Source organism: Euwallacea similis, chromosome 1 (genome assembly GCF_039881205.1).
Source record: "Euwallacea similis isolate ESF13 chromosome 1, ESF131.1, whole genome shotgun sequence".
NCBI lineage: Eukaryota > Metazoa > Arthropoda > Insecta > Coleoptera > Curculionidae > Euwallacea > Euwallacea similis.
The window spans coordinates 4,426,098-4,667,924 of record NC_089609.1 but is presented as its reverse complement, the minus strand read 5'-3'; the positions used below and the strand labels follow the sequence as shown (position 1 = coordinate 4,667,924).

The window sequence follows — 241,827 nt, the reverse complement described above, 5'->3', positions numbered from 1 at the left end:
TAAGAGACAGATTTGGCCGAAATAAGCCAAATCCGTCGATTTGAGCAAATTCCTTGATGAAACGATCGTTTCTGGCCGATTTGGCTCGTTTCTGCCTGTTTTAGTCATTTTGGCACGATTTCATCAATTTGGTGCAATTTGAAGCCGAAATAGACAGATTTGGCCGAAATAAGCCAAATCCGTCGATTTGAGCAAATTCCTTGATGAAACGATCGTTTCTGACCCATTTCGCTCGTTTCCGCCTGTTTTAGTCATTTTGGCACGTTTTTATCAATTTGGTGCAATTTGAAGCCAAAATAGACAGATTTGGCCGAAATAAGCCAAATCCGTCGATTTGAGCAAATTCCTTGATGAAACGATCGTTTCTGGCCGATTTGGCTCGTTTCTGCCTGTTTTAGTCATTTTGGCACGATTTCATCAATTTGGTGCAATTTGAAGCCGAAATAGACAGATTTGGCCGAAATAAGCCAAATCCGTCGATTTGAGCAAATTCCTTGATGAAACGATCGTTTCTGGCCGATTTGGCTCGTGTCTGCCTGTTTTAGTCATTTTGGCACATTTTTATCAATTTGGTGCAATTTGAAGCCAAAATAGACCGATTTGGCCGAAATAAGCCAAATCGACCGATTTGTGCAAATTCCTTGATGAAACGATCGTTTCTGACCCATTTCGCTCGTTTCCGCCTGTTTTCGTCATTTTGGCACGTTTTCATCAATTTGGTTCTATTTCGACCCAAAATAGACAGATTTGGCCGAAATAAGCCAAATCCGTCGATTTGAGCAAATTCCTTGATGAAACGATCGTTTCTGACCGATTTGGCTCGTGTCTGCTTGTTTTAGTCATTTTGGCACATTTTTATCAATTTGGTGCAATTTGAAGCCAAAATAGACCGATTTGGCCGAAATAAGCCAAATCGACCGATTTGTGCAAATTCCTTGATGAAACGATCGTTTCTGACCCATTTCGCTCGTTTCCGCCTGTTTTAGTCATTTTGGCACGTTTTTATCAATTTGGTGCAATTTGAAGCCAAAATAGACAGATTTGGCCGAAATAAGCCAAATCCGTCGATTTGAGCAAATTCCTTGATGAAACGATCGTTTCTGACCGATTTGGCTAGTTTCCGCCTGTTTTCGTCATTTTGGCACGTTTTCATCAATTTGGTTCTATTTCGACCCAAAATAGACAGATTTGACCGAAATAAGCCAAATCGACCGATTTGAGCAAATTCCTTCATGAAACGATCGTTTCTGGCCGATTTGGCTCGTTCCTGCCTGTTTTAGTCATTTTGGCACATTTTTATCAATTTGGTGCAATTTGAAGCCAAAATATACAGATTATGCCGAAATAAGCCAAATCCGTCGATTTGAGCAAATTCCTTGATGAAACGATCGTTTCTGACCGATTTGGCTCGTTTCTGCCTGTTTCAGTCATTTTGGCACGTTTTCATCAATTTGGTGCAATTTGAAGCCAAAATAGACAGATTTGGCCGAAATAAGCCAAATTGACCGATTTGAGCAAATTCCTTGATGAAACGATCGTTTCTGACCGATTTGGCTCGTTTCTGTCTGTTTTAGTCATTTTGGCACGTTTTCATCAATTTGGTTCTATTTCGACCCAAAATAGACAGATTTGGCCGAAATAAGCCAAATCCGTCGATTTGAGCAAATTCCTTGATGAAACGATCGTTTCTGACCCATTTCGCTCGTTTCTGCCTGTTTTAGTCATTTTGGCACGTTTTCATCAATTTGGTTCTATTTGAATCAAGTTTTACCAGATTTGGCCGATATAAGCCAAATCGGTCGATTTGAGGAAATTCTGTGATGATACCATCGTTTCAGACCGATTTCCCTCGTTTCTGCCCGTTTTAGTCAGTTTGGCACGTTTTCATCAATTGGGTTCTATTTGAATCAAGTTTTACCAGATTTGGCCGAAATAAGCCAAATCGGTCGATTTGAGCAAATTTCGTTATGAAACCATCTTTCTGACCGATATCGCTCGTTTCTGCTTGTTTTAGTAATTTTTGCACGTTTTCATCAAATTGGTGCACTTTGAACACAAAATAAACAGATTTGGCCAAAATAAGCCAAATCGGCCGATTTGTGCAAATTCCGTGATGAAACCATTGTTTCCGATCGATTTCCCTAGTTAGATTCGTTGTCCGACAAGACCACAAAAAAAAACAAAAAACTTCGAAACCAGATTTATTTAAACGGTATTAAACACGTACGGTCAGACTACCGAGAATACAAAAGCACTGCTTCTTACTGCTACTTCTTATTTATAGTTAAATTACGTATGACGTCACAGTGTTGACTCCGCGGTTACGGGGATGTAACTCGTGCAAAAATGACTAATACAAGCAGAAACGAGCGAATTCGGTCCTAAACGATCGTTTCATCACTAAATTTGCACAAATCGACCGATATGGCTTATTTCGGCCAAATCTGGTAAAACTTGATTCCAATAGAACCAAATAGATGAAAACGTGCCAAAATGACTAAAACAAGCAGAAACGAGGGAAATCGGTCAGAAACGATCGTTTCATCACGGAATTTGCTCAAATCGCCCAATTTGGCTTATTTCGGCCAAATCTGTCTATTTGGGCTCGAAATTGAACCAAATTGATGAAAACGTGCCAAAATGACTAAAACAGGCAGAAACGAGTGAAATCGGTCAGAAACGATGGCATCACGGAATTTGCTCAAATCGACCGATTTGGCCGATTTGACTCGTTTCTGCCTGTTTTAGTCATTTTGGCACGTTTTCATCAATTTGGTGCACTTAGAACACAAAATAGACAGATTTGGCCGAAATAAGCCAAATCGGTCGATTTGAGCAAATTCTGGGTAAAACTTGGATATCACGGAAACCACTTAGAGCGTTACTTTTTTTTCCGTAATCTACTCGCTTAGTAGTTTACCAATATGTTTTTTTTTGGTGCGGAAATGCTTTGTTCAAAAGTTTGCTTTTCCACATTTATTTCATTACTTGACTGTCTTACGGGACCGTAGAGCGAACAGGGGTGCTGGATGGGATAAATAAAAATAAATTGAGGTAAGTTGAGGTAAGTTTAGGTGAATTTAGGTAAGTATATAGCACCCGTGGATTGAGCAATCTACGGGCGCGTCCCCCGGGTGTCGGATAGGGGAACGGCCAGGACTTCTCGCGAGGCCACTGGTTAGTGGGAGTGATAAGTGATGGCTTCAGCCTAAAAACTGCAAGTCCGGAACGAAAACTTCCGCCGTGGACCAGCTTAACAAACCGTAAACAGCTGATGGATTTCGGCAACGGGGGCAAGGATGTCTTCGGTGCCGGGGTGGATCAGGTGAACGGGGATCCCTTCGGGGATTGAGTGGTGAGGCCACTATAACACCTTCCAATTCTCGTGGCATACAGCGAGATGCTAAAAATAGTTAAAGGCTGTGTAATGGGATCTGACGCCAGCAAAAAAATTAACACTATAAGAAGTACAAGAGAAGGGAAGTTATTAATAACTACAGACAAAGACCTAAAAACACTAAACGAGTTAAAAAAAATAATAAACCAAAATATCACAGGAGTAAAGGTTAAAGCTATAGGAGAAACACAAAAAAGAAAGACAGTATATATCAGGGGCATAGATGCCTTATCTAGGATAGAAGATATCAAGAAAGCTCTCGGCGAAAATATTGAAAAAATGGAAGAAATTTATGTTAGTAACATGCGACCGGCGATGAACAACACTCAGACTGTAACGGTATCAGGCCCAAAAAGTAGCATAGATAAAATTAAAGGGAAAATAAGAATAGGTTTATCCTGGTGCAACATTGAAACAAAGATAGAGGTCAACCGCTGCTATCGATGCTGGGGCTACGAGCACAACGCTAGACAGTGTAAGGGGCCCGATAGAAGTGGCTTGTGCTACAAATGTGGAAAAGGTGGTCACACATCGAAGGAATGTGAAAACGCAGAATTCTGCGTTATGTGTGAGACAACGGGGCACTATACGGGAGGCATGCGATGTAAAGAATTTAGAAGAATTTTGTCCAGAAGTAAGAAGGAAATAACTAAAACCATAAATGGGGGGAACGTAAGACAACAGACAATAGAAGAGGGACGTGAAGACAAACAAATACAAGAAAGGGAGGAAATAACAGAACAATCTGTGATATAGGAATTTATGATAAATCTAATAAATATGAGAACTATTATAGAAGTGAATGAAACTCCGCAAAAAATCTACAATGGGGACAACTGACATAAAAATAGCACAAATAAGTCTGGGGAGAGATAAGAGGGCAACGGACCTAATGTTCATGACTATCAAAGAAAATAACATAGATATAATTCTTATTAGTGAGCCAAATAAAAATATAGCTAAGACATACAACTGGTTATCTGATAGCAAGGGAGACACTGCAATTCTAATTATAAATAAAAACATAAAAATAAATAAAGTTGGAACATGTAAGGGCGCTTGCTGGCTGGAACTAGAAAACAACGTAATTTATAGTTGTTATATTTCACCTAACATTAATACATACCAGTACGAAAACTATTTACACGACATAGGGCAAACTATGAAAACACATAAAAAACCTGTCTTATTGGGAGGGGACTTCAATGCGAAGTCCCCTGCATAGAATGAACGTAGAGAAGATGCAAATGGAAGGAGCGTGACCGAATGGATGGCACAATACAGTCTAGTAGCAGTAAATAGTCATTATAAACCTACTTTTGTTAGAAATGAATCTACCTCTATTATAGACATTACCCTAGCAACTGACAAAATAATAAGTCAAATAGGGGACTGGCAAGTACTAGAAGAAGAAAGTCTCAGCTTTCATAAATATATTACATACAGAATATATAGCGGACAACTAAAGCAACAAACACACGAAAGGATCAACGGATGGAAGATGGAAAACTCAAACATGGAAACACTTAATATTAACTTTAAAAAGATGGTGACAGGAGAAAAACAAAACATAAAAGCAGAAAATATCACCGATCTCATTATTAAAACATGCAACACAGTACTGACTAGGCGGAAAAATACAAAAGGACATAATAAAAAAGCAATTTACTGGTGGAACGATACAATATCACAGTTGAGAAAAGACTGTTTACGGAAAAATAGAGAAAGAACTAGAATAAACAAGAAAGACAACATATCTGAAGAAGAAAAGATACAGGCAAGACAACTATACAAAGAGGCCAGAAAAAACCTAAGGAAGACTATTGGAAGGGCGAAGGCACAGGCATGGGATAACCTATTGAAGGATTTGGATGAGGATATATGGAGTCATGCGTACAAGATTGTACGTGGAAAAATAAAAATAAACCAGCCAAGATTAACGAAAGAAAAAGAGATCGAAATCTACAGAGAACTATTTCCCATAGGGGATGTAACTGAGTGGGAGAAGGAAGCAAAAATAATGGTGATACAATTCTCGGAACAAGAACTAATGGACGCGACTAGTAAACTTAAAACAAAGAAGGCACCGGGCCCCGACTGTATACAGGCAGAAATCATCAAACTTTTGATAATGTCAAATAAAGAAGTATTTTTGAGAATCTATAACGAAATATTGAATACAGGAAAACTACCGAAAGACTGGAAAGTGAGTAAGCTTATTCTGATTAGGAAACCGAAAAAAAATGCAAACGACGAAGATACCTACAGACCTATTTCCTTGGTCAACAACCTTGAGAAGGTCATGGAAAACTTAATTTTGACTCGCATAAATGCAGAATTGAACGAAAAATCGGCATTAAATGGGAACCAGTTTGGGTTTCGAAAAGGCCTCTCAACTCTGGACGCAATTAAAAAAGTTATATACGGTGCACAAAAAGAAAGGAAAAAAGCATGCCAACATAGAAGGTATTGTTTACTAATTACGTTGGACGTACAGAATGCCTTCAACTCGGCGGGGTGGAGAGAAATAGTATCTGCAATGAAAAGAAAAAACATCAGTCAATATCTAATAGCATTTGTACAAGGTTACTTACACCAAAGAATGATCCAATTGGACGATGGAAGCTTGATGCCAGTAACACGGGGAGTCCCACAGGGTTCGGTAATAGGACCCCTATTGTGGAATATATTTTATGATGAAATTCTTCAACTGGGGACCGTAGAAGGCACGGAAATCATTGCCTACGCAGATGATATAGCGGTAAATGTCAGTGCCAGGAACATACAGGATCTAAAACTAAAAACGGATAAAATTATAGCAAACATTACGAAATGGACAAAAAATAATAAAATAAACATACATCCTGAGAAAACAGAGGCAGTTTTGACGAGTACGAGGAGAAACTTAAAAGAATTCGAATTTACAATAAACGATGTGAAAATCAAAACTAAAGAGTATATTAAATATCTTGGCATTTACATAGGAAAGAATCTGAGCTGGAAGTACCACATACAGGAAGTCGCAAAAAAGGCAGAACGAGTGACCAATAACTTATCAAAAATATTACCAAATACGAAAGGACCTAAAGCACATAAAAGAAAACTACTGGCAACAGTTATAGAATCAATAATCTTGTATGGAGCGCCGGTCTAGAGTGAAGCGCTGAAGCAAAAAAGAAACGAAATTACGCTACAAAGAGCGCATAGAAAAATACTATTACGCGTATGCTGTGCATACAGAACTGTGTCTTATGAAGCGCTATGCGTGATCGCAAAGATACTCCCCATAGAATTACAGGTAGAATTAAGAACAAAATTATATAATGAAGGAAACACGAACAGACATGATGAAACAAACAAAATACATGAAAAATGGCAAAAAAACTGGAACAAACTATCGGACAAAGCACAGAAAACGAAAAGGATAATATCTAAGATAGAAAAATGGACAAAGTGTAAATTTGGTGAAACCAATTATTATTTAACACAGTATTTAACAGGTCATGGATGTTTTGGGGAATACTTAAACCGATTCAAAATTATAAACGAGGATAAATGCAGGTACTGTAACACAATAGATACGGCTGAACACACTATACTCAATTGTGACAGATGGAGTAGATATAGAAGAGAGACAGAAACAATTTTGGAAGAGAGCCTGACAACAAGAAATATTATAGAACAAATGACAGAAAGCGAGGAGAAAAACAAAATTATAATGAAGCAAATAGCGAATATAATAAAGCAAAAAGAATTAGAGCAACGGGAATAAGAAGGAGACAGATATGGGACAGAAGTAATGTCGAAAGATGATCCCTGTCCCGTATCGGAAGAAAACAGAGGGATTTTTTAGTGGGTATTGTGTCGAGTCCCACACTCCCCGAGTCGAGGTGAACAACAAGGGCTCGGGGGTTAGTGCGTAAATGCATTTTTTACCCTCTATAAAAAAAATATAAAAAAAAAATTCTCGTGGCATGGCGCGCGCCCAAGGGATGCAAGAATGGGGGGAAGCCCAATCCTCAGCGGCCTCGAAGGGGTCCACACTGTGGACACGGGCTTGGCGAGCGCGCGGTACCTTAGCTGAAGTTGTACTTACCTCACAGAGTGAAACTTCTCCTAACTTACCTGTCGTCCTTTGAAATTCCATCTCTTCGGAGTATCCTCTTCTTCCAACACCATCCAAGGAGCAAACCGCAAACAGGCGATGGGTCTTGGTGGGGGCTGCAACGATGTGGTCAACATCCGGGATGATTGGGTGCGCGGGGATCCTCTGGGGTCGCGTGGTGAGGCCACTATAAATACCTCCCAAATCCTAAGGTGGGGTGCGCGTCGAAGAGATGCGTGGCTAGATGGAAGACCAGTTCCGAGCGGCTCCGTTGGAGTTCACCTCATCCAGTGAACACAGACGTGTCGAACCTGCGGTACTCGAGCTAAAATTGTACTTCAATCCCAAAGTGCGATTTGTCCACCTACCTTATCCTTGTGATGAACCGCCTCTTCGGAGTATCCTAAAAATGATCCAAATTACTAGTCTTTCCTATCCTAAATAACCCATACTTACCTAATACTTACCTGGACGAAGTGATGTCCGTGTGTGTTGAAACCTGAAAAGGAAAAAAAAATTAAATTAAAATATGATGAGTGACTTTAAGAAACGTGTACCTCAGGCGGGTGCTAATCCAGCCGCTGGTTCCGACCGGGTGAAAGCCCCGGTGGCCTTCCTTGCCTACGGCCTAGACGGGGTGACCACAGGGGAGGAAGTGGTAGGGGCGGTGGCGACCGCGGTGGGCGTGGGGCGGGCGCAGCTACGGCTGCTGAGCCAACGGCCCAGCTTCGGGAGCTGCCAAACCGTCACCTTCCTGGTGGAGGCTGGGGCAGCGGCAAGCGTGCGGCGGATCGCAGACCTCCAGGTCGGTATCTCGCGATGCCGGCTGAGGGAGCGACGCGAGACAGGCCGCTGCTTCCGATGCTGGGAGGGAGGCCACAGGGCGGGGGAGTGCAAGGGGGAGGACCGCTCGCAGCTCTGCGCAAGGTGCGCGCAGGGGAGCCACAAGGCCGCCACCTGTAGAGCGGAGCGGTACTGCCCCCTATGCAAAAAGGGCGGGCATAGTGCCGGGGGACCTGGGTGCGAGCCCAAACCCAAGGGAGAACCCAAGGCCAAGGGGGAACCTAAAGCCAAGGGCGAGCCCAAAGTCAAGGGAGAACCCAAGGCCAAGGGGGAAACCAAGGGCGAGGTGTCGAGAGACACCCCGAAGACGGGGCAGAGACCGGTGGCGGCCTCCACCCCCAGAACGGAGCAGGAGGGGGGCGACTCCCCATAAACCAGCTTCCTGAGATCGCTGGTGGGAGATGGAGAGGGAGAAGCCGAGGAAAGGATGGAGAAGGACTAGGAGTGGATAAGGGTGAGTGTGCGTGAGTGTGAATGCTAGTGTGGGTTTGTCTGGGGTCATGGCATCGGACAGGGAACTGCGGTGCCTGCAGATCAACCTGGACAGGGGCCGTCTCGCGATGGACCTCATGTACTAGGTGATCAGAGAGCAGGGCATCCATGTGGTGCTTGGTCAGGAGCCGTGCGTGGCTGAAGGGAGCTTAGTACGGGACAGGTGCGACGACGCTTTCATCTGGCTTGCGCCGGGTGTGAGCGTGCAGTCAATCCACCGAGACCGGGGGTTCGTTGCTGCGGAGCTGGACGGCGTCACTCTCGTCTCCGCGTATTTCTCCCCAAACCGGACCACTGCCGCTTTTGAGGCGTGGCTTCGGCGGCTGGAGGGGTATGTCAGGGGGCGTGACGGCAGGAGGATTCTCATCGCTGGGGACTTGAACGCCAAGAGTGGGCGGTTCGGCTCCTGGGTGACGAATGCCTACGGGCGGGTCCTGGAGGAGTTCTTGGATGCCGTGGAACTTGTCCCCATCAACACCGGGGGCGAGTGGACGTTCGGGAACCGAAAGGGCAGGTCGCTGATTGACGTGACCATGGCAGGTACGACTGTGCATGGTTGCGTGCGTGATTGGAATGTGGAGGTGGGAATAGAGAGTGGGAGTGGCCACAGGTACATCTCCTATCGCTTGGCGCGAAGGAGAACTGTATCTGTTGGCGTGGACAGAAACGAGAAGAAGGAAGGATGGAAAGTGAATGAGAAGGGGTTAGGGCGATTGAACCAGTACGTGGTGATGCATGACGGTCTGGGCGAAGTGGAAACTCCCGAAGGAATAGTTCGGGAGATAAGCGAAGCTTGTGACCAGTGTCTAAGAAAGCGTGAAAGTGGGAATTCGAAACGGGCGGTGTACTGGTGGAATGAAGAGGTCGCCGAAAGGCGGAAAGCATGTGTGAGAGGAAGAAGGACGTGGACGAGAGAGAGAGGAAGGGGGCGGCTACGGTCTAGATCCGAAACGGGTGAGGCCGAGGCAGCTGACAGGTATAAAAGGGAAAAGAAGGCTCTCAAGGCATCCGTAAGGAAGGCCAAGAGAGATGAGTGGAATCGTGTGTGTGCGGAGCTGGAAACGGACGTCTGGGGACTCGGCTACAAGATTGTGGCCGGGAAACTTGGCCGACTGAGAAGTGGTACCCTGCCCACGGCAGAAATGCACCGGCAGATGCACACGCTGTTCCCGGTGAAGCCGCGGATAGTGTGGGAAAAGGTGCGGGTGGTGCCGGATGACGTGCCTCGGGTTACGGCGGAGGAGATCCGTCGGGCGGTCGGGGAACTCTAGAGCCGCAAGGCTCCGGGACTGGACGGGATACCGAACGAGGTCTTGAAGCTGTATCTTGGGGAAGTACCCCAGGGTATGGTGGGTTGCGTGAATCGCATCTTGACCTCGGGCAAGTACCTTAAGGTTTGGAAGAGGACTCGACCCGTGCTAGTGGAGAAACCGAAGCGTGATCCGGGTGCGGAGGCCACGTACCGGCCCATATGCCTAGTGGACGGACTCGGGAACGTGGCGGAAAAGGTGGTCAAGACCAGACTGCTGGAAGAAGCGACGAGGTATGGGATGATTGATGAGAGACAGTATGGGATGATTGATGAGAGACAGTATGGGTTCGTTAAGGACAGGAGCACCCTGGACGCCATGTGGTCTGTCATGCGGGTCGTGGAGGGGATCAGGAGGAAAAGTTACACGCATGCGGGCTTCTGCGTCATGATAACGATAGATGTGAAGAACGCATTCAATAGTGCACCGTGGGACCTCATCATGATTGTGTTGAGGAGGTCCCCAGTGAGCGGGTACCTCTTGAACGTAGTTCAGTCGTACTTGCATGCTCGGGTTTTGGTATTGCCAGACGGGGGGGACCGAGAGTTGTCGTGTGGGGTGCCTCAGGGGTCTGTGCTGGGCCCCGTCTTGTGGAACCTCTACTACGACGGGATACTGACGGCCGGGTACCCGCGTGGAGTCACTCCGGTGACTTACGCGGACGACTTGGCGTTGATGGTCACGGCGGGGGACGGGGAAACCCTAAAGGCGAGGACGAGGCAGGCCATGGAACTGGTCGCCGATACGTTCGAAAGTATGGGACTTAGCATGACCACGGAAAAAACCGAGATGGTTCTCCTGGCCGGGCGAAGGAAAATAAGGAGTATGAGTCTGAGAGTGGACGACGTCTTGTACGAGACGAAAGAATGCGTGAAGTACCTGGGAGTGTGGTTCAGCAGAAATGCTCGCTTTGGTGAGCACGCGCGCCGGACTGCCGAAAAGGTATCGAGAGTGATTGAGAAGCTCGAAGGCATATTGCCCAGAGTTGGTGGTTTGGGGTATGAGAGACGGAGGTTGATGGTGATGGCGGCATCGTCGGTTCTGCTGTACGCTGCTCCCGTCTGGCGGACGGAGATGACGTGCGGCAAGTACGTGGCCATCATGGAGAGGGCAAATCGGTTACTCGCGCTCCGGATGGCTAGTGCCTATAGAACAGCACCCACAGAGGCGGTGCTGGTTTTGGCCAAGATACCTCCTGTACGGATTAGAGTGCTAGAGCGTAGTATGCTGAGCGAAGGTAGGAGTGAGGCGAAAGAATGGGCGATGAGAGAATGGGAGAAGGACTGGGAGAAGTATGAGGGCTGGATCAAAACCTTCATACCTCGGATCCGGATATGGTGCGAGTGCGAGTGGAGTAAGAGTGGGTATGCGCTGTCGCAGGTATTTACCGGGCACGGTGTGTTCGGTAGGTATCTGAAGCGCATCGGGGTGGAGAGGAGTGCGCGTTGCTGGTTCTGCGATGCGAATGAGGACACACCGGAGCATACGCTCTGGGAATGTCCAGAATGGGAGGGCTATCGAGTGGAGGCCAGGGAGAGTGGACTCGACCTGGACCGAAACAAGATAGGAAATGAATTGGTGGAAAGTGCGAAAACATGGGAAGCGTTTGAGGGCCTGACGGAGAAAATCCTGAAGGACAAGACTGCAAGGGAGAACGAGAGGAAGAAAAGTGAGGTGCGTGGCCGTGTCCGCACCTAGTCGGAAGATCAAGGAAGCCCCGATGTAATGCCAAGCGGTGGTCCCGGGGCAGAAGAGGGGAGGTGGGTTTAGTGGGTAGGCGGGCGACGTAATGGTCGGTCGAATCCCACACTACCCGGCTGTGGACCAAGTCGGGTGTCTTAAGAAGATTCCCTCCTCCTCGCAAAACAAAAAAAAAAAAAGGTAAGTATATAGCAAAATAAACTTAGGTTTTTTGGATTAATCTATTTATTAACGGAAATAACCATATTCCAAACGAATTATATTTAATAAAGCTTCCAATAGCGACGCCAGAGTTCTTTACACAGAACATCAGCGAATTTACTTTCCGATATAGATCGTCCTTTCAATTTTCGCTTCAATACGTTCCACTGAGATTCTATCCTTTGTGTATGTGTCCCATCCTCAGCAACAAACTCTTTGCTGTGATTTACCGTATGATGACTTTAGCCCAAATTCTTAAGGCCATCATACGCCTTCCAACAATCAGTCCACCCATGGGATCCTTCAACTACATGTTTCTGAATGATGGGCAGCAGAACTTCCGCACTACGCTTGTTATCAGGACATAGTACACAACGCAAATCTTCTGATCCTTCCGTTATTATGCCTAGAACCCAATGCCCATTAAGAATCCTTCCCCTGTTATATTTTCTATGACCAAACATAGACTCGTCAATCTAAAATGTAATACTATTTATTTACCAATGTATTTATGTAAAATTGAATCATAAAGAGATTCTGGAACTAACCCGAACTAACCTGAACTACAACACCTTGACCTCCAGTTTTAGGCATTTGTTCCTGCATTTTGGAGAAAGCTTCTGTTACAATTTCCTTACAATATCTTACACGATTGGAAATTGTGTCTGTAGCAAGCAGCTTTTCCCCATCTTGCGTACAAGCTCGCTGGATTTGTTCATAACTTGAACCGTGAACGTAATGGTAAAGTATACTAGTATAAAAAGATTAAATTAAAATATATATATATATATTTATTAATTAATACTCACATGAATTCACTTTGAATTGAAAGCTGAGAATTTTCAAACCATGTGCCACTGGAGACGAATATGTCAGGTGGACATTTATTCCGTTTTGGACATCGATATCGACCCAAATTAGTGTCAGAGTCAAAATAATGCGAAAAACGCGTAACTGGTTTGGAATGACCTTTTGTTTTGCTTCTACAAAATGGCGGCTTCGGAAGAAGTCCTTCTCGTAAAGCTAGTTGATAGCCTTCTTCACGGGTTTTAGGCAACATATTATCAAACCATTTATATTCCATGATTCCAACTTTAAATTTCCAAATAAAATCGTTTACCTATATCGGTCCTATATAGGTCGGACTTTCTACGCCATAAGGGCGCCTACCATCATAAACCCAACCGTCGGGCGCATACCTATATCGGTCCCTTTTATTTTTATTTTTATTGGGGCATTGGAGATACGCTAAATTGCGGATCTTAGCATTAGTTTAATTTAGACTGCGTCTATTCACAAGTAGCGTATTTTCCAAACATAAAACAACCTTCGGTATGGCTTTTTGGGTGTCGTCGTCACTCCCTCCACATAAAATCTCCCCAACAAATACTGACATATATTGGCGTAGCTTAAGGGACTAACTACGGCTAGTTTACGATTAAAATTAACTATATATAATTACCTAACTCAAGGCACCAACAATACTACAACTTACCTCAACTTACCTCAATTTATTTTTATTTACCCCACCCAGGACCCCTGTTCGCTCCACGGTCACGTAAGAGAGTCAAGTATTGAAATAAATTTGGAAAAGCAAACTTTTGAACAAAGCATTTCCGCACCAAAAAAAAAACATATTGGTGAACTACTCAGCGAGTAGATTACGGAAAAAAGAAGTAACGCTCTAAGTGGTTTCCGTGATATCCAAGTTTTACCAGTTGGTATTCCTAAAGGTCTAATTTAGGCACAAAGTGACAATATGATTAAAAACGGCAAGAAAGTGTTTCTAAGAAACCAGATAATGACAATTCGTCTATATTCATTGCAAATGAGCGGAATTTAGCAAATTGTTTAGTTCGGTAAAGATGGTATTCCTACACATCCAATTTCGGCACAAAGTGTCAAAATGATTCAAAACAGCAGAAAAGTGTTATAAAGAAACCAAATAATGACGATTCACCTAGAATCATTACAAATAAGCGGAGTTTAGCAAACTAGTTCATTTCTGTTCAGTCGGAGTTTCTATAATTCCAATTTCGGCACATAGTAACAAACTGATTGAAAGCGGTAGAAAAGTGTTTTTAAGAAACCAAATAGTTACGATTCGCCTAGAATCATTACAAATGAGAGGAATTTAGCAGACTTGTTCATTTCTGTCAAGTTGGAATTCTTATAATTCCAATTTCGGCACAAAGTGACACAATGATTCAAAACGGCGAATCGTCATTACAATTGACACTCGATACCGTGAACAAAATAAAACAACGCACGTTCACGTTAGCGATTTATTGATTTAATCGGGGGTTAATCTAAATAGAGTGGAAAACAGATTATTGGGTGACATAAAAGCTGAAATTTTAATTTGCTTCTTTGGATTTGTAATTTTTTGCACAAGGGCTGTTTCTGTTCGTCTTTTTAAAACTATGAGGTCTGTGAAGTCCACACCACTATATTCTGCCCACTGGATTGCAGTATTTAATGCAGTTATAGCGCTGTCCAGTGACAGTTTACTTGACATTTCTTGAAAAAGTCTCGACTACATGAACTTTACATTCTTCTTGGTTGTTTTCACATTCTTTGTCAGCATCGTTCCATTCCAATATATCAGTTTCCTTGAATGTGGCGTACAAATATACATAAATTACATATGTAATAACAGATTGAAATTGTAAAGATAAATCCCTTACTTGTGGTGCTAGTGTATTTAGAAGATCACAAGATTTGGAGATTAAGCCTGCCTTATCATCGTCCCATCGACGTTTTAAAACAGAAAGAGGTAATTCATCATCGTCATCCTCGGACATTTCAGTGTTCTCTAAAATATTTCTTCAACATTTTGCAATAATTTGTGAATCGAATCGATTCCATGCAACCGTTAAGTTAACAACAGCTTCCTTAATAGTCAAGTTTTTCAATGTATCAGTTATGTTTGAATTACTCGCTATAACATCGGCAAGAAGGCTATTCCTGTAATATAATTTTGTAAACCTAATAACATTTTGATCCATAGGTTGGATAAGTGGCGTAACGTTAGATGGAAGAAACATTGTTACTATCTGTCCATCTTTGCTCTTTAATTCTTCTTCGTTTGAATGAGATGGCACGTTATCTAGCAGAAGTAATGCTTTTATCGGGAGCCCTTTATTTGACAAAAAACGTGTAACCTGTAAAGGAATACGTAAATTTATACTACGATTTCAAGAAAAATACACAACAAAATTTACCTGACGTACAAAGGAATGATGGAACCATTTTTTAAAAATCCACACATAGCAGTCATCCACGCTGTCTTGGAGTGTTCATAATCAAGAGGGCAAGTAAAGTTTTTAAATTACCTTAGATTGGCAGTCTTACCGATAACTAATGGTTTTACTTTATGTCTTCCAGTAGTATTTGTGCAAACTAGTAATGTTATTCGTTGTTTTTCAGTCTTTCAATGTTTTGTCCGGTAGAAGTTTCCAGTATAAGCCCGTTTCGTCAGCATTATAAAGTTGATCTAATGTAATTCCAAGTTTCTGCATTTAATTTTTTAACTGCTTTTTGAAAGGGTCAATAAGTTCCGGTTGGGATGAAAGTTTTTCCCCGGAAATTTGTAAAAACCGAATTCCAAATCTTTTTTTAAACCTCTGTAGCCATCCCTCACTAGCCGTAAATTCCTTATCAGTTTCCTTTATTTCAGAATGTATGGATTTGGCTTTTTGCTTTATCATTTCTCCGCTTACAAGAAAATTTTGATTTCGTTGATTTAGAAACCATTTGTATAGCTGTTTTTCCATTTGTGGTAATCCAGACCCTTTAAGTGTTTTTCTTTTACTTGATCCAACATATGTATCTGTTATTACTCTTAAAATGGTTTCTTTTCTTTGCTTTATTTTGCAAATCGTAGATTTAGCTATATTGTATTTTCTGGATAAGTTTGAAACACTTGCACCTTTACTTAGCTCCTGAATTACAAGAGATTTTTCATGGAGAGTTAAACACTTTGGTTTTTTCAGCGACATTACATATAACAATACGTATTCACTAAACCTTTCGACAACCGTTCAAAAGCAACAGGCAAATGTTGCAATACAAAAAATGAAACTACAAAGTAAAACTGGGGAAATACCGGGCACGACCCGGGGTCGGGCAACCCCGTATTGAGCACGACTGCCAGGGAATCCCCAGAAGTAGTTCCCCCGGTAACGGAAATGATTTGTTCACGTTATACGGCGGTTAATGTGATAGAAAGATGATTCACGTTATCCGGAGGTTTACGTTATCCGATGTTCACAGTATCGAGTGTTTACTGTATTTGGTTTTTTAAAAACACTTTTCTGCCGTTTTGAATCATTTTGTCACTTTGTGCCGAAATTAAAGTTATAGAAATTCCAACTGAATAGAAATGAACCACTTTGCTAAATACCGCTCATTTGTAATGATTCTACCCCAATTGTAATTATTTGGTTTCTAAAAAACACTTTTCTGCCGTTTTGAATCGTTTTGTCACTTTGTGCCGATATTGATGTTGTAGGAATCCCAAATGGACAGAAAGGAGCCAGTTTGCTAATTTCCACTCATTTGTAGTGATTCTAGGTGAATCGTCATTATTTGGTTTCTTAAAAACACTTTTCTGCCGTTTTCAATCATTTTGTCACTTTGTGCCGATATTGAAGTTATAGAAATTCCAACTGGACAGAAATGAACCAGTTTGCTAAATTCTGCTTATTTGTAATGATTCTAAGCAATCATTAAAAACGCTTTGGATATGAATAATGATATTAAAATTAATTTAGAGTTGGAATCTAATTTTAAAAATTTAGAACAAGAAATGACGCATAAGTTTCAACTAGCTAATGTAATAATAAAGAGAGAAAATTATTTAATTAATTACAGGGATACTCAAAGAGATTTATTTATATACATATGTGATGAATTAGAAGCCAATGGATCAGGCTGGACTCTAAGTAGAATGGATAATTTAAGAATTAATATTACCAAATATAAACTGTTAAGTGGAAGTTCATTTATCTCACTACCAAAATGGATAGGGGATAAGAAAGCATGGATCAATATATAAAATAAAGATAATGAGTGTTTCCGATATTAAGTTTTATGTGCGTTAAAAATACCTAAAACAAGATTCACAAAGATGGGCACAATATCTCAATCCAGAATACAAAGATTTGTTAAATTTTAATGGAATTGAATTTCCAATTATAATACATAGCTGCAAAAAATGTAAGTATCAATTTTAAAAATATTCAAAAATCTGAAGCACTTTTTCGACATTTTCTAAAAAAGGTTGAATCAAACGATACTAACATTCCGAAGAATTTGAACAGTTTTACATGGAAAAAGAACCAAAATTATTTAGATTTAATGTTAGATCAATTAATTATAAATTTAGAAGTTGATAGTGATAGATTACCGAAAATTTTGAGTTTGTTATTCGAACCTATTAAGTTGTTAACTGTTCAAATAAGTAATACTTTTTGTCAGAACAAATTCTTGAAAAATATGTTTGCTTTTGTATTTCTAAAAATATTATGATTTTGTCTACACTATTGATTCATCGAAAAGATATACAGGAATAATTATTAACGTCAAAGCTAAGCTTTATTAGATTTTTTAAAATCGAATCTATTTCAAAAATTACAATTAATGTTAAATGTTCAATACTTTTGGTAGTGCTGTACATTAATTTTATTACCGCCACGAATCCGCAGCTATCTCTTTATTCCGAATACCTTCTCTGTCTAGCCTTTACGCACCTCTTAAAATTCTCATATATCAAGCTATTCTTGCCAAGCTGTATGTGATTTATTGTGAATTTAAATCAATCTTAAAGCCAATTCAGACATGTGAACCAAATCCAGAAAAATCATATACTCAGAAGACTCAAGTACATATTCCTTGCAGTTATGGACTTTGTATAAAGAGTGTTTAAGGAAATATCCCAAATCTTTTAGAAATAGAGGAGAAAATGTTGATGAAAAATTTATAGAACGAAACACGAAACATGCAAAAACAATATATAAATTATTAACGTAAAATTAAACTATGACAGATGTAGCTCTAAAAGGGTATAAAAAAGCAAAGGAATGCTATCTATGCAAAAAAGATTTTACTGAAAAAAATCCAAAGGTCAGGCAGCATGTTCACTATACAGGCAAATATTTTGCAGCATGTAGAAACTGCAACTTGAAATACAATCAACCACTATTCATTCCAATTCTATTTCATAATTTGAGTTCATATGATTGTCATTTGTTTATTAAAAATTTGGGTGAGAATAAAAGTAATCTAAAACTAATCCCAGATAATGAAAATTAATACATTTTATTCAGTAAAGTTTTAACAATGAATGACTGTAGCTATAGTGAATTAAGATTTATAGCTTAATTCAGATTCCTAGCAAGTAGTTTAGACACTCTGTCATCTAACTTAGAACATGAACAGTTGAGAGAAACGAAAAAATACTATAGCAATACACAGCTACAAGCATTATTCAGAAAACAAGGATCAAAGATAATTAGAAAAGGTATATATTTTTATGGATATATGGACTCATTGGAAAGATTTGAAAAAACTTCTTTTCCTTCAATAGATAAATTTTACTCCTCACTAACAAAAGAAAATATAAGTTGGTCAGAGTATGATCATGCTCAAACAGTCTGGAAATATTTTGAAATCAAGAATCTAGGTGAATGGCATGATTTATATCTAAAATTAGATGTTTTACTTCTAGCAGATATATTTGAGAATTTTAGAGACTTGTGCCTAGAAAAATCTTATGGATTAGATATTATTTGGTATTATACTACACTAGCATTAACTTGGGATTGTGGGTTAAAGTATAGTGACGTTAGTCTTGAGTTATTAACAGATTATGAGATGTATTTGTTTTTCAAAAAAGGAATTCGTGGTGGAATATCTCAATGCAGTAATAGATATGCGCTAGTGAAGCCAGAAATACAAATTAAAGGTGAAAAAATTTCTGACTTTACTCAAATTCATTGTATTGATTGTAATAACCTTTATGGCCATTGACTATATCAGAAATTACCTCAAAAGGATTTTCAATGGGTGGTCACTGATGAATTATATGATTTAGAGACTATTCTGGGATCTGACGATGAAACTGGATATACAGGGTGTTAAAAAAAGATTATAAAATATTTAAAGAGGTAATAGTATGAACCAAAATAAGCAAAAAGCTCTTAGTGAACATGGGTCCACAAAGTAACGGTTTCGGAGATATGGAAGGTTATTCTTTTTTGAAACACTTATTTCTAATTACTTATTACTTATTTATTATCTACAAATAACAAAAAAAGTCTCTTACAAAAACAAAAAATACAATTACATAAGGTGTTCAAAGTGCCCTCCTTCCATTTCCAAGCAGGCCCGACATCTTTGTCTGAAGGATATTCGAACCTTTTCTAAAATCCCCTCATTGGCTCGGATTTGTTGGTATTTTTTATTAATCCGTAGCTGTAGCTCCTCGAGGCTATTTATAGGAGTACCATAGACCAATGTTTTCAAATATCCCCAAAAAAAGAAATCTAGAGGGTTTAAATCAGGCAATCTTGCAGGCCATAATACAGGTCTTCGTCCTACCCATCTACGTCGAAAAGTTTGGTCTAAATGCTCTCTAACGGCAATCGAAAAATGAGTTGGAGCACCATCATGCTGGAACTACATTTGTTGCCTTTGGTCTAAAGGAGTGTCGTCAAAAAGATCACCCATTGTGTTTTGCAGAAAATTTAAGTAAGCAGCGTCTGTTAATTGGTTTGGTAGAACAACAGTACCTAGAAACCTGTCGCCTACAATACTCATCCAAATGTTTAATGAAAATTGTGTCTGATGTCCAGATTCCATTAGGGCATGGGGATTTTTGTCGGCCCAAACATGTGTATTGTGAAAATAAACAACTCCATTTCATGTGAATCCGGCCTCATCAATAAAAAGAATGTTGGCAAGAAAACGGGGGTCTTCAGCATCACTGCGTAGAAACCAGCGGCAAAAAACCAAACGCACTTGATGACCAAGTGGATTTAAGGCCTGCACTCGTTGTACATGATATGGATAAAGCAGCTCCTCGTGAAGGGTTTTCCAAACAAGAGGAACACTAATTCCTACCGTAGCTGATATTCTTCGCACACTCGTCCTTGGATTATGCTTTATCCATGCTAAAATTTCTTCTTCTACTCTAGGAATCGATACTGCCTTGATGTTCCGGATAAATAGCATTGTTTGTTCAATGAACCGGTATCACGCAATCTGTGATGAATTGTTCCAAACATACGATGTGAAGGAATCTGGCGATTTGGATAAGTTTCAGCATAAAGACATCGCGCTTTGATGGCAATGCCATTAGCACGACCATACATGAAATGCATGTCGGTTAATTCTGTATTAGAATAAACAGCCATAGCAAACGAAAACTTGTACACTGACAACAATCAAATACTCAATGTTTATACCATGATAATAAAATGCAAGTTTTTGCAATATAAAAAAATTGGGTAAAAAAAGAATATTTTTTTTTTTTATAAATAAACAAGTTTTTCAAAAAAGATTAACCTTCTATATCTTCGAAACCTTACTTTGCAGGCCCATGTTTACTACGACTTTTTTGCTTATTTTGGTCCATACTATTACCTTTTTAAATATTTTATAATCTTTTTTTAACACCCTGTATATTAGAAGTTGACTTGTCTTTTCCAAAAGTTTTAGAACTACACAAAAGGTACAACGACCCTCCACTTGCTCCAGAAAATATAATGCCTTCTGGTGGAAAAACCGAGAAATTGTGTCATTTCTATGATCTATGATTCAATGATAAGAAGAACTATATATGTAGGTCATTATAAAATATTAAAGCTTTATAAAAAGTTGGGAATGGAAATAATTAAAATTCACAGAGGTATGAAATTTACTCAATCTGATTTTACAGCATCATATATCAAATTTAATACTGAATAAAGACAGAAAGCAAAAAATAATTTTCAAAAGGACTTTTGGAAATTAATGTCGAATAGTGTTTTTGGAAAGTCGAAACAGCAAAACATTAAATTGAGCTCTGATGATCAAAAGGGTCAAAAAGCTATTAATAAACTCAATTTCAAATCAAGAACTATATTTAGCAAGCATCTGGTAGCAGTTCATAATTATAAAACCAAAGTGTTATTCAATAAACCGATTTATATTGGACAAGCAGTGTTAGATTTATCGAAATTCTTGATGTACGACTTTTACTATAACGTATTAAAACATAAATTTAATGAGAAATTGAAATTATTATACGCGGATACCGACGCATACCTTTTTGAACTTAAAGGTTATGATTTCTATAACTTTATGAAGTATAATTCTAATTATTTTGATACATCTGATTATCCTAAAAATCATAAGATGTTTTCAGATAAAAATAAAAAGTTATAGGAAAATTTAAGGATGAATTGAACTCGGAAAATATGTTGGAATTTATAGGTTTGAAATCTAAAATGTGCAGTTTTAGAAGAGAAATCTCAGTTGCAAAGAAGCTAAAAGGAATTAAGAAAGGTGTGCTAAAGAAAGAAATCAGTTTTAATGACTATAAGAATGAGCTCTTTGAACTTAAAGAGCATTTTCATAAACAAAAAATAATCAAGAGTCATAAACATGAAATCTACTATTAAGAATACCAAAAGTTTAAAATGAAGTTCTATTTTATTTAGCACCCAAAAACACACGAAATTCAAAATAATGCCGGGTCTCGTCGCAAGCATTCCTTCTCGTTTTTCGCACCGTAATGCCAATGGTACCCGCCCTTTCAAGTGGATGGGTCGTCTTCCCCATCTTACGCAAACATTCACACGTGCACAACATTCCTCTAAACTGTTTACCCTAATCTTAAATCTACATGTCTGTAGGTTTTTCTAAAGTTGTTTAGGGTTTATTAATATTAACGGATACACTTATGATTTTGCTTGCGGATAATAGTGCTGGTGAGCCACTCGAAAGAAACCTTCTAGATTCGGGGCGCTCTTAAGTACTAAACTAAGGGTAATTAAAACAGTGTCGTACCCTGGCTAGAAAGCAATTACCGACTTATGACACCACCTGAGTCGTTACCGTGGTACTGATAACACTTTGTCGGTACATTTCCAGAGATGCCGACAAAGGGCTGCTATCCTTTCCCACAAGTACCGACAAAGGGTGGTTAGACGTTAATCATAAAATAGCAAAATCGCATGAAGATAACGATTGCAAAATCCTCTTAATTGACGAAAATACTTCTAACCAGGTTGCGACATACATAGGCGTCCTACAGGGGCAACATCAGCCCCCTCACAACTCTTTCATCTTAAATTAACAGACCTAACCTAATTAACAATATTGGAATTATCATTATTTACAACCCAAAGACTTCCGATTGTGTCTCGACTTTATCGTAAAACTGGAGAAGTCTTTACATATGTACAAAAGGGTTAGATCTACTTGACCTAAGAATCCCGCATGTCCAACATTCTTAGTAATAATCCCTAACATTTAACAATTATTTTCTAACACTACACAGAAGAATTAAATAAAAAGTCGCTAAGTTGGGAAGATTCTAAAAGATATCTAATTCCTGGATCAACAGATACATTGGCGCATGGTCATGTATCAGCATTATCACAAGTGTGCCTGCCTACAGCTTCATAATACTTCAAGTAAGTTTTTAAGACACTTGAACTATGAGTGATAATCGAAACAAAATTTTAAGATATTTGAAATAAGTCACATCCATTTCATTAAAAAATATTAAACAGTTTTTTAAAGAAAGGAAATGAGCCAAATTTATTAATAAAAGCAGTCATTTTTAAGATTTTTTGGAAAAAGCGGTAAGCGCCAGATTAGTTCAAGCAGACTTGTCTCCAACAAAGATAAGGAATCCATAATCAACACTCCAACATTGTTTACATATAGATGTAAATTCATTAAATGTAATATCAGTCTCAACAAAATCATTAAATATGATTTCCAAATAATGATCGCTTTGTTTAAATATATTATTTCTGATTGTATTGAAAAATAAAGTATATTTGAATAAAATAATAATTTATTACACAAGACTATAAAATGAAATTATATTGAGGTAAAAAAGGAAATAAGAGTGAAAAATATATATAAGCCAATAAAATTATATCAGGAACCTATGTTAGAAAAGAATTATTGTTGAGTAGAGCTTTTTTAAATTTTCTATTAAATTTATTAATATAACAGTCACCTATAATATTAAAACTTTTATAGTTGCTCTAATCATTATGATCATTTCTCTAATCGTCACTATTGTTCCTCTAATTGTCAGCATAGTATCATTCCTCACACCGTTGTTTGTTTAACGAATCGATTGTAATCGCAATGAAACCATATGAATCAAAAAGTTTAATTAAGAAAATTGAACAATCTAAAAAAGTGACGAACCAAGAAACATAATCGTAACGTCGATCGTAGATATACAGGGTGTTAGAAAAAAACATTTAAATATTTAAGGGGCACATAGTGCGAACGAAAACAAGTAAAAAAGTCTTAATAAACATGGGTACGCAAATGACCCGTTTTCAAAATAAAAGCAATAGTCTCTTTTCTTTGTGCAAAGTGTTCATCAGGAAGTCAAAGTATAGTTATATGTCCATTTACCCCCAGAAATATTGCATTAGCTATGTGATATATACACAGTGTACGTGATGATAGACAGAATATGAAACCAAAAGTAGAATCAGCATTATTTTTATTATAAAAGCTAGGAATGCCTTAATGCAGTTAGTTAATAAGTCGGCTTTGATGTATACGCATAAGTCTTGTAAACGTTCTTTGCTTGAAATAAAAAGTTTTTCAAAACAGAAAGTTTCAAGTTCAAGATAAAACTGTATATAGTATTTTTTGTTTGTTTACATTTTTAACTCAAATAGTCAAAGGTTTCGCTTTGCAATGCCATATTCAAATGCTGAAATGACCGATATGGTTTTCATGTATGGTCTTTCCAATGGAAATGCTTTGGAAGCACATCGCTTGTACAACAACGCTTTTCCCAATCGTCAACTACCTTCGCAAGTGATGGTTGGAAATGTTTACCAACGGCTGAAGGATAGTGTCTTCTTTGCAAAATGTGCTTATGACAGTAGACATCCAAGGACAGTTTGTACGCCGGAGGTTGAAGAACAAACTTTGAAAATGGTAGATGAAAATCCCGAAATTAGTGTGAGAAGAATTTTGGATGGACTAGGCGTAAGTTATCCTCTTATTTGGAGAACTTTCCACCAACAACTTCTGCATCCGTGCCATATCCAACAGGTACAAGCTCTTACTCCCCCTGATTATCAAGCAAGAATGATATTCTCTCAGTGGTTCTTAAGGAATGCTGCTGAATACCCAAATGTTACTTCTAACATCCTTTTCACTGATGAAGCCGGTTTTACTAAAGATGGGATTTTCAACTATCACAATAATCATGTTTGGTCGGATGAAAATCAACATGCTGTTCGCGAATCCAGACATCAACAGTGTTTCACTCTAAATATCTGGCTAGGCATTTTAGACGACCAATTATTAGGACCAGTTATTTTGCCACAACGTTTAACAGGTGCTGTACACCTTAACTTCCTGATGAACACTTTGCCCACTCTTTTGGAAGATGTACCTTTAAATTAAATATTGAATATTTGGTTTATGCAAGATGGGGGGCCGCCTCATTTTACGCTCGCTGTTAGGGAGCACTCAAACGAAACATTTCAAAGAAGATGAATAGGCCGAGGAGGTTCTATTTTATGGCCTGTTAGATCTCCCGATCTAAACCCCTTAGACTTTTGTATTTGAAGTTACCTAAAAAGTTTAGTATACGCGACACCTGTAAATAATCCCGATGAATTGCGGCAACGAATTGAACAATGTTGTCAAATAATTCGAAAACAACCGGGCTTTTTTTGAAAAAATGCGGCACTTCTCTTTGAGAAGGTGTAGATCTTGTGTCGAAATGCAAGGAGGATATATCGAACATTTATTGTAATATTTTTTTGTCTTTTTGTATTAATTATTTCTGCTGAAAAAAACTGTACAATGAAAAGAGACTATCTCTTTTATTTCGAAAACGGTTCATTTGCGGACCCATTTATTAAGACTTTTTTACTTGTTTTCGTTCGCACTATATTAACCCCCTTAAATATTTAAACGATTTTTTAACACCCTGTATATCAATTACGTTAGCGAACCGTTGAGGTTGCGTTGGAGCCATCGTCGATACGAACTACAATGGAAGTGCCAAAAAACATGCAGACGTTGTGTTACAGCAACAATTTTTTAACAAACATTTAAATAAATAATCTGTAAAATTGAAAGGTAGATAAAAAAAATTATGTTAATGTAATTTGTTTAGTTTTAAGAGAATTATTGTAAGAGTTTGCGGCATTTATGTATACAGGGTGGTCACTTTTACGACGCATTCTATGGGGATTTTCGAAACGGTTAAAGATACAAGGTTGGTTAAATGGAGAAAAAGTTTCGTATTTTTATGCTCTGCAAAAAGCTAAAAGCAAAATTGAAATATCTTATGTAATTACTAAGATATCAAAGAAATACCAAAAAAGTCGATTTTCTTTTTTTGTCTATAACTTATTTATTTTTCATACAATCATTTTGAAACTTGGGTGTTCTATATTTTCCGTCAGTGTCTTCAATATGGAAAGGTCAAAAATATCCTAGGCCTACTAGTTTACGTGAAAATAATACTAACTTTCGATTTTCTTATGGACGCCATATTGGATTTTCGCATTTTTGAAAAACACGAAAGATTTCCGTTTCGGCGAGGTGCAACACAAGGGTCTTCTGAACTATTTTACAATAAAAATTAAAATATTTAAATATTTAATGAAAAAATCAAGTAGCACTGAATTTGTCAAGGTCATAATTAGTTACCAAGTTACTGACTGTCTTTGACACATAAGTCAAGTAGCCAATATTATTGGTTGCTATGTCAACATAATTTTATTATTATTATTATATATTTAAAAAGAAATTTAGTAAAAAAGTGAGTTTTGTTCTTCTGTGAATTAAGTAAATTTTAATTTTTATCAAAATGGGATGATATTTCTCCAAAGATGAGAAAATAGACATGTATAATGTGTACATAAGACATTCAAAAAACGCTTATCTTATCTTAGAAACCCAATTACAAATTTCTTTCGGACCATTGACCCAGTTGTTATCAGAAGAGCTACTTCAAATATGTAGTATGAGCGAACGGCATTATGTATTACTCATCAACATTTTATGTAATTTTCTCTCCTCGTATTAATTCCTTTGTTAATTAATGTTAGTTAATGTTAAAGTTTGTGTTATTGATTTTCGAAAATACATTTGATAATGTTTTTTATTACTTATTTAAAAGTTGTATTATTGACTACTTGACTTATGTGTCAAAGACAGTCAGTAACTTGGTAACTAATTATGACCTTGACAAATTCAGTGCTACTTGATTTTTTCATTAAATATTTAAATATTTTAATTTTTATTGTAAAATAGTTCAGAAGACCCTTGTGTTGCACCTCGCCGAAACGGAAATCTTTCGTGTTTTTCAAAAATGCGAAAATCCAATATGGCGTCCATAAGAAAATCGAAAGTTAGTATTATTTTCACGTAAACTAGTAGGCCTAGGATATTTTTGACCTTTCCATATTGAAGAAACTGACGGAAAATATAGAACACCCAAGTTTCAAAATGATTGTATGAAAAATAAATAAGTTATAGACAAAAAAAGAAAATCGACTTTTTTGGTATTTCTTTGATATCTTAGTAATTACATAAGATATTTCAATTTTGCTTTCAGCTTTTTGCAGAGCATAAAAATACGAAACTTTTTCTCCATTTAACCAACCTTGTATCTTTAACCGTTTCGAAAATCCCCATAGAATGCGTCGTAAAAGTGACCACCCTGTATTTGAGATGTAGTGCAAAATAAATCTTACCTATATAAATCAAAAAGTTTAATTAATGAGATTGAACAATTTAAAAAAGTGACGAACCTATTTTTTCGAATTTGTTAATGAATACATTTTATAGCAAAAATAAGTAAGACATGTATACGAATATACAGGGTGTACCAGCTAAACATAATCATTAGAAGTATCTGGTCAACTATCAAATATAAAAATCTGAAAAAATTCACATAAATCATTATCGACCGGATCTACATCTGGAAAATATTTTTAACTTTGTGACACTTCCGGTTATACCGGAAGTAGTTACCAACTTCGTTATTTTAAATCGAAACCCCCATTTTTTTGCAATTTTCGGATTTATCATCAAATTTTATGGTCACTTTATGTAAGATGTCTTACCTTTAAAATTTACCGTTCCCGAATTATTCCGGAAAATTTGAACATTTTCAGAGCTGCAAGGTCTCACGGAAATCGATATTGTGCGCTGACCGCCACGAATTTTGGAATCACTCTTTTGGAGCTCCAAGAGGATTTCACAAACTACGTTTTAACAGATTCACACTTTAAAAACGGTCCCCCAGAACCTCCGAAATGGCATGGCTTCAAACGTCAATAACTTGCTTATTTCAAATGGAATGCTTCAATTTTCTCCACGGCATCGGGTTTAGAATTCAAAAATCTACAACTTTTGTTGACATTACCCTATCCCTAAACCCAGCCGTTTCCGAGATTCCGAAAACTGCCCCCTTGTTGGCTTCTGTATGTTTCGATAGTCGCACGGGTGACGTCAGCATAGACAAACATCAACTACGATACCATTACAGTGAATCCTACACTACCCGGTGGCCAGTACAGTAGGCCATGGTGTCTTTTAAAAGATTTTCCCGGTAAAGAAAAGCCCAGACAATAAAAACAAACAATAAAAATATTATAATAAATGTTCAAATTACGTTCTATTAACTTCCAAACATTTGATAAGTCTATTTTCCACTGATAATATGGCACTTTCAATTTGATGTGACTCAACCTCTGCAAACGCTTGGTTAATCTCATTTTCATTTTCTAGCTCTTCAATGTTATTAATAGGTTCCCTATCATAGACTTTTTCTTTTATTGCACCTGAAGTAGACAAAAAAATTTAAGATAAATTTAAAAGAGATTTTCATTTATTGTACCCCAAAGGAAAAAATCCAAATGTGTGAGATCTGGAGACCTAGCTGGCCAATCCCAGGGTCCCAAACGCCGTATTCAACGATCTTCAAAAATGTCTGTTAAGTTTGCAGCAACATTACATGTGCTATAAGTGGGCGCACCATCCAATACATATCACAAGTGTTTTAAATTAGCTAATGGTAAATTATCGAGATAATCCACTACAACTTTATTAATAATTCTAACATAACGATCACTGTTCAAATTTTCTCTATAAATAGTAAACCTTAATTCATTGTTTTTAAGTAAGCAAAAAACATTTAGACTAAATTTATTTTGTAACCCACGTTCCCGAATCACAAGAGGGTTTCTATTTGCCCAAAAATGTCGGTTGTGACTATTAAATAGGCCCTCACGATCAAATTTAGCCTCATCAATCCAAATTATGTTTTTTAAAAAGTCACGATGTTCATGAATTTTTGCTAGTAAAAATTCACAAAAATTTACTCGTCTTTGAAAATCTGTCGGAATTAAATGTTGCACTGGCGTAAATTTGTAGGGATGTTTGGCTAAAATTCTTTCCACGGATCCATTAGAAACGCCCAAATCTGCAACAGCTCCTCGAATTGAACATTTAGGATACGCATTAAAGTAGCCAAGAACGTTTATAACATTTTCTTCTTTGTCGACAACTTCCTTGGGACGATGCTGTCTTCCACGATCCGGTGTTTAAAAAGTGATTTCTTATTTCAGTAAACTTATTTGGAGTCATTTTGGGCCACTGCGGATACTTAAGATTAAATTCCCGACACATTCTTCTTACAATCTTGTCACACATTCCAAATATGCAAAATAAGTCAAAAATAACTTCATTTGGATACATTTTAAATAATTGATTAAAATGCGGAATTAACAATATAATTTTCTTTAAACTTGAAAATGACTTACTTATCAAAATGGCATCGCGTAACATTTGTCTATGCTGATGTCACCCGTGCGACTATCGAAACATATAGAAGCCAAAAAGGGGGCAGTTTTCGGAATCTCGGAAACGGCTGGGTTTAAGGATAAGATAATGTCAACAAAAGTTGTAGATTTTTGAATTCTAAACCCGATACCGTGGAGAAAATTGAAGCATTCCATTTGAAATAAACAAGTTATTGACGTTTGAAGTCATGCCATTTTGGAGGTTCTGGGGGACCGTTTTTAAAGTGTGAATCTGTCAAAACGTAGTTTGTGAAATCCTCTTGGAGCCCCAAAAGAGTGATTCCAAAATTCGTGGCGGTCAGCGCACAATATCTATTTCCGTGAAACCTTGCAGCTCTGAAAATTTTCAAATTTTCCGGAATAATTCGGGAATGGTAAATTTTAAAGGTAAGACATCTTACATAAAGTGACCTTAAAATTTGACGATAAATCCGAAAATTGCAAAAAAAATGGGGGTTTCAATTTAAAATAACGAAGTTGGTAGCTACTTCCGGTATAACCGGAAGTGTCACAAAGTTGAAAATATTTTCCTGAGGTAGATCAGGTCGATAAAGATTTATGTGAATTTTTTCAGATTTTTACATTTGATGGTTGACCAGATACTTCTAATGATTATGTTTAGCTGGTACACCCTGTATAATTAATATTAAACATTTTCTTAACAGTTATCTATGATTTTATAGTAATTTTTTATCAATTTTTTATCATTGACAATGGCTGTGTTATTGACTGTTTTTTTGTAAATTTTTATCTACAGGGTATTTCAAATTCGACCCTCACCATTGGGATCTCGGAAACTAGAGGAGATACGAAAAATTTTAAATAGGGGCAAAGTTGCGCAATCTAGTGCTTGATCGAATACCGTTTTCAAAATTTTAATTTTCCGAGTACTTCCGAAGATATCCGAGAAAAACTAAAAATTGGAGAATTCATTTTTATTTATTTTTAGCGTTATTTGACAAGAAAGGTTAAATCCGTAAGCACATTTTCATTGCCACTTTTTCTCAGCTACACAATGACATATTCAAATTTGCGATCCGACGTTTCGTCTTTCGGCTACCATCATCAACTTTATTTTTTCTTATGGGCGCCATATTGGATTTTTCGACAAAAAAATAGTACGTTTCATTCTGAATTCATTGATGTAGAACTTCTTATAATTTACTTTTTTAAAAGCCGAAATATTTAAATAAAAAGAAATATTACATAGTTGGCCTTGACTCCATCGAAAGACTTTCTTTTGTTCGCGCTATATGACAGAACTTTTCAAACGAATTTAGAGCGTGTGCAGATTTCCAATGAAAATGAGTTTCCGAAGTGAAGAAAAACGAGATATGTTAAGACTTTGTTACAAATTTGATAGAAACAGTACGAAAACAGCTCAAATGTATTTTGAGTTATATCCGGAAAGACAACAGCCGCATAGAACATTATTTAAAACTTTGGACGAACATTTAGCTGAGTTTGGTGCTTTTGAAAAACCTAGGATGAAGTATGGAAGCAGAATGGAAGAAGATACTAGAAATAACCTACTGGCAGAGACAAAACTAAATTATTATTAAATGTTACAACAAGTGCTCAAATTGACGACCTTCCTCCTGCATACATAAACGAACACGTCTATTTAAATTAGTGACAGCCCTAATAATATTTCTCCTTCTGATTGCTCTACATTGTGTAATGATGTTTTCCCTAAGTTCTTCTATTGTGTTATAATCTCGATTTTCATATATTCTATTTTTCAAAGTGCCCCACAAAAAAGTATCCAAAACTGTAAGGTCGGGGGACCTTGCCGGCCATCTTACCGGCCCCGAATTTCCTATCCACCTATGTGGAAATCTATGATTTAAATAATTAGAAACGGCTCTAGTATTATGTGGGGGGGGGCCCCGTCATGCTGAAACCAGTATCTATTGTAATTGGCAAGGGGCAACGCATCGACATAATCTTCAAATTGTGTTGTCAAGAACTGTAGATATTAGGTGTACAACTTTGCTTCCGCCGTTTTTGAATAGATGTATGTAGCGGTAAGTAATGATCGAAATAAATAACCCCATGTGGGCATGCAGGAGCCTTGGGCACCTGTTAACATAACCTCATAAAAATATTAGTCTATTTGTGTCTTCATCATAAAGTTATTCGCAATTGAAAATGTCAGTGTACGAGCCAAATTCTCGTCATTTGCGGGAGGTTTTACTTTTCTGCTTCAATATGAAGAAATCTGCTGCTGAGGCTCATCGAATGCTCTCAGATACTTATGGGGAAGCCACTATTAGTGAAAGGACATGTCGTGAGTGGTTTCAGCGCTTCAAGAACGGTGATTTTCACGTCGAAGACCAACATAGCGGTGGAAGAAAGAAGGTTTTCCAAGATGCGAACTTGGAAGCATTACTTGACGAAGACTCGTGTCAAAGTCAACAAGAATTGGCACAATCATTGGGAGTGACTCAACAAACAATCTCAAAACGCCTCAAAGACATGGGAATGATTCAGAAGCAAGGATATTGGGTGCCGTACGAGTTGAAACCAAGAGATATTGACAGGCGTCTGTTCGCTTGTGAACAGTTGCTTGCAAGGCAAAGACGGAAGGGATTTCTGCATCGTATTGTGACTGGGGACGAGAAATGGGTTCATTACGATAATCCCAAACGCAAAAAGACTTGGGGATATCCCGGCCATGCTTCCACGTCGACGGCCAAACCGTCTATTCATGGTTCCAAAATCATGCTCTGTATTTGGTGGGATTAACTCGGCGTAATATATTATGAGCTGTTACAACCAACTGAAACAATCACAGGTGCTCTTTATCGAACCCAATTAATGCGTTTGAGCCGAGCATTGAAAAAGAAACGGCTGCAATACAACGAGAGACATGATAAAGTGATTTTGCAGCACGATAATGCTCGACCCCATGTTGCGCAAGTGGTCAAGAAATACTTGGAAACATTGAAATGGGAAGTCCTACCCCACCCGCCATATTCTCCTGACCTAGCTCCTTCTGATTATCACTTGTTTCGATCCATGGCACATGGGCTAGCTGACCAACACTTCCGGTCTTATGAAGAAGTAAGAAATTGGATAGAATCGTGGATCGCTTCAAAAGATGTCCAATTTTTTCAACACGGGATTCGTATGCTGCCCGAAAGATGGGAGAAAGTAGTGGCCAGCGATGGACAATACTTTGGATCCTAAAGGTATAATTAGTTTTTTACAATAAAATCGCGAAATTCGGAAAAAAAACGGCGGAAGCAAAGTTGTACACCTAATATGTTTCACCGTTTAAGGTTCCGTTGAAAAAATAAGGTCCGAGTATTTGATCGTTACAAATTCCAGCCCATACATTTAAACAAAAGCGAACTTGTGGTCTAATTTCTCTAAAGCATCTAGGGTTATTTTGACTCCAAATATGTTCATTATTTCTATTGAATACACCACAATTTGAAAAAGTACTTTCATCGGTCCAAATAATGTTTTTTAAAAAATCTCGAGGATCATTCTTATTTGAGAGCCAATTGCAAAACAACATTCTTCTTTCAGGGTCACCAGGATGTAGTTTATGGGAAATGTGTATTTTATAACATTTCAAACCACTTTCTTTGAATGCTCTCCAGGCGCTAGTATGTGGCACATCCATATTTAACGAAACTTGATAAGTTGATTGTGAAGGATTTGCATTTATCTAAAACAATCAAGAAAATGTTACATTTTTTTAATGTGAAATTTAGTTATACCTCTGCCAGTAGGTTATTTCTAGTATCTTCTTCCATTCTGCTTCCATACTTCATCCTAGGTTTTTCAAAAGCACCAAACTCAGCTAAATGTTCGTCCAAAGTTTTAAATAATGTTCTATGCGGCTGTTGTCTTTCCGGATATAACTCAAAATACATTTGAGCTGTTTTCGTACTGTTCCTATCAAATTTGTAACAAAGTCTTAACATATCTCGTTTTTCTTCACTTCGGAAACTCATTTTCATTGGAAATCTGCACACGCTCTAAATTCGTTTGAAAAGTTCTGTCATATAGCGCGAACAAAAGAAAGTCTTTCGATGGAGTCAAGGCCAACTATGTAATATTTCTTTTTATTTAAATATTTCGGCTTTTAAAAAAGTAAATTATAAGAAGTTCTACATCAATGAATTCAGAATGAAACGTACTATTTTTTTGTCGAAAAATCCAATATGGCGCCCATAAGAAAAAATAAAGTTGATGATGGTAGCCAAAAGACGAAACGTCGGATCGCAAATTTGAATATGTCATTGTGTAGCTGAGAAAAAGTGGCAATGAAAATGTGCTTACGGATTTAACCTTTCTTGTCAAATAACGCTAAAAATAAATAAATTTTTTTTTTAATTTTTAGTTTTTCTCGGATATCTTCGGAAGTACTCGGAAAATTAAAATTTTGAAAACGGTATTCGATCAAGCACTAGATTGCGCAACTTTGCCCCCATTTAAACTTTTTCGTATCTCCTCTAGTTTCCGAGATCCCAATGGTGAGGGTCGAATTTGAAATACCCTGTATATGGAACTGGAAGACTTGATGGCTGAAAGTAAATATTCACAACATTAATTACTAGTTTGGTTTCATTGAAATATGTGTCATAAAAAATTTCAGCTTAAGCAGACCATGGAATTATTTGAGCGCGAACCCGCATGTCTTTGACATGTTCTGTGAAATCTCGAACATGAACAAATCAACCTAATCTCATTTCAAAATACAACTTTGCTTACATTTACTATTAGTCGAATTTTATTAAAAATAATCTTTTCCAAGACTCCATGGACTTGTGTGTTGGTTAATTAAAGTTGTAAGTCTTTCAGCCTGCAGACTGTTTGGTCCAAATTTGACGCGTGTACGTGGTTGGGTCGATTCACCCCTTTCGATACGATAACCGTGAACTACGTAAATCGTGGACTGGACTGATCGATTATGAAGGACCACCCTGAGTTCGCAGTCTCAGAGACACTGTTTTCGCGTATAAAAGAAACTAAACCTTCTTAACTTAACAAAGGTTTATTGATAACATTAACAACTATACAATATCGAGAAACATGTTATTTAAAATATGTTGACGAGAAGAATCTAGCGCGTATGAGTCCGTGATGAAGTAGTGAGAAAAGAGAGCTTCTTCAGTTTCGCACCCTCCTTAAGTATTGATACGGAAGTGTAACACCCATAGAGGTACTCCCGATAAAGCCCCATTAGCGGCTTCTAGGCTACCTTGTCGCGTCAAAGCGTAGCACTTAGAGGCATGGTCGCTGGGCTTTTATTGGAGCCCAGCCATTGTATTCGTTTGGCGGTACCTTTGATTTAGATTCGCAATGTTGGTCCGACAAAGAATAGTGCTGGAAATCCCAATCATAAAGTAACTTCCCTCAGCCGAAGATAGGTGTTAAGCGCTGGGAATTCCAACAGTATTACCCAAAGGCTGGGGTTGTCCATGGACGTAACATCAGTTTCTTAAACTCACTTTGAACATTTAAACTAAAAAATAACATAACCATAATCCATGATATAGTAATACGTCGCGAGTCCTAACACAGACTATTTCCATTACTCGCCTGATACTTTCAACAAGTTTTGGGTTCGCTAAATTAGTCTACCACTTCCCGATTTCCTTTGAACACTGCCAGTTTGACGAAACAATTTCACTACATAATCCAAAGGGCTACAAAATTGCGACTCCATTACTGCAATGTAGGGACGTTTTTCACGAAAATCTTGAAGCTGCCGACGATGAAAATATCTCTGAAGGAAATACTATTCTGCCGCCCTAACTGCATTCTTATGACACTGAATATAACACTACAATATCGCGTTTCTCTACATAAAAAAAAATCATTTGATATTGAAAAAAACACATAAATTAAGCACAATGAATTAAATAAAACTGCAAAATGTTTAAATACTTGTATAATTGTCAAATTATCACTACATTTTGTTAGAAATCACAATATTAAAGATGGTTTATGGGAACAGTCTCCCATTTTCGGTAATAAATACTTGATATTGATTACCTTTCGTCTAGGGAGACTGTTTATGTTTATGTCTGATTCTTTCCTGGCTACGTTGTGTTTTTATTTTTGGGTTCTATGTACCCTTTACTTCTTTGAATATGATATAGTCAGTCGTCGTCTGTAAGAGGTTACGGAGTCACCTCAACCAAGCACTTTATTTCTTGAATAATATACTAATAGTTTATATACTATCAACGTGTATCATTCTGGTCACTCACACCCTGCATGGTTCTTTTTACCAACACATTTAATTGCTAATTTCATTATTTCCAAAGCCGACGAAGAAAAATTTAATAAAACAGTTAAAAGTGCTATAATTTTGGCAATTTTGAAGATAAGTATATCGAGTAGCCTTATATCATTAAAAAGGGGAAAAAGTATGCTATTTTATAGGCCCACTTTTTAATATGGTTCCCATTTAAAAAAAGATAAGTTTGTGTCATATCTCTGAAACGAATACATTTTAAAAAAAGTTATGTATTTTATCACATTTGTAGAACAATTATCTACAACTTTTGAGTTTACACATTTTTCATACCATCGATAATAAGGGAACTACAGACGTTTTAGATTTTTTATCTATTTCGGTTTTTAATAAATATCTAGTAAGCCATGATTTTTTTTTTAACTTCAAATATGGCTATAAACTCAGCTCACAAAACTGCAAACCTTTCCCCATTTAATCGATTCCCTATCTCTTTTAGTTTCAAAGATCCCTTCACTATGCACAAAAAATATTCACCCTGTACGAGTGCAAATATATTTATGTTTTGTTCGTTTTGTTGCAATAATTCCAGTAGTCCGGCCGATTCCGGAAGGTCAATACTATCATAATTAATTTTTTGTATCTAAATAAAAACACTAACTAAAATCAGTTGTCGTTAATTTGTTTGTTTAGTCTGTGGTTGAGGCATAAACATTCAAAATTACAAACAGGACAAAATTATATATAATTCTAATTCATTAACAAATACAGTTTTTACATCAATTTTACAGGCAGGGTGTTTACCTCGTCAGAAAAATCTATCAATTTTCTTTTAAAATCGTTATCTACTTAAGATTGTACAGTAATAGGCAGAAAAGTTTAAAAAAACAAAGTATGACGAAAGGACCTTACTAGTAGTCAAGTTTTTGAATAAATTTTGATTCGGTTTTGGGCGCAAAAATTAAACATTCATTTGTTTTGACATTTTTCGTTTGTTCCAACTAAAATTTGCTAATGTCGTAGATTACATAAGACTGTAGTGGCTAGAAACTTCAGCTAGGGCCTAATGATACTATTTCTAAATTACTTATACGAGTTGGAAACGCTTAGGAAAGTTATGGTTTACTACAGAAATTTTGTCCGCTTATAAAAGAATGTTGATGGACAACAATTAATAATAATCAACCTAAAATTCTCCTAAAACTGTTAAATTATAAAAAAATATGATTAATCTAATAATTGAAAGAAGACAGAAAAGTAAAAATTAAGGTTCATCTATAACACATTTTCTTACCAACTCCAAAATACTGATGAAACAGTTTAATAGGTAACAAAACGAACGATTTTATATTTAAAATCAATGATAGTGGTTTACTAATAAATCCTTCAGTTACGTGAATGACAATACACCTTAAACATTAAAATTTCTAGAACGCCATTATTTTCTTGAAGATTGAGAACGTTAATGAAAAAATGTGAACGAGTTTATGACAGAACCTAAAGCGCTTCACGTCTCACCTTTCAATTAAAATACTAATCATCATCATCCTCATCGGAAATGTATTTTTTCGCACTTCTTTTCAGTCTTCCCCGTTTTCTCTTTTCTTTTAGCTCTTTGCTAATTCGCTTCTTCTCGGGTGTAGGATCAATATCATCATCATCATCATTTGAGTGGTTTTTCTCCTCATCGTCTGGATTGTCGACTTTAATTTTGGCTCTTGCATTTGAAAACACCTTTAAAAAGGACACGAAATAAATTAACACAAAATGTTATGATAGGTAACCTATAGTAAAAAGTAGGGATATTTGGAAAAAATAAGACATACAAATTTGGTGAAAGTGCATTTTCTAATTGCTAAGTTAGAATATGTTTCAAAAACAGTAAAATTCAAAATACCTTCGAAACTTCTCGATATTTTTACACTTATCGACTGCAAAACGATACTGTCCTCGTGGATTAACGACGCTTTCTCATTAAAGATTCGAGCGTTTTAGCATAGAGCGTAAAGTCTCGCTCCAAATCGCTGAAATCTGAGCACTAAATACCAATAAATTCGGAAACACCATCAAAAGAAATATAAAAAATGGGCCTTACTTTGCCATCATCAATATATACATCATGATTTTATCGATATCCACGGGATGATGGAATAATATTCCGGATACTTCTTTCGATTGGGTAATTTCATGAATTGTTCACTCGACTGTTGTTCGTCTCTAAATAACGTTTGGAAAAATTTGGATATGGATGAGAAGACTACGAGCTATACAATAATATAATATGTAATTATAATTTAACGGCATTTAATGTCGAATTTGCTGTAATATACTAGTGAATTCAAAGATTTGTATTGAGATTTGTCTCTAATAATCGTGCCAGTACAAGGGTTAGAAATGAAATTTGGCCCGTTTACTTATAAAGAATGATTAGAAAAAATGTTCCCAATTATAATTCTTGGCTCGTGTATTTTCCTTAATTTTTCTACTCACCAGTCGGTATAATTTACAATAACGTTCATCAATTTTTTCATTTTCTTCTTCGTTCTGGCCTCACTAGCCGAATTCGAAACTTTCCTCCTGCGCTTCACACAGGTGCCTCTTCTTCATCCGATTCGTCCCTCTTCCCTCCGCTTTCTCCCACCGCGTCTCTTTTGCTTCAGTTTTTCTTCTCTCCCTTCCTCTTCGTAATCGCCGTCCTCATCTATAGCCTACAGGAGAATTATTAAGTGAATGGCGAGTTGTCATAAAATTGTCATGTACCTTTAGCCATTCCTTTTCAGTTAAATTATCTGTATAATCTACTTCTTTCCTTTGCCCGGTGCCTCTGCCTAGGAGAACGTCGTTATCTTCGAACTTTCAGGTATCAACTTCATCATAATCCTACAAACATAGATGAATTAGATACAGGGCGCAAGAATTCTTTTTATCAGGTAGTACAAGGAATGCGGTATAAACGACGTCACTACTAGGTGGGCTGTTATAACCCACACCCCAAAAATACCCCATTTCGCACCTATTCCCAACTCAAATTTTCTAAATCCCCAAGTACCTATCTAGCCCCCAATCACCGCCAAAAACCCACCGCACTAATCTTTTTGCTTCACCTAAACCATTGAAAAAACTTTTAAGCAAAGGCATCAAAAACCTTCTCAAATTCCCAGGTAGGTACCTGGGGAAAATTAAAGAAATTTATTCCGAAAATGTTTTTATTTCCCCAAAAAAGTTACTTTGCACATCATATAATGAGTAAGAGGAAAACATTTAGGTGCATCTTTTGTTAGAAAAGTTTTAGTCTAACATAGACAGCACGGACCTGCGATATCCTGCGAAAACACACGAGAAAAAACGTTCCGATTTTATTCTGCGATTTGCAATTGATATCGAAAACTTATAAATTAATTTCATTTTGCAAACTCGATTCGACCTTGGGTGCCGGGACAGTTTTGCTTCGTGTATCTTCGTTTACATGCTTTTTAAATTGGTGCCACAAAATGCTGTCCACCGACGTGGACTTTGATCACCACTTGTACAATGTATTTTAAATGGCAGGGACAGAAAAAGTGTCCCTTTTAGCTGGTCTCGGCTTTGTTCGACTTGGTTTGGTTACATTAAAAGTATTGTGTATTACTTCATTATAGTTTTTGCGTTCGTAAAGAACACACCAAAATGAGTAATAGCAGTAAACGAGTGTCTCTATTTTTAGATTCTATATCTAATGAAAGTGAAAACACTTCAATTGATTTAAAAATTGCACAGCTACAAATAAAACAATGGAAAATTAAAGAAAGTGTTAAAAAAACTAAACTTCGAATTAAAGAGCAAATGAAAAAATTACATGTATTAGAATAAGAATTAGATAATGTAAATTTAAATATTAGTAATTTGGAAAATATGCGAAGTATGGAATCAAGTGACTAAATTTACAATTTAATTATTTTGAAAGGTATAAGGACTCGAAGAGTCCTATTAGGGCGCTTTGTGCCCGTAAATTTAATACCTTTTAATGCAACCAATGCTAGTCTCAAGTCTAGAAAAATGCAGAGAGGAAGGTATTATAAATAATTTATACAATACAGCAAAACGCTGACTCACACAAGTTAAAGGTTATCAATAATCAAATAATTATTTATTAGCTTAATATCGTTTTTTCACAGTCAATTTTGTTGTTAAATGGTTTTTAGAAATGAAAATAAAATCAGGTTCTTTAAGATTTTTTAAAGTAAGAAAATACTTTAAAAAATAGGGAAAACTTTATACTTACGGGTTCGAAGAACTTTATTAGAACGCTTCACGTCCATATAGAATGATGAAGACAGTATTATTTATTTCTTACGCCGCAACATACTTAATTTACTTTGTTTACTTTCTTTGCGTTTACTTTCAAGCAATTCAAATTGTCTAGGTATCGTAGCCAAATTTAATAAAGGCAAAACCCATTTATCTTTTATGTCAATAAACAATTCAATAGGCAAAAACATCTTACCCGTTCTGCCCTGTTTAATCATAATATCCGTAGCCATATCAGATAACGGAAACCATAATCGTTGATCAGTTCGGTATTTTTTGTTTCTACTATTATTGTTGGTGATACTTGTTCGTCATCTTCATATTCTTATATCGGATTTGTCCCCGGAGGAAACAATTTAGGACTTCGTTCACGAAATGTCTTATATCGAATTTTTCTCATTGCCTGTTTGTTCAAACAATTAAAATTTAATACCCCAATTTTACCGATTCTAATAGTTCAGGTTAGTTCAGGTTATCATAGCTTAAATATTCTCTAGCAAATTCTTCTTCCGTCATATTGCTGTATAGCATTGTACCCATTAACGAACCTAATCTAGGCGATACGGATGCTTTGCATCCTAGGGCGCTTTGCTCCCGTATTTGAAAATGGCCACACTTTGAGTTTAACTTTTTACAGTCCATTATTAATTGTATTATTTTGTTTTATTTATTTTTACAAAATATTTTTTTAATTCAATTTAACTCAACAATAGCCCCAAGGTAAAATATCTATTATTCCATCTTCGTTATTCAATATCATTCTTTTATCGTATTCAAATTTAAATTATTTTGTTACGTTTTTATTAACCAATATTTTATTTTTGATATTTCTAGTTATCATGTTATAGTTTAGTTTTATTTTGTCAATTTCTTTATCCAAAATTTGTTCCATGGTTTTATGATTTAATTTTTGAGAATTTTCATAATTTAAAGTAAATCCTTTAATTTTCATCACTCCCTTTTTCAATTTTGTATCATAGGCATAATTTTTTGGTCCTGTGCTTACCCAATCATTGCCATAATCATCTTTGCCAAACTCGTCAGTCCACTCACCAAACATACAATCTGTTTTAACAGTATTAGTGCCATCATCAATATAAATTATACTATCTGTATCATAATATACCACTGCTTCGCCCAACTGATCTAACATATCATACAACCAAAGTCTAGCATTAGATATTGTAAATGCTGCTATAAAAACATTAGTTCAGGTTAGCATATATATATTCCTGCTAACAATTAAAAGTTTGTACGCTCCGCGTTCGGAAATTTCTGGTTCGATTAGGCCGTTTGACCACTCAAAATGTTCCTCTCGACAAGCTCTATCCAACGGTGGGATCAGTCGAAGGACTATTTTGATTATTTCCAGAGATAGAAGTCCACATATGTCAAATATTTTGGCTAACAATTAAAAGTTTGCACGCTCCGCGTTCGGAAATTTCTGGTCCGATTAGGCCATTTGATCACTCAAAATGTTCCTCTCGACAAGCTCTATCTAATAGGTATTGTATTTTCTTGTAGATATTTAGACCTATAAATTGCCATGCATACTGCTGCTATCGTGATATACTGAAATGGATCGATGTTTGCTATTTCTAAAAATTGTTTTCGTAATTCTAAACAACCTCTTCGTAAAATACTTACATCAGAATTACAATACCCTACTAACCCTTTTTGAAAGTCAAACACATAATTTTCTTTCACTCAATCAGTATGCCATTCTAGAAATTTTTTCCTAGCTTCTTTTTTCATTGTATTAGGACCATAATGTTTAGTATCAGGAATCGAACCGATGTAGTTTTGATTTTTTTTTAACGTTGAACAAATGAGGAAAGTGTCCTTTTTTCAATTCGGCAAGAGCAAAAGTTTTCGGAAAATCAGAAAGGGCAAAAGCAACAAAATTATGATTGTCAATAATTTTAATTTTTGGACCTACTTCGAGCATCATTATTTTAGTTCCATTATAAATTGTATAAAGGTTTTGTTCGGATTAGGGGGTTCGTTCCTTGATTGGCGCGAGTACCACCCTTGTGAATATTTTACAAGATTTCGTGACTCGCGGATAATAAACTCGGGGGTACTTTACAATTCATTTATTGTACTATTGAACAATACACGAAAGTAACACACTTAACTAACTTAATAATTCACGCCCGGAGTGGTTGTTATAAGTCGGAAGAGGGCGCGCGAGGTATCTGAGGAACTCACAGTGTCTTGGTCGTGATGTTGTTGCACTGAGAGAGCGATTTCTATATTTCTAGGTTTTAAATAGTAGAGTTAAGGGCCTACTAGCTCATAGGCGTACCCCTAACTTAGGAAGCAATTATCATCGTGTTAACGTGCAACGTCCAGATGAATAGCCTATTGGACTTTCGTTGGCTAAGCCGGCGGAGCGACACTTAAATTGGACCGACATTATAGCTCCGACAAAGAGCATTGCTGGAAATCCCAATCATAAAGCAACCACCATCTGGGGATGATGGATGCTAACGCTGAGAAGTCTTTGAATGCACGTGACTACCACTAAAATAGCTTATAAAAAAGGATCTAGTCATATTCGGGAACTAAAACATAATTACAAATACATGGGCGTAGCATCGGGTATCTTAATTGAGGAAATAGTCTAATATGACTAACTACAGTCTTAACAGCCTTAAAGAATTCTCAACGCAAAATTGTAATATGAATTGTGAATTATAAGCTTTAATGTTGTGTGCAATAGCTGTATAACCTGCATGTTTTTTAGAAATGAGCCAAGTACAAAATTCTTTATTTGTTTTAAAAGTGTGCCTAGGGCCATTTAAATAATGTGAAATTACGCAATTGGCTTCATGGATGCCTATTTCTTGTTGAGCTTCGTAATCAAACCATATGTATTTTTCCGTATAAGTATAAGAATTACTTTTTTTGTTAGCTTCTGCATTACAGATACAAGGCTGTTTATAAATACCACCCTTTTGCATTTTTTGCTGCATGTAGCATGCGTGCACTGCAATGTTGTCATACACTTTATTACAATTGAAGCACTTTCCTGAACCACAATTATGGTATTTTTTCCTGATATGAATTTTATTACATTCCAAACATCTGTAAACTTTCGAACAAACACTTTTATGATTTTCAAGACATTGCTCGTTATAACAATATCTGATGCATTCCGTGCAGTATATTTCGTTTTTGTCTGACTTATAGTGTTGAAGTTCTTTACACATTATACTATCGGCCACAAAAGTGGTCGACCACGCTAAGGTTCAAAATCGCTTGACGCATATTCCGAGCGAAGGCGCCTTATCAGTTCACAAAAAATGATCCACAACAAAAACGTGTCTAGCGAATAAATTTAGAATTTTACATCGAATACCAAGCTTGCCGGAATATTTTCAGGACGATAATTTCAAATAAATCATTTCTGCTAGTAATTGTGTGAAAACATCACTATATTAACATTGAATTTTGTAAATTGCAAAAGTTGATATGGCTATATAATTGTTTAAGATGAAAACGAAAAAAATACATGTTAAATTCAATTATAAACAAGACCAATAATTTACAAAACACTGTAGAACAACTTATTAAACTTCAAGACTTTTATTAACAATAATATTTTGCTGGGAATTAGGAATTAACTAGTCCGACTGTTTCTTACCTATCGCTTAACAGTCAAGTGATTTCTATGTCGCAAAAGTTCTTTAGACAAAAGATGACATAAACGGCGTTTTTCGTAATGCGTACGTTAAAAGGGAAAATTTCAAGACACATTTTTTTCGGAAATACAGTACGATCGAGAGAAAATAAACTTAAAATTTATATAAATAAATGACTAAATTAAAAAATAAACAATTCTAATAGCAGGTTACTCCCCCATTGGCGTCAATGACGTCTTGTAGCCTCCGGCCCATTGAACCCACAAGGTTTTGGCACAAGAGTGAACCTCTAACCCCATTCCAGATTTGGTTGCAATGTGCCACCAAATCTTCGGTAGTACGTTCATTGTTATTGTGCCACCTTTGAACCATTAGGCCCCATAAATTTTCTATGGGGTTTAGGTCTGGTGAATATGCAGGCCAGGGAAGATTGTTTATGTCTGGATGCTCGTGATACCAGTCCCTCACGATGTTTGCGCGATGTATCCTAGAGTTGTCATCAGCATAATTGATGACAGGCATTTCTGCCACAGGATACAAAGTACGAACAGAAGGAAGCATAGCTTCGTCGAGCATCCGAACGTACTCAATAGAATTCGTCCTTGTTTCAAAACATGTTATGCAGGCAAATGAATTATCAATCAAGCTATATGATTATAAATTTTTGAGGCATAATAATTGCATTTTTTGCTTGGCACTCCAAGAGAGGCCTAGCTTATTGAGAGAAAAATGCAGAATTACTTCTTTTAAACTAAGACATAAAAAATTCTATCTTGTGATACACCGTTGTAAAGGGGTTATTAAGAACTTTTAAAAACCGCCGAAACATGCACGGGTCCGTATTTGAAAAACTCAAGTTGTTGTCTCATTATCTCAAAAGCTAAGGAACATTTAAAATGTTGAAATTTACTGGTTTGTACACATAAGAAAACTACGAAGTTCTTGTATCAAACGTTTTGATGAAAAACCTTTAATTATCGATTCATTTAGAAAATTAAATTCGACCTAATTTTAGTTTTCTCACAGTAACTCAGAAACTAACAATCATTCGGCAACATTGTTTTCGGTTCTTAGAAGAGTATTAAATTTGGCACATTTCTTCCAATTTAACCGACCCTGTAACTCTTCCCGTTTAAGAGATAGCAATAATAGCACATCGAATTTGGAACACCTTGTATAACACAGCCGACATCTCACAGACTTTTCGCTCAACTCAAGATGAATTTCTTGCCAGAAGTAACAATATAAACAAAAAAACGTCCCCAAATTTAAGCCAGTGATAAAGTTACCTTAATTGAAAAAAAACAATGTGATTACGTAACCGTACGTACCGTACCGTAATATTCAACTCACGACTAATTTCGGAAATATTATGGCCTTGTTCATATAAAAGTACTATATTGTTTTTAATATTATCGCTCAGATTTGGTGGCATTGTAGCTGAACGATGAACTGAGAAAATACCAAAAAATAAAATTGTCTCAATGAATTGGGCCAGCAATACATGTTTTTGTGCAAAATATTGATGTACAGGATGTCCGGTTTTCGTTGGACAGCGGTTGTATCTCGGTAAGTAGAGCAAGTAGCAACTTCGGACAAAAAAATTTATTACTAATGTGACTATGAGAAATCTCTGGAAAATATTTTCAACTTCGTGAAATCGCCGTAAGGGGGCGTAGTAGGGACGGTAGTTCCTTAAAATCGACAAATCTATACTAAGTCACTAATTAAGTAGCACATTTTAATTTTCTATCAATAAGATTACAGCATTCTGAATTTTTTTTGTTTGACACATAATTTCATAACCCACACAATAAAAGTGGGGGAAGCCGATGAATCATTCTAAGTTCAAACTATCATATCTCTGTTTCTAATTATCCGATTTCAGTGATTCTGTACTTCATTGTGAGGGAATTATAAGCCGATTTAATATCCACATTGACCAAAAATCCATAGTCCAAGACAAAATCGCTAGAGGGCATTCTTTCAGGTAATGGCGATTTTCTTCATTTTTCTTTAATAAATCAAATGGAACTGTACTATTTTCATAAGCCCATCTTGTAGAGCTTTAAAAAACCTACATTTTTCCCGAAAGGCGCATTTCAATATTCTTTTTCGTTTTTGACTTATTGATAAATAACTGAAAATTTTAACTTACAACGAGTTTTCCAATAAACGGTTTATTATTATTAATTACCGCGATACAGCCGCTGTCCAACGAAAACCGGACACCCTGTATATACACAAAAAGGGGGATCCAACAAAAAGTAATATAGGTCAAGTGTGACAAAAAAAGGTATCCGACCCACAGTACCGCAAGCGATTTTGATTTGAAACTGGTCGACCACTTTTGTGGCCGATAGTACAAACGTTGTTTTTCCTATTTGTCTCACAATTGTGTTCCTTATTTGGGTAAGGTGTATCGCACTTTTTGCAATGCTATGAAGTAGCATAGAAACTTGGCATACTATTAATTACATCAAAGTGGTTACCATTCTTATAGAGATAAATTTTAGTCTTTTTCTCTTCTCCCGAATATATTACAGTATTAAAATTTTCAGCACAAATAATTTTGATTTGAATATCTAGCAACTCCTCCGTGTTTTTAATATCTTCAAGTATAAAACCGTCTTCGTTATAATCCTTTAGTTTTTGGCATAATGTTTTTGTTAAATCAGACTTTAATTTCCTTCCATCTCTTATACTTCTTACGTCACGATTGATTAATTCTCTTCCTAAAATATTGGTTGTGTGATAGGTAAGAGCCGTTATTATAGGCCTTGGACAACATAAATTGTCGTTGTTTTTAATTTGCGTAATACTTCTTTTTGCTCTTTTATCTTCTGCTAAATTTATAATTTTTGAATATTCATTTATTTTCTTCAGTCCCTAACCTCTGGGACTATTAACAACTTGAATATGAAAAGTAGTTTTGTTTATATCGACACTTTGATAGGACGATAAAATGTTTTTTATATAGTTCAGTAATATTTCTACATTAGGTTTCTTTTGGTAACCTGTAGATATATAGTAGTGGCCATAAGTATGGAAACTTCTTTAATATTGCATTTTTTCTTAACTACAGGGTATAAATTGAAATCGAATATATACAATAGATTCAACAATTTTTACTTTATCGATATCCTCGGTATATTGGTATCTATTGGTATTGCCTTTAGAATGCAGATAAAAAAATTAATTTGCTGCGGACAAAAGTATGGAAACTTTTTTCATTTGTTGATAAAAATCGCAAATAATTGATAAATTTTTAGAATTTTGCATAGTATCTGATAAAGTTCATAGTAGTAACGATGCCAAAACGCCATTTGTCTGAAGAAGTAAAACAGCGTATTGTTGAACTATATAGAAATGGGAACAGGCAGTGCGATATTTCTAGTACTTTAAATATCCCCAAAGGCACTATCTCCAAAATATTAAAACGCTTCCATGAACGTCAAAGAACAAGCAATGCTCCACGACCGGGTAGGCCCAAAAAATATTCCAAAAGTACCGTAAAATTAATAAAAAGGATGTCGGAGAAAAACCCACAGTTGACTTCGGTGGATATTTCAAGGCGCCTTGCCGAAGAACAAAACATCATGGTTCCAAATAGAACAGTGCGGAGAATTTTAGTGAATGAAGGTTTATTTGGTAGGGTTCCTGTAAAGAAACCGTTTATTTCAAAAAAAAATAGGAAGGCGCGACTTTCATTCGCTTGGGAGCACATCAACTGGTCGCCAGAAAAATGGAAAACCATCTTGTGGAGCGATGAAAGCAAATTTCAGCTGTTCGGAAGTGATGGTATTCGATACGTTAGACGTTCCAAGAATGAAAGATTCAACCCTAAATACCAGTTGCCGACTGTAAAACACGGCGGTGGAAGCGTCATGGTGTGGGGATGTTTTTCGGTGTCTGGCGTTGGTCCATTAATTAAAATAAACGGCATTATGGACCGATTCGCTTATAAAGATATATTGGTAAACCATATGCTTCCATTTGCTGAGTGGGAAATGCCGTTATCTTGGAGTTTCCAACAAGATAACGACCCAAAGCACACATCTAAGCTCGTTAAAAATTGGTTTGAAGTAAACTGTGTGCCGAAAATGGAATGGCCTTCCCAGAGTCCGGACCTGAATCCGATCGAACATCTTTGGGAACATCTGGGAAGACAAATTAGAAAAGAAAAAATTCACAATGTTAATCATTTGTTTAGTATTATAGAGCGAGAGTGGAAATTAATTTCCGTGGAAACATGTAAAAAACTGGTTTGTTCTATGAACGAGAGATGTCGTGCTGTTATTAAAGCAAATGGCTATACCACCAAATATTAAATAAAAATCGAAATAAATGTTATTTTGCTTTAGTTATTTAAATAAAATGTATAGGTTTCCATACTTTTGTCCACCTTAAAATTTTCATTTCTGATGATTATTTTTTGAGAATATCTCAGAGCGTCCCCTATTGTATATTTTGATAGCGTACATTCTTATCTAACAATACTATGAAGACAATCTTATAAAAGTAACACAGAAAGAAAATCTGTAGGAATATTTAAAGTTTCCATACTTATGGCCACTACTGTAGGTATTAAAAAATCATCATTTAAAACTATAATATTATATTCATTAAATCACATTTTTGGAAATTAGTTTTTTGTTTTACAACTATTATGATGTTATTAATCATTTTTCTTAAAGTGGCCATCATTTTAAATATGGCTTCATCCAAACAATTATTTTCGTCATCAAAATCGAACTACACATTTGCATTTCTTCTTCTCAAGTCTTTTATTTTATTAAGCTTTATTTTGTAATCCATAAACCAAGTTGAAAAGTTCTTATTATATTTGAATTTATTTTCTATTATTGTACCTATACACTTCTTTTTCTGCTTTTAAATAATCATCTCTGAAAAGAAAAACATCTTTTACTTGCACTTCTTTGTCGATTGTTTTGTTTTTGAGAGATTTCTCTTTAAATAAAGTGTTACTAAAATTGAAAATGCGATGTAATTTCCTATATTTTGGTTCCTTAATTGTATTTTGATTTAAAGTTGAAGAACGGTTGTGTTTTAAAGATTTGAGATAATGTGCAAAATTGGAAATGCTGTAATCATGATTACAGTTATCGCAATGTTTAACTTTTGGAGCTTTTCCTTTCATGTGTTGTTTAGATTTAATATGTCGTGTCCAATTCGATTTGATAATATCAGCATTACACTTAGTGCATTGCACAGTATTATTATAGTTCTCGATATGTTTCGTTTTTAAGTGACGTGCTCAGTTTGAATTTCTTACTTCAAAATTACATTGTTCACAATACTTAACCTTTTTATTTATAAGTTGAGTCGTTTCACGACTCAATGATTTTATGCAAAGCACACAATCTTTATTTGCAGTGGTATCAAGGCTGCGGTAATGATGCTTCATCTTGTTATTTATCATATTTATTATATAAAAAAATATGTTTTTATTATTTTTTTAATCTTAATATTTTAAGAGATTTACAATATCTCTTAAAATACAGCACGGTGAGGTAACTTAAGGACGAAGCTGTTCTTTAAAACTTTCGAGTAGATAATCATTACCTGAAATTTTGAAATATACAACTAATTCTTTTTTAAAGGAATCAAATACGGGTTTTTTTTATCTAGAACCCAATACCAATCGATTTTGTAATTAAATTTTCTAAGTAAGGAGGTAGGTAATGTTTGGTATAGTGAGACTTTTTCCCAGTTTAACTTATCTTGAAAGCCATCAATAAAGTGTGGAGAAAGTTTTTGATACTAAGATACACTATTCCAATCTAGTTTGTGTGCCCATTTAGTCATAAAATTTTCAGAAAGATTCTTTGTAGTACATATTTCATTCCAAAGAACTAAGTTTGAAAATTCTTCAATAAATGGTTCCGAGAGATTTTATTGTATAGATACCCACTGCCAATCAACTCTGTCTTTGAATTTTCGAATAAATGTTTCTCTTAATTTTTGATACATCGAAATTCGTTTCCAATTAACTTTATGTTGAAAATCCTCTATAAAGGCCTCAGATAGCTTCATTTCACTAATTAAATTCCATGTGTGGTTGTCTAAAGTGCATAATCTATGCTGGGCTAACTTGAGAACATATTTGGTATCAGTGAAGAATTTTACTAAAGATTGTGTACTTTTTCCCTGAATTCTATTATAGTCATAAGCAGAAACAAATATAGATGGTACCGAAGAAAGTAAAAAACATAATGTTGAAATTAAATATGTGATTTTATAATTCATGTTGCAATTTATTTATAATATATATTTTATTTTTGCAAAAATTTAAGACATCACTAGTAAATGATTTTCCTTTAGATAAGTAGTACAAAACAAGTAAATATAAATGACCACAAATTGGTGGATCAGTGTAGTTTTGAATTCTATCGGTATTATATTATAAATTATCTTTGCCTAAATATTTAATCAGTTGGAGAGGTGGCTTCGTATCACCGTAGGAATCAAAATAATATTTACAACTTTTAGTTTTAAAGTAAGTGACCCAATGCCTACCGTTTTCATAACTATTTTCTAAATTTAGAATGCCAATTCATTTATTTCAGGATAAACAGGAAGTTCGTCTTTCATAAAAACTCCTCTAAAATGTTTTAAATGTATTTTTTTTGCTAGTAATGTTATGTCTAAATTAGTAAGTGGTTTTATTACGCTTTTTTGTGAGGCACTTTTCGACTTTTTTTTTTATCCCCTCTCCAACGTTTAAATGTTTTATATCTGATTCTAAATCCTCCATTTTTTTGTTATGTCGTTTCTGTTCTTCCAACGTTGCAGCTTTATTTTTTACATTTACTACCGCTGAAGTAATCGAAGCTCCACAACTCAAAAGCGCACATAAAGCTCCTAAACTAGCGAAAACTAAAGGAAGAAATCCACCGGTATGACTAACTTAAAGTTGTTTATAAGAAATGTCCAATTCTAAACCCTTTTTTTTCAGTTTTGCATTTTTCCAATTTCTTTTTTTGTTTATCGGTTAATATTAATTTATACTTTCCATTCACAAGTTGCTTATACTGTAGTCACACTGTAACGGTATCTTGTCTTTTATAGACCCGTTTAATTTTTTGTATTTGATAACCAGTTAATGTAATTTTTGTTCTATTTGATAAATATTATCGGTTGAAAATAATATGCTTTTATATTTCTAAATCATCTGTCGTATATAGATCAACATCAGGTGCTGCTGTATAGGTTAGTAATCTCCATAATCCTCTGGTTCCCTCGTAAGTTTTGTCGTCTAATATTAAGTTATCATGATTAAAATTTATAGTTTTATTACCGATTTTATAAATCTTACTGTCTTTATCGTACCATATGTCAAATTTTGAATTATTTGCTCTTGGTAAATATTCTTTTGCAATTGGATCTAATGTTGTTAAGACTGTAGTTAGTCATGTTGGACTATTTCTTTGATTAAGATACCCGATGCTACGCCCATGTATTTGTAATTCCGTTTTAGTTCCCGAATATTACTAGGTCCTTTTTTTATAAGTTATTTTAGCGATAGTCACGTGCATTCAAGGAATTCCCAACGTTAGCATCCATCATCCCCAGATGGTGGTTGTTTTATGATTGGGATTTCCAACAATGCTCTTGTCGGAGCTATAATGTCGGTCCAATTTAAGCGCCGCTCCGCCGGCATGGCCAACGAAGGTCCAATCGGCTATTCATCTGGACGTTGCGCGTTAACACGATGAGTAGCCGGGAAACCGACAATTGCTTCCAAGTTAGGGGTACGCCTATGAGTACCGGCCCTTAGCTCTACTATTTAAGACCTAGAAATATAGAAATCGCTCTCTCATCTATCATCTCTCAGTGCAACAACATCACGACCAGGACACTATGAGTTCCTCAGCTACCTCGCGCGTCCTCTTCCGATTTATAACAATTACTCCGGGTGTGAATTATTAAGTTAGTTAAGTGCGTTACTTTCGTGTATTGTTCAATAGTACAATAAATGAATTGTAAAGTACTCCCGAGTTCATTGTCCGCGAGTCACGAAATCCTGTAAAATATTCACGAGGGTGGTACTCGCGCCAATCGAGGAACGAACCCCCTAACCCGAACAAATGTTGTGAATTTCTTTTCAACGCTTGGAGATATTACAGCTGGTGTTGTTGGCTGTGGTACATCCAATTGTAACGGTGAAGGTAATGACAATAATTTTTATGTGTTAATTTTCTAATGTCTGCATCAATCTGTTGTATCCCTTTTTTAACTTTGTCTACAGCTCTTTCTACTTTTTCTAAAGCAGATGTAATAAGTTCATACATTTTCTCCTTAACTTCGTTTGGCAATAATTTGTTTATTTTAGTTTGTTTAAATTTTTGCATTAATTTCTTTTTCTGTTTATTGAGTTGTTTAGGATCTACTGCATGACGCTTTTTCTGTGCAATCTTCTGTTCTAGTGCAGTTTCAAAAAAATTTTCCTTGTTTTAAGAAATTTCTTTCTTCTTTTCGTTTGTTTCTTGTATTTCTTTTTCTTTGCCTTTTTGAATTTTAATCGTAGTTGCGTTTCTACCTTTTTCAACTTTTTCGCTTCTTTTGCTTTCATGTCTTTATTATAAGAAAATATTTTTTAACCTTAACTCTAAACATAACGTTATATTTCCTCATAACAACATAGTTACATTTAACACAACATCTTGCTCTATTTACGTAATCTAATATGCTACTATTCGAATTCGTTAATGTTTTGGAATTTATTCCTATATTTTTCTTTAAAAATCCTTTTTGTTAAATCTATAGACAGAAAACCAAAATCCTCTTTCTAACATAAATTACAAATTTCTTGGAATTTGGAAAATGGCATATCAGAACCTACAAAGTTGTTGTAAAATTTATTAGTGTAATGATTATTCTGTTTGAAAATGCAAATAAAATTCAAATTGTTTCAAATAGCTTTCAAATCGATCAACGTGTAACATTGACTTAAATATATATAGGATATATTTTTTGGTCTACCTCTGGTATAATATGATTTAATAGTTACTTGATTTTCTAAAATACAACAGTCGAAAACAATTAGGTTGTTAGGAGAGCAGTCATCAATCGAAATAATTTCCTCGCAATTATAAAAATGTGCCACTTTTTCGCCTTTAAATGTTTCAATATTTTCATAAATTTTTTGTAATATTCGGTATATTGATTGTTCAATAGATTTAGCAAAGATGTATAGATGTTTAAATGATAATCAATCCTTAGTAATTAAATTCTACAATAACGTAGTTTTCCCATTTCGGGATGCTCCTATAATTAAGCACCTAATTGGTTGAGGAAACAATGTATTGTATTTGTACTGTTTTTCAAATGGAAATGCACTTACTGAATATTTTTCCTTAAGTTAATTCATATTTCTAATTTTTTTCTGCTTTATTTTAACAAAAATAATATTCGTATCAATAAAATAGAAAAAATGCCATTAATAAAAATATCCGTAAATTCATCTAATTTAAATCTAAGATTTGAACAACCCTTGATTTTGAAACCTGACAAGTTATATAAACTTGGGTTGGTAAAAATAATTCTCAACGGTGTTACTACACAAAAAATTAAAAATTTTAAAGGGTACAGCAGGATAAGCATGGCGAATCGGCCTATAAAAGGGATTTCAAATTTTTTGTGTAAAATAGATGTATTTGGTTATAAAAACAACATTTACTTTGACTTTGAGTCGATTTTTCAAAGTGACCTTAAAGTATGTTAAAAAGATCGCTTAAGTACCTTTATTATTTTAAACTCAAATATCTCAGGAACTAAAAGAGACACAGAAATGATTCAAAAACCAGTTTGTAACTAATACTCTAAAGAATATTTATGTTGTTTTTTTTTTATTTTTAGAGGGTCGCAATATTTTCAAAAACTTTTAAAAAACTTTTAAGTACTATTTTTTCATTTTGTTTTTTGAGTAACAATCACAAATTTAATATATGTTATAATATGGTCCAAATTCTATCTCCTGTAAAAATTTCAATTTTAAAAAAATATCGCAACACATTCAAATATATAAAAAACGAAGAGCGCGTCACCAATTATTTGTATTCGTTAATGTTTCGAGTAACGAATGAAGCTTATTTGTATCAGCACTTAATGGTGCTATTGTATTCTAAGTTTGGCATGGTGGAACATGAACATGAAGGTTCAAGAACAGTTGTGGATCACGTCAGCTAGGCGTAAACCACTGTTATGCAACTGGACTTAAGTAAGACAACTTTTTGTTGAATAGTGAATATAGCTGTTACTCAGTACCAATTACTAATAGTTAAAAGAATTTTCTGAACACGTTGGCGACGACGATATACAGGGTGTCTACTTAATAGTTCCTCTAAATCCTATGACTTTATTTGTGATTTCATAAAAAAAAACAATTATACAGATGTATATGAGGCTAATGAAAATACATTTTAAAATTAGGGAAAATCCTACAGGTTGTCCCAAAAAAGCGGGGCGTTATAAAGTGTAATTTTTTAAATGACACCCCCTGCATTTTTGCAGTTGATAGAGTTCTTTCTTTAGCCTGTGTTGATTCCTAGATTTTTTTTACACTGGGATGAAGTGACTCGAAGTTATGACGTTTTAAAAAGAATTTTAGACATTTACATTGCCGCATAAAAAAAATCGTAGTTGGTTTAATTTAGATTTTGGTCATTTTTAGATGGATTCTCATATAGGATGATCTTATAAGGCACGAATACTCGTTTAGCCAAAAACACGTACAGATATTGTACAATGACAACTTTAATTTTCATCTTTTCAAATTCTATTTCCTTGATTTTTTCAAATAGGATGGTATGTTTTTTATGACGTAGAACGAAGAAAAATTCAATTTTCTTCATTTTGGTATAAAATAATGTCATATTTACCTCAAAGTTAATGGAATTATTAATTATTTCAGGAAAACCTGCATTCATTGCTATGTGTCTGAGTGTTTAGCATGCGTTGTTATGGTTCTCATGTTGTTTGTTTTAAGATTTTATATTTCTTCAAAATCTGCTTGTTTTAAAATTGGCCATCCAAATGAGCTTTTCCAAAATATCGGTGAATGTCCACTATACAAGGTGGTGACAATTTCGATGTGTCACTATTGGGATCTCAAAAAGTAGAGCAGTTAGAGAAATTGTTAAATTAGAAAAAAGTTGCACATTTTAGGGTCCTCTCATATGAGCTTTTTAAAAAAGCAAAATATCCTGTCATTTTTGAATTATCTGAAAAAAACTGAAAATCGTCGATTTTGTTTTTTGTTATTTTCTTTGCTATTATAAGGAGTAGAAATATTAATTTTGGTATACATATTTAATTCAACGAGAGGAATAAATTGACATTAGAATAAAGACGGTATATGTTATAATTTTGAAGATATGGCACCCAACTTTCGTTTTTCTTATGGACACCATACTTCATTTTTATACTGTTGGATAGAACGAAAAATTTCCTTTACAAATATGTGCAACACATTACAAAATATTTTCAAAAAATCCCCTAAAAAAATAAAATTTCTAATCGCCTTCACCATTTCACTCTTGATAAAGATATTTTTTATAACGGATGGGCCATGAGAAAAAAAAAGAATAGCTTTGCTGTGACGTTTATTTGAATTGAAAATAGTTACGCCTTATTCAAATCTGAATTCATTCTGTTTTTGCAAAGTGTGCAGTGTACTAAAATGTTTTCAAATGAAGAAAAACAGAATATGTACGATTCCTACGTACGTAGTTATAGGAATTGTCAAACGGCTGCAGAAAATTATTATCAATTATACTCTGAAAGGCAACAACCAAATCCTGCAATATTCTCCAGGTTTTCCCGAAATTTAGCAACCTATGGTAGCTTCCAGCAGGTACGTTTACCGAAATATTGACCAAGAACTGCTAATATCAACATCAACGTTTTGGCGTAAAGTGAAATTAATCCTGTTAACTCAAGTCGCAACATTGCCAACGAATGTAACATCCACGACAGTACTGTTCGTAAGATTTTGAAAAAAAACAAGCTCTATGATTACAAATTCCTCCTGTTCAAACATTTCATGAGGGTGATACACAACGAAGATTGGAGTTTTGCAATTGGTACACCGGAAAACTACAAGACGATTTACATTTTTCCAGAAAAGTGCTTTGGACCGACGAATCTTTTTTACCAATAGTGGAATATTTAACAAGAAAAACCAGCACTTTTACTCCACAGTAAATCCTCATTTAGTGAGGCAGGGTAGACCTCAAATTAGATTTTCGTTAAATGTACGGGCTGGAATAATTGGCAGCAAAATTTTGGGTCCTGTGTTTATCAATAATCGATTAAACGGATGCACATATGCAAATTTTCTGCAAAACGATTTAGAAAATTTAATGGAAGAAGTTCCGTTAGCTGTCGAGCGGGACTTGTGGTTTCAAAATGATGGCGCTCCTCCTCACAACACAAATGTTGTGAGGCAAATTTTAAATAATAGATCCCCCAATAAATAGATGGTCACATATGGACCTATTCGGTGGCCACCACGTTCTCCATGCTTAAACTCTTTGGACTTCTTCTTATGGGGTACTGTAAAGAACGATGTGTTTGCAACCGTTACAAACAATTTAGAACACCTAGAAATGAAGATAACTAATTCGTTTCAAGCAATATCACTGGAAAGTGTTCTAAGAGCTGTGGATCAAATGAGCTTAAGAATACGACTTTGTGTTGAAAATAATGGTGGCCATTTTGAACATTTATTAAATTAGTTATTTGTTCTAAGAAAAACGTTTGTTAAATTTTTAAGTGTAAGATACTAACGTTAGAATAATGTAGAAATAAAATTTTGTAATTGTTTTATTTTTTGTTTATTTTATAATTTTCGAAATCTCAGTACTATAACATCTAAATCGTCATCGCCGCCATGGTCCACCCGACATAAAAAATATCTTTATTAAAAGTGAAATGGTGAAGGCAATTAGAAATTTTACTTTTTTATGTAATTTTTTTAAAACACTTTATAATATGTTGCACATATTGGTTAATGAAATTTTTTGTTCTATCCAACAGTATAAAAATGAAGTATGGCGTCCATAAGAAAAACGAAAGTTGGGTGCCGTATCTTCAAAATTATAACATGTACCGTCTTTATTCTAATGTCAATTTATTCCTCTCATCGAATTAAGTATGTGTACCAAAATTCGTATTTCTACTCCTTATAATAGCAAAGAAAACAATAAAAATCAAAATCGACGATTTTCAGTTTTTTTCAGATATTTCAAAAATGACAGGATATTTTGCTATTTTAAAAAGCTCATGTGAGAAGGCCCTAAAATGCGTAACTTTTCTCTAATCTAATCGTTTCTCTATCTGTTACACTTTTCGAGATCCCAATAGTGACACATCCAAATCGTCACCACACTGTATAATGACAAAAGTTGCAACGCTATTGCAAGAAGACCAAGACCAAGACCAAAACATAATCGGCAGAATCAAGACCAAGGCTAAACAGGTTTTACTTCGCATTAGCTACTTACATAATGAATGTCGGTACCTTCGTTCCATAACTCGGTTGATAAATGCAATCAGGAATAACAAAGTGTATTTCCTAACTGGTTACCGTTATATGCGAAGTTTTTAAGTTTAGATCTGAATCTTCAATTATTTGTGCATATTATTATTTATATTATGTTTGTAACTAAACAGTTGCTTTATTGCTTTTTATATACAAATTCTTCACTTACCATACTGTCAAGAATAATTATACATTTCCTTGGGTGGTATAAGATTAGATGGATGGAAAATGAAAATTATGATAGATATGATAGGTATTTCTTTGAATTTTGAATGTATTTTAAAGTTTATTGAGATCTTGGGGAAATAAGTTCCATAAAACTTTATTGTGAATCCACCTTCTCAATTCTATACAATATGATGCAAATACGTATATGGAATAAATTCATTTAAAATTCAGCGGTGTGGTTTTTGGAAAAACAATCCAATACGTAGATTTTTCATTTTTCTTGTAGTTTTTCTAATGGTAAAGTTATTATACAGGGTGGCCAAAAATTAGTTATGACCATCAACTTCATTTTTTCAATAGAAATCTTTATTTTTTATTTCATTTTCGAATTCTACAACGAATTCTAAATATGTTTCATGTACCATTTTCTACCAGGTCTACCGGTATGAAATGAGCGCTATTTTGTGAAAATAAAACACCAATTTTAAGAAGGAAAGAAAAATAAAATTTATTTAAAATATTGACCATTGTTTTCTACACATTTTGACCACCTTTCTGGTAATTTATGGATACCACGCCAATAGAAATGTGCCTCTTTGGCATCAAACCAATTAGACACCCAATTTTCTACTTCTTCGTAGGAATCGAAGTGCTGCTCAGCCAATGCGTGTCCCATCGATGAAAACAAATGGTAGTCCGAAGGAGCCAAGTCTGGTGAATACGGCGGATGGGGTAGCAACTCCCAGCCAAGTGTTTTGATGGTATCCTGAACCGGTGTTGCTTTGTGTGGAGGTGCGTTGTCATGGAGCAAAATTACCTTCCCGTGTCTTCTGGCCCATTCTGATCGTTTTTCGATCAACGCATTGTTTAAATTAATCAATTGTTGTCGGTAGCGAACAGTATTAACGGTTTCACCAGGTTTTAAAAGCTCGTGGTGCAACACACCTTTCTGATCCCACCAAATACACAGCATTGCCTTCTTGCCGAATCGATCAGGTTTTGCAGTCGATGTTGATGGTTGTCCCGAATCAACCCATGATTTTTTCCGTTTAGGATTTTGAAAATAAATCCATTTTTCATCTCTAGTAACAATTCGATGCAAAACTGATTTTTTTTCGTGCCTTTGAAGCAAAATTTCACTGGTATTTTTTCGGTTCTCCATTTGTATTTCATTTAATTCATGCGGCACCCATTTTCCACATTTTTGGATCTTTCCCATAGCTTTTAAACGATCAGAAATTGTTTGTTGTGCAACATTTAACATTTCTGCCATTTGCTTTTGACTTAAAGTGTCATCTTCATCCAATATTGATTGCAGTTCGGCGTCTTCAAACTTTTTTGGTGGTCTGCCACGTTTTACATTTTGCATATCAAAATTGTTATTTCTGAATCGTTGAAACCATCTTTTGCATGTTGCTTCTGATGAAGCATAATCACCATATGCCTTGACAAGCATTCGATGCGACTCTGCAGCACTTTTCTTCAAATGAAAGCAAAAAATTAATGCTTTCCGCAAATCATCATTTTGTGGTACAAAATTCGACATTTTTGGCACAATGAAATAATATAGTGTTATTTGTTCAAGAACTTGATTTGTACTAAATATGTTTGTCAGTTCGTATACCAACCAAGCAAACAAAAAAAAAAGGTTTGTTTACAACAAATGCCCTATATCGAGACATTTATATCCTGACGCTCATTTCATACCGGTATACCTGGTATACCCAAACCCAACAGTTATCGAGAAATTTACGTCTAAACATATCAATAACTAAGACAGCTCTTGGATCAGCTGTACTTTGTATGGATACCATTTTTTCTCTTTTAGCGTTAGCCCCATACTAGCACCAGGTAGGTCGCTCTCAATAATAATTTACATCAGTCGACGATCTTCAGAACGCTAAAAAAGAAAAAATTATTGGGCCACCCTGTATAGACGACTTTACCATCAGAAAAACCGGAAGAAAAAATAAAAATCCAAGTGTCTGAGCGTTTTCCCAATAACCACACCGCTGAATTTTAAATGAATTTATTCCAAATATTTGCATCATACTGTATAAGAAATTTGGTTTTTGATTAAAATTTTCAGATTAAAAGCAAAGATATTTGCCGATCGTTACCTTGCAATGCACTGTTGGTTAACAAGGAAAATAATAAGCAATAAAATATGCAATTCTTTATTAAAAAGGTCATATTCTCGTATTTTTAAGTAACAAGTTACATGGTTACCTGCTTTACAGAAATTTTCGTTCACCATATTATCAAGAAGAATTATATATTTTCTTGGATGATATAAAATTGGATGGATAGAAAATGAAAATTATGATAGGCATGATAAATATTTCTTCGGGTTTTATTTACTTTAAGATTTGATGAAATCTTGGAGAAAGAAATTCCTTCAAACTTTAATTTGTGTGAGGCCATCTTTTCAATCCTACGTAAGAAATTTAACTTTTGATTAAAATGTTCAGATTAAAAGCAAAGACACCTGATGAGCTCGTTACCTTGCGATACACTGCTGATTAAAAAGGAAAATAAGAAGTAATAAAATATGCAATTCTTCATCGAAAAGGTCATACTTTTGTATTTTTAAGTAATAAATTTCATAATCGTCTGCTCTGCAGAAAATCTCATTCACTATATTATCAAGAAGAATGATCTATTTCCTTGTGTGGCATAAAATTGAATAGTTGATAAGAAACTGAAGAAGTAAGTTGTTATCTTATGAAGCAAAATGAAGGATGATATTAAGGAAAGCTGTAAAATCATATTAAATCATAAGATTATTTTGTGTCAAAGATATGGATTAGCTATTTTTACGATGTAACCAACCCTGTACCTTTTTCCGTTTACGAGACCCTATTCCAGACATTATTAAAGACGATTACCAATACTTTTCATAGTTTTAGTATATTGGACATACTATCTCTAAATTAGTCAAGTGTGGCAAAAAGGAAATAAATAAGTATTTTAGATTTGTTTATTACTGGATCAGTGCCAAATATAATTTTATAGCATATTGTGTGTAGGTTGGGAAATAAACTGGACAAATCCGTCTTGCTTTGTCATTATTATACATCTTTTGCGAGTGACCGGTAGTCAATAGTGGAGTTTTGGGTATTCTAAACGATTAAGTAATTGTTTATCTGCGTCTGTGACAAATCTACTGGTCGGTAAGTTGTTTTTAATGGTACCCATTTGGGGTGATTAGTATTTAGGAAAGAATTGAAACAAAACAAAACAAAATAATAAAAACCTATTGATTTGTTCAACACTTTAAATTCATCAATATTCGTGCAGCCAATTCCGAAAAACTTAAAAAAAAATATATCAAATAACGAGCATCATCAATCTACTAGTTTTTCTACTACAAACAATGACTTGGCCAGAGCTAAAGCCATACTATGTTATTTTTTTCTTTATTATTGTTTCTTTTGACTTAAACTTCTAATGAGTGATCGGTGACCTATATTAGACCATTGCGTGTAAATCTTCTAAGTAGAACTTAAAATATTGTATATAATTGAACATTCTTGTTAGGGTAGTCGTTTATGGTTTGTCCGGTCAGGGTTGCTTCGATCAGCATTGTATTTACCATTTTCACATTTATTTCACTTGGGTGGCTGCTTCTGCATATAAAAAAATGGAACGTCTCCCTCAAAATAACCTTCATAACAAAAAGTGTAATTCAATTATGTGTAGCGATCTTAACCCTTGGAGTAGTTATTTTTGCTCGACGGCGACTGATGAGCGCCAAGAAGCATGAAACCGGTTACATTCTGGCTTGTGTTTTTCTGTCCACTAAGGTATATTGTTTCATTCATTCAGTTATGATCGTTGGCTCTTATAGAATTTCATTTGTTGCATAACGGAAAATGTTTGAAAAAACATGCTTTTCTCCTAACCTGAACAAACCTAAACTGTAGGGATCGACCAACGTACAATTGCAAAAACTGTTCATGTCATCATTATCATTCATCATACCAGGTGACAAATCATTATCTTACATAAGACGTCTTACAGGAAAGTACTTGAGTTGTCTGCAACTAATACTTGAGGCTATCAATATCAATAAATTTCACCATACTTTTTCATAGTGGTAATATATTTTATTATAGACTTGACAAACATTGACACTGCAACGATTTAATAGAGAGAGAAAACTGCGTCTTAAGTTTTCTGTCCATCAACGGTCACATAAAACGCCAAAGGGAAGGCGAGATTTATTTTGAACTCCACACTAACTTGAACTAACGTGATTAACTTCAATCACCTAGAATTGGCCTGAACTAATTTGAACTCTATACTAAACAGATAAAGCCCCTAAAAGCATAATTCACGAGTGTCTTTTCCTCTCTGGAAAAATCCGAAGCCGGCCCTGTTCATCCGCCTCGCAATGATACTCGTAACGTAACTACATTCAGCTATTATATCAACGATGATGTTTATGAGTATTTAAACCATATCTGTTATCTCAAATGGTTTTGTGCCGAATTGAATCGAATTGATTTCTTAATAGACAACTTGGAAATTTGCTGCATAGTAAATAACTTCTCTGCGTGTTCTGTCCTTGTCTAAGTTAACTTTAACTTAGTTACGGTTGAGGGGCCCGAGGTATAGCGGGAAACACTTTCGAAAGAGAGTCCAGTGTATATTAAGATTGTTTGTGTCTGTGCCGAGAGAGCTCTATATTGGATTGCTTTAGAGGGAACAGAGCGGAGAAGGTGAGGTCATGGTTTATTTTTTTTTATTTGTGAAGGGCGTTTTGATCATATCATTTATTCATGTTAAGTCGCCCGAGAGCGGGCAATTGGGCCAATTTAGGTGGATCTGTGATATGAATTCTTGAAATTCGAGTTAAGAAGTACTTGAAATAATCCCTGTCTGAAATTGGATTGAGCCTACCAAGACACTGGTTTAACATTCCATATTTCAAACTTCTTAGAACTTAACTTAATTCGCTCTAATAGCATGGATCGCCCCATTTTTCCTCCTCGCATCATCGTTTTTCTATGAGCGTATTGGTGAGAAATCTCTATTGCTCTTATTAATGACTCTCCTTTTTTAATTTTGAAGCTGATAGTGTAAAAATATTATAAGAGTAAGTCGAAAAACCTTTTTATTAAATATAGCGCACACCCCTAAGATTATCAGTAACTCACCAAATCTACCTACCATTGTGATGGACGAAAGTTAAGAATAAACCACAAAGAATTATACCCAGCAATAATCTAGAACGTCCAATGGACACGACTAAATTCCGCCCATCAGTTACTCAGTACGTCCAATGGACGCGGCTGAATTCTATACATCGATTATCCAGTACGTGGTGCTCGGTAGGGGGTATCAGCCCTCACAAATGGGTATTTTGGAGTGGTGATTCTCAATTTCGTGATATATGTACGTGTTATAATTCCTTATACAAAAAATAAATAAATAAATAAAATAAATTCTGGTAATATTAAATTTGAGCAAGTCTCATATAGAGATTTACCAATAAAAAGCGAGGAAACTTATGAAATCAACAACTTTTTCTTCGTTAGCAGTGTGCTTTTTATTTACAAATGTTTTTTAAAATTTTATGTATATTTTTTTAATTTTCTGATTTTATTCATATTTTTATTTTTTATTTTATTTATATTTCTATTTACACTTCCGTACGTATTTGGCCACCTCAAAATTTTCATCTCATCACATTATATCTTAAGGTTTACTATAGGTATTATTTAAAACTCAATTTGAATATAAATTGCCTTTATTTCCAAATTTAGTCTTCAACATTAGCCTCGTCAATATGATCATCTTTGTTTTTTATAATTACAGCACATAACCGTGGCATTCTTTCAAGTAACTTTATTAGCGTTTCATTTGATATTAAACGCCATACTTCTTGCAACATCCTCCACAGGGATTCCTGAGATGATGAACACTCGCTTCTTATGTTTCTGTCGAGCTCATCCCACAATAATTCGATGGGATTGAGGTCAAGCGAATCTGGTGGCCACTCCATCACTTCAAATTTATTTTCGGTTTTTAATTGATTCAAATAAGATTTGCACAGTTTGGAATTGTATTTCGGATCGTTATCCTGTTAAAAAATAAATTTCTGCCCGAAAATACGACGTCCAGAGGGAAACATTTGCTTCTTTAAAATTTCCAAATATTATTCTTTCTTCATTATTCCATCCATTATTCTTAAAATTAAAAAATACTGGACGGTAGAGTATATATTTTTACTTTTAAATGGTTTCATCTGTCGTATATACAGGGTGTTAAAAAAAAGAGTTCGAGAATGAAGGGTATGATTCCTTGGCTCATTCTAAGAAAAAAGTCCCTATTAACAACATGGATTCACAAAAGCACCGTTTTTTAGATACAAGGTGTCAAAATAAAGAATACCGGTGTTTCTGTCTTTGTTGTTATTGTTATTGATTTCTCTTCATGGAAATGTAGTGTTGCAAATGTTATTTAGTACCTGGCAAACAACTGGTATATTCGAGGCCAATTAGTAATGTGGATGAACTACAGCAGCGAATAGAAAATGAGTGTTAAACAATTAGACTAAATCCAGGATTGTTCGAAAGAATAAAAGCTTCTTTTCGGCGAAGATGTGAATTCTGTGTACAAACGGCTAGTGGACATGTAGAACATTTCCTTTAAATAAGGAAAAAAAATAAAAACTGTTTTTGATCTTGTTTTTTTTTGATAATTTTTTTGATACCCTGTAACTCTAAAACGATACATTTGCAGACTCATGTTAATAGGAACTTTTTTTCTTAGAATAGGCCAAGGAATTACATCCTTAATCGCTGAACCCTTTTTTTAAACACCCTGTATAATTGGTTCTGTTAAGTTTTCAAGCTAATAACAACAATATAAAGGCTGAAAAACGTTTTTTTTTACTCTCCAAACCTTTAACTGGAATTTGTGATTTGGGATACAATGTGATAATTGTTCGGACTTCTTGCGTGTTGTAAATCATTGCCCATTTCCCGTTTTAAATCATGGCCAAGGGAAAGAATACCCTTTGTTAGGAAGGAGACACATGGGTCCACTTGTACCTTTTACAAGTGGACAACGGCTAGGAAACATGTGTGCTGCACATGGGGTATAGCTGACTAAGGATCAGGGAGACAGGCTATGGTAATATACAACAAGACGACAGAACACCCTTGGCAAGTGATCGAAATGGGCGCACTTGATATCCTTCGGGAATTTTTGTTATCACTGTCTTAGTTGTTATCTTCGTTACTTGTTAAAATAAATACGTTAAAATCCATCACAACTGAGCAGTTAATTCCTCGCGCGTACGTCATTCACGAACCCCTATTTACCACTGAGCATTACGAAATGATATGAGGATAGTCACCACTATATACCACAATAATAATTACGGTTTATTAGTGTGAACAAAAAAAGAAGTCTCTCTTCATATATTTCAAGATCTTAAAGATAAGTGTTTACATCTGAAATACAGAAGTATGCGTAGGTTATTAAACGATAATTATTAATAAAATCGTCTAGACTGCCCTAACAACAACAAACTACCATTAGCAGCTGAAAGTGGTCCCCCTTAATTCATTTGATACTAATATTTGATAATTTAGAGATTTACATCAACACTATTAAGGCTTAATTCAAATATTGGCCAGGGCATTACTTTATTCATTAAATTAACTTCTCTATCTCCTTAATTAAATTAATATATAGTAATGCTTTTCTCAACAGACATCCACTAATTATAAGCGACAGAGCTCAATTCATGCGACGAAGGTAAGCGAACCTTGGGTCAGTTTCCTTCGTAATTCAGGTAGTTAAATCTATAGATTTTAATCAGATGTAAGCCCTTCAAAGATTCATCAAATAGCTTCTAATATTAGGTTAATCCTTATTCAAATTGTGCTCAAATATTATCAACTGAGATTCATTAAGACAGAAATTGATTCTGACCATCACATTACGTGATCATGCATTAAGTTCAATACAAGAAACCAATATAATATCATCACTTTTAAGAAAAAGTAAGGATTTAAATTTTTTAAACAAGTTTGCACACCTTTTTTTGGCTCACTTTGTAGCGAGGTACATTTAAAAATTGAAAATTAACTTTTTTGTATTATGTTTTCTTGTAAAATCGATTAGTAATAAACTTTGGTCGAACAGGTCCTGGAGAATCCAATAACTAAATAAATTACCACGAAGTCTGCAAGTATTGCGGTCTCACCTTATTCATCTCGTACAATTTAACGGTCTGTTATAGCAACTTTTTCCTCGTAAGTATGCAGAATATCTCGAACATAGAAATGTATTAACATTGACTCTAATAACTGTTTTTGCACAGGGATGGACTCAGACTGATGAATGCCTTTTAAAGACTATTTTGTATTGACTTTTTGTACAAAACGAGTTACATACGAAAACTCCCTTAATAAACGATTACTAATTTAATAACTTTCATTTCGCACGCTGGAACATTATACAAGGTGTCTCTGAACATAGTGCTATAAATTCAACTACTAATTCTAGATCTCAAAATATGACGAAAACATCATATAAACATATTATATTAGAAGATGCTTTATTTTTCGATATATATGTCGGCGCCATCATAAATTTAGCGAATACCCCTAAGTAGACAGGCAGACAGACTCTTTGTATTGGTAGGACCCTATGTAATCGATTGGGGTTCTGGTTTTCTCGCTACTCTGTCGACCAAAAACATCCATTATCATTCTTTATGGTATGACTTCCAGGAACCTCGGGAATAAGGGACACACTTGTGTTTAACATGCAAGGGGGGCAAAACGGGGCCAGCGGACAAAACGGAAAGAAAAATGAAAGTTCAGGAAGAGAGGACAGTAATTATCGAGAGTTGAGATTGAGAGGTCTGGCCCCGGATTGTCACGTCTCTCATCCTTTGATTAACATACGGTCTACCTTTTGTGAAAGAGATCATTGGCACAAAACATTTGTCACCCTATACGGTAGTTAGTAAATATTCGTGTAAATGTAAATTAGTGTAATCTTAGTGACATTCGTTCTTAGTAATAAGTTGTGTTGTGTGTAAGTGGTATTAAGTGACTTTTTCTTGTATTTGATTTACGACTCATGGCTTCTGGAAGCAATTCGCCTTCGAGTCATCCGACATATATATATTATATATTATATATATATTATATATTATATATATACTATATATTATATGTCGGAATAGCGTTTGATGCGTTTTCCATTTTATAGGAAAGGCATCTCTTTAAAAGTCAAAGAATGAAAAGACAGACTAGCGAATTCACTACCCCACGACCGCTCTTCTGCTCGTCAATCTATTAACCGCCTGTTCTTTGTCCCTGTTGTCTTAACTTTCCCAGTTCTGGTGAGTCCTTCAGAACCGTGGGAAAAGTACCTGCTAGTCCCTATTACAAAGGAACCAATAGTTTAGTGTCACCTAAATAATTAGCACACATGGCCACTTAAGAGCGTCGTGGTATTAGTGACCTCGCTCGACAATGCTTCTTCTTAAGAAGGCTGTCAGCCTGCCCTACATCTTATTGTCTCTTCTAATATTACACTTACAGAACTAAAAAACTAATAAATCTCCGACATATACATATGTGGTGCACGTAATTTAGGTCAGGTGCTAATTGTTAGTACCTGTTTTACTTTCTTTATAATTAGTTTATTTATAGGTGTATTATAATCTGGTTGTTGTCATAGGTAGGTCTGGCAAACCACCAATTATTATTATTTTTTAGAGTATTTGTGAATAGTTACTTTTTGTCAAATTAGTTTATTTAAGTAGTTGTCAAGATTAAATAAAACAGTTCTTTACTACATTCTCGATCATCAACATCTTTTAACCACACAAGGACACATATATAGGGTGCGGAAAGTTGGTTCCTGATGATGGTTTTTTTTATTAATATTTTCGAAACGTTTCGAGATAAATAAATGAAATTCTGTACTTTATTATAATTTGTTGTGTTCTTTCTGAATCTCTATAAAGAAATTGCCAAATTTTTCCAGGGGTAGGCAATATAGAGGGGTAGTGCTTAAGATGTACCGAAACATTTTTGTAGTTGACCTTATTGACGATTTCATAGGAAAAATATTAAATTTGAAGATATTTGCATAAAAGAGATACTCTTGTAGAAAGTCAAAAATCGACTGTTTTCGAAAAAAAATTAGATTTAACAAATCGGTGGATACTATGTTTTATTAAATTAACATGAGATTTAAAACACAGTTGTCCTTGAAATGAAATAAAAATATTTTTCACATTTCTGTACATGACAACATTTATTAATAGTCTGGTGGTTTTTCATTGTCACCGGAACAGTGTTTAATTACAATTATTGTTAAGGTAAATAGATAAAAAAGGATTTTCAATTTGATGTTTATTTAATAAAACATAACATCCACAGACTTGTTAAATCTCAATTTTCTCGAGAATTGTTAGAGATTTCGATTTTGTACAAGAGAACCTCTTTTGTGTAAATATCTTGAAATTTAATATTTTTCTTATACAGGGTGACGCACTTCACCTCCCGTCTCCTATAGCTCGGTTATCATTGACAGTAGGATTTCGATATTTTGTATACTTTACCTGTGTCTTAGGACGTACTCCAGGAAAATATTTCTAATTATACAGGGTGTCCCAAAAAAGTGTGACGATACCGAACTTTTTTTTTTAATGGAACACCCTATTTTTTTAAACAATTTAAATGCTTTCTATGATTGTCTACATATTCCTAAAATTTTGTTGAGATCGGTTAAATAATACCGGCGAAAAAAATTTTAAACTGAAAAAAATTACATTTGCGCCTCTAGCTTGAAAAAATAATAAAAAATAGAGATAATGTCTATGTAAAGAAACTACTCAAGATGCTTATTAAGCATGGTTTAATAGTTTTATTAAAAAAGTTTCGATGATCGATATTGTACAGGGTCTCCAAAATTTAGCGTCACATTTTTCAAACTTCAAAGTGTTTTATTTTTCTTATTTTAAATTGGGACCCCCGTATATTTTAATTTAGTTCGATGCAGAATTCAAAAACAAACATTTTTCGAATTACATGTCTGTCGCAATTCTTAACACTTCGAGAGTTGTTCGCGGAAAACCATTCCAATAGTAATTAAATTGATTAAAAAACTACGGTTGCTATGACAAACGAATTACTTATAGGACTTATTTTATAATTACAATTATCTTACAACCATTACACATCTAAAGTATGTGTTCGAAATGTCCTCCGTTCTGTTGAAGACACAAATTAAGACGACTATGGAAGGTCTTGTAACCTTCTGCAATTCATAAAAAAATCGAGGGTGGCTTTGAACAAATTCGAAAAAAAATTTCGAACACATACTTTAGATGTGTAATGGTTGTAAGATAATTGTAATTATAAAATAAGTCCTATAAATAATTCGTTTGTTATAGCAACCGTAGTTTTTTAATCAATTTAATTACTATTGGAATGGTTTTCCGCGAACAATTCTCGAAGTGTTAAGAATTGCGACAGACTCGAAAAATGTTTGTTTTTGAATTCTGCATCGAACTAAATTAAAATATACGGGGGTCCCAATTTAAAATAAGAAAAATAAAACACTTTGAAGTTTGAAAAATGTGACGCTAAATTTTGGAAACCCTGTACAATATCGATCATCAAAACTTTTTTAATAAAGCTATTAAACCATGCTTAATAAGCATCTTGAGTAGTTTCTTTACATAGACATTATCTCTATTTTTTATTATTTTTTCAAGCTAGAGGCGCAAATGTAATTTTTTTCAGTTTTTAATTTTTTTCGCCGGTATTATTTAACCGATCTCAACAAAATTTTAGGAATATGTAGACAATCATAGAAAGCATTTAAATTGTTAAAAAAAATAGGGTGTTCCATTAAAAAAAAAGTTCGGTATCGTCACACTTTTTTGGGACACCCTGTATAATTAGAAATATTTTCCTGGAGTACGTCCTAAGACACAGGTAAAGTATACAAAATATCGAAATCCTACTGTCAATGATAACCGAGCTATAGGAGACGGGAGGTGAAGTGCGCCACCCTGTATAACCATCAATAAAATTAGGACAAAAAAGTTTAGGTGCTTTTTAGGCACTAAAAAAAATTTGGCAATTTCTTCATAGAGGTTCAGAAAGAACACAAAAAATTATAATACAGTATAAAATTTTATTTATTTATCTCAAAACGTTTTGAAAATATTAATAAAAACCATCCTCAAAAATCAACTTTTTGCACATTGCATTTCGAAAACGAAGCGCCTTTGGATATACAGGGTGTTTCCTAACTACGTGTAAAAAATTTAAAGGCGTAATCCTCGACTGATTTTGAGTAAAAAAAGTTTAATAAACATATGTCCGCAAATGCCTTGTTTCCAAGATACAGGGTGTTGACTGAAAGCCGTTGAAAAAGGTTTTAAAGGTTTCTAAAGGTTTGGCGGTATTTACTAATTTGTTTATTGTTTTTTTTTGCTACTTCCACTACTATAAACAAGATAGTCAGTGTTATTTTGGTGTTTTACTCTCTAAAGTGAAAGAATTTAGTTCTGTGTCCCAAAAATCAGATTATACCTCAGTTTTGAAAATTTTTCAAATGCTTAATTACACTAATCAAGAAATGGCCAATATGGTTTTTGTTCACGGCCTTGCTGATGGTAAGTGTTTGGCAGCGAGGCGCATTTACATGGAAAGGTTTCCAAACCACCAAGCTCCCAACCACCAAACTTTTAAAAACCTCTTTCAACGTCTTTGTGATACAGGATCTCTTTTGAAAACTCCAGGAGGAGAAAAGCCAATAACACGTCGAACACCAGAAGTGGAGGAAGAAATTTTAAGACGTATGGAAGAAAACCCCGGAACAAGTACTCGTAAAATAGCTGCCGTTTTAAATATTAGTCATAAAGTAGTGTGGACTGTTTTAAAAGAGCAACAACTTTACCCGTACCACATACAAAGAGTACAAGCCTTGTTACCTCAAGATTATCCTCCACGTATTCAGTTTAGTCAATTGATCCTACAAAAAGTTGCATTAGATCCACAATTCCTTTCTCGTGTATTATTCACAGATGAAGCGACGTTTTCCAGAAGTGCAATTATCAACTTCCACAATAATCACATTTGGGCTGATTAAAATCCTCATTCAATTGTGGACGAGCGGTTCCAACATCAATTTTCTCTAAATGTATGGGCCGGTATAGTTGGAGATTATTTGATTGGACCCTACTTTTTGCCGCATCATCTTAATGGAGAAACATATTTAAATTTTTTGCAAAATACTTTATCAGTTTTACTGGAAGAAGTACCTATTGCACAGAGGCTTCAAATGTGGTTTATGCATGACGGTGCGCCAGCACATTTTTCTTTACGCGTCCGCGAGCACTTAAATGCAACTTTTCCAAATAAATGGATAGGCAGAGGTGTCCCAGAGCCTAATCAGTCGTGGCCAGCAAGGTCCCCGGATTGTAATCCTCTGGACTTCTACTTTTGGGGTGATCTGAAGAGACTTGTCTATGCTGTCCCAATAAACACTCTAGATCAACTTCAGGAACGTATAATTACCGGATGTGAAACGATACGCAACACACCAGGAGTTTTCGAGAGAGTGAGACAATCATTAACAAGAAGGATGGAAGCGTGCATTATGAGTAATGGTGGTCATTTTCAGCAATTCTTATAATTAATCATTAAAGCATTCCCCCAAAAAATTGTCTTTTCTAAAATTCAAACACCCAAATTGAGTCATTTTGGAAATATAATCTCTTTTTCTTGTCACATTTCAACACCCTGTATCTTGAAAACAAGGCATTTGCGGACATAGGTTTATTAAACTTTTTTGACTCAAAATCAGTCGAGGATTACGCCTTTAAATTTTTTACACGTAGTTAGGAAACACCCTGTATATGTCGGAGTAACTTGAGAAGTATTCTCCAATTTTTTTTTGTATTTTGTATATTGCTTTTTTTATTAACAGAAAAAGAAAGATAGAAGAGACAGACAAACCAGTTCACTATTCCACGACCGCTCTTCTTCCCATCAATCTCTTTAGGCCAGGGTCTCTTAGAGTCTGCCTAACAGTAGTGACTACCTCAATAGATACCCACGGAGTAATCCACTTATGCTGGTTGGGTTTTTCAAAGGACCAGACGGTCTACCGTCATTTAGAGGAAGTAGGTTTTATGGGTTTTCCACTTCACAAAACACACTGTTGTACAATTAATCATTTAATACACTACTATCTTGTATAAATTCACAATCGCGGATACAGTCGAAGGCACCGTGTACGCGAGATCTGAGGACTAGGTTGAGAATACGCGAAATTGCTAGAGCTGTTTTGCTTTAGTGTACATGTATAGAGTTTGGAGTGATTGAGCAGCGACCAATAGACCCTGAGTTATGAGAGTAACTACGAAGTAGCGAGAGAGAGATAGAGAGATTGAGAGATTGAGATACTTTTCTCAATCGGGAGTCCAATTGCACTCTTAGAGGTCTTTTTTCGTACTACTCGTCTCGCCCTCGAGGAGTCTGCCAACTTCCCCACTTCTTAGGGCTACAAGAACTGGTGGGAGAGATGCTACTTTTTTAACCTATTCTGAATTATATCAATGCCGCCACCCTCTAATTTGGGTGCCGCATCGTGCAATATTTACACCGGGGAATTCCTGATGGTTTATTGGAGGTCGGTGTGGTTCCAATTCTGGGCTACAACCCCGAGCCGCAAAGAACCAGATGGGCGGAACGCATAGCTCCCATCTTAATTCGGCACGTAACGGTGGCTCGAGGATGTCTATTTTATTGGGGCGCAACAACGATTGGAGGCCCAACGGTTTTCAACCGTTTTATGTTGGGAAATTCCAACACAATCTATTAACTGCCCGTTCTTTGTCCTTCTTGTTTTAACTTTCCCAGTTCTGGTGAGTCCTTCAGAACCATGGGAAAAGTACCTGCTAGTCCCTATTACAAAGGAACCAATAGTTTAGTGTCACCCAAATAATTAGCACACATGGCCACTTAAGCGCGCCGTGGCAATAGTGACCTCGTTCGACAGTGCTTTGTCTTCAGATGGCCCTGTCAGCCTGCTCTTCATCTTATTGTCTATCCTAATGTTACTTTTACACATCTTAAAAACTAATAAATCTCCGACATATATATCTTTGTATGAAGTCTTCGTCATATTTCAGGACTTTAGAATATGTGTTTGAATTTATGGTATAATGTTTAGAGAAAAGAAAATTGATAAAATATTTATCACAAAAATTCTTAGTTAAGAGTGCTGTAGAAAGATATACTACGTGACAAAGAAAGGTAAACACCCATTAAAAACCATTTTATTTTGATAATTTTTTGCATGTTGGCTTATCTTAAAAAAAGAAAGAAATGATCAAAATTTCAAGTTTATCTGTTAATTTTTTTTTTAGTTTCCATGGGTCGTTCCTTAAAAAAATTCAATTTTGTTTAAACATTTTTGTTCACATTTGCATCGCAACTTTTGTGAAGTGTGTTGCAATCGGTCATAATTTTTACTCATTATGCCTTCGTCAGCTTAGTGACTTTGAGAGGGGGCGGATTGTTGGGTTGCGCGAAGCAGGTCTGTCGGTCAGAGAAGTGTCTAGAAGAACTAACAGATCCTTAGGAACCATAGTGCGGTGTTACCAGGTGTGGACTCAGGAAGGCCGTGGGCACAGAGCCAGAGGCACTGGGCGACTCAGAGGAACCACAGAGCGCGAAGAACATCGATTGCGACTTTTGGCTCTTAGAGACCGATTTAGCAGCAGTCGAGCTATTGCAAATCAGTGGTTTGAAGAACATGGGAATAGGGTTGGTATGCGTACAGTATATCGCCGAATACGAAGTTTTGGCCTTTTGTCCAATCGTCCGCATTGGGTGCTGCCTCTCACTCGCGAACATCGATCTAACCGCTTACAATGGTGTAGGGAGAGGATTCAGTGGGAACAAGAATGGATTCAGGTGATCTTTAGTGATGAATCCCGCTTCTGTCTGGGGATGAACGACGGTCGGGCAAGGGTGAGAAGGCAACGGTGTGAAAGGCGAGATCCACAATTTGACAGAGAGCGTCATGTCCACCGTACTGTAGGCGTTATGATATGGGGTGCTATCGCATATGGTAGCAGGTCACCCCTAGTTTTCATTAGAGGCAACATGACTGCCCAACGCTATATCCAAGAAGTGTTGGAGCCATATGTGATTCCATATTTTCGAACTATCCCGAACGCTATTTTCCAGCAAGACAATGCTAGACCTCATGTTGCTAGGCAAACAATAACGTTCATGGATCAACATCAAATCAACGATTTACCCTGGCCACCTCGATCGCCGGATCTGTCTCCTATTGAACATGTCTGGGACATGATTGGCCGCAGACTGTTGAATTTACAGCACCCTCCACAGGCTCATGAAGCCCTTACTCATGAAGTTCAGATTGCCTGGAATGAGATACCTCAAGAAGACACTGACAATTTTATTAGATCCGAGCCCAGGCGTATCAATGAGTGTATAAGGAACCGTGGATGCTCAACACACTATTGAAAAAAAAATGAAGTTCTTCCTCTGATCTTGCTGAAAATGTAATCATTGAATAAGTATGTGGTACTGAACACGTACAAAAAAAATTATCAAAATAAAATTATCTTTAATGGGTGTTTACCTTTCTTTGTCACGCAGTATATGTAAACATGATTGTGTTTGAATTTAAGTTCAATCTAATGCTACACTAAATTACTTAAGTAAAATTAAGTTACTACTTATGTAAAGTTATTTCAAATTACTTAAAAAATTGACACTGCATTTAGACCTGAATCTGGTTTATAATAATAAAAATGAATAATAATATGTAAGCACAAGCTTCATGCTTCGAGCTATTTGATATATCATTTATAATGGGTTCAATGAAATGTTGCTAATTATAACTATTTTTAAAATGTTATTTCACGTGTCCAATTTATAGTCATTTAGTAAATTCAAGGACATTTTATACGACAAATAAGTGTAAGATTCAAAAATATACAGTAAACCTACTAACCTGAATTAACTTCTAGTCCAAGACTACATATTCACTTTTAATAACTGCCCAAATTGCTGAGTTTTTCGAGGGCATTAGCGTGCTAAAATAGGGGCCGTTTTCGTTACTTTGTACAAGTATGTTAAGTGGCTTTCGTTCAGCTCATCATGAATTTAATTAATATATAATAAAAACTGAAAAATAAGAAATTAAAATTTGGTAAAGAATTAATAAGATTTTTCTACTATTAGCCTTAAAACTAGCACGAAATAAATTAAATAGGTTGATGCAAATTTTACAATATTGTGAAATAGCTGACTCGAATCTTATTCGGAATATTCTGTTTCGATAACTACCAGGAATTCGTGGATTCTGCGGTTTTACCTTGCTCGTTTTTATACAAATCAATGAACTTATATACAGGGTGTCTGAAATGAAAAAGAGGTTCTCCAAATATTTCTTATACCGTCAGGTTTGAAGGAGTTCCCCGAAATAGCTCGTTTGATTTTTCTTGAGGGACTTATTTCGACGTACATTTGACGCCTGAAGGAGCAACCCCCTAAGAGAGGGTGTTATAACCCCTCAAATTTGAATAGGAAAGAACGGTCGTGTCGCACCTAGTTTTAAAGGTATTGAAACCTTTTTTACAATAGGTTATGGTAAAATTAATTTTAACGAGTCGTTTTTACAAAAATTTTAATTTTATTGAAATTTGTATTGCGTGTATAATGAATAAAATTAGATTCTACATGGTAGAAAATAGCGAACCCAGCGACTTTGTTATTGAAACTGATAAAACTTAATAATAATAAAGCGATACGGAGAAAATTTACAAAGAAAATCTGATTTTTCCTTGCAACTGAATTTAACGATGACAAATAAAATTTAAATTTTTGCAAAATGTACGCCAAAACATGTCCCCCAAGAAATATCAATCGACATATTTCGAGAAGTTTCTTCAAACATGGCAGTATATGAAACATCCGGAGTGGCTCTTTTTCACTGGGACACCCTGTATTTTATTTTTAATTCTTGTAATATATGTAAAATTCGCAGAAATGTCTCAACAGGAATGGTGTTCCACTGAAAAATGCATTAAGAAGCAGAATTTTTTAGTAATAGAGAGAAAGAAACAATCTGCATTTATATAAAGATCTTCTTATGGGCTGCCGAGTAAAATAGAAAAATCAACCATATTTTTATATAATTTTTACAGTTACGTAAAAATATAAAAAATGAGCAGTTTTGAGCATCCTCGAGAAGAGTCTATATCGTTTCTTTCTCGGAAAATGACCTTAGTTCAGGTTAGAGAATTTCCTTAGTTCAAAAGGACACTATTTTCAATTTTCCTACATATTATACAGATTTAAAAGTTTAATAGAGTCATAACACCCTTTAAATATCACTTAGCACGTTTTCTCACCATTTCAACGAGTAAGTATTTGATGACTTGTTGTTGCGCGAATTAACGCAATTTCTGGACCGTAATAGAAATTTTGAAACTTGCAGAAGGAAGGATTCAGTTGGATTCCTATTAACTTGCTTTCATACTTTTGCAAAAAGGTAACAAAATCGTATGCCATAGACAGGGATGAATGAATGTATGTTTTAATTTTATTCCTTTCACTCGATATATTGATTATTTCTGTAGACGTGATACTTTCTGATCTTTTAGAGATTCAATACGTGTTAAAAATGAACTTATGTATGTTTGTATTAAAAAAAAAGCTGATGATGGTGGTATCTAGGTGAAACGTTGGCTAGAAGTCCCACTAACGCTATTGCGTGCGTGATAAAAAGAGTCAAGAGCAAAAGTGCCCTTTATTGAACAATAATTTGGCGAATAAATTCGGGGAACAATGAGAATGGTTTGGTAATTTTTTTCACGGTTTTGGCGGTGATTTGGCACAATATAAGCGACTTTGTACCTCTTACCGACTACGAGATTTTAAGATAATTGTGAGCTTCAAATTCGGACTATAATGGTACTTCAATTGTTACCAAAATAAGAAGTAGGGACACGTCAAGGTTACTTTTTGCAAAAATAGGATTTTTAATATTGTTGCGAAATTGCAAGACTGAACCTTAACATGTGATACCTGATGGTAATCAGAAGAAAAGCTCAATTCTAAAATGTGAAAATCCAATATGGGGTTCATAGGAAAAAGACGGAGTTGACAATGACTGTTGAAAACTGAAACCTCGGGTTCTAAATATGGTACCTACGACAACCTCAAAACAGTTCCTAATTCCAACGTGTTAAATAGGAATGTAAATGGACTCGCCGTTAAAACAACAAGACCTTGCGGAACTTAAGTTTGTTGTTGTTTGAAAACAATATTGTTATTCAGCTGGTCAAGCTTCCTGTCGCATGTTTTTAATAGATTATATCACCTTCCTTTGTGAGTTTTAAGTGCTTGATTCGTTTAGTTGTTGGAGTTGTCCGAGGCACTTTAGATGGTGATCTTGTAAGAGACAGAATATATATAAATCTGTAATTTCATGTAATAACAACAGATTAAAGCTAAATCAACGCTTTTGGAAACAATGCGGTGAGTGCAATGAACAAGCTTTATAGGATGTCTCTTGAATTGTCTGATATCTCTATGAAATGTTTTATTTCGGCCAGCTCTTCCTGCATAGAATAGCTTAATTTGTTTACAAACAAAAAGTCTCAATTATCACCCGACTTATTAGTTCTTTATGATAACCTTTGGAAATTATCAAATGACGTTATTGTCACATGATTCCCACATCAGTGCTGCAAGAAATGGTAAACACTGTCCATCAGTTAAATAAGTTTAAAGTAATTAATAAGAGTGTAGTCAAAAAGTGTCAATAATGCATTCCTTTAGGTAAGTAGCTCCTGCCGACCAGAAAATTGACCAAAGATTATGTTCTCCCTTTTCAGGAAAGTCATGGGAACTGTGGTCAGCTACATACTACCCGGCAATACTGGGCGTACTGACGATCCAGATAAACTAACAGGGCTGACCTCCAGAGACAAATACCTGGTGAAATCTTCCTGGGCTAAAATTATGAAGGCTCCTGCTGATAATGGAGTGGCCCTACTTTGCTTGTAAGTTATTCTGGTAATCTGAAGGAAATTATATTATCTCTATTTATTTAAATACATAGGTTTTTTGAAAAATATCCGGATTACGTGCAGCTGTTCCCTTTCAAAGATGTTCCCGTATCTGAATTCAACACCAACGTTCGATTTAGAGCGCATGCAAATAGTGTGGTGTATGCCTTATCGTCCATTGTTGATGCATTGAACGATAACAATTTATTGGTTCAGATACTGACCAAGACTGGAACATCGCATGTACCAAGGGGAGTCACTGCAGAAGCTTTTCTGGTAAGTATTAGAACTGCTAAAGAGTGTTTGTGAGCAATCTAGAACAATTTCATTTAAACGATCTGAATTAACCATTTTTTGTGCTTAAAAATGTGGAAATCTTCAAAAGATAGTTGTCCGGTTAATGTCTTCCGCTGATGGCCCCATGATAACAGCCGGCTATTGTAGAATGTGGGATAACCCCACCTGTCCATTAAAATCACCTAACTCCAGAACTGCCTTGTCGGCAGTACTTAATACAATATATGCACATTCACTTATGTTCTCCTCCTCATCACTTTCCTCCTTCATTCTTCTATGGTGTTCCTTTCTCCACCATCTTTTTGAACGCCACCCATTTCATTTCATATTTCGTGAGTTCTCTTCCTTTCTTTTAGGGTGTACTCTGGAGTGTGTCCTACCTTCTCTTGGTTGAACCAACAGTGGCTTTCAGATTCCACTCCTAATCTGCATAAATATTTTCAGAGGACTTCATTCCTGTAAAAATCTGTGTCAGCGCATGGCTGCACTGTGTCCATCCTGCCTTGTACCATTTATTCAGAGTTGGCACTAAAATATTTGTCCCTCATTCGCATCGCTCCCACCATTTTTCTAATTGCTTCAACATTTTCTCTCCGGGGATTCATCCTCCTCTCCTTTTCCTTTTCCCGCATACACCTCCTCTTTTCCACTCTTACCTCCTCTAAGGACTTATTGCCCTCCCCACCAGGTTTTTTTTTCCATTTGCACTTTTCAATTTATTTTAACGTTATCCTGGATTAAAATACCTTTTCGGCATTTTAAAAATGCGTATCTAAATTCCAGTGGAAGAACCTAAATTCAGTTTACGTTTACGTTAATTTGATTTCAGTCTTCTTCTTGGTGTTAGACGGAACTAGAAATTAACACGAATAGGGGACTAATGATGTTTGTGAATCTTCAAAATTAATCTAGAGGGAGAAATCGAATTAGCCACCAACTCAGAGAGTTGAAATAGCTTAACTGGATCTCAAATTACTCCCACCTGGTTTAACTCTCAACATACACAAAAAAATAATTTCCTCATTCATATGTAATTTATTACTGTAGGATCACGCCCCTTGTAGATAGGGGATACATATTAGATAGTAGGAATTAACTGTAAGATTGTTATACCCCTGGGGTACGACTCTGGTGGGCATTAGTTGGGGCATGGGAACTTCCCATGCCATGCCTTGTCGGTGTTGGAAATCCCCGCAATAAACCGGGTCGGCATTGGAACTGCTTGTAATATACTTTGTCGGTATTTGAATTGCCCTTGATAAGTTTCGTTGGTCCTATAGTGGCAGTTCCAATTCCCAGCTTAAGATGTAACGGTTTAATGCGGCGGGTGGTACAGACGGCACCCTAGCCAGGGTATGCCCATGGTTTATCACCATGGGTTTTAGTATTTAAGATTTTGCAGGGCATATACAAGCTCTCTTTTCTTCTGGGTTCGGTTGTCGTTGGTAACTCAGAAGTCGCGTCCGCGCTCGCTAAACTCACAAGTTACTTTATACTCTTTTTTGTTCACTTTACATTAATAAACGCATACTTATAGTTCTTTCCTATCTGTGATTTTATTATAAGATATAAACACCATCCTATATCTACAGTAGTATCAAAACCCGATACTACATTACTAAACAGCTTTTCTTATTAATTCCATCGCGCATTTGGAACCAGATTGTTAAATTTGGGGTGAATTTATTACTTCTAATAGGTCTGTTCCAAGAGAGAGGTAAATTGATTGCGGTGATATGCGCAGTATACCGGTCAGGACTTTTGCGCATATTCCTGAGAATTCGCAGTTGGTTTTCTTTCCTGCTGGAACAAAGTTTTTAATAATAATTCGTATTTCCTCACATTTCAGCACTTAAAAGAAGTTACGATAGAGCTCTTCTCCACGCTGTTCAAGCCTGAAGAAGTCGAAGCCTGGAAAAAAACCTTAGATGTGGCCTTCTTTGTCATTATCAAAGGAGTTGATGGTGTGAAGTGAAATACAAAAAGGATCAAAATTCTCTCATGTTTATTAGAGATTATTAATGTGATGTTGAGTTCTTTAATTTGTATTTTACACATATTAACTATTTTTTTTTGTTTATTCATAATGTGGATTAAAGTAGGTACTTACTATGTTAAGGTATTATCTGTATATTTAAAAGCAATTGCTGCAGCAAAAATTGATTAATATCTTTGTCATAAACGTGTCCGTGTTAATGTCTAGAAATTAAGGATCAAGAACCTTAGACTAATGCAAGATTCGCTATTATGTTCTAATTAATACATAATGTAAAATGTGTTTTGTACATAACGCATAAACATTAATGTGATTAATATTAATGAATCTGTGAGATTTCCAATAAACTTGACATATGGAATTTGGTCAGTTCATCTCTCCTTTAACTTAAATTAATTTAATAAATAGATAGACATACAAGCTTTTTTTTAGAAATAATGGGAATAGTGACCAGCTATATCTGGGGTGACGTAGGTAGGACTGACGATCCAGATCCAGCTACAGGACTGACGTCCCGGCAGATTTACATTTTGAAACGAACTTGGAAACGTGTCAGTGATGGTGCTGCTTGCTTAAAAACTGGAATGGCTATTTTCATTAAGTAAGATAATTCCTGTGGTCCAGGACAAACTAAAGCCTCATTTCCAGTTTGTTCGAGAAAAACTCCCTGTACCACCAACTTTTCCCCTTTCGCAACGTACCTAAGGACCAACTAACCGCAAACAAAAAATTTAGGGCTCATTGTATCAGCCTCATGTATGCATTTAGTTCGATTATGGATAACGTGGATGATCCACCGATGCTGGAGCAACTTTTCCTTAAACAGGCTGTTAATCATGTGCCGAGGAACGTTCCAGTTCAAGCATATTGGGTAGGTTAAAATATTTTTTGGGGAGTTTTGTTCTGCACTTACACTGAGAGTGAGATTTCTCAACGCGGTTAGTGGTCACTATTTCAATTCAACTAGTTCTAACTACACCGGGTGGGGTTCTAACGGAGGATGCATATACTGGGTACATTCACCATGGTGTGAAGTAAATAAAATTTATTTTCAAGCGATGCGTCAGCAGTTTTCAACATTATCTCACACTCGCAGAGGAATCCTTTTCAAAAGTTGGAGAAAATTGATTATTTTGGGGTTGTTTTGGACTTTCACTAGTACTTTTTTATGTATTTTGTTAGGATTTGAAAGAGATTCTGCTTGAACTGTTCGCCAAGAAATTGACTGACGAGGAAGTGAAGACTTGGGAGAAATTCCTGGATTTCGGATTCGGCATAATGGTCAAAAATGCTGCTGAACTGACTAAATCCTAAGTCGCAGTAATTAGTCATGTTAATATGTAAGAAGGCTAGTATTTGTATAATAGTATTTATTATATTAAGCAGTGTATTTTGATGTTGTTAAATTAAAATCATTTAACATTTTAAAAATTTGAAATGAAATAAAAAAGTGTAATATAATAAATTCAAACAAAAATTACAGGGTGTTACAGGTCAGTTAGTAGTGTAATCAATAAATCTTTGTTATCGTCAAACGGGTTGTTGCAAAATTTTGACAAGAAAACAGTGTCTCTGAGGTTGCGACTTCAGGGTGGTCCGAACGTGAGTATCTAGTCCACGACTACTTTGAGCTTACGGGTGGATCCAACCAGCCGGATCAAATCACTTTCAAGCCTTCTTACTGGACCAAAGAGTATCGAAAATAATATTTTATTATTCCAAACTTCTTTGTCCTGAGCTATTTTGTTGTAGTCCTCATAAGTTTTAATGATTTGATGCTCAGTCGCATATTCCTGCACTTTAGTTTTATCTCTTCCAGTCAATGCCACTACCTAATGGTTCGCTTCTGGCAAAGTCTGGATAGCTGTAATGAAATCATGTCAAATTTTCCAGCTCCAATAATACCCCATTTGATCGTCATGAGTGGTAATGAAATTATGGTGCACTTGGTGTCACATAAAGGAGATTACCGAACTGTCTATTTAAATTCATTTTATTCATAATTACTTACAATGTCTTTAATCAATATAGATTCTTTACATTTTATCTGCGTACAAATGACTGATTATCATATCCCTATTTAAATAAACGAGATTTTTTGAAAAATATTAAAAACATGAATGGAAACTATGGGGGTGATGATAAATGTTTATATCTTTTTTTCACAAACAACTAACACAATTGCGAAGAAAATTCAAATTTTACCAATAAAAGTAGTTTTGCACCTTCAAATACCTCTAATTTTGGCCAAGAGTTACCTATATATGTCCGTGCTAGGATTGAGATAACTTACATGTTATCCAGGAATTTATAAGTTAATGGAATTTTTCAAATATTTAATCGTCAGTTAAGGGCACAAACAGGATGCAAAGAAAATTTAACGACTGATTTAATATGATATCCAGAGCAACTGTGTGGTCACGATAGTAAAAATTTAAATTTCAAACGCATGCCGAAAATTAGTTATTTTAAGGGTTATTTTGAAAATTCTGATTGTTGAGGTTCCTTCGATAAACGAAAACGACGAAAACAACAATTTGGTTTACGAAAGTGGACTGTATTAAATTTCACTTATATAAATAATGGTAAAGTACTGGTCTAAGTATGAAGTGGGAGTTTGCTTAGTTGAGAAGATTACGAGTTACGTTTACGATCACATGTCTAGAGCGAGCACTGGTCAAAGAGAGCAAAATTACTGCAATCATCCCTTAAGTACTAAACCCGAGGAACTCCAACCAGGGGCGCACCATTACCAGAAGCCCTTACGGGCAATGGTCGCCCCTAAGGTCATAAAATCGCCGCCATCTGGCAAATACCTATACAAGTCGCTTTCATTGAAGTATTGCGATCCGCCGAATTGCGGATCGCGGCAAAGGTCCAATTTAGAAAGCTTCCTTTGACTAGTAGCGTATTTCCCAGCCATAAAGAGCCCTTCGATATGGCCTGATGGGTACGATGGTCTGGCGCCCAGATGGAATCCTTCAAATACGTATCGATGACCATGGGCGTAACTTAAGGGATAAAAATACAAAACAAATTAACTAAGCAAATTACGCCAAGAAACAATAACCTAAAGTCCTTAACACTGGTAGATACCTAAAAATGGGTATAGATACTATGGGTACATTTTTTTGCAGTTCACGAGATACAGAGTTAAATTGAAAAACGTCTATTAGTTCTTTTACCCTGTATATTTTGTATAAAGGATAATTAATTGAGTGATATACATACGACTTATTTTTAACAGCGGAACATGCTATTATACAAGGCGTTACATAAACGATGACTTCAGCTTCATAATGTGATTCGATCTGAAGGAAGAGAAACTGCAATGAGAATGCAATAAAATGTGTTCACTTTATCTTTTCAGTGTAAGGAATCTAAAAAAATTAAATAGGTTAATTTTTTTCTCAAATATCAGTGGAAAATCGGATTTTTCATTAGTTAGAAAAATGTTATTCCAGCAATCATTAGGACGCATTCTTTGTGTTAAGGACTTTAGATTATTGTTTCTTGGTGTAGTGTGCTTAGTTAATTTATTTTGTACTTTCATCCCTTAAGTTACGCCCATGTGTATCGATACTTATTTGGAGGGTTCCATCTGTGCGCCAGACAACCGTACCCATCAGGCCATATCGAAGGGCTCTTTATGGCTGAGAAATACGCTACTCGTCAAAGGAAGCTTTCTAAATTGGACCATTGCCGCGATCCGCAGTTCGGCGGATCTACAATATTTCAATGAAAGCGACTTGTATAGGTATTTGCCAGATGGCGGCGATTTATGACCTTAGGCGCGACCATAGCCCGTAAGGGCTTCTGGTATTGGTGCGCCCCTGGTTGGAGTTCTTCAGGTTTAGTACTTAAAGGATGATCGTAGTAATTTTGCTCTCTTTGACCAGTGCTCGCTCTAGACATGTGATCGTAAACGTAACTCGTAATCTTCCCAACTAAGCAAACTCCCACTTCATACTTAGACCAATACCTTGTCATTATTTATATAAGTGAAAATTAATACAGTCCACTTTTGTAAACCAAATTGTTGTTTTCGTGGTTTCGTTTATCGAAGAAACTTCAACACTTTGTGCAATTTACTCATTTTTCTACCTCTTATGGTATACAGAGTGGTCTATGTGAGATAGTCCACTACCTTATCTCAAAAACCGTACGTTTCAGAAAAAAATTTAATGTAAAAGTTATTAAGTTTTTCATGAATTTTTATTTTTTAATATTTTCGAAGTTACAGGGTGGTCCAGAAAACCATGACGTAACAAAAATATGTTTTTTTTTAATGGAATACCTTATATTTTGTTACAAACGCTAATTCCGTTTGTAATTATAAGTATTTTTTTATTTCAAAATATAAACATTTTTTAGAAGTTATTGAATTAATTTAATTTAAAGTAATAATCGAAGAAAAATAAACTTCTGGAAATTCTCAAGTATTAATTGAATCGTTTGAAAACTTGTCCAGTTAAAAACAAAGGGTGGTTCTATGAGAGTATATTTTTATTTTTCAAGAAATTTTATACAGGGTGTGAAAAAAATATTCAAACTTGTATATTTCATGTGCCTAAAACTCTATTTTTTTAAATGAATATTTTGTATTTTTTTATGAATTTTAATTATCTTTCAATTGATATATTCTTTAACTACATTAGAGACTGATTGTAGTAATTGTAGATACCGCAAATTATTCTTCGTTCATTGGCATAAACAATTTTATTTTAAACACTTAATAGAAAAAATTTACGTTACGTTTTGATCATGAGCTGGTTAAGGAACATTGAGAAAACATAAATTAAATTAATATCCAAAAAATTGCGCTCCAGGAAAGCTATAATAAGAAAATAGACTGGCAGATCTGGATAAAAGACAGCAAGTCGGTCTTCAGCATATCTCATATCACCATATCAATCAGTCAATCATCAATTTCAACTTTTGGGCTGTCGGTAGGATAAACGACTCCAATCTTCGTCCTTGTCAAATCCATAGTACCAGTAAACTCTACTGATTCATCAAGGGTTATGTTGGAACTTTCCCATAAGTCTAGAAGTTAAAATAGATATTAGATATTAAGCACTTTATTAAATAATTATCAATAAAGAACATAACACAAACCACTTCTGTTTCTGTGCCGAACACCCTCAGTTCCATAACTGAATCCTGCCGTATTGGTATGAATAAATTCAACTTTAGACTCTGGTAACGACCATTCATAGGTCTTGTTCTTTTTATGAACTTGGTGTGGCATCAAAATTGTGGCAGCCTCAATGAACCTAGAAATAAATACATATACTTGATATTGTAAAAGGCAGTGGTTCTTCCAGGCACAATTTGATATTAATTACCAAGGCTTCATTTGGTAAATCCTCTTTAGTTGAGATAAGAACAAAGGTAGTTTTGCCTTCAGGGTAAGTTATAATAGCGCTAGCAGTCTCATCAGTATCGAAGTTGTTTTTTTGAACATTCACAATGATATTCACAGGTTTTAGTCCCCTGAAAACAAACTGTTGGAACTGCACGATGTATGCTCCCAAATCCAAGGTTGAACCCTCTCTAAAAATCTACCATAGAACATACAAAATATGACATCCAGGAGAACCTGCCTTGTAAAGCACTTACGTAATTCTGATGTGTTGTAAGTCAAATCCGAATAGAACAGAGCACTAAAAAATTTATCAATTTCTCTAGACTCTATAATTTCCTTCACCTTCTAATAATCCGGAAAGAATCGGAACCAGACACACTCCATCACAAAGAGCTTCTTCTCCTTTGCGGTCTCTACCAGCTTGGAGGTTTGTTTTTCGTTAATAGTGAAGGATTTTTCACAAAAAACGTGTTTTCTATGCTGAAGCATCAATTTCGCTGTCTCAAAATGTTGAGAATTTACGTTTCCTGTATAGATTATTTCTGAAAATTCAAAGTCAAGTAAGCGTTCATTAATGCCATCAAATTTCTCTCCTACCAACGTCACTATTCTCACCTATTTTCTGGCAATCATCATAAACTTTAAGAATTTGATGATTGGTGGTGTATTTATTGACTCTGGTTTGGTTCTTCGCCGTTATTGCAATAATCTTGTAATCAGACTCAGGAAGGATGTGAAAGGCAATAATAAAGTAGTAAGAGATTTTTTCCTTCCATTGCAATTCCCCATTTTAAAAATCTCGCCAATAAGGTATTCGCCGTAGAAATCACTGCAAAGAGTAAGAAATTGAACCTGCAACAAGGTTCGTTGGAAGATATGAAATATTGACATTTAAATCACAAAGGACCCTTGCAGTGGATAGACAACGGACAAAGTTTTAGAAATTTATAAGAACACAACCACAATACTGGGTAAAAACACAAATGCATTTGATAGTCACAATGATGATGTTGGTGATGGTGATGATGATCTTTAGTTATATATTTTAGTAAAACAACATTACAGAATAAATGTGAAAAATAGCTACGAGTAAGTATATGGCACTAACCTATATGAAACAAAAAGTCTTTTAGTAGGAATTCGCAGCCCCCATTCTTTTTTATCATTCTTGTGAATGAAGCTCATGGATTCGGTCTTTGGTAAACAGTGTTTACAGATGTAAACAACTTGGTGCGTCATTCACGAAATGTGAGTTATATTAATTCGTAACGATTAACATATATTATAATGAGTTTTTTGTATGTCTGGATATTTCAGCAGAGGTAAATATTTTCTACGATAGTGAATACATATATGTATACGATCAAAACACTACACAATTATAATAAGAACCTTCTTATGAACCCAATACCACACCCAATATTAATCGATTTACTAGAAACTGGCTTTCATTTTCACAGCACTTTTTAAACTAGAATTTCAATTTCGACTCGGTGAATAAATGTGTTTCTTTATATTACATATCGGATCGAGCTTTCAAGATGAAATAAATGAGCGTGCTCCGCGCACATTGTTTTTTTGTGATAAAAATGTCTGTATTTGTTTTTTAAGAATTCATTATCCAGTAAGGAATTGATTAATTTGCGGTGACGTAATTAATATTGTGGGAGATTAGCTAGTTACGGGGTGTCCCAAATTCGATTTCCATTATTGTGGTCTTGAAAACCTAAAAATTTCAAAATTCCGAAAACCTGCTGCAATCGATGTAATACAAAATCCAGGCCTCTACTACGAAAACATAAATTGATGAAAGAGTAGGAAAAACAAAAAAAAACGAAAAAAAGTTGGTTTTGCAAAATAGGCTTCTTCGGCACGTTAAGGTCCACCCAGAAGGACTCTAAAAAATAATCTTTTTTCTATATAAAGGGAAGAAAAATTAGTTACGAAATTTGCTTTTGTAGGAAATTTCTTATTTTTACAGATATTTTATGAAAGTATTTGGAAACTCTAAAACTGAAATTTGCTAATTACATATCTATACGCTACTTTGCTTCCATTTAAACGAGATTTTGCACGGATCAAAATGCTGGGTCTCGAATTTGGGACACTCTATATAATGGTTTTAAACAAGGTGCACTTAATTTTTTATTGAGTTCAACGACTTTTTTTACACCGGTTGACCGGTATTTTTTTTTTTACGTGTTTGCTTCACTCATTGTCTGTTATGTTAGATGGAAAAAACAATACCGTTTTATTTTCGTTCGAAAATAATTGAGGTAAATTAGAAATAAATCTAGATAAATTTGCTTTGAAACATCCTGTGCACTCCTCCAATACCTGAATAAATAGTTTCATTTTCTTGATAATTCCTCCAAAATTGAGAAAATAACAACATATTTACTGGAGTTACTACCAGAATATCCACCAAGAATCCTAATGATCTACTACTGATTTGAATCTTACTGATCCTACCGATCTACCTAATGAAAAACATACTGGTTGAAATACATACCTACTTATCTATATATTAAAATTTGATGACAATGACTCAATAATGACATGAAGCAAAATGATACATAACAAAAACGGAATGTCGCCTGTCTCTGTCTGTTGGATAAGAGTTGAGGAGGAAAACAATACAGTATTTTCTTGATTTCATGCATACTTGGCTACCTATAATAAAATCGTTTATTGTTGAAGTGTACTGGTGAATCTACATGGAAAAATTGAACTACGTATTTTGTATAAAAAAGCTGATTTATTATTTTCATAGTTCACAAAAAGGTCTATCTGCGCATGTACAGAGTATCCCGTTTTACGCGCCTCTTATATAATTTTTTAATTTCAATTTTCGAAACCAGCTCTGCGAACAGCTACCTTCACACAAGTTTAAGTATTTTAGTTATCAAATTCAAAAAGGCAGCTTTAAGACGTTCTTGAGTTAGATGGCCCACAATAGGCATTTTCAAGACGGTAAATGCATACGTCGAGATAGATGAATAACTCACTAAATAAATTAAATGTATACAGCTTAAACAAATAATATTTACAATTTAGAAAAATGACACAAAATAAAACTAGTCGAGCCAATGGATCTTTGCATGCACATCAATGTGCCTCTATTAATTTATTGCCATCTTATGCAATAAAATCTAAAAAACATAAAGTTCATGTACTTTTTCCTTTACCAGTAAATTACAAGTTAAACTTACTTATAACAGTAAATGAGCAATTATCAACAAGTACTATGCAATAAACTTTTATACTGTTATGTAATATTATTACGCGCAGCTTGTAGCTCATGCGCGCTGATGTCTCAATATTTTCAGGACAACCACGGAACGTACTTCGCAATACAAATGAAGCAAATGTTATTTCTGAACTTTGATGTATATGTATATGTGAGGATTTTGACGGGAAACTTCATTGATATGGTATTACTGTACGATAAATTTTTATCACGAAAGTTATCGTACAAAAGCGAAAATTGAAAAAACGGTTGATCTAGATAGTTTACATCATTAATGATTTGAAATTTTAAAATGTGACGTCAGATATATTAAGCTAAACATATGCTGTCCTTGTCGTCGTATGTATTATTTAAGAACATATAGCAGAAACATACTTATGTCTTAAACCTCTAAAAAATACGTTTCGGCTCCGTACCCTATATTCTGTAATATTGCAGAAAAAAAAATTAAATATATAATGCATATTAGGTGCACGCATTGTATGACCGCATACAAAGATTCATTGATCCGACTATACATTCACAATGGTTATTATTGAAATTATATTAATAGGTTCCCATGTTACTTTTACTTTCAGTGTGCAATGTCGATTATAGCACTTGTTGACTGATGTTTGATTGCTGAATAATTCAGTATATCCAGGTAATTAACTAAAATGAGTATATCAAATTCCCAGTTTCAATGTTATCTCTAACACATTAAACTAAGCTTATCTAACACTTTTTGGTAAAAAATGGTATTTACACTGCTAGAGCTGCACATTGTATTTACAAAATAAATATGACAAATTAAGTTCAATAAATTAAAACAATAACACATAAGTAAACATAAATAACGAACAAAACATTATCAGAAATAAATTGGAAATCATGATGTTAATCTATGCAAACATTTGGGATTCGAAGGTGATGTATTCAAACCACTTAGTAAGGAAAATATTTACAGTTTTTACATATCAGTGTATTTTAGAGAATATAATTAATTTTTGGTCAGTTTTTTAAACGTATCCATACCTGAGAAAACATGTATTTGCGGCAGTTCTTAAAACATAAGATTAATCAAGTTATAAGCTGCAACAATAAAAAAATGAGCCTTTAAAAACGATGTTCCGCTAGTAAACGCACGTTTTGCCTTATAACTGCACTCGATGTTTTCTTGGTTCTCATAGGGTTGGAAAATTGGAAGACTTTCTATATTTTCTTTCTGGAATAAGATAGAAAGGTGATACAAACCTCGCAGAATAAAGAGGAAAAATTAAAACTAAAATGTTCAAAAAAGGAGTTGTAACTTACAATAGCAAGTGTGTCATCCCTCTTTCTGCAAAACGTCATGTGCAGACCTTTGTAGAAGTATTCTTCCATCTTTTTAGTCAGAATCGTCTCATTATACGGAATGCTCTGCAAGTGCATCATGAAGGACTTATTCCTAAATTCCTGAGGTTCTGAAACAAGCCAAGTTTTAATATTGATTGACTACCAAAAAAGATTAACTAAGAAAAACAGACAAAAAAAAATTGACTAATAAAATAAATTAAAAAATCGGATAACAGAAAGAATTAAAAAAATTATTTAAAAAAAACTTTACCTTTAATAACTAGCTTTTCAAACAAATTATTCTCAGCGCCCTCCCCTTCAATCACATATTCTTTGGCATTTCTCAGTTCCATTATCGCTCTGGAATTAGCTTCAGGTGACAATTCATCCCCAGGATTTATTTGAAACGGCTTGCGTGTACTAACTGGCACCTTTTCATCATTCTCCATTCTATCAAAATCGGACGCCATCCATTTAAGAAAAATGCAAATTACAAAATACTCACTTTCCTTCAAGTAGAGCCCTCTCCACCATGCTCATGTTTTTCCCAAAAAACTCTTTCACTCCGAGATTTTCAAAAAAATAGCGAACGGGAGGGATGGAGTAGCAGCCCGCCAGTTCAGTTCTGGGGTAGTAAAGAACGAAAGAAAGGCACATTTCGTCCCTAGTAGAGTAACCTCCAAGTGTGGGCCTAATTCGATCTTCAGTGGAGTAGGTGCACTCCGTGATGAGACCGTCTCCAGGGAGAATTGTCGTATCCTGAGAAAGGGCCCTCGATTGCTGGTAATTGAAGTCATAGCGGTTGTCCTATAATGAATTTCGTCATTTAAATGAAAGAGGGAGAGAGTGTGAAATTACTTTTTCGTGCTTACGGTAAAAAGGAGAAATCCGATATTATTTCCCCCTAGATCCAGGGATTTTAAAACTGGTTGCAAATATTGAAATTGAATGCGCAGCAAACGCGACAATTTAAAGTTTAATAGGGCTAGGGAGTTTAATGAAACGTTTTATGTAATTTTATCTCTCTAATCCCGTTTAATGCATATTTAGAGCGTTACGAACGCACGACCTCTAACTGAATGAATATTCCTTGAACCCTCTGGGATTTGAACCGTGGGCTTCGTCTGAAAGGGTCAGAGGTATCGGAGCTAAATTTGAGAAACTCCGAAAAAAAGGGGGAAAAACTGCATGTTGGTAATAGTTTAATTCGTCAATTTATCTGGCATGCTATTCAGCCTCTTTGAATTGCAGCTTTAATATGATCATTCACTCTTTTTACTTTCTTTCCACAACTAAATCAGATCAAGCATGTTTTGCGATAAATTAAATTATCGGAACGGCCAATAAAATAGGCTCGTTTATTTACTATTTTAATATCTTTTGTCCGCAGTATATATCAAATTATTATTAAACATTTTTTTAAATACAAATATTTCAGAAAATGCACGGGACAGATTGCTCTACCTCTTTCAATTTCCGAGATACGGATTACCATTCATATTCATTTCTTTGATTTTGATTTTCGCAGATTTTAATTTTAATTTGTATTCTCAAAAAAAATCTAGAAATTCATTGAATTGACAAAGCGAACAATGCTATAAAAAAAGAGGAGGAAAGAGGAGTAAATAATGCTAAAGGTGGTAATATGACTGAGTGCTTACCTCTTCTTTCGTGATAGATCATACTAACTACTTATTTTCAAGACCCTTTTTTACCGTAATTTTCGTTGCTTTTAGGTAATATTTACCTGCGCAAGGGGCTGCATCTCCTTCCCAGCTCGAATATGAATTAACTTGAGTTTTCTTCCAGCGAGGTGTGAGTGCAGCATGACCGACACAACATTGATACCATCTTTGGGAAACACCTATGCATAATTTTCAATAAGAAATATAGACATTTCCAAGACTCAAGTAAATAATATTTCAGTCAATAATCTCACGGAAAACCGCGCGGAACAAAGAATTTTCAAGGAACTTCTGGCTGCTCTCGAACTGAACGTATTTAAAACTTTGCCTTAGACAAAAGTTTCTAGTGCAAGCAAATGAGTTTTCTAAAATCGGTTCCGATTTAGAAAAATAAATAAATAAATGAATAAAAATATAATTGTCGGTTTTATGGCTAGACAAGGATCCGAACTTACCTCCTTTGTACATCCAAGACTGCAATATCCGGCCGTCTTGTACTCCTTTTGATAGGGCGGAATGAAATGCAAAGTTGATGGGGCTACTCCAGTAATGAGGATGCCTGCTTCGTTTGGTCTTAGCTTGTTTGTATAGCGCAATCTATAAAATAAAAAAATATTAAAAAAATTATTAATTCAAATTCATTAAAGAAAAAAGCGACCTCTTCTTATGAGCGCAATATGGGTCGCAAGAAAGGCTTCGCGGCGAAATGGTGGTTTGTGCTCTTGGTAGCTTTAAATTTGGATATTGACGCAATCAGAATTTCTCATTTTGCCCATATTCTCACCTTAATCCTGATGTGTCTCGAGCGGAGATCATTTGTGGATTGTCGAAATGCATTTCCAGCATATAGAATGATACCTTCTTCTCTGCCAGAGGCAAACCAACGTGTAAAGGAAAATTTTCTCCTGGAACAAATCGAACATTGGTTTTCCTGGATGTTTTTTATTTAAATGAATACCTTTAGATCCTATAGCCCATGCAACCAAAGGAGTCAGACATTTCTCCCATTCCGCAGGCATATCGCTATAACACAGTTGCCCTTCGTCCTTAGCGAATTTCTCCCAAATGTCCATATTGGCCCCCTCACCTAACTCACACTCATGCATTATCATGTGATGCACCATATTGCTGTGGTTCGCGCCTACGATGGGCTCGAACCCAGTGATATGATGCTTTTCGTTGAAGGTTGGAGCCTTGAAGACTTTGCACCAATAGACAGTGCCCGTGCTGGTTTGGACTTCGAACTAAAATCCATAAGGCAATTATTTAATTAATTTTTTTCGGTGCCTCATAATGAAGTATAATCTGGTTATTGGTAAACCCGAGCCGGTAGAAAGTTTATACGAAACTGCATATAAAGCCTCTTCGAATTTTCCAATACTGCGGTGTTTGGAAATTTCAATAATGCCTTCGTCTAGCTTTCTGCTTTTAGCTGAGAGAGGATACACTCAATAGGAGTAAAATTTCAACCTTAATATTTAGTTCAAAATAGATTTTAATATAATATTAAATTTTGCGTGCATCAATCGCATATTGCGGCAGGCACACCAATTTTTTTCCATATGAAAAGGGGCCGACCAATGATTAAAAAGTGCTTTTTAAGAAGTATACCCAGTTGTTGTTATTATTTTTTTCTCAATGAAACCAAACGAATTTTTGTGGTAATAATAGTATAATATTGGACCAACATATAATGGAAGCTATGATCCACGATACACAAGAGGAGATGACTCGCATATATGGCAGAGTGATACTTTACTTTGTTCGCGGTTATAATCCTTATTTATTGTGTCTATTTATTCCCACCATTCTGCGAGAAGTAGTTTTTAAATTATTCAGGAAAAACTGAACTTAAAAAAATGAAGAAACGTCAGCTGGATATCAATTCTCTTTTAACATTGAAAGTGCGCAGAATCCAAAATTAATTTTACCTAAGGCCTATACATTAATTTGACGCAAATGCGACTCAACAGGGTTTTGTTTTCGCACTCTCAAAATATTCTCAAGTTAATTCAGTGGTATTAAATATTCATAAGGCCTTATCTACATCAAGTTTATAGCCGACGTTTTTACAATGTGTACAACTTTACATTTTTTAAAGCTCCTACTTTAAGTCTACAATAGGCAAAAATGTATACCACCAGATAGCAATAAATGTCCTGTTAAGAGTTTCTAGAAATTGCGTAAATTGGTTGAAAATCGCAAATAATAGTCGAAGGTTTTTTGCTTTATTCATCAACTGTGAAATTTCGATGAATATCACGCGATTATCCAATAAGAATTGTCTGTTCAAAATTGAAACAGCTCTGCATGTCTTGGGAAGTATACAATAAAAAATAATGGGCTTTAATTGAGCGTTTATAGAGATTTTTTAGTAATCGGTATTGCGTTAGGTGGGCGAGATCCGCAAATAAATCAGAGTTGTTTTATTCATCGATTGTCAATTTTCGAGAAATCCCCTGGAGCTCATTCGACAAGAATATTAAACAGCATAATTGGAATTCCCTATCGACATTCCAGATAGCGTTAGATTGAAAACGCATATTTCAGTCGGGCTTGAAATATGGACTCAGCTAGCAACCTGTAATAATTAAATGGGGAAGTGCCATGAGCTTCTAGAGCTAATAACGCTGAGAATTTACTCTTAACAGATTCTGATATTACTTACATTATTTAAGACAACATCCCAATTTCTGGTTAAGTCCTCTGTAGTCGTGCCTACCGTAGAGGGACCCAGTAGATGTACGCTCTGGACACCCCTTTTCTTGCCATGGAACACCATCTCGCCCTCATACTTGGGGTCGCGGTCATTGAGGGCCCAGATTATTCGCACAGTATCTCCCTAAGGAAAAAAGACCAATAAAAAAAATTATTAACTTGTCGGACTAAGATTTGTATACAAACGCGAATTTACTTCTATTGGGTCGTTTGTTTCAGTTTGTTTATTAAAGATCAAAAGAAAGGAAACTTGTAGGTCTCCTCATTTGCTTTTGCATGTCGGACGACAAGGGTTGCTCACAATAGGATTCGTAAAGGGAGACATTAATGTATAAATTAACATGCTAAAGAGATGAACCGGTAAATTCGCCTTGACATAGTTGATTGCGCTCATGAGGCAAATGCTTTGAAGAGTTTTTATAACGGGACAATTGAGGATGATTTATGAGTATTGAACCAAATTACCGTTAAAACGTAATCGTCAGGATCACAAGTATCTAACACCCTCCTAAACTCGATGATGGTGTGTGTCGAGTTTTGCTCCCCCTTCATGAGGGTGTAGTTGTCGACCATGTCTCTCACGGGGGCACTTCCTTGGCTTTTGGGTGCACCATGACAGTCCTGAAACAGAATTTTATAATGAAAGTTTTCGCAGAATATGTGAAGATGTAAAGCACTGCAAGGAAGGAGTATCAATGGCGTTTTTGCAATTTAAGTAGCTTCTCGAGAACGTTGATACCAGAGTTACAAAATCGGTTAAATTAAGGCAAAGCTACGCAGTTAAAGTTCTGTTTTGAAATTTGGTCAATTCCGACTTGTTTGGAAAAAATAAATCGGAGCAAGGGAATTTTTTCTTAAGGATACCTTAACCATCCGTTATTTCATAAACCTAGATATTTAAAAATGGTAATACTCTCTATGTTTTAGGCACTGTACTAACTTCCCGGCTTGTCACATGGCTTGACTTGATTAACCTAATCAGTGTATTGCGAACTAGCAGGAGATTTGCGCATGATTTTTTGAACGACATTTAATTGCGAGATTTCAGCAAAATATGTGAAAAAGTACATTTCATTACGAGTCTGGAAAAAGGCATTTTCCGGTGCGCGCGTGATGGTTTACATTATGAAAGTCATGTAAGCTCGAGAAAATGCATTTCGCACGTGTAATGAATTATTGTTTTTATTGCCAGTTCAAAAAACGATAAACGATAACTCGAATAGAGTTACTTGCTCTTAAATTGAAATTTTTTGGTTGGAAATAACATTGCAAGATTTTTTCGTAGTTTTAGTTTACACTGGTATTTATATTTATAGCAGAAATCGAGTCTAGAAAGCAGAAAGTTTCATAACTTAAACTTTTTTGCGAATTTTACCATCCAAATTCTCTAAGCATCATTTAAATAATTACTTAGTTCCTTGTCAAGTTGTCAATTAAAGAGCTTTGATTCAGCCTGCAAAAATACATCTCTACGAACTGGGGTCTCTGAATTTATTGGATTGATCTAATGCCTAGATATTTCAATGTCCAAATGTCTAAATGAAGGAAATTACGCCGTCGTTGGTATTTTCTCTTATCAATAATCAATATACTTCTTAAAAGAGGGTGTGGACCAATATAATAAGAGCAGGCCAGGACTGAAGATGGCTTTTTGGTTCGAAATTTTAAAACTCGAGAAACATACCGCCATTGGTGTCTGATTTTCATTCAAGATTCAAAGAATATTCACTATTCTAACGGTTTCGTGTTAACCGACTTAAAATTGAATTTTGTCCTTAGATGTTCTCCTAAAACTCTTGTAGGTTTTGAACTGAATAATAATTGTCAGGTAGTAATTGGCTAAAAACGGATCTGAAAAACGGAAAGACCTATATACCGGAAATCGTCCATTCTCGTAAGGAGGTATTTACATGAACTGGAAGCGTACCTCGTAAAGAAAGAAAGAATGGGGCCCCTTCCGAGACCGGATACAGGAAGTTGGGGGGAAACGCCGGTCTGGGTGGTTTTAAACCGCGAAACGGCTTTTAATTTTCTCTTATTGGGAATATCGAGATAAAATATCCCACTAGAACGTGCAACACTGATAATAGTTATTTATGCTATAAGTACGTAATGCAGGGTTTTGTGAGACGAATTAATTTATGGCCGAGCGAGCTTGCGTGTGAGCGAGGCGATAAATTGATGAGTTGAATAAAGCCTCATTACCTACGCCTTACATACGGCGTCTTATGTCGGATTTCATGTTAATTTACCTTTTAAGCCAAAATTGAAATACCTCTTAAAATTTCTCAATCGTCAATCTAAAAAAAAATTATGTTCGTTAGTTAATATCAACTCCATCGAAAATTGCATATGTTCTGTAGTGCTTGATTCTATTAGAATTGTAAATTCTGCTTTAATGCATGAGGACTATAATGCGTCAGTTTTTGACTGACAAATACGTGTATCACAGAGGGCCCTTTTTATAATCAAATCGGGCTTATTCTATTACCTTACTTTAAGTTATTCAGACCTGGCAAAAACACTGAAAACGCGTGTTTCTTTTCCAAGCATTCTTAATTTCTGCTTACATGAAAATTAACTAATCGCTTAAAGTTCGGCTAGATAGAGGTCAATCAATTATTACTACCCAAGCAGGGCTTCTCGAGCTTGATAGAACGGAATTTCACCCTATTAGCGCCAAGTTGACCACTCTGAACCCGGAAACCAACTTTTCCACTAATTTACACTTTAACTCCTAGAACAAACGTATTCTCTATTCCCAGTCTATAAAGCAAACCCTTAAGGCTCAATTTGTTTCTTGACCAACAAAACCAACAATTGTGAGAGACATGAAGCGGAAAGCGAGATGCCTTTTCACTTCTGTGAATTCACGCGAAAACCCCGTTTAAAGCCTCAAATCGATGAGAATAAATGTATATTATCTGTTTTTATTCATATCGAAATAACAATGAAATCCAATCGGGGAAAGAAAGACGGCCATCATATAATTTCCGGTTTAAAACTCCGCTTCACGGATTTAGAAAGATGAAGAGGAACTTGGAACTTTATGCCAGACGAACTGCATGCTTCCCATTTCTGAAAACTGGAAAATTTTGTATTATTTAATTCCCAAAGTTACGTTTAGGAAGTTGAACGGATGTTCCTTAAACCAGATAAAACTTCCGGAATCGAGGGTATTTACATTCATGAAAAGTTTCATTCTTCCATTCCTCAACAATGCAACAAACAACTTATGAAAGTTAGAAGTTTTTCCTTTCAAGCCTCGCAAAATTATCAATACTGCATCGTTTGGAATTAATTGAGTTGCAACTAATGCAACCGCAGGACTAATTATTTGCATGTTTGCCGTGGAAATACCGGTAATTGGTATGCCACAAATGTGGAATTCCAATAAAGCAGTAAATAAATCCGAACAACTATAATTTTGGTCAGATAACATCCAGCGCAGTAATTGGAAGCTTTGCAAGTGAAAGATGATAACCTCGTCATTCTGATCGCTTTGAACTGAGGCTCTCGGACCCATTATGCAGATTAGAGGGAAATAAACTGGTTGGGAGTTACTATCATATCACCAGTTAATAAGACTAAAATTAGTGATAACGTTGGACAAGAAGATCGTCCGAATCTCTGGAAAACAAACTAAGGAAATTTCATAATAAAAAAGAACACAGTTGTATAAAATTTGCATCGACCAGAGCCATACCCGGAAGGGAAACGCTTCATGTGGCTCTTGAACCGACTTAATTTTCTTCTAAAATTTAAGAATCTGTAGTAACAATTTTGTTTGCATAATTTTCGGTATTTTTTTTGTATGACTGGATAAGTACACGACGAAACGAACTTTTCCAGAAATTCGGGTGCAAAAACCGATAGAAAAAATTAAGTTACTTAAATAAAAAATAATTAAATGTGGTCAATTTTGCAGGCGATGGGTGAAAAATCTGAAGATCTCGGTGGCCAAGGCAACAAATTGATCTTATTTTGCTGAAAGTAGTCCAATGTAATGCTCTGTTGCAAAAGTTGTACTTATGTTTCAGAGTAAATTGGCACGTTATTACTACTTAATATCGGTTAATCCTTCATTTGCCACATGAAGAATAACGTTACTTGTACTAAATATTCGGAAATTGTTGGTAATTGCAGGATACTCGTACCAGACACATACAAGGTGTTTCAAAGTTAAGTCTACATACGCTATTAGGAATTAGAGTACTTGACCATAATTTTTAAGTGTACCCATATATCGTAGGTATAATAAATATCGATTCATTCTCTAGATACAGGGCGTTATCGTTTGTTTTACTCAATAACTTTATAGTTATAATTTTAGACCTACCCGCTATAACTAATTCAAATTTTGTGGATAGTCACGTCTTAACATACACTATAAGATACCATTAATAAAGTTCTTAAATTTCAGGTCCGAATTAGGAAATAAAAAAGTTTTTTTTTTAATGTTTATGAATTTGAATACTCTGTATATTATCTTCTTCAAAACCAAATGGAGCCTTCAATAAAGCATTAAAAGCTGTCTTTACTGTATTAGTTTCATAGCGCCCACACGTATCGTTTTGTCTCAATAACGAGACATTAAAAAAAATTTAATATTTAATAATTGTTCGAAATAAACGCCATCCTTGAATTGCAATAACGAAAAATTAAATTAGATAATACAATTGCAACACAAAAATAAAAACAGTTATAAAAGGTGTTCAAAGTGACTCGTTTGCTTGTATGCATTTTCTTATTCTCAGGAACAGTTGGCTTATTAAATTAAATTTCAAATCTGAGATTTATAAAGGAGAAATAAACGCAAGAGAATATCTCCTTCAAAGAATAAATGACTGCTGTACGACAATTAGAAATAATCCCGACATTATGCGAAACGCAATAAAGCAACTTTCGCTGAGAGCAAGAAAATGCATACAAGCAAATGACAATCATTTTGAACATTTCTTATAACTGTTTTTATTTTTGTGTTGCAATTGTTATTATCTAATTTAATTTTTCGTTATTACAATTCAAAGATTGCGTTTATTTCCAAGAATTATTAAATATTAAATTTTTTTTTTAATGTCTCGTTATTGAGACAAAACGATACGTGTGGGAGCTATGAAACTAATGTGGTAAAGACAGCTTTTAATACTGTAGTGAAGGCTTGGTTTAAAAAATATATATATATACAGGGTATTGAAATTCATAAAAAATCCCAAAAAGACTATTTTATTTCCTAATCCGGATCTGCAATTTATAAACTCCATTAATGATATCTTATAGCGTATGTTAACACGTGACTACCCGCAAAATTTGAATTAGTTATAGCCAGTAGATCAAACGTTATGAGTATAAAGTTATTGAGGAAAAAAAAGGGAAACGTCCTGTATTTCGAGAATGAAACGATATTTAGCTATGATGTACAGGGTGTTTCTGAATAGATGGTAAAAATTTTAATGGGTGAATCTTGAGCCAAATTTAAGACGAAAAATTCATATAAAAACATGTCCAAAAATACTTCGTCTTCGATCTACAGTAGGAATCTTTAAAAAAATCTTAACAGGAAACAGTTGTCAACTATTGAAAAGTCAATAGTTGTCAAACCTGAAAGCAAACAAATGCAGCAAAAAATCATGGCAAACTGCATTAAGTATTACTTTAATATTTAAATTGATTGATGTAAACACTTTTGTCTATTATCAGGAATATTACCTAAACCATTGATTTAAGCGAAATTATGCAAAAGACTGAAAAGTGAGAAAACTGGTGAGGATCTTAGTTTCTCTAAAAGAATCAAAATATTAACAGGAAAAAAATGTAATAAATGAGAGCTCAAGACCCACCAATCCGCATTACCCCGTACATAAAATCAAAGTTCGAACATTTCCGTTTGTAGGAAACACTCGGCGTATGATAGTACAAATTTTCAGCAGGTTTCGATAAAAAAGTAAACAATTAAAAAAAACGAAAAAAAAAAGTTTTTTAATGCCCTGTAGATCGAATATGAAACATATTTGGACGTGTCTTTATATGAGCTTTTCGTCTTTTTAGCTTTTAGCTCAAGATTCACCCATTCAAATTTCTACCATCTATTCAGAAACACTCTGTATAAGTGAATTTGAATCATGGTGAAGTACTCTAAATCCGGGTAGTGTACGTACAGTTAACTCCGAAACACCTTGTATAATGACTCGTACGAGTAGGTGATGAACCAAAAACCACGTTGTCATCTAACAGTATAGCATTACTCGCAAATAGAAGCAATTTTTACCTTCCCTCGTATGTACGTGCACACTTATTAAATCCCTCAGGGCATAGGCAAAAACAACTTCTCAGCCTCGTTCTAGCGGGGAAACCACCAGCTGCTTTGCAACAATTACAGCACTCCATTTTGTGGCAAACTTGCAAAACCGGCCGTTATATGTTTAGAAGTTACAGCAACTAAAGTCCAGCAGATATGGATCTGACCCTGTAGCCTTCTGCTACTCTCACGATTTTTCATGGAAAAATACACATCTTAATCAGGATGCTCCCAATTGCGATGCCGCATTAAAATTCACAAGAAAAGCAGTGAATAATTGATTAAAAAAATGTCAAAGAACATGACTCATTGTCCTAATGCCCGTATCCTGTGTCGAACATATGCGGTACGAGCACACATGTATAAGCAGGTAACAAAGGCAGCTGCTCGATTACCAGAAGATTTTAGACATATTGCATAATGGTTTAGTTCAATCGAAGGGGGACTATTCATAGGATTGGAGTTTTCGTTAGAATCTGCAAATATTTGCTATATAATTTTCCACAATGAAAATATGTCAATTCATCAATTTTGAATCTATTAAATTTCTTATAAAAACAAGGTCGTATTCAAATAAATTAAATTGAATATAGTTGGTCGAAGACGAATCGTTGATACAGCACCTGCCGTTGCAGCTTTTAAGCTGATCTAAATATGCTATGATAAAGTGTCATCAGGTTTTCACAAAAAAACAATAACAAAATAATTAAACAAATACTCCTAAATAAATAAAAAATAAAACTAATATCTAAATAAAACTCATACTGAGTGTTATTTTGTTGGCTTTTGCACTACATAACTTTTTCTCTTTAACAACCTCCTGCCATTTCTGAGATCCTCACTGATTCGCCTTATATTGGACACAATGCGTAAAAGCGCACTTGGTCCACTCTGCACGCTTGCTCTTTTTTCTTTTTTTTTAAACCCTTAGTTTTCGGTTTATTTACAAAAAACGTATTTGACAAAATTTTATTTTTTCCCAATATTTCCGAAACCGAACAAATTTTGACAACAGTGTCTCGAGATCTTAACTTGTCATCAAATTTGACAACTTTTGTCTAATTTAACCGAACTTGTAACTTCCATGGTTTAAAAGATAGCCCGTGGCAATTGGACCACCCTGTATAGAAGCCTGTTGAATAATGAAACTTGTGCGAATATACCCACCAATAAAACCGCCTTCTGCTGGTCATCAACCCAACCCATGACAATGTCAGCACCCTCCATGCTGCCAGTGCTGGTGAAGCCTAGCCCAACATAGCCCTGAGTCTTGGCTTCCACCCTGAAGAGAATCTCTTGGTGCCTTGGTTGCCATTTTAGAACCACCAGCCCCTCGTTGTCCAAAGACATTGTGTGGCTCCAATCTATGTCCGTGTCTCTTTTGGCACGTACAGTCCTCGAGGTGTCATCTTTGTCGTTATTATACTGGATGTTCAAAAGAGTCTGATCTGTGTGGTTGGTTGATGTGAGGAGGTACTTGTCTCTATGTGGTTGATCTGGCTTGTCTTTGGAATTATGAGATTCTTCAAAATTGTTGACTTGTTGCACGTGTTTAACGTATTGATCGAGAAGGTCTTCGGTTGAAACAAAGTTGATTGCTCTTAGAAATAATATGAGGTAGATGGCATGGCGGTTGCAATAGTATCCCATGTTGGTGGCAGGTTCAGACGTGCATTATCTAAAAAAATGGAACGATCGTTAACAATAATTTAGAAAGATTAATATCTCAATATGGGTGTACCAGAAGGAGCAAAAAACATTGCTACCTGCGAGTGTATTAAATAAAACATATAATTAGAACTTCCTCTCAGTAATGGGAGAAGAACCTGTTTGGAATAAATTTACATCTTCTGAATAGGCGACTTTTTCGGTCTTATACGGAAATAGCTTTTAAATAATCTACTTAGCAACTCATTTCTCTATTAAGACATTATAGGCATTATCTATGGTAAACATCCAGTTCTTTGACTTTCAATAGCAAGCGAATTAATGTCTTTCACTTTTATGAGTCTCTGATCAGCAGGAAACTGCGGATTACCTTTTTAACAAAAAGTATATCCACTTTACGCAATATAACCTTAAAAATTTGCCCTCCATGTATCTCTTTGGTGATTTCCCTTCGCCTACAAATTAAGCGTTCCTTTGAAAGAGCAACCAAATGGCCGCAAAATGTTCGGAATTTAAGTTGGCCAAAAAACGTTTGGGCGTATTGGTATTCAATGTAATCTTAACCAGAATTTGGCTCATTAAAATATCCTTCAGGTAAAATAGAGATCGTTTCGAAGAACAACATTTGGGGGACTGTGGCGATGTAAATAAAGATATGGTTGATGTAGTTGCGAGGTATATAATTTTGTAATTTAATGAATGTTTTGCACTGCTGTTTCTCCAAAAAACACAAATTTCTCCTCGCAAAAACTTGTTTCCAATGTATACACAAACATTTTCATTATAGCTCATAACAGGTCAACAAAACGCTCAAGCGCGTAAAACAATCTTTCGGGCTTTCGAAAAGGAGCGCAAAATAGTGATTTTTTTATTAGTTCGCTTTAAGTGCGGACGTAGATTTTACCGCTTGAATTAGTTCGCTTTTAGAACATTGTACTTTTGTTTATTTTAATATTTTATACCATTATTTATTTTTGTCCTTTTAATTTAATTCATTGAATAAATTAGGTATCTTTTTCGACGAAATAAAGTTATATTTCCAGTGAATGTTAAGAAGGTGGTGATTGTATAAAAAATTATATGCGTCGGGCAAGCGCAAAGTCTTGTCGCTCTCGAGAAATATCCGTCCTCCAGCGACAATATATCATTTTGCGCTCCCTGGTAATACACAAACAGTTACTATCTGCAATTCTCATAAAAGTGAGCGCTTTCTGGCGTATTTTGGAATTGTAAAAGTCATTGTTCCAGGTTGGTCCAGGTTTTATTCATACATGCGGTCGGGAATTTCCGATATTGTGTCAAATAGCCAACTTAGGAAAATATTCCTTTACGGCTGGTTGTTCTTGTATAGATGTTTAAAATTTACATTATGAAAATTAATCTTGAATTGTAGAAAAATTGTAAGTGCACTTAGAAGGAAATCGCCTAAGTCTCGATTCCGTCTGACCTATTAACCATTACATCGTCGACCGAGAATACTATACCGATTTTACAGGACACCCCTGTAAAATCTGTAATGGATCGTTTAATGTGAAAAAAATTATAACGAAAAGAGATTTACTTTATTTTAAAAAGCACTTGCTTCGATTAAGCCACCATTCAACTGGATACATTTCTCGCATCTTTTAGTATTACGCATCACTTTTCTGAGAGATAAGGGAATAATCTCTCCACAGGCGCGTCTCAGCCTCATGCATAGTTCTTCTCTATTTCTGGGGCAGTTTTTATACACTTTTTGTCTAAGAGTACTCCACAAAAAGGAATATAATGTGGTCAGATCCGGCGATCTGGGTGGCCATTGTATTAATGGCAATATTCAGCGACGAAGTTACATTTATTACTAATGGGATAGTTTTCTCACAGAATTGTAGATTTTAGTCTCACGAAAATTTACGCTAGATTATCAACTGCAAAAGTCAATATAATAACTTAAAAAGTAAATGTTTGGTGCGAAAATATCCATGACAAATTTATCGGTCCATTTTTTCTTGAGGGCAACATGAATTCTGCAAGTTTTTTAGAACTATTGAGAAATGAATTATCCGATACGAAAAATGTATCCAATTGAACGATGGCTTAATCGAAGCAAATACTTTTTAAAATGAAGTAAATCTCTTTTCGTTATAATTTTTTTTCAAATTCAACGATCCATTAAAGATTTTACAGGGGTGTCCTGCTCTTAAGTGGGTTAAATTTGATTGTTCTATGATTTTCTTATGAATAAACATTTTTTAACAAAAGAGATACAACCATTTCGAATTATTCTAAAGTTATTGCTAAAGTTAAATTTAAAATAAAAAATTCCCTAATGTCTTCTCTTGAAGTTTCGTCATGAGAAAGGGGCAAATTAGGCATTGGATTTTAAATGAGCACTTGTCAAGAACTTGTCACAAACTAGAGTTATTGATGCCCTACAACATATAAAAAACTATCAAAATCGGACCACAAATAAAAATTTTACAAGGGTGTCCCTCTCTTAAGTAGCTCATACTATACAGGGCTATTCACCCAACCCGTTCATTAGAAGTTTACTAGGATCTAAAAGTGATACGAATTTGAAAATTTGGAGTTAAGTTAAGTTCGATATGTACTATTTTTTAAAAATATTTTCAACTTGCTGTCACTTCCGGTTTAACCGGAAATAGCTGTAACTTGCTTATTTCAAATGGAACTCCCAGTATATTATTTTATTTTTAGATTCTACATAATATTTTAGGTACATTTTCTGTATAATGTTCTATACTTAGTTCTTACCGTTTTTGAGATATTTGACCTTGAATTAAAAACGTGCCTCTGTAATGACCAAATTTAAAGTTGCATATCTCCGCAGTTATTAAAGACATAATCATCATATTTTGTAGAATGTCAATACATAGTCTTAGGTTCACATTTTCACTAGCTATATGGCTTAGTATTATACAGGGTGTCCAAAATTCAGCTCCTAACATTTACATTTTTGAAGTTGCAAAAGTCGTTTTTTTTTAAATGAGACACCGTATAACTTTAAGCAGTATCAAGTAGAAAATGTAATTCTCTATCGAACTGTATTAGGGTTACCTATACCTATTCCAAACCATTTTCGAAATAATTAAGTTTATGTGAAACTAATAGTACATATTCATTCTGGTAAATTTTTATTTTTCGCGTAGTTGGCCATGGAAAAGAAATAATGACAGTTACTACTTACATTGCAGGTTTTTGTTTTTCGGAGGCTGTTAGTAGCAAAATTAAAGCGAAACTTTCAATCAAAATGGAAGAATACACAAACGCTCATATTCTCAATTTGTTTTATATTCACGGAGAATGTTATAAACTATTGGAGAGAACTTGCCGTGTTTTTAATGAACGACATCCCCATTTGCCGCCAATAAACAAGACAAAATTCAGGAGAATTGAAACTAACTTTTTACAATTCGGAAAAGTTAGCGCTACAAAAAATGTTCCTAAACGAGTGACTAGTGACGAGGGTAATGTAATGAGTACATTGGCATATTTTAACGCATTTCCGCAAAGTTCAACAACATCTGCAGAAAAGGATTTGGGGAGTTTCAGCTTCATCTATTCAAAGAATTCTGAAAGAACATCGTATGCACCCTTACTCTTTTCAACACGTACAGGCTTTTAGACCAGGCGATGATCTTCGGCGAATAGAATTTTGCGAATTTATGCTGCTAAAAATTCAAGAAGACCCTCAATTTCTTTCAAAAATACTTTGGACAGATGAGTCGAAGTTTTCTAGAGAAGGAATAGCAAATAGAAAGAATCAGCATTTCTGGGCAGTAGAAAATCCACATGTTTTACGCAATGTACATTTCCAAGACATGTTTAGTTTTAATGTTTTCAGTGTATTATGCTATGATCAGGTTCGATATTGTATTTACAATGCAAATTTAAATAATGACAAATATTTGGAAATCCTTCGAGAAATTGTTACTCAATTTGTAGAAGAAATTTCTATTGGTGATCATCAAAATTGCTGGTATCAGTTAGACGGGGCTCCTGCACACAATTCTCGCGAGGTTTACTTACAATTGTCACGAATGTTTGATGATCGCTGGATTGGACTCAATGGCCCTTGGAGATGGCCACCGCGGTCTCCTGGCTTAACATCCTTAGATTTTTTTTTATGGGGCTATATTAAAAGCAAGGTTTATTATTCTCCAGTAAATACCCGCGAAGATTTGCTCAACAGGGTGCGGACAGCGTTTGACGAACTGGACAATAATCAAGTTCGACAAGCTGTAGAAGGAGTCCAAAGAAGAATTGATCTGTGCCTTCAGATGAACGGTCAACATATTGAACATTTATTATAATACAATTTCTTTGTGTCGAAGATTGTTGAAATTTAGTTACAATAATTAGTTTATTAACCTTATTTATTATTATGTACTTCTTTATTCAACAATGGTTTAAGAACATTTTTTGTAGCGCTAACTTTTCCGAATTGTAAAAAGTTAGTTTCAATTCTCCTGAATTTTGTCTTGTTTATTGGCGGCAAATGGGGATGTCGTTCATTAAAAACACGGCAAGTTCTCTCCAATAGTTTATAACATTCTCCGTGAATATAAAACAAATTGAGAATATGAGCGTTTGTGTATTCTTCCATTTTGATTGAAAGTTTCGCTTTAATTTTGCTACTAACAGCCTCCGAAAAACAAAAACCTGCAATGTAAGTAGTAACTGTCATTATTTCTTTTCCATGGCCAACTACGCGAAAAATAAAAATTTACCAGAATGAATATGTACTATTAGTTTCACATAAACTTAATTATTTCGAAAATGGTTTGGAATAGGTATAGGTAACCCTAATACAGTTCGATAGAGAATTACATTTTCTATTTGATACTGCTTAAAGTTATAGGGTGTCTCATTTAAAAAAAAACGACTTTTGCAACTTCAAAAATGTAAATGTTAGGAGCTGAATTTTGGACACCCTGTATAATACTAAGCCATATAGCTAGTGAAAATGTGAACCTAAGACTATGTATTGACATTCTACAAAATATGATGATTATGTCTTTAATAACTGCGGAGATATACAACTTTAAATTTGGTCATTACAGAGGCACGTTTTTAATTCAAGGTCAAATATCTCAAAAACGGTAAGAATTAAGTATAGAACATTATACAGAAAATGTACCTAAAATATTATGTAGAATCTAAAAATAAAATAATATACTGGGAGTTCCATTTGAAATAAGCAAGTTACAGCTATTTTCGGTTAAACCGGAAGTGACGGCAAGTTGAAAATATTTTTAAAAAATAGTACATATCGAACTTAACTTAACTCCAAATTTTCAAATTCGTATCACTTTTAGATCCTAGTAAACTTCTAATAAACGGGTTAGGTGAATAACCCTGTATACATATATGTATAGGGTGTCTCAAAAATGTATGTCAAAAATGGTATCTTGAGATTATTTGAGGCAACACATTAAGATTTGGTTCAAAAATTATTTTAAAAAAGTGTTTCGTTTAGACGCTATTGGCGGTCAAAGTTCTTGAAAGAAAAACATATTGCTATATCTGGAGAATGCTTCAATGGATTTCAATGAAACCATATATTATTCTATTATTTTTGAAAAGACATACAGCTTCCTTTTAGCTTGGGAACAAAAATCGAGAGAGCTCTGTAGATTTTTCTCTCTCCCCTGCGCTACAGAGATTTCCTATATCAATATCGAAATTTGCCCACCTTATACATACCATCCGGCCAAATTTGAACCACTGTGACTGGTTTAGCCAGAAATTTTAAACTTAATTGTAATAGGTATCTCATTAATAGTATGGTATTAATGGACAGTAAATCAGGATTTTTTTTGAACAAATAGGTAGTAAATTGCTTTAGAGACCTGTCGATGACAAACATTTTCATTAAAACTAGAGTGAATGCTGCTTAGTTTCCAATGAACACATATATCTTTATATATATCATTGCAATGATTATCATTGAAATATGATGAAAAAAGTGTAGCTAATTTCTGTGTTTTAACAAATGATTGGTAATATATTTACTAGTTTCTGTTACGTTGGGCTGACGTATTACTCAAAGTAATCTATAGCTTGCAAACCGTTAATCATACACTTCTATAATGAGTAGATATTAAAAGCGAAGTTAAAACACAGAGAACATTTATGGAAATTATCGGTTTATAGGCTTATGCGAGCATTACACGTTAATGGTAGTGGCTCCGGGCATAAAATTAAAATAATTCACCTAACTTCTTCGACTACGGGCGCCATTATAGTTCTACGTTTCAGAGGTAACGATTATTTAGGTAATTACCTATCTTTAGACTCTGTATAGAATTCCTGCTTCGGGTGAAACGAGGTTTTAAGCTAGTTAGAAGTTGCTGTGCGAATCAAAACAACACAAAAATTAAGATTTGATGTCCAATTTTACATAAATTTTCCTTTTCATGCTCGAGCTGATCTGCGTCTGATTCTAAATTGCGCCTTGAGTGCATTGCACTTCTTGAAACTTATTGTTTTAAATCCGAGACAGGTTCTGCATTAAATTATGGTGATCGCTGAGCAGTATGACTCATTATCTTTCGGCGTAAAGAATACCTAAATAGTCACAAACACAGAATAAACGGTTAAAAAGGAGACGTTTGTTGAATTTTTATTTCCGAAATATACCTGTTATGCGCAAAATGCTTATAATAGCCTTGGGAACATGATAAATTCCAAATTAATAGTGTTAATGAAATTACGCGTCGGGTCGCCGATAACGAAGAAGTTTTACCTGTGAAAAATTGCCTTTTTATTAAGCCAATCGAGCTAAAAACTGCTCGTAAAAAAGGGAGATAATTGATCAACTTTGGGAGAAATTTTGAAACGTTTTATGCGTTTTTTTCGAAATGCAATAAACAGATTTCTTTTAGTCGATCGATAAGCGAATATTAATTTCAACTTCTATTAACTTTTAGAACGATTAATAATCTTTACAAACAATTTATAATGTCTTGATTATTAATCGCCGTCATTAATCAACTCGTTTGCTAAATAACTATTAATTGTCGTGCGCGCGGGATTAGCGGCCGGAGCAAGTCGCAGCGGTGTAACGAGAAGGCCCCCCGCAGTTTGCGATTCAGGGTCCCCTTACCGGCAGGGAGCAAATGTTAAATTTGCTCCTCAACACATTATATCCCATAGTTTGAGTGTAAATATGAACATTGGAAAACTCGCCTCATACGTTAATACTCGGTATATCCAACCGATGGTAATGGAGAATTTAGTCACATGACGTTTTTGTTTCAGAGCAAGATGAATTCTGAAACCGCAATTTTTATAATAGTGACAAATTCAGGATTAACTGAGACCACAACAGATCAAAGATTGGTAGTTTTTCCATAAGGGCTCAGTAGGGGTTTTTGACGTCAATTTCGTATTTATCCAGCTTTTCAGAATTGTAGAAAGATTAATCATAACAAAAGTTAGAAACGGTTCAGGCTCTCATCATTCTTCAAAACGTTCCATCTTGGCATCATTCCGCGATGGAATTGGTCGATTATCAGGTCGATTTTTAATGGGATTTCACCACGATAATAATTATTTTCCTGCTGCCTCCAGTGCTTCTTTGGCAGTTAAGCAAAAGAAATCCTTTGAGAACATTTTTTTACCATTTTCAGGCTTTGGGCTCAATTACCTGCTGTAAAATTAATGTACCATACTCATAATAATTTAATCGATCACAGTAACCCAAATGCTTGATCTGAACAAATGAATACAATGCATTTTTGGGAAAATTTTTAGCAAAGTCTTTGAGTCATACTTATTCGGGGCCATGTTCCAGCAAGCAATTTTTCAATTACTGCGTTGTGAGATTATAAAGATTGACCCGCTAGTAGCGTACCGCAAAAAAGATTCGGGGCGAGTCAAAGGAAAAAGTTGCTCCAAGAGAAAATACCGCTCTGTAGATTTTATCAACGATTTTTAAGATATTGTGAAGATTTTTTCCACGATTACAACATTCCAATTTAATATTCAACAATTTTATTCGACTTTAAATCCAATTTTGACTGGAACGCATTTGATAAATGACTTTACCGATCTTCCCAGATTTTTCTTGACCAGAAATGTCTTGCCACCCCGTTAATAACGTTAACGCAAGCTGTAAAACGTATCGTGAAAATTCTGGGTATATCGTGTATCACATACAGTATGTCCCAACAGTATGCTGAAGCTTGACTGATATCTTTTCTAGTGTTAGAATTGGAACAAAATGTTAAATGGAAATTATTGGATAGACAGTATCTTACGGCTTCCATCCATTAATCCAGCAGTCAGCAGCAGCAATCCTAAGATCATTGTTTATTCGCATACGAAACAGGTCAATTTTTCGTACACATTTAAGTGCGGAAAACTTCCTGCGTGAAAACAGAAAGCGGCAAGAGCGTGCGTTTCGGCGCGAAATAAAGCAGTAAAAAGGACACTTTCCCGCACTAGTGTGGAAATGTCGATCAGTTGCAATTTTCCCCATCGTTTGTATTTACCATGTCTAGTTGCAGTGCACTTTGTATAATAAATAATCTCCTTGAATCAATATCGGACGATGTTGCACCAGTATTAATGAATATATTAAGCAATTCGATGTTGAGAGAGCGTATCGAATATCCAGAGGCTTTAGGTTATCCACTGAGAAATGATTATGTAGGCTTACATTGTATATGTGTGGATAGATTGCTGTTTTGATTTGGTTGAAAGGGACAGAAGATGTCGGATTTGCTAACTATAGTTATCATCAGTTTCCAATAAAATACGTATTTCAGTTTCCATTCCATTAATTCTAATAAACCAATTACTTAACACGATATTCCTGTCCACTATTCTCTATTGATTTAGCTCTGACTTTCTGGGTAGAAAACTTTTAGCCTTCAGCCATTAACCAGGTTTCCATTACTTTTCTTCTATGCCTCTAATCCCTAGAGCGTCAACTAGCAATTAATGTTTTCTAGGATTTCAACGTAGTAGGGACCCTCTTTTTTCAGTTCCTATTATGAGTGAGAAATTCTAAAATAAGTCGTGATAGCACACATTTTATCATTATTAACACCTGAGGAATTTATTATTAGTTAGTCCATATCGTGTTCTATTATTGGATCTTCTCTGATCTTTTTTTTAACCAGAGAAGCCTCAATGTGTTCTTAATAAATTGCTCAAAATCAAAGAGTTTTTCGTATCTTTGGAGCATAAAATTGAGTTTGCTGAACGTACCCAACAGAATTTTTAAATCATTAGAATCTAATTTGATTATGAAATAATCAATACGTTTACCAAATCGCCCTTAAGGCAAATTGGCAAGCAAATAATGCCATTGTGAGTTTTTGATTAATTGAAGGTAAACAGCGTAAAAAGTTTTTACTATTGCTCAACGCGCCTTTTACTCTATTTTCTTCAGGTCGCTCTCGCAGGCATTGAGCAACAATTCCCGTTTAGCGTAATTTCAATTAGAGCCTTTTTTGTTTTCTACAAGAATATGTTGAGTTAGGGGCTAAGCAAAGAGTTTTTTCTAATAAAGGAACACGCTGTAGCTTACCTGTAATACCGTAGGAAGTGAACTCGCTGAGAGTAATCCAATAAGAGTATTCACTATAATAATACGAACTCGCGAAAATAATTATTCAAGTCATTCCCGAAATAAACGACTTGAACCCGTATGAAATCGTTATTCCTGTTCCTTCTCGGCCGGTTGCCCGTACGAATTTAATGGTGGCATGTGATGGTCTGGTACCCAGGCCGGGGGCAACCCTCTTCCTTTCCTACCATGCACATCATCAATCGCAGCACACTGGCTACCTACAGATGGCTTTCAATGGGCGAGTAACGTTGGTTGCACTACTAAAGAGAAAACAATGCGGTTTAGATTTATTGTGAATATTCATGAAATATAGGCACTACCATTCAAAATGGCGGTTTGAAGTCAAATCCATGGGGATTTGTTTTTAAGACTTCAAAACCCCAAAAATTCTTCATCGGGGGATATGGAACACTCGTAATATGTGCAACATGGAGATGTATAAATTTATATTAATGAACGTGGAATAAGTGTAATAAAAAATTACCGGACGATTTCCAAGAACTGCAACAATCGATTGTTAATTCATGTCTACTATTGGATATAATACTTTAGGTGAAGTGCTGCGATCGACTTCGGTACAAAATAAAATTTTCAAACCTTTTACATCTGTAGTTTTCCCACAATCGACCGATGCACATCCCGGGAGACCACTGTTTGTACCACTTAACAGTTCTCGCTCAGCTGGCCATCATGTTTTTGTCAGATTGGCACTATTGACATATAAATTTATCCTCGCCAAGCTACACAGTATGCTCAAATTAGGTCTGCACCTATGTGTATCTTGGAGACTATAAGAAAAATAAAAGTGGGTTATGACTCGTGTTAAAAAAATACCCTGTATAGAGCTACCTATTTAGAAGATGTGAAGTAGCATGTTTGGAGGGCAGGGCGGTTTTACCATGCAGACTTTTCCATATCGGTTCGTCTGATAATTTGTATCGACCATAATAAAATTTATGTAGGTTCTTGTGAAAACAATAACTATTCTCTATTCTGAGGGGAAAAAAGAAAAATTTTCAGCACGTATTTGAGCCGGGATGTTGACTATGCAGGCAACTTTGGTAGGTTTCCGAATACTAACAAATTAGGAGTAAAATTGTATATAGCAGCATTAGTAATGACTTTTGAGCTATATAAAAATCGTATAGAAAATTTTCTTGAAGGAAAATTCTCTAATTTAATGACATTTCGTAACGAATTATTTGTTAAAGGCAGGAACTTGAGTTAAGTTTGCCTGTTATTACCAAGTAGTTAGGGGTTTCGTATACGAAAAAATTCATACAAAATGTTGATATCAAGTGCTGCTCAAGTGTTGTAGAAAAGTTTAACCTGGTAGAAAGGGGCCTAACTTTCCAAAAAGTGTCTGGCTGGTTAAAATCCAGGAATTCGCCTTTTGACGTCTACCGCTAAAAGAGTATTTCGCGCATTTCTTTTGGGTTTTGCCCATGGATTTATTTGATTTTTGTGAAGATTTTACTAGCGGTATAACTATACATGTACAATAATTAGAATCACACGTATTACGAAAAGTAGGAAAATGTTGGTAGGGTGCAACCAACGTTTTCCTTAAGTACGAGTTTTATATCCGTTTAATTCATAACTACCGTGCAGGAAATCAAAGTCGTGTGAACTGCATTTACGTAAAGGTTATTATCCATCAAACGACGCCATGTTTTTTTGCTAATAAGCAATAGACCAACACCCATTTCTCAGAGCAATTAGCGATGATGACCTCAACTCAACAACGATCTGAAGCAAATTTGTCGCACAATAATTTTCATGGTGACTCGTGAAAACAATTATTCTTCGTACTTGAATTAATCGATCGTATAGATCATCTAAAAGTCCGAATTCACCGATTGTTGTCTTCAGCTGCTGAAGGAAGCCAAACCGAAGAAAATTTATAATAATGGCAGGTGTTTGGGTTTTTTTTCATTAGTTTTGATGCGTTTTAACCCTTTCAAACAGCTGTCCAGATAATCAGAAGACTTGCTTAATTCTAGGATCAAGTGGTCTAGTTCTTAAAATGCTTCTAAAAATCTCGAAAGAGAAAATTGTAAGTTACAGAGTTCAATGCGAAGTTTTTGTGCAAAAAACTGCTTTTGCCCTTTAGTCCATGCATATAGTTACTTCACTAATGCCAAGTTTAAGAATTTCAAGAATTTCTTATAGGCTTTTGTGCGCTTTTCAATGCACGTTACGTCATTGATTGTGTGTGTGCAAACCCTTATTCCAAGAAATTGTTCTGTATTGTGGGAACTTTGGGCACGAAAGACGTTAAAGGTAACGTAAACTGCTAAGTATTTTTTTATGTTTTTGATATTAATTTGATATAAAAAAATGTTTGTTATTACTTTCCTCATGGCGTTTATTTCTCTCGGGCAGTGGCTCAAGGAATAGTATACAGGGTATTTCAAATTCGACCCTCACCATTGGGATCTCGGAAACTAGAGGAGATACGAAAAAGTTTAAATGGGGGCAAAGTTGCGCAATCTAGTGCTTGATCGAATACCGTTTTCAAAATTTTAATTTTCCGAGTATTTCCGAAGATATCCGAGAAAAACTAAAAATTGGAGAATCCATTTTTAATTTTTTTTAGCGTTATTTGACAAGAAAGGTTAAATCCGTAAGCACATTTTCATTGTCACTTTTTCTCAGCTACACAATGACATATTCAAATTTGCGATCCGACGTTTCGTCTTTCGGCTACCATCATCAACTTTATTTTTTCTTATGGGCGCCATATTGGATTTTTCGACAAAAAAATAGTGCGTTTCATTCTGAATTCATTGATATAGAACTTCTTATAATTTACTTTTTTAAAAGCCGAAATATTTAAATAAAAAGAAATATTACATAGGTGGCCTTGACTCCATCGAAAGACTTTCTTTTGTTCGCGTTATATGACAGAACTTCTCAAACGAATTTAGAGCGTGTGCAGATTTCCAATGAAAATGAGTTTCCGAAGTGAAGAAAAACGAGATATGTTAAGACTTTATTACAAATTTGATAGGAACAGTACGAAAACAGCTCAAATGTATTTTGAGTTATATCCGGAAAGACAACAGCCGCATAGAACATTATTTAAAACTTTGGACGAACATTTAGCTAAGTTTGGTGCTTTTGAAAAACCTAGGATGAAGTATGGAAGCAGAATGAAAGAAGATACTAGAAATAACCTACTGGCAGAGACAAAACTAAATTATTATTAAATGTTACAACAAGTGCTCAAATTGACGACTTTTTTGTGGGGCACTTTGAAAAATAGAATATATGAGAATCGAGATTATAACACAATAGAAGAACTTAGAGAAAACATCATTACACAATGTAGAGTAATCAGAAGGAGAAATATTATTAGGGCTGTCACTAATTTAAATAGACGTGTTCGTTTATGTATGCAGGAGGAAGGTCGTCAATCTGAACACTTGTTGTATCATTTAATAATAATTTAGTTTTGTCTCTGCCAGTAGTATCTTCTTTCATTCTGTTTCCATACTTCATCCTAGGTTTTTCAAAAACACCAAACTCAGCTAAATGTTCGTCCAAAGTTTTAAATAATGTTCTATGCGGCTGTTGTCTTTCCGGATATAACTCAAAATACATTTGAGCTGTTTTCGTACTGTTCCTATCAAATTTGTAATAAAGTCTTAACATATCTCGTTTTTCTTCACTTCGGAAACTCATTTTCATTGGAAATCTGCACACGCTCTAAAGTCGTTTGAGAAGTTCTGTCATATAACGCGAACAAAAGAAAGTCTTTCGATGGAGTCAAGGCCACCTATATAATATTTCTTTTTATTTAAATATTTCGGCTTTTAAAAAAGTAAATTATAAGAAGTTCTATATCAATGAATTCAGAATGAAACGCACTATTTTTTTGTCGAAAAATCCAATATGGCGCCCATAAGAAAAAATAAAGTTGATGATGGTAGCCGAAAGACGAAACGTCGGATCGCAAATTTGAATATGTCATTGTGTAGCTGAGAAAAAGTGACAATGAAAATGTGCTTATGGATTTAACCTTTCTTGTCAAATAACGCTAAAAATAAATAAATTTTTTTTTTAATTTTTAGTTTTTCTCGGATATCTTCGGAAGTACTCGGAAAATTAAAATTTTGAAAACGGTATTCGATCAAGCACTAGATTGCGCAACTTTGCCCCCATTTAAACTTTTTCGTATCTCCTCTAGTTTCCGAGATCCCAATGGTGAGGGTCGAATTTGAAATACCCTGTATAGTGCAAATAGTGCTTAAAAGAGCGCTTTTGACACGATTAAGTCTGTTGTCTTACGAGTCTAATAAGAACAGATTCTTCCTTAATTTCATTTAAATTTGTTTAAGTATGTTAAATTACTTACGTTTGCAAATAATCTATTACGCCGTGTGACGTAATAACATTAGTTTCCCCTCAGGGTCTCATTTGCTAGCTTGGTTACTTTGTAACTTCGAAATATTTGCAGTTTTTTCAGAGTTTTAACGCTTGACACGTTTAGTATGATTATGGGGGCTTCAAATTATTAAATAAATAAATAATACTGAATTTGCCTGCATAATTGTTTCTACGATAGAACCTCGGTTCTTCGCCTATTTAAGCTACTTTGCAGCTCAGATAGTTTCCGAGGTACTTAATCGATAACCATCAACTTATTCTATATAATTACTTTTCTCAAAAATATTCGCATATGTTACAGCAACATACGGATGCAACAAAACAAAAATGTCAAATTCTTTTCTATTATGGTGACCATTCCTATTAGTTATTGTGTCGCAATAATGATGAACCCAATAACCTATAACTGCGTGGCACCAATGTTGATCTTAAATACCCTTTTATTTGGATTCACTTGAGAACAATCCGTTTATAAGAGAAGAAAGGATTCAAAAATAATACTGTGTGTAAGATCGGCCAAGGGCCGATTCTCACGAAATACTTTCCCAGGCCCTTTATAGACCCTGTTTAGGTGCCCAAGGACAGGTAAATCTGCTCGTATGAAGGGATGCACATGCAGTGTTCTCTTTGGCTTCAAAAAGATCTGAAGATCTTTTTTTAAGTCGAATGGCTATTTTATTATCAAAATTGATAAACGCAAAATTACATCGCTTCCGATTTACACAAGTACCACATGTTTCATTTACTTTTTCAAACAAACATGTGTTTGTTCCCTTTTTCCTCCGCTATCACCTTAAGAACTGGCACGTGCCATTGTGCCATCTGTGATTTTTGAAACCGGAAACTCATTGTTGATCCGAACGGCAGATGTTTGAAACCGCCCGACTTCGGTGGGATCAGGGTTAGGGAGGTACCAATTGTTTTTCACCCAGTGCCGTTCGTGTTTCTCTCCATTTTTCGATAAAAGTCTTAAGGCACCTTAAGGGGTCTTGAGGGATTAAAGGCCAATTACGCTAAGCTTGCTGGATAAGTAAGATCGATCGAAAGTTCAATTAATTCATCCGCTATGATTACATTTTAGTTTAAGTTGGGTAATAAAATTCGGGAAAATGGGTTAAAAAACCATCACCGATTTACATATTTAATAGCATAAGCTGAACAATGAATAGACCGTACACGTTTTAATAATCAACTCTCTGCTTATCGCTAGAGCTGCTCTTTTCAGCAGGGTCTATAAATGCAAAAACGGATCGAATATGTAATTTGCATAACTCCTAATGGGGCAGTCAGCCTCATAGATGATGATGACTGGATTAGTTCGAAACGAGAAGATTTAATTGGATTAAGTCTGGTTTTTGCAGCTGTATTTGGTACATCAGTCGGAGCAATGTCAAGTTTACTGATTGGATGATTGGTATGGTTGCAAGGGAAGTTCTATCATTCTTCAGATTTGTGTATTTGCTAAACCGGAATTTATCTCCATTCGTCATCCTGTTATGCAAATTGTTTTCTATTTAAGAACGATAGTGTATACAGGGTGTCTCGAACTAACTTTAACACTCTTGCAGATTCTGTAAAAATAAGGTGATGAGGCCATATATCAACATCATTCGCTAAGCGGTACTTTTTCATTTTCTTCGCTTTGTTTCCTAGATAACTGATGTATAAGGTTTGAACTTTTTCAATTTGTTTCCTCTATACCGGGCTAAGAGAAACTCACTCGGCGCTTATGAGATATTTAATATTTAGATCAAGTTGTGAGTACTGGTTAAGAAAAGTTAGGAAAACATAACTTGTGGTTATAGGGCCACGTTAACTTTTCGCTATTAGTAGAGAAGCCATTACTACATGCTATTTTGATGACACTATTAAAATTTCCTGGAAATTCATAAAAATTACCGGAACTTTTTGTTCTTTCTTATATTAAGAATAGAGAGAGGTACATGGTGATTTAATGTGCTTGCACCAATGAATATTTACGTTATTATTGCTTCTACGAAAATTTTTTATTTGGCACAGTTTCTTCAAATTCATTGGAATCTGGTCTCAACCTGAACCGATGAGCATCGCAAATCTGGCAAAATGCGATTACACTGTTTTTTTTTTAAATACAAATATCTATTTAAAAAATGTGTAATAAAAAAAACAAGAACAAAAAAGGTTTTTTTGTTTTTTTTTTAATAGACCTCTCACCACTAGAAAATTGTTAGAAATTGTTACATCATTACAAGCAAAAATTTTGAGAAGAGTGAAATGGATCATTTTATGGACTAGATCCTAAAGAAACGAGTGAAATGTTTTTTCAACGGTTTGTCTCAAAGCGTATTCGTCAGTTTTAACCAGGCAGCGTAACACGTAATAAATTGGGGATTACGGTAGAAATTTGGCTTTTGCTGGTTTACGTAATTAGCAGTTAGATGAGTTTGTGCTAGAAATGGAAGGTGTTCAAAAGGGAACGTTACAAATTAGACAGTATTAACATGTAGCATTTTTGTACGTTGTCATGTGAAACATCAGAGGTTTCACAAAACCTATTTTCCACTGATTTTTTTTAGTTTTATGTATTTTTAATGGATTTTTATGTATTCACTAATTACGCGGTGTGACCTTTTTACCCCACTGTATACATAATTTTTTTTTTAATCTCAAAAAATCAAAGAGGGTTTAGAGTTTTCCGACGTTTTAAGTTGTACCAATGACACTAATGATAACAACAAAAAAATTAATAAGGCAATAACAGTAATAAAATAAAACCAATAAAAGGTGCTCCAATTACACATAACGAATTGTTAATTTCGTGTAATAACCAGTTCAAGTATCGATGGATAGCTAGGATTATTTGATAAGGAATTCCGTCTAAAGGTGCTTCGGTAATCTTAAATGGAGCGTCTAATAAGCAATTAATTTCCTGGTGGGATAAGTGCCTAAGAAGTTCCCGCTCAACTTCTCGAGGATTTCCTGGCTCTGACAAGGAATGGTTTAGTTTTTAATCAAGTACTTTTGGCAGTCGGTAAGTTTAATAATATCAGTCTTGTGGGCGAGAGCAAGTGAATAATTGGAATATTTAATAGAGAAAATTCCAGCTCTTTTGAGTAACTTCGAAGAAGCACCTCGAAAGGAGAAGAAAACTGCGCAATTTATCAGAATTTTATTTTTCGCAAATTAGACCTTCCTGAATTAATTTAATTTGTTTCATTGTTCGAAACTACACCAAAGCTAATCTCCCTTTTTGGAGGGAGGATAAAATGAGAGTAAAAACTCTATTCTCGAGAGGCAAACGAAGGTGCAAAAACATGAGTTCAAGAGCTTAAACTAATTTAGTTACCCATCCAGTTTTGGCCGAAACTCGATTTAAAAATGGGGGAATTTGTTAGCTTTTTATTTTACTTTGGCTCTTACTAATTAGTCCAAGTTGTTGTGAGACAAGTTGCGATATTGCGGTAAATATGCCAGGAAATATCCGGTAGAGATAAGCGGGGAAATTGAAGTAGAAAATGGAAACTTGGGAGGAAGTTGAGAATAAATATATTAATTTATGATTTGCTAATTTTCTAGATTTATGTTAGCTCGGTTTAGTTTATTTTGTACTTGTAGCGAGTGTTATTTTAAGGCGATGTGCGCAGGCCACAATTTGCACCGACCAAAATTACAGAAGTTGCCAAAAAAACGGTCTCAACGTGCGTGGGAATAGGACTTACTTGTAAAATATTTTATAAATCAAATAATATGGTAAATAAATTGGTGGATACTATGTATTAATTAATTACAAGCGGAAAGGCCGTTTTTAATCGATGATAGTGTTTATACAGTGTGTCCCAAAAACAAGTTTTGCTATCCTAAAAATCGTTGTGATAACTTTGTGCGTCTATAATCTCTGGACCTTTTCGAAATGGCATTTGTAGCCTCTCTGATGCTTTCTGATACTGCCCACCTGCATCAGAGAGCTCTTCGGATATTACGTATTTATTAATTGCGAACGGCAAGGCTGTTTTTAAATGATGTCTGTGAAAATATTTTATTTGCACTTCCAGTGTAAACAGCCCCTTGCGAGAGCTTTAAAAACTCAATTTAAATAGGATGAAATTTAGCATTTACCCTTCTCAATTTATATGAATAATTCTGGCCACATAAAAACGCCGACAAAAAATAAATATTTCGAATCTCTCAGAAGTTCTTTTATTCTTCTTTATAGCTTAAAATTTTCGCGTTTGACCCGGCAGCTTTCTTCTTCTCATCTAATTGATAATTAAAAAAAGTTTTTTATTATTATTTTATTCTTTGGGATGGCTTAAACGTTAATAAGTTTATCTGACTAAATTGAAGCATCAATCTGTTTTACAAAACAATCCAAAGAAATCTCTCTTGTTATGTAAATAAACTCGGCTGAAAAAAAGTTGCTCAATTAGGAATGAAATTGTTTTCGCTGTTGACTAGAAATTTCGTAAAATTTCTAATCGAGAGGGAGACAGCCCCTATTTATTGTAAAAAAGGTTTCAGGTAACTTAAACTTATATTATTATAATTATCACTTTGGAAATATTTTTAGAACACTCTGGAAACAACAAAATTTAAAATTACCAAAAAAAATCAGAGGTTTTCTGCCCAATGTGTAAACATAAACAAGTTTATGTATGAGCGTTAGTTAATTCGTTATGAATCGCAATGTGTATGAATTACACTTCGATTCCATGAAAAGCGTATAATGAAAATGAAAACCATAATATAATAAATTATTGTCGAATATGATTTTAATTGTAATTAGCTTCTCGGAAATATAAATACAACATATATATATATATATATATATATATATATATATATATATATAAAATATCCACTCTATATGTCTTTGTATTTAGTTCCAGCACTATTTAAAAATTTTACTTGGCTTTTTTTATTGTACTCTTATTCAACGTTTTATTGAAAATTAAATTAAAAATCTACATCTCCATTTTGAAGCTTCGTTTATTAACGAAAAAGCTTTGTTTACTGACAGCAAATTTGTGTTTGTTAATTTTTGATAAATTTCCATAGCATCTTTGAACTTTTTATTTTGTATTTTTATACATATATTTTTTCTTTTTCGTTTTTTGAAATTTTATCTAATTAAATTTTCTGGTTAAAAAATATGATTTGAGGAACTTATGAATAAACAATCAGGTCCTGCTAATAAAACAATTAAACGACTTAATAAACATTTATTTTATTTTCAGATCTTTAAGGGGGGTACTGCCTACATCTACATACATTACATCTTTAGATTTTGTACAAATTCTCTGTGACCAATCAAATATACATAATTTATGTTAAATATTTTAATACTGGTTTTCTTGTATGCAAACGAATTACACGTGAACGTTTCTATATTACTGTTACTGACGTAATAAAAAACATCTATGTAATTAACATATTTAGCTTTGACTAAGTACCATAAAATTTGGAGGGATCAACACGATAGAAAATTTGCAATAAATGCATGATAGTATCACAAATTTTCATAATTTGACTTAATGCAAGCTTTACAAATTCATATGTGCAGATTGATTGTGTGCATTAGCGACGGTTTGTGGGCCTTAATTATTTACAATCGAAATAGCAATGTAATTTTAAAGAAATAAATATGTAAAATAACTACGGAATAAAAAAAATCATGAACGCAAATACAGGGTGATTCTTATGCGGACAACCTCTTGCAAAGATAACTAGAAACGAATTCAGACAAAACAAATGTTATTTACTAATCTAGTGCATCTAGTGGGAAGTGATATGAATGCGCAAACAAGTAGTCAAGTGCGGAATTAGGGGACACTCTATACAGTAGTGGACAAAAGTGGAGCAACAAACATATTCTTGAAAATGTTCAAGGTTTGCTACGACTTATTCATAAATTAGTAATATCAAAATTATGTAAGGATATCTAGAAATAACGCTGTAGAAAATTATAAGTTTATTCCTGAATTCAAGGTATTTAACAACAAAAACGAATAAATGTGGCGGACAAAAATAGAGCAACATATGAAATTTTGAATGATTATGAAAATTTTAACTAATACTTAGTAGCATTACCATTGTTTTTAATAATTTCAATGCATCTATTCCTCATAGATTTTAATAATTTATTGATGGTTTCTTCTGAAATGGAATTCCATGCAGTTGAAATGGCGGTGAATAATTCTGTGGTTTCTAAATTTTTGTCGAATCTCTGTCCTTATTTTACGGTCTACTATCTCCCATAAGTTCTCTATTGGATTAAGGTCGGGACTTTGGGCAGGCCACTGCATTGCATTTACCCGTTGCTCTTCCAAATATTTTTTTATTATTTTCGCAGTATGCTTCGGGTCATTGTCATGTTGAAAAATCCATGACAATGACAAGTTTTCCTCTGCAAACGGAAACATACGATCCGTTAATATCTCCAGATATTTAAACCGGTCCATAATGCCCTCTATTTTTATCAATGGTCCCATTCCAAACCCGGAAAATGATCTCCACACTAATACGTTACCCCCACCAAATTTAATTGTGCCTTTAGTGTACTTGGCTTGTACCTTTCATTTGGAGGACGCCTGACATATCGAATGCCATCCGAGGAATACAAATTAAATTTACTCTCGTCAGAGAATAGCAGTTTTCCATTTTTCGAAACTCCAGTTAAGTTGGTCATTTGCAAAACGGAGCCGGGCCATCCTGTTCTTAGAAATGAAAGGTTTTTTAGCGTGTCTGCGGGCATTCAAACTTTTTTCTTGTAAGCGTCTTCAAATTGATCTTACAGAAACACCAAAGTCACTACATTCCTGTGCAATATCAACTGCTGTTTTATATGGATCCCCTTTCGAAATGTTCACAATTTTATTGTCTTGAATTCTTGTTGTCTTTCGAGGACGACCTGTTTTTGGAGGACTCACTAAACTTCTACGAATCTTGTAGACAGTCAATACTCTATAGATTATAGAGGGATTAAGATTTAATTCTCTAGCAATATCACTTTAGGACATTCTAGATTCAAACTTCGAAACAATTAATTGCTTCAATTGTACTGAGAGAGATTTAGCACGAGGCATATTTGCTGGTTTTCATCAATAATGCTAAACGCAATAACTCAAATGTGTTTGAGAAAAAAAGACGTCAGAAAGAATTTTTATATATTGTTGCTCTACTTTTGTCCGCCACATTTATTCGTTTTTGTTGTTAAATACCTTAAATTCAGGAATAAACTTATAATTTTCTGCAACGTTATTTCTAGATATCCTAACATAATTTTTATATTACTAATTTATGAATAAGTCGTAGCAAACCTTGAATATTTTCAAGAATATGTTTGTAGCTCCACCTTTGTCCGCTACTGTATATTTTTGTAAACAAAAATCGACTGGTTTTTCAAAAACGGCACATTTTCTTTAAAGCTCATTGTGGCGCATATCAGGGCATGGCCAGTTGGTGGTTCCAAGCCAAATATTGGGATTTAAAAGTTAAAATAGAGCAGGGATCGTTTCCATTTCACTACCTCCAAGAAATGTTGTGATACTTGTTCGTCTTGTTTGGAAAAAACAAGCACTAGTACCTTGAAAAGGTACGGCCTGGATCTGTAGCTAGCCAATTTGTTTGTTATATCGTTGTTTTTTCTGTAGTTTTTAGTGAAAGTAGCTGATAAAAAATTTTGTTTTATCAAGTTAACTTCGAAAAAAAAATTAAAATTTTTTTTGTCATTATTAATCAAGTCGCAATTTTCCACATTTATGAGTACAAGTTAAGAATCACCCTGTATACGCTGAAAAAAGTATGAAAAGAAAACGACAACAGGGAATTGTAGGAAACAGGGGAAAGGGGGCCGAAAGATGGGATACACTCCAAAGCAAAACTATTGGACGTGGATGTTTTCATATAGATTTGGAATACTTTTTACGAAAAAACATTGAACCGATTATGTGTATGTACAGTACTACGGCATCGAACACGTTCGAAAGTGTCACAATGCTCGTTCCAGCGATCAGCATGTGGAAAAATGTCACTTTCCGCACTCGTTAGGTGGTATTAGTTTTACCTTGTGGGATAAAGGTCTCATGTAAGAAAACAGCATCTAATAATAGTACGTGAGTTCGGTTCATACCTAAAAAGAAGCAAAAAATTTGCATAGGTACCTTAAAGACTTGCTACTAGGTCACACTTGTACAAGTAGGTATTTTAAGTGTAAGCTTTCCCATGATAACGCTGAGGTAAGTTTAATTTCGAATATTACACATTCTGAGTAAATATGTGCTTGATTCTATTTATCTCGCTTTAATATCTAAATTAATTTATAAGTACTGTATTTGCAGAGGTAATAACAAATGGATATTCCAATTTCTTTAAAAAGTTGAATTTTACTTGTAAAGCCTTCAAAGTGCAGAAAAGATGAAAAATTGTTTACTGCATATTTAAATTTGAAGTAGTCAACAATAGGAAAGTAATCTTTAGTAATAAAAATGGCTCAGGACTGAAAGCCAGAGGCGTACTACTAGTAAACCCTGTAACTTCTATCCACTGTTAAGAAAACTATTTCCATTAAATCAGAAAGGAAAAGTACTAAGTTTTGAAACAAAATGTTTAAACCAAGTTTACAACACACAGTCTCACATTTATCAACTCATTAGCAAAAATAGATGCCAAATGCTCCCTTTATATACGCTCATTCAACCCCATTTAAAATACATCAGTTTGCAGAAGGTTTTCCCTGCTTTTGTGCAATCGCTCTCAAATAATTTTGTTACAAATGTGTCCATCTCCATGCCCATTACCCAACAAGGTAATGGAAGATTCTTGGGCGTTGTTTATGATCCTCCTGTTTATGGACATTGTCGGTTTTCTGTTGAGGGACTGAGATCGTTTCGTGGATACTAATGACATAGATGTTGCCTGTTGTCCTGTGCAGGTGCTGCAGCGATTGCGCTGCTGTTTTTTGCATAGGAGGTATCTGAAAATAGATTTTCATATTAAGTCTCGAATATCGGTCCAAATGAATTAAATTTTATTATATCCGATTTGATTATACGTGTAATGATAATACAGTGCTTATATACAAGGTGATTCACGTAACTGTTTCATTAGAAACTTTTGTACTTGTAACTAATCTAAATTTTTCATATTTGGGAGTTAAACTAATATAGATAGACTCTACCTTTTTTAAATATTTTGAAGATCATATCACTTCCGGTTATACCGGAAGTCAAGGTCAACTTCCTTATTTCAAATGGAACACCCAGTATATTTTTACATTTTTGGAATCTAGGGATTAAGCTGATTAAATTCTTATTAGGTACTCCTATACCTAAACCTAACCGTTTCAAAGATATTTTGGTTTAAAAGAAAAATCTGTCTAAAACACCATTTCTATAAAATTTTAAATTCTCAGCTATTATTGAAGCTGGCTTTACGAAAATTTGCTGACATGTTAACTAGATATGGTAGATTAGGTTAATGTGAAAAGTTTTTATAAATATCATACAGGGTGTCCAAAAAAACATGTCATATTTAAAAAACTTTGATAGCAAAAAAGTTGCTTATTTCAAATGGAACACCTCATATATTTTTATATGTTTGGAATCTAAATTTAATTCTGAATCGATTACTATTAAACATCCCTATACCTAAAATTAACGCTTTTGCTCTAATTTGCGATTTTTTAATATTGTACACTAATAATTCTAAGTATCTTAGTTGGCTTTGAAAAGAACATGGCTGCTTCCTATAAAATGCGTTAATGTAATTGTCAATTTAATAAGTTCGCTCAACAGTTTAGAATCATGAACTTTAATAATACTTATTCAAATAATGATATTTTAAATTTATTCTTTATTCATGGAGAGTGTAACAAAGTTTTGGAGAGAACTTGCCGTACATTCAACGAAAGATATCCGCATCTTCCGAAAATCACAAAGAACAAATTTAGGATATTGGAATCAAATTTTTTAAGACATGGAAAAGTCGAAACTAAAGTCTTATTCTCGACCCATAACAAATAGCGAAGACTATGAAATCACCGTTTTAGGATATTTTAATGCAAATCCGAATTTTTCTATTCGAACTGCTTCTAATGATTTAAGTTTGTATTTTTATTGTTATTAATGATGGCAATTGTTTATCTTCAACTAATGATTTTTACAGATTTATCATATTCATCAATTCAGAGGATTCTAAAGAAACATAGAATGCATTCTTATTCTTATAAAATTGTACAGTCATTTAAACCGGGAGACAAAGTTAGAAGAAGTAAATTTTGTGAGTTTATGCTTGTTCATATTCAGGAAGATCCATCATTTTTGTCAAATATTATATGGACAGATGAAGCAAAATTCACAAAAGGGGGGCTTATAAACAGAAGAAATCTTCATTATTGGGCAGAAAAAAATCCTCAAATATTCAAAGAGGCCCGTCATCAAGATAGTTTTAGTGTTAACGTGTTTGCCATGATTATGAATAATGAAGCAAGATATTGTATTTACATTGAAAATTTAAACACTTCAAAATATTTAGATATATTGAGAGGTATTATCTCCGATTTTTTAGACACTTTACCTCTTAATATGCTACAGACTGTTTGGTACCAAATGGACGGTGCACCGGCTCACTCTTCCTATGAAGTTTATGAAGAGATGAATCGGACATTTGAAGACCGGTGGATCGGATGTAACGGGCCATGGAAATGGCCACCAAGGACACCCGACTTGACGCCCCTAGATTTATTTTTATGGAGTCATATAAAATCTCGGGTTTATGAAGTTTCCATAGAAAGCAAACAACATCTTTGTGATAGAATTCGACAAGTTTTTGAAGACCTTCGCCCTATTACAATTAATAAAGTGACACAACATGAAGTTAAAAAAAGAATTTTGAAATGTTTAGAAGTTAATGGAGGTCATATTGAACATTTATTTTAATATAATTTTCTTTGTTTTGATTTATTATTTTTTTATTTATTATGGGTCTAGAATAAGACTTTTTAGTTTCGACTTTTCCATGTCTTAAAAAATTTGATTCCAATATCCTAAATTTGTTCTTTGTGATTTTCGGAAGATGCGGATATCTTTCGTTGAATGTACGGCAAGTTCTCTCCAAAACTTTGTTACACTCTCCATGAATAAAGAATAAATTTAAAATATCATTATTTGAATAAGTATTATTAAAGTTCATGATTCTAAACTGTTGAGCGAACTTATTAAATTGACAATTACATTAACGCATTTTATAGGAAGCAGCCATGTTCTTTTCAAAGCCAACTAAGATACTTAGAATTATTAGTGTACAATATTAAAAAATCGCAAATTAGAGCAAAAGCGTTAATTTTAGGTATAGGGATGCTTAATAGTAATCGATTCAGAATTAAATTTAGATTCCAAACACATAAAAATATATGGGGTGTTCCATTTGAAATAAGCGACTTTTTTGCTATCAAAGTTCTTTAAATATGACATGTTTTTTGGTCACCCTGTATGATATTTATAAAAACTTTTTACATTAACCTAATCTACCATATCTAGTTAACATGTCAGCAAATTTTTGTAAAGCCAGCTTCAATAATAGCTGAGAATTTTAAATTTTATAGAAATGGTGTTTTAGACAGATTTTTCTTTTAAACCAAAATATCTTTGAAACGGTTAAGTTTAGGTATAGGAGTACCTAATAAGAATTTAATCAGCTTAATCCCTAGATTCCAAAAATGTAAAAATATACTGGGTATTCCATTTGAAATAAGGAAGTTGACCTTGACTTCCGGTATAACCGGAAGTGATATGATCTTCAAAATATTTTAAAAAAGTAGAGTCTATCTATATTAGTTTAACTCCCAAATATGAAAAATTTAGATTAGTTACAAGTACAAAAGTTTCTAATGAAACAGTTACGTGAATCACCCTGTATAGTCGCTTTCCATCTTGTTCTCCCGTCAAAACGAATTGACATGGCAATTTGAAATTGACAGCTCAAGGTTATCAAATAGCAGCTGGGTGTCATTTTGTATATATACATATAATTTTTTGGAATTTAGTGACAGGTAATTTGACACTGACAGCTCAAAGTGCAGTTACACAAAATGGCGCTGAACATTTTTAAAATTCGATGACGGTCATTTGAAAGTTCAATAAATATTAGCGAGCAATAAAGTCTTTACACTTAAACGTGCGGCAGAAAGGCATGTCGATGGCAATGGCTTGACATTGCCCGCAAAAATTTTTGACATGTGTCACTTTATTTTGCGCACAAAAAAACTTTTACCGGACACTTACGGTAAAGTGTTATCCGATCGCAGATGTGTTCATTAATGCATTCGTAGACAAAATATAATAACTCAACATTATATGCATCTTTCAGTCATACATTATTAGTATTATTTCTCTCGATACAGAATAAAAATGAATGTAAATCACTTTATTTCAGAGGTTCGAATTTATTTTATAGCTGCCGTGATGCATATAGATTTAATATTATTTGGTAATCATTTTTTAGTGGTTTACATAGGTTTGTTTATTTTATAATTATAGCTTTGGTTTGCAGTTCGATTATTCTGAACGCTCATTAGTTTGTTTCATCACGTATTTTATCTGAGGTAACTACACGCAAATTTTGAGCAAAAGCCTTAGTAAATTTTTTTATTGAGGCTGATCCAAAGCAGCCTCACCCTGTATGTTATAATAAATATTTAAAATCATCGTTCATCGTTCTGCATTTTCTAAGCCTAAAATTAAATTTATGGAAAATATACGAAAAAACACATTAAAATTTAGATGTAGTTAGTGAATGAGCGAATTTGTTTTCTTTTTTACATATTATTAAAAAATATTAAATGGAAATCGTATTGAGGACATTAAGTCTGGCTATTACCTTAATTAAAAAGCATACTTGTGTTTGACAAAACTACGCCCCTTGGTTGCCATAATTAGTTGCTTCGAAGAAGGAAAAAGGAAAAAGGGCATGTAATCTAGGCAAATCAGATTTATTTCCCTTTTGAAACCAGGAAGTCGAATAGCTCCTAATTATCTGAATTACCTTGAATAGAAACTGCAATTCCTCAGCAATTTCATATATATGCATTTATATGAATTAGCCACTATGTATATACTTCTACTTGGTACTGATTATATCTATGTACGAGGATATCCACGCTTTAGCATTCTAAAGCATGTGGCATTTATGAAAGGATTTTAGCAATTTAGTGGAGGATAGTATGTTATTGGATGAACTTATAACGAAAACTATCATTCCCGGTGGGGAAGTTTTTCCTCCTTAGGGGATGATGCTCATTATATAAGAATACAATACTATACTTTAGCTATTGGATTGTTCTCTACCTTTTAAAGTAAAATCTCAATGCATAAACAGGTCAAGTCAATTTTTCCTAATTTTTAAAGGATTTATTCGTGCTCTTCTTGTTTCCTGAGTGATACTGATCCCTGGTTCGCTGATTGATACATAAATCATTTTGAGTAGAACTTCTAATCGACTTGGATAGAGGTTGGATTTGGTAACATTCTGTAAAATTTATCCGAAAATCGGAGGGGATATACTATGTGGTTTTATGTAGCTAATAGGATAAAACTTAGTCGTATAGCTGGATACAAAATAATAATACAGGGTGGCCGTTTGAAAACGAAACACGCGCAGTTCTGAACAGCTAAGAGAATTTATGAAAAAATGCTCACATAAAACCTATTTTTGAGGGGGAAACATTTTATGCTAATTCGGACTTCCCTATCTGCAGCCCCTTAAGCGGGAAAGTGTTCATTCCCAAAATTTTAAATGGAAATGAGGGTCGAGTGACACCTCATTTTGAAGGTAATTTAATGTACTTTATAACTCCCGAGTTTCAAGTCTCTGTTGTCAACACAACCAAGATGGCGGCTTTCCAAAGATGCACAAATTGAGTTATTTCCGTTGAGTTATTTTATCTGTTTCACTTTACTACGGTCACAAAAAATATTCCGGTTAAACTTAAATAATGCAGTAGAAAACAATGGTTTTTACGCATGTATAATAAAAATTCACTTAACAATTTACAATAATTTTACTTAATTTTAATTGGATTCTAACGCAAAAATGGAGATTACATTTCAATTCAATTAATTTTCAATCAATTTACGTTACAAAATGCTCGATGGCGGTTTGAATAAAATCTTTTTTATTGTATGGAGGTTCGAGGTGAGCGTTTCCAACATTTACTCAATTGAGTTGTAGTAACTTTACTTTTATTTATATTTAAAACGTAATCTCTATTTTTGCTCTATTTAAAATTTAAGTAAAGTTAAGTAAAATTGTCGTAAATTGTTAAGTTCATTTTTATTGCACATGCGTAAAGACCATTCTTTTCTACCGTGTTATTTAAATTTGAATATTTTTTTACCATAGTAAAGTGAAACAGATAAAATAACTCAATTTGTGCATCTTTGGGAAACCGACATCTTGGTTGTGGTGACAACAGAGATTTGAAACTCGGGGGTTATAAAATACATTAAATTACCTTCAAAATAAGGTATAACTCGACCCCCATTTCCATTTAAGATTTTGAGGACGAATACACTCTCACTTAATGGGTTGCAAATAGGGAAGTCCGGATTAGCCTAAAATGTTCCCACTTCAAAAATAACTTTTACGTGTCCAAGCGTTTTTTCATAAATTCTCTTAGCTGTTCAGAACTGCGCGTGTTTCGTTTTTAAACGGCCACCCTGTATACGAAATATCCCAAAAAAGGAAACCAATCCGCTAATCATAGGTTTTTAAAATCGTAAAGAAATTGAGGGCAGCAAGTTAGGCCTTGGAAATATACAGAGCGTTAAGGTTCAATTTCAATTTTCTTTTTCCCCATAGCTTTTCTAATTTTTTTAAATATTAAGTTGAAACTTTGAGAGTTTGCCCAGATTATTAATGTGCTGTAACTTTAACGTTGAGCTAATTCCATTTAAATGAAACCTTAGGTATTTATTGTTAGACAGGAGTGCATTAATAATTTGCCCTTAATTTACTGTGATACTTTTTTTCGGGCCAAAATTTTCCATACATCCTATTTTCTCTCTAACGTAAGTTGTATATTAACAGTCTTATGTCTTCAGACACAATCAACTTTGTTTTGCCATTAACATTTCTGACATGCCTCAATATCTCATTTAGGATGTAGATAACCTTCACCTCTAATTTAGCTTATAATTGCGTGGTACTGAAATTTGCAGTTCAAAGTGATTAAACGCAGGATGATATGAATGTTGAAAGTTCAACGAAGGTATTGAGATCGTGCATACCACCTTTATCGGTTCGATTATATATATAATGTCAAAGGTCGAAAGCGAAGACAAGTTAATACATATTACTTTAGCTCTCGTTCCAATAAGTCTCAGAGAATCAAGGCGTTGATAAGGAAATTGAGGCTGAGGGCATAATTCTCGGGGTTTGGGCGATAGTGTTTAAATTGACTCATATATAGGGTGTCCCAGAACTCATGGTATAAATGATTATCGAACGTGAAAAATCAGAGCGATTCAACTAAACGTGCTCTATAGACAAGTTGCTTGTTTTCAGTCCATAGCGTGTTAAAGTAATTTTTTAAATTCTGTAAATTGGGAACAAATTTCTCAATTTTTAATTTGCAAATTTCTGTTAGTTTCGATTACCAGGTCTACCGGTATGAAATGAGCGCTATTTTGTGAAAATAAAACACCAATTTTAAGAAGGAAAGAAAAATAAAATTTATTCAAAATATTAACCATTGTTTTCTACACATTTTGACCACCTTTCTGGTAATTTATGGATACCACGCCAATAGAAATGTGCCTCTTTGGCATCAAACCAATTAGACACCCAATTTTCTACTTCTTCGTAGGAATCGAAGTGCTGCTCAGCCAATGCGTGTCCCATCGATGAAAACAAATGGTAGTCCGAAGGAGCCAAGTCTGGTGAATACGGCGGATGGGGTAGCAACTCCCAGCCAAGTGTTTTGATGGTATCCTGAACTGGTGTTGCTTTGTGTGGAGGTGCGTTGTCATGGAGCAAAATTACGTTCCCGTGTCTCCTGGCCCATTCTGATCGTTTTTCGATCAACGCATTGTTTAAATTAATCAATTGTTGTCGGTAGCGAATAGTATTAACGGTTTCACCAGGTTCTAAAAGCTCGTGGTGCACCACACCTTTCTGATCCCACCAAACACACAGCATTGCCTTCTTGCCGAATTGATCAGGTTTTGCAGTCGATGTTGATGGTTGTCCCGGATCAATCCATGATTTTTTCCGTTTAGGATTTTGAAAATAAATCCATTTTTCATCTCCAGTAACAATTCGATGCAAAACTGATTTTCTTTCGTGCCTTTGAAGCAAAATTTCACTGGTGTTTTTTCGGTTCTCCATCTGTCTTTCATTCAATTCATGCGGCACCCATTTTCCACATTTTTGGATCTTTCCCATAGCTTTTAAACGATCAGAAATTGTTTGTTGTGCAACATTTAACATTTCTGCCATTTACTTTTGACTTAAAGTGTCATCTTCATCCAATATTGATTGCAGTTCAGCGTCTTCAAACTTTTTTGGTGGTCTGCTACGTTCTACATTTTGCATATCAAAATTGTTATTTCTGAATCGTTGAAACCATCTTTTGCATGTTGCTTCTGATAAAGCATAATCACCATATGCCTCGACAAGCATTCGATGCGACTCTGCAGCACTTTTCTTCAAATGAAAGCAAAAAATTAATGCTTTCCGCAAATCATCATTTTGTGGTACAAATCGACATTTTTGGCACAATGAAATAATATAGTGTTATTTGTTCAAGGACTTGATTTGTACTAAATATGTTTGTCAGTTCGTATACCAACCAAGCAAACAAAAAAAAAGGTTTGTTTACAACAAACGCCCTATATCGAGACATTTATGTCCTGACGCTCATTTCATACCGGTATACCTGATATACAGAAAATCTGCAAAAAAACTTGTACCTCTAACGGTTTTCGAGATATTTTCAATTTCTCTCGGTCAAATGATCAAAAGGGACTAGTGACCTTAAATATGAAAAGCAAGGGGTTCGGTTAAATATATCAGAGTTGCTATTACTTTTTTACATATAAATCTGTATATTATTACATTTTTGGATTCGTCTTGGAAAATTCTGAAATACCAAGTGTTCTTGTCTTATCAAAATAATTAAAATCGAGAAAAAATCATTTTTGAATAAATACCCTCAGTTTCCCAGGGGGAAACCCTCGGTCACACAGTGTCACTAAAGATTATCACAGGTTAGCAAGTTACCTTAAGTGGGCACTTACAAACATACTAAATTATGTACCCATGCATGACCCGAATATTTATGTATATAAGACCCTTATATGCCAAAAGCCTCTAAGGATGGGCTGGGTCTTAAGTGCTAAACAGCCCTGAAGTCACCATACTGCGAATTTAATATAAGCTTAGTTCTACTACACTTAAGAGTTTAGAGGAAGGCTCCTCTAATCCGGATTTAGTTTAAAAGCCTCGTAAAATTTTAGGTGATAAATAAATATTTTCGAGTTTTAGATAAGTTGTAGCTTTGTGCTAAGTGAGCTTAAAGGAATTAATTAAAGTTTGAATTAACTGTCACTGCATCAGAGAGAATAAAACATTGAAAATTCCGTTCGACATCTTAATTAATCACGTTAAAATTAGTCTAAAAAGTCACAAATTTGCCGGCCTACCGAAAACTGGCTCATTTAATTAGAAAACCAATTAAATTAACAGTTGATTAACGTGGCGCCACTTTTCTGAAAAATAGGCCTTTAAAAATAACTAAGGGCGAGCTATAGGTTGAAATCCCAAAGGAACAGTCACGATTTTATTTGATGCTGAGGAATATCGATTTAAGTGATTTATAACAAGTTGCTCACCTTTTTCCTATTGAATTTAGCCGAATCTAGTATTCATTTAATAAAGCGGTATTTACCTCCGTTACATAATAATTAACCGCAGCTATTTACAAAGGGCCGTTTCATCCAAGTTAAAATTATTTTTCTCATGAAATTGACTAACTCATATAAATTAATAAATCATCAAGCTGAAAAGTTAGCCGGCCAGAAAGTTCAATTAAAGAAGAAAATTTTAACTAGACATGATATAAAATTAATGGAAATTGTTATTTCGCTTTCAGGCAGAGAGTTGCACTTTCTCGAATTTGATCAATTACGTATCTCCGATCGTAATAAAAAAAAAAGGGCCAAAAAGGCCAGGAAAAACCAAAAATTCCATGAATATCGTGATGTCAACGTGCACATCGTAAACAACATATCATAAAAACATAAGGACTTCGGGGTTAAAAAGGGAGGTCCCGAGATGGTCGTTTATGATTTGCCATTGTAATAAAATTTTACGACGTAATAGGCTCTGTCGTTTTTAGGCTCGCGTTATGGATATTTCTGAATTCGAAAAGTGTGAAATCTCCCATGTGAAATAACAAAATCAGTTGAAATTGTTTTGTCGAGCAAGGAAGAAATAAACTCGCGCTTTTGAATTGAATGCGAAATTAGAGCTTTGAATGCGTTGTTATTCTTAAGCATTAATAAATCCTCGAACATGCCAAATAATATACTTTTGCTTCAAATATAAAGGAACATAATAGCAATTTTAAGCCTAAATTTTAAATATTTCGTGTCAGATTAAATTCCTGGTAAATTCTTTGTTCCATACGATGCTGAAAAATGTTAAAGACACATTTCGAAATAAAGAGCATCTGCCAAGCATCTATCCAAGTATCTTCATGCTTCGCCAAGCTCTTCAGTATTTTTCGAAAATCATTTTGGTTACATATTTCAGTGTCTGAATCTTGATATAGTGGATAGATCGATAATAGAAGAATTAATTAGATTTACAAGAATGTAAGGAAATACGTCCGCGGATAAATTTCATAGAAAAACAGCTCATGTGATTCAACGTTGGAAAGCTTTTAATTTAAATGGTTTAATCATTAATGATGCGACATAGATAATTTAAAGGAGATGCAACAGGGTTGCAAATTATGTCGTGTTAAATTTGGTTGTGCTGGAAAAGGCATAATATCACATTATAAGCCTGGTAAAATTCCTATTTCCGCTTGAGCTGCAAGCGAGGGCCCTATTATGTCGCTTGAAATAAAAAAAATAATAAATTTCATGTTTCGTTGAGTTTTGAAATTTTGAAAAAATAGCATGAAGCTATAGGGTAATCCTGAATATCATCCTAATTGAGCTGTTAACGATTGTAACATTAATGCTACGGAACAGTTTGAAAGTTCGTTACAGATTACTCAGCAGTGAATATTGAGTTTGAGCTATAGGTTATGCCTTATAGCTGAAAACTGATTATACCGTGCGGCTATAAATTGCCCCCTATTAACTTTTCAACAAGTTCAAAAGCAGCATGAAAAACGACATAAAATGCTATATTTTAATGTTTGTTTATTTTTTTAAATGTTGCTTACGGCATCAGTAACGCAACATGGCCGAATTATTAAAATTGAAACATGAGTTCAGTGACGCTTCAAATTAAAGGTTTTCAAAACTACATTGAATGGTGTATTGTAATTCAAAATCTATTGATTAGTTTTTGAGAAAAAAAGTTATAAATTTGGTAAAAAATGTAATACAAATTCAGTTAAATACCACGTAAACAATGAAAAAACTTGTTTATTAATAGGAAGTTAGTTTGTTTCCGATTTTACGCTCAACAACAGTCTTTGGTTAAAAAAAATTGATAAATAAATAAAAACAACCAAAGACTGTTTGTGAGCACAAAATCGAAAATAAACCAATTTCCTATCACCAAACAAGTTTTTTCGTTGTTTACGTACTATTTAACTGAGGTTGTATCGTATTTTTTACCAAATTTATAGTTGTTTTTCTCAAAAACTTATCAACAGATTTTGAATCACAATACACCATTGAATATAGTTTTTAAATACTTTTAATTTGAGGGGTCACTTAACTCATATTTCAATTTTTTAAAATCGCCTATGTTACGCTACTGGTGATGTAAAGAACATTTAAAAAAATAAAAGTTAAAAGATAGTATTTTTTGTCTTATTTAATGCTGCTTTTGATTTTTTAAAAATAATAATTTGTTAAAAAAGTTATAGGGGGAGCAGTCAATTTAGAACCGGACTATAATCATTATATTATCGATATTTTCTTGTATAAAAAAACCTTACTCATGTACAGAAATTCCAAATTATTTCCCAATCAAATCCTGCTTTTGTTCGATGATGGAGGTATCGTTTTTCTGTGGAATTTTAGACTCATAATCATCGAAACCTTTACATTCTTAATATTTCAGTACTAAGGAATTTCCTATTAAATTTCAATTTAATTCATTATATTTTGTTTACCTATGTTAATGTATAGCAGCAGTTAAAAACTGCTGTAAAAAACCGGACACCCAGGCGTAACAAGCCAAATTACTGATCAGCTTATTTTCTCTTGAAAAGTGATTCTCGATTTCGTTCTCGAGAAGCGAGAGGTTCCTAGGGGAATAACCGAAAGAGAGAGGAATCTTCACTTCTCAGGTCCCTTGATTGATAGCAGTAGAGATATTTTCTGTCATAATTTCGTAAGACAGGGTAGTTCAAGTTTATTCGCGATCAATTCCAGAGGTTTTCTCATAGGGGTAGCGTCAAGAATCGCCACCCTGATAATCACTCCGAAAAATAATCATTTTATGTAATAAAAGACAGAAAAAGAGAACAATATTCGACTAAAATATGAATGAGAAGATTTTTACTTGATATCTTCGATTCTGACATTACCGAAGGTTTAATTTCAGTTACTAACCTATCCCAACTCAACAGTAATTAACTCTAATTAAACTCCCTGCTTAAGAATTATTCGTATTCAACTTATGATTTTCCAATTGAATTTTACAACAAAAAGTGATGAATTTATTATAAATGTTAAACGTTAAAGCCCTGTGTGATTCTTCAATCATTAAATTTGTAGAATTGAATAACATTCGATTATGGCGTGCCATTTTCATTTTCTGTTGCAATTAATATGTATGCAATTTGGTTTACGGCTTTTCACAGGGTGTTTTTCGAATTATTTGAAATAATAACTGCTCTCACATCCAGTGCATGAATATTTCAAGTGTGCTAATCCGGGCTATTCGTAAAACTGAATGCCTATTAATTTATAATATTTTGTTCACATGGACAGAAGAGCGCTTTAGAATCCTCAGGCAGTCAACATAATGCCGATCAATTTCAAAATTTCAAATTCCTAATTTTAACCCCCTTTCGTTAATTTTATGAAATTGATTTAAAATATGTATAGCGCCTTCTATATGAAACAAATCAAGTCTCTCCCTTGTTTCGGTGCTCAACAAATTTTCAGGGAAAATTGCCTAATAAGAAAGCCAGAAAAGGTTTCCAATCTGAAACTAGAACAGAGTTGAAGAACAAAAAACCTGAAAGTAAAAGGCGTAAGATGAAAGCCAGGAGTTTCCTCTCCAGCTGTATGAGTATAAAGCAAAGTTACATACAACCAATTTACTTACAGGAGCACATACTGAATAACTTGAATCCAACTCTCTCTCAAAAGACTTTGAGACAGTAAACGAAATGTAGGGAGTATCTTATAAGGATGAGTTGTGGTTTTATTACAGCATACGGTCGGTTGTATATTATCTTTTTCGCAATTGAAATTCGTTGAAAATTGGCAGAAAACCGCAAAATTTGTTTACTTCTGGGACTTGGCATCTCCCGAAGAGGCACACAATTTAGGATTATCTCAAGCTTGCCTCGAGAAGAGGCTCTCGGTAACAAGAATTTATTTTTAGATCTTCTTTAGATTATGCCGGCGCAGATGAAAAATTTTAAAAAGTGAGGCAAGCAATGGACACCCTTTGCTATTTTTATATTAATCTTATAGGACTGAAACCTTAATTCAGGTAAGGAATTCTCTATGCATAAGCGATGTTGTTGCCTTCCGATTTGATTTCTTCATAATGATTAAATTTTGAGTTGGTATAGGTCTAGGTAAATTGGAAATTTTATCTAGAATAACTAGGGAGGACAGAAAAAATTTAATTCTATTCAACGTTATCAAATTAATAGAAATAGGCATTTAATTACAGATCTGGGATTTTTCTAGAATGAAATAAACTATATATATATATATATATATATATATATATATATATATATATGTAGGATCCGCTCGTCAGATCGCTCTAACTCTTCTAAATGTAATTATTACTGTCTGACCAAATCGAGACACCAACGGGAAAGTCCGAATATTTGTTAGATAGTATTAGTTAAATTAGGGTTGAGGAACCGAGGGGGATTAAAAAGTGAGGTACCTCGATGTTACGCCCATGCGTATCGTACCTGAGTTCGAGTGATTCTCGGCTGTTGCTGGGTTCTCCCAGTAACCTCCTAGAATCTGTGTCACGGAAAAAACCCAAAAAGCGAACATCTCTTTGTTTGAACCAAGGAAGAAGGGCCGGAGGATGGTTGCTAAGGGCTCAAACAAAGGATGGTTCGTGGTGCTGGCTCGCAGCAGCCAGATGTTGTAACGGTCGCTGGCCTCTACTCGAGGTACGACACTGGTTTATTACCCCCAGGTTTAATATTTAAGATTTGTGACAAGGAGAATCGCTCTCTTTGATATCCGGAGTGAACGACGAACTAAGTGACGCGAGTTTTTACTAATTAAGTTACCATTTAAGCTTCGTATTGTACCCTATCCCAATTATACATAAACCCTAGATAACCGAATAAAAGATAAAGCCCACAACTTTGGGGGCTCGTCCGAGATTTGGGGTAACGATTTTGGAGACTTTTACGAGATTTGGGGTAATAGTTTAGAAGACTCAGCCGAAATTTGGGAAACGAGTTAGGACGACCAAGCTCTGCACTTCAGGATTGAGAGCAACGGCGACGGTGATAACGACGAAATCACTAATACCAGACGGGTAACGACGACGACGGCGATAACGACGAAACAGTGCGAGATTAGGGTGATAATAGTGATTAATTCCGCGAAGTGAAGTGGAGTGCGGAAAAGGTGTACGCAACCGACAGATAAAAGCAGTTAAGGTAGGATACAGAAGTTAGTCTAATTTTACTGTATTAGCAGATTTATTGCTTTGTAATCCCGATTGTGTCTCGATTTCTTCTATTGACTGGTCTTTTCAAGTCGATTCTACGTAAACAGCAAAACGCATCGTATCTCATTTTTTATTTTCTTGGAATATTGGCCTAGTATCAATTCCATACCCAATTATGACTACTTTGGGGGATATTGAAAAAATTGCGCAAAATATCACAAATTCTAAACTGAGGGCGGTTCAAGCGCTGCATGTTGCTGTTTACGGCAAAGAAGGTCAAGGTCGGCAAACTAGAAAAAATGTGAGGAAATTCCCTGGTTTTAACCTGGACAAGGAATCAAGGGAATATCAGACCAAATTAACAGAGACCGAAGATCAGTTGAACTTAAGCGATTTGATGGCGATCTGTCACATTCTAAACTTGGACTATTCGGGACAACACGAGGACATCGCGAATCGGGTATGCTCTTTCCTGAATGACTTGTCAGTCAACGACGATATTACTGAGGGACAAGAAGACGGGGAGACCGAAGATGAGGATGCCGGAGGTCAGGAAAGTAGCGACGAATCCGGACAGGAGGACGAAATTGACGAGGGAAATTTAGCTCAGCCACAAGCCCGTACCAAAACGAAGACGAGAAAAAATAATCCTTTTGCGTTAACCTTTCGTGACGTAGAAGACAGCATTAGACCATTTGATGGCAAGGATGATTACCCGATAGAAAAGTGGATCCGAGATTTTGAGGAAATAGCAGAGGTCACACGATGGAACGACTTACAGAAATTAATATTCGCGAAAAAGTCGTTGACGGGTTTAGCGAAACTATATGTGCAATCAGAAAAGGGTATTAAATCCTGGACTACTCTTAAGAAAAGACTTACCGCTGAGTTTGAAGTGAAGGTCAGCAGTGCTCAGATTCATAAGTTGCTAATGTCTCGAAAGAAAAGTCCTGCTGAGACAGTACAGGAATATGTATTGGTCATGCGTGAGATCGGAAGCCGAGCGACGTTAGAGGCCGAGGTCGTGATACAATACATTATTGACGGGATACAGGATGATCCATCAAGCAAATGTGTGCTTTATGGAGCGAAAAACTTCGCTGAGTTTAAGGATAAGGTCAGATTGTATGAGCAGATCAGAACAAAAAGGCCGACGTTCAGCTCAGAGAAGAAGTATGAGAAAAAGGAAATCAAGAAGGAAGAGCACGATAGAAAGGGGAGAACTACCAATTGTTTCAATTGCGGGCTCAAAGGACATAAATCCAACGCGTGCCCAGACAGAGCCAAAGGGGTCAAATGTTATAATTGTAATAGTTTTGGACATATATCAACCAAATGCCCAACGAGGACAAACGACGCAGGTAAAAATAGCCCGTGTGCCAATGTTCGCCTTATGGAAGTCGTACCGAATAATGCCGTTAAGGTACAAATCGACAATGTACAACTGACCGCACTGTTAGATACGGGTAGCGACATAAGTGCGATAAGGAGCGATGCTTACGATGACTATCTAGGACATATCCCTTTAACGGGGAATGAGATAATTATAAAAGGAATAGGTTCCAATAGAGTGAGGACCAAAGGATTTTTCCAAAAGGAAGCAAGGATCAACGACGAAGACATATTGTTAACGTTCCACGTGATACCAACAAATGCCTCAAACTTTAAGGCCATTGTGGGTAATGACCTATTAAAATGGGCGGATGTAAGTTTCACAGAAGGAGGCGTGGTCATACACAAGAGGAGGGAGGAAAATTTCTTGATGGAGATGAAGATTGCCGACGGTCTGGATCAAGAGAACCCGCAAATTGACCATATACCGAATGTAGAGTGCAAAAACAAAGTTAAGGACTTGATAGAAAATTACTCGCCGGAGAAAGTAAAGGATGTCGACATTAGGATGAAGATTGTCCTGAGGGATGAAGAGCCAGTATATCAGAACCCAAGGAGACTCTCACCCGTTGAGAGAGTAGAGGTAGAAAGACAAGTACAGGAGTGGTTAGATGAAGAAATCATAAGACCCAGTTATTCTGATTTCGCAAGTCCGATAGTGTTGGTAAAGAAACGAGATGGCAGTATGAGACTTTGTTGCGACTATCGCAGAATCAATAGGAAAATAGTCAAGGACCGTTTTCCGTTACCATTGATTGAGGACGTGCTAGATAGGTTGCAAGGAGCCAAATACTTCAGCACGATAGATCTGCGAAATGGATTTTTCCACGTTCCTGTAGACGAAGACAGTCGAAAATATACCTCGTTCGTCACTCATAACGGACAGTTCGAATTCCTAAAATGTCCTTTTGGCCTATGTAACAGCCCAGCAGTTTTTCGGAGGTTTATATGCCATATTTTTCGGGAGTTAACCTCTATGAACATTGTGTTGTATTATATGGACGATGTAATAATTTTGAGTAGCACTCTCGAGGAAGGGGTAGAGCGTCTGGCGATGGTCTTACAAGTAGCGAGAGACTATGGGCTGGAAATAAAGAAGAGTAAATGCCAATTCTTAAGAAGACGAGTAGAATTCCTAGGCTATATCATCGAGGATGGTAAAGTACAGCCCTCTGAGGAAAAGGCATTGGCGATCAGAAGATTTCCGGAACCAAAAACGCCCAAGCAGATCCAATCCTTTCTCGGTTTGACGGGGTATTTCCGAAAATTCGTCGCTTCATATGCCATAATCGCAAAACCTTTAAGCGATCTGTTGAGGAACAACAAGGAATTTGTGTTAGGCGATGAACAAAGACGGGCATATGAGACGTTGAAGGAATTACTAACTAGTGAACCAGTCCTGTATATTTACAGGCAAGATGGTGAAACCCAATTACATACTGATGCAAGTAAGTATGGTTACGGCGCTTGCTTGATGCAGAAATCCAACGACGACAATAAATTCCACCCTGTATATTATATGAGTAAGAAAACGACACCAGCTGAAGAACGATACCACAGCTACGAACTGGAGGTTCTGGCTGTGATACAAGCTGTCAAGAAATTTAGAGTCTACCTCTTAGGCAGTAATTTCAAGATAGTCACGGATTGTTCCGCTTTCCAGAAGACTATGGATAAGAAAGACTTGACTACGAGAGTAGCACGATGGGCATTACTGTTGGAAGAATATTCATACGTTATAGAGCACCGAAGTGGCCGTCGAATGGCCCATGTGGACGCTCTGAGTCGATATCCAGCCGTAATGACTCTAACTGAAATTAATGACGAAGAAGGGACTCTGCGGCGATTAAAAGCGGCGCAAGAAGGAGATGAGTTCGTCCAGGCTGTCAAGAAAATTGCCAGCACTGAAGATTACCAAGGCTATTTAGTAAAGAACGGTATTTTGTACAAATACGACAATGGGTTGGAATTAATAGTCGTACCGAAGTCGATGCAGTCCGAGGTCATAAAGAAAACGCACGAAATAGGCCATTTTGGCATTGCAAAAGTGGAGGAAATCGTCAAAAGAGAATTCCATATACCGAAGTTGAAAGAAAAGATTCATACTGTTATTAAGAATTGTGTGGCCTGCATTCTGGGAAACAGAAAAGAAGGAAAGAAAGAGGGAATGCTGCACCCGATAGCCAAGGACGAAGGACCGCTATACACTTACCATATTGACCATTTAGGACCTCTGCCTTCAACAAATAAAAATTACCAGCATATATTGGCCGTAGTAGATGACTTCTCGAAATTCGTTTGGCTGTACACTACCAAGTCGACGACGTCGCGGGAAACCATCGACAAATTAAGAACGCAACAGAAAAATTTTGGAAATCCGTCAAGAATAATTACAGACAAAGGTACTGCGTTCACGTCGAAGGAATTCAGCGATTATTGTGAACATGAGGGGATCCAACACGTCACTGTCACCACCGGAGTACCTCGAGGGAACGGTCAAGTGGAACGGGTTAATCGCACGATTATCCCTGTCCTTACGAAACTGAGCATGGAAAATCCTAGTAGGTGGTATGACAAAGTAGATAAGGTGCAAACTGCTTTGAATTCCACACTGCAAAGGAGTATCGATGCTACACCGTTCGAGGTATTGTTTGGTGTCCGGATGAGGCATAATGAGGAGATTCGCATTAAGGAAATGCTGGAAAAGGAGATAATCAAGAATTTCGACGCAAAAAGGGAAAGACTACGTGAAGATAGCAAAAAGCAAATTTTGAAGGCGCAAGAAGAAAACAGGAGGCAATATAATTTAAGGCGGAAGAAAGCGACAAAGTATAAACGGAGGGATTTAGTGGCCATAAAAAGAACGCAGTTCGGGGGCGGGCTGAAACTGTGTAAGAAATTTCTTGGTCCTTATGAGGTCATCGAGGTTCTGCCCAATGAGCGATACGAGGTCATTAAGGTGGGCACCCACGAAGGACCGGGACGCACCTCTACCTGTGCCGAATACATGAAGCCATGGGTCGATAATGATAGCGAATCCGAGGCGGATTGCTAGTCAGAATGGCCGAATGTAGGATCCGCTCGTCAGATCGCTCTAACTCTTCTAAATGTAATTATTACTGTCTGACCAAATCGAGACACCAACGGGAAAGTCCGAATATTTGTTAGATAGTATTAGTTAAATTAGGGTTGAGGAACCGAGGGGGATTAAAAAGTGAGGTACCTCGATGTTACGCCCATGCGTATCGTACCTGAGTTCGAGTGATTCTCGGCTGTTGCTGGGTTCTCCCAGTAACCTCCTAGAATCTGTGTCACGGAAAAAACCCAAAAAGCGAACATCTCTTTGTTTGAACCAAGGAAGAAGGGCCGGAGGATGGTTGCTAAGGGCTCAAACAAAGGATGGTTCGTGGTGCTGGCTCGCAGCAGCCAGATGTTGTAACGGTCGCTGGCCTCTACTCGAGGTACGACACTGGTTTATTACCCCCAGGTTTAATATTTAAGATTTGTGACAAGGAGAATCGCTCTCTTTGATATCCGGAGTGAACGACGAACTAAGTGACGCGAGTTTTTACTAATTAAGTTACCATTTAAGCTTCGTATTGTACCCTATCCCAATTATACATAAACCCTAGACAACCGAATAAAAGATAAAGCCCACAACTTTGGGGGCTCGTCCGAGATTTGGGGTAACGATTTTGGAGACTTTTACGAGATTTGGGGTAATAGTTTAGAAGACTCAGCCGAAATTTGGGAAACGAGTTAGGACGACCAAGCTCTGCACTTCAGGATTGAGAGCAACGGCGACGGTGATAACGACGAAATCACTAATACCAGACGGGTAACGACGACGACGGCGATAACGACGAAACAGTGCGAGATTAGGGTGATAATAGTGATTAATTCCGCGAAGTGAAGTGGAGTGCGGAAAAGGTGTACGCAACCGACAGATAAAAGCAGTTAAGGTAGGATACAGAAGTTAGTCTAATTTTACTGTATTAGCAGATTTATTGCTTTGTAATCCCGATTGTGTCTCGATTTCTTCTATTGACTGGTCTTTTCAAGTCGATTCTACGTAAACAGCAAAACGCATCGTATCTCATTTTTTATTTTCTTGGAATATTGGCCTAGTATCAATTCCATACCCAATTATGACTACTTTGGGGGATATTGAAAAAATTGCGCAAAATATCACAAATTCTAAACTGAGGGCGGTTCAAGCGCTGCATGTTGCTGTTTACGGCAAAGAAGGTCAAGGTCGGCAAACTAGAAAAAATGTGAGGAAATTCCCTGGTTTTAACCTGGACAAGGAATCAAGGGAATATCAGACCAAATTAACAGAGACCGAAGATCAGTTGAACTTAAGCGATTTGATGGCGATCTGTCACATTCTAAACTTGGACTATTCGGGACAACACGAGGACATCGCGAATCGGGTATGCTCTTTCCTGAATGACTTGTCAGTCAACGACGATATTACTGAGGGACAAGAAGACGGGGAGACCGAAGATGAGGATGCCGGAGGTCAGGAAAGTAGCGACGAATCCGGACAGGAGGACGAAATTGACGAGGGAAATTTAGCTCAGCCACAAGCCCGTACCAAAACGAAGACGAGAAAAAATAATCCTTTTGCGTTAACCTTTCGTGACGTAGAAGACAGCATTAGACCATTTGATGGCAAGGATGATTACCCGATAGAAAAGTGGATCCGAGATTTTGAGGAAATAGCAGAGGTCACACGATGGAACGACTTACAGAAATTAATATTCGCGAAAAAGTCGTTGACGGGTTTAGCGAAACTATATGTGCAATCAGAAAAGGGTATTAAATCCTGGACTACTCTTAAGAAAAGACTTACCGCTGAGTTTGAAGTGAAGGTCAGCAGTGCTCAGATTCATAAGTTGCTAATGTCTCGAAAGAAAAGTCCTGCTGAGACAGTACAGGAATATGTATTGGTCATGCGTGAGATCGGAAGCCGAGCGACGTTAGAGGCCGAGGTCGTGATACAATACATTATTGACGGGATACAGGATGATCCATCAAGCAAATGTGTGCTTTATGGAGCGAAAAACTTCGCTGAGTTTAAGGATAAGGTCAGATTGTATGAGCAGATCAGAACAAAAAGGCCGACGTTCAGCTCAGAGAAGAAGTATGAGAAAAAGGAAATCAAGAAGGAAGAGCACGATAGAAAGGGGAGAACTACCAATTGTTTCAATTGCGGGCTCAAAGGACATAAATCCAACGCGTGCCCAGACAGAGCCAAAGGGGTCAAATGTTATAATTGTAATAGTTTTGGACATATATCAACCAAATGCCCAACGAGGACAAACGACGCAGGTAAAAATAGCCCGTGTGCCAATGTTCGCCTTATGGAAGTCGTACCGAATAATGCCGTTAAGGTACAAATCGACAATGTACAACTGACCGCACTGTTAGATACGGGTAGCGACATAAGTGCGATAAGGAGCGATGCTTACGATGACTATCTAGGACATATCCCTTTAACGGGGAATGAGATAATTATAAAAGGAATAGGTTCCAATAGAGTGAGGACCAAAGGATTTTTCCAAAAGGAAGCAAGGATCAACGACGAAGACATATTGTTAACGTTCCACGTGATACCAACAAATGCCTCAAACTTTAAGGCCATTGTGGGTAATGACCTATTAAAATGGGCGGATGTAAGTTTCACAGAAGGAGGCGTGGTCATACACAAGAGGAGGGAGGAAAATTTCTTGATGGAGATGAAGATTGCCGACGGTCTGGATCAAGAGAACCCGCAAATTGACCATATACCGAATGTAGAGTGCAAAAACAAAGTTAAGGACTTGATAGAAAATTACTCGCCGGAGAAAGTAAAGGATGTCGACATTAGGATGAAGATTGTCCTGAGGGATGAAGAGCCAGTATATCAGAACCCAAGGAGACTCTCACCCGTTGAGAGAGTAGAGGTAGAAAGACAAGTACAGGAGTGGTTAGATGAAGAAATCATAAGACCCAGTTATTCTGATTTCGCAAGTCCGATAGTGTTGGTAAAGAAACGAGATGGCAGTATGAGACTTTGTTGCGACTATCGCAGAATCAATAGGAAAATAGTCAAGGACCGTTTTCCGTTACCATTGATTGAGGACGTGCTAGATAGGTTGCAAGGAGCCAAATACTTCAGCACGATAGATCTGCGAAATGGATTTTTCCACGTTCCTGTAGACGAAGACAGTCGAAAATATACCTCGTTCGTCACTCATAACGGACAGTTCGAATTCCTAAAATGTCCTTTTGGCCTATGTAACAGCCCAGCAGTTTTTCGGAGGTTTATATGCCATATTTTTCGGGAGTTAACCTCTATGAACATTGTGTTGTATTATATGGACGATGTAATAATTTTGAGTAGCACTCTCGAGGAAGGGGTAGAGCGTCTGGCGATGGTCTTACAAGTAGCGAGAGACTATGGGCTGGAAATAAAGAAGAGTAAATGCCAATTCTTAAGAAGACGAGTAGAATTCCTAGGCTATATCATCGAGGATGGTAAAGTACAGCCCTCTGAGGAAAAGGCATTGGCGATCAGAAGATTTCCGGAACCAAAAACGCCCAAGCAGATCCAATCCTTTCTCGGTTTGACGGGGTATTTCCGAAAATTCGTCGCTTCATATGCCATAATCGCAAAACCTTTAAGCGATCTGTTGAGGAACAACAAGGAATTTGTGTTAGGCGATGAACAAAGACGGGCATATGAGACGTTGAAGGAATTACTAACTAGTGAACCAGTCCTGTATATTTACAGGCAAGATGGTGAAACCCAATTACATACTGATGCAAGTAAGTATGGTTACGGCGCTTGCTTGATGCAGAAATCCAACGACGACAATAAATTCCACCCTGTATATTATATGAGTAAGAAAACGACACCAGCTGAAGAACGATACCACAGCTACGAACTGGAGGTTCTGGCTGTGATACAAGCTGTCAAGAAATTTAGAGTCTACCTCTTAGGCAGTAATTTCAAGATAGTCACGGATTGTTCCGCTTTCCAGAAGACTATGGATAAGAAAGACTTGACTACGAGAGTAGCACGATGGGCATTACTGTTGGAAGAATATTCATACGTTATAGAGCACCGAAGTGGCCGTCGAATGGCCCATGTGGACGCTCTGAGTCGATATCCAGCCGTAATGACTCTAACTGAAATTAATGACGAAGAAGGGACTCTGCGGCGATTAAAAGCGGCGCAAGAAGGAGATGAGTTCGTCCAGGCTGTCAAGAAAATTGCCAGCACTGAAGATTACCAAGGCTATTTAGTAAAGAACGGTATTTTGTACAAATACGACAATGGGTTGGAATTAATAGTCGTACCGAAGTCGATGCAGTCCGAGGTCATAAAGAAAACGCACGAAATAGGCCATTTTGGCATTGCAAAAGTGGAGGAAATCGTCAAAAGAGAATTCCATATACCGAAGTTGAAAGAAAAGATTCATACTGTTATTAAGAATTGTGTGGCCTGCATTCTGGGAAACAGAAAAGAAGGAAAGAAAGAGGGAATGCTGCACCCGATAGCCAAGGACGAAGGACCGCTATACACTTACCATATTGACCATTTAGGACCTCTGCCTTCAACAAATAAAAATTACCAGCATATATTGGCCGTAGTAGATGACTTCTCGAAATTCGTTTGGCTGTACACTACCAAGTCGACGACGTCGCGGGAAACCATCGACAAATTAAGAACGCAACAGAAAAATTTTGGAAATCCGTCAAGAATAATTACAGACAAAGGTACTGCGTTCACGTCGAAGGAATTCAGCGATTATTGTGAACATGAGGGGATCCAACACGTCACTGTCACCACCGGAGTACCTCGAGGGAACGGTCAAGTGGAACGGGTTAATCGCACGATTATCCCTGTCCTTACGAAACTGAGCATGGAAAATCCTAGTAGGTGGTATGACAAAGTAGATAAGGTGCAAACTGCTTTGAATTCCACACTGCAAAGGAGTATCGATGCTACACCGTTCGAGGTATTGTTTGGTGTCCGGATGAGGCATAATGAGGAGATTCGCATTAAGGAAATGCTGGAAAAGGAGATAATCAAGAATTTCGACGCAAAAAGGGAAAGACTACGTGAAGATAGCAAAAAGCAAATTTTGAAGGCGCAAGAAGAAAACAGGAGGCAATATAATTTAAGGCGGAAGAAAGCGACAAAGTATAAACGGAGGGATTTAGTGGCCATAAAAAGAACGCAGTTCGGGGGCGGGCTGAAACTGTGTAAGAAATTTCTTGGTCCTTATGAGGTCATCGAGGTTCTGCCCAATGAGCGATACGAGGTCATTAAGGTGGGCACCCACGAAGGACCGGGACGCACCTCTACCTGTGCCGAATACATGAAGCCATGGGTCGATAATGATAGCGAATCCGAGGCGGATTGCTAGTCAGAATGGCCGAATGTAGGATCCGCTCGTCAGATCGCTCTAACTCTTCTAAATGTAATTATTACTGTCTGACCAAATCGAGACACCAACGGGAAAGTCCGAATATTTGTTAGATAGTATTAGTTAAATTAGGGTTGAGGAACCGAGGGGGATTAAAAAGTGAGGTACCTCGATGTTACGCCCATGCGTATCGTACCTGAGTTCGAGTGATTCTCGGCTGTTGCTGGGTTCTCCCAGTAACCTCCTAGAATCTGTGTCACGGAAAAAACCCAAAAAGCGAACATCTCTTTGTTTGAACCAAGGAAGAAGGGCCGGAGGATGGTTGCTAAGGGCTCAAACAAAGGATGGTTCGTGGTGCTGGCTCGCAGCAGCCAGATGTTGTAACGGTCGCTGGCCTCTACTCGAGGTACGACACTGGTTTATTACCCCCAGGTTTAATATTTAAGATTTGTGACAAGGAGAATCGCTCTCTTTGATATCCGGAGTGAACGACGAACTAAGTGACGCGAGTTTTTACTAATTAAGTTACCATTTAAGCTTCGTATTGTACCCTATCCCAATTATACATAAACCCTAGACAACCGAATAAAAGATAAAGCCCACATATATATATATATATAACATCTTTATTTCATTATGAAACAGGCTATCGATCGTTGTGGTCTTTCCGTCCGTGTAATAGACTAATTTTATAATTAATTGTATTATATAGCGTAATTATACCTATACCTATGCTACATGCTTGTCACAAAAAAAACTTGTCACAAATAAACTATTTTATATGAAAAATCCGAATTTTCACACGGACTTTCAGCAGTGTGACGTCACAAAGTGGTCTGCCCAATTTTAGCCGGGCAGCATAAATTATCACAGTAGAACTTGGCTATAACGAACCTTCAAGGACTTGGCCTGTCGTTCGCATATGCGGTTCATTATTGGCGACTGAGGAAAAAAGCTCTTTGATTCAAAATTTTTGGTTTAACCAAATGCCTAATTGTACAATTTTTCATTGTAGCAAATAGGTATACAGTGAGTCTCATTTAAAATCGTGCAGTCCATTGGTATAAGAACTTTAATGAATTAAAGCAATAAAATGCGAAATACCTTTAACTTTTTTATTACTAGATTGCAGATAAATCTCTAATTAGACAACTGTATGAATATTTTATCAAGCAAAATGATAGAAATTCAAAAATTGAATATTTTATCAATTTGTTGTCAAAAAGTAGTCGCACTAAAAATCGTGCACTTCAAAACGTTTATTAAAAATTAGTCATTTTTATCGTTTAATGTTTGCGTTAATATCTCATTGGACAACTTTTATTATTTTCAACAGCTTTTAGTCTATAAAGCATCGACCTAATTAATTTCTCTGTAAAGCTTGCATCAATTTTAGTCCACTCTTCTTCTAAAGCTTTCCTCAAGTCACTTCTATTAGAAATATGATGTTTGCGAACTCGCCGATCCAGTTCATTCCATACATTTTCTATGACATTCAAGTCGGGAGATTGTGGAGGTGTTTTTATGACGTATGGGCAATTATATATACAGGGTGGGGCAACAAGAGCGCCTCGGGGTATTATGTCCTTATTAATAATTTGATCGAAAATTGTTTTTAGAGGTGTATGTAGGACCTTACAAGGTACATTTTAAAAATATTTTCATTTATACAGGGTGTATAAAAAAAGATACATTTCAAACATATGTTTTTTTTAATGGAACACCCTACATTTTACTACATATTTGGAATTATAAGAAGAAAACAGTACAAGTTTGTATAACACACATTGGGTCTAAAACAATCGTTTCTGGAGAAATTTTAGAAAATATAAAAATGCAAGAGTTAAGAAAAAAAATTTTTCTAGGTGAAATGAGTTACTTGGCTATTATTTTTTTACTATTACTTCTTAAGTACAAACTAATTTTCAAACTATGATAGAATGAATTATTTACTAAACTGATATACTGGAACTGGTAAGCAAAAAGAATGGTCAAATTTTACTCCCTTATAATTTAGCATAACTTTCTTATTTCAAATGGAATATATACATTTTTATCTATTAATTAGAATCACTAATTAATGCCCTTTCAATTGATACTATAGTGTTCTATACCTATCTTTTACCATTTTCCCATAATATTAAATGTTATTTAATTTTCAATAATAACGTTAAAGAATACAAATTATTGTCAGGTTATGCATTGGATTGGTTGCTATGGTTATTAAAGAAAGCTAATTATATAGAACGAATTTTAAAAGTATTTATTACAGTTTAACAGATTCCCAAAAAATTTAAAATTTACAGTAAATGTTCGAAATGATGGCCATCATTTTCAATACATAATTGAATACGTTTTTGAAAAGAAAATTTCACTTTTGATAACATGTCTGGTGTTATTTCTTTGAATGCATTTTGAATTCGAATTTTCATGTTCTCCTTTGTTGTTGGTGGTAATTTGTACACTACATCTTTAATGTAGCCCCACATAAAAAAATCCATACTGGTAAGGTCGGGCGACCTTGCGGGCCACAACTGAGGACCACTTCGCCCAATCCATCTTCGGGGAAACATAGTGTTGAGAACTTCTCTCACATCCCTATGAAAATGTGCGGATGCTCCATTTAACTGAAACCACATTTTTCTTTTAACTGTTAATGGTATTTCTTCCAATAATTCTACAAGTCTATTTTCAATAAAGTCTTTGAACACTTGTCCAGTTAAATTGCCTTCAAAAAAGTAAGGTCCTATAACGGAAGTATTTATAATTTCACCCCACACATTAAGGGACCATCTATGATGTCGATCGACTGTGCGGAAAACTAATGGCTTTTCATCGGCATAATAATGGAAATTATGCCTATTTACTAAGTCATTGTTATGAAAAGTCGACTCATCCGAAAATAGAAGGCAATCCAAAAAACTGTCATTTTGTGCACACTTTTCCAAAACGAAATGACAAAAGTCAATTCATGTTTGATAATCAGTTTCATATAATTCTTGATGTAACTGTATATGATAAGGATGAAATTTGAAACTTTTTGCAATCCTTCCGACTGTTCTACTTATACCCAGCTGTTTTTCAAGGGTACGCTGACTTATGTAAGGGTCGTCGATCATCGATCCTATCACATTGAATTCATTTTCCACGGAACGAACATGTTTGACTTTTGCAACTTTTGGTTTTTTCACGCTACCCATCTCTCTAAAAGTTCGCAGCAACCTTTCACATGTCCTTTTATTTGGATGCTTTTGTTCTGGATACTTTTGCGCATAAACTCTCGAAGCTAGTAAACAGTTTTCTTGACTCACCAATTATAAGTAATAAATTGATTTTCTCTTTTAAAGTGTAGTTTGTCATTTTTAACTATAAACTTAAGAAATTTGATCAAAAACAGATAATTGTGTAAAATAAGCTAACTGTTATTATTATATGACGTTCAAATCTTCCTGTAACCATAACAACCAATCCAAGGCATAACCTGACAATAATTTGTATTCTTTAACGTTATTATTGAAAATTAAATAAAATTTAATATTATGGGAAAACGGTAAAAGATAGGTATAGAACACTATAGTATCAATTGAAAGGGCATTAATTAGTGATTCTAATTAATAGATAAAAATGTATATATTCCATTTGAAATAAGAAAGTTATGCTAAATTATAAGGGAGTAAAATTTGACCATTCTTTTTGCTTACCAGTTCCAGTATATCAGTTTAGTAAATAATTCATTCTAGTTTGAAGATTAGTTTGTACTTAAGAAGTAATAGTAAAAAAATAATAGCCAAGTAACTCATTTCACCTAGAAAAATTGTTTTTCTTAACTCTTGCATTTTTATATTTTCTAAAATTTCTCCAGAAACGATTGTTTTAGACCCAATGTGTGTTATACAAACTTGTACTGTTTTCTTCTTATAATTCCAAATATGTAGTAAAATGTAGGGTGTTCCATTAAAAAAAACATATGTTTGAGATGTATCTTTTTTTATACACCCTGTATAAATGAAAATATTTTTAAAATGTACCTTGTAAGGTCCTACATACACCTCTAAAAACAATTTTCGATCAAATTATTAATAAGGACGTAATACCCCGAGGCGCTCTTGGTGCCCCACCCTGTATAACAACCACTCTTTAACAATATAGGCGCTGTGCTTCGGGTCGTTATCTTGATAAAAATGAAACGTTTCTGGTATTCTTAATTTTTCAGCACTTAGTTTCAGCTTTAAAATGTTCAAGTACCCGAATTTATCCATATTTCCTTCTATAAAATGGAGGTTGCTAACACCTAAAGCACCTACACAACCCCACACCATTAGCGATCCGCCCCCGTGTTTGACTGTTGAGCGAAGATTTTCCTTTTTCAGCTCTTCGTTAGCTTTTCTCCATACCATAACTTTACGATCCGATCCAAATACGTTAAATTTGCTTTCGTCAGTAAAGATAACGTGTTTCCAAAACTCATAGTCTTTATGTATATACTTTTTAAGGAATTCTAAACGTAACTTCCGATTTTTCTCACTAACATAAGACTTCTTTCTTGCTATTCGGCCATTATAGCCATTTTTTCGTAAAACTCTACGAACAGTTTCAGCACTTACCACTTTGTTTAAATTAATTTCAATATCAGTTACAAGTTCAGGAGCACTAATTTTTGGATTATATTTGACTTATCTCAATATCCAACGTTGTTAAGGACTTTAGGTTATTGTTTCTTGGCGTAGTTTGCTTAGTTAATTTGTTTTGTATTTTTATCCCTTAAGTTACGCCCATGGGCATCGATACGTATTTGAAGGATTGCATCTGGGCGCCAGACCATCGTACCCATCAGGCCATATCGAAGGGCTCTTTATGGCTGGGAAATACGCTACTAGTCAAAGGAAGCTTTCTAAATTGGACCTTTGCCGCGATCCGCAATTCGGTGGATCGCAATACTTCAATGAAAGCGACTTGTATAGGTATTTGCCAGATGGCGGCGATTTTATGATCTTAGGCGCGACCATTGCCCGCAATGGCGTCTGGTATTGGTGTGCCCCTGGTTGGAGTTCCTCGGGTTTAGTACTTAAGGGATGATCGCAGTAATTTTGCTCTCTTTGACCAGTGCTCGCTCTAGACATGTGATCGTAAACGTAACTCGTAATCTTCCCAACTAAGCAAACTCCCACTTCATACTTAGACCAATGCTTTACCATTATTTATATAAGTGAAATTTAATACAATCCACTTTCGTAAACCAAATTGTTGTTTTCGTGGTTTTCGTTTATCGAAGGAACCTCAACATTTTGGTCCTTCGAGCCGGATTCGGGCTCGTGGAAAATCGTTCGTCGTTTATATCGTGCTAGAAGTTGTTCTGTAGGCGTTGGTAGAAATCGCTACACGTGCCAGAACAAGAAAATCATTCGTCGTCGTGGCTAAGTAAGAAGAAAAGCTTGGTGTGTTTGGATCATCGTGGAAGCTAGGGAGCTTTGTTTGGGAAGTGGGTAAGTCCTTTATCCTTATTTCTTTATCCTTATTGTTTCGTTTGTGCTACTCGTATCGATCAAATAATATCTTGTGTATCACAAATATCGTAGCTGCATATTTTGTAAAGTCTTGAATCGGCCACAAATTGCAACCCATAGTCATTTGTATTGGTGCTCATAGTAATTTATAGTTGAATATATTTAATTTGTTGAGATTATGGCCTCTGCTGAGGAACTTAAAAAGTTAAACGTGGCTAGGAGGATATGCAAGGCCCAACTTACTATGTTTGGTAAATTTATCGAAAACTTGGATTTGGATGATGGATTAAGTAGCACTGAAATCAATCAATTAGTAGAAAGATTTAATAAATTAGACACTATTTTCGATAAGTTTGAGGCCGCCCAAAGTGAGTTGGAGCTACACGCTACTGATCTTGATGAAGAGGTAAATGAGCGAGCTGAATTTGAAGACCGATTTTATGGGCTAAAGGCTGAAGGCAAAGATTTATTAGATAAATTTAGTAAGGCCGACAGATCGGCAAAAGTCAGCAATGCAAATGAATCGATGCCTCCTAGTCCCTTAGCAGGCGTCAAGTTGCCAGTTATTTCGTTACCCACCTTTTCTGGTGATTATAAAGATTTGCTAGGTTTTCGGGATACCTATGTAAGCTTGATACACAATAACCACTCGTTAAATCAAATTCAAAAATTCCATTACTTGCGGGCGTCGTTGCAAGGTGTGGCATCCCAGGTTCTGGAAACTCTGGAATTTACGGATAATAACTATGATGTCGCATGGACAACCTTAAGCGAGCGATACAATAACACGCGAGTACTTGTACATATGCACATGAAGGCGTTACTCGAGATAGAATCGGTAGACAGGGAATCGGCTCATAAACTGAGGGACCTAATTGATAACGTAGGGAAAAATCTGAGGATGTTATCGGCGTTGGGTCAAAAAACTGAACACTGGAGTGATTTGATAGCCTGTCTCGTAGGTAGCAAGCTGGATCGAGTAACGGAAAGGCATTGGGAAGAGGCGAAGGGCAACAAGAAAGAGGTTCCCTCGTGGGAATCCTTGCGAGAGTTCCTAAAAAATAGGGCAGACATGCTAGCCGCAATCGAGCGTCAAAGGGGCAGCACTAAGACAGAGAAAAATGCGGGATTCAAACACAATAGGGCAAGTGTTAAAACTTTCGTGGGAAGCGATTTGAAGTGCGTAGTGTGTAAAGCAAATCACCTACTAGTTAATTGTCAAAGGTTTCTGGCTATGCCTCCCAGCGAAAGATTTAACAAAGCCAAACAACTGAAATTGTGTTTGAATTGTTTAAAGCTAGGGCATTTCGGAAAGGATTGTCGCGCAAAGCATTGTGCCAAGTGTACGACTAAGCACCACACATTGTTGCACTTTGAATCTAGCAGGGGGCAAGAGGCGATCTCTCATTCGGAGGAGAATTTGGAACATAGGGTTTCATTGTCTGCACTAAGTTCGGAAAACCATGTCTTTCTGTCTACAGCTTTGGTAGAGGTTCGCAGTGCCGGGGGAGCGTGCTTGAAAGTACGCGCGCTTTTGGATTCGGGAAGTCAGTCGAATTTCATTAGCTCTTCGTTGTGCAAAAGGCTAAAGATAAAGATGGACAAATTTGAAATGCTAGTCGAAGGATTGGGTTTAAAGGCGTCGGAAATAACACACCGTTGCAACGTCGAGGTGTGTGCCCGACGCAGGGGTTACCAAGCTTCTTTAAAATGTTTAGTCTTGCCCAGGATTACCGGATTCATTCCTGGTGCCGTTGTGGATATCAGTCGATTAAACATTCCTTCCAACATTACATTGGCGGATCCAGAATTTAATAGGCCTGGTCCCATAGACCTTTTAATAGGTTGCGAATTGTTCTATAGATTGTTGTGTGTTGGTCAAATTAGTCTTGGTCCAAATAGTCCCATTCTGCAAAAAACTAGGTTCGGCTGGGTCGTCTCTGGAGCGATGATGCAGGCTGGCATCAGCAGCACAGTCTGTAACTTGAGCGTCAATTCGCGGCATGGTGGCCGTGAAATCGAATTTGACTTGAAAAGGTTTTGGGAAGTTGAAGATAACTTTGCTGAGACCAAGGCCTGGTCGGCTGAGAAGCATGCATGTGAGGAGCATTTCCAAAGAACGCATAGGCGTTCGGCCGACGGTCGTTTTGTTGTTGCTATCCCCTTCAAGCATCCTGTCACTGAGCTAGGTAATTCGAAGGAGAAGGCTCTCCAAAGGTTTTTGTCGTTGGAGCGTAAGCTCAGTAGGGATCAAGGGATGAAGGATGAATATTGCAAATTCATTCGTGAATATTTGAGCCTGGGGCACATGTCTCGAGTGCTTGATGAGGATGATAGTGTCGTCTACTACATGCCTCATCATCCTGTGATCAAATCGGAAAGCTGTACTACTAAATTAAGGGTTGTATTCGATTGTAGCATGCCTTCTTCAACAGGCAAATCCCTTAATGAGTTGCAAATGGTGGGTCCTGTAATTCAGCCTGATTTGTTCGACATTTTGATTCGTTTTCGTGAATTTCGTTTTGTATAGTATCGGCGGATATCGCCAAGATGTATAGGCAAGTATCGGTTGAGCCTAAGCAACGGGCGTTGCAATGAATTCTTTGGAGGGAATCGCCCTCAGCCCCTATCGAGGTTTTCGAATTAAATACCGTGACATACAGTCAAGCTAGTGCCAGTTTCCTGGCAGTGAGGTGTCTTCATCAAATAGCCGAGGGGTGCGCACTTGATGTAGCATCCATAATAAAATCGTCGTTCTATGTTGATGACTTCCTTCACTCAGTAAATTCGATTGAGGAAGGAGTCAGCGTTTGCAGCAGGGTTTCGGCCGCATTGTCGGGCGGTGGATTCACTCATTCAAGTTGAGAAAATGGATTTCCAACGAACCTGCAATTTTGGGCTCCGTAAGTCAAGGAAGCGAGGACTTCCAGGTGTTAGACTTCAATGGTGACAATAGGGTTAAGATTTTAGGGTTAACATGGAAGTGTTCATCAGACATTCTGTCATACAAAATTCGTCTGCCTGAAGGAGGAATAAAGGTGACTAAGCGCACCATCTTATCGAGCATTTCTCAAGTCTTTGATCCGTTGGGTTTGCTATCTCCTTCGATAATTGTCGCTAAGATCTTCATTCAGAGGCTTTGGTTGGAAAAGTTGTCGTGGGATGAATCAGTCCCTACCCATTTGCATACCGCTTGGGTCAAGTTTCGTAGTGAGTTACCAAGTCTTAACAAAATTAATATTTATCGCCACATCGCATGCTTGGATGCTGTACGCCATGAGTTGCATGGTTTTTCTGACGCCAGCGAGGCAGCTTATGGTAGCGCTGTTTACGTGTCAGATCTATCGATAGAAACGGCGACATAGCAGTGAGGCTATTGTGCGCCAAAAGAAAGGTGAGTCCATTAAAGTCCCTGACCATTCCCCGTTTAGAACTGTGCGGTGCGTTAGTCATGGCCAGGCTAATGAATAAAATAAAGGAAGCCGCCAGGTTAGAGTTTGATAGGTGTGTGTGCTGGTCGGATTCGTCTATTGTATTGAGTTGGTTAAAGATGTCCCCCAGTAGTCTAAAAATCTTTGTTAGCTCACGGGTATCGGAGACCCAATCGCTTGCAGGAGAATACGAATGGCGACACGTGCCCACGAAAGAAAATCCTGCAGACCTATTGTCGAGGGGCGTATTTCCCAACAAGCTCATCGAACTGAGCCTTTGGTGGAGTGGCCCTTCCTTTCTTCTTTCTGAGGAACGTCATTGGCCAAATACTTTTGAAGGACCTAAAGAGGTGTCAGAGGTGCGTTTGTCAAAGGGTGTCTTCGCGCTCGTGTCCGCGGGGGACTACCTCGTTGAACGCTACTCAGATTTTAATCGGTTGATTCGAATCACAGCATACCTACTTCGGTTTGTTCGAAATTGTCGTTCGAGGTCGTTGAAACGGGACGTCGTGAGTGGCTCATTATCAAGTTTAGAGCTAAATGATGCGACTAAAACCTTAGTTAGGATTTCTCAAAGAGATAGTTTTCCGGATGAATTTGATCGGCTTACCGGGGGGATCGCCTTGAACCCAAAAAGTAAAGTGCTGAGCTTGAGTCCGTTCGTGGATAGGGAGGGCGTAATGAGAGGAGGAAGGCTGCGTAACTCGCCCTATCATTTTGATAAGAAGCATCCTATGCTTCTGCTGAGCGATATGCAGGGGTTCCTTCCTTTGAGGTTGGAGACACCACCCGCGCTTATTATACGAGAGCACTTACACGCTAGCACTATTTACGACACTTGTCGGTTCGAAGTATCGACGTTGTACTCCTGGTTGCGAGAGTCCAGGACGGACTAGCTTCTTGCTTAGCAAGCAAACACGTGGGATTTCCCGAAAGCCGTGGAATTTAGGACAACACTTTCAACATTAACAAGGTTTATTTACTAATTGTAACACATAGGTATGACTAAAATTTAGATGAGGAAACACGAGATTGGACGATCGCGATTCCGGTGACAGGTATAATTTTCGGGTACGAGTGGATTGCCGAGGTATCGGGACAACCTCAACGGTTCAACGTGATCGTGATGAGAGAGAGATCCTTGCTTCTCCCAGCCCTTAAGTACTGGGAGATGCTGGTCAGCAGACATAGGCGTGCCCCTTTTCGGAGCTCATTTTAGTTGAAGAAGGCCCATTTGGGCAAGCCTTATGGCCAAGGGCAAATTATCCCGTGACCGGAATATTGCTTTCATCCTGAGTGGGACGTGACGGAACCCCCAATTACAACCACCGCCGAAAGGTAATGGTGGGGAATTCCGATACCCAAGAACCACCTCCGATGCACATTTATGACTTGATTGCCTCGCAGTTTAACAAGTACAAAGTCGAGGAATTTGAATCATAAACCATTTCGAGTGAATTTAACGGATCGCGGCATCTGGAAGGCAACAAATGTAAGATGTGCAGGGGCGCAACTTAGGGTTTTAGCTTGATCGAGGAAGATATCAAGACTCAGTTCACCAACTCTTAACATCCTCCCCCCCTTGAAAGACCGTGCTGCGGCTTTCAATGGTATGTGGTAACGATATAATATGTACAAAAGATTGATGTGATTACTACTAAACTATCCTTAAATGTGCGTAGAGTCCACAACTTAGTCTGTTGGCAGCAAGGCCACTCGCGTGACGGCTCTTTTGAGAGTTCCGTTTTTAGTCTTCACACTGACCACCCTCACTGCACTGTCCTGCCCAGGGTGGACGGCCGCGATTCGGCCCAGCGGCCAGCACAGGGACGGCACGTTATCTTCCTTCAGCAGGACCAAGGCTCCAACATGCACTTCGGGATTGGTCTGGAACTGCCACTTGTTTCGTTGCTGCAGCTGATGGAGGTACTCCTTTCGCCATCGAGACCAAAAGTGTTGTCCGACGCGCTGGAGATGCTGATATCGCTTGCCGAGGCTGATCTTGCTATCGGTGTAGTCCCGTTCGGCTATGGCCGTGATTTCTTGCCCAATCAGGAAATGGGCAGGAGTGAACGCATTTAGGTCATTAGGATCAGGACTTATGGGAATTAAAGGTCTTGAGTTTAAAATCGCCTCGATTTGAGTAGTTAGTGTGTAGAACTCCTCATAATGAAGCCGAGAGCCATTCAAAACTCGCTTCAAGTGATGCTTGCAGGATTTTACCGCAGCCTCGTGAAGCCCCCCCCAATGCGGGGACCTTGCAGGCATAAACTGCCATTTTATGTGCGAGTTTGTCAGGAAATTTTGAAACGTGCTAGATCTTACGATGTTTCGTATCGCGATTAGTTCGTTTTTACAGCCTACGAAGTTCGTAGCGTTGTCGCTGTAAATAAAAGAGCACAGGCCTCGTCTCGATACAAATCTTTTCAACATGCTCAAAAACCCGTCGCTAGTCAAGTCCGTGACAACCTCGATATGCACAGCCTTGACTGCGAGACACACGAAGATACAAATGTACCCCTTGATTGTCTTTCGCGACCGCGTTTTTCCATCCTTTAGTTCAAATGGCCCGGCGTAATCAACAGCAACAGCTGAAAATGGGCGCGACGGAGTAACGCGAGAACTAGGCAGCTCACCCATCCTGGGAACGAGGGAGTTATTTGGATTGGCCTTAAAACAAACCACACATCGTCGGACGTGTGCCTTCACCACTTGCTTACCATTTAGGGGCCAGTACCTTTGTCTGACGTGAGCTAAGGTACATTGGGTCCCTGAGTGCAGGGTGCGTTTGTGCTCGCGGTCAATAACGAGGTTGGTAAATGGATGTTTGGCCGGCAGTACGATAGGGTGTTTTACATCATAAGAGTAGCTTGAGTTTGTTAGTCTACCCCCAACTCTTATCATACCGTCCCGATCAATGAATGGAGATAAGGCCTTTAACTTGCTCTTGGTCGAGACGCGATTTCTCGTCCTTAAGTCATGATTTTCCGCGGGAAACGATTGTGACTGAACCACTCTAATGAGCTGCCATTCAGCCCGCTGCACTTCACCTGAGCTCAGAGGCCCCGACCCCCTTTCTCCCTTAGGTAGTCTCGTATTGCTTCCAAATCTTGCACAATAGGCCACGACGCGTATTAATTTATGCAGATTCGAGAATCTGCTAAATATACCGTCTTCGGGATATTGTGCTACTAGCGATACCTCCGGCACTGGCCTAAGTCCGGGAGTGTCGTTCGTTGGAGTCGCGAATCTCGAGATGGACGGGTCTTCAGGCCACATATCTGGTTCCACGAGGAAGTTGGGTCCGTGGAACCATAGTCGAGAATTTTTTGAGTCCTTGATGCTTGTACCGCGCGATATAATGTCCGCGGGGTTCTCCTCAGATCGTATGTGATTCCAATCATCAATGGCGGTCAATGACTGTATCAATGCCACTCTATTGGCGGTGAAGGTCCTCCATCTTTTCGGCTCATTTGCGATCCAACATAGAACGATCGTGGAATCGGCCCACAAAAACATTCTGGTTATGGGCTGCTTTAGAGCGTTGATGGACCTCTTCACCAGTTTTGCCAACAGCACAGCTCCGAGGAGCTCTAATCGCGGTAACGAGAGGGACCTTAGGGGACTGACGCGAGACTTTGCGCACAATAAGTGACTTTCGATTTTTCCGTTTTCGTCCGTTGATCGCAGGTACACGCAACATCCGTAGGCCCTTTCGCTGGCGTCCGAGAAACCGTGAACTTCTATCGATTTCGGGTTATTGACGAGAACATGGCGTGGAACTTGCAATAGACCTACCTTTGCTATTTCGCTTCTTAAGCCTAACCATTCCGAGTGCAACTGGCTTGGAATGCTCTCATCCCAATCGATTTTTAGCTGCCAGAGACGTTGAATCAACAATTTCACGCGCACCGTTAAGAAACCCAAGATTCCCAAAGGGTCGAAGATTTTTGAGACCCATGATAATATGATTCGTTTCGTGGCTCTGCTGTGAGTCTCCGCGAAGTTTTGCGAATTATATTCGAAAACGTCAAGACTTGGAATCCACGAAATTCCTAATGTCTTGCTGCTCGAGTTATCGCTTATGAGGTACTTGTCGCTTTCGTGACTGTCCCTGGCGATGTCGTCCAGTACCTTGTGCGCGTTTGATCGAAATTTTCTTAATTCGAATCCGTATTCCGATAAAACTCGGCGAATGCCTTCTCCCAACTGTTTAAGGGAGTCGAGATCTGAGGACCCAGTCAGCAAGTCGTCAACATAGAAGTCAGTCGCTATTATGTCAGATTCGCGCGGCCGTTGTTCGGCCATGTTTTTTGAGATCTCGAGCAAACAACGTGTTGCGAGGTACGAGGCTGAAGCGGTGCCGTACGTGACCGTGTTGAGTTGATAGTGCCTGACTTCTTCATTGGGCGTATCTCGCCAGACTATCCGCTGAAGGTTCCTTTCGTGCTTGTCCACCAATATTTGTCGATACATTTTCGTTATATCCCCGATCAAGACAAAATTATGTTTTCTAAAGCGTAGTAATATCGAGAATAGATCATTTTGCATCGTGGGCCCGACCTTTAGGACATCATTCAGTGATGAGCCCTTTGTTGTTTTGCACGCGGTGTCGAAAACTACCCGTAGCTTGGTCGTCATGCTCTCCTGTTTTTGAACGCAATGGTGTGGTATATAGTAAATCGGAACCTCCGACGAAGTTGGTTTACGCGGTACTTCTGTCATATGCCCGAGGTCCTTGTATTCACGCATGAAGGTCCGGTAGGAAGTTCCGAGTTCGCGGTCCTTTGCTAGTCGTCTTTCTATCGCGTATAATCGATTGAGCGCTGTTTGCTCGGAATCACCTAAATCCGTGACGCTAGATTTTAATGGAAGCCTTACTATAAACCTGCCATCTTCATCGCGAGTAGTTGTCTTGACGAAGTGCTCTTCGCATTCGCGTTCTTCCTTGGTCATGTGACTTAAAGAATGCGAATCGACCTCTTCGACAAGCCAAAATCTCTCCAAGCTCCCTTTTAACGCGTTTTGCGTGAGAAGACAGGTTGAGACCATTGCCTGCGTTCCACGAAGCTTGCCTGATTGGCACGGGACTCGGCCGGCTATTATCCAGCCGAGTAACGTCTTTTGCAATGTTGGAAGACTTCTGCCTAGTTTCAATTGTCCTATGCAGAGAAGGTCTAAAAATACTTCACATCCCAAGAGCATGTCGATTTCAGAGGGTACGTTAAAGTCCGGGTCGGCTAGTATTAACTCATCGGGAATATTCAAGTTCGATTTATCAAAATAATTTTGCGGCGCTACCTCCGTTATTTTCGGCACGACGAGAAAACTCAACCTTGTTCTGAAGGCCGTGGTTCGAGATGCAAATGATATTTCAGTGGCGTGCGATATTCTTGTCTGTATTTGATTTATGCCTAGGACGGGAATGTCAACCTTCGACGGTGTTAGTTGCAATCGTTTAATCAGGGCCATGCTAACGAAGTTAGATTGACTAGCTGAATCCAACAGGACTCTGCACGGAATTCGGGTTTTGTGCTTGCCGTGGGTGTCTACTACCGCCGTTGATAACAATATAAGGGAATTCCTCGCGTTTTGACAGGTATTCGCTAGTATCGGATATGACGCGTGCCGTTCCCCGGTACCTTCGGGTGGATTCGAGTCATCATCGCGAGAACTATTACGGTCGCCCCGCTTGATGTTTGCGTCATCAGCCCGCGAAGGTCGTTGCGGTTTGTGTAACAAAGTTGCATGCCTTTGCCGACATAATTTGCACCCCGACGAACGACATTCCGATAGTTTATGTCCGTGTCGTAAGCAATTTGTGCATAGATTCATCCCCTTCACCCTTTCAAAGCGATTCGAGATTGATAATTTTTTGAACTCCTCGCAGGAATATATGAAGTGCTCGCCCTTACAGAACGGACATGCCGGACGATATGTGCTACTTGTGGTGGCAAATGATCTGGACTCGTTAGATTTTCTAGAATTTGACCACAACCTTGCGTCCACCGCTTCCAATACCTGGCACCTCTGCATCAAAAATTCATTGAACTGATCGACTTTCGGCGAGTTCATGCCTTGGGAATACTTCTCCCACTCGCGCCTCGTGCTGACGTCTAACTTTGACGCCAGAATATAAATCCACATGGTGTTCCACTCACGTACCTCTTCGCCCAAGGACTCTAACGCGCGAAAGTTCTTAAAAAAGTGGTTTGAGAAGTTTCTCAAGGCTGCGTACGATTCCTTGGTTAACGCGGGGAACTCCATGATCTCCCTTAAATGGGAGTGGATGATAAATTTTTTATTTTGGTATCGTCTTTCAAGAAGATCCCAGGCAATGGTGTAATTCGCGTTGGTAGGGGCCAGTGATGCTAATAATGTTTTTGGTTCGCCTCGAAGAGATGCTTCCAGGTAGTAGAAGCGTTGAGCATCCGATAATGCGTTATTGTCGTGAATTACCGCTCTAAACATATCTCGAAATCGTTGCCAATCTGCGTAACACCCGCTAAACTCAGGTAGGGTTAGAGACGGAAGCTTGATGAACGAATTAGCCGAAACACTCGATTCACCTGGGCTGGCGATTGCCTGTAACGATGCGCTCGTTGATGGTGACCCCGCGTTTCGACTCAAATTTGCGCTGCATTGCTGTTGATTACGAAAATGCTTATCTAGAACACTTTGCGCCATGGCCAAGGATTCGAAATATCGAGTTTCAAACCTATCACGTTCTTCTTCTAGTTCCCTTTCCTTGTAATTACTGGGAAAGTCACTTATTAGTAACTCCTCGTATTCTGTTTGGATTGACTTAAACTTGTCCAATATTGATTTTGCGCTATCATACCTAGCCTGAAGCAGTTCGATGCATTCGTGCAAATCGGCCTTATTTAAAAAACTTGCGAAGCGCGTTAGCTCACCTTTGATTTGGGCTTTGCTATTTTTTAATTTCTTTAAAACGAGTTCTGGGGCAAACTGTTCATCATCTATGAGAGACATCACACTACGTTCACAGAGTACAGACTAACGTGAAACCGTGGCGATATAAAATCAATGTCGAGAGGAAATCGGTGAGGGATATGGGTTGAGGGTTGCAAATATTGAAAGACTGACCTTTAAGCTGCTGTCCACTCCTTTACGAAGGCTTTCTCGGCGTCGCTGGGAAGATCCGGCTCGAAGGACCAAATGTTGAGCGATATGCAGGGGTTCCTTCCTTTGAGGTTGGAGACACCACCCGCGCTTATTATACGAGAGCACTTACACGCTAGCACTATTTACGACACTTGTCGGTTCGAAGTATCGACGTTGTACTCCTGGTTGCGAGAGTCCAGGACGGACTAGCTTCTTGCTTAGCAAGCAAACACGTGGGATTTCCCGAAAGCCGTGGAATTTAGGACAACACTTTCAACATTAACAAGGTTTATTTACTAATTGTAACACATAGGTATGACTAAAATTTAGATGAGGAAACACGAGATTGGACGATCGCGATTCCGGTGACAGGTATAATTTTCGGGTACGAGTGGATTGCCGAGGTATCGGGACAACCTCAACGGTTCAACGTGATCGTGATGAGAGAGAGATCCTTGCTTCTCCCAGCCCTTAAGTACTGGGAGATGCTGGTCAGCAGACATAGGCGTGCCCCTTTTCGGAGCTCATTTTAGTTGAAGAAGGCCCATTTGGGCAAGCCTTATGGCCAAGGGCAAATTATCCCGTGACCGGAATATTGCTTTCATCCTGAGTGGGACGTGACGGAACCCCCAATTACAACCACCGCCGAAAGGTAATGGTGGGGAATTCCGATACCCAAGAACCACCTCCGATGCACATTTATGACTTGATTGCCTCGCAGTTTAACAAGTACAAAGTCGAGGAATTTGAATCATAAACCATTTCGAGTGAATTTAACGGATCGCGGCATCTGGAAGGCAACAAATGTAAGATGTGCAGGGGCGCAACTTAGGGTTTTAGCTTGATCGAGGAAGATATCAAGACTCAGTTCACCAACTCTTAACAGCTTCTCTCTCCCAAACATCGATTATCGCGGATGTTATGCGAGCATGAGCATAAAAGACTAATGCACGCCGGCCCTCAACTACTGCTCTCGTCCATGAGGGAGAAATTTTGGATTGTCACGTCTCGTAACTTGATCAGGGCTACTGTTAGAAATTGCACTACTTGTTCGCGATTTAATCCTCAATGTTTAGCGCCTATTATGGGTGACCTTCCACAAGAGCGCTTAACTGTTGGAAGCGTTTTTTCGGTGCTAGGAGCGGACTACATGGGTCCTCTCCATATCAGGGATAGAAAAGGTCGCGGCTCGAGGTTGTCCAAGTGCTACGTAAGCGTTTTTATATGCTTTGCAACGAAGGCTCTGCATTTGGAATGAGTGTCTGATCTCAGTAGTGAGTCGTTTTTGCTCGCTTTTCGTCGGTTTGTGGCTCGGCGTGGACGGCCTAGTCATGTTTACTCGGATAATGGCACAAATTTCGTTGGTGCCAATCGGGAACTGTCAGAGCTCGGCAGTTTCTTAATTAAAGAATCTCGCAATTTGGTCGATTCATGTGCTCGAGAAGGTGTGCAGTGGCACTTCATACCCGCCCAATCACCTCACTTCGGAGGTCTTTGGGAGGCTGGTGTCAAATCGGTAAAACACCACCTGAAGAGAGTGGCGGGAAATGCCAACTTAACGTTCGAACAATTGATCACTTTATTAGCACAAATCGAAGCGATTCTCAATTCCCGTCCTCTTTCTCCCATGTCTCCAGATCCCAATGACCTAACTCCCTTATCACCCGCTCACTTCCTGATTGGAAGAAGCACCACGGAGCTGCCCGACCCAGACCTGCAACATGTTCCTGCAAATCGGCTGTCTGTATTCCAAAGAATCCAATTAATCAAGCAGCACTTTTGGAAGCGATGGAGCAAGGAATACATCAGCGAACTTCAGCAGAGGGTGAAATGGAAAACGCAGCAGCAAGACGTCCAAAAAGGAGTGCTTGTACTCGTCAAGGAAGATAACTTGCCTCCCTCAAAATGGCGCATGGGACGAATTGTAGCAGTGCATCCTGGGCGGGACGGAGTGAACCGTGTAGCTACCATAAGAACTTCCAGTGGTCTGGTGAAGCGCTCGTTTAGTAAGATATGTCCCTTACCGGTAGAGACTGTCGTTGAAGACGCTCCAAGCACTTCAAGGCGGGGGGCATGTTAAGGACTTTAGGTTATTGTTTCTTGGCGTAGTTTGCTTAGTTACTTTGTTTTGTACTTTCATCCCTTAAGTTACGCCCATGTGCATCGATACGTATTTGAAGGATTCCATCTGGGCGCCAGGCCATAGTACCCATCAGGCCATATCGAAGGGCTCTTTATGGCTGGGAAATACGCTACTCGTCAAAGGAAGCTTTCTTAATTGGACCATTGCCGCGATCCGTAGTTCGGCGGATTTGCCATACTTCAATGAAAGCGACTTGTATAGGTATTTGCCAGATGGCGGCGATTTATAACCTTAGGAGCGACCATTGCCCGTAAGGGCTTCTGATACTGGTGCGCCCCTGGTTGGAGTTCCTCGGGTTTAGTACTTAAGGGATGATCGCAGTAATTTTGGCTCTTTTTCATTTGACCGGTGCTTGCTCCAGACCATGTGATCGTAAACGTAGTTTGTAATCTTCCCAACTAAGCAAACTCCTACTTCATACTTAGACCAATACTTTACCATTATTTATATAAGTGAAATTTAATACAGTCCACTTTCGTAAACCAAATTGTTGTTTTCGTTTATCGAAGGAACCTCAACACCCTGTATATTATATATACAGGATAATTGAAATTCGCTGCTCACCATTGCGATTTCAAAAACTACAAAAGATACAAGGTCGCTTAAATTGGGGCAAAGTTGCGCCTTTTCTAGGTTTGTTAAATCTCGTTTTAAAATTTGCAAATTTCCGATTACCTTCGAAGATAATCGAAAAAAACTAAAATTTTCACAAATCGCTTTTGTTTCTTTTTTAAAGTTATTTAAAGAATTTTTTTAAAATTTTCACTTTCTCATGAGCACTTTTGCTCCTTTATAAGATAGCGTTATTAGATTTTAAATATAACATTTCGGAATGTGGAAACCATCATCAACTTCATTTTTTTAAACATGAACTTAATTTTTTTTTAATTATTGAAAAGCCTTTGATTTTCTGAACTGAATGATGTGTCACACTTGTAGTAAAAATAAACGTGATAGTGCAAAATACATCTTTAATAAATAAAATAATGAAACACTACTCAAACATAGGTCTTACCATGGAAACAACTGACTAAGCATTCATAAAACAGTCAGTTTTGAGATGTCAAAATCTAATTAATAATTTTGTAATACTTAAAAAACTATTAACAGAGTACTGAATTTGAATAAAACATATTATGGATTACACAAATAAAGAATATCGTGATATGTTTTGACTTTATTTTATACACCACATAAATTATGTACAGTGACTCGCATTAATATTCGGACACTATGGTATTTGTGGAAATATTAAGTTTTTTGCTAACTTATTATTAAGTAACAGTATTTATTGCGTAATCATTAGTTACAACCATGTTTCTAGTATATGTAAATACATTTTTGATCTTTGAAATTAAATTATATACAAAGATACTATCGAACAAAGAAAACAAGGCATAATTTTACTGTCGCAAAAATATTCGGACACGGAATGCAGTGCGGTGCAATGCAGGTAAAAAATAATAGAAAAACACTGTATACAGACTTTTTTATGATCGTAAAAGATTAGAGATGCATCCAAGACTCAATTTTCTTGTTAGTTCAGGTTAGAAGTTAGCGTTGAAGGCAAACTTATAACTTACTAAAATTCATATTATGGGGCGAAAAGGCAAAAATATTTCTTTTGACGTACGACAATTAATTATTTTTCATCACTCTAAAGGCAGATCTTATCGAGAAATCGGTAATTTGTTAAGTGTAAGTAAAAGTACAGTTGGTGATATAATTAGAAGATTTGTTCAAGAAGATCGTATTGAATCAATTCCGCAAAAAGGACGACCGAAACTTATTGATGAACGTGAAAGGCGTAAAATTATTAAACAAATTAAAATAAACCCTGGACTGAGTGCTCCTAAATTGACAGCTGATTTACTAGAGTACAGTAGCAAAAAAGTGCATCCTGACACAATTCGGAGATTATTAAAAAAAGACGGGTACAACGGAAGAGTAGCCCGAAGAAAGCCATACATATCGTAAGTCAATCGCAAGAGACGTCTCGCCTTTGCTCATGAATTCGTTGTGAAACAGAAAACATACTGGGAAAGCGTTATATTTGCTGACGAAAAAAAATTCAACATTTTTGGATCCGATGGTCGCAAAACGGTATGGCGCAAAAAGAATGAAGAGCTAAAAATTAATAATCTCAGGCCTACTGTGAAACACGGCGGAGGGAGTATAATGGTTTGGGGCTGCATCTCAGCTGCAGGAGTAGGCGAATTAGTATTTATTGAAGGAAATTTAAATAAAGTTATGTACTTGGATCTTTTAAAACAAAATTTACTAAAAAGTGCTGAAAAATTAGGTATACGCGACAATTTTAAATTTTACCAGGACAACGATCCAAAACATAAGTTGCGTTTAGTCCAAGAGTATTTATTATATAATTGTCCTAAAGTATTAAATCCTCCTGCACAATCACCTGATCTCAACCCCATAGAAAATCTATGGGAATTTTTAGACCGCAAAGTCCATAGTAAGCCAATCAACTCCAAAAACGAGTTAAAACAACGATTAGTTGAAGAATGGCATCGCATACCTGAAGATTACATAAAAAAAATAATTGAAAACATGCCAAAACGGCTAGAACAAGTTGTACAATATAAAGGCAATCATACGAAGTATTAATTTGTTTATATGTTTTTTGTTTATATTAATTTTCCTCACAAATATTATGTTCCTGGTATGTGTCCGAATATTTTTGCGACAGTAAAATTATGCCTTGTTTTCTTTGTTCGATAGTATCTTTGTATATAATTTAATTTCAAAGATCAAAAATGTATTTACATATACTAGAAACATGGTTGTAACTAATGATTACGCAATAAATACTGTTACTTAATAATAAGTTAGCAAAAAACTTAATATTTACACAAATACCATAGTGTCCGAATATTAATGCGAGTCACTGTACGTGCCAGTGAAGCATATTTCCAAGAATATCTTGAAAGACGACAGCTGCATTATCCACATTTTTGCCAGTTGGAACGAAATCTGATAGAATATGGTGCATTTAGCTTGTTGTTCCCATGGTAACACTTATGTTGGAGTGGTGGTTTATTATTTTATGTATTAAAAATGTATTTTGCACTATTCTGTTTTTTTTTACTATAAGTGTGACACATCATTTAATTCAGAAAATCAAAGTCTTTCCAAAAATGCAATCAAAATTCAAGTTCGTATTCAAAAAAATTAAGTCAATGATGTTTCTCCAAATTCTTAAACGTTGTATTCAAAATTTAATTACGTTATCTTACAAAGAAGCAAAAGTGTCCATGGAAAAATGAAGTTCATTAAAAAAAATCTTTTAAACGACTTAAGAAAAGCTATTTGTTGAAATTTCGTTTTTTTCTGTAGTAATCGGAATTTTCCAAATTTTAAAACGGCATTAACAAACCTCGTACGTGGGTAACTTTGCCCTAATTTAAGCGATCTTATATATTTTATGGTTTTTGAGATCCCAATGGTGAGCAGCGAATTTGAATTACCCTGTATATATAATTTATACTGCCTGCTCCTAATTTATACTGTCCGGTTAAGTTATTCTAGATAAAATTTCCAATTTTATCACATATATCCAATTTAATCCAATCACTATAAAGAAATAAGATCAGAAGGCAGCAACATCGCTTATTCATATATATAAACTGGTCTTTCTGCTTATAATACAAATTCTTAACTTTAGGTTACTAAACATAATTACAAACCAAATTTATAAGTTACATATGGAAGTGTTTCAACCGCGAGGAAGACAGAAAGAAGAAGCGGAATTGTGTTGTCTGTCTTGTTAAGCAAAGTGGCTTCAGTGTCGTCGAGTTGTGGTGATTGTTCTTCCACTTTTTCTGTAATTGTAGTAGTTTTTTGGTTATTTTTGTAATACGTGTGTATTCATATAGTAATTAGTTTGGTAGGTTGTTTAACGGGTTTTCAGGGTGTTTTATTTTTGTAATTAGTCTTAGTGCAATCTGTTCTGTTGTTTATATATTTCGTATAGTTTCTCCTGTTGCATTGACCTTGATATGTGTCCGTGGTCTAACACTGATCTGCAGAAGGATTTGTATATTTTTTATGCAGTTTTGTCCTTTGTCTGTGTATGTTAATGTTTTGTCCTTTTGGTGATTTCCAATTTGATGTTTAGTACATGTTTAGTAAATTTAAATTTTTTGTCGATTGTTATTCTCAGATACTTCACGTTATTCTGCAATTTCGTTATGTGTTTGTCTATTATTATTGTTGGTGAATTAGCTATGATTTGGTGGTTTGAGATTAGGAGTTGGGTTTTAGTGGCATTTAATGTTGGTCTTCATTTATAGAACCATGTCATTGTTTTGCCAATTTCCGCCTGAAATTTCTTTACAAGTTTCTCTGTACTTATGTCATACACAATAAGTGCAGTGTCGTCAGCGTATTATAACATATATGATGTTTTGTCTGTATATTTTTTGTCTTGTAAGTCATAATTGTATATGTTATAGCAAGATATATTATAAAGCAGGGGTGAGAGTGTCAAACCCCTACTCAGGGGAGAATGGAAAAGGGAGAGTGGTATCAATCCAAACTTCAAGTTGTCGATTTCCAAGTAGATTTTTAACTAAGTAGAGTAAGTATTTTGGTACTTAGAGTTGGTGTAGTTTGTATAGCAAACATCTGTGCCAGACACTGTTAAATACTTTGTTAATGTCCATAAATAGGCTTACTGTTCCTCCACCGTTTAGTAGTGTTGTTTGCATGTTCATCAAGGCAAAGAGTGGGTGTATGGTCGAGTGTTTTGGTTTAAAGCCAAATCGATAGCTTAATATATGCTTCCCGGTCAGTTGTTGAAGTCTGTTTTTATAATGTATTAATCAAATTTTACTTATATACCGATAATAACGTAATAGATCTGTAGTTTTGTGTATGTCTATTGTCTAGTCCATTTTCAGGATAGGTATTATTGCGCCAGACTTCCGTGAATCTGAGATTCTTTTCGTTATAATGCAGTTGTTCATTTGAAGTAGAACGAGATTGTGTGTTTCTAGAGTTAGATTTTTAACAACCTTGTTTTTAATTTGTCTTTTCCAGACACTATTTCTGGTATTTGCAAGTGCTTCGTCGTATTCTGTCTGAGTACTTAGCTTGTATGTATTGTTTGACGAGTTCTCAAAATAGTTATCGTATCAATTATGAACTAGATTCCAATTATATTCGTCAAATTTTGGATTTATCGTCGTGCTGAAAGCAATTTTAAAGTGTCTGACGAACGCCTCCGCTTTGTCTTTGTCTGTGTAATGTTCTGTTCCGCTTTCGTTGCATAAATTATATTATATCGGTATTTTATTTTATTTTTATGGGTTTCAGACGTTCGTTATCTAAAATGATCGATGTTCAACTATTAAACTTATACTATTAATTTAACTCTTTAAAATGAAATTTCAAGATATTTTGACGCATTTTCATAAAAATGCATTTAGCACATTTTGAGCCCAAATAAAATTTTATGACGTACATTTTCGAAAGGGAGTGGAATTGGCACATCAAATACAATTTCTTTTTTAGAAAAAATCTATACCGTGGAGTCATTTATGTGTTTCTATTAGGTGTACAACTTTGCTTCCGCCGTTTTTTTTCCGAATTTCGCGATTTTATTGTAAAAAACTAATTATACCTTTAGGATCCAAAGTATTGTCCATCGCTGGCCACTACTTTCTCCCATCTTTCGGGCAGCATACGAATCCCGTGTTGAAAAAATTGGACATCTTTTGAAGCGATCCACGATTCTATCCAATTTCTTACTTCTTCATAAGACCGGAAGTGTTGGTCAGCTAGCCCATGTGCCATGGATCGAAACAAGTGATAATCAGAAGGAGCTAGGTCAGGAGAATATGGCGGGTGGGGTAGGACTTCCCATTTCAATGTTTCCAAGTATTTCTTGACCACTTGCGCAACATGGGGTCGAGCATTATCGTGCTGCAAAATCACTTTATCATGTCTCTCGTTGTATTGCAGCCGTTTCTTTTTCAATGCTCGGCTCAAACGCATTAATTGGGTTCGATAAAGAGCACCTGTGATTGTTTCAGTTGGTTGTAACAGCTCATAATATATTACGCCGAGTTGATCCCACCAAATACAGAGCATGATTTTGGAACCATGAATAGACGGTTTGGCCGTCGACGTGGAAGCATGGCCGGGATATCCCCAAGTCTTTTTGCGTTTGGGATTATCGTAATGAACCCATTTCTCGTCCCCAGTCACAATACGATGCAGAAATCCCTTCCGTCTTTGCCTTGCAAGCAACTGTTCACAAGCGAACAGACGCCTGTCAATATCTCTTGGTTTCAACTCGTACGGCACCCAATATCCTTGCTTCTGAATCATTCCCATGTCTTTGAGGCGTTTTGAGATTGTTTGTTGAGTCACTCCCAATGATTGTGCCAATTCTTGTTGACTTTGACACGAGTCTTCGTCAAGTAATGCTTCCAAGTTCGCATCTTGGAAAACCTTCTTTCTTCCACCGCTATGTTGGTCTTCGACGTGAAAATCACCGTTCTTGAAGCGCTGAAACCACTCACGACATGTCCTTTCACTAATAGTGGCTTCCCCATAAGTATCTGAGAGCATTCGATGAGCCTCAGCAGCAGATTTCTTCATATTGAAGCAGAAAAGTAAAACCTCCCGCAAATGACGAGAATTTGGCTCGTACACTGACATTTTCAATTGCGAATAACTTTATGATGAAGACACAAATAGACTAATATTTTTATGAGGTTATGTTAACAGGTGCCCAAGGCTCCTGCATGCCCACATGGGGTTATTTATTTCGATCATTACTTACCGCTACATACATCTATTCAAAAACGGCGGAAGCAAAGTTGTACACCTAATATAAAAAGTCAACGCATTTGTTCGAAAGAAAGAAAAGAAAAGAAATTGTCAAAACGTTCATATTTAGAGCTTTTTGTCCCATAGTTTTGATGTCGCTCTTGTAACTTTAAATATGCTGCAACTCGTTTTTCAAATTAATTAAAAATATATCAATTTATTATTTCCTTGATTATTGAAAAACCTAATTGAATAAGCGTCCCGACTTTTTGTAGAAACAACTCAAAAACTCCATAGAATCGATTATTGCTAAAAAAATTATTCCTTTCACTTGCCAGGTCTGTGTCATCTCCATTCCTCAGAAAACTGTGTGTCGTGAAATTTTAATTGTTGACGTTGAAATGCGTCCTCCTGCGCATATTAATTTCCTAAAATATACCTTTAGTGCACTTTAGAAAGTACACTCTGAAGAGTCACAGAGAAATAAAAATTTCTAGTTTCAAGTGTTACCATAACAGAAAAGTAGTCTTTTTGATTATTTCTAGGCCTTTTCTCCATGTATTCCTCCAGTCTAATCTAATTCGCACATAAAATGAAATGTTACATTTGAGGCAAATAGTTAATTCCACGCTACGGTCGTTACATTCAACTGTCGCAATCAGATTCCTAATATACTTCACTTCGACTACAAATAAGACCGAATAATTACATTTGACGTATTATGAGTACGAAATAATTTATTGGTGATGTGGTAGCTATACGCCAATGTAAATTTTAATGTTTTAACAGATTACCACTTATGCCTCATTCTGCAAAATAAAATGGATAATATGACATATACATAATATGTATAAACCGAATAAAGTATCAGGTAAAAAAAATTGTCCTAACGGGATAGAAAATGCGTTTTAGCTGTTCGCGCGGCAAAACACCATTTTTTTTTTCAGTCTTTCAACGTAAAAAGCTATAAAATGTCGCATCAGTCCGCTAATTAAAATTTTTTCTCAGGATTTTATCAATATATGAAGATATGTTGTTTAACTCTCAAAATAATATTTATGTCGGGTATGAAGGTAACCGTTTGGACCGAAGTTAAAATAACACCGTGGGAACACTATCTGATTTTTAGAACCTGACGCCTGAATTTTGCATTCTATGCCCACTGTAGTTTTTCATGTGGTGAGAAAACTAAAAGAGACAAAACAAAGGGAATTGAGAACTAAATAGGTTTCTAATCTTCCTTGTGGTAACGCAGGGGTTCTCGTTCCTCACCAAAAAGAAAAAGGAGGCGAAGTATCATAATTTGAACAAATTAGCAATATCGAAAAATTAACAAAATCATTGAGAAAAATCCTGCTTTGAACGTTTTACTGTAAACTACCTACGGCTGCAAATTATTGGATGAGCCTTGTGACGTAAAAAGGCTAGCCCCCCGACGGGTATCGTTTGCTAGCCTCGTTACTTTTGACCTATTTATTTATATGAAAACTAAAAGTGTTTTCAGCATTTTAATGCATATTTTTAGTACGTGATTGTGTGACTTCCGAACTTATATATTCTGTAAAAAGAATAGATCTACCTTTGCTAAAATATATAGAAGAAAATTCCAATCCTAGATGAACCATGAATGAAAACAATCGAATTTGAATGTCTGAGTAAAATTTTTTACAATTTTTAATTTCACTTTTATGTTTAATTTTCATTAAAAATAGCTGCCAGGAAGTCTGAATCAGATCCAAGCTACTCTTCAATGGTATCAGCCAGTAGCAAATAAAACTGTCGTAAACTTTTACAATAGCTCCCATTCCACGATAAGAGTGCAAAAAACAAAAAACTCAAATTATAGTTTTTATAAGAAGCCTCTTTTATGGGGGGCGTATAAATTTTTATCGCTGCACGTGTTCGAGAAACAGTGTTCGGTTTTATTCTCACCACCGCCGTAACAAATATTCCGTTCATCTTGTTATATCCGAAAATGCATTATTTTTATCGTTTGTCTTAAAAAACATAAACCAAAAATTCTTAGCTGTTCTTCGTAAGCAGAAGTGCGCAGTTTCGCAATTTTGAAAATATTCACGGTGAGCGGATAAGGGGAAAATTATCCCGTAAGGTGTAACTTAACATTTAAGTTAATGTTTAAGTTAATTATTAATAATCAAATTTATGCATACATTGCATCGAAAACTGTCTGATAACTCGCAAATTACCGCGACTAGTTAATGCAGCTATAGAATCATTGATTTTGATGAAGTTCGTGTATCTAACGAATCTCTAGTAGTTATACAACGTCAATTCAGATGGATAAACAAACCTGAATTACCAATGAAACTCTAACTTGCGAAATACACGTACATACAATGATTTAAGGACTAATGTTCTTGTTTTGGTAACTAAATATATTCATGTTATAAACTCACCTGTTGAAGTGTTTCCGAAAGGCTCCGCTGACAAAATATAAAGCCACTGGGTTGGCACATGAGTTTAAGTAGCACAGGCAAAAACCCACAATTCGTAGGTAGTGCCAAAAGGGGGTGTAGTGTTCATTTGGATTTTCGTCGAAGTAGAAGAAGATCATGAAGGCGTGAAGAGGTAAGAAACACACCGCAAACACAGCCACGAAAGTCAGCACTGTGATTGCCACCTTTTTTCTTGCTTTTATCTGAAACAAATAAAAGAATTGTCTATATTTATTGTAAATGGTTTATATGTATTATAGAATCTTTTTATAGTTCCTCATAAATAATAGTCTAATGAGGCAATATTTATTGAACGTGACAGTCAACGTATGTTTCCATTGCTTCCAATGACCCTACTGGGAAAAATGGACGTTTTAAGATCAATAAAGAATCTAAAAAGGCGCATAGAGTTGTGCTGGGAAGTAGAGGGTGACCCCTTTCGAGAATCTTTCACAATTTCTTTATTTATTTCTTGTTATTTACAAGGTACCCTCTGCAAAACCAGAATTTTTGACATTTACACCAAACTCCAAAACTGAACCTTTACTTACATCATCTTAATCAAAAATTAAGACCGAATGCAAAAATGTGAAAATCTAGATAGCGTCTATAAGAAGAAATAAAGTTGGTTATGGTTATAGAAAATCTAAACGTCGGATTTCAAATATAACATCGCTTCGTTGTAGAACAGGAAAAACTGCAATGGTGAAACATAAATAATTTTGAATTACTTCGTCAAATAAGTTAAGAAAAAATAAATATTTTTCTTTAATTTCAGTTTTTTTTAATTTCCCGAAAGCCATCGGAATTTTTCAAATTTGAAAACAATTGATTCGTTGCACGACTTTACTTTAATTTAAACGACCTCATATTTTTTATGGCTATCAAGATCTCCCTGGTTGAACTCCCGAAAGGCTAATATTTCCCCTCTACGAATAACAAGGAAAACCTACTTACTTATGACACAGAAATGTAATATATGAATACGTTCCATCTTTATTCATCTCACTCCTAGTTAGGTGCTTGCTCTACTTTCCTTAAATTTCTGTCTTCGTGTTACCTTTTAATGACGTTCCTTATGAAAGAAGAGGATAGTTTTCTCGGTAGCTTTAATCATACTTTACATAATAGATAACTCCTTCGGCAATTGGGTAATAAAATTACAGTAGAAGACTTCTAAAGAGTCGTGTGTCAAGAAATCTGTTAAAAAGGTATCTACCAAGAAAACTTTAGTATTAAAAAAAAATTGTATTTCTATACTTCCGAGATATTCAGATCCGTTAGAAACTGTTCTGTCTTCTCAGATATCCTAATTTGACCCTGCTTGACTTTTTTTATGGGGGTTTTTAAACTAAAACGTTTACAAACAAAGACCCTTTCGCGACGTCGATTATTCTCGAGAATGTGTTTTAAGCATAAGTGCACAAGCCATCAAGAATTCGATGACGGAGGTTTCTTGTTTCTAGAAAGACAAGTACACGGAAATGGAGTTTTATTTTTTAGCAGTTGCCGAAAAGGCAACATTTTTGTATTATTATATCCAATGTTATCTCATAAATCAAATTCCCATAAAAAATGTATGTTTTGAAATAAGTATTGTTAATTTTTTTATACTGTTCTATGAAATAAAATTTTTCTTCAAAGTAAATTCAAAACATTTCCTGTAGAGGGGAATTAGGGACGGAATATGGCTAGTGATGGAAAGCTGCAGTCAAGCCTGAACGACACTATTGCATTACACAGAGAATTTCCAGCTAACACCGTTCCCTCTAGCAACTGCACCGTATTAATTTTTCGAATTTAAGCTTGGTGTTATTTCTCTCTTGTTGTTTGAAGAGTTACGACGAATGTTAAATTAGATTAAGCTGTGAAATTTAGAGGTCAATAAAATCCGTTATGAAATTTCGTGAATTGGAGCTTGTACCAAAAATATCTGGAAAAGTCGAATGTTCCTTCAAATGTTTTCATTTTCTCTCGGATTTATTTCAAGGTATATTAAATATGATTTACACTTTATTGATGCAATATTTTGCTCGCTACAATGTAGGGGTAGCAATTTTGTCTTCTTAAGCTCCTAATTTGATCCCGCTTTCTTAATTACTACGTGCCGAAACTTCTATTTTGTATAATTTTCATTTCTTATCTTCTGTTATCCCTGTCATCCCTAAATTAATCTGATTTAAAATAAAATATGCAAAGCTCAGGTTTCAAAGATCCTTTTTCCCTCCCCTTTATTGTGCCACTCAACTTATTCATTATATTTAAGTTCTAAATTTATGAAATCTTCTGGGTTTTGTATCCAGAAAAACTATTAAAATTCCTGAAGTTTTCGAATTGTTAATCGAAAGCACCTCCACTTTATGCCCTCGTGAAAAGAGCCCAATAGCGAGAATCTACATACCTTTACACATTTCAATAATATTTTCCCAATTTTTACAATGTGTTGGGTAGAGTTGTTTTATTTGCTTTTTTCTTGAACATCTCATTCGAGGAATAATATTTGCTTTAGCGGGAAAAGGTTGTTAATTCATAAGGTCCCAAATAGCTGAGAAGCTGATTGAGCAAAAAGTCGCCCCTCTATTTAGAATTAAAAGCGGAAATTTATTATTTATTTTCTTTAGAAGTTATTCCTCTAAAAGGACTCATTAGAAGTAATATCGAGTAATTACTTTGATTTAGTACAGCTCACTCAGGTGGGCTTCCAACCTACCCATAAAAACCTTTGTTTATTCAAAAGTGTACACGTAAATCCGTCTTTCCGGATCTTTATTAATCTTGCACGCTTGTATTTCACATTTTTTGTTCTTTGCTTGATCATGTATACCTTGGCAAAAGAAAAAACAGACATGCAAAGAAATCGCACGTATTATTGCAGCCATCAAAAAAGCAAACAAGCAATTCAATTAGCATTACTTATTTATTGATTAGCTCATCTATATACAATAATTAGTTATTGCCTGTTTATTTACTTCTTATGCGTCGAATTTCATACACTACTAATTTCATAGCTCCATGTATTAATTACATGTATAAGATTACATGACTTACCTGTCTATGCATACCCTGCAGCTCCCCAGGCACGTTCCTAGTGCTCATTATAAGGGATATCGACATACTAAGGTAGAATCCGAAGATTATCACCAGGGGAATAACGTAGAGGACCAGGAACTTTAACACCACCATCACTTTAGAGTAGGAGCCATTCAGCCAATCTTGTGGAAAGGGATAGCAGACTTCGAACATTTTGTTGCCCTGATCGTCCCAGAATTGTTTAATGTGAGACCCAAATAAAGCTGGTAATGAGCAGATGATTGCAAGAATCCAAATGCCAATGGCGGTTGCTACTGTTATTCTTGTGGCCTTTTTACCACCACCTGAAAAAATAAGTAATATCAAAAATAGTTTTCTATTTAATATTGCTGATGAAGTCGGTTTTATTCTTTTTGGCACAGATGGAAATAATGATGTGTTACGCACCAAGTGTGTAAAATACAGTTTTCCTAGAGAATTATGGTAATACTCTTCCGGACTATTAAGAAAGCCTTTTCTAGGTATTGGCCACTAGAGTTCAAAAAGAGTTTTCCGATTTGGCGAAAGGACGCTGACAAAGGTTTTCGTTCCAGCCTTTAATGAAAGATGAATTTCATTCTCAGTTACGTTTATCTGAGAACAACTCCTAATTGTGTGTAAAGCGTTATTCCCAAGTAAGATAAAAAAAAATGAGCACAAAAAATGAGCTTGGAAAAATAGCGTTATCGAATTTCTAATAACTCGAGAATGTGAATGAATGAATAAAACTCTCCCACAATCAAACCGGAAATCTGATCCACGGCTTTAATATAAGAACATAGCAAGCGAAGTTTTGGGCTTTGTGGGTGTAAGAGTCTTATATTAAGCTTTTACGTACAAAGTCTGAGGAAATAATTACATTTTCGAGAAGTACCGTTCGCAAATTGGAAAGAAAGCTCCAGGATGAGTGATTTTCTACTCATCCTCGCCTCGAAAATCGTTGAACAACGTATAGAATGAGAACGGAGGATTGATCGGGACCCACACAGGTACCTCTCAGGGAAAATAGAACTTTGTCATGGAGTGTACAACATGTTTATTGATTCAAATTCATGATTCTGTTACCAACATCGGGTTTTAATTTCTGGAAATAGCGAGCTCATTGGCAAAATTATCCTTGTTCAAATTGGAGTTTTAATTACAAATTAAACAAATAAACTGATAATTCCTATACCGCTGGCAAAACCCCTCAACTCTTAAAAAAGAAAATTAAAGAGCTGCGTGTGTGGCGTTTTTTTATAAATAAAATAAAAGAAAATATGAGCAATCCACTTTAAACGTTTAAAAGGTGTTTAAAATAGTGTTAAGTTACATGCAGTGCAATTCTGGTGCAATCACCAGCAGTTATTCCAATTTGCGCTATTCTAATTGTCCATCATTTCGTTAACATATAATCTTGATTTGACTTAATCTCGAACTAACACCTCTAACATTAGGCACATAATTCATTAAAAATGTTATGCATATTTTGACGTAGAAAAATATTATAAACGAATTGGAAAAAAATCGTTTCACATTTAGTTTAGCGGCTTACACGGCACAATTTCCATTTTACTCGCTCAATTTAGTAAAACCATTTACAGTCCACCAAATGGAAATCAAGCATCGGTGGTGTACATTGGAATTGATCTTTTCCGACTTAATTTATGTGTGTTATTTTTTATTCCCTTTTTACATCCACCAGAGGAGACGTTTTTGCATGTTTGAAGAGTATTGTTGTACATTTGAGGTTTCTAATCACGATTTAAAAGAAAATGGAGTGCACATGCCTTTCGTAGAAATCGTGAAAAATATTGGGGCACGTGAATTGCGCTGTACCCATTTTTTACTTCTCGCTTTACCAGTGACCCCGTCAGCCACGCTTTTGCTCCACATTACTCAGAATGCTCCCATCAAAGAGTTATTATACGGCCATAAATTCTCAAAGATGCGTGACAACTAAAATGAGAAAAAATTGGACAAAAGCGAGGTTCATTGTTATAAAACCATAAAATTTAAATGCCGCAATTAGAAAATGATAACGAGTCCCGTTAAATGTTTCTCGCAGTCCAACCCCCAGCCTCACCTGTAGTTAAATACGTTTTTCTGTTTATTACTACTACTTTACTATAGTATATATGTATAGAAAAAAATTAGAAAAAAGAGCATAACTTACTGCTTGTATGAAATTTCTTCAACGGGTCCACAATGGCGAAAAATCGATCTGCCGACAGGGCAGTTAAAGTGAAAACAGACACTCCGATGGAAATGTCTTTAGCTGTTTCTGATATTTTACAGATGGAAGCTCCCCATGGCCACGATTCGAGAGTATAAACGATCGACGTGAAGGGCACGCTGCTGATAATGACGAGGAGGTCCGCCAAAGCCAGTGAGAAGATATATCTGAAAATGGGAAATTGATTGTTTTCATGGAATTTGAGCTCGTTTTTTGGTATTATTTTTAAAATAGGTTGAGCGTCGTGAAGTGGAGCAATATATTTCGGGAAACTTTGTATTTCCAGTTCCAGTAAAATTAAAGTAACATAACTCTCTTCTTCTGCAAGACCATTAGTCAGCTCAGAACTTCGCACTAAATAAATAATTTTTGGATAAATGGTACTATTATTCCACTTATCGCCTTTTTATCGTTCATTTCACCTAAACCACCTTCAAATCCATGCCTTGCCAATAAATTTGGAATTTTCTAGAAAAGGAAATGGAATTCTCCTCCGCAATAGCCGGATAATTACGTTCCTCAAAAGATAAATGTATTTGCCGAACAGCTCTAAGACATTACTTTGTAAGATCAAATTTCACGGCAAAAGCAATAGTATGCTTGTTAAAAGCATAAAGTATTGCTATGTAGAAACAAAACAGTTTAATGAAACAATTTGCTATATAATGTTGTTTCCCATTCTAGCCCAAGTGCACTATATATTTTCAGCAGCTACATAGTTATATTCAAAACATAATTTACGGAAGAGAATAGGAGCTATTTGCAGCTGCACGCTACGTGAGCAATGTTATCGCTTTTTAGATCTTTCGGGTTCAAAGAAAGTTGAATCCCTTTAAATTGATAAAGGGGAACATATGAAATGATGCAGCAGCTGGAAAAAATTCTGTGATGAAATGCGATATATTCTATAAAGCGACAAGGAACGAGAGTTTTAAAATATTTTATTTTCATTTTATTATTTTATTTTATTACTTACTCTATATTGAAGTAAAACACGAGTATACCGTAAAGTAAATTTACCGCAGAAAAACCAAAGCAACATGTGCCAGTGTCAAAAATATATGTGGTCGATGGCAAGTCGCGACATGCGTGTGGTAAAAATTCTTTTTGTGCGTGTATTTCACGCAAATATTTAATTTAGCTTATTGAAGGCAACATATTTATTAGATATATGCCTATAGGAAATAGTTGTTTACCTTACAGGAGGGGTAAAGATATTTTTGCGCATGTTAAGTACAATATTTTCACTGAGCGAAAAAAATCGGGAGTATTCAAGAAACTTTTAAATAAATGCGTTCAACCGATCAAATTGTTTCAAGATTTAACAAGATATTCTGAGGAATAACAGTAGTGATAATAAATCGAAAAGAGAAATCCAATAAATGTGAACAAACCCCTGTTGTGTTTGGATAGACACAAATAGGCAAAAAAAGAAAAATGGAACAGAAATATCTAATGATGTAAGGAGTACTTTTAACGCGACTTTAATTGGCTTCCTGGGCTTTATGTTAGGTCTATTATTGGCTGGTGATAACAGAAGCTGTATTTTCTGTCTTTTTTATTGATCGATTCATGCCAGCGTTGATTTTGAAATGGAATTTATGTGGAATCCTACAATTATTGCCATCCAGGAGTATGGGGGCGAGTCTGCATAATGTAAATTATTTAGTCATCTAAAACTATCTAATCATTCTAGGATCAGCAAAAAGACAGAGATCTGACGGTTCAGTTCACTACGTTCCTCTCACTAGATGAAGGCTATATGATAAATGTCTTCTATTCTTCAAACCAAAATAAATTCATCCTCATAAATCATAAAAATTGCTCGCTCTCACCTACATAAACTACTTTCATTTCCGAAGACATGAAATATGCAAAGACGAGAACTGAAATTCCGTTTTGTTTACATACTAACAAAAAGTGTAATCGTGAATGTAAATACGTACCTCGAGTGTGGGCGATTTCGCAATTTTTCCTTATGAATAAATGAAAACCTACAGAGGAAATTGTTATACTCCAAAAAAATTCGAGTAATTTTTTAGATTTATTAAAATTTAATGTAACATTTTCTTCTTGATTTTCGCACTGCTTACATCGGAGGATGCTGGCTGAACACTTCATCCATCCAATCCAAATAAAAAATAAAATAGTGGAATAGGGATAATTCTGTTTTAAATTTCATTTCATTATGCCCTTTGTGCTGACTAGGGTGGACTTGAAACTTGCATACATTTATTGGCTTCAGTTTGATTAGAATCAATGGAGGTATTTATTACTGTTATTATTTACTTCGTTTGTTGATTTATTTATAATTCTAATTTGCCTTGTGTCAGGTTTCCTATTATAGGTGGGGAGTACTATTGCGAAAATATTTTGGCATTTTTTGCATATAACTTTAATGTGGACATGGAATATTCCGAATCTATTTTTCTCGAGTGCTCATCATGAGGAATATACACGCAGCACCAAATTTAAAGGAACAAATATAGAATCTAGTTATTTTCTTTAGAGTGTACATAACGTAAATATTTCCCCGACAATTTCTTTATGCGAAATTAAGTGAAGTAATTGAGATGTGTTTTACTAAAGTTGTACCGTGTGGAACTTATTGAAGAGAGAAACTCGAAGATGTCACACTCTAACAACATACTGAATATTATATATAATATATAATTTTAAAGAAAATAACTTTATTATACATTTTAAACTTCATTAATCATTTTTTTGTTTTTTGTTTCAATAGTGTGTGTTTCCTCCTCGAGCCTTTGCAATTACAGTCGTCTTCCCATACTTCTGATGAGACCATCGAGTACTTCTTGAGATAATCTATTCTATTCCTCAATCAGTGCAATTCTTGCTTTTTCTCATTGTTGAACAGCTGGAATTCTTGATTTCAGCATTCAAAGTTATCTAGATATAGTCTATAAAATAACAAAATTAAGAACTAAACAACATTTACAATCTGTTCCTTTAAATTAGCCAGTGTGTGTGCCATATTACTCGCGATATACAATAGAAAAAATTAATTGAATGATTAGATTTTAGTATAATTAATTTTTAACTATTTTAAACAACATAAAAAAGTAACTTTGTCGTGGTAATATTGCCATCACTTCAATTTCAGCTCTATCCTAAGGCCGCTTCTGAGGACAATTTATCTTAAACAGCTCAGTTAATTAATCTAATTAATCTTGTTGATTGAATTAAACGAAACAAGCAAGATTGATTGCTTTCATCACAATTACACATGCATTACATACTCACAATTTTAGACAGAAGTTTTCTCTGTAGTTTCCATATAAATAAAGAATCTGACAACCAGAGAGGTCTATTTGAACGTTTCTAAAGAAATTGACTTGCAGTTAAAGTTATCAGGACATTAACAAATAGGCTCTAAAAATTTAATACTTTTTTTTCGTTAAATTAACTTCTCAGTGCTAAGGTATTCAGACTTCAATCTCTCGGGGGTCTAATAACACTAATATCAAATAGGTAATTAGGGTTACTGTTCTTAAACCTAGTTAGTTGCCTGTGAAATTAAGGAGGGTCAATCTAGTTAACCACAGGGCGTCATTCTCCATACATAAGACAAATTTTAGGTCGTCGATCTTAAATTTAGGGGAAGGTAATGCAATGGTTCAGCAGAATGTTGATGAAGATTTTTTATTAAGAGGAAGGACACCTTATGTGATAGAAAAAGAGATAGTTTTCGTATTTCTAATGTGAAATATGAAGAGAGCTTTCCAGGTGCGCGCTGTCTGCATTATAAGTGGCCGTCAAAAATTAAGAGTCTTTATTCAACCAAACATTTTTAGAAGTGTTTTTTCTCTCTAAAATGGTGAGGACGAACCTCTACTGTCAATTTCTGAGATCAAATTACGTTTCGGTTAGCACCTGCAAAAAAATTTTAAACAACGCTACGGCCACTGAAGTCAGCCACTTCATAGTGACCTATTAAACTTTAAAGTGCCAAAATAGTAGTGGTCAGCATCGCATATATTTTACTTAAAAGCGGCAATTAATTTTAAGAGATAAGATTGTGCAAAGACTATGAAAGTGGCTCCATTAGAGACTTTCATGATTCTTTTAGCGCTGTTAAACGGTCATCTCCCAAAGAATCGCCTCGCAAGTATATGTGTCTTTTTTTCAGGCCACGTGAACCGAAATTTAAATTATCATCGACTGACCAGTTCCCTTACAGTAAAGTCGTTACTGCTAGAATGAAATGCTGTCAATTGTGGTTAATACGGAACTACCTACTTACCCCACAGAGGCAGGATTGTATTTCAATTTCCATAGACGTCGACAGAGCCAAATTGCTATTTCACTTGATCACTATGTTGTCCTTTGAGTTAAAATGTGAATGGCTCTAGCATTAAATCGAGACACGTGCGTAAACCTGATTACTCCACTATTCAAGTTGAATTGAGAGTAAATTTATTTCTACTTTCTATGTAACAATTTGACTCCCACATCCTGTATGGGAAAACATAAAACGAGTAATCCTTATTATTTCGAAGCAGCTTAATTGCAGCCTCACATAGGTTGTAATTAAGCTAATACGATTTTAATTTTGCAAAAGTCCATTAGCTGTTGGATAGCAGGGGTATTCATAATCTAATGAATAAAATACTTTGAAACGTTGGCATGAAAATTGAGGATAATTTTTAAATTCCAGAGGATTATTTTTAATCTATTTTACATTCTCAACTGGAAAAGTGATGGAAAGTTTCTCGATTAGTAATTTCAGCCTTTGAAGTGAAAACAAGAAACTGGGCCACAGCACGAGATGTCTAATCTAGTAGCTTTTCTAGGCGATAATCCTATTAAACTTGTCAGGGAGAATCCAGAAATGCCATTCTCGAACGTGGGTTGAATAAGGACCGAGTTAGTTAAGAGTTTCTTTGACCGCTATTATTTCAAGGAACTGTTTAGTGTTTAGACCGCGTCGCCAGTGGAAATAAATCGTATATTTAGTTCCAAAGCTTCTCTCCTTGTAAATTCAAGTCATAGTGTAGTGGTGGAATTTTATATGCACTAATACAAGTGTTGAGGTTCCTTCGATAAACGAAAACCACGAAAACAACAATTTGGTTTACGAAAGTGGACTGTATTAAATTTCACTTATATAAATAATGGTAAAGTATTGGTCTAAGTATGAAGTGGGAGTTTGCTTAGTTGGGAAGATTACGAGTTACGTTTACGATCACATGTCTAGAGCGAGCACTGGTCAAAGAGAGCAAAATTACTGCGATCATCCCTTAAGTACTAAACCCGAGGAACTCCACCCAGGGGCACACCAATACCAGACGCCATTGCGGGCAATGGTCGCGCCTAAGATCATAAAATCGCCGCCATCTGGCAAATACCTATACAAGTCGCTTTCATTGAAGTATTGCGATCCACCGAATTGCGGATCGCGGCAAAGGTCCAATTTAGAAAGCTTCCTTTGACTAGTAGCGTATTTCCCAGATATAAAGAGCCCTTCGATATGGCCTGATGGGTACGATGGTCTGGCGCCCAGATGCAATCCTTCAAATACGTATCGATGCCCATGGGCGTAACTTAAGGGATGAAAGTACAAAACAAATTAACTAAGCAAACTACGCCAAGAAGCAATAACCTAAAGTCCTTAACAACAAGTAATTTTCTTTTTTAATACAGCAGTATTGATTCTCAAGTTGTTTGCTCTCGGTAAAATGAGGCCTTCAGAGAATTTGAATCCGCTTTACCAGATAATAATAATGGAAGCCCGCAAAAAATATATTAAATAATATTACCTAGAAATAAGCCCGTGTTGTACAGTTTTCATGTACAAAAACTACAAGCTTTATAAGCTGAAAATCATCTCCAACGATTGTTGGTCCTATTCCATTGCCTCCTCGGTTACCCGATTTGACGCCTTGCGATTTTTATTTATGACGTGTATGGCATACACCAAGAAAATACGTGATATCGAAGATCTGGGTAACAGTATTGAAATAGCTACGATTGCAATTCGAGAACGGGATTTTGTATTTAATAACCGAGCGACAACTGCGAACTACTAATGTATAATGGATAATTGCTATTTACTTAAAAATGTTTTATTGAAAATTGTTAATTAATAAATTGTTGAAAAAATCATGTTTATGTTATTATGGTGTTTTTGATTTAATTTGGTCCTTTTAAGGTGGTTAGCCAACTCTTATAAAATCCGAAAACTTCAAACACCCTGCATAAGTAAATTATATTACACAGGCCAGCAATGATACACGTGTATGTACTTATTTTTCTCTTTTCTGTTGCAGCTTGGAAAAGAAAAATTGCATAAACATATTTTTCACAGATCAGTGCGATGAAATCCCTTTTCTAAGCATTTCAACAGCGGGGCTACAACATTCTCGTTATGTACATATTTAAACATATGGACCATAAAACTCATCTTTCTGGCTTTAAAAGCGCCTCCCATATCGTTTACACCTATATTACCCATTCCATGCGAACTTTCCCGTGATATGCTTCTAATGATGGAAATTTTCAACTGGAGTACCTGCTTTAGAAAACATCCCTAGCAAATTTACGGAAACATTACGAAAGGATAAAACTTTTATGTCGGTACTTCATAGGTCGACTTCCAAAGACTAAAATAAAGAGAAGACATTAGGAGGTGCTTGGTCTGTTTATTGGCGCCAGTGTAAGCGCAACTATTAGTGCCAATAAATCAAATTTAAAGCCAACTGTGTTTAACATTATTATTGGTGTTAGTTTTCTGGAGGGTGTGGCAGTACACTGACGCCATTACTCGTATGGATAACTTTGTTAAGATCAGTTGAACTTTTTGGCGCCAGTGATTACAGTGTGTACTGGTGTCCATTAACCATGCATGTGTAAACACTGCACTACTTGTATAAAATGTCTCACTTGTGTTTGACAACACTCACTTATTTCATAATACAACGGACTTGCATTTATTATTTTTTTAAAGCATAAGGAAGTGTTTAATTAAAAACTTGGAACAAGAGAAAGTTGTCGCGGCCTAGTCGCGAGGTTCTGGCTTTTTAAAACGCAGTTTTAATAAAACTGGACTTTTTCTAAATAAATAGTCCTGACTGGAGCAGAAAGAGCCAATTACTCTACAAGAGCCAACGTCATTAATATCCAAGGATTCCCATTTTCTTCAACTTTCCCTTGTTTTACTCCGGCTTAATTAATATCGCAAACATTTTTTTAATAAGTGAGAATTAATGACAAAACATAAAGGTTAGTTACATACAAATACAAAATAATAATTCCTCGCCCACCATGAATAAACTAATTAGGATAAAGCAGATCAAAGTTACAAATTTGAGCACTTTGGATAGAATCTTCTAGGTGGGCGCAACTGATTTCCCAGGAAGTTTTCTCCTTGAACTTAAATCACATTAAACCACCAATAACACATTCTATAAAGAAGTTTCAGGAAAATCGATGGCGCAATTTTCTTCTCAATCAAGTTCCACTACTTACGGGCAATAAATATTCCAGTCACAAGCGAACTGGACAGGACCCAATTGCTCAGATGCTCTAAATTAGGCCTAACTAACCAATTTATTACGCTAATACCTTGAACGAACTGTTAACCCAATAATCAGTGTCCCAGATTCAAATACTTACGTGTTAGGAACATTCCTCATAGTCCTATGTCTCAGGAAAATGACGACCAAAGTGCCATTTCCCAAACATCCCACTACGAAAATGATAAAAAATACCACTGGGACGAAATAAGTCTCTGGTCGTAAGTGTAAGGGATTGGAATCGGTATTGCTGTGATTCACTGTCATGTTTTTCACAAAATCACTAGAGTCCACGTTGCTGAGTATTATGGAAGTATTCATGTTTTTTGGAGATTTAGTACGTAATTAATGGACTTTCGATGTCCCGATTGGGGAGTCAAGAGTGATTGGTTTAGCGAAATTCATCCTAGGAGTTGCCTGGTCAGTGGTCAGTCTGTAAAAAATAGGCATAGATTATTATGCATGTTAGTCGCAATAAGGAAGAAATTAGACAAAAATTAATTATTTTATTGAAATTTAAAAAACGTAAAAATTAAATAATTGATAACCAAGTGTAAAACATACATTTTGTTCGTACAAAAGGGAACGCGAAATAGCGACTTTATGAGGACTTTTACTAGTCAGTTGCTATGAATTAGCTTGGTTTAGTTAAGTCGTGACGTTTATTTATTTTTTCTGCTGATTGGGTCTAACTCATTTAATTCTGTGTTCTTTTTAACGTTTTTGTCCAGGCCACTTTTAAGGCTTACTGTTCTCACAAGTCTTAAGACGCGCAAAGAACTGCAGATGCGGTATAAAACGTATTTTATATTACGATTTCTTAAAATGTTCCTATCATGTAACTATGTCGGTTATTGATTTATTTTTTCGACATCAAATTATATTTCTAACAAGTTAAATGAAAAGTAAAAAGAAGTCTGATGAAGGATGTTAGTAACGAAACACAAAATCTGGACCGGTTTTCATTTTATGCTACAGAAAATAATTCTACAGCCACTTTATCAAGAAATAGGTAAGTTTTGTAACCATTTATTCCAAATGTTGACAGTGACTCACGTTTCAAGCCAGATCTCATTTTTTACTCAATTTCCCCACTTATCTGCTTTATTTTATAAATAATTATGTACAATTTAATTCCTTATCTTTCACTAGTAATCAATTGTGACTAACAAAATCGCTGCGAAGCAAATTTGCTTTCAATTTTCATTGTTATACAATTTTTTATTGTTGTAATTTTCTTATTTCGTGATTATTGTACCTACTTCTGCGTGAACGTTAAAAATTACAGATTTATGCCAGGTTTTTTTTAATTAAAAATTATATTTTAAATATTTATTACGTAATTTTTAAACATCAACAATACTAAAACAGCCGTAAGGGAATATATTTCCAGCCTTTATTTGCCCAGAGTAATTAAAATTAGTCATGGAGAAAACTTGGATCTACATGGAACAATAATTTTTGCGGTGTCAAAACGGACTAGAATGTTGTTAGTTTATCAGTTTGAATAGAAACATAAGTAAAAAGTAAAAAAAAAACGAAAACGTAGAATTGTGGAAAACGGGATAAACTTGAAAAACGTAGGAAAGAAGGGAAGGAAAAAATTTCACCACCATTTTTAATTACTTATTTAATAAAGAGGTACTTTGTTGTCAGGTAGATATAATTATATATACTACGTGACAAAGAAAGGTAAACACCCATTAAAAACCATTTTATTTTGATAATTTTTTGCATGTTGACTTATCTTAAAAAAAGAAAGAAATGATCAAAATTTCAAGTTTATCTGTTAATTTTTTTTTTAGTTTCCATGGGTCGTTCCTTAAAAAAATTAAATTTTGTTTAAACATTTTTGTTCACATTTGCATCGCAACTTTTGTGAAGTGTGTTGCAATCGGTCATAATTTTTACTCATTATGCCTAGAGTGGGTAGAATTGAACAGATTCGTCAGCTTAGTGACTTTGAGAGGGGGCGGATTGTTGGGTTGCGCGAAGCAGATCTGTCGGTCAGAGAAGTGTCTAGAAGAACTAACAGATCCTTAGGAACCATAGTGCGGTGTTACCAGGTGTGGACTCAGGAAGGCCGTGGGTACAGAGCCAGAGGCACTGGGCGACTCAGAGGAACCACAGAGCGCGAAGAACATCGATTGCGACTTTTGGCTCTTAGAGACCGATTTAGCAGCAGTCGAGCTATTGCAAATCAGTGATTTGAAGAACATGGGAATAGGGTTGGTATGCGTACAGTATATCGCCGAATACGAAGTTTTGGCCTTTTGTCCAATCGTCCGCATTGGGTGCTGCCTCTCACTCGCGAACATCGATCTAACCGTTTACAATGGTGTAGAGAGAGGATTCAGTGGGACCAAGAATGGACTCAGGTGATCTTTAGTGATGAATCCCGCTTCTGTCTGGGGATGAACGACGGTCGGGCAAGGGTGAGAAGGCGACGGTGTGAAAGGCGAGATCCACAATTTGACAGAGAGCGTCATGTCCACCGTACTGTAGGCGTTATGATATGGGGTGCTATCGCATATGGTAGCAGGTCACCCCTAGTTTTCATTAGAGGCAACATGACTGCCCAACGCTATATCTAAGAAGTGTTGGAGCCATATATGATTCCATATTTTCGAACTATTCCGAACGCTATTTTCCAGCAAGACAATGCTAGACCTCATGTTGCTAGGCAAACAATAACGTTCATGGATCAACATCAAATCAACGATTTACCCTGGCCACCTCGATCGCCGGATCTGTCTCCCATTGAACATGTCTGGGACATGATTGGCCGCAGACTGTTGAATTTACAGCACTCTCCACAGACTTTAGCAGCCCTTACTCATGAAGTTTAGATTACCTGGAATGAGATACCTCAAGAAGACATTGACAATCTTATTAGATCCGAGCCCAGGCGTATCAATGAGTGTATAAGGAACCGTGGATGCTCAACACACTATTGAAAAAAAAATGAAGTTCTTCCTCTGATCTTGCTGAAAATGTAATCATTGAATAAGTATGTGGTACTGAACACGTACAAAAAAAATTATCAAAATAAAATTATCTTTAATGGGTGTTTACCTTTCTTTGTCACGCAGTATATCTTCTCTGAATTATTAATGTTTATTATAGAGGAAAGAGTAGCGAAGTAAACATGGTAAAATTGCTCTTTCCATTGACTCTAATGAAGACGATCACCTCATGCATTCCACAGAATGAAAATAATCATCTAAAATTGATATCCATTAAATCCTTTTATTCTTTACTCTTTACTGTAATTACTGTTACTTAATAATCCTTCTCGTTTTATCCTTTCTTTGATCAATAGGAATTATTAATCATGAGCTTGGTAAAGCCAGCACCGACTACCTCATACCTACACTTTAAACGACTTGTGATTTACTGTTATTATTTGTCCCGAGGGGTGCTTAAAGAGTATTTATTCCAGTATTGTCCCCAACAATTAAAATTTATTTATTGACTTCAACGTTCTAATTTTAGGTCATAAAGCCGACTACTTTTCCTGCGTCAAATACCTTATAAAATCAGAATATTTCATATTTATTATCGAGTTGAAAATTTTATTTAATTTCAACATGCGATCAAATTTGCGCAACATTTTTTCTCCTTGTTGCAGTAAGAAGCTTATTGCTGGGGTTAAACAGCGCACAACGCATAACATAACTTACAAGAATTGCATAAAGGATTAAAAAGATATAAATTTTGATATGTACCGAAGGTGAAGGGTAATAAATCAACTTTTTTGTGCTATGTATTGTGTCATGCGCTATGCACAGTACCAACTTAGCATATTTATATTATAAGTATCTCAATATGTCTAAAGAAAATACAGCGCGCATGTAGATAGTATCATTGCTTTGCATTGCATTTGCAGAAAAATTCCGCTAATTGCTTTGCCTATACCAAGCCTCATCGAGTTTAGTTTGTGAGATCCAATAAGAAAACTAAAACTAGGAAAAATATTTGAAAAGACAAGATTCTAGTGCCTCCTATTTTAAACTATAGACGAATGTTTTCAATTATTATTCCAAGAAGTGATCGAACACACACGGAAGTAATGGCTTTCTAGTCCTTTCTCTTGGGGGCGACGAAAATCTCGGCAATTAGAGCCGTTCTCAGTACTGTATCACCACCATTATGTTACGTCCGGCCTTTAACTTTTCCAAGACTTGACGATCTCAGTCACCTTTTTGTCACTGAACCTCGCAGAAAGAGAACTTTTGTTCTTTTTCGGTTTCGGTGTCGGCGATGTTCATATTCTGAGCCGTTTTCATCCCTTCCGCAGTATCTAAGCCCAAGATCTATTTTTTAACGTTTAGAAATATTGGACTCTTTCGGTGCATAACTGCATACCATCTTATTAAATTAATTATAATTAAAATTAACAATTAATAGTAATAACTTAATACCAAAATTGATTTATTGTTCAATTTTTTCTTGATACGAGATGAAGATGTATAAACCAGCACTGCATGGGAATTTTTATGAGCTGACGCCATCTGACGAAAACCATTTGAGGCATGAGAAACGCGGGGCGTCGAAAGCGCCCCAGTGCCAACTGGCGGAATGCGCATCCAACTAACCCTCCCTGGGGTTGTTTTTGATTCTTTTGGGTCGATGTCGTAGCATTCAGCAGCTTTTTCGAAGCTGAAAATCCACAAATTAATTAATTATAATGAGTAATACATTTTCACCTAAATAACTATTCAGATTTGTTTTAAAATCACATTTACTTTTACTTTTCACTGGAGCCCAAAAACTGGCCTTAAAAATGTTAGCGCTAATTTTAAGGTAACTTTAGATGATATCACTACAAGGCATCTAAAGTAAGGACACTTTTAACACTTCATTTAAATTAGGCCGCCATAATTTTCCTTATTTTCGTTGTGATTAAATCGCACAAGTACAGGATGAGTTTTTAAGTGTGTCATGTAAATATCTTTGGTCATGAATTTTATTAAAAAAAGTTTCAAATAAAGAAGGGGTTGTATGAAAGGGGAAAATTTTAGCATTATGACTGTTTCGATTCAATGCCACCTTCAGTCTCTAATCAAGGTCAACTTTGTTTTTTTATATGGAAACCCTACATTGTTTGACAGATTCTGATTTATTGTTCAAAACAAACATGAAAATCAGTAAATGCATTGAAATAGAAGGACATCATTTTGAACACATATTTGATTGAATTTTTCAAAAATTATTTTTTTTTATTCTTTCGGTTGAATGTATTGACACAAGTATTTTTCGTTGAAAGCGAAATTCTTCAAAAATATCAATTTGTCACAAAACTATCAATTAAATAAGAAAATGTTTCAAGTAAAAAACATGTTTGTTTTCAACAATAAATCAGAATCTGTCAAAAAAATGTGGGGTTTTTGTTGGAAGAAACAAAGTTGACTTTGATTAAAGCCTGAAGGTGACTTTAAATCGGAACAGGGATAATACCAAAAGTTTTTCCCTTCATACAACCCCCATTTCATTTGAATTTTTTTTTCTAAAACTGATAACTTCAGAGATATTTACGTGACACACTTGTTTCGGGATAAATTAATTAAATTTTGTACTTTATTATAACTTTTTTTTTTGAGTCTCTATGATGAAATTGCAATATTTTTCCAGAGGCGGGTAATATAGGGGGATAGCTCTCCTCTATTATGTGCTTAATTTTATTAACGATTTTATAAGAATAATATTAAATTTGAAGACTTTTACACAAAAAAAGTACTCTTGTTAAAACTCGAAATCTTCGAAGGTTTTAAAAAAAATGGAGATTTAACAAATTGGTGGATATTGTTTTATTAAATAAATATTAATTTTAAAACCGTTTTTTTTTATTTTCTTTAATAATAATTGCAATTAAATACTGTAACGGTGACAACAAAAAACCACTAGACTTTATTAATAAATGCTGTCATATACGGAAATGTTAAAAACATTTTTTTCTTTTATTTTAAGGCTAATTGGGTTTTAAATCTGATATTTTGTAATAATAAAACGTAGTATCCACCGGTTTGTTAAAATCTTAATTTTCTCGAAAACTCTTAAAGATTTCAACTTTCAACGAGAGTACCTTTTTTATGTAAAAATCTTCAGGTTTAATATTTTTCCTATAAAATCATTAATAAAGTTAAGTGCAAAAAAATGTAAGTACTTTTTAAGCACTACCCCTCTGTTTCATCCATCCCTGGAAAAATATGGCAATTTCTTCATAGAGACTCAAAAAGAGCACGAAAAGTTATAGTAAAGTACAAAATTTCAATAATTTATTTTGAAACGTTTCGAAAATATTAATAACAAAAACCATCCTCAGAAACCAACCTTTCACGCCCCGTATATCGAAAACGAAACGCCTTTCGATATACGTTTATATGAAGTTTTCGTCATATTTTGGGATCTAAAATATGTATATATAATAGTTAAATTTGTGGCACTACGCTCAGAGATCTAGTAGAATCATCAGGAAACTAGTTTGCCATAGCTTTACTGTAGAGTATATGAACCTACTTCGCTTTATGTCACATAAACGTAGTTCAATTCAAACAGGAGCAGTTATGCATTAACAATTTCCATTTCCATCCAACTCAATAAGAAATTTCCTCAGTGTTCACCATAGGAATTCGCCGGCCGCCGACGAAGGCAGAATCAAATTACTTGCAAGTGCACCCTACAGATCATTTGCTATGTCATGATAATGCTTGTCACATTATCTTATGATAATAATTAGACTCAATTATTATGTATTATACATGGGCTTTGAGAAAACCGCATCTTAGATGCTTAATGGCAAACATCTCTTGGCATCATTTGCATTCTAATGGAACACACTCTTAACCTGGATCCAGGCTTTTAATGCCAAATCCTCTCCAAAATGCATTATTCATTGGATTTTTTTCTTCGAAATCGTCCTAGGCGCCTGATAAAGACTACTAGAAGGTTATTTAAGTACACGTCGAGCATATTCTTTCAGTGGTAGGATTAAGGAAAGCCTGAAAAAGGCCTTAATTGCTAATCTCCCAGAGGGAATTTTCGCTTACAAGAAGATTTTACAATTGGCTTCGCTGTTCGTTTTCAATCCTAAATCCGACTTTATGTCTTGAGGGGGAAACCAAACTCTCTTGGTTTCAACATTGAGACTAAAATGCATGCTCCAACAATCGGCAAAGAAGGACAAAATCCAGCTTGTGGGTGTTGAGTGTTAAGTTAACAAAATTACTGCAGCGGAAAAGTCAGTTTAAGAGCAAGGGTGAGGCTGCTTTGATATTTTATTAGGTTAACTACATGGTGGCACATGAGATACGTTTTATCAGCTCTTATGCCACATTCTGGTAAATTGGTTTCAGTTTGAGGAATAATGAGCTAGATCAGGAAGCTCCTAACAAATTGGACATATATTTATGGCCTGAGTCGGTTCAACATCACTCATACAGAAATCGGTCGTAGCTACAGCTTTGCTCTCTTTGCTCTTGAATTAGACACGGCCACATTGGGGGAATTTCGATTCTTTTGGAAGTACTTTAAATAGTACTAACTGAATGAAAGATTTGTTTTTTGCGAAAAATAGTTTAAGCTTCGAATTTTCATTGTTTAGCTTTTATTTTATTTTTCTCCATGTATTCCTTCAGTTTAATTAATTCTTTCAATTGTCTGCTTTATTTTGCGGTTATTTATGTTTTTAAGAATTTATCAACATTCAACTAATTGATAAAGCTTGAAGACAGAAATTGGCTCATCATAAAGTAACAAAAAATCAGTATGGTATTAGTTTTGATACACTCAAATTTGCCCTGTACTGACATTTCCTACTTAATAATCATTATTGTATTTATAGCTGTATATATAATTTAATAATTTATTATATTTTTTATTATTTTTTAAAATTCTATTTATTTTCTTTTCTATTGTTTTAAGTTTAAACGTGCGAAATAATACTAAAAACATGAGTATCCCCATTATCATCGTAAAACTTTTGAAACTTTAAAAAACATTTTCAATTTTTTTTGTGTTATAAATAGCGCGGAAAGTATTCTGCAACTTAGTCACAGATTTACTGTGTTTTATACAAGTTTCACGTACAGTTTACAGAAGTTTTATAGCAGTTACTTGTGTAACTAATTAGCACATGCATAGTTTTATATAACTAGTGGAATAATTCACACGTGTCATCTAGATTCGTCTAACGTGTCTCGTTGAACGTAATACACCTGTCACATTGTGATATTAAACTGATTTCATTTCGTAACTAGTTACATAATAAACCTTCATTTCAGCAGTTAGCCACGGCTTCTGCGCGAGACAACATGACACTCAGTTTCTATTGAAATAAAGTTCGGAACATTCACTTTCACTTTGATTGCACTTTGTCAGGAGTTATTTTAAAACTCCCTCACAACACGAAACTAAAAATAAAAGCCAAAGTTATGATTAGCGAAATAGCTGGAGGGAGTTAGAATTTAATTCAAATATTTTCACTGTAAGACCGTAGGGATTTAAAAATGCTCATTTTATGGCGAGGCCAGTTCAGTTGAATGGAAAGGGTTCTTAGGTGGGTGGCGAGAAGAGGCGAAATTCTGATAAATAACCAGCAGAAGCTCGTAAATTAGTAAAGTTGCGAAAATAAGCTGCAACCCAATATGTAATTTACGGCTTCTTTAGACTAATTCCGGTATAAATTTCGGAAAGCTCTATTTAGAATTTCATCTCAGGTGAACCTGCTCGAAACGATATGTTCTTGATAGCGACATCAATCGTTTCCAATAGAATGCTTTTTAAACTGTAGGTCGGCAGTAATTTGACATCTATTCGTTCACAATGCAAAAAGGTGTTTAAATTGATTTTACAACCCGATATCTCAGATAAAGAGATTTTATGCAATAACTTTTGGCCGTATTATAGAAATCTCTTAACAAGACGGTATTGTGGCTTAAAGGGTCTCATGAAAACATCAATATAAAGTGGGTACTTGAAACTCCAAAGAATAAATTTGCTTGTTTGCAGACTCCCAAAGAGTGCTGAACGTTTTTCGATAAATTGATGGTAGTGCTCTGTTAAGCAATCTTAAGAAATAAATCCAGTTTGAAAGTGCAGATATCGTTTTTGTGCATTTCACCAATTGCAGTGTTCAATGCCAAATATTTGTTGATTTATTGCAAATGCACCGACAGCTCTAATGGACGTAAATCATGATGAAGATTATTAGAATGATTTTTATTCTGTGGTGAGTATCGTGTCTGGAATAGAAAAATATTTTATAGAGCTTTTGTGCGTTCTTCCTCAAACCACATTTCCTTATAAAGGCGCAGCAAAATACAAACTGATCATGTGTAGTATAATGGGAGCACAGAAAAATATCAATAATTTTAGGGAAATTTTCATCTCAAACGCATCGATGCAATTTGAAATGAAAAAAGAACGAGTGCACGAGAACTTTTTCAGATCCAGATTGCATGAATGCATATTGGTCTAAAATTATTTCGAATTTTCTATACACGAGTTATATTCCGAGGAGAATTTCATGAATCGAATAATACGTATTTATGACATCTTTGTAGGATTTTTGATTCATAGATATTCACAGAAATGCCTTATCTTTCGGGTGGTAAATGAAATTCTCAGAGGTAACATAATGAATGCAATTAATATTTATTATCAGATTTTTGGAAAAGTTTGGGAAAAATCGATCAAATTTATAGATTCATATTTTTATGTGTCTACAGATAGAGTACATAAAAAAAAACTTAACTATTTGTGTACTTTAAGAAAACGTAATTTTTCAAAAGAAAGGCTACCTGCCTTCAACTTGACTTCATATTAGGCCAGCCAGATTTCAACGCTCCCAATGCGTTACCAAATTGTGCAACTTTTCTTTAGATTTAAGAATACTCGATTTTCTTCAGTTCATAAGTAGTTTTTCATTCACATTTTCCCCCTCTTTTCCTCCACTATTCTTCTCACCCACCTCAGGCAAACTCGATATAAAAATCACCCTTCAAAAACCCACGAAAAAATAAAAAACACAGAGAGGGGACACAGAACACCTTTTATCGATCTAAATGTCATAAATCCAAATGTGCATCATTGGGGCCATAATTTTTACTTTTTTTACGAATGGACTATAAAGGGCACATTGGAAAAATTGTCTGTCAAATATCACGGCCCCCGCAACCCTTTTTTGTTGTTAGGCTTAAGTGGCAATATTTTGCGGCTGAATTATCAGAAATATTTCTGTATGACACAGAACAATTTTAATAAAACAAATAAAATAGGCAGCTGAATAATAATTGTTCAGCTGTCTGCTTTATTGGTTTTCTGAGTAGTCGTGAAGTAGTAAGTTTCCTGGTCCACGTAAACTTATTCTCCTTTTGCTTTATACAAAGTGTCTCAGTGATTCTGTTACAAGGCGATATCTCTGTTATGATTAGAAATACTCAAAAATGTTATGGTGACAAAGTAGTTGGTTTGATAAAACGCATTATGTGATGGGACTTTACAGTTTTTGTCATTTCCGGTTGTACCGGAAGTTAATGTCAACTTTTTTATTTGATATGGAACGCCCTGTATATTTTTGTATTTTTAGATTCCACACATTAAAGTTATTAAATAATTAGGTCTCCCTATTCCTAGACCTTACCTTTAAATGCCACATGCGATTTTTGCTTGCGTAGAGCTCAGAAGCACGCCTACAATTTTGTTTACACTCTCCTAATACAGAGAGATCATTTAAATTTCATATCTAGTCATCTGTGAAGTTTTCTGAAGAAAAGAACGTATGTCGATAAAAGTAAATAAACCAGCATAACCTCACTCGGTTCCTTTACCAAAAATTAATTCTAACGTCATTTTGCGGCATATGATCAAGCTACGACCTACTTTTTATCTTCTATTTCTCTCGCGTAAAATCCCACATCTGGCTTGATATGAAATTTAAATGATCTCTCTGTACTAGTAACATGTCTACGGAATAATTAACCATTCTTAACCAAATTTGCAAGTTTTAATATGATTAATAATAATTCGAAATATCTTTGTTAGTTTAACAAACAGTATGGCTGATTTTTGGCAAAATAGCATAGTCAGTAGTAGTAGTCACTTGTTTAGTCATTACCATAGAAACCGAATTTTGTTTGGAATAATAAAGGAAACAGTTTTTAAATGTTTAAGTGGAAGTTCCTCTGAAAATTAGTGTTTATTTACTTTACATTATTGTAATTTTATCAAATTTTATTTATGAATGATTAAAGTACCATCTGTAACCATGTTACTAAATATTATATTAAGAGAATGTAAATGAAATTACAGGCATACTTCTGAGCTCTACGCAGGCAAAAATCGCATGTGGCATTTAAACGTAAGGCCTAGGCATAGGGGGACCTAATAATTATTTAATCACTTTAATGTGTGGAATCTAAAAATGCAAAAATATACAGGGTGTTCCATTTAAAATAAGGAAGTTGATATTAACTTCCGGTATAACCGGAAGTGGTAAAAACAGTGAAGTCTCACCACATAATGCGTTTCATCAAACTGAATTATTCGTCCTCAAAACATTTTCGAGTATTTCTAACCATAACGGAGATATCACCTTGTAACAGAGTTACTGAGACGCCCTGTATTCTTCTGCCCATCTGCGATAAAGAATAACAGATCGAGTTGCTGATAAGGCGGAATCAGAATTTCGGCCTATAAAAGCTAAATTCGACTGTTATCCTATCGCAGGAAATTACTATAAAAACAGTAAAAGAAGGAAAAAATCATTTTTACTGTTTCCATAACTTCAATCTACCCATATAAACAAGAAACATTACTTTCTGCTTACACAGGGTCGGCAGTAAACATTGCAAACAATGTTAACATCTCGTAAAAGTCTTGCTGCTTCTATGTATTGTTAAAAATTTAATACGTTGCCTCTAATATGTTGCATCATCAGGGGGGAGATATAAATTACTACCATCGGTGCAAGCCCTACGTAACGTTAATTGAAATATATCTGCGATATCGTGGTAATGATTAATGGATGTGGGCAGAGATCACTTGAACTCCCATATTTTACTCCAGTAAAGGTCAAACATATTTCCGAATAATCTCTGCATAATTGCTAATAAAGCCGCGATAAATTAGTAATTTTCTGCTCAAACACTCGCCCTTGCTCTATCTACGTTAAAACCGAAAAAATATAATTTCGTCGACGGCACCTGGAAAGAGTAACAGTGCAGTTGATTAATTTAATGGGGTTGGGATCACCGTTACAAACTACGGGCATATTCCTAGTGATTAATAATGACCCTAAAATTTAAAGAATTTATAGCCCACTTCGGGATAATTTTGGTTCGGTTTCAATCAGCTTCCCTAAGGGCCGTTCAGTTGACAAAAATTAACCTTCAATCGAAGATTTATTTTCTCAGAGAAATAAACCAAAATTGGAATTATTGTGTTTAACTACGTCTGCGCACACGCGAGAATCTATTAATTTTTATTATTATTATTTATGTTATATACTGGGTGATTTTAGATAATTGTGACGAGCAAATATCTTAAAATCGAAAAGATCTATAAAAAAATGGTCAAATAAAGTCTATTTTATTTTCGAGGGTTCAACTTTTTATGCTGCCATTTTTTCCCCCAAGATCACCTTCACCTGTCTTTTACTGTATAATTTCGTTAATAAAAATAATTAAAAAAAAAAATTTTAATCTCCAACAAAAAATTGGGTGTTCCATTTGAAAAAACGAAATTGACTCCAAAAGACATGTGAAGGTGACCTTGGGGAAAAATTGATAGCATAAAAATTTGAGCCCTCAAAAATAAAAAAGATTTTATTTGAACATTTTTTTGTAGATCTTCTCGAGTTTAAGATATTTATTTGTCTCATTTATCTAGGATTACTAGGTATATTATAGTTATATAATTTTTTATTTATATTTGGTAATGACTTCCACTGCAATTTAGTGTATTGTAATACATACAAATTCAATATGTAGATTAACGTTCTGGATGGCTTAATACATCATAATAAAGGGTTTACGCTCGGAATTTTTAGCGTTTACGTAGACGTAGGTAAACGTTGTAAATAAAACCTCTATTGTTTTAAGCGGAAAAGCTATTCAGAATGTTCATTTAAATATTATTTGTAGGTATTACAATACACAAAATTGCAAACAAATCTATAACTAATTATTCCAGTTGAAAAGCTCCTTCAATCAAGTCAAAACTTTAAACCAAGTAGCAAGTAAAGCATACTCCACGGCAAATCCGATTTTCTGCAATAATGAACCTCGGAATTTCATTTAAACTTTCATCCATCTGCAAACAGGAATGTGCTTGGAAATACCGTTATGGCATTTACCATCGATCCTTAATACCCGTTAATGTTGTGTAGTGATTTTTTAATACTTTTCCCCAATTGGCGACTTAATAAGTTAATTGAACAAACTGCATGGACATTGGAGGGTTGATCGAAAGGGTTGGGAGGAGAATTAATTAGTGGACTTTGTTCGATTTAATTTTTTTATAAACCTCAGTTTTTTAATTAAAGTTGAATTATTCTTGGGATAACATAAACTTTCCTGCACAGGTATGGGAATTTGATTTTCTTTATAGTCCTTGAATACAGAGCTCTCAAATCACATGTGTAAGCGTGCATGTTCGAACAAATTTAAAGCGAACATGCAGAAAGGTTAATCAGGTATTAAGGCGATAATAGACATAACCCTATGTGAATCAATGTGGGAAATTAGGGATTAAATGTTCTACTTAACCTCTGTGGTCCTTTATATTTTATAGAACAATTATTACCGGTGGTGAAAATTTTCAGTTCGGGAAAAAACACTGAAGTACTAATAAGTTTACCAGAAGCATGTTTTCTATCGAAATGGTGCATTGAGTTTCTGGCGAGTCCCTATTTATTTCCTTATCAATTCATTTGTTCCTGCGGTACCACAGCGCTCCACGTGAGAAAAGATATTTATTTGAAACAGTATTTATTTTTATCTTGAATATTTTAGCAACGGAATGACACAAGCCATATTACAACTTTATATTCGTTATACATTTGATACACTTGATATGATACTGCATAGAAAATACACGATTTTTACCTTCAAATTTTACATATTTTTATAGTTATGAGATCAACATTTATGTATACTATTACTCCGCAAAATTCAGCAGCGTCAATTCTTGAAATACTTTCTGATAAAATACTTATTCTTATTGCTGGATAAAATACTTGTTAGCGTGCCATCGATGAAAAGTCAGTGGTTGGTTTTTGCACCACTGGTACTCTATCCAGCATTTTTTGGCATATTTTAATGAGTGATCAATTTAAAATAAAAACTCATCGTTTCCCTTTTCAAGGAATCTAAAAGTGTTCCAATTTCCTGAAACCGACATTTACAATAAAACTATTCCCAGATTTAAAGTTAGACGCATTTATATTGCGATTTATTGCACACACTGGGAGAATTTCCGGAATAAGCAGCTGTCGTGAGCACAGACTGAAATTGTATTATTTACCAAACCGTGTTGAATTATTTTGTCATTTCCAGGTCTCTTATCTTACTTAGATGTTATTATAAGCAAGGTATGTAAGACCAGTCAGTCCACCTGGTAACTTATGTAACGCTAAATTTATACAAAATTAATTTATCTCATTTTATTGGAATTAAGTAAAAAGAGAAACACTGAAATCTAAAGAATATGGTCATTAATCACGAAATTCTGAAACGAGCTGGGATGTTTGCTTAACTGAGCAGAAAATGTCAAATTTCCATCAAGTTAACCCAATCGGAGATTATCCATCTTTCCGCATTTCCATTGTTTTCTAATTTCAGTTGCAAACTTCTCGCTTGGACCTAATTACACCAATCCAACGAATTCCATGAAATTCTATTATCGTCACAATGGAACTGAAGTTTAGATGCTGACAGACTCACCTAGATGGAAATTAAATTGTTGTTGATAATAGTTTCATCTAACAAACAATGATAATGTAATGTGTGGTAATGCGTACAGATTTTACTGTTTAGATGCTTCTCGGTTAAATCAATTAACACCTACACCAGTTTCTCCTACATAAATGTATCTATTATTTGTACTGTAAGTTCACTTGATTTTCAGGTCACTGTAAACCACTCCATTGTCAGCAATGATTCGTTTTTTGCCTTCATTATCATGCTGATGGTAAAACGTTTGGAAATTTATTTGTAACGAAACAATGCCAGTCAGTAATAATTAATATGTACAAAATTGTTATCGCTCCGTCAATCAGCGTTTGCTTCTTATTTTCATCTTCGTTCCATCGTTTTATAGTCATGAAACGCATTTACGGTTTTTCGATGCTTTGGAGCGACATTTTTAAGTTTTCCAGTGACGAATGTGACTTAAAGAATAAAATAAGAAGAAATAATAAGAAAAAGACAATAATCGGAATATTTGAATGCTTAACAGCACGAGCCAGCTGTTAATGGACACTTTTCGTCGACAAACTGTGGCTTCCAAGAAATTTCCAGAGCATTAATGGAAACATACCTCCTGCGGTTTGGATAAAGTTTGAAGCAGCGCCTGAAGACGACTAAAACCTGGAAGATTCAGGAAAGACTAAGCGTCTTTCCGAGAAATATCCCACGATTAGATAAACTGCTGACCATAAACGCTGAATATGCTTTTTGCACTCAATAAAACTATTTATTTAATTAGAATAGGTAGCATTAAGAACGTGTCAAAGCTTAAAGCTGTTCTTCTTAATTGTTCGTCTTAGTATAGTTTTAAACCTTATTTTTGCAAAGAAAATTTATTTTTTTAAAGTAATTTCCTCATTTCATTCCCGAATCTTCAAACACTTCAACCCTCTAAGCCATCGAGGACAAAACACTAAAAAATGGAAAATAGTACGAATGATCCATTTGTTGGCCCTTCCGCACAGTGAATATTTCCGTGTTTGTCCCTCATAGATACAAGAAATCCCATAGGATGCCTTCTGAGATTTTATCCGCAAAGTTCTTCGTCAGAGTTGAGTTTTCCCCAAAGATATGATTTCTGGTGTGCTTGTTCGTCAAACTGAATCATTTATTATAGATCATATCTGAATGACCAGCAATATTCCCTAATTCTAAATCTGTACCATTCAGTTAGACAGGCATTTCCACCAACTCAAGAATACTCCAAAATTCCTCCATGACATCAAATATATCCACAGAAAAGGGGGACTGCAAGATAAATTCCTTAATATTCTGCATGCGTTTATCACAGATTACATAGATACATATTTCTGCGTGATAGAATAACAATGAGGAGGGATAAATTAGCTCCATGCGGAAAAAATTTTCTGTGTGGTGGGAAAATCCACAATTATATCATGTTAATTCAGGTTCCACCCCTGCACCAGAAAATATTGCCAGAGGACGGTCCTCTGGCTGGTGGAAATAACGGCGAAAAGGGGAAATTTTAATAGGTAGCATTCTCAAACAAACAAATCTCATACCGGGCGTATTTTTAAAAACTTGCCACCCCCAGATTTCTAGAAGTATAAATTAAAATTAAAAATGCAGAGACACGTCGACCTTAGAATGGAGGAGGAAGACGTAGAGTGAAAAAGTTCTCACACCCAATCGACAATATCGCAGGGGCAGCAACTCCTTTTTTTTTAATAGGGAACATGGGTCCAGTGACATATGATTTTAAAAGTCTTCCAATTCTTTAATTCTCTTATTTTCTAAAGAACCATGCTAAAATGTTGGTATTTTTATTAAAATTGTTTCATAATTTTTAATTTTTCAAGAGATGTTCAAAATGTATTCCATTATTCTCCATGCAATAATGTAAACGATCTTCAAACTCTTGTTGCATTTCTTCAAACATCTATTATGGAATGTTACAAGCTTTTACAATTCTTCGACGTAATATTTGAAGATCCTGTTCAGGAGTCGCTCAAACTATACTTTTAAGGTATCCCTAAAGAAAGAAGTCAGTAGGTGTAAGGTCGAGAGATCTAGCTGGCTGGGAGGGTATCTATTCTACCAATCCATCTTCCAGGAAAGTTATGGTTAAGAAACTATAGAATCAGCAAAACATAAAGTGAATGGGCACCATCTTGTTGAAAATGTAATAAATTCTTATCCAACATTGGGTATCCATTACCGTCCAACTGATTCTCCAGAGCATCGGTGATTAAAGGATTGATTAAATCCTGAAACAAATTAAAGTACTGTGGTTCGTTTAAATTGCCATGAATGAATATGGGTCCGAAAATTGCATTCCTAAGAATTTTATGCCCAAGCATAAAATTTTTGTGGCCATTAAATATGTCCTTCCAGAAACTAATGGGGATTTGTATCATTCCAAAAACGACAATTATATCGATTAACTTTCCCATCCAAAAAAAAAGAACTCTCATCACTGAAGCAAATATTCTTGACCAGATTGAGATTTTCTTTAATATTATATGTTGACTAATTTTTTCACAAAATTGGATTCTCCTATCAGGATCATTTTCTGTAAGCTAATGAATTTGAAGCTTGTAAAGATAAAACTTGTGCATCTTCAACACTTTACCAACTAAGCTGTTAGATAACCCAGTTAATAAAGAAATCTTTTGTAAAAAGCTAGTAGGTTCTATCGGAAACAGCCCTAACACTTCAATTTGCGTGTCATGGTGTAAAATTTGATAATTTGTTTGCTTCATATTGGACACTGAACCAGTGTTTCTGAATTTATCAATCTGATTGAAAATCCTGGCCGTTCCTCTGGCACACCAGTGTTGCACTCCATGCAAAAATATTATTTCTATTCTTTCTGCCAAAGAATAGATTATTTTACACTAACAATAACTGCCCTGATTTGATTATGTCTCAATAACGCTATTTTACTAGAATCGATAAAATACCTACATACTGCCGCAAATAATAATTAAAAAATTATGAAAAAATAATCTCCTAATTTAGTGCAGAGCGGTCTTTCTTGTTCTTTTGCCGTTAATTGCACGGAATGATCCATTTTTTTAACTAAATTTAAATAAAAATACCACAATTTTGGCATGGTTTAGAGAATTAGAAGGCCTTTGAAATGGTGTCACGTGACCCACGTTCCCTAAAAAATGAAGGGTTTGCCACCTTTGCGATATTGTCGATCGGGATAAGAACTCTCGGAGATGGCAAGTTTTTAGAAATATACCCGGTGTAACCCGGCCGTTAGATCTCCAGACCGGATACCTATGAAGACTTTCTCTTCTATAAAAAAGTTAATTCAGGTTAGTTCTTGAACCAACCTAAACTAACACTGCGGAATTGCGACTCTCTTTCCTACTGATCAATTTCCAATTAACTTAACAATTATCATATGTATTAGGTGTACAACTTTGCTTCCGCCGTTTTTTTTCCGAATTTCGCGATTTTATTGTAAAAAACTAATTATACCTTTAGGATCCAAAGTGTTGTCCATCGCTGGCCACTACTTTCTCCCATCTTTCGGGCAGCATACGAATCCCGTGTTGAAAAAATTGGACATCTTTTGAAGCGATCCACGATTCTATCCAATTTCTTACTTCTTCATAAGACCGGAAGTGTTGGTCAGCTAGCCCATGTGCCATGGATCGAAACAAGTGATAATCAGAAGGAGCTAGGTCAGGAGAATATGGCGGGTGGGGTAGGACTTCCCATTTCAATGTTTCCAAGTATTTCTTGACCACTTGCGCAACATGGGGTCGAGCATTATCGTGCTGCAAAATCACTTTATCATGTCTCTCGTTGTATTGCAGCCGTTTCTTTTTCAATGCTCGGCTCAAACGCATTAATTGGGTTCGATAAAGAGCACCTGTGATTGTTTCAGTTGGTTGTAACAGCTCATAATATATTACGCCGAGTTGATCCCACCAAATACAGAGCATGATTTTGGAACCATGAATAGACGGTTTGGCCGTCGACGTGGAAGCATGGCCGGGATATCCCCAAGTCTTTTTGCGTTTGGGATTATCGTAATGAACCCATTTCTCGTCCCCAGTCACAATACGATGCAGAAATCCCTTCCGTCTTTGCCTTGCAAGCAACTGTTCACAAGCGAACAGACGCCTGTCAATATCTCTTGGTTTCAACTCGTACGGCACCCAATATCCTTGCTTCTGAATCATTCCCATGTCTTTGAGGCGTTTTGAGATTGTTTGTTGAGTCACTCCCAATGATTGTGCCAATTCTTGTTGACTTTGACACGAGTCTTCGTCAAGTAATGCTTCCAAGTTCGCATCTTGGAAAACCTTCTTTCTTCCACCGCTATGTTGGTCTTCGACGTGAAAATCACCGTTCTTGAAGCGCTGAAACCACTCACGACATGTCCTTTCACTAATAGTGGCTTCCCCATAAGTATCTGAGAGCATTCGATGAGCCTCAGCAGCAGATTTCTTCATATTGAAGCAGAAAAGTAAAACCTCCCGCAAATGACGAGAATTTGGCTCGTACACTGACATTTTCAATTGCGAATAACTTTATGATGAAGACACAAATAGACTAATATTTTTATGAGGTTATGTTAACAGGTGCCCAAGGCTCCTGCATGCCCACATGGGGTTATTTATTTCGATCATTACTTACCGCTACATACATCTATTCAAAAACGGCGGAAGCAAAGTTGTACACCTAATATGTATATCCAGGTTAAATATTATGCCGGTCCACAATAACTTGAAAGCAATTAAATGTTTTTGCGATTTTTCTTGTGAATTTTGATTGCGCATAAACAACGTGCAAAATTTTGAAATAATTTGGCGCGTTTATCACTAATTAGCATGAGAAAGGCAAACGGAACAATTTAGTGCCGACATTTAGAGCTGTAAAAGTACTTTGCTCTTAATTTTGTTTAACACTTAATATTTCTAAATCGCGAGGGTGTTAACCTAATACGCACTAAACTGTTTTTCTGATTATGATAAAAAGCCCGTAAAATTCAAATAGAAACCTACCTCGCTCAAGTAGTCGCATCTCTTCCACATCTTGCTCAGTCTCACAAACACATTTTTCTCTAATCATCCCACAACAGAATTTTCAACAGTCGTATAATCAACCCGTGATTTACGCGCCAAAAAGCAAATAAGCAAACTGAACCGAATTCAACACCTACGACAATAATACGCCGATACAATAAACCTGATTCGAATTTCTGCTTTGTGATTTCTAGAAAGAAAAAGAGAAAGAGAGCTACCATCTAAGTGACTTTGCTTTTCTACCCATGAAAAAAAAATCTGGCCCAGAGTTAACTATCACAATACCTCCCTGGAAACCTTTTTGCTTTAATTGGAATGGGCACTTAGCACTTCCAAATATACAGTATGTCTAATTTTCATTGTAAATGTATTTCTGTATCTGCAGAGTTGTCGTAAATATTGCTCATAAGAGTAAATGTTAATTTCGTAGATTTCGGGTGCGTTTGAAAAGTCTACATTTTGAAACTCTCTCTAGCCGACTATAAAGAGAAAAACGAGGCTCTAGATTAGGCACATTAGCTAAATATAATAAAACTTATCTGGCCAATTAGCCCTATTACAAATAATTTCGATCGTGGGATTAATAATTAATTAATAAGCAATTAAATTTATTGCTCTTATTGGGGGTTCACATTAAAATATTATAATTTCTTTATAGCTATTCACAAAGTATTTTATACAAAAAATACTTAAAATTCAAAGCCGAGTATGAAAGAGAATTAAAAAGCAGGTCCCCCCTTTTTTTATGGTCTCATTATGTAAACTTTATTTTGAGCTACCCTATAGGTATTAAATAATAAAGAAATTTGGAGGATGTGCATCTCATTGAAGTCTATACAGGGTGTTTCCTAAGTACGGTACATAACTTCGGAAGCGTATTCTACAGCTAAAATAAAGGTAATTTTGTTATATAAACTATATCCCAAAAATGCTTCGTTGCGGAAATACAGGGTGTGAAAGTTTCTTTAAAAAATTACAATTTTTAAAATATTTCCGAAACTACTTGAGACATTTTAATGAAATTTTGCAGGGTTTGAGAGTTAGCAACGGTGCATATTTTACGCTAAAAACAGTTTGTTGTGTAATCAGTGGCGTGCGGGCAGGGTAATTTCTGGATATTTTAAAGGAAAAATGTGGTACGCCACGGTTCTTTTCCAATATTTTGTTCTTTTTTTAATTATGTGTTCAATTTAGAAGAAAAAAGGTCTCTTGACTTTTTTTCGTAGGACACCATTTCAGCGTTAGTAAAGTTATTCATTTTCGAATTTTAATGTCTCACGCACAGATAAATAAACGGTGTTGGTGACTAGTAAAATGTCGACAATTTCGCTACCAAATAGGCAAGTACACAACAAAAAAATTCATATCTTCATACAAGTATTTCTTCTCTTAAGAATAATAAAAAAGAATGCAAAAATTTAGCTATAATGTTTTTTATTTATTTACTCGAAAACGGTGCCTCCTACGAAAAAAAGTCAAGAGACCTTTTTTCTTCCAAATCGAACACATAATTAAAAAAGGAACAAAATATTGGAAAAAAACCGTGGCGTACCACATTTTTCCTTTAAAATATCCAGAAATTACCCTGCCCGCACGCCACTGATTACACAACAAACTGTTTTTAGCGTAAAATATGCACCGTTGCTAACTCTCAAACCCTGCAAAATTTCATTAAAATGTCTCAAGTAGTTTCGGAAATATTTTAAAAATTGTAATTTTTTAAAGAAACTTTCACACCTTGTATTTCCGCAACGAAGCATTTTTGGGATATAGTTTATATAACAAAATTATCTTTATTTTAGCTGTAGAATACGCTTCCGAAGTTATGTACCGTACTTACCCTGTATAGACAGTAACATTTTCTTTTCGGTTAAAACGCCTTTTCCATCATAAGCTTTTTTCCTAGTACGTCAGTGGTTTACTGACCAATATTTGAATCTCCTGTTCAATTTAAAATGTTCGTTCATCTCTTTTTTTTTGTACCCATCACAATTTTCCGTTTTTTTGCAAAAATGTATACAAATGCGGATGATTTTGTCCTAAGACATGCATATGCTTCAGGTATTCTAATTTGGATTTCCAGGCAGATAATATATTATAATAATAATGGATGGTTTCTCTAATTTCATTACAATACTATCATAATTTTGTAAATGACTGGAAAACCGCGAGAAATACGAAAAAGTTACAAGAGTCAAAGAAAAGTGATTAAATTAAACAGGGGATTCGAATATTGACAAGTAAATGGTCATAGGAAAAAATTGGTAGGGAAAAAGTAGGGCTCATCTAAAAAAATAACACCTTGTGCACCATAAACTAGATTTATATAGATCAATATCGATTTACTGACCTTTTAGAAAATCACTTCTGAAAAGTTGAACACTCTGAAAAAAGTTACATTTTTAGACCCTCACATAATCGTGATCAATATAAATGAATTGTAGATTTTTCATTCATACCAAACCCACTTAGAAATTTAAAAAAAACACACTTTTTGAGGCATGATTAAAGCACTAGTAATGCGGTAGGTATCTAATCGAGGATAAACACTAACATGGTACCACCCCGTACCATTTACAATGATAATTAACAGATGAACTGAAAGTCAATATCGTAAAATTAGTCGGCGTATGTTAAGTACTAATAGAATAATCTTTCTGTTTGGTGTGCAATAACGGCTAATTATATTTAATAGAGCTTTCGAAGAGGTTAGCTGCCTTCTGTAATTCAGACGAATAATACGTTTTCACACCACGGGTGCTTATTTTCAATAAAAAAAATATATATTGATGGAATGAATAGAGAAGTTTCAATATTACCATGTGAACTTTAAACACATTACATGAAGATGGATGTACATTTCTGTGGGCAGATGAACATAATGTGAATTCATAAAAAAAAATTCAGAATTTTTGATGTTCTATTAAATAAACCTTATTTTCCTTTGCAAAAAAATGCTAAATTCTAGTTAATTTACATACAGTATGCTAATTTCACAACTTTCGATTACTTATAACTCCGAAGATTCAATTTTTTAGAACATTCAAAAATAGTTTTGACAGAATGGAGGGGGAACCAGTTTAATAGTGGTTGCAAGTTTCTACGTATATCCCTAAGGAGGGTAGCTACCCCAATTCTCAAAATTTTAAATTGCAACACCTATCATGTGGTACCTAATTTTAAAAGTCTTTGTAAATTATGTATACATTTTAAAAAAATCAGTTTTTGAGAAGTTACAGAATTTTTAATACAAAAATATCATAATAAAATATTCACAAAAACTATTCAAAATGTACACCATTTTTTTCTAAGCAAAAAAAATAGCTGGAACTCAACTTCTTTTCTCACTTTTTCAAATATTCCAGAGACACTAGATTGACATACTGAAGTATATCATTCTATTGCCTGCTAAATTGATGCTGTAAATCTTGCAAATTGGCTGACTTAATTTTGTAAACGACTGATTTAATGTGGCCCCATAAAAAAAGTGGAGGAGTGTTAAATCCGATGATTACGATGGCCACTCTATTAGTCCCTTGCGACCTATCGACGTTCCTGGGTAATATTGATATAGCCACTGTCTTAGTTGTAGGACGTAATGCGATGGAGCACCATTCAATTGAAGATGTAATAGATTTTCATCTAATTGTAGGTCGTTATCGATTTAATTTTCCAACGCTTGAACAATTTGAGGCTCGATCGTGCTTTCAAGGAAATCGACAAAAATATCACCTGTCAAGGTTTCGTTACAAAACAAATGACCAGCAATTTTATTCCTTGGAATGCCAGCCCAAACATTAATTGTTTAAGAATATTGAGAATAATCCTCCCGTACAATACGAGGATTTTCATTATCCCAATAACGACAATTTTGTTTATTAACATTTCCGTTTAAATAAACTGTGCATTCGTCAGTAAAACAAATGATTTTTTGGGATGTTAGTATGTCTTTGAATTTTATTCATTATTTCTTCACAAATCTGAGTTTGTCTATCAAGATCATCAACACCTAGTTCTTGAAGAATAAGCATTTTGTAAGGAGAAACATTGTTTGATTTTAAAATTGCCCGAACCAATTCGTGAGAGATCCCTATTTGTTCTGAAACCTTACGAAGCGACGTTATTGAATATATTGTGACTTAATCCAAAATTTCAAGTTGAACTGCTTCAGTCAAAATTATGGGCTTAGTATTTTGTATTGATCCAGTGGTTTTAAATTTCAACACAAAAAGTCGCACATAAACATTGCTGACATTTTTACCTGAGTACTTTGCATTAAACGCAATGGCCGCCCATAAGGCACAACAGTTTTCACAAGTGAAATAATAAATTATTTCAACTCGTTCAACAATTGTGTACACCATTTTTACAAGCTGTTTTCAACGCAACGCATACTAAAACAATATTCGTCAACACCAATACTCAAACTAGCAATAAATATGTTGTACTAAAAAATTCCTTGACCATAAAATATAAGAATAAAAACTCAAAAAACTTGTTTTGATGAAACATTTTGAACAGCTTTTATGAATATTTTATGTATTAAAAATGCTGTAACTTCTCAAAAGAATTTTTTTTTCAAAACTAGTTTTTTTATATCCTTTTTATAAAGACCTTTAAAATAAGATATCACATGATAGGTGTTGCAATTTAAAATTTCGGAGTTGGGGTCGCTCCCCCTTGGAGGTACACGTAGAAACTTGCAACCACTATTAAACTGAATCCATTCTGCCGACATGATTTTTGAATGTTCTAAAGAAACATTCAATCTTCGGAGTTATAATCAATCCAAAGTTTTGAAATTGACACACTGTATAATGGAATGTTTTCTATCATTTTGTTTACTTTTACCAGAAATTGCTATCTTTTAATATAATTTTAAAGAATAGTTGTGAATGTTTGATATTAATGATGAGGTGGTTCCCCAAGTGAAAACCGTAAATTTTCCTAAAGTATAAGACTTTACATTTGCATCAAATACCAATTATTCTGCTCGCAAAAATAACTTCATTCAACTTGGTAGGATGCTGGGCTACTCTCCGGCTAAATAAATGTCGTCGATTAAAAAGCTCAATAATTACCCAAAGGAACAAAAAAGAGTGTCAAGCTAATTAAGGCTAATCATAACTAATTTATTCAATTAGTAATTAAGCATTCTGTGTCACAGACAATATGACGTAGAGGGTGTATATTTGTTATTCTACAGCGAATTTGAATGTCTTTTTTCAAAACTTTATATGTTAATTTTATTTCATCCAGTGTAAAATTTAATGGCATTTTCTCTTAGAAATTTCTTAAATTTAATATCTGGTTTTTAAGAACAGTACGCATTTTTATTTGTTTTTTACTAATTTTCCATTACATTGCATGTAACCTTAGAATAAGATATAACAAAAAATCGAAAATTACAAACAAGTGCTCTGTAATGAAGCTTCGCTCTGTTGCGTAATGTGATTACATACACCACGCTCTGTCTGATTTCTTGGCATTACTACGGCAATCGCGTGTAAAGTGTTAGAATTTCCATGGCAACTATGTGTAATGTTGAAGCATTTCGGAATACAAAGATAACAAACGTTTTTCACTGTATTGTATTTCATTACTTGACCACTCATTTCTCCTATAAAAATGATAAATTTTATTGTTAGCTGAACGAGAAGATTTAATATCAAACGGCACTTGATAACAAATTAGAAAATTCTTTGTATTTAGCACACGACGCACTTTGTATTGAAACGAATTGAAATCGCTTATTAAATATAGAGTAGGTGGAAATGAAGTAATTCTGGCAACAACTTTGTGAAGCTGAAGGCAATTACCAAAAGAAAATAATAAAAGAAGCCTCAGGCTTTGCATTTTTAAAATACAAAATATTAATTATCCGACTCTCTAATGCACATTTTTTTATTCTGGTTGATAGATTTTTATACCTACTTTAATTAATAAAAATGATATAAAATGGAATACACTTCCTCTTGAAGGTACATGCAACATTTGCTCAATTGAATGAATTTGGGTCAAACAGTAATTGGAGCAGTGAAAGAGTGAAAAAAAGGCTACTTTTACTTACTGTACGTAAAAATTAGAGATCACACCCAAGAGTGGTTATTTCCATTACAAGTCCCAAAAGCAATGTTTCGCAGGTCAAGCCAAGTAGCGTTCCTCATTTAAGTTATGACGGGCCCGGAAAACTTAGAGAGTCCCGCTAAACATATTTGCGCGAGTGTGACCAACAAAATTTTTTTACGACTACCGATTAGACTTAAACAAATCGAACATCAAGACATCCGATTGGTATCTCATACATTCACTTAATAGTACTCAAATTCGGTCATAAACTCCACGTTCATTTATCTCATTTAAGTGCATTATTGCGTATCAATAGATCAGGTGTACTTTTCAATCAAACTGAGGCCTCACATAGTGTATATGCTTATATGGGTAGCGTGCATTTGATGTATGAATACAGATGTAAGCTTTTCAGTAATAAATTGGAATCTAACGATAATGGCTGAGCCGAATGTATGCAGGGAGGATTTTAATCAAGGATAATGGGGGTAAAGATTATGAGGAAATTTGGGTTTCAGTTGCTATTTGTTTGTGATTGTGTTAATTACAGGTGAAAATTATATGGAACATCCAGATTTTACAGTCGAAGGGTTACGAGTATTTTGATATGGCATTAACTTCGAATATCCATAATGCATAACAGTGCATTATACAAATTTTCAACATAACGCTGTATATTCTTACACTGTATCTTTCAAAAACATGGAAATGGTCAAATATTCGACCAGCACCTTAACACTATATCACAATTCCTACAGGCAGATTAACAACTTAATGCTCGATTCAATGATCTAGAAGAGATGGATATAGCATCGTTTTTTATAGTTTGGAGAGGTTTTTGGCAAATGAGACACTAGTTCGGCGAATGCGGAAATGGCAACGTCATTCTGAACCCTTAAGACTTATATGGGCCGATTGCACATGACCCTTCTCTGAAAACAAAATGACATCGTAGAGGCACTAATATATGGCGGCTTTCCGGCTAAAAAATGCTCTAACTTTTAGTGGAGGATCGGCTATTATTGCTTGCTACATTCAATTCTTCTTGATTGTTGACACGGTTCAATGATGACAACGGGAACGTTGATAAATTTATAATGATCATTGTGGAATTTCTAAGCATTTTAAGGCTCCTAAAAATCTTTTTAAAACCTTTCGGTAAATTTGACAATCACATTAAAATTTAATTTAATTTGTGGCATTTTGTCACAGCAACGCTCTTTTAGTGGAATAGTTTAAGTATCAGTCCTGATTCAGCTCAACCACAGTTAATCAGCTTTCAATCCACTGGGCTTATGAAACCAAATTCTTCGTAAAGGCGTCAAATATAATGCTTCAATCAGTGATTCTTAATCTGTGGGATTGCCAAACTTCAATCAGTGATTCTCAAACTGTGTATTGATTCGGTCCAACACGGAGAATTTAATATTTCAATTCGTACAATATTGAGGTTACTTCGACCTCCGATAAAGCCTTTTAACGTTGATTACGTAATTTGTGATAGACCACATAAAGATGGGTGACATATACAGCAAAAATATCTGTGATTTAAAAGCAGATAATGGTTTGCTAAAACTGTGTTATGAATATCCTGGATATGAGATAATTTTGAAGTCTGACATAACGAATTAGCTGAATTAATTAATGACCGAATCCAAAGTGTTTATTAAAAGTTTCAGTCACCAATTACCACTTTGAAACTCAATATTATTTCGTCAAGGCAACATGTTGATTTCAAGATTTGCATTAATTTGAATATAAAATTAATCTGTTCGTCGCATTCAATGACGTCAAAACACCCCAAAACTTTGAAACTTTTTATAAAGAATTTCCCGTTGACGAACACATTCTCTTTCTGGGCGATGAAAGTGTCTCGCAGCTCCTTTAAAAATAGCATTTAATGAGTATGTCCACTAATTAAATGAATCACAATCAGTGTTTAATCTTCAACTTTCAGTACAAAATTCAAATTTCACGCCCTCTCCTCCATACCTTGTGTTTATTAATGCTTAATAAGAGGCAATTTTAATTAAAAAGCGTTTTTTCAGGTATCCCTTTTCATATCCTCAAATCGCAACTTCGATGAAGTGGAAACTTCACTCAAGCACATCATGCTTTCTGTCAAGTCAATTAATTAGAATGGGGAAGGCGAGTAAGCATAAAATTTGTCTGCAAAATGGCCTCAAATTCCATTTTCATACTTTATACAAATTGCTAGTTTCAAAGCGCAATCCTCATTTAAATTCCTCTTGGCTGTAGCTTTAATCAAGGCAATATGTCTCGAAGAGTGGTTCCACATTTCAGGAATTAAGCTGACCCGGGAACCATTTTTTTAACAAAATTTCTTTGTTCAAGATGAAACTCTAGTTTATCCAAGGCTAAAGCTAAATTGAGGCATTGAAAATCTTATTTCTTTTAGGAGATTGTGGCCTTTTCTGCTGGGTTTTAGCCGTCTTCCTCAATTGTCTGTTACAGTCAGTTTAAAACTATCTAAAGGGAAGGGATAACGATAAAATTATTGAATGGGAAATGCCACAGACAAACTGCGGTTATATTTGCGTTCTGAGTAAATATTCAAAGCACGAAAATAGTTTAGGTGGTTTTATTGTAAACCAATTTAATTTAATTACATAGTTTTGGTCGTTCCGAGTAACTTTTACTCCAAGAACAAGCAAATTTCACGTAAACTTTTAAGTTAAAAGATTTCAACTCAGTAATAATCTTTAGATCTGTAAATAAATCTTTCAAATAGGAATTACAATTTACATTGTTTATAGTTAACGAATAATCTATCGGGTAGTTTTATAAACCAGTTTTACAAGGTATTTTTCACATTTACTCTCGTCGACAATAGATAACAAATGAATTTATCCATTACAGGTTTTTTGATATTCAACGTCAACAATCGTTGACAGACGTCGTCGACAGACGTTGACAATCGTCGTTGACAGACGTTGAAATATCAACAATTTTTTATATTTCAACGTCTAATTGAGATCGTTTAATGATTTGATATTGAGATTGGCAGTTAATATTTTATCAACGTCCACAAGTTGTCCATATCCGAATATCAAATTCGAGTTAATTTGATTCCATATTTTTTCAACAACGCGGCAACCTATGCCGGCTGAGATAGATTGCGCTATATTGGGATATCAGGTTACCATGGCAACAGGTGTAGTTTAAATGGCCAACGGGAATAAAGACTTTATATCCCGCAGATCCCTCATTATTCCCTCTGACGCTATATACCCTTATTTAATTTCCGCTAACAGGCTGAATATTGGTTCATGATCGTGGACAAAATAGCATTAATGCAATCATTCAATAAAGTATTTCCAAAACTGCATGCGACTGAAAGCGGTACAATTTAATAAGGTTGGTATGTAGGGAGCATAAGTGTTATACATCGCATTATTGACTGAAAAACTGCGCAAACTGCCATTTTTAAAGTCCCTGTGGGCAATTGCAGTAAAAGTCAAAAAGCTATTACCTTTCGTTCCCGAAAATAAAAATAAATTTTTATCCAATTCCAATACCGGCTCCATATAGCTTGGAATTAAATATGTTATGTCTAGTTAGGTGGTGTTCGGTATAGCGGAAAATACAACAAATAATCGGTTTTTCCTAGAATGCCCTTTACTTCCTGGGTTTTAAAACTGAAAATTGAGTATTCGACGACTTGATTATACTGTTATGGGAGTTGGAATCGAGTATATCCAATTTGAGCTTATTTTATGGTTCTTCGTAGAAGTAGAGTTACTAAAGCCCTTTCATCTGTTACTAGTTCATGTCCAATAAAAACGACAGCACTATTACCAAAAAAATGAGTTTCAAATATTACGATACCTTACGCATGCCATGGCATGACCCACAGACTTCCCATATCCAGAAAAATTTTCCCTTCCTGTAAAGTTCAGACAGGTACTACCGACAAAATGAAATAAAAATAAATATGTTCCTATAAGTAATTTGAGGATCAGCCTAGCTGTCAGAGGATTGTTTGCACTGTAGGTTTCATTACTTGAAGTCCCCTTGGGCCACCTTATCCATGTTACATCCAAATATAGGAAACGATATTTTCCTCAATTGCTTATTTCATATGGCACTAAATGGAGTGGTAAGCGGCTGCGTTGGAGGGGCTGAAGTATTGGATTTGTTAAATATTCATCAGCTCTTCCTGTTATTAAGCGTAATGGATTAGATATGTGGTATTTTGGATGTAGATATTTTGCAAGATAATAGGTATGAAGTGATAATAGTGCAGGGTGACAATAATTTTCTCGTAAGTTATGTAAACTAATTGCTTGTTCCGTTTTGGAACTAGTAAGTAATGAAACGTGCATACTATGTACAACTTCTTTAATGTATAATTTCATCTTCAATAATCTTTCATCGGTATAATTAATAAATTTTTACTACTGCCACGACCTTCTGCTTAAACAGCAAGTAGCCAATATCGCAATACATCAACGGATCAATTGATGAAGTCCAAAAAAAATCTAACAGGGTTATTTTAGATAATGAACAGGCCAAGAAAATTCCGAATGGGTATTTAATGCTAAACTATTAATTATTTATATTCTTGCTTTTTCAGCCTCTCTAGCTTCAAATAACTTTTGCGTGTCCATTAGCAATTACCTATAAACCTTGATTTTCTTGAAATCCCATTAAATCCTCAGAAAACCGTGTGGTTGAATTTGAGGATTTCAAAAGAGCCCGTTAGAGTTTTATAAGGTCATAATAATAAACTGAATATGATGTTGTTGTGGTTTATTTTAGTTTAACTTTACGATTCCCTGTATGACGATCAAAAGTATTTATTGTAGGCGCTACATCACTTTGGCCTAGTTTGAATGTTTACGCCTAAGTATTGTGTACTTAATAGGAAAATTTCTACAGAAGTTACGGTAGCAAATAGAATTTGGTATCTGCACTTTCTGTATTTTGGAACGATGCATAAAAATAATTTTTTTTTAATGTTTGGTGGAACTAATACTACAGGAGCAGCGTCAAGCTGAGGCTCGTGTACGTTTTATAAAATAAATTTAACTTAAATAGGAAATATTTGTGCAGTACTTTGATAACAGCTTCGTTAACCGCTAACTTGAGTGCACGGTTTTTAGTTTGAAATTAAGCCTGGAAATTGCCAAATTATTCATTGAAGCCCAAAGCAATTTCCAGTGGTATAAGATTGTGGGAGTCTAAGCCAACCCATTTGCTACAACCTACAACTAATCCCAACCGTATTTACTGGAAAGCAAAAAATTGGTCTATTTAAGGGGACTGCAAGCAAACCCTTTTGACTTTTAGCTTCGGTTAAAGAAAGCTCAGCCCTTTTACTTTAACTGAGAGCAAAACTGTGTTTTTCCATTTATTAAATTTAAAGTCACTTTGGCCATGTTCAAAGCTAATATGGCAATTTACAGTTCCGTTTAAGTTTACGGACTTTTATAATTATTGATCTTAAGTAAATTCCTGCATTAAAACCAGAAACAATAGTGCGGGTGATTATTATTTCAAATCGTGCATCGTCTCATAAAATTGGACTGATTATTTATACAATTTGGTTAAATATGGAAGTGAAGGTCAAGTGTATAGAAACATATAGTCAAAATTACGGAAGTTGTCTATCTAATTGTATTCGAATTGAATACCTATTTTTATTATACATTTTGCATTTTTATTTTAGATTTAAAACAAAAAAGGTATGATTTTTGCAAAAATGCAAAAACTTGAAAGTCCGCAAAATAAATAAACGTTCACAGAGAAATGGAAAAAAGTTGTTGAGCAAACTGGCGACACTTGTTGCTACTTATTGGTTTCATAAGGCATAAGTGCGTACAAAATTTGTACCCATATATAAAGCCGCGCATGTCTGTAGGCATACGCACATGCGGAGGCAGCCAAGAAAGGATGAGAAAAAACGACATACAGACTTCACCCCAGCCTATTATGACGACACCCAAAAGTTTCCTCAATTTCGGCGTTGTAGCAATCGGGATTAGCTCCGGATTGAGACATTTTTTAAAACAACTCAGAGTTTTTTTTTTATTTTCAAATAATTTTCAAAATCACCTTTAACTTTTTTTAGCTCTTATAGTTTTTAAGATACCCCATACGTGTAGATCTAATTTGGACCACTATCTAGTTTGTATACAGGGTGTTTTAGAATTGCACAACACTATTTGAGCTGTGTGTTGTTTGGTACAAAATAAAAAAAAGTTCATAAGAACATGTGTCCGATCTCAGTTGGTAACGGAGTTACAGGGTGTTAAAAGTTAACAAAAAAATGGGTTTTCTATTTTATTGTGCTTCATCTATTGCAGATAGAGCTTTCGAATTTTATATGCATATTAATTAATAGGTATTGCTTAACAAGAGTGTAAATTGCCTCTAATTACTATACAAGGCGGTGTATTTTCTGAGGTCTTGGCACATAAATTTCTTTAGAAAAATTTACTCGTACGCTACAGGAGTATGTTAAAAAAAATTTTAAGATCTTCAATCTATTACCTAAATTTTATCTCTCTTGATTTTTGATTGAATTTCGTTTAGTTTCCTTATAAATTAATTAATTTATAAATTCAATCAAATCTACGCATCCCGTGATGTTCCAGAACTCAACGGCACTATTTGGGGTATGTATTCTCTAGTACAAAACAAAGAATAAAGTTCATAAAAGCACATGTTTTAAATCGATTCATTATCGAGACAGTGAGGCATAAACGCTGTATTATTTAATAAATATCTTCTAAAACTATGCGTCATTCAGATTATAGTCCTAACAACGCATAGTTTTCAAAATACTAAAAATACAACTTTTTTTTTTCAAGTATTAATGGTATTAAGTTTTTGGAATGCACATGACAATGTATCATTAGTAAGAGGTAGTAGCCTGCTCAAGTTAAACGTCTACTTTAACAATAAGTCCAAGCAGAAAACGCCAGCTTTGTAACGTTTTAAAACTGTTTCCTGACCTACTAGGAATTATTGACAATGTTCCGTAAACACATTGAAACATACAAAATTTCCCATTCACGCAGCATAAAATCTGGAAAACTCAACTTTGCACGTGCCCGTTCTTTGCCATTCGTCTGAAGGTCATCAGATTGCATAAAGCTGAATATGTTTGATGCCATTAAAAAGCCTACGTTCCTTTATATCCCTCGACATCGGTCTTACTGAAAAACTGTTTACTGGAAACACCTTTACAAGGACCATTTCTTATGAAACGTCTTTATAAATCTTTTTTCAAGGATTTCAATCACTCACGAGAATAAAATATCCAGGTTCCTGAAAAGTTAAGTAAAAGAAGTGTCTTTTGAAATCCAACAAGTCTCTGTACCAAAACAAATTAAATAAGGTGGTAAAGGTGAGTGAAGGAAGAGAACGGACAAGAAGATTCTGGATTTAGTGTAAAAGGGGTATTTTGGGTGTTCAAATAAATCCAGACAAACAGGCTGCAATTTAGGATTCGAGGCTCGTGTGGCTGAATGGACTTGATTCCTGCATTTTAAATTCAGGAAGTGTACTCATAAAACATACGCAGCGTCATATTCATCCGTCATTGTCGAGGGTTGTTAGATGCGTCATATGGGGAATATTCTGCGTCTCTGCGTGGGCTTGATGATATATCAGATATCATTTTAAATTCTTGTGTTTCGCCGCCAGTAATTCTGCCTTTTTGCTCGACTTTAAGCAAATTTACACTACACACACCCCAAAGAGTGCGCTAATGGAAAAACAAACAGACAGAATCAATGGAGACAACTCGAAAGATTCTGTTTGGATAACCCATAAATTAGATAGTTTACTTCATCCATGCCCTTCTTTTGTTTTAACATTGAGCTTTTATGCGGAAATGACATTTTTCCCTCTTTTTTTCTTTTAGATAACTTTATCTTTTGCCTTATTTTCGGACGTGTTATGTGTGCTGGAAGATGAAACGTTTCATTTTTAGTTCCGAAAGGAAATTTAATCTCTGGATGGATGGGCAATGACTTTTATGCTTTGAAATGTCTGTTTTTGCAATGTTACAGAAACTGAATGAGGAAAAAGTTGTTGCTCTGGAAGTTACATGTAAGCGATGCGAAAACTGTTAAGAAATTTTTTTTGTGATTTCTAGCTACTATTTTATAAGCTAACACACAAAATAAACAATTTTCCTAATTAAAGAAAATATCTAAGTGCAAAAATATATGTTAATAAAAAAATGTATCTGTATATGTATGTATACAAAGTGTTTCCGGGTTTAATCGGGAAAATTTAACAAACGATAGAACTCGAAAAAATAATGAGAAAAGTTCATATGAACTTATACGTTTTAAAGCTTTGTTACCGAAATACAAGGTGTTAAAGTTACAGATTTTTTTAAAAGTTAATTTTACAGTAGCCCTCCAGGAAGTCCCTCGATTGATTGCGGGAAAACCATAATTTAGAAAAATCTGAAAATCGGGGAATATACCTAAGTCGTTGGAAGACATATGTTAAAAACATTTTCAACACGGCGGCACTTATGGTTATACCGGAAATAGATGTCAACTCGATTTTTTTAATGGAATTCCTTATATTTTATTGCATTTTTGGACTGTACAATGAATTCTGAACACCTTTTATATTAAACGTTTTACGCTTATCCTTAACCGTTCTGGAGATATTTACACTTAAAGATGAAATTTGACAGTTGCAGTCATTGATTCATTTGGTGATATTATGAAAAGGGAAAGTTGTATCGCTGCAACTTTTTGAGCTATTGCTAATAAAGCATTACTTTAGCCGCGTATGCATTAAAACTCGCGAAATAACATACAGGGTGATCATAAATAATTCTTAAAGTTGACAATCATAAATCAGTAAAAACTCGTATTTTTTAAATAGGAACCCTCATTTTTCTTAACGCTATCGTGTTAAACTCGAAAGATAACTGTCACTTTCTGTTTTAATGCCTATACCTAAAATCAACCGTTTTAGTTTTAATAAAAGAAAACTGCATGTAAAAATGTATATAAATATATAAAAGGAATATAAAGTAAAGTAAAAAAAATTACTAAGCACTGGTCTAGACAAAAACCGCTATGAAAAAGTGAAAGCAGAAAATTATGTCTGAGATCAAATAGTTCTTTTTACCAAAGATGATCAACTCATCTTCACCCTGCATTTGCAGTATCGCTGTCCAAGAACCAATCCGACCTTCTTGAAAACAGCGACACACTATAAAATGCAAGAGATAAAAAAGTGTAGAAATTGAACAAAAATACCAGATTTGCAAAAATAAATAGTCAGTAAAGCGCGACACATGTTTGGGTGAAAAGACATCACTCCGTAAATTCTCACGCGTCGTTTAGTTTTAGATAACTTATGTTTTAAATATGAAATAAATACATCAAGAACTGCAATAGTTATGAAAGAAAGAAAAGAAAAGAAAAATTAAATTTTGATAACTTGTATTTACTTTGCAAAGAACTGGAGAGCAAGAACGAATACGGAATAACGCAAGAGACGAGAAAATTCCTAAATTGAACAAGCTATTTAAATTTTGGGAAATATGTGGTCAGAGGTAATTTTTAATTTATATTTATTAATTACCAGTTAGAATTTGCGTTCTGTCTGAGCAGAAAGGTACCGCAGGGGCTCCTCCGAAAGAGAAACATTTTGGCTTTCTCCTGATTCCCATGTGACAAGGGATCCGAAGCAGTGACGTTGAAAAGTTTGATCATGTAAATTTGGTTCAGTTATCAAACAATGCAGGTCACAAATATCCATTAATCTCCAAATCCATAAAAAATAAATATCCATTAAAAAATAAAATGACATTCTTTAATGTATACCTGAGTCTTGAAATCAGTTCAATTAGGAACTTTTGACAAGCGCTCAAATCTTCAGAAATTTTTTAACCCAAAAAGCTCCGTTATTTGAAACTTTTTATCTATCTTTTTACATTCTAGTGGTCAGAAATGTAAATCTGTATGTTCGGAAACGACGGATAATTGACTTTGATAACACCCTGTAAACTAAACTAACGTTACCGTTACAGATATTCTATTACGTCTCGCTGCAACTCTCGTAAATGCACGATTTTTCTTTACTGCATGATTTCGAGCACGCTGCAACTGGTTTGATGTCGCCATGACTATTTGCGTATGACCAATAGTAACGTAAGAGTTTCGCAAGTGATCAGTATCTGTCACTTAAGCAGGTTAAAACTTTTATACACTGCTTTTCAATGTCACACATGGAATGGCACATCACATCTGCTTAGAGAAAGTCGAGTGACTTTTGGAATTTAAAATTAATAATTTTGTAATGTCTTGGTATTTCACGATGCAGCTGACAGAATAAATGGAAAAATGAATGAACGATTAATAATCCCGACTCGCATTATTAGTGTTAAAATGTTTCAATTATTAATCGATATTGTTAATATATTCATTCGTTAAATATCTATTAATTAGAATGGCTACTGTAATACTTAGGGATTGCGTTTGTGATAAAATTGACATTTTCAATTCAACAACAATCAATTTAAGCGTCAATATCTCGGGAATACATGGAACAGGTGCCTCACAAACACAGTTTAAAGTTATTTTATAAAATATTCTTTAATCTTAAAGTTTGATTTAATTAAAAGAGGGGTTACACTACACCTTACAAAATCCACCTGCAGCGTCAGGTTTCACGGTGACGAGAACGTAATATTAAACCTTTTAGGATTAATTCGAGTTAATTATCAAATTTTCGTCCCAATTAAACTGCATCCACTTCGTTAGACCCATTTAGAGATTCGCCCCTAGTACAAACCTACAAACCACTAAACTACTACCCCAATAAGCTCTCACATAGCACAGAGCTCTTGAAATTGCCCTGGAAACTCTTTTTTTAGGATAAACAGCAACTTGAACAACCGGATTTAATTAAAGTTTGTGCAATGGATGCCCTGTTAGGTTTTAAAACATTAGCAGCTTTATTATTTATATAGCCACTTCTGCCCCAAATGAAATTCTATTTCTAGCACATGATGTGAAATGTTTCAAATTTCAAATATCGAGTTCAGATTAGTTACAATTAACCAGTAAATTGAAAGAGACTTAGCCACTTATTTATTCTCACGTTCGCAGTTCGTTTTTCCACAGGGAAAACTGAGTATGGTTGAAAAATGACCTGAAAACACGGAATAGTTTCTCAACATCCAAAAGCGATGTTCAGATAGTTTAGCTTAAAGCGCACGTGCCTTTGAACAGCCTTATAAAAATAGTCCTTACGCTTTCAGAGTACGTCGAGCATACAAAGCTCCAAATTACACTCCAAGATTCATATTTAACTATGGGATCCGGCAAATAATGTTATTTGTCAATGCCCTTAAATAAGGTCAGCAACTTTCCCTTCCTGGCAAATTTGCCTACTGAAAGACTTTCGTTTGACTGGACTTTAGACCTTTTTTTACCTGTTGTAATTTAGAATTCATCTCGGTTGTTTAGGACTCGAAAAAACATCCACATCTTACAAAAAAAAAAAAGAAAAAAACAGAACAGTTTCTACCTATTCGTACAACTAATGTAACTGTGACCAGATTTGCTTTACCCAATCCAAACACATAATATCTATAAAATATCTCATAATCCAGCCGATCCTGTTGAGGATTTTTAATATTTATGGACACGTCAGGGCCTTAAAAGAACCTTCCTCTCTTGAGAAAAATGACCATCCAAAAAGTGCTCGAATATTTTATAAATGCGATAACTTTCTCCGAAGTGTGAATTTTTGAGGTTTTATGTCAGTTTTTGGGAATATTATTTCCAATTGAAGTTGAATTGTAATTTAATTTTCTTCGTCTGCACGTTATTTCAATAACAATGAGGTGTCTAGGGTGATGTATGGGAATGAATGTAAATGTGAAGAAGGATGGTATTTTCTTATATGCAAAATGCGAGAACATATTAGAATAGGATCTTATTCTAAGGACTTTTTGATGCCCTTATGTATGAAATAAATGTAGAGATCTGGTTGAATTTGTAGCCGAACATTCTGGAAAACCTCTGACTGGAAACAAGCCAAAGGGGAGGAGACACGCATTTCCTAATGATGCTGCAAATAAAAATATGCAATTTTCTGTCTGAGCTACATAACAAAATTTTTCAAGAGAAATAAACTATATCTCCCCTGAACTGGATCTAAAAATATTGATTATATATTTGCACTAATATATTCAATAAAAGCTTGATATTTCCACATTGATAGAAACATATCGAGTTATATTTGGCGAAAGCAAATAATGTTATTGTTCTATACAGGGCGTCCAGCAATTAAATTTACACAAACAGTTGGAAATCTTATGCATCACGGTAAACCAGCTTAAACATCACGAGGGTAACCCGAAGGGAGCCGTTTCATCATCATTCCATTGATTTTAATTAAAGGTTTGTTGGCATTGCGGAGACATGAAATTCAAGCCGATTTTCATGAGCTTTTCAGTTACATAAAAAATAGCGGAAGCTCTGAAAAATAGAGGTTGATAACTCCCGGGGAATCGGTCTAGGCAAAAAGAGGAATAAAACTCCTAAGTCGTCTAAATCCAACTGTGGGATGCCGAGCGTCGTATCTACTTTTTGCCAATTTACAAACTTTGAAAGCCGATATCTCGAGAACCTGTGAAGCAATTACATTAGGAAGGTAGGTTAAATTAATTGTCTCGACGCGCTCTATAAGCTTACGCAACAATTTTTCGTTAGGACAGTAATTCAATCTCCGGGGAAGCGACTTAGAAGTTTTATTCCTCTCTTTGGCCAGACCGATTCCCCGAGAGTTCTCAAGTTCCATTTTTCAAAGCTTCCGCCATACATACATATATATAATATTAAGAATCTCATGAAAATTGGTTTGAAGATGGCCTCTTACATGTCCAAACAATGCCAACTGGGAAAGCAATATCCGACTGAGGAACTCCGACCGTTCGCAACGGGGGTTTCCTGATCGAATTTGGACGGCACAGAATCCCGGTGGTCATATCTGCTTTTTGCAAATTTTCAAATTTTAAAGGCCGATATCTCGAAAACCCGTGGAGCAATTATACTAAAGAGATAGATCAAATTGATTGTCTCGATAGGCTCTATAAGCTTACACAATAATTTTTTGCTAGGACAGTAATTTAATTTGCATAAATTTCACGTTTAATTGCGAACAAGATAATTCGATCACCTTCTTGATGAATTGCAGCAGCTCAGTGAATTTTAAAGTACTTTTAGTTCGTTTCATAGAAAATTTAACCTTAGTAGTCGTAATTTAGAGGAAACTTTTGCCAATCTTAATTAACAGCAATGAAAACAAACATAAACAAAGCTTTCTTCTGTTCTTGTCTGAAATGGGACTTTCCGCTATTATATTTATAAGGGTGTTATAACATAGTCCACCTTTCGCAAACAGACGATAAATCATCCAACAAGAACCTTTATGTTCCATATCAAATAGAATAAACGCGGCTGTACTTTACTCTTTTTATAGTAATAGCCAATACTTGGGTAATTTACGTTTATTCAAATGCTTAAAGGTAAAGTTCTTTGTTTCAATTCTGAACATAAGCGTTTGTCTCAAAACCTTGACATGATTTTACTCAAAATCCTTTAACCAGATGAAGGCTATGATCCCGTGGTATTTAACTTTTTAATTACGAACTTTCCATTATTCCGGAATTTAACATTTCAGAATTTAAAGTAATTTCGATATTTGGAGTAAGTTAACTTTTGTTGTGAGATGAATTATATTAGTCGTGTACAATGAAAATCCGGCTATCATTAAGTCTGAAGTTATGACGGTGTTCATTAATTTCGTCCGAATCCCGAAATGCTGTTATTTCCTTCAGGAGAGTATCAGTGATATACAAGTTGTCTCAGATTCATTTTATAACTATGGGCCTCTCAGTCATCGTAAGAGGTACGAAGTTCCCTAAATATTTTAGAAAATTTTCTGAGAACACACACACACAGTTTTCCAGAAAAATGTAAAAAAGTTAAATCATATATTTTTTAGCTGTAGCAACCTGTAGCTTCTACTCTATTGTAATTTGATCTGCGATCGCTCCATAAATGATCGGTGACGTCAAAAATTATGCTTCGATCGATCGCATTCGAAATTCAAGTGGTCAGCTTTGGATCGAAAATTTGGAACAAAAACTGGACCAAAGTTGCGTGCTGTCAAAAGTGTCAAGTTTATGAGTGAAACTAACCCCCGACCCAATTGCTCTGAACAAATTTTTATTAAGGTGGAAGCGCCTGAAATTTATAGTAATTTTCTAGCAAATTAGGAACGCAGCTCGAATTGCGAGTCGTTTCGAGTCGGACATCGAGACCATTTATTTTATTTTAAAAAAATTCCAAAATTTGTTGGGATGAAATTTTTTTAAATTTAAAATTTAAGATGGCGCCCATAAGAATTTCGAAAATTACCACCCAAGACATGGAAATGCGCGACAATAGAACTATTTTTGATACGTCATCGCATTCTACGTGAAAAAGTGACCTAATAAAGCTTTATCTCCAAAGTCACATTTGGCTTAATTTAGAAACAAAGGACGAAGCTAAAAAACAGCAGTGTTTCCATTTTTCAGAAAAACAGTAAAACATAAAGAAAACATTCTGTATTGTCTCTTATATATACCCCATACATATTGTAGAACCAATTTAGAACACACTGTATGCACAGATTATGTCATCATATTATAATGTGTCTGGTGGAATAGGTCGTGTGTATTATGACTGAAACGTCCCATCTTTGAGAATGATATATGTGACTGAATTCCGCAATATTATCATACGAGCTTCAGGGAAATGCAGAATTTAATGCTTTATGCATGTTCTTAATTACTTAATTAATTGTAATATTTTTTAATTACTCCGCGCTTCGAGGTTACTAGCAGCATGTTCTATTGGAAAGTTTAATGCAGAATTATATAATGATACTATTTTATTGACATTGAGTAGACAGGAGTAACAATAAGTTTTTGCGCCAGTTTTCCCAATAGAAAGCACCATGAGGGATTTCTAACTTTAAATTGAAAAGTCACACAAACTTCCAGAAAAATATACGTTTTCTTACAAGTTGTGTATTGCAAGGTCGATATGATATTTAGATAGCATTGCATAGCTGATTTCCCAATACTTCCAAGATGACGAGATTACGCTATGCGGTTTCAGTTAATGGAAATATCAGTTTTAATATTTCTTCAAATTTGTAATATGCGCGATTTCATAATATTCGTGATGCATATTTCCTAAATGTTCGTCTTTTTTACTAGGGGAATTCTGAAATTAATTACTACGCCTGAAAGCGAAGCTTGCTTGAGTCAATTATTTAGATTCACTCCTATATATACGACGATTCTAATTTTGATTAGTTACCTAATTAATTACTGTTATAAATATCATTGTTAGTTATTTACCTCAAGTGCGGATATTTACCATCAAGTGCGGAATAACTTGTTGCACACTGATTGCAGTTGTTCGAATGACGCGATCAATAAACCGGTGCGGTAAAAACTTTTTCGCACGTGTTAGTTTAATTTTAAAGAAATTTTTTCGCATCGAGATCTTCTTGTAGCCAGTAGTGTGGGCGGATAGTAACCATGTCAGTTTGAATGTAAACATTTTTTTCTAGACACTTTGAAAGTATAAATGTAAAAAGGAATTAAGGCGCCATTTACCAAACTCATTTGTATGGGAGAGGACTACCCTTAGAATCTTAGAATGAAAAAGATTCCATCCATGCCAAGGTCTCATGATAATCATCTCTAACTTCTTGTTCACTCAATCAGTGCGTCACTTAACTATTTTTTATCTACGCTATAGGTACTGTTAATCCAGAGTACTTTCTCTTTCTCTATATACAGCGGAAGTGATCTCATAATAATAAAGGGAATTATTCCCTGAAGCAGATACCATGCAGTATAGTCTATTCCCAAAAGAAAATCGCAATTTTCGGTTTGGAAAACTTTCAGATTGGGAAAAGTCAACGCCCAACTTCGATGTATAGTAAATCTTACTAGAAGGTTTTTCTTTGACGAAACATCTCATAAAACACGGAAAAAGTCTGTTTCAGTAGCTGTAGTTTCGTTAGTGGGAATTTAAAGTGGTTTTAGGGCTTTAAACTAGACATTGGTATTTAACGTTACGTGAATTTCATCTTAATTAACTAACCCAAATTGAACTGAGACAAATCAGCAGTGCTAATATAGATTATGTTCGAGTTCTCACTGACGAAATAAATCTGATCATGTAGCTTCGATGACACGTTGAAAGTCTTGAAAATTTAATTTTTCCGTACATTTTTTGTTCATTAGTATCACATGCCATAAATGAAAATAATTATTTACCCAAGATAAAGGGTGTTCACTTCTGGAGCTAATCCATGAGGATGTCGAGATCATAAAAAATACAAGGTTGGTTTAAAAAATTGCAATGACTTTCAAAGATAATTGAAAAAACCTGCAATTTTGGAAAAACGACATTTTTTTTTAGTTTATTTGGCGAACTAAATTAAATTATTTACCGCTTCACTATTGCATCTTTTCTTCTTCAACAACGTGACCATACCATATTTAAAATCCAACGTTTCGATTTTCGGAATTGTCATCAGCCTTGTTTTTTCTCAGCTGTACCACCTTGAATTTTCACATTTTTGAATTCAGCACTTAAGCAAAACGAGAAATTATATATTATTGCACCAGTGAATTTTCCAATTAACTACCAACGAATTGAAAGTAATCATTATTACGTTGGCCAAAGACGAGCAAAAGCATCCAAGAAAATGGGGTTTTCATGCTTATTATCAATAAATCCCGCTAGATGCTCGAACGTTGGAAATTTAAAATCCGGCTTAATTTAGAGTCAATTTTCCAGACCATTGGAGATTGCACGCCTGCAACGTGACATTGTTCATGATTTTATTCGTTAGTCACATGAACAACATCTGGTCAAACCCTGAATCGAGACACAACATGAAAATATCCTATATAATCGAATATTAATGCTCTTTTAATTGCAAGTATTAAATCCGGGAATGTGCAGCTTTATACCGAGTATTCGAAAAATAGGGAACACTTACCTACGGTACAGTAGGAATTTTTATTTAACCCGAACTAACCAGTCAAGAATTAGATATTTTTATTGATTAAACTAAAACCGCAATCTTGCAAAATTTACATTCTATTGGAAAATATTAAACAGTTTCTTGTGTGTTTTTTTTGCGCAACTCACGAAATAAATGTGTTTTTTTTGGCATGAAGCCGGGAAAGCGTGCAAGAACGACATGTACATCAAAAATTTTCGGACGCCCTGTACACCTATTCTCGTTTTTCTACTCTCACCCAACTCTCTCTGATTTTCAATTAGAATTTCGTCTAGTTAGAATTTCGGCTTAGCTAAAATCCCGGCAATATCTTTTGAGAAGTCACCATACCCTTTGGGGCATATCAGCTGCTCTTCCGAGCAATTTCAAACTTCCTTTAGGTCATCGCGTATTAGCTTTTAACCCCTTTGGTTATTGCATTATATTTTAGACACAATTTTCTCTCTTCAATAACTTGCCCCATCCTGTTAAAGCATAATCCGTTGCCCTAGCTCGGACGTCAGCTCGGTTTTATTAAACAGGGTGACGAGGTCTTTAAAACTGATCACGATCAGTATTTGGTGTAATTGTTGTATGAAACTGGAAGTTTGAACTTTGATTTTCAGTCGCTTTTAAACAGTTTTGATCCTGTTGAATCCGACCGATTGAAAAATTACTTTGACTGACACTTTTTTCTTATCCTTTAGGTAGTCATGTAAACAGAAAAAAATACAAAAAAATCTTGAACGGAAGTCACAACCATTCCGAGGCTGGGAAAAATACAAAAATTCTCATAATAGTCCATGATAGACCGATATTTAAGATGAAAAGTGCTAGTTTATCGCCCTAATACACAATTATCTCAAAGATACTCACAAAGCTGTCTAACTTTCCGCTCAATCGAAAACTTGAAGAAAAAGGTCCTCTGGCACTTAAATCTCAGTTTACTCTCGTAACACAGCATTAAATCTATTATTCATGATCCCCATAGCAAGACGGCAAAACTTCGAAGAACGCGGAAATTTCCGAAAGTTTTCCAGAGCCGCTCATTCCAACCCCGGAGTCCAGCGGAGTCGGAAAACACGCGAAATGCACTGAAAGTTTTCCGAAGTCTCGTCGCTGTGCCAGCAACCAAAGCGCATCGCTGATGACTGATGATGTACGAACGAGATATTGAAGATATGATATCTCATTTATTTAATGAAGGATTTGCGTAGATAAATTAAGGAGCTCACTTCAAGAGGTTTCACAAGGATCAAACCTAATTTTGGAAACTACAATATTTATCGAATAACGGTAATGGGAAATTGCTTTTTTATAGCGTTTAGTTAAAATTGGCTAGATGTAGTTGCTTGTGATTGAATTTATCAAGAATTTTTAAATTGCGTGAATCTCTTTCCGCTCTAATATAAACTCAAAAAAGTAATGTATGTAAGTGTACGCACTATGCATTAAAACAATTTGCAAATAACAAATTGCTATGTGTATACAGGGTGATCCATAACTTATCTATAAAATTTTAAGGGTAGGTGTGTTATGAAAAACTAAGTCGATTTTGTAAGAAAATTTTTTGGAAAACCCGCAAAATTTTTTCGGAAAAAATTATTAAAGTTTAACCATTGTAAAACTAGACAACTGTATGTTAAACTTTCATATTTTTTCCGCGTAAATTAATAGGATTTTCCAAAAAATTTTCTTACAAAATCAACTTAGTTTTTCATGACACACCTACCTCTAAAATTTTATAGATAAGTTGTGAATCACCCCGTATAACTACATAGTTATAGAATATGTCGTTTTATATAAGGAGTGAGAATATGACAGGAGTTGAAAACAACTCATGTTAAAATTGTTAAGCTAAGAAACGAAAATAGATAACTAAAACTAGTATGGTAAATTAACGCTTCTTACACCTAGACTACATAAATTATATGAACTGCCATTGGAAAATGATTCGTTAACGCCTCAAGTCGGTCATTATTAACGATTATATAATATCTGTAATAGTAAAATTCACCGATTGTGAGCCGTTTAATATATTGCTATGCCAAATCCAATAGAAGAATATAAATGAAGCTCAGATATTAGAATTAAATTTATAGCAAGTATAAAAGGATCGATCTATAAAAACTTTCTTTATAAATTGCAGGCGCAGCTCAGGGCACAATTTATTAGGGTCGGGGGTAGTTTTACAATTTATCACTGTTTATCTATTGAGTGGGATCTATGAAAGCACTCAAGTCAACTGACCCGGCCATGCATAATAATTAATTAAGCGAGGAAAACAAGTAATAAGTGGTAGGTATGTTTATTATATGAGAAATTTATTTTTGAACACCCTATGCGAAAGAGGAAATTTCTTGGTTTTTGTTGCTCTTGAAATTTACGTCAATCTTATTTTGTTATTTACGCAACTTTCAGAATTTGGAATATATCACAAGTAATTGGCAGAGGGTATTGGCCTGGGTAACCGAAATGTTCTGAATAAAGACAAATCTGTTCTGGATGCTGAACCTTAGCTTCTTAATTTCAACATCTTGGCCTACCTGAAATAACAAAATAATGCAGTTAGGTAAAGGCTGTTTCATGTAAGCGAACCACTGAATTTTTCTGCTATGTGGTATAGTTTCTACAAAAAGTGAAATATGAAACATTTTTTGTGGCTCATTTAAATATCTTTAATAGTCATTGATATAGGGGAAACTGGTTAGATGTGCCCATTGTTGATATCCCAGAAACGGTAGGAAGCTCACAATGGAAAGCGCTTTTTATCCCTTAAATATATCACTAATGCACTTTTTTTTTACTTCGCCACCTGATTCTCCCGATATGACTCCAATGGATTTTTCCACTTCAAAAACTATCAAAGACAAAGTGAATAAAACACCACCAAAACAATAATATTAATTTAAAAAAACTGCAAATGATACATTAAGCTTTTAAGGATGAACAGCGATTTCGAAATATATTTAAAAAATCGTTCGAAACTCGGAAAAAACTTTATTGATACATATTTTAACTTTTGCAAATCTCCCACTATAACGCAAAAAAATTCAATGGTCGGCTTACATACAATTTCCCGTAGCCTGTCGCTACATCGGCGCTAAAAGCTATTGCGCTGTCTGGGCTACATATACATTAATTGATTATTATGTAACATCAGTGTAAAAACATAAAGTATGCAACTGCACATCAGATATTCTTGCTCCTGATCTCAAAATTTAAAGGACATAGTCATTATCAACTCAAGTCAAATGTATCAGGAATCTATTTAACAATTCGGAACACATTTAACTGTCATGTTTCACTAAAGTACCTTTACCGAAGCTTTTCACTTTAACAAGGTTGTTAGCTGTTCTACAGTCAGCCTGTCTAAATAGGTTGGAAATATAAACAGGGTGAATGATGTGAGATGTGGCGTATCCCCAAATTTCAAAGCATATTCAACTCCATTAACAATAGAAAAGGCGAAAACTATTGTTCCGCATTTCAATATCAATAAAAATTGCTCTTGGGAGTATACAGGATGGCCCAAATGCTCAGATGAATAGCTTGCAAAAACTTGCCTTTTTGCTTTTGAAATAAAACAAAATTAAATTTAAATTTAAATCATTTTGAAAACAGCTCTGAATTGTTCCTTAAGCCCCATTCAACATTTAGCATTTATTCATTTTTCTAGTGATTATAGTTCGCAAGATATTAATATATGTAGGCCAATTTGGGCCACACTGTAGAATTATAATGCAATTTCACACCTGTTGCGATTACTGGTCCTTGTTCTCCATGTGCAAACACCGGTTTATCCCACCAGAAACGAAATTTATGATCCAAATAGCAACAGGCCACAAGCTTGTGTTCGGTTAAAATCTCAATCCCTGTGCATTTAAATTGTAAATTTAGGACCAAAATTGCTACAGCTTTTGGTTGTTCCATGGATTAATGCTTATTTATAAGCCGAGGACAATTTGATCAAGTTGTGCGGTCCAAGGTAATAGAAACCACCTTCTCAGAGAGTAGTACAGTACGTAGTTGAAGCAAAGATTAAATTATATTAAATTTCAGGAGGTTCGTCTCCTTTCTGATTACTCTTTTTGACCGTAATTTATGTTATTTTGTGTTGCTCGTCCAGCGACACATTTTAAATGGGAACATAAGGGCCGGAGACATAAATATTATTCTGTTAGTTTATCGTCGTCAGGCGTGGTCAAGTTAGCGTTCACCGAATTAATAACCCTCATTGATCTAGGTCGTATTGATCTCATTATATTTCAAAGCGTTATATTGCGAAATCTTGTTTCACTCGTTTTACCGAATGCTACTGATTGCACGAAACAGTAACTAATTGGTTACATAATAGCTATTAATTAGTTTTATAATTGCCTTATTAATTAGTTAATTGTATAATTATTTATATGTTTAATTGATTGATTGTGCACTTAATTAATAAGTTAATTTATTCATAATATGGTTATATAGGGTGTTCAAGATCCGATGTGCTATCATGACTGTCTCTTAAACGGTAAGAATTACAGGGTCGGTTAATTTAGAAAAAATGTGCCAAATTTAATACTCTTGTTAAAACTGAAAACAATATTGCCAAATAATTTTTAGTTTTTTTTTTATATTTTGATAGTCAACATATCTTGAAAATCAGTTAAAAAAAGTCTTCAAAATGTATTGTATTTTCCGGAAAAGGAATAAAACACCTAGTATGTTAACTTCACTTACGTCTCCTTCAGCCGTTACATTCCACGTTTTCGAACTTATACCTAACTATAGGATCAATGTCCACGCAAATCTTTTTACAATCGAGAAAAAATCTTAAGATGGGATACTCTTCTCTCCGCATATAAATTTTGAAAAGCTTGCAAGGCATTTTTAGCATTTCGAAATTCTTTAATGTAAACAAACAGCATATCTGTTTTTTCCTCGTTTGAAAACTGCATTGTGATGAAAATTAAAATTTAGACGCAAATGGAATTTAAAAAATGTATTTAAATGTTATTTTGACGAGCCAATTAACGCCATAGTAACATTAGTAACATTTCATTGTTTCCTAAACCTGCTAAACGAAAATAAAGTTAACGTTTAGCAATCATTAATAGAATGTTATTAAGATAATATTTGTGGACATATTTTATTATTTTTCCGCTATTCAGAAACTATTATACTTTCAAATTTGAAAATGTTTTAAATAAAAGTCTTTTATTACCAATTTATTATTAATTTTCTATGGCTTGATTGATAATTTATTTGCCTGCATAACAATTTTGAGCAACATAATAATTGCATTTTTTACTTAAAACTCCAGGACCGGCATAGCTTATTAAGAGAAAAGTACAGAATCTTTTTTTTTTACCTAAAACATAAAAAACAAAGTACATAATCGTAAAGAGGTTACTAAGGACTTTTAAAAATCGCCAAAAAGTGTAGAGGTCCGTATTTAAAAAACTCAAATTGTTGTCATTACCTCAAAAACTAAGCAATATTTAAAATTTTGAAATTTACTGGTTTGTAGACATAAGAAAAAAATGAAATTTTTGTATCAAACATTTTATTGAAAAATCTTTAGTTTTCTGTTAATTTAGAAAATTAAATTTTACCAAATTTTAATTTTTTCATCATAATTCCGAAACTAATGATCGATTGGGAATATTGTTTTCACTTTTAACAAGAGTATTAAATTTGCCACATTTTTTCTAATTTAACCGACCCTGTAACTCTTACCGTTTAAGAGATAGCCATGATAGCACGCAAGATTTAGAACACCCTGTATATTGACGAAGGCATCAATAGAGCCAGGAACAATAGCCGACCCTGAACAGGGTACGACAAAAATTTGGTTTAAGACTCGCAAAATGGTGAAAAAAATGGTATAAACGGTCAAAATTTCGAAAATTTACTTTAGCTAATTTTTTGTCATTTTCCAGATGTAGCTAAAACTCTTAGGTTAACTAAGGAAATTATTGATTAAATCACGCTTTTGCTCACGTTTATCACATATTTGTCTATAACAGGTCTCTGAAAAATGTATGTAAAACAGTTCTAAAACTCCCTTTAACATACAGCTGATCACGTCTCTTTAAAAGTGAACCAAGCAAAAAAACAAGCGAAAAAGGATGGCGCTTCCAAGAACCGGTTAAATCTACTTTGCAGAAACTCTACTGAGAGCACCAGCTAAAAACCGGTTATTTACAGTATACCAGGACTGACATACATTCCATGTATTCCACTGTCAAGTATTTAATCGCCAATTAAAGGGGATATGTTACTTAAGAAAGAGATAGCCCTGAAGAAATGTACGTCAGTGGGTCACTACAGGTCAGACAGAGTAGGAAAACATGGTGGCGGGAGCGGGATGAAGACGTCAATATGTGGAATGTGCAACTAACCCTCCATAAATGTGTCCTTGGCTTGGATTCCCAAATAGTACGATTTAGAGAGAGACGGGATGATACTGTTGGAGCCCTACTTCCCGCTTATTTCCTTCGTTTCACTATAACCTCAAAAATATTTGTTTTGAATTTAGCTAGAGTCCGTTATTGTTACAATATTTATAACTGAAATATAATTCAAATTGTTGGCAGTTTTATTTGTCAGTGTCCAAAGTATCTTAAAGTCTCTTCGAGCAAGTTCCCCCAGGACCAAAACCGGAATAGTGGACATCGTCAAATTCCTGTAATATTACACTTTGTCTCTCCTTGTGGGGGACAGATTGATCCCTTTTGGAAGTTATTCCGGTCAAGTTCCTTCAGATACATTTATCTTAAGAGTGTATTTAAAGATCTATTTTCCAGGTCAGAGTAGCTTGGAGGGCAATAAATCCTCCGGTTGTTGTATGAACTTGATTGGTTTACATTGCTGTAAGTTATAATTTTTTTCTGATATAAACAAACATTTTTTTCGCATTTTAAATAGCGTAGAGCGCGCACAAAAAGAGAAATATCAACAAAAAACCATTAGAGATAGAGGAGTTCAGGTTGTGGTCTCAACTTTGAGAACATTTTCTACTTATTGGTACAAAAAAGTCGATTCTTCATCCTTTCGTTTCTTGATTTTTTGTACATCGGTGAGACGCAAATGGCCCCACCTATTAGTTAGTTTCAAGCAGCTATTTTAAATTAAATTATCGTACTCATTCCTCTTAAGATGAATTTCAAGTCTATGGTTAAATCCTGTATGTTAGTAAATGCACTGAAAGATAATAAATTTGCTTTAAAACAATGCATCATGTTCTAATACCTAAATCATCATATTTAACTAATAAATGAAATTGTATTTCGCGTCTGAACATTGAGGATTATTTAGACATTTTCGTTGAATGTAAACTACAAAAATCCATCGGGCGTTAGCATTTTTGTGTAAAATTCCGATAGATGTGCCTCGTTTATGAAATTTCTAAACGAAATATGATATGTCTAAGACACACGATAATTTTGTTATTATGTGACAAACATTTAAATTAAATTAGCCAAACCGATTTTAAAAAAGCAATAAAAACTTCTTTTTATTTCAACACCCTACATTTCGGAAATAAAGCGATTCCGATTATATGTTTATAGGACCTATTCCTTTTATTTGATCCAAGGATCATCGCTTTAAAGCTGCGCCGTAAGATTGGAAAACATTCTGTATCTGTGCCTAACGTAATTCAATTAAATTTGATTTCGTTAAGTCTACAGCCGTCATCTACCGGCGGTAGAGTATACTTTAACGCTAAAAAATAAAACTTAAGGAATTCTCCATTGTGCACTGAACTAGCACCATTGGTTTCCATTAGCGGTGTTAGATATCGCTAGAAATCAAAATTTTTTCAATATAAGTTTTAACTATGGATATCTGCCTATAGTTCACATTTGGTTTGTTCAAATTTATATAGAAATTAACTTTATACTAACAGCACGTTAATAATTTGACTCGCGGCTAGTTCATCTTTAATCAAAGCGACAACCGTACGTTTGCTGAATCAATACAGGAACAAATAAAGGAATTTTCATGATACTCTAAGTGTCATATGGGGGTGTAATTATTGCGATTTTTATGGGATTTTCTAAAAGGGGAATCTGCGGTTTAAAAGTTGTACAATTTCATGAACCATAAATAGTTGAACAAAACCAATGTGCTCAAATCGTTTTCATTTTAATATGAACTTATTTTAAGGGATGATTAAAAATAAATGGTACTCCTACATCGGTGGTGTTTGTCTTCTAGCGGATGGTGACGGCACATCTTTTAATGTAACGTTTAGAATTTTCCCAACCATCATCAGATCTTTTTTTAGTACAAAATTAATTAGAAATTTTCAGTATTAAATTTTAAAGAGTTCACAATTACTCAGCAAAAGTGACTGGACACATAATTTTAAATCCTTATACAGCTCATTGATACTTCTCAAAAAAAAACTTTAAACTTGTTTTAGAAATAGAAATTTCATTTTAATTGAATGTTATAATCCGACTGTGGCACCCTGACCATCTAAATCCTAAAATGTACCCCAGTTATTTGGATTTAAAGGAGGATCTTGGATAGGAAATAAGAGAATGGGCACAAATATAAAAAAAAACATTAAAGAAATTAAAAGAGCTTTATTTTAAGGACCTTTGGTACATGTCGAATAGTTAAGGACACTCTGGTTTCCCTCTTCAACTGTTCATTTAAGGAATATTTTACGGTACAATTATCTAAATTTGCACAGCCAGCAACATTATCAGAATCAGTTTCTTTAATGGAATGTAGATATTTTGTGTACATATCATCAGTAACAATAACAAGGCTGCATCTCTCCAGTAATATATCACATATTTTATCCCGTTTTTCATTGTTTTCTAAAAATTCTAATATGGTGTGGGAACCACAGCTGATGGTAGTCACAGCAGGAAAAAACAGAGGCCCATCAGTATGAGGCATAATTCCCTGACCAGGAAGATACTCATTCACAAGCACATGATTAGGTTTTCTACCATTAAAAATATTAAGGTGCCCTATTTTCTTGATATACTGTTCCAACCATAGGGGGATTTTTTCAGGGATCATTCCCTTTTCATGTGGAATCCCTCCATAGTCCTGCAGTCTGCGATTGGAGAGACATGTCCACTTTGGTTTAGGTACCGAGTACACATTTTTTATAATGACTTCCTCTTCTTCTTGGGTAATGAAATTTGGAATGTAATAAATTGTATGGGGTATGTGGGACACTCTAAAATTTGAGAGGTCCATGGTTTCACATTTTCTTGATTAACTAAATACTGCAATAGATTGAGTGATTGCACTGGAAGGCAAATGAAATTCGTTAATTTTTAATGCGCAAGAAGAACTGGAACTTGAGGAACTCTTTCCTCTCCTTTAAAAAAGTACTTTGCACCGGTCTTGTTCGATAATAATAAGAAAAAGAGAAGAATTTACTGCAATGAATTAAAGATGTTAAGATAATTCACGCTTCATCTTCCTTACCAAATCCCTTACCGAAATGTTTCAAATAAAGCATTATTTATTGTGTTATTAACGTTGATATTTTTTTATGTTTCTCATTGAATTTTGATGTTTACAAGTACATTTCACGTCATATGTCATTAGTAATCCGCTCACTATGAAGCCATGAAATCGGAAATGTGGCATCACCGATTTTAAGTCCTGGCTGCCTATCTTGCAAAAATGTTCACGCTGCACACAAATACTTTGCACATTGCGCATAAATAAAACTTACGAACACGTTATATGCTAACAAAAAAAATGTAAGAACATGTTAGATGTGCCATTCTTATACATACATATCTTAAATCGAGTATATGTATTTTTATTGCTATCGACCACAACTCAGATTTTTCGAATTTTAACTTTCTACACAGTTC

General features: G+C 35.5%; 6 protein-coding genes across 10 annotated transcripts; 3 read left to right on the top strand and 3 right to left on the bottom strand.

The window, feature by feature from the left end:
- Positions 1 to 8,031: 8,031 nt before the first annotated feature.
- Positions 8,032 to 8,718, top strand: LOC136409732 (uncharacterized). The gene has a single exon (XM_066391482.1). It carries the CDS (start codon positions 8,032 to 8,034, stop codon positions 8,716 to 8,718), a length of 687 nt encoding a protein of 228 aa, XP_066247579.1.
- A 101-nt stretch (positions 8,719 to 8,819) lies between these two features.
- On the top strand, positions 8,820 to 10,108 carry LOC136409659 (uncharacterized). The gene is made up of 2 exons (XM_066391360.1): positions 8,820 to 8,831; positions 8,924 to 10,108. The coding sequence occupies exons 1-2, from the start codon at positions 8,820 to 8,822 to the stop codon at positions 10,106 to 10,108; spliced, it is 1,197 nt and encodes a 398-aa protein (XP_066247457.1).
- Positions 10,109 to 61,459: 51,351 nt separating this feature from the next.
- Positions 61,460 to 80,826, top strand: glob1 (globin 1). Of its 5 annotated transcripts, none has more exons than XM_066391755.1 (4): positions 61,460 to 61,746; positions 79,864 to 80,032; positions 80,080 to 80,302; positions 80,614 to 80,826. In XM_066391755.1, exons 2-4 carry the CDS (start codon positions 79,869 to 79,871, stop codon positions 80,743 to 80,745), a joined length of 519 nt encoding a protein of 172 aa, XP_066247852.1. In that variant the 5' UTR covers positions 61,460 to 61,746; positions 79,864 to 79,868; the 3' UTR covers positions 80,746 to 80,826. The 5 variants fall into 5 exon arrangements, with proteins under 5 accessions (XP_066247852.1, XP_066247860.1, XP_066247843.1 ...); XM_066391763.1 differs by lacking the exons at positions 79,864 to 80,032; positions 80,080 to 80,302; positions 80,614 to 80,826 and adding exons at positions 76,965 to 77,132; positions 77,192 to 77,414; positions 79,285 to 79,792 and having other exon boundaries at positions 61,462 to 61,746; XM_066391746.1 differs by lacking the exons at positions 61,460 to 61,746; positions 79,864 to 80,032; positions 80,080 to 80,302; positions 80,614 to 80,826 and adding exons at positions 76,584 to 76,605; positions 76,965 to 77,132; positions 77,192 to 77,414; positions 79,285 to 79,792.
- Positions 80,827 to 87,558: 6,732 nt separating this feature from the next.
- Positions 87,559 to 111,488, bottom strand: LOC136411215 (MOXD1 homolog 1). Its single transcript, XM_066393707.1, has 12 exons — positions 111,274 to 111,488; positions 101,232 to 101,742; positions 94,232 to 94,387; positions 93,717 to 93,890; positions 92,007 to 92,292; positions 91,833 to 91,953; positions 91,504 to 91,645; positions 91,111 to 91,227; positions 89,869 to 90,170; positions 89,635 to 89,813; positions 89,343 to 89,491; positions 87,559 to 89,253 (listed from the first exon to the last, which is right to left on the bottom strand). Exons 2-12 carry the CDS (start codon positions 101,712 to 101,714, stop codon positions 89,092 to 89,094), a joined length of 2,271 nt encoding a protein of 756 aa, XP_066249804.1. The 5' UTR covers positions 101,715 to 101,742; positions 111,274 to 111,488; the 3' UTR covers positions 87,559 to 89,091.
- Positions 111,489 to 120,893: 9,405 nt separating this feature from the next.
- Positions 120,894 to 233,114, bottom strand: CCHa1-R (CCHamide-1 receptor). The gene is made up of 6 exons (XM_066393872.1): positions 232,856 to 233,114; positions 188,942 to 189,274; positions 181,247 to 181,473; positions 179,071 to 179,396; positions 175,984 to 176,225; positions 120,894 to 124,657 (listed from the first exon to the last, which is right to left on the bottom strand). Exons 2-6 carry the CDS (start codon positions 189,160 to 189,162, stop codon positions 124,438 to 124,440), a joined length of 1,236 nt encoding a protein of 411 aa, XP_066249969.1. The 5' UTR covers positions 189,163 to 189,274; positions 232,856 to 233,114; the 3' UTR covers positions 120,894 to 124,437.
- Positions 233,115 to 240,550: 7,436 nt separating this feature from the next.
- LOC136420073 (alpha-ketoglutarate-dependent dioxygenase alkB homolog 6) lies at positions 240,551 to 241,510 on the bottom strand. Its single transcript, XM_066406834.1, has 2 exons — positions 241,442 to 241,510; positions 240,551 to 241,380 (listed from the first exon to the last, which is right to left on the bottom strand). The coding sequence occupies exon 2, from the start codon at positions 241,193 to 241,195 to the stop codon at positions 240,554 to 240,556; it is 642 nt and encodes a 213-aa protein (XP_066262931.1). The 5' UTR covers positions 241,196 to 241,380; positions 241,442 to 241,510; the 3' UTR covers positions 240,551 to 240,553.
- Positions 241,511 to 241,827: the final 317 nt, after the last annotated feature.

What these genes read in the sequence shown, in the direction of transcription:
- LOC136420073 (XM_066406834.1), bottom strand. Translation starts at nt 241,195, where the DNA reads ATGGACCTCTCAAATTTTAGAGTGTCCCACATACCCCATACAATTTAT.
- CCHa1-R (XM_066393872.1), bottom strand. Translation starts at nt 189,162, where the DNA reads ATGAATACTTCCATAATACTCAGCAACGTGGACTCTAGTGATTTTGTG. An exon ending in TGCAGGGTATGCATAGACAG is followed by an intron (nt 176,226 to 179,070) that starts GTAAGTCATGTA and finishes TATTTGTTTCAG; the next exon opens with ATAAAAGCAAGAAAAAAGGT. An exon ending in TTTCGGAAACACTTCAACAG is followed by an intron (nt 124,658 to 175,983) that starts GTGAGTTTATAA and finishes ATCTATTTTCAG; the next exon opens with ATACCTCCTATGCAAAAAAC.
- LOC136411215 (XM_066393707.1), bottom strand. Translation starts at nt 101,714, where the DNA reads ATGGGATACTATTGCAACCGCCATGCCATCTACCTCATATTATTTCTA. An exon ending in ATGGGCTATAGGATCTAAAG is followed by an intron (nt 91,954 to 92,006) that starts GTATTCATTTAA and finishes GATTTGTTCCAG; the next exon opens with GAGAAAATTTTCCTTTACAC. An exon ending in AGATGCAGCCCCTTGCGCAG is followed by an intron (nt 90,171 to 91,110) that starts GTAAATATTACC and finishes AATTCATTATAG; the next exon opens with GACAACCGCTATGACTTCAA.
- LOC136409732 (XM_066391482.1), top strand. Translation starts at nt 8,032, where the DNA reads ATGATGAGTGACTTTAAGAAACGTGTACCTCAGGCGGGTGCTAATCCA.
- glob1 (XM_066391729.1), top strand. Translation starts at nt 76,948, where the DNA reads ATGTTCTCCCTTTTCAGGAAAGTCATGGGAACTGTGGTCAGCTACATA. An exon ending in GGAGTGGCCCTACTTTGCTT is followed by an intron (nt 77,133 to 77,191) that starts GTAAGTTATTCT and finishes TTAAATACATAG; the next exon opens with GTTTTTTGAAAAATATCCGG. An exon ending in TCACTGCAGAAGCTTTTCTG is followed by an intron (nt 77,415 to 79,284) that starts GTAAGTATTAGA and finishes CTCACATTTCAG; the next exon opens with CACTTAAAAGAAGTTACGAT.